General features: G+C 44.1%; 13 protein-coding genes, 4 long non-coding RNA genes, 1 other non-coding gene and 3 pseudogenes across 41 annotated transcripts; 15 read left to right on the top strand and 6 right to left on the bottom strand.

The window, feature by feature from the left end:
* Window positions 1-5,079: 5,079 nt before the first annotated feature.
* On the top strand, window positions 5,080-25,535 carry LOC143475314 (protein mono-ADP-ribosyltransferase PARP14-like). 5 transcript variants are annotated; one of them, XM_076973132.1, is made up of 15 exons: window positions 5,099-5,697; window positions 5,873-6,006; window positions 6,413-7,927; window positions 8,397-8,630; window positions 8,836-9,060; window positions 9,482-9,539; window positions 9,670-9,813; window positions 9,961-10,020; window positions 10,291-10,467; window positions 10,546-10,725; window positions 10,935-11,287; window positions 11,457-11,694; window positions 11,800-11,936; window positions 12,068-12,248; window positions 12,475-13,625. In XM_076973132.1, exons 1-15 carry the CDS (start codon window positions 5,526-5,528, stop codon window positions 12,759-12,761), a joined length of 4,095 nt encoding a protein of 1,364 aa, XP_076829247.1. In that variant the 5' UTR covers window positions 5,099-5,525; the 3' UTR covers window positions 12,762-13,625. The 5 variants fall into 5 exon arrangements, 2 of the variants coding, with proteins under 2 accessions (XP_076829248.1, XP_076829247.1); XR_013120994.1 differs by lacking the exons at window positions 10,935-11,287; window positions 11,457-11,694; window positions 11,800-11,936; window positions 12,068-12,248; window positions 12,475-13,625 and adding exons at window positions 20,318-20,679; window positions 21,103-21,249; window positions 21,364-21,520; window positions 23,543-25,535 and having other exon boundaries at window positions 5,080-5,697; XR_013120993.1 differs by lacking the exons at window positions 10,935-11,287; window positions 11,457-11,694; window positions 11,800-11,936; window positions 12,068-12,248; window positions 12,475-13,625 and adding exons at window positions 20,318-20,679; window positions 21,103-21,239; window positions 21,364-21,520; window positions 23,543-25,534 and having other exon boundaries at window positions 5,081-5,697.
* Window positions 25,536-31,838: 6,303 nt separating this feature from the next.
* Window positions 31,839-43,598, top strand: LOC143475631 (uncharacterized). The gene is made up of 5 exons (XR_013121072.1): window positions 31,839-32,062; window positions 42,245-42,407; window positions 42,750-42,876; window positions 43,105-43,180; window positions 43,289-43,598. It is a non-coding gene; the product is annotated as an uncharacterized LOC143475631 (long non-coding RNA).
* Window positions 43,599-61,162: 17,564 nt separating this feature from the next.
* trmt10b (tRNA methyltransferase 10B) lies at window positions 61,163-65,305 on the top strand. Its single transcript, XM_076973156.1, has 8 exons — window positions 61,163-61,538; window positions 61,880-61,985; window positions 62,490-62,614; window positions 62,971-63,123; window positions 63,308-63,386; window positions 63,494-63,561; window positions 63,731-63,854; window positions 64,003-65,305. Exons 1-8 carry the CDS (start codon window positions 61,395-61,397, stop codon window positions 64,248-64,250), a joined length of 1,047 nt encoding a protein of 348 aa, XP_076829271.1. The 5' UTR covers window positions 61,163-61,394; the 3' UTR covers window positions 64,251-65,305.
* LOC143475810 (small nucleolar RNA U3) lies at window positions 65,109-65,312 on the top strand (annotated as a pseudogene).
* Window positions 65,313-66,155: 843 nt separating this feature from the next.
* LOC143475812 (small nucleolar RNA U3) lies at window positions 66,156-66,291 on the top strand (annotated as a pseudogene).
* A 2,660-nt stretch (window positions 66,292-68,951) lies between these two features.
* On the top strand, window positions 68,952-69,157 carry LOC143475811 (small nucleolar RNA U3; annotated as a pseudogene).
* A 1,571-nt stretch (window positions 69,158-70,728) lies between these two features.
* intu (inturned planar cell polarity protein) lies at window positions 70,729-87,716 on the top strand. Of its 5 annotated transcripts, none has more exons than XM_076972014.1 (16): window positions 70,729-71,153; window positions 72,836-73,404; window positions 73,997-74,082; window positions 77,528-77,731; window positions 80,014-80,132; window positions 80,395-80,484; window positions 80,759-80,836; window positions 81,215-81,395; window positions 81,710-81,763; window positions 81,891-81,953; window positions 82,284-82,526; window positions 84,097-84,642; window positions 85,318-85,412; window positions 85,726-85,915; window positions 86,117-86,256; window positions 86,756-87,716. In XM_076972014.1, exons 1-16 carry the CDS (start codon window positions 71,062-71,064, stop codon window positions 86,865-86,867), a joined length of 2,862 nt encoding a protein of 953 aa, XP_076828129.1. In that variant the 5' UTR covers window positions 70,729-71,061; the 3' UTR covers window positions 86,868-87,716. The 5 variants fall into 5 exon arrangements, with proteins under 5 accessions (XP_076828129.1, XP_076828128.1, XP_076828127.1 ...); XM_076972013.1 differs by lacking the exon at window positions 70,729-71,153 and adding an exon at window positions 71,629-71,897 and having other exon boundaries at window positions 80,017-80,132; XM_076972012.1 differs by lacking the exon at window positions 70,729-71,153 and adding an exon at window positions 71,629-71,897 and having other exon boundaries at window positions 86,756-87,714.
* A 42-nt stretch (window positions 87,717-87,758) lies between these two features.
* ino80b (INO80 complex subunit B) lies at window positions 87,759-91,334 on the bottom strand. Its single transcript, XM_076972028.1, has 5 exons — window positions 91,030-91,334; window positions 90,391-90,580; window positions 89,634-89,767; window positions 89,215-89,387; window positions 87,759-88,841 (listed from the first exon to the last, which is right to left on the bottom strand). The coding sequence occupies exons 1-5, from the start codon at window positions 91,070-91,072 to the stop codon at window positions 88,377-88,379; spliced, it is 1,005 nt and encodes a 334-aa protein (XP_076828143.1). The 5' UTR covers window positions 91,073-91,334; the 3' UTR covers window positions 87,759-88,376.
* Window position 91,335: 1 nt separating this feature from the next.
* Window positions 91,336-102,721, top strand: aadat (aminoadipate aminotransferase). Of its 2 annotated transcripts, none has more exons than XM_076972024.1 (14): window positions 91,336-91,461; window positions 91,850-91,921; window positions 92,065-92,233; window positions 92,454-92,586; window positions 93,389-93,463; window positions 93,581-93,790; window positions 94,254-94,319; window positions 94,611-94,693; window positions 94,981-95,077; window positions 96,517-96,578; window positions 99,681-99,745; window positions 100,221-100,327; window positions 101,503-101,604; window positions 101,806-102,721. In XM_076972024.1, exons 2-14 carry the CDS (start codon window positions 91,855-91,857, stop codon window positions 101,845-101,847), a joined length of 1,278 nt encoding a protein of 425 aa, XP_076828139.1. In that variant the 5' UTR covers window positions 91,336-91,461; window positions 91,850-91,854; the 3' UTR covers window positions 101,848-102,721. The 2 variants fall into 2 exon arrangements, with proteins under 2 accessions (XP_076828139.1, XP_076828138.1); XM_076972023.1 differs by having other exon boundaries at window positions 91,446-91,506.
* Window positions 102,722-103,067: 346 nt separating this feature from the next.
* On the top strand, window positions 103,068-108,002 carry mfap3l (microfibril associated protein 3 like). Of its 3 annotated transcripts, XM_076972027.1 has the most exons (4): window positions 103,782-103,852; window positions 103,940-104,018; window positions 104,192-104,621; window positions 105,987-108,002. In XM_076972027.1, the coding sequence occupies exons 3-4, from the start codon at window positions 104,345-104,347 to the stop codon at window positions 106,877-106,879; spliced, it is 1,170 nt and encodes a 389-aa protein (XP_076828142.1). In that variant the 5' UTR covers window positions 103,782-103,852; window positions 103,940-104,018; window positions 104,192-104,344; the 3' UTR covers window positions 106,880-108,002. The 3 variants fall into 3 exon arrangements, with proteins under 3 accessions (XP_076828140.1, XP_076828141.1, XP_076828142.1); XM_076972025.1 differs by lacking the exons at window positions 103,782-103,852; window positions 103,940-104,018 and adding an exon at window positions 103,068-103,268; XM_076972026.1 differs by lacking the exons at window positions 103,782-103,852; window positions 103,940-104,018 and adding an exon at window positions 103,068-103,268 and having other exon boundaries at window positions 104,189-104,621.
* A 2,829-nt stretch (window positions 108,003-110,831) lies between these two features.
* On the bottom strand, window positions 110,832-139,005 carry clcn3 (chloride channel 3). 6 transcript variants are annotated; one of them, XM_076972017.1, is made up of 15 exons: window positions 138,857-139,005; window positions 134,197-134,372; window positions 124,474-124,643; window positions 123,399-123,498; window positions 122,140-122,327; window positions 121,200-121,322; window positions 120,904-121,110; window positions 120,670-120,750; window positions 120,263-120,515; window positions 119,703-119,992; window positions 119,409-119,595; window positions 118,502-118,900; window positions 116,693-116,909; window positions 115,300-115,375; window positions 110,832-113,252 (listed from the first exon to the last, which is right to left on the bottom strand). In XM_076972017.1, the coding sequence occupies exons 2-15, from the start codon at window positions 134,354-134,356 to the stop codon at window positions 113,085-113,087; spliced, it is 2,619 nt and encodes an 872-aa protein (XP_076828132.1). In that variant the 5' UTR covers window positions 134,357-134,372; window positions 138,857-139,005; the 3' UTR covers window positions 110,832-113,084. The 6 variants fall into 6 exon arrangements, with proteins under 6 accessions (XP_076828132.1, XP_076828135.1, XP_076828136.1 ...); XM_076972019.1 differs by lacking the exon at window positions 110,832-113,252 and adding an exon at window positions 113,850-114,834; XM_076972020.1 differs by lacking the exon at window positions 115,300-115,375.
* Window positions 139,006-139,141: 136 nt separating this feature from the next.
* On the bottom strand, window positions 139,142-143,237 carry nit1 (nitrilase 1). The gene is made up of 6 exons (XM_076972914.1): window positions 142,813-143,237; window positions 141,747-141,977; window positions 141,380-141,483; window positions 140,725-140,861; window positions 140,520-140,645; window positions 139,142-139,948 (listed from the first exon to the last, which is right to left on the bottom strand). Exons 1-6 carry the CDS (start codon window positions 142,899-142,901, stop codon window positions 139,688-139,690), a joined length of 948 nt encoding a protein of 315 aa, XP_076829029.1. The 5' UTR covers window positions 142,902-143,237; the 3' UTR covers window positions 139,142-139,687.
* pfdn2 (prefoldin subunit 2) lies at window positions 143,206-145,592 on the top strand. Its single transcript, XM_076972915.1, has 4 exons — window positions 143,206-143,363; window positions 144,270-144,358; window positions 144,450-144,573; window positions 144,666-145,592. The coding sequence occupies exons 1-4, from the start codon at window positions 143,289-143,291 to the stop codon at window positions 144,852-144,854; spliced, it is 477 nt and encodes a 158-aa protein (XP_076829030.1). The 5' UTR covers window positions 143,206-143,288; the 3' UTR covers window positions 144,855-145,592.
* Window positions 145,593-149,308: 3,716 nt separating this feature from the next.
* Window positions 149,309-155,935, bottom strand: LOC143475474 (uncharacterized). Of its 5 annotated transcripts, none has more exons than XR_013121025.1 (7): window positions 153,507-155,935; window positions 152,411-152,505; window positions 152,115-152,269; window positions 151,923-152,005; window positions 150,766-151,028; window positions 150,332-150,629; window positions 149,309-150,231 (listed from the first exon to the last, which is right to left on the bottom strand). It is a non-coding gene; the product is annotated as an uncharacterized LOC143475474 (long non-coding RNA). The 5 variants fall into 5 exon arrangements; XR_013121023.1 differs by having other exon boundaries at window positions 152,411-153,659; window positions 153,922-155,935; XR_013121024.1 differs by having other exon boundaries at window positions 152,411-154,289; window positions 154,441-155,935.
* A 2,093-nt stretch (window positions 155,936-158,028) lies between these two features.
* LOC143475473 (uncharacterized) lies at window positions 158,029-158,822 on the top strand. The gene is made up of 3 exons (XR_013121021.1): window positions 158,029-158,097; window positions 158,364-158,489; window positions 158,706-158,822. It is a non-coding gene; the product is annotated as an uncharacterized LOC143475473 (long non-coding RNA).
* Window positions 158,823-160,605: 1,783 nt separating this feature from the next.
* Window positions 160,606-160,687, bottom strand: trnas-gcu (transfer RNA serine (anticodon GCU)). The gene has a single exon. It is a non-coding gene; the product is annotated as a tRNA-Ser (tRNA).
* A 198-nt stretch (window positions 160,688-160,885) lies between these two features.
* Window positions 160,886-164,566, top strand: b4gat1 (beta-1,4-glucuronyltransferase 1). Its single transcript, XM_076973185.1, has 3 exons — window positions 160,886-161,132; window positions 161,172-162,397; window positions 162,637-164,566. Exons 2-3 carry the CDS (start codon window positions 161,294-161,296, stop codon window positions 162,826-162,828), a joined length of 1,296 nt encoding a protein of 431 aa, XP_076829300.1. The 5' UTR covers window positions 160,886-161,132; window positions 161,172-161,293; the 3' UTR covers window positions 162,829-164,566.
* Window positions 164,567-172,470: 7,904 nt separating this feature from the next.
* Window positions 172,471-176,403, top strand: six7 (SIX homeobox 7). 2 transcript variants are annotated; one of them, XM_076972708.1, is made up of 3 exons: window positions 172,471-173,010; window positions 174,588-174,692; window positions 175,060-176,403. In XM_076972708.1, the coding sequence occupies exons 1-3, from the start codon at window positions 172,603-172,605 to the stop codon at window positions 175,171-175,173; spliced, it is 627 nt and encodes a 208-aa protein (XP_076828823.1). In that variant the 5' UTR covers window positions 172,471-172,602; the 3' UTR covers window positions 175,174-176,403. The 2 variants fall into 2 exon arrangements, with proteins under 2 accessions (XP_076828823.1, XP_076828822.1); XM_076972707.1 differs by having other exon boundaries at window positions 174,588-174,751.
* A 451-nt stretch (window positions 176,404-176,854) lies between these two features.
* Window positions 176,855-181,287, top strand: LOC143474709 (actin-related protein 2-B). The gene is made up of 8 exons (XM_076972248.1): window positions 176,855-177,083; window positions 177,889-177,999; window positions 178,365-178,653; window positions 178,900-179,036; window positions 179,325-179,474; window positions 179,747-179,892; window positions 180,116-180,248; window positions 180,704-181,287. The coding sequence occupies exons 1-8, from the start codon at window positions 177,036-177,038 to the stop codon at window positions 180,872-180,874; spliced, it is 1,185 nt and encodes a 394-aa protein (XP_076828363.1). The 5' UTR covers window positions 176,855-177,035; the 3' UTR covers window positions 180,875-181,287.
* An 854-nt stretch (window positions 181,288-182,141) lies between these two features.
* On the bottom strand, window positions 182,142-198,007 carry rin1b (Ras and Rab interactor 1b). 3 transcript variants are annotated; one of them, XM_076972245.1, is made up of 11 exons: window positions 197,450-198,007; window positions 189,502-189,627; window positions 189,168-189,276; window positions 188,285-188,357; window positions 187,808-187,899; window positions 187,316-187,683; window positions 186,547-187,039; window positions 185,021-185,326; window positions 184,655-184,786; window positions 184,200-184,366; window positions 182,145-183,448 (listed from the first exon to the last, which is right to left on the bottom strand). In XM_076972245.1, exons 1-11 carry the CDS (start codon window positions 197,477-197,479, stop codon window positions 183,125-183,127), a joined length of 2,220 nt encoding a protein of 739 aa, XP_076828360.1. In that variant the 5' UTR covers window positions 197,480-198,007; the 3' UTR covers window positions 182,145-183,124. The 3 variants fall into 3 exon arrangements, with proteins under 3 accessions (XP_076828361.1, XP_076828362.1, XP_076828360.1); XM_076972246.1 differs by lacking the exons at window positions 189,168-189,276; window positions 189,502-189,627; window positions 197,450-198,007 and adding exons at window positions 188,621-188,793; window positions 188,967-189,055 and having other exon boundaries at window positions 182,142-183,448; XM_076972247.1 differs by lacking the exons at window positions 189,502-189,627; window positions 197,450-198,007 and adding an exon at window positions 188,621-188,793 and having other exon boundaries at window positions 182,143-183,448; window positions 189,168-189,275.
* Window positions 198,008-199,934: 1,927 nt separating this feature from the next.
* On the top strand, window positions 199,935-203,760 carry LOC143475398 (uncharacterized). The gene is made up of 3 exons (XR_013121007.1): window positions 199,935-199,995; window positions 201,284-201,393; window positions 203,649-203,760. It is a non-coding gene; the product is annotated as an uncharacterized LOC143475398 (long non-coding RNA).
* Window positions 203,761-207,505: the final 3,745 nt, after the last annotated feature.

The following is a 207,505-nucleotide window of genomic DNA, read 5'->3' as shown; positions in this document are numbered from 1 at the left end:
GTGAACCATTTTAGTGGCTCTTTGGCCAGAAAGCGTGGAAGTTCCAGGAAAACCTGTGTATCAGTCAGGTCGAAAGACATCCGATAGGCGTTCATGGACTGAAGCCAGTCGTCTGGCTGGACTTTACCATCGGCTGCGAACACAGTGGGCTCCAGCCTCGACTGGTGTAGAACAGACGCCAGGATCCTAGAAGTGTTATTCATTTCTGCAAGACACTGTGGAGAAGTGTAAGAAGCGCCACTAGACTGGGGGTCTTGGGCGGCACATCTATCCGTGGGGGAATGCGTTGGTACAGGCACTGTATAAGGTGTTGAGGATGTGACACACCCAGTATGATGATCAATCTCTACTCTGCTACTTGGGTGGCCCCACTGCTCAAGCATGCTTTTCTGTAACTCCAACGAGTCTGACAAACATTGTTGTAAAAGTCTTACCTCAGACCTCAGTGATTGGACTTGCTCAGTTAGACCTCTGCTGGACTGCTGTGGTAACCTCAGTCTGGGGGCAGTCTCAGGGTCAGGAAGGTCAGTCTGTGGGTCGAGGTCACTAAACATGTTGTATAGTTAAGGAGTGCTAAACAACGTAGAAAAAAAAAAATAAAATAGTACTTTTTTTTTTTTTTTTTTTTTTTGAAAATGCAAACTAGGTTAATTACTTGCCCTGTAAACAGAACATTACAACAGTCTGAGTTTACGTTTGACACCGATGCACAACACAATAAGGAACTTAGCTTCTTGTGTGTCAGTTCTGAGAAGTCAGCAACACGGAGGAACTCCGGTGCTGCACACAGCGCATGCGCAAAGATAGTGGAGAAAAGTTCAGTTTGCTGTAGCTTGGGAGAGTTGGAGGGAAGTAGTGAGAAAGAAAGAAAGAAAAAAAAACGTTGCTCCACCAGGGTGAAATGAGACAGCAAAATTCTGTCTAAACTCTCTCTAAAAAGTCAGTCAAAATCCATTCCAATCATAATACGCGAAGTCCGAAAGTCCCACAATAAGAGAGAGGTGCAGGAGGAAAAACCGCTCGTCTCGCGCGTTCCCGCCGATTCACTCGCACACTGCGCAGGAAAGAAATTATGTCCATTCACCGTCAGCGTAACTCCGTGAAACGGTCTCCTTTCTCCCACTCCAACTCAACCGACAGTCTCGTATGAAGGAAGTTCACCACACACACGGATACCTCCACGATATGCTCACGCGGCCGCCAGTCTCTTCGTCCCCAGCAGCAGATCACTCTCGTCCGGCTAACTCGCGTCGCGCCAGCCGTTAGCTTCCCGCTAGCTGCACGGAGGTGCCTCGGTAGTCTTTAGGCGGCGTTACTCACTCGCCGAGGGTTCTTGGTTCTTCTAACAAGATGTTCGGGCGCCACTTGTAACACTCTCACCCTCAGTGCGGGGAAAACATGAAACTCCAGGCCTGGAAGTCGTGTGGTGTAGCATTAGCCGTCAGCATTCAGGACACCATACACTCTGAGGTGGGCAGCATGAGGGTTTATTGGCTACACGGACCATACGAAGCCAGGTCACACGGCTGTTACCCAATTACACATAAAAGGATGAAACAGCGTTGAGCCTCACAACAGTGTTACTGTAGTAATAGAGAGTCCACTAATACAGAATAGGAAGGTACGGACTAAAGCCGTTGTACAAGCATACCGTCTTCTTCCCCGGGACTTCTACTATATCTCACTCTCTCTCTTCAGGATCCTCCCCAAAGACACACCCCCTATGAACAAGAGTTATCTCTCCCTTAAAGGCACAGCGTAGCTGTAACCGTTACAATCTATTGATCTGTTACTACAACATATACACATTTTAGGTTAATATTTTGAGGTTTGTTAAAGACCAGTTGTTAATGTTACCTTGAAATCGCCAGTAAATAACTGTAAAAAGTAACGGATTTCTTTTTAATTTAAATTCCTCTAAATGCGCGAGGCAACTCGCTCGAGCTTTTTATGTAGGCTCACTTTTGTATCATAGTCAATTGATTGTATTAACATCATGCATTAATAGTTATACATAAATATTATATATAAACAAATATTTTGATAATACATACATTTTCTTATACGTGTCTGCATTAAATAATGTATAATATGGATTTATTACAGTTCACAGGCTGCACCATTGAGGTTACATGGAGTTTTAGGTTGACGGAGTCGAGCAAAAGTGTTTATCGCCCAAAAGACAAGTTTTCTCATACCGCTTTACTCAACATTTAGAAATGTTCATTAATATAAAAAAAACAAATATTATGTATCATGTACATTTCTGTACCTTTCTTAGACGTCTCCGTGACATTGAAATTCCGACGTTCAAGTGTTTAACTGCATATTGACGTCCAAGTGGGGTCATAGTTAGACGTCCAAATAACGGACCTAGTTTGCACGTCGAGTATAAGTCCAGAATTGGTCTTGGACCGACGGACGCAATATAGACTTGATCTGCACGTCCATAAGACGTCTAATGTTTAGTGGGAACTGTAATGAATGGAAACAAGGCTTAATCCGCATTTTTTTCTGCCGAAACTTGGAAATTGCGCATTATTTTTTCGAAAGGTTTGGATGGAAACCCTTGTGTAGGTCTTTTTTTGCGTAAAACTTTTGACTCCTTTTAGACATCGTCTTTATAAGCCTACCAACAGCTATTTCTAAATAGAGCTGTAATATCGAAGGAAATGCTTTCTTAAAACACAATTTCCATGGGGATTCATAGTTTCTGTGCACAACTAGTGCCATTTTTGAAGGTAGCATTTTGTCCTGGTAAATTTTCCTAGCTTCCTTTTCGTCACAGCAGATAACTGGAAACGTATACAAAAGTGTAAAGGTTCAAATCTGCTGAGCCTAACGAACCTCAGAAAGATGAACGGGAACAATAAACAGGTCCGCCACCTTCTGGCACCAGTTACACACGTTACAATTGTATATGCTTTACAAATAAATCACATGAATGGCATTTCCAATTTCTTTCCACCTTCATTTTTATTGATCACTGGCCAAAACGCCAACTTATAAAAGTAGTAATGTCTGTGGTAAATTCCATCCAATACGTGAGTAGCTAGCTAGCCTTTTGGCTAACGTTAAAACGTAACAAACCTTACAAAAATCCATCACAAAAGTACAAGGTAATGTGATTATATCTATTGATCTGTTACTACAACATATAAACATTTTAGGTTAACATTTTGAGGTTTGTTAAATACCTAATGTTACCTTGAAATCGCCAGTAAATAACTGTAAAAAGTAACGGATTTCTTTGTAATTTAAACTCCTCTAAATGCGCGAGGCAACTCGCTCGAGCTTTTTATGTAGGCTCACTTTTGTATCATAGTCAATTGATTGTATTTAACATCATGCATTAATAGTTATACATAAATTACAATATTTTGATAATACATACATTTTTACATGTATAATAATATGGATTTATTACAGTTCACAGGCTGCACCATTGAGGTTACATGGAGTTTTAGGTTGACGGAGTCGAGCAAAAGTGTTTATCGCCCAAAAGACAAGTTTTCTCATACCGCTTTACTCAACATTTAGAAATGTTCATTAATATAAAAAAAACAAATATTATGTATAATGTACATTTCTGTACCCTTCCTAAGCCCCCCGCACACAACTAGCTGTGTTGCTAGTTGCTCGCCGTGTGCGGACGCTTGAGACAAAATTCTCTGCCTCTTGTGCCTGTGAGACATTTATCTAACGTGTTCAACTTCTTTCTTTACTTTTGATTAGTGATGGCCGTTAACGGCGTAAACGCCGAAGTGTCATGTGACGCCAAGCGAGCATCCAATTGGTTGATGACGAAAAGTTGCTGAGCCAAATTGCTCAGCCGAGCGCACACGGTGAGATTTCGGGCACGCGTGCCAGAAAATATCAAACACTAGATAAATGTCTCACAGGCACAAGAGGCAGAGAATTTTGTCTCAAGCGTCCGCACACGGCGAGCAACTAGCTTTAGATAAATGTCTCACAGGCTCAAGAGGCAGAGAATTCTGTCTCAAGCGTCCGCACAAGGCGAGCAACGCGGGGGGCTTTAGACGTCTCCGTGACGTTGAAATTCCGACGTTCAAGTGTTTAACTGCATTTCGACGTCCAAGTGGGGTCATAGTTAGACGTCCAAATAACGGACCTAGTTTGCACGTCGAGTAGAAGTCCAGAATTGGTCTTGGACCGACGGACGCAATATAGACTTGATCTGCACGTCCATAAGACGTTATGTCTGCAGACAGCTCTAACTGCACTGTTCCTGACGGTAATGCAGGAAACATGAACCCACCATCACCTTGCTTTACCTAAACAGTGCAGTGTGTGTGTGTGTGTGTACATATACAATATACAATTTTAAATAATACCAACAATAATTATGATACATTTTTTCTTATTGTGGTGATTGTTGTCTACTCTGAAGAATATGAGAATAAAATTAATATTTACAAAAATGTGACTTTACATTTTTTTGTGTGTAGAATTGTCACATACAGTCAACAATCAACCAAATAATCTTAAACCACTCCCGACACACACACACACACACACACACACACACACACACACACAACAAGTCCCCATTTTATGTCCGCCTCTATTGAAGCCCACAGGTTCTTTCCACCCATAGTTTGTACTGACTGCTCTCTGCTCAGAACAGAGACATTACTGCTGTCTCAATGCTACCATCTCTGCATCGCTGTGTGGTTCAGTTTCCTGTTCACCCGTTGCAAGGGTAAATAAGGGCTCCCCTCAACCGCACAAGCCTCTCTCCCTCCGCACTGCCTTCATACAGCTCAACAGCCTCACAGGAAAGAGTCAAATGGTGCAAAAGAAAAAAGTGTGGAAACATTTTAAATTTCAAATGTCATTTATTATAATTTGGTTTTCCATATTCCATATTAGTTCTTGCAGTGTTAACAGATTCATATAATCTTATAGCCTGCCTGGATGCAAGAAATTCTATTAATATGATTTTATCAATTAGAATAACATGACTAGTGTTTTATAATGTCATCAAGATTTAAAGAATGATAAGTGCGCTAGCGTTATTAGCACTTGATTAGAGACATCGGTGTGTGGTTGGACAACAACAACAACAACGCTGTGCTGTGTAACTTAGTTACTGACGATGTAAAGATGCTGTGTCCTTTATCTGCACGACCACAAACACTAGAAAACTTGACTGGAAATAATGCAACTATTAGTAGTTACAGCATTTTCTACTGCTGGAAAAAAACTGCTCGTGTTTCAATATAGGCTAGTATTTGTAGTATAGGTATTAGTAGTACAGGTTACAGAGACGTGTTACAGTATAGGCTAGTATTAGTAGTATAGGTATTAGTAGTACAGGTTACAGAGACGTGTTACAGTATAGGCTAGCGGTAACAAGGTCAGTAGAAAACGAAAGTATTTACTGTCGTAGCCTAACCGGTTTTCGTGTTTGCAGCGGAATACACGCAATAAACAATCGCTGTTGAGCTCGAGACCATTTGAGGTAAATTTGGCAAGGCGACACCCCAAAGAGCAAAATTAATATGTCGAACTACAAGCACGTCGTGTTTTTTGAAGCAAACAACCTCACAGATGGAGAAATGAAAAAGATCCGAAAGTACTTCCAGATCACACGACAGTCCGGAGGAGGAGAGTGTGGAGAAGTGGAGAAACTGGGAGAGAACGCTTATAAAATTGCCTTCTTGGAACAAACAGGTGTGTGAAAACTAAGTTATCAAAAAATTATGTACTTTTTATGATCCCTTAGTAATCAATAGTTTCGATATTTAGTTGTTATTGTGATGTTCTATGCTGACATTACTTAGATGAATCTGTCAGACTGGTCTAAACTGTGACTGAATTTCTATAAATATATATATTGCAATTAAAGCCCAGGAAAGCGTTTTACACAAAACTGATCATGTCGTCTCTCTGCCTGGACGAGGAAACCTCCACATCTTGCTGAGTTGTAATGACATCAGAGAGGATAAAAAAGAACTCCCACATTCCTCAGCTGTTCAAAAGGTAAGAGACACAATATTCATCAGGAATGTGGCAGGATGGGTGGAGGCTTCATTTAATCTATTACCCAGTGAGTTTACTGCAACCTAGGCTGGAGCAATATATACAAAACATCTCCCTAAAAATGCATGGAAATCGCATCTCTGGGACTCTAAGCAAACTTTTGATAAGGGCCCTCCACCCTGAACAACCTAACAGCTGCACCTGAGTTGTTCTCCATCCCTTTTTGGCTTAAGAATAAACAAATAGATGTTTGTATGTTTCTCTTCATCTACTTAAGATAAATTTGACGTGAGGGGGAGGCAAGGGGGCCGTCCTTAATTTGCAGGCCCTTGTGCGGAGTGAGCGTGTAAATGATAAAAAGATGAAAGACAGAATAGATTTTTCATTAATTTACTATATCTTTCAGATGGCCTCTGGTGATAATCAAGTGGAAAAGGTTTTAAGACTTGACCCCTACCTACTGCGCTATCTAAAAGACTGTCCGAGCGCTGGGTCAGGCTTGGAGAAACATCTGTCCTTGCTGTCCTGCACCTTCAAACTAGACCCTGATTCTGGGAAGGTAGTGGTAATGAAGGACACGACATCTGACAAAGGTGACGATCTTGATAAGCAGAAGTGGGAAGCAAAGGTGGAAAAGGTATTTTTGGAATTGCAGGAGAACTATTGTGTCCATTTTGTGACGGAGCTTGAAATAATAAGGCTCCTGCAGCCGCAAACGTTTCTATCCATCAAACATGTTTCAGTATATAAGGAAGAAGGATTTGTTGTGATTGTCGGAGAGAGTAAAGAGGTGGAGAGGTTCATGAATGTTTTAGACACCTTGAATATGCAGCAGCAAGCGTGTAAAGAGTGTCCCATGTCTGAGATCAAATATGCCCTTGTGAAAGAGCAGTTTGAGCAGGAGACAAAGTTGAGATTTCCAAGGATTTCAATTGTGCAGGAAAGACCTGGTTCTGTGATCCTGAAGGGTCTTCAAGAGCAGGTTCAGGCTGCAGAGGCAAAGCTTTGGGAGCTGGCCAATCAGATTCAAGAGAGAAGGATCAACCTGCATTGCGCCCTTACATCCTTCCTGGCATCGAGCGATACTGCACAGAGGTTGCAAACACATGTCCAGCTGAATCTGCACAGTCCGGTTTTCCTGGAGGCCACAGGTTCTGACCTGGTCCTGCGGAGCCTGTCCACAGGTGCCCTGCAGCAGGCTGCAGCAGTAGTGGAGAGGGACCTGTGTGTGGAGACGCTTCTATTGGAGCCAACCGAAGCCAAGTCTCCAGGAGTAGAGACACTGAAGGAAACTTTGAACCAAGCCGTACAGCGAGCTAATCAAGGAGGTCCTCAACTGGATGTCAGATACAAGTCAGGGACAAATTATGACCCCAGAACAGAAGTGCTACTGGTGGGTTACAGGACGGAGGTTTCAAAGCTAAAGGAGATCATTCAGGAATACAAGCAGAACCATGTGGATTTCAGCGACTCCTTGCAACTACCTTTACCAGAAATGGTGGACACATTCTCTGAAATTCTGAGACTTGTTGGTGTGAAAGCAACAAACGTGAAGCTGCAGGCTACATGCTCACCTGACCCGTGCATCCACCTGTCAGGGCCACGCTGTCAAGTAAAGGACCTGAAGGAAAACCTGCATTCTGTCATTAGTTGTCTTATATGGAAAAGAATGACAGTAAACGGACCAGGCGCTCTGCAGTTCTTTCAAGAGGAAGGCGCTAACACCCTAGCACTGTTGCAAAATTCATTTCAGGTTGTAATACTGTTCAAAAGTAATGTCCAACATCCTGCCCCAGTAGGCAGAAACAGAGCAGGGTCTAGTGTCGCTGACCTGCCCACTACTGGGTCCAGCCCTGAAGACATGCCTACAGGATCTTCATTGGCCCTTGAAATTGTTTTTGGAGGAGTAGAAGACCAGCAGGTAAAGCGAAAAACTCATTTTCATATTAACTACTCATTAACCACATTTATTTTTCATCTCAATGCCAACATTAGAATATGTGAAATAATCTTTTCAGGAAATCAGTTTAGTTCTATTATGGCTCCACTGACTATAAACGTCCTTTTTATCTAAAAAGCTGCCTAATGCATTTAAATGCCACATTTGGATGTAAAAATTGTAATTAGTTCAGAAGTCATTACCACATGTTAAACAATTGCTGCATCTGACACCTTTTGTTAAAGGACAATAAAGACACCATCAAGCAAGTTGTAGGACCATAATAAGCATGCAGCCATGAAGTTCACCATGTTCTCTGATAGTTCATAGAAGCTATGGAAGTAGCTGTGCTCATTTTCACCATTCCAAACACCATGGGGTTTATCTAGTCTCCTTTGTGACATTCCGTACTCCCAGACAAACATAACAGTGCAAATTCGTGTTGGAACAGGTTGATGTGTTGGTCGCCCCCATGTTGAACACATCCCTGACCTCAACCAGCGTGGGGAAGTGCATGTTGACTAAAGCAGGCCAGCAACTGAAGAGCAGCTTTGATGCTGCAAGAGGAAAGTGCAAGATTACTCCAGGAGACGTGGTGCAGCTGGACGGCGCGCCTCTGGGCTGCAGAAAGGTGTTTTTCATCGAGTGTGTGCCTTGGAACGGAGCCGGAAACACCAGTGATAAGGTGAGAGGATCTTCCTGAGGAATATTGTGGTCTTATGGATTAACCACAAATGAACACAGCTGAGAATAATGGATGAAAATAAGACTGTAATTGTAGTCTGAACATGAACTGAACAGGGGAATTCTGCAGGTTGGCGCGCATCAGTGGTGCATTGTAAGGTTTTCAGCTGCGGTGTTCTGCCTGGTTTCTTACTGGTCTTTCACAGGCGCTGCGTTGCGGACTGGAGCGTGTACTGGCACTCTGTGAGCAGCAGGGTTGGGGCTCGGTTGCCATGCCAGTAATCGGACCGGGATCGCCTCTGTCAGTGCCTGTGCACGTTGCCACTGATATCCTAACGAAGATCATTGGCATGTTTGGCCGAGCAGGATCCACTGGTTCTCTCAGTACAATACGCATTGCCATATTGCCACAGACTCCAGATTCAGAAAGGGTAATGTCCAGTTATACACATGTGCACTGAGCATGAGCACATTACACGTATTTGTTACAATATTTGTTTTAAGAACTGTGGTCATTTAGTCCTTTACTCCAACACAACTAACAACAGACAGGAGTATGATGTCAGGGTGCAAGTACACCAACACAACAAACTAATGAATTAACGCCACTATGCACTAACGTCTCTCGAAAGAAAATGAAATGAAAGTAGTTCATCCCTATCTATGTGATCGAAAAATAAGGTAGAAAAAGCAAAAGAAAATGACAGTCCCCCATAGAACTCCAAACAAAGACAAAAATATATATTGACAATACACAAGTCAGTAAACATTACCTGTAAAACAAACCTCAAAGCACAACTAAACAAGCAACAATCTCACCATGTCCAATTTTCACTATGGACTTTTTGTTAGATCTTCCATGAAGTCAGCACAGGGCTGAGTGCACAATTGGTGGACCCCACAGGACAAGGTAACTGTAGATGTGCAGAAATAATCCACTGTGATAGTAGCCACAATGTCCACACCAGTGAATGTGTGGCTAAATTTACCAGACCCTATTCAAACATTTACCTCGGGACTAATTTCATTGGCTGCCACAGCTGTCTTTCAGTCTCTAAGCTCTGAAACTGATGAAGTCACCATCACACTGGGAAGATGTCGGCTCTGTTTGGTGCTTGGTGACATCAGCAATGAATCAACCGACGTCATTGTAAACACTACAGACTTCATTGACTTGCAGACAGGTGCAGTCTTATACAAAACAGCAATTTTATACATTTCATTTTACAATACTAAAATATGTATAGTCATGTGCCATGTTGAATATTTGTGTTTTACTAGATAAATGAGAATTATATTTCTGCATTATGAAATGCATTTTTTGTTTTTAGATGTGTGCACTGATATCCTAACTGTTGCTGGGCAACAAGTCAAAACAGACCTAACAGGAGGTGAGAAAGGACCGAAACACTCAAGCTGTAGTTTCTAAAGCATTTATGGTTCAGCCTGCTTGTATTAAACTTAGTAAGAGCTTCAGAGAGGCTCATAGAGGCTTTTAAACACCAACAAAGTTTGATCATATTTTTTGTTAGCGTTCTTTGTTGTGCGGTACTCCTCTCTTGCCCACAATGCCACCGTATTTCACCGTCTCTCACCTTAACACTATGTCTGGAGCAGTGTTCAACACGTTTGATCTCTTCCCCCATCCTCTCTTGATCTAGCTCGAGTTAGCAGAGGAGAGATCTTCACCACCCAGCCAGGAGCTTTCCCCTGTAAGGTCATCATGCACGTGTGCGGTGACAAGAATGCAGGGATCATCAAACAGCTCGCTAAAGACATAGTGTCTAGATGTGAGCGTGACGGCCATCAGTCTGTGGCCATTCCTGCCATCTGTGCCGGTCAGTACTGGTTCTAACTGGTTGAAACACGTGTAGGGTCACAGGTGCAGAAGGGGAATAATCCTGTGTGTCATGCAGGTAAAGGAGGCCTAGATCCCCGCGTGGTGGCGGAGTCCATACTGCAGGGAGTGAGGGATGCTACAGTAGGCTCCAACTTTTATCACCTCAAAACGATTCGCATTGTTCTGCTGAAGATTCATGTTTTCCTGGAATTCAAGGCAATGGCACAGAAAATCTTTGGCACACAGACGCCAGACGGTAAAAATGTGGCTGTTACCTGAATATTTAAATCAAAGCATTTTGTTAATCCAACAAAATTTATATTCTGTTTAAACATACAATGATCAGGTTGAATATATTATTCCTGACAGTGTTTGCATATACAGAATGCAATTCATGAACTCGTAGGTGAGACTAACCATTTCTGTCTTTCTTCTCCCCTGTACAACTCACACCTTTCATCATAGCCAGTAGAGGGCGCCAAACTCCACTTTTTTCCCTAGCACTTAGTTCTCTTGTTCAGTCCCTGCCAGTCCAACAGACCATGGCTGAATTTCTTATTGTGGGCTTAACTGAAAACGATATGTCAGATGCCTGTGTAAGTCTCCATCAGGCTTACGAGGGCCAGTGCTCCTCTCATTCATTCTCCACTGATGAGCTCAAACATCTCACAGCAGCTGATGTGGACCATATAACCAACTGTGCACCTTCCTTGGGTATTGAGACAAGACAGTGTAACCCAGACACTTTGGAAGTCAGTGGATTGACGAAAGGGGTGAATGAGATGATCCGACTGATCCAAGGAGCTCTTGTTAGGCAGGTATGAAATGGGAGGAACCAACATGTGTAATAAACAGTAATGTTTTGGCCAGTTGTGAAAAAATACATTTATTAATTTATTATTTATATATTTAAATTTTTATATTCTAAATGTTAGGTCAGGCGATCATAACATTGATCTGTGGTTGTTTTAAATGTACTCACTGTAGGTGAAGGAGAAAGAGAAGGACAGTGTTTTTTCGAGTGTCAACTGGTGCATTCTGGGATCACGGGGTGACTGGGAGAGGCTGCCCAGAGAGGCCCATCATCAGCTGGAGAGCCAGAGCGTTGGGGGAGGGGTGATGGATGCACGGGGGCAGAGGTGGACAGTCAGTCTGACCAAGATGGAGGCCACCATGGTCCAGTCCAGACAAGTGACCAAGTTAAAACGACTGGTGAACCTTTCAGGTGCAAGATGCTCAGTTCAGTTAATCAGAATAAGACACTAAATATAAAGGAACTACTCGTGTCTTGATTAAATGAAACAATAATGGTGTCTTTTCTGTGTGTCAGATTTTTCTTTTCCCCTGTACTGGGACAGTATGGGGTCAGGGGAGACAGTGAAGTTGATCCCTCTGCACTCCAGCTCTGCTGAATACAGAAGAGTGAAACAGGGCTTCAAGAACACGGTCTCTAAAGCAGTGCTAAAGGTGTGCTGTCGTGAGTGTGGATTAATTACTGATACATCACGAACTCATGACAAGCCCAGTATGTAGAATCAAACATAGAAGAAAGTGGGCAATTCATTAATATGAAAAAAATAACATTTTTGTTTCCTCAGATCGAGCGCGTTCAAAATGTACGTCTCCGCCAGGCTTATGAAGTTCGTAAGCTGCAGTTGCAGGATAAGAACGGGCCACTAGGGGGAGCAGGAGAGCGGATCCTCTACCATGGAACCACAGATGCTGCCTGCTCATCTATACAGAACACAAACTTTAACCGCAGTTTCGCTGGGCAAAATGGTAGAGACTTATGTGTTTGTTGATTGGTTAATAGCTTGATTTTGGTTGAAGTTGTTTGAATTTGCACATACATTTCAATATAGAAATAAATTTGAGAGATATGACTACAAAAATTATATGTTGATTTGTCATGTGAATGGACTTCTTTAATTCAGTTAGTAGCATTTAATAATTAATTAATAATTAATTAATAATTAATTTTCATCCCTCTATTCACACTTTGCAGCAACACTATATGGTGTTGGAACGTACTTCGCTGTGGACGCGAGCTACTCTGCCAATCCCACCTACTCCGTTCCCACCGCAGACGGGACGCAGCTCATGTTTGTTGCCCTGGTCCTCACGGGTTGCTACACACTGGGGCATAAGGGCATGAAGAATCCACCCCCACGCTCACCACAGGACCCCAGTAACTGCTTCGACAGTGTGGTAGACAACATGCAGAACCCTTCCATGTTTGTGGTGTTCCATGACAGCCAGGCCTACCCAGACTACCTCATCACATTCAGGTGAAGGTCCTGCTGTCTAGCCTCACTGGAGTCACAGGTTCACACTGAGGACAGGACATTTGACACCTGTCACGCTTCCCTCCCACACAGGACAAGTTCCTCGAAGAGACTGTTGCCATGTCATTAGTCAGTTTCTGATAATAAACCATATATTTCCTCTCATCTCATTAACTATATAGTAAGAGTATATACTGTATACTAGAGAAAAACTAGGGGTTTATATGCTTTCTTACCTCAGGTTAACAGCCGTACAGTAATAGCCAAGTTGAAAGGGTTAATCAAGAGCTTTGTAAATTCCTATGGTTGTATAGTTGAAATCAGCAGAATGAATGGATGAACACACCATACATGGGCAGAGACGGCACAGAAATTTGTAGTGCATTCTGGATTAGGCTGAGGGATGTTCTGGATCCCTCTCTCCTATTGGACTTTCATAGACTGCATCCGGACGTTCCGGCTCATTGTCCCAGTTTTCATGCTTGTGGCCTTCACCCGTCTCAGACACCTTTGAGAGGGGGTAACGCCACAGACACAGAATCCACTGGAGTACTGGGTCATCCAGAAGGTGAACAGAGATGTTCAAAAGTTGCAAAATACAAGTTAAGTCACGAGTCTTCTAAGATAGAGTCTAAATAAAGTCACGAGTCTTTAGGCTAGAGTCTAAGTCAAGTCGTGAGACTTTTGGCTAGAGTACAATCTAGTCTCAAATCAATACCAGGATAATCCGGGTGAGTTTTCAGAGGCCTTATGAAGTTTGATGTGGTTGTTCCAGTGTCTTTAATTTGTTTCCCACATTCTTTACACATTGCCATCCTTTGGTTATGTTCAAGGATTTTAAACTCCCTATAACAGGGGTCGGCAACCCAAAATGTTGAAAGAGCCATATTGGACCAAAAAAACAAAAAACAAATATGTCTGGAGCCGCAAAAAATTAAAAGCCTTATATAAGCCTTATAATGAAGGCAACACATGCTGTATGTATCTATATTAGCCTACCATCAAAATGACTAAGCTACAAATACGTAATGAGCATTCATGATTAAATGTTTATTCTCCCTGCAGTGTGTTCTGTAGAGAACAACGCACCACGTGACTGCTCTGTTGTAGGATGCCGCCTCAAGTTTAACTTCATTACAATATTAATGAATTATGTTTCATTGAATTGATGAAATTAAAGAAATTTAATAAATCAGGGTTGCCAACTTTTAAAGATCACTTGGAGTGAGATTTGAACCTGGAGGGGGTGGCGAACGTAAATTGTTACCGGGCGGGGTGTATAATGGACATAAATTAAGTATTATATCGCGATCGGTTGATATCCAGTGGTTGGCGCCAGAGCGAACTAGTAACTCATTGAATCATATATGTGGATCAGAGGTAAATAAACTAGATTTTTTTTCGGCGTGAGAAATCGGATGTGTGGCGTGTGAGCGTGTGAAGACAGTCAAATGCGTGTGTCTCACGCTCAATACGTGAGAGTTGGCAACCCTTATAAATAAATTTGATTTTTGATGTCATTTTTATTTTTACGATTCGACAAAACAACAAAATGGAACGTGCATAACATGCCCCTTATTTGGGCACTAAACAACCCGTTTAATGTGACTTCTGTTTTCGGACATCACTGGTCAGCTTCTCAACATCGGGCATGTAAGATGTAACTTTAATCTTGACGCAGGACTGCAAACTCTCGTCTGTGAGGCGGGTGCGATATTTTGATTTGATGTAGTTCATGTTTGAAAATATCTGTTCGCACAGGCATGTTGATCCAAAGATGGATAATACTCCAAATGCATGTCTTCATGTTCCAATAATTGTCAGGAAGAGCATTCATGTGTCATAGACAAGTTTCTTGGGTGTTGGGAGGCTTTCAATTTCGCTCCATTTGTGGCTTTGGCCAAGTTGAGCTTTCTGGCGAGTGACGTCTTCAAGCTCGCCGCCGGTTTGTTTCCAACAGCCACCTGCCTCATCCTGCCCTGCTAATAGAAACGTGTGTCGCAGGCTACGACGCAAATCTTCGTTGACATAAATGTTGAAATTTAGTTTCATTTATTCTACACATTCTTACAGCATTGGAAAACGTTAGGAATGTTGGTGTCATGTTTGTATCCTACAAAAACTATATTAAAACAAAAAATATATTTCTCTCCCCCATCTTTTTACATTTTCAAACATTTTTGAAAAAGCTCCAGGGAGCCGCTAGGGCAGCGCCAAAGAGCCGCATGCGGCTCTAGAGCCGCGGGTTGTAATCCAGTACCTGGCCTATAGTCCTGTTCGCAATTTGGTGTTGGGGGAATTTCTCACTTGAACTGAGTTAGTGGGTCCCTAGACATGAAAAATCACTGAGGTGCTCGTCCACCATAGTGCCACGAATTCCGCAATGGTCAAATTAAATATGGCCGCCATCGGCTATGATAAAAATTCAACTTTTTTGTTTCTGAATGTATATAGACATTTAATACCTCCATTTAGACTAATTATGGGATGGGGAATTCATTTCTGATATTGTTTTGACCATATTGGGTGATTTTGACATTAAAAGGTCATGGTCAATGTCACTTTCCTATTCTGAAGACCTTACCCACAACTTGTCCATTATAAAGAATAAAAACCAGATGCAAGTCTAAGTCTAATAAATCTGACATTTAATATTTTTTTCAATAATACAAATATATACAAGTCATGAAGAGAAAAAACATTTTAAACATCCCCTTTGAACTATTGATATAAAATAAAACAGCTGGGTGCAAATAAAACTATGTAGCAAAAAAGTGATACAAATTACATTAAATTAACTAAAAGTGCACCATGTAGTGTGATTTCTGTATGTGTGCATGCATATTAGTGGGATGGGTTTTTACAAAATGATTTTTCCATTTTTCCATGGCAGAATACGGTGCATGAAACTCCAGCAGAACAACAGCTACATCGGCGATTGTCACATTTGCCTGCACACTTGCATACTGTGAGCAGACTTGGTGGTAAGAGCTTTGGACATTTTGATGGCAGGAGTGTGCCAAAGTGCTCCTTCCATCCATGTTCCGTTGGCTCTTGTCTTACTTTGGTGTCCTTGGCTGCTGCAAGCAAGTTGCATGCCGTATAAACCAGAAAAGCCCCTCGTTGGATGTGGCCTCTGATCACACTACTTGTGGGAGGGAGAACATCAATTCCAGCACTTCCACTGGTGTAGATTTCTACCCTGAAGTCATCAAATGTCTTAGCTGTTGTAGTTGATCGGACCCCAGCCCAGACACGCACCAAGTACTCCTCAGCCAAAGCTGCATCTTGCTCTGTCAAGGTATCTGCTTCTCCAAAGTTGGCCAAGTACTGGACTGGATCAGAAGCCATAGCAGCATGTTTAGTCCCCACCTTGCTCATACAGTCATCTCCAGTCAGGATATGAGCTTTAATCACTGTCTTTGACAGTGATGCTCCAAGACGAGAGACTGCTTGATGGAGTGGAAGCATTTGAAGCCTCTCACCAGTGCCATACTCAAATCAAATCAAATCAAAGTTTATTTGTATAGCGCTTTTAACAACTCAAGTTGTCGCAAAGCAGCTTTACAGGGTTTACAAGGTTAACAATACTATGGGTCCAGAACCCTAATGAGCAAGCCAAAGGCGACAGTGGCGAGGAAAAACTCCCTATGATGGTGGGAAATAGGAAGAAACCTCGGGAGAACCAAGACTCAAAAGGGAACCCATCCTCCATTGGGCGGCCCGTTAACACACAAATACAGAAGTCACACACAATTCACACAATCAGACTAGGTAAAAGGTAGAATTGAAAGTTCTGGGTTTTGATATTGTCACTGTAAATGTCTGTTGATGAATGCCAGGCTTTCATTCCGTGTCGGAGCAGTGATGCTGGTATTGTAGGCTCCGACTGCAGTGTTACTCCCCAGGTGAACCCCGGTATCAGCACATCCACCGGCAGCCAGACCATCCCCCAGGTGCCTGCAGGTACCAGTATCCAATCGTCTTGGGTAGAGCCATGCAAGAAGATAGATAATACAGACTGAGTGGACATAAATTTAAACCACCATTGATTTAAATGTACGTAGCTCACGTGCCAGTGATCAGCATGTGGCTCCGGCAGACTAATCTATAGCAGCATAACTAAAGGGAGGGGTTCAGAGGTGACTACAGGCATGAGGGCTCACTGAGACATTGCTTTCCAGTCAAGTCATAGTCACAAATAGAGTGATGCCAAGACACAGCTGGATGACAGCATCAACATCTCAGATCAACAGAAATCTCAATGTCTGGGGGCCCCCAAGCCCCTACACCTTACAAGGGGAATTTTAGCTGAAGGCTTGACTAAACAGGTGAGTCTTAAGTCTAGATTTAAAGATTGGAACTGTGTCAGAATCTCGGATTGGAGCTGGAAGGCTATTCCATAATTGAGGGGCTTTAAAAGAGAAAGCTCTGCCTCCGGCTGTAGTTTTACTAATTTTTGGAACTAGGAGAAATCCAGCATTTTGGGAGCGCAAAGGGCGAGATGGGTTGTAGTAATCAATGAGTTCACTCAGATATTGTGGGGCAAGACCATTTAACGCCTTATAGGTTAACAGGAGAACTTTAAATTCAATGCGATATTTAATCGGCAGCCAGTGTAGTGCGGCGAGAGTGGGAGTAATATGATCGAATTTCCTAGCCTTGGTTAGGACTCTAGCTGCGGCATTTTGTACAAGTTGTAGCTTCTTTGTGGACTGTTTAGAGCATCCAATTAGAAGACTATACTGCTGCCAGATCTCCTTCATCCCAAGTTTTTGGAAGTATGGGCTGTAGCGGAGAAGCAGTGCAAAGGTGTCTGTGTCATTGGAGACTATGATAACTCTCTCACACTGCTTCACACGTATAGCTCACTCAACATGCACCAGCAACCTGGCATCAGCTTCTTCAATCCAGTTCAAGAGGTCTGGGATCTCTTCCCCACCAGTTGCCTTTGCTGGTAGCACCTCATCATCAATGACAACAGAACTCACAATTACAGTAGCATTGCCACTGGCTCGATTGCACACCATATCCCTAGCTAATAGTTGGAGATTCCGCTTGTTCTCCTCAGATGCCCAGAACTTGTCAAGTTGCTGAGGGATGGGGGTGTGTTTGTTCATGCCAATGATGTCAATGCCTGTTGTTGAGTATGTACGCCGCATGCGCTCCCCTTCCTTTAGGGACATCTCGATGTAGGAATCTAGAACAAGATGGATGAACTCTGGCTCTTTGCAGAGAGATGATGTTGAGCTGATGATGGCATTGATGACCGCACCTAAAGTACGAAATTGTGCTAGAGGCATCTGACGCATCTTCGACATGAAGTCTACAACAACATGAGTGGAATAAGTTGATCCAGAAATCCACTGGGTGAGATCAAGTTTAGGCTCAATCTCACTGACAAGTTTTGACTTGTTGACATGAACTGGAAGGTCACCATCAAACAGGGGAGATGCTGAAAGCACATCATGAGAAAGTATCTCCCGGATACTCTTACCCCGCTCTTTAGCAATGTCCATGCTTCTATGTGCCTCAGCCATGTCTTTGGATGAAACTGACTTATGTTCCTTCATACTGATTGTTGGGGTTTTCTGTGTTTGTTCATTGAACTGAGGTAGTTTTCTCTTTGATACAGTAGTGCTAATTTTCTTGGTCTTCTCAACTAACCTCTCCTGTCTATAGGAGCAGTAGACATGCTTCCCATTTTGGAGACAGTTGAGCAAGCGAGAAGCGACAACTCGGTCAGCAGCCTGCTTGGTGAGCAGATTGTGCAGTGGAACAGGCACATTGACTGTCAATGAGTAGGGATTTTGCCGCTCTAGCACAAAGTCCAGCAGCTTTGAAACATTTTGGTTGAATATAAGGCGGCGAGTGGTGCTCAGTGCATGCTGAAGATGGCATTCTGTCTGTTTCAAAGTGTTGTTGGTGAGAAAGTTGAGGACATCAGTGATCATCCCAATCTCGTGGAACAAGAGTTCAAACTCTGATACAGCATTTGCATTGTGTGTGGCTCCTACTACGTAGTGACCTCCAGGACCCTTTGACATTCGCTGAATGGTCTGCTCAACCTTCATGTCACCTCCCACAGCACAGAACCAGCCAGGGCGATCCTGCACAACCCACTGGCCTATCGAGAAGCGCCGGTAGAGCTCAGGATCTGTGAACTAGCACCTTGATTTGTTCAAGACACCATGAGCCATGACGAAGGTAGTTTATGCAGTCACATTCTGCAAAGATTGGCATAGAATCCTCTATAGTAGCCACGTGTAAGTTCCAGTTTACATGTCCACTTTACATGTGCATGTATTTTACGATACTTCAGAATAGGAAAAGAACCTTGACCATGACCATTCAAGGTTAAAATCATCCAGTATGGTCATAACAATATCAGAAATGAATTCCCCATACCATAATTAGTCTAAATGGAGGTATTATATGTCTATATACATTCAGAAACAAAAAAGTTGGATTTTTATCATAGCTGATGGCGGCCATATTTAATTTGACCATTGCGGAATTCGTGGCACTATGGCGGACGAGCACCTCAGTGATTTTTCATGTCTAGGGACCCACTAACTCAGTTCAAGTGAGAAATTCCCCCAACACCAAATTGCGAACAGGTCTACAGGACAGGTACAGGATTATAGTTCGCTCTGGCGCCAACCACTGGCGATCGATCGCTATAGGCGCAGCATAGAGGAAACATATAAGACATAAATCCCCCCCCCCACCCCCTCACTCCACTTTTGGGGGAAAAAGATCCCCCCCATCACAATGCTGGCTATGGGCCTGCACACCCACATCTTGTTTACAAGATGGCTCGTAACAACAATTTCAGCTTTCAACCATTCATTCTTTATTTGATCAGTCACAATTAGATTCTCACTATTTTTGGTTACAGTGTTCCCCAATATCATTGGTGCCCTAGACTGGACCTATATCAGGTTCAATACATATATGCATTGAGAGAACTTGGATTAAGGTTTGACAGGACATGCCAAGCCTGTGATTTCAATAAAATGCACTAAATTGATCATCTTGGGTGACTCCAAAAGTCTATATATGCTTCCAGACACTGCAAGTCAGATATTTATTTGATTGTGTTCCGTGTGCATTTGTACTGCAGTATGTACCATAAAAAATTCTCAAATTTTTAAGTATGTCTCTTAATCTAGCTCGAGTTATCAGAGGAGAGATCTTCATCACCCAGCCAGGAGCTTTCCCCTGTAAGGTCATCATGCACGTGTGCGGTGACAAGAACGCAGGGATCATCAGACAGCTCGCTAAAGACATAGATGTGTGTTTACATGTGAGCGTGACGGCCATCTGTGCCGGTCAGTACTGGTTCAAACTGGTTGAAACACGTGTAGGGTCACAGGTGCAGCAAAAAGTGCGGCTGTTATCACAATATTTAAATCAAAGCGTTTTGTTAATGCAACAAAATTTATATTCTGTTTAAACATACAATGATCAGGTTGAATATATTATTCCTGACAGTGTTTGCACATACAGAATGCAATTCATGAACTCTCAGGTGAGACTAACTATTTCTGTCGTTCTTCTCTCCTGCACGACTCACGCCTCTCATCACAGCCAGTAGAGGGCGCCAAACTCCACCTTTGTCCCTAGCACTTAGCTCTCTTGTTCAGTCCCTGCCAGTCCAACAGACCATGGCTGAATTTCTTATTGTGGGCTTAACTGCAAACGATATCTCAGATGCCTGTGTAAGTCTCCATCAGGCTTACGAGGGCCAGTGCTCCTCTCATTCATTCTCCACTGATGAGCTCAAACATCTCACAGCAGCTGATGTGGACCATATAATCAACTGTGCACCTTCCTTGGGTTTTGAGACAAGACAGTGTAACCCAGACACAAAAAGGGTGAATGAGATGATCCGACTGATCCAAGGAGCTTTTGTTAGGCAGGTATGAAATGGTAGGAACCAACTGGTGTAATTAAGAGTAGTGTTTTGGCCAGTTGTGAAAAAAAATACATTTATTACTTTATTATTTATATATTTTAATTTTTTTATTCAAAATGTTAGGTCAGGCGAGTATAACATTAATCATTACATTTAAAACATTAGTTAGTCAGAGCGTGGGGGGGGGGGGGGGGGGGTAACGGATGAACGCACGGGGGCAGAGGTGGACAATAAGTCTGACCAAGATGGAGGCCACCATGGTCCAGTCCAGACAAGTGACCAAGTTAAAGCAACTGGTGAACCTTTCAGGTGCAAGACACTCAGTTCAGTAAATCAGAATAAGACACTAAATATAAAGGAACTGCTGATGTCTTGAAACTACTCATATCTACTCATGAAACAATAATGGTGTCTTTTTGTGTGTCAGATTTTTCTTTTCCCTTGTACTGGGACAGTATGGGGTCAGGGGAGACAGTGAAGTTGATCCCTCTGCACTCCAGCTCTGCTGAATACAGAAGAGTGAAAAGGGGCTTCAAGAAAACGGTCTCTAAAGCAGTGCTAAAGGTGTGCTGTCGTGAGTGTGGACTAATGACTGATACATCACGAATTCATGAGGGGCCCAGTATGTAGAATCAAACATAAAAGAAAGTGGGCAATACATTAATATGAAAAAAATGTGTTTCCTCAGATCTAGCGCGTTCAAAATTAAGCTTATGAAGTTCGTAAGCTGCAGTTGCAGGATAAGAACGGGCCACTAGGGGGAGCAGGAGAGCGGATCCTGTACCATGGAACCACAGATGTTGCCTGCTCATCTATACAGAACACAAACTTTAACCGCAGTTTCGGTGGGCAAAATAGTAGAGGCTTATGTGTTTGTTGATTAGTTAATAGCGTGATTTTGGTTGAAGTTGCACATACATTTCAATACAGAGATAAATTTGAGAGAGACAAATATATATATATATATATATATATATATATAGTTGTGATCAAATTTATTCAACCCCCACTGAAATAAAGTGTTTTGGCCAGTTTGACATTGATTTTGATCATTTCAGTCATCTTATTTACAATTATATCAAAGAGGCACTTATAAATTAGACAAACATAACATAATATTTATGATGGAATAACCACAAATGTCTTTACTGTGCTCACATCATTATCAGTTTTATTCAACCCCCTAGTGACATTATTTTTTAGTACTTAGTACAACATCCTTTTCCAGTTATGACAGCTTTCAAGCGTGAAGCATAGCTTGACACAAGTGTCTTGCAGCGACCTATGGGTATCTTAGCCCATTCTTCATGGGCAAAAGCCTCCAGTTCAGTCACATTCTTAGGCTTGCGCACTGCAACTGCCTTCTTTAGGTCCCACCAGAGGTTCTCAATTGGATTTAAGTCTGGTGATTGCGATGGCCACTCTAGAATGTTCCAGCCTTTCATGTTCAACCATGCTCTAGTGGACTTGGATGTGTGCTTCGGATCATTGTCCTGTTGGAAGGTCCAACGTCTCCCAAGCCGCAGGTTTGTGACTGACTCCATCACATTTTCCTCCAAGATCTCCTGGTACTGAAGGGAATTCATGGTACCCTGCACACGTTGAAGCTTTCCTGTACCATTAGAAGCAAAACAGCCCCAAAGCATAATTGACCCCCCGCCATGCTTCACAGTAGGCAAGGTGTTCTTTTGTTCATAAGCCTGGTTCTTCCTTCTCCAAACATAGCGCTGGTCCATTGTCCCAAACGGTTCTAATTTAGTTTCATCTGACCACAGTACACTGTTCCAAAACCTTTGTGGCTTGTCCACATGACTTTTGGCATACTGCAGTCGACTTTTCTTGTTCTTTGGAGTCAGCAAGGGGGTGCGTCTGGGCGTTCTGGCATGGAGGTCTTCGTTATGCAGTGCGCGCCTTATTGTCTGAGCTGAAACTTCAGTGCCCGCATCTGACAGGTCTTTTTTCAGTTCCTTAGCAGTCACGCAGGGATTTTTCTCCACATTACGCTTCAGGTAGCGCACAGCAGTCGCGGTCAGGATCTTCTTTCTGCCACGACCAGGTAACGTTTCCACTGTGCCCTTTAACTTGAACTTGCGAATGATACTTCCGATAGTGTCTCTTGGAATATTTAACAACTTCGCAATCTTTTTATATCCATTGCCATTCTTGTGAAGAGCAATAACCTCTTCTCTTGTCTTCTGGGACCATTCTCTTGCCTTCACCATGCTTGGAAACACACCAGTAGATGTCTAGAAGGAGCTGAGTATCACAGTCCTTTTAAATCTGCCTAATTGGTGCTTATCATGCTTGATTGCTGCTCGTTGACATCCACAGATATTTTCAATACCTGATGGAAAACACTGGAATGAACCTCTGTTCTTAGGAGTGGTAGTCGTAAAGGGGTTGAATAATTGTGTCAATGAAGAAATCACAAAAAGGCCATTTAATACTTTATGACAAAAAAAAATTGATGCTATCTTAGTTGCATTTAGTTCTTTAACAAGTCCTTGTAAGATTTCATTATGAACACAATTACAAATGTGCACTGAATTTCATAAAACCCTTCGCAGCATTGGGGGTTGAATAAATTTGATCACAACTGTATATATATATATATATATATATATATATATATATATATATATATATATATATATATATATATATATATATATATATATATATATATATATATATATATATATATATATATATATATATATATATATATATATATATATATATATATATATATATATATATGTTGATTTGTCATGGGAACACACTTCTGTAATTCAGTAAGTAGCAATTGATAATTAATTAATAATTCATTAATAAGTAACTTTCATCCCTCTATTCACACTTTGCAGCAACACTATATGGTGTTGGAACGTACTTCGCTGTGGACGCGAGCTACTCTGCCAATCCCACCTACTCCGTTCCCACCGCAGACGGGACGCATCACATTCAGGTGAATGTCCTGCTGTCTAGCCTCACTGGAGTCACAGGTTCAGTCACACTGAGGACAGGACATTTGACACCTGTCACGCTTCCCTCCCACACAGGACAAGTTCCAGAGACTGTTGCCATGTCATTAGTCATCGCCATCATCATCATTATTAGTATTATTATTATTATTATTATTATTATTAATAGTAGTAGTAGTAGTAGTAATTAATGCATTATAATGCATAATCATAGTATTATGATTATGAGTACTAATATTTCTTCCGGCTTTCACAAGATGCGGTCGCACTTTCTCTTGCTCCTGCACTCCCTTCCCTTGTTATCGCTTAGCTTCTCTGTCTGGTCTCAGTACCCTGACACTGCTCTTCGAATTTCAACAAAGAAAATGGATTTGATCAGGTGGTCTCGCAACACAATTGACACAATTTTTTCCACAAGGAGTCATGGTGCGGGAGAACCCACATGTCTAGACAGAACGTTCTTATCTGGATATGTGTTTGACTCATGGGGGACATGGCGTAGTTTGTGTCTTGCGCCTCTCTCCCTGGACGATGTTGAGGACGTGTTCTTATTTGGAACTTTGATCGCTGGGTTTCTGCTGATTGGACTAGGCGTTGCCCTGGTGCATCGGGAAATTAAGAGTGGGGTCAGTTATTGAACGGCCACGAAAATTTCCCAACATGATTAATGCGATGGGTAGAGGTGTTGGAACGCAGACGGTGACTGTTAGTAAAAGCTTGGAGTCTATCGTGGATGGTATCAATGCTCTACGTGTAAAATTGGATCAGTTGGGAGACCGCGGACTTAAGAGGGGTTCCGTGTGCTCATAAGGACGGACTCCTTGCTAAATTCCTCGTTCCTGCTTATCTGCATTGGTGCCCAAACTAAATTCTCTGAGAAGGTTGTTGTCTTGGTTTCCTTCCCCCACACAGAGACTGTCAGAGATGGTTCTCGCCTTCCACTGTGAACTTTGACACAAAAACTGAAAAAAACCCCTCCATATCTGAATGAATCAGACCTCTCTCTGCTTGACTGTTTGTGTGTCAATGCTTGTATGTGCTATGGGGATTTTTTGCATGCACACAGACTGTTGTCCTGTTGAGAGAATAATCTGTGGTCATATTTTTTTGTCTCCTAGTTTTTATCTCTCTATGTTTCCCCCCCCCCCCACCCTGCAGAGCTGCGGCACATCTTAGACGTAGCGACTGCTCTGGTCTCCTGGTGCTTTAACAATGGGCCCCAGGGAATGACATTTCGTACCTTGTACTTGTACAATGTATGACAGTAATATTTTCTGATTCTGAATATTAATATTATTAATATGTTAATAGTAATAACTAGTACAATAATAAGGCTATCATTTTCTCTCATTAATCATTGCAAGTGTATATTGACAATTCCAGTATTGCCCCAAAACAGGCTGTAATAAAATTATTTAGAGAGGTTTCTATTCTTATTCTCTTATGTCTGATTTACTTGGATCACTCTTTTATTTGTCAAATGATGAACGGAAATACAGATGATAATTTTTTGTATTTTATTTTTTCGGGAAGGGTGACGAATTTAAAGTTTTAATGGTCATTTTCATCCTGATCATGAGATGTCTGGCACTCAACATCTTCATGCATCTTGTTACTTTTGTAGTCTAATGCACCTTTTTGCTGCAAAGATTAATAACAAGTCTCTGGGCAAGGGCAGTCAGGTCTGCGCTAATGAAGCTGTAAGCCTGGAACCCCCAGTGTGTACTCAGATGCTCATAATGGCTGGTGGTGGTGATGTGGATGAGGGAGAGGTGAACTTCCAACTTTCTTGAGATACCCGTCGCTGCAGAAGCAAAAGTCCAGGGGGTGGAGCTGGATCTTAGATCCAACTCCTCCCACCATCGTGTTTTCATTGGTCTGAAGTAATAGCACTACGCAGAGTTGTATCAGATCAGCCATTCCAAATCACTGTTGTCGTCCTAAATTGCTATTCTTATTTACTCACATGCCATTCATTTGTGAACAATCACAAATGTGAAGTAGGTTAATAATAAACCAACTTTCATCTCGCTAATGCTAGTAACTAGTTTCTTTTGGTGATTATACTAAATCTGACTATTTCTGTTTGCACGAACAACCACTGTTAAGTTTATCTAGTCTAGGTGTCTAAGTAAGTGATGGTAAAAACTGATGTTAGAAGACGAGCGGTTGTCACGCTACGGTTCCCGAACCCTTTCTTTGGGGCGTGTGTTAACGTTGTCTGCGTCTATTCGTCTGCGTCAGTGTATCTCCGTGGGTGCGGGTGCGTCTTGTCATTGTCCTTCTCACCTGTGGCTCGTCTCGTCATCACGTGGGGTTGATGTGGTCTGTCTATTTAATGTGCGTTCGCGCAGTGTCTTGTGCTCGTCGTTGTCTATGTCTACATGTTGCTGTGTGTGTTTTGCTGTTCAACGGATGCTATTGCGCAATATCAGTGAGTGGAGTAAAGCGTGACGTCTGTCGCGAACACGGATTCTGTGTCTCGTCCGTCTGTCGCCGCCCAGCGTCACAGAACGCTGATCCAGCTCCACCCCCTGGACTTTTGATTCTGCAGCGACGGGTACTTGGCTTTCTTTGGGGTTCGGGGGACGGAAACGGGACTAAGGATGGCAAGCAGCAGGCCTCTGAAGGACTCCCAGGAGAGAGCTTATGGACTTTTATCTCATGGATCCTCCCCGAACCATGAGGACGGTCGTCTGTGTCACCCATGTGCAGGGGGGTTGTCAGGGCTGCAGGAGGAAGTGACAAATCAGGGCCAAACGAATATCTCTGACACGCCGCCCACAGCACCTCAACCCATTATACTTGAAATGTGAGCCCATCAGGTTCCCAAACGTAGGACGAAGAAGTGAACCTATCACTGGAGTGTCAAGAGGCTACATCAGGACAGAAGGAGGACATCGCCCAAGCTTCCACAGTATAGTCAGAGGCCATTGGACAACCTCCAATGATGTTTTCCTCATGTTTTCATGAGAACTAGTCAAGCAAGAAGGATCAATGATGCTGGCCAGTTCTGTCATCACTCATGAAGCAGAAAGGGACTCGTGGGAATAAGCAAAGATAATTATTTCAGTCCTGGGATGGCTCATTTCAGCCCGTGATAACTGCCAGAATGCTTAGGGTGATTTAAGGCTTTAGTTTTAGTTTCCCCGAAACAGCCTCTGCAGTTTTGAACTCTTACTCACACAACCATTTGCACCTCAGGACAACAAAGAGGGTGTGAGAAGATGGTGTACGGAAAATGTCCAGTTTTACTGTACTTCAAGGGAACCCATAATCAGCATTTCAGGTCCCACTGTCTTGTATCTTTTGTCTGGTTGACCCTCCTAACGGCCTCTGTGGTGCATCACTCCTCATATGAAAGACAAGGAGTCAGTAACACAGAGAAGCATGCACACTTTATTTAGGGATATGTCAGAGTATACACAGATGACCAAACAGGTGGACCCAGCAGAGGATATGCAAATGATGCTTCTGCAAGATTTTGTATCACTACCACAAATGGCATGATGTCAACAGTAGCCAATGCACCACCAACGCACACCATCTAAGGACATAAATAGAAATGTGGTGTGAGCATATGGTATTGATCAGAGAGAACAGTGCAGCACCGAAAACGTGTCTGTGTTGCAGAAAGAGAATCTTAACAGGTGGTGAACTGCTTTGGGGAATTTGCCTCCAGACCCAGTTGCTCTTGAACAACAAGTTCTTGTTTCAAGTTCCAAGTTCTTGTCATCCCAGAGAGTAGTCAAATGAAAAGTCAAATGCTTGGAAAATATCTATTTGCTAAGGCTTAAGAGAATCTTGTAAGAGAATCAAGAATCACAGCAGAAGATGGAGGAAAGTGATGTGCATAAATGTTTTAAAACAAGCAAATCAAGCAAAGTAAAAAAAGACAATTCCACAAAATGAGTAAAAGAACAAATACTGGGCAAGAAATAAAACAAAAGTGATTAAGTGATAAGTTCACTGATAAGTGTGATCAGATGGACATACGGAACAAGCTGAAGTTGAGAGTTTAGTGTGTACATGTATAACTTGTGACAGACACCCCTATGTTTTTCTACTTGGTCATGTCTGATAGCATGCAAATAGCTGGAAAGTTTCAGGTATTATAAACATGGTGAAAGTGTTTTGTCAAGGTACATACACCACAACATTTGAAAAGAAAGTATGCTATCAACTAATATTATAGCATATTACCCAATGAAAAAAACGGCCCACAGTTGGAGAAATGCATTTGGTGAAAAAGGTGAAAATATCTCTATATCATCCTGCACAATGAAACCTGAGACAATGAAAACATAAGTGTGTGATTCAGAAATCTTAACTTTGCATATTGCTTATGGATGCACACAGCATTTCACAATGTTGCATTCTCAACGAAGACCTTGTACGAACCCCAGGGACTGAGGAAATTGCAACAGCCTACAAGTGTGGCTTGATCCTGGACAGCTGCACTGGAGCGTGCTGCACCGAGTGCCTTCAGGAGATACGGCCGTGACAATCTAAAGCAGAAGTGATGTACAAATCAAGAACTGCTCAAGGCTTAGGCACTGCAGCCACAGACCACAAGACTGGATCTGCGTAAAGAACCCTGGTGAATATGACATATGACCCCCTGCTTCTTCTTTAAATGTCAAACCTGTGCAATACGGGAACTTAATTTTTTTGGGACCCTGGGTATCTCACAAGCTCACAGATTTTTCTACGTATGTGCTATGAAGGGAAATTCTGTCCATGTCCTGTACGTCTGCTCCATCCATCTAAATATCGGTGTCTTGCTTGTTAGCATGTTAGTCTCGTGATGTAGCACAGTCTCAAGATAGACTTTCACATTATTCTCATGTTTACATGTGGGGAAGTAACCTTTTTTTGCATCCATGTAAAATCCTAATAGGCCTATAGTTTAGTGTACTAGAATAACAGATTAATTCCTAAACTTGTACAATGTATTAAGCCGCTTTTTGTCCAGAGGGCACATGCCACCTACAAATATCATGTCTAAAAAGTAATTTTGGTCTTTAGGCAGTACATAAATACATATACCATTGTAAGAAAAACAATCAAGTTATAGGGCTGTGATTTTGACAGATTTTTATTTGCTTTATTAATTTTATTACGTTATGGTGACACTCAAATTATAAATGTCCTTTCAACACACTCCTATGATTAACCCGAATTTAATATGATGGATTAATTAATAACAGTATCGAACCGTGACTATTAAACCTGGGCCCGCTCCCACCCCCGAAAAAAATTCCTCTCCTAATTAACTGCAATAAAGAAAATTATAATAATAAATAAATAAATAATTGAGACGACAGTACAGCTTTAGAAACGCAATAACCTGTGACGCCGGAGGCGTCGTAACAGAGGCAGCCGGAGATGCAGGTGGAATGAACGGGGGTTTATTCTCCATAATAGAATATCAAAAGAAAGCAAGGCAAACGCAGAGACTCTGAACGAGTAAACAGGTAGGAGGACTCTTAGACAGCGCTTGACGGTCCAGTAAGGCTCGTAGCGTGAATGTGCAGCACTGGACCGGACGACCTGCGGGCTTAAAAAGAGCAACGTAACAAGAAACAGGTGCATCAGTATTCTGGTGATTGTGATGGTAGGAGTGGCTGCGTGCTCGGGGGTGTGTGCTGGGATCGGCTGCTGACCGGGATGCGCGCCCTCTGGTGGCGACCCGGCCCCCTCACCGTGACATAACCGATAATATCTGTACTAGATAACTCAGTGGGGAACCGTCAGGGCCCTCTACGCCCTCTCAGAGGGCCTAAAATATTCTTAAAACATAAATATATATAATATAATTTATCCCATTATGTTTTATCCACTTACAGTTTGACAATCGACATCTAAACAATTACAAAAACATAAGCAATTCATTCAACCGTGTCTATTCAATCTGTGTTGGACGGTGAGGGGTTAAGTGGAAGCCTGTGAGCCTGTGTCTCCCCCTATCAGGACTGTGATGCCCGCTGTTCGTTTACAGAGGGCCTGGCAGTTATAATTCAGCGCAATACCAGTTTCAAATGACAGTAAAATTGACCAATTATATCTTCCCTCTTAGTGGGCGGGCTTAACTATGATAATTTCCGCCCGCTGTGGCGACGCTAGCTGTCGTTAGCGTACCACCGCTAGCTAGTTTCGATTCATTCCTTTGATGCCCTAGTGCGCATCGTTTACATATTCCGCCTCCGAGGAACATGGAGCTGTGGAACCTTATTTTGTTTAAGAAGTTATCTCAGTAGCGAACCGTGACCATTAAACCTGGGCCCGCTCCCCCTCGCGAAAAAAATCCTCTCCTAATTAACTGCAATAAAGAAAATAATAATAATTAATAAATAAATAATTCAGACGACAGTACAGCTTTAGAAACGCAATAACCAATAATATCTATACTAGATAACTTCTTAAGCAAAATAAGGTTCCAACAAAATAAGGTTCACAGCACGAGGCTGAAGTTGGTTACTTATTCGCAGTTTGAGATTTGTTTGGTTACTTATTCGCAGCTCCGTATTCGGTGGCTGAAGTTGGTTACTTATTCAAAAAGGGTGTGTTCACGATGCGTGTTTGCTGCGCACTTTGTTTAAAAGCGATAGATTAAACGTTATATTAAACGAGCGTAGGAGCAAACGTTTAAGAAGTTATTGTTTCCCATACTGATTTTGTGAATGTAAAAAATACAAATATAATGAAAGCATTTAATTTGTAAAATGGTTTCTATTTCAATTGTATGCAATTTGTACATGATGATTGAATTCGTCAGCATTTCTAACGTAAGGAAACATATTCTTAGATTTGAAAACTAAAAACACAGAAACGCTGTTCTAGAACACAAATAATCGGAAGAAGAAATACCAGCACACAACATGGCATATTGAGCAGTGGGCAGATAGGTGAACGCATTTAAAGGGGCAGTTTCAGAGGCTTATTGAAAGCCTTATTGATGGTGGGCCAGAGAAATAACAAATGCATCATGAAGAACCGGTCACTCCCTAGGAGACGAACCTGATTTTAGCCGGATCCAACATCATTTTATACCTCAAATCTAACTGGAAACACGGCATATTGAGTAGTTAAGCGCACAGAGAGCGCACTGAAATGGTTCAGAGGGGCAATTTCAGAGGTCTGCTGTATGCCTATAAGGCATCGGGTCAGACAAATAACACATGCATCATACATAACTAGTTCCTATATGTATGAGCAACCTGATTTTGGCCTGGCCCAGAATCATTTTCTGCCTCAAATCTAACTGGAAACACGGCATATTGAGTAAAGCGCACAGGTGAAATGGGTCAGAGGGCCACGTTCAGAGGCCTGCTGTATGCCTGTAATGTCTTGGGCCAGGCAAAACTCAATTGTATCATTTAACTGCAATTGTATCAATTGTATCATAATTGTATTTATTTATTATATAATTTATATAAACGAGTTGGCTGGTTATTTTGACATTTGTGCGCTTAAGCTTTGCGTTTTGTGTGCGATCCAGTGACATTGTTGGCCTCAGTGACCCCTTGTCTCATGCCGCTGTTTGCGTTCTGGCATCGTTTGATTTACAAATGAAGCACTGGTCTAAGACCTACAACAGCGGTTTGCTTTTGTGATACTGTCATATCCGCCCAGAGTTGCCAGGTTCGCGGTTTTCACGCCAAATTGGGCTTGTTTGAAAACGCGGGTAAAAATTCTGGGGTCGCGGGGTGTTACAAGTCAACACTAAGAATCGATCGCGATATAATACTTAATTTGTCTCCATTTTACACTCGCCACCTCCCCCCCCCCCCAAAAGTAAACAATTTACACTCACACATTTTTATATGCAGTCAAATCTATATGTATTGCAGTCAGCTTACAAATGTATGTGGGCGTTCATATTTAAAAATGCTTTTAGCAATAACTAAAAAGCTAATTCATTATGCTTAAATATTGTGTTGAATCAACATAATTCATTCAGCAGTTGGAATAACTCAAAAATACTAATGGAAAATGTTTACATTTTGTTGGCCTAATGCTTTATTTTTTAGAGTGTACTTACACCCTCACATGGGGAACACAAGAGCTGTTCCCAATCACCCGCCTACTGAACATTCAATCATCACTGCTCATTATCACGTGCACCTGTCTCTCATTCCTCTGACTCCCCATATAAAAGCCCACAGGGCCTGCATTAGGTCACTGTACATTGCTCCCGCTGATCCAGACCTGCTGCTGTGTTACTACCTCAGAATTACCGCTTGCAGGCCAAGTTTTGACTGACCAAATTTTGAGCATGTTACGCTCCTCCGTCTGTGTGTATATTACTGAGTTTTGAGCTGTACTGTGTCTATGGAGATGGACATAAAACCAGATGCAGCACTACCTCTTGTGTTTGCTGCTTCTGTCACCCTGTTACCGGTAAGTTATCAGGGCTGTCGGTCCACACCTCAACCATGGGCAAAAATTCTATCTTTCAGAGGACTTGCTACTAATCTTTATTATCTAACATTAGTATCCTAGACATTCCATGAAAATATTGATATTAATTAGTTTGTATGTAGAAATTACAGCAGGAATAAAACCCTGATTTATTCTGCTAGCAAGGCCAAAGTTTATAAAGCACATTTTGTGTTATGAGAGAGTTCTTCTGCCAATATAGTCAAACTATTGTGCTTTCTTGGGCTAAACCACTTCCAAGGAATTGCATCACACTCTTCTTTGTAACTTTCGAATGGGGGCTTTCCATGAGAAGTTTCAAGTAGATTATTGTTTTATGCTTTAATAGGCAATGTTCTTAAGAATCCGTTGCTTAAATGACCAAAACATTTCTTGGCTTCAAAAGGCATCATATTCAGTTACATTTCTGTGTCAAATGTTGAACAATTGAATAATCTGTTAATTTTCAACATTTGTTGGAGATAAATGAACTATTTCTTATATACACTGTTGTGCATTTTTGACTGGTTTTGGTGGATGTGATATGACCGCATGACCACAGACTCAATATCTAGCACTTTTAAACAAACGGTTCCAGAGAAGTGACCAGGCTTTCAGTTAAAGCTTGAGGACGCCTAAATATTTCTTTCCTTTGTAATTGTAATCTTGCTCTTTTGGACACATTGTACCAGGAAAGCATCAGGGGTCCTTAGGAAGAGCAAACAAACTCTGAGGAAATGAAACTGCAGCTGGCCAATCATAAAATATCTTGGAGGTCTTTGGGAGGTGCATCTTTCGGCCAAGTTTCCAATAAGGGTTCAGTCCCTGTTTGGCGTGTAAGTAGCACGAAGTGGCCTCTGTGCCACCCAGAAATGGCACCTTGTGGCAGCTACCACATAATCGTGGCATTTAGTGTGGCCAGTGCTACTTGACTGTGGCATCTGCTGTCCAGAAACGCCACCTGCCTCTGCTGACGGGCATCTCAAGACTCTTTTGGGTGACTCTGTGTATCGGCCATTTGCTTAAATAATCCCGACGAGCCCCGAATTGTCATTTGTTGCACCTGTTGAAATGAAGATGCTTCAAAACTTTTTGTCTGTAAATTATGCTGTGAGGTACTAGCCGACAGCCAGCTAGCCAGTTCTAAATTACTAGTTCAGAATACTGTTTGGCACTAACGCAGGGCCGGCGCTAGGGGGGGGCAGAGGGGGGCATTGCCCCCCCAAATTGTGTCTTTGCCCCCCCAAGCACAATGCAAGCAATGGCTTTTTTTATTATCTCTGAACCAATCACAAAAATGCATTTTGCTTTACAGCGTAAAGATATTTCCTTGCTTATTCCTGATTGGCTCTTTGAGTCATATAAAAATCGGCAGACCGCCCCAAACGGTTCAGTTCGGCAGTATATGTTCTGTTAGTGTGAGTGAAAGACAGGTATACTGGTAAACACTCTTCTGAGTTTAAACTGACTTCCACATGGTAATATTTGCTTAACTGTGGTTTTTTGTTGCTTTAATGTTACTCACCTCTTACATAGGTGTTGCTTAAATTATTTTATTAGCCGTTAGCGGTTAGGCTAACTTGGTTCTCCTAAACCTGCGCGAACGGCGGAAGCGTTTAAATACTTGCCGCGCAGTGTTGTCCGAAACGATATGTGGTAATAAAAAACAGGGGAATGAACATTTACCTGACGAATTTTAATGTTGCTTTTTCAGATTTGAAAAGTGCTGGAATTTAGGCTAAAGTACTTGAAAATGTTGAAATTGTAACTACTTCGTTTCACAACAAATATCTGTCTGAATGAACAGTTCTCTTGTCTTAGGTTAACAAATACGAGCCTCTTGTAATTCCAGGACGAAACATGAGAGAACGTGAAGACGTTAAGATTGGGCGTTTTGAAAGTGTGATTAAAAAAGCGAATTATTTTGAGTATATGTATAAATATTTAACTTAATTAAGTTTAACGTGCTGAGAAATATTGAACTGGACCTTTAAAGTGAGGTACAAGTGCTTTAATTCCACCTTGTATAGGTGTATGAACCCGGCAAACATGACATTGTTCATTGCGCTGAGGCGCGGCGCGCGCGAAGTTACAAAATTCGAGAGGTGCACGACACCGCGCGAGGCTGCTCTTTCCCCCGTGCAAGCCGTCGCGGCTCATGGTTTAAACCACATATGTCAAAGTCAAGGCCCGCGAGCCAGATCCGGCCCGCGAATTGATTATCTATGGCCCCCTGGATGATATTGAATTACTATTAGAACCGGCCCGCAGGCCACAGCCGCCCGATGGTGTTTTGTACGCACAAACACTACATTCCCCACAATGCAACGGTAGCCCGCGAAGTCACTGCAGCGCGAAGGAGAAGCCTCTCGCTGCAGCCTGCAGGAAGGCGGAGTTGGACATCCAACCCCGCCCACATCCAACTCCACCCTCTTCTCAAGACCGAAGCCACGCCCATGTTACGTTCGAAACTCGGACTGTTTTTGCTCCCAGTAAACAGAACTGCAAGAACTATTTACGTGTGTTTTATAAGTGTTTTAAGTGCAGAAGTGCATTTTAAGTGCATTTTCAAGTACTTTAGCCTAAATTCCAGCACTTTTCAAATCTGAAACACAATACAGCATTAAAATTGGTCAGGTAAATGTTCCTTCCCCTGTGTTTGAGGGGTGTTTCTTTATACTACCACATATCGTTTCAGGAGGACACTGCAAAGATTGTGACGCGCGCGAGGTGTGCGGAGTTGCACGCTACGGTCACTCACAAAAGTATAACTAGCTTTATAGGGGAGACGCGGAAAGACATCGCTAAAAAGGAGAGCTCTTATGTGATTTAGGAATGTGGATCTTGTGTTTAAAAATGTCTTTTATAGAATTATTTGTTCAATTAATTGGTTCAACGCAGACAGATTTCTTCATAACTTATAATTAGTAGGCTTGAAAGTTACCGGATCGAGGCAGACAGTTCCCAGAACTCACCCTTCAAAATGAAGAAGTTCCCGGATCCTGTTCCGGCAGGATCCGGCTCAAAATAAGCCCTGATTACACCCCTTCTCCAATACCAACATTACCAACATACCCCTTCTCTATCACCAACATTATCAGTAAACATTACCATTTTAATTGTGTACTTATAGTAGCAGAGTTGCCAACTCTCACGCATTGAGCGTGAGACACACGCATTTGACCGTCTTCACACGCTCTCACGCCACACATCCGATTTCTCACGCCGAAAAAAATCTAGTTTATTTACCTCTGATCTACATCTATGATTTGAGTTACTAGTTCGCTCTGGCGCCAACCACCGGCGATCGATCTATCGCGATATAATACTTAATTTGTGTCCATTTTACATCCCCCCGTCAACATTTTACGTTCGCCACCCAATAAATAAAAATAATGAATAACATACGTGGAACGATACACAAAGTAAACGAGGTATGTGTAAATTAAGCGCAAAGACGTGTCTCTTGAACACTTGTGAGTTATTATGCATATTTTCAAGTACCACACAGTTATTCTCGAATGAAGAAGTAGTGGGTTGGCGCACGACAGCGCATTAGAGGGTGGAGTTGGATGTGGGCGGGGTTGGATGTCCAACTCCGTCTTCCTGCAGGCTGCAGCGAGACATACTTGGCGCGAAGCATCGCGAGGGTCCGCGCGGCGAAAATGACGTAATCGCAGTGGCTCCGCCAGCGCAATGAACAAAGTCATGTTTGCAGGGTTCATACACCTTTATAAGGTGGAATTCAAGCACTTGTACGTCACTTTAAAGGTCCATTTCAATATTTTCCAGCACGTTTAACTTAAATATGTTAAATATTTATACATATACTCGAAATTATTCAAAATAATTCGCTTTTTATTCACATTATTTAATGGTTGTTTATTTTCCCCCAATCTTAACGTCTTCACGTTCTCTCATGTTTCGTCCTGGAATTACAAGAGGCTCGTATTTGTTAACATAATACAAGAGAACTGTTCAGTCAGACAGATATTTGTTGTGAAACGAAGTAGTTACAGTTTAAAACATTTTCAAGTACTTTAGCCTAATTTGCAGCACTTTTCAAACCTGCAACACAAAGCAACATTAAAATTCGGAGTCGCGCACTATGGTCACTCGCGAAAGTATAAACCTAAATCAGCAGTCAGAGCAGACATCAACGTTCAGCGATCCCCCTTCTCAAAAATGACTAAACGTAAGGTGGACACTGAGAACGGGTTTCAAGCCAGGTGGGAGGCAGAGTACATGTTCACGGAGGTAAAAGGTAAACCTGTGTGTCTTCATGTGATTTTTCTTTGAAGGAAGTTTGCTTTTATCTGTTTGCCTGTTGAAAAATGTTTTCACTTGAAATTACCGACAGATCCATAAGAAAATAGTGCTTTATTCATTTAAACATTAAATAATATACACTGTGTTAGGTCTTGGTTCAATAGGCTATGTGCAATCATTTCAATATATTTTAATAAACATTGAACCAGTCCGGCCCTCGGCTTGTAGCAAATTTGTTTTTTTGGCCCTCTGTGTTTGACTTTGACATCCCTGGTTTAAACGATTCCTCGCCATCACAGCCAGTATTGTTATACTGTGCATAAATACCGCATTGTACCAGTATGTTTCATAACATCAATAAAAACTTCAATACTTTACCAGATTTTTTACCATTAAAGTGCAGTAGATAGATTTCTTATTTTATGTACTTTCATATTTTTTTCTTTTTCAAAATAGAAATGTGACGAATACTCCCTTTTATAACAGAATTTGTATTCTTTTGTTTTCTTTATATTTTAATTTCCCAGTAATATAAATATTCTCACTCATTCCTATTTCCATGTTTGAATATTCTCAGTCTGTGTATAGGTACATTTGTCAGCCTTTCAAGAAATAGAGTTGTTCTATTAGTAATGGCAGTATTGAAATGAAATACAATTAGATAATCTTTGTTCTCCATTTACATAATCAACATGTATTTTTTAATCATTGTGTTTTAAGTTTGAAAATGTGCATTTTTATTTCTTTACCTATTACATCACTTTAAGCCAGTATCAATAGTCATCATTCATGCACAAATCAAGCCTTGAATATATTTCTGGCTTCATAAACATGACTATCAACATGCCCCCTCATTATGTTTTACTGCCCCCCCCCCCCAAGCAAAGCAGTCCAGAACCGGGGCTGCACTAACGTTAAATTTAGATTATCGTAGGGTACGTGAATCTACATTGGTAGACAGTTAATGACAACACTGTCAATTTAAAGGATTTATTATTATAGATTGTTTATCGGTGAATGTTCATCCACACCATCGATGTAATTTAAAGGCAGTCATGGCCTGGTGGTTAGGGAACTGGTCTTGTGACCGGAGGGTCGTGGGTTTGATTCCCAGACCTGAGGCTATGACTGAGGTGCCCCTGAGCAAGGCCCTTAACCCTCAATTGCTCACTTGTATAAAAAAAAATTAGATAAAAATGTAAGTCGCTCTGGATAAGGGCGTCTGCCAAACGCCATAAATGTAAAGAGGAGCAGGGAGAGGGAGAGCAGGCTTATATATAAATATTAGACAATATCGAATCATATCAAGAACTGACTTAAATGCTAGACAAGACATATACTTGGATACAAGAACATAAACAAGTATAGCACATTGTGGGACAATGGAACAGGTGTTACGAATGACTGTGACGAACACGCACACCACAAACGCAGGTGCATGTGGACTAGGGTGATGACTTTTTGATTTTTTTTCTCGAACATTATTTCCTGTAACACGAATGAATGAACTTTTGCCTATTAATGACTAAAATGACGTTTATTCCATTAAAATATTGAAAAAGGTCACGCACAAACCACTTTGAAATGTTATTTATAGGCATTTTAGCATTTTATGTAATTGTATTAACTATGTATGTGTGTGTGTATGTGTATGTGTGTATGTATAACATAAGTCATGAAACCGACTTGTGCAATAATTTATGTAGCAGAGAAATGTATAGAATTTTCCAGAACATCGTATAACGCTGTGCGCCGTCAGCCAGGACAGTCAAATCATTTTGTGAGTGAGGTTTTTTTTATCAAATTGCCTTGAATGTAATATTTTATTTAATCTTAAATGAAAGCTCATCAAATTATGATACAGGGAAACGAGGTTGTATAAAAGTCATCACCCTAATGTGGACACAGACGAACATGAACATGCACACAGGAAGGAGTCATTGGCTGTACCAAGACAGCAATGAAAAACTAGCAAATCATTCAAAGGTTACGGACTAAAGCTTTATAAACCTAATTAAACACATTCAGTTCAATTAATATAAACAACTGTCCAATTAGCTTTGCCTTTTATTCTTGAATCCCAACAAAACGGCAGAAAAAATAATACAAATAATACTGAAACATAAAATAAAACAGAATCCAGGGAAAGTACATTCTCCTCACAAAGTCTGAATTGTTTAGCTAATATCTATTTGACATATCAAAAGAGAAATCAACTTAAATCCATTAAATATATGTAATATTTTATTTTTATTCTTAAGTACATTTAGCTACAAGATGAAAGTTCGAGTTCAAAAAATTTAAGCACTATTTTTTGGTTAATGCAATTTGAATAGATTTAAGAAAATTTCACAACAGGATTCATTTGAGAGACATTGTAGGATGTGAATTTAAATTCGTTTGAATTCCCTGATGCTGTTAATAATGGATTCGAGAGACACCTTCACCTTTATGGAGTGGTGTACTAAAACTCTAGAGGAGACGCGTGTGAAATTGCCAAGGTCATACAGTCTCAGGGAACACATTTGAGCGGCAGTAGACCTATGCTAAAGTCTCCTTTGTCTTTCCATTAGATCTCATTGTTGTCTAGGAAAAAAAAAGAGATCTCATTTTTTATTTTATTTTTTTTATTTTTTATTTTTCTCCCCTCTGGGAGATCATTGTCAGCTAAGCTAACCTGGTCTTTTTTTAGCAGTATTTTATGTGGTTTGTTTTTTTTTAACTGAAAATGTGGTTAGTATTTAAAACCAAAAATCAGTTATTTTCAGCATATTGCAATATTTACACTGAGTTTAAAGTAGCAATAAACAACTCCCAGAGGAGGAATTCACAGGCCGTGTAGTGAAACTACCCACACGTCCTTTGTTGTGCCATGACATCAGTCCTGTCATTCGATGGCATTTCATGGATTCATGCCAAAAGGTTTCTCACGGGAGTCAAGTTCACTCTCTTTTGAGAGTAAATCATTTGGCTCCAACTGGTGACTGCAGCATGCTCTGACATGCCTTTGCACTCCACTGTTCTTTAGAAGAACCGTGAAAGTCTTATGAATATTAATTTATTGGGACTCTTGGGATTCATGCGTTGTTTAATGCCCTGAGAGAGACAAAGTAATGCCAACATAAGACTAACCCTAACCCTAGGCTACACATGACAAATGTGTGCAGGTGTTCAAACAAGCGTTTCTTTCTTTGTTTCTTTCTGCATATGTTGGTAAATGGTTTGAAAGGGCACGTACATTCGTTGGTTTGTCTAGAAATGTGAGACATCACTACAGCTCTGAAAGATTTCCAGTGCAGAGCCACAAGTACCTGGACACATGAGTCAGGCTGCACAGGGACCCCTGACCTGTCTACATCTGGCTGACACAGCCCACAGGGACCCCTGACCTGTCTGCATCCGGCTCACACAGCCCACAGGGACCCCTGACCTGTCTGCATCTGGCTCACACAGCCCACAGGGACCCCTGACCTGTCTGCATCTGGCTCACACAGCCCACAGGGACCCCTGACCTGTCTGCATCCGGCTCTCACAGCCCACAGGGACCCCTGACCTGTCTGCATCCGGCTCGCACAGCCCACAGGGACCCCTGACCTGTCTGCATCCGGCTCGCACAGCCCACAGGGACCCCTGACCTGTCTGCATCCGGCTCGCACAGCCCACAGGGACCCCTGACCTGTCTGCATCCGGCTCGCACAGCCCACAGGGACCCCTGACCTGTCTGCATCCGGCTCACACAGCCCACAGGGACCCCTGACTTGTAGTAGTACAATAACTTATGCTTCCATTGCCCCTGTTTACATTGGCCTGGTTACAAGGAACCAGGCAGTCAGGAATCTCAGGAGTCCAGGCGGTAACTAGATGAACATTTTGGTAGTTTACAGTTTAAAAGATGTGTAGGCAAGTCTTTGAGGACAAAGCTGCTTGTCTTAGAAAAATATTTACTGGCATTTTTTTCTGGGAGAATTGTCCAGTCAAATGTTGTTAGTAATTAGTCATACAAGGAAATTTAACCCAAGTGGTAAAGTGCCATGTATTGATTCTGCCAAGTTGTCTGGTTATCATGTTAGTGAGTGCGAGTTAGTGAGTGTTCCAGCTTATTTTGCATGTATTCCTAGTTCACAGCTTGTTTGTTGATTGTAAATCACTTCAATGATGGCACACAGGGCTACAATTCACAAGGTTACTTATTATCCAGCCTTATTGAGGAAAGGAGCCACACGGCTTTATCTTGCCATAAAGATGTAAAGCCGAGGGCTTTGCTGGAACGAATGTGAGGCAGATGCACGTGCTGAGAAGAGAGGGGTTTATTAAGGGTAAATCCTCTGGGTCATGGACACTGTCCAGGTTCATATTTTGAGTGCAATCCATGACAGACACATAACTGACCTGAGACATGACAAAGTAAAGCAAACACAAACTTGATAGTAACTAGAACGGAGATTAGGAATAAACAAAACGATGCTTAAACATAATGACAGGCTAACAATACAATACCGGTCCGAGGAAATCGCCAATAATGAAAGGCAGTTACAAAAAACGAAGTGTATGAAGTGGAAAAATTACAAAAGCACATCCAGTTCACTCGGCCCACAGAGACCCCTGACCTGTCTACATCCAGTGTCTGCTTCCACTGCCCCCGATTACAATGGCCTGGTTACAAGGAACCAGGCAGTCAGGAATGAGGTCCAGGCAGTAACTAGATAAACATTTTGGGTAATTTACAGTTTGACAGATGTGTAGGCAAGCTTTTATGAGGCCCCAGCTGCTGGTGTTTTCTGGGAGGAATCTCCAGTTAAATGTTGTTGGTAAACAATCATAAGGAAATGTAACCCAAGTGCTAAAATGCCACGTATTGATTCTGCCAAGTTGTCTGGTTGCCATGCTATCAGTGTGTTTAGTGAGTGTGTGTTCCAGCTTATTTTGCATGGACAGTATTGCCAGATGTTCACATGCTTGTGTGTGTGAAGGGTGTGAATAACAACCCTGAGTTACCATTGAAGTGATTTCTAAATTAATTTATTATCCAACCTCAGTGAGTAAAGGAACCAAAAGTACCACACAGAACTGAAATAAATGTGCTTCAACTGCTCATCTTGCAGCAATGTAAAAATAAACCTATTCACTCTAAAGATAAAAAATAAACCCAAACCTAACAAACTTTGTGAGGATGTCCAGGATGTTTTGATTCAGACCAAATTTACTTTTTTTTACATATCATGTAATCTGTGTATGACCTGCAACTTCTTAGGACGATAAGAACGTACCATTACCTTGCAAAATATTCAGAAGCAAACACAGAATTTGAGGTTTTATCTGTGATTTTTGACTTAATTGTGGTCTTTTAGAGGTGTATGTAAACTCACAGGTTATGAATTGCGTTCATACGGTCTGTTAATTTGTTTTGTGTACGAGTTCAATTTGTACGTTCAGAATGTCCATTCTAAATTTGGTCTCAACCAAAGACCAAGCTTGCTAGTAAAAAATACTGAAAAAAAAAACAAATGCTAAACTCTATGACCTGAAATGAACTGTTCGTCCCATCATGGGCCAAGTCACCCACTTGGCAAGCAACACTATTTATATCAGCAAAACGATTCTTCAGTTGTACTGAACAAATCATTTATTTTCTCCTGATGTAGACAGCAGTGTATATTCAAATGTTTTCACCAAAGTAATTCAGATCTTTGGTACAGTTGTTGGAGATGGCTGAACCTGATAGAAAGGCATGCGAGTTCTCTGATATTCCCCTTTTTAAATCTGATATGTTGGAGTAGAGTTGTGATGCAATAAATGCCATGACACAATGATTACAGAAATCACTTCTCTGGAAGACACCCCTTCAGTGAAAATGCAGAGGAGGAAGTGATGTTGTGCAATCGTTACTCTCACCAGAGACGGGAGTCCGTATAAAAGGTGCGGGAGCTCCACCGTGGACAGCGAAGCACTGCGGCAAAGGTGACGATCAAGCAAAGCAAGTAAACCTTTTAGCTGAAGATGAACCCCAGAGCTCTGACCATCGTGCTTTTAACCTGTGTGCTTTTGTCCTTGATGGAAAGTGAGTGCTTTTGATTATGTTGCTCTGTTCACAACACCTTGCATAGACATGCCAGAGGAAAAGTAGTTTTTCTATTTTGTAGATTTATAAAGAGTTATTGATTTAATATTATTGTGATTTTTAGATTTAACCATGGTTAATCATTTTAGAGTAATGCATGAGATTGAAAACTTGCAGGATATATTTTATCTGTCTTAATTAGTGAAATATAAAATCACTTAAAATTTCAATGGCATAATATTAAATTATTTTTTAAAGTATATACCAGTTATATCTGCAGTCTTTGCTCTGTGTCTTGCTCTGTTGACCATATCTCCATCACTCTCCTTAATAAAACCACAGGCCTGCCTCTTCACAAGGAACCACGATGCAGATGTATAGAATACCAAAAGAAAGTAATCCCTCATCACAGGATTAAGAAACTGGAGTTCTATTTTGCCAGTTATGTCTGCAAACAAGATGAAATAATGTAAGTAAATTTGCCATAATTAAATTATTAAAAGTTTATTAATTCTAGCAAGGCTGTATTTTGGGGACATCTGTGAAGCAAGTGAATTGCCCAGATGAGAAAACAGATCTAATGAAGATGGGATAACTACAAATAATTAAAATAAAACTCTTTACATTTGCCTAGACCCTCCAAGACTCAAACTATTTCCAAAGATTTTTAAACTGACATGTTTTCTCCCATATATAGTGCCATTCTGAAAAGGAATGATATTAAAGTCTGTCTCAACCCTGGTGACAATTGGGTTCAGGCTGCAGTTAAAAGAGTAAGTTTTACATGTCAGGTTTTTCTTTCATGAAAAATAGATGTTGCCTATACATGTTGCTGTTAAATTGTTTAAAGCCTAATTTTCTAACCTTTGTAACATTTGTAGAATGGGACCTATGAAATACAATACTACAGATGTGAATAAAGAAAACAAGAAGAGAAGAAAGAAGAGAGAATATTTGGAGTCTTTTTCAGTAAATGTGAATTTGTTGTTTAACTTGTTGACTATTCTTCTAGTGTTTTTGTGTTCTGTACTAATACTGTAATTCTGTACATAATAGTACATCATAATACACTGGGAAATGATTAAATCACAATGTGATATCTTCATGTTTAAGGTTCATTATAGATGGTATGTTATGTATTTTTATAAACATGAAATTAATATTTTATAATAAAGTGTTTTTGAACAGTCATATTAAGAGTTTTTTATTTTTATTTTATTTTTTTACACATCACACTTGCTATAATAATAATAAAATCAGACTCCCTTGTATAATATTAAGAATAAACACCTCTACAGCAAACATGTTCAATATAACAGACAAGACATTTAACCATCACGTCCACATAGGGGCATCACTGCACCTAATAATGGGCCATGTTCTTCAGAAAAATGTTTCCTTGTCCCACTATGATCATGATAATCAAAGTCATAAAGCTTTGTGTCAACCTGCATGGTTACACAGACCATTATTGTCTATAGAGGAATAAAATATATCATATATATTATCATAAGTAACAAGTAAGCCTTGTAAATGGATCTGTCATTTTTCTGCGACTTCTTGATCTTGCTAATTAGATGAACTGCTCCATCAGTATGGGAGAGTGATGGAGAATTGAAATATTTGAATTCTGCAAAATAAAGCAAAGAAACTTGTGATGATTTGTTTTTACTGTTTACTGAAATACTGACATGTAAATAAGTTCTGCAGTTTAATTTCAAACCAAAATAGTACCAAACTGTCACCTTGACTCCCCTCATCTGAGCAAGTGTCTGTCACTTCACAGAAGAGGAGGTCACAGGTCACGGACTGATTTTCACTTAGCCCAGTGTTCTTTACCAGACTTCAAATCTCTTGTGATCTTTTCAGGGGGTATTTCAAAAACTGTGCATTTGTAGTTAATATGTTGGTCATGTAGTATTTGTGTGGTCAATATCCGATTGTAGACCTTCCTGTTGTATAACAATTCTATGTGCATAATACACTCATTCATGTGCAATTTCATCTTGACGTGCCATCGCAATTTGCAAATCACTGATTACAAATGTATATAGTGTTTGATGTATATGCGTATTATTGATATATATCAAGAGTCCCCAGTGCTATGTGTGAAGTTGATATAGATATATATCAATACGTACAATACGTACAATTTATGTACATAGTGCTTTCTATTCTATTCTATTTTTATTTTATTACATCCGTACCTGTACTTAACCAAGGTGGGATCATTAAAGTCTTATGTTATCTTATCTCTTATCATGTCGATGTGCAATTGTATATATAGGATTAAAAAACTTCATATTTTTGAAGTTAACTTTTCTAAAAGTTTTCATTCCTATTCTTTCATTTTTATTATACATTGTACACAGTGCTTTTTTTCTTTTTTTTCTTGTCATTTTTCTTCCACCCCTCGCTGCAATCTCTCCACTCTCTCTAATCTCTCTGCAATCATGGCTCCCTGTAGTGGTTCACATCTGATTTTAGATATCGATGCTGACATACGAAGTCATAAGAAGATCAGATTGCACATCCCTTTTCCACCAACAAGAAACCAGAACCTTGTTTTGCATTTCAACCAAAATAAATGGTCCCTAAAAGTTCCTTGGAAGAGCTGGAACCAAAGAACACAATTTTTAGCATGAACCGTTTTGACATGCTGAGGTGTGTCAAATTGTAGAGGAATCACCCAGCGGAATCACCCAGTTATCACCCAGTGGAGATGGATGGGGTAAAAACCAGACACTTTGTTAGGCCAGTGAACAAACAACACTTGGACACAGTAACATGAAAAGAGAAAATAAGATACTTTATTACAACCACACAGTTCCCTTTAGATTCCCCTTTATCCTCGCCTAAACCCCGAAAACAACCAATCATATCCTTTTTGCTTCAATTAAAACCTTTTCTGAGAATGTACCACTATATAACCTACTGTGTTTACCATTATCTTCAAGTCAGAGGTAACTCTGAGTTAGGTTTTCTATCGGGGAAAATTGGGGAATTACACGGACTCTCTGTCTCTACCAGTACTCCTGCTTCCACCAGTCATTTAGTTGTTGGCCTAATACGTGCTGATGCACTAATGTGGACTCTGACACAGTAGCTGAACGTTTAGTTTGACCTGTATTTGAACGAGTCCTGCAGATCGCACAAGTCCCACATCTGCGTGACATTGTGTCCATATATTACTAGGCACATGTTCAAGCAACAGCATATACATTACTAAGTAGCTCCATTATCATTTAGCAGCAGTATAGGTTACTGTCCATTATTTGAAACTAACATTTGGTTCAACCTCAGGTCTATATGGCCATGTTGTGGCTACTATGTGCATGCTCCCCCGGTTTCTCCAGGCCCTGTCAATACAACTCCTTCTGAGGCCGCCCTATGAGCTTTGATTTGTGCATTTGGGCAGTTTATTTGAAAATGTCCTAACTGCCCACACATCCAGTACTGCCACTCTGGAGCTGGTGGGGTAACAGCTGGTCTCATCTGTATTCCCTCCCTTTGCTGTCCGTCAGGCGGGACCATTGGTCGTTGTGATGTATTTATATAAGGAGGCAACCACCCATCCACCCCATAACCACCCCATAACCTCTACTCATATGCTTTGGAATTCAGATATGCAGCCAGAATCGTGTCTCTAAAAGCATGCCATATAAAGCATTCCTGTGAGACTCCAATTCCCAGTGATGAAATTGTGTGTTGTTAATCACTCTGGCCTCCCTGAAGATATGGTTCTGTGTTCTTTTACAATTTGGTCTTCAAAATATATACACTGCTCAAAAAAATAAAGGGAACACTTAAACAACACAATATAACTCCAAGTCAACCACACTTCTGTGAAACCAACCTGTTCAGTTAGGAAGCAACACTGATTGTGAATCAATTTCACCTGCTGTTGTGCAAATAGAATAGACAACAGGTAGAAATGAGAGGCAATTAGCAAGACCTCCCCTATAAAGGAGTGGTTCTGCAGGTGGGGACCACAGACCACTTCTCAGTACCTATGCTTTCTGGCTGATGTTTTGGTCACTTTTGAATGTTGGTGGTCCTTTCACACTCGTGGTAGCATGAGATGGACTCTACAACCCACACAAGTGGCTCAGGTAGTGCAGCTCATCCAGGATGGCACATCAATGCGAGCTGTGGCAAGAAGGTTTGCTGTGTCTGTCAGCGTAGTGTCCAGAGGCTGGAGGCGCTACCAGGAGACAGGCCAGTACACCAGGAGACGTGGAGGAGGCCCAGCAGCAGGACCGCTACCTCCGCCTTTATGCAAGGAGGAACAGGAGGAGCACTGCCAGAGCCCTGCAAAATGACCTCCAGCAGGCCACAAATGTGCATGTGTCTGCACAAATGGTTAGAAACCGACTCCATGAGGATGGTATGAGGGCCCGACGTCCACAGATGGGGGTTGTGCTCACAGCCCAACACCGTGCAGGACGCTTGGCATTTGCCAGAGAACACCAAGATTGGCAAATTCGCCACTGGAGCATTGTGCTCTTTACAGATGAAAGCAGGTTCACACTGAGCACATGTGACAGACGTGACAGAGTCTGGAGATGCTGTGGAGAGCGATCTGCTGCCTGCAACATCCTTCAGCATGACCGGTTTGGCAGTGGGTCAGTAATGGTGTGGGGTGGCATTTCTTTGGAGGGCCGCACAGCCCTCAATGTGCTCCCCAGAGGTAGCCTGACTGCCATTAGGTACCGAGATGAGATCCTCAGACCCCTTGTGAGACCATATGATCTTTGCGGTTGGCCCTGGGTTCCTCCTAATGCAGGACAATGCTAGACCTCATGTGGCTGGAGTGTGTCAGCAGTTCCTGCAAGATGAAGGCATTGAAGCTATGGACTGGCCCGCCCGTTCCCCAGACCTGAATCCGATTGAGCACATCTGGGACATCATGTCTCGCTCCATCCACCAACGTCACGTTGCACCACAGACTGTCCAGGAGTTGCCGCATGCTTTAGTCCAGGTCTGGGAGGAGATCCCTCAGGAGACCATCCGCCACCTCATCAGGAGCATGCCCAGGCGTTGTAGGGAGGTCATACAGGCACGTGGAGGCCACACACAATACTGAGCCTCATTTTGACTTGTTTTAAGGACATTACATCAAAGTTGGATCAGCCTGTAGTGTGTTTTTCCACTTTAATTTTGTGTGTGGCTCCAAATCCAAGCCTCCATTGGTTAATAAATTTGATTTCCATTGATGATTTTTGTGTGATTTTGTTGTCAGCACATTCAACTTTGTACAGAACAAAGTATTCAATGAGAATATTTCATTCATTCAGATCTAGGATGTGTTATTTGAGTGTTCCCTTTATTTTTTTGAGCAGTGTATATATATATTAATATATATGTATATGTATATATATGTATATATGTATTGTCACGGTACGGCGGCCCCCTACTGGTCGCCCCCGTCTACAGCAGCAGCTTGTCCTGTGGGTGTGGCGTTGTGTTCGTCCCTCAGGTGGGCGGAGCCCGCGATCCGTCTCACCTGAGGGTCGTTTGTTCGTCTATATATGTCTTGTCTTTGTACCAGTTGACTGCTGGTTATTATATCCTTAATTCGGATCAGTTCACGGATTTTGGTTTGCGCACTTTACATATTAAACCATCCTATTTCCCTGAGACTTGGCGTGATCGCTTCCATTTATTTTCGCTCACCCTGCCCGTCACAGAATAACCAGCCACCTTCGGAAGCCGCCAGTCTCCTTTGCTTTTTCCTTCGTTCGTGGTCATGTCTCGTGGTAAGTGTTTGTCTGCGTGGTGTTTTGTGTGAAGAGCTTCGCCGTGCATTAGTGTTGTGAGTGGCACGGCGAAGACCGGGGCGTCTTCCCCGGGAAACTCTTCATGTTGTGTGAGTGTAAAGTGTGTACGTGTGAACGGGCGTCTGGATCAGTGTGCGTGCTCGTGGTGTTGAATGTTTAATGTTTTGTGTAAAGCGCGGAAGCCGCTCCTCACTGTCGCCTCGCTCCCCGTTGTGTTGTGTTTCATGTGGGGAGTGACTGCGAACACGAGCGGCGCGTCGCTGTTATGTGTTTAAACCGAGCTCGCATGTGTGGGTCTCGTCCGTTCGTCGTCTGTACACCGTTTTTGTCTAGTCTTTGCGTGTGTGGTGTTCTTGCGTGCCCGTGATTATGTTGAATGTAATTCCACACATGCTCCTCCCCCTTGAGTGTGTGTTGGGGGTGGACCAGTGATGGTCCCGTGCCACGGGGAGTGGCACGGAGGGCGTCGCTCCTGAGGGAGGCCCTGACCAGGAACGTGGGGGGTTCTCCTGAGCAGGTGGAGGTCCCCTGCTAAGACGGAGACCCCTCCCCCATTGTAAGGGGGATCAGGGCAGTGCGCGTCTATGTTTTGTGTTGGTGTGTGTGGGTGTGTGTGTGTGCATTTTGTGTTTTATGTGCAGGTGCTTCTCCCTGGCGGTGGATCGTGGCAGTCCTGGACCTTGTGGGGGTCTCCAGCCGGCAGGAGCCCCCTTATGTTGTGGGGTGACCGGAGCCCGGTCGGAAAGAGCCCCTCCCTAGAGGGCTGGGGCCCCCGGATGTTTGGGGACGATAGGGCTCTGGTCCGAAGAGCTCCTGCTGAAGATGGAGATCCTCCCTCCTGCTCGGGGTGACCAGGAGGCCCTTGGGGGCTGTTCCCCAGCCCGCGATAAGGGTGCTCTGGGCCTCGGTCTCTGGCGCTCCTGGGTTTGGTGGAGGAGTCCACCTCGTAAAGTCAGGCCCCGGCTGGGGCTGACTCCCCAGGAGGCTGGGGTGGCCCCTAGCAGAAGGCAGGGGCCAGCTCCGGGAGGAGGTAGGTCCAGGAGGTGACTTAGCCACGCCCCAGGGAGGTAACCTGCACACATACACCCCGGACGGACACGGAGCCGTGGCCCGCCGTCCTCGCACCTGTGGGGCTATGCGGCTTAAGGCCGGTTAGGGCGTGAGGGCCCTGTGACCGACCGGGGCGTGGTTTTGTCTTGTTGACGGCCCAGTCGGTCCAGGGTCCCACCCAGGTAGGTGAGCTAACCTGTGTTTGTTTTGTGTTTCAGCTCCGGGACTACAGGGGGTGTGTCCCTTGTCCCTGCCTGCCTGCCCCTTTGTTTTGTGTGCTGCTGCTGTAGGCCGCACAGCCGGTGGAGGGGAGTGCGGCTTGGAGGGGGGATCTGTCACGGTACGGCGGCCCCCTACTGGTCGCCCCCGTCTACAGCAGCAGCTTGTCCTGTGGGTGTGGCGTTGTGTTCGTCCCTCAGGTGGGCGGAGCCCGCGATCCGTCTCACCTGAGGGTCGTTTGTTCGTCTATATATGTCTTGTCTTTGTACCAGTTGACTGCTGGTTATTATATCCTTAATTCGGATCAGTTCACGGGTTTTGGTTTGCGCACTTTACATATTAAACCATCCTATTTCCCTGAGACTTGGCGTGATCGCTTCCATTTATTTTCGCTCACCCTGCCCGTCACATGTATAATATATATGTATATTACCTTCTGATAGTTTTCAGGTTCTAAGAAACTCTTGTACAATTGGCCCAAACTCACCCACTTGCCAAAATACCGTCTTTTTTTCAATTGACATTTGAACTATCAACTCAAAGTATACGTCCGCAGAAAAACTCAGTTTTATCTGTGTGGTGAATGGCACATTAAAGAGATTTTCACTAGCCTGTTCAAGGCATATTCAGCTAGCTAGCTAGCTCTGTACAGCTGAGTTACAGCTGTCTTAATAATGAAAACAGAAGACACCACTTCATGGAGCCCCTAAGCCCTTAAACTTGTTTTACTTGTTTACTGTTTTTCACTATGGCCAGAGAACTTGGTGGTATTCTTCACACTAACCTTAGATGATCTGTTATCACATGAGAATGTGTGTTTCATAGAGGTTATAAAGCACTTCTGTATGTGGGCATCTGGACATGAGCACATGTCAAATGCCATAACAATATTGACAATTGCTTTGTCTCACACATATCTCAGTTCAGTAGGCCAACCCCCCTGTTTGAATCGTGTATGAATCATGTTTAATTGGGTAATATGTCATGGCCAAGGCTGGATCAGGCTATTCAAACAAAATGAGCAATTGTAAAGCAGCAACAAACAGAGCAAAGGGGGAAATTAGACATGAACAGGGCGAACTGGCTACAGAAAGCTCGACAGGAATGGGAAACCACAAACAAATGAGTCGCAACACAGCAGTAGACTAGAAAAACATGGATTTGAAACTTAACCGACAAAAGAACCACGCTGTGGTTTACGAGGTTTACACGGGTTATAAAATGATTCCAGAATTAGGAAGAGGGGAGAGGTGAGTTTGATGAAGGGTTGGAGCCAGAGCAGAGTCAGGGGTCAACAGGTCAACAGACTGGTGAGGCAGAGCACTGGGGGCCACATTAAGGTTTACGGATTATTTTTATTTGCATAGCATTGTGCTCTTAATTTGACAGTTTATGTTTAATTTTGGAAAAAAAAACAATAATTTGAATGTCTTAATGGCAGATTTTATTAACAAAGATATTGCATCTGAAAATAAACATGGGGGTTGCGTGTGTATGTTTATGTATATATTTGTCATGCGTGCAACCCTAACCCTAATTAATAAAAATATGTTGCATCTTTGCTTTAACCGCATTGAAAAGAAAATATATTAGTGTTAAAATGTGTGAGAATATGTTAAAATATCACCTTGCAGTTGTTTCAGAAAGAAATAATCTTAAACACAAAGGTTAAAAGTCATCAGATCCACAGCAATGCAATATTGCACATCACAGGTTATTTGTAGTGTATATAAAACCAAATGACGATTACAGGCATGTAACAACATGCAAGGGACGTCTTTTTACTTCCATCTTATTATTCAAACAAATATCTACACGTGACGCATATAAGTCAGGACAACTGCTGACAAAAGACAGCCCACATGCACACTTAAATACACTACACACACGTGCAACATATAACGTTAACAAGGTGAGGGACAGGTAAAAGCACTAACATTGACGAGCACACCAACACACAGGAACGTGTACACAACACTAGCCCGATGGAGGAATTTGGGTTGGCCAATGTGACGAGACATAGACACACTGTTAAAAAATTACAAGTTGCATAGTGTTTGCACACAATACTTCTTACAAAATGAAATAGTCAGTGTTGATATATTAAGGTCAGCTCGTGAGTGGTGGGGACACATGTTCAAAGTGGTTGAGATATCAGTGGTGATTCTGAATAGATGACCAAGCACATCTTACATACTTCCTCTTTTAACTGTGGGGGGGGGGGGGGGTCGGGGTCATTGTGCAGTTACGTTGCATAACAAACATTAGATACATACAGACTATGTCTTACACAAATACACTTACACACGCTAATAATTTGTTTTGAATTGTAACTACCTATCAATTTTACACCTTAGTTGAAGTCGTACCTGTGTCAAAAACTGTATCGCATCTGGGATTTGGTACCTTCTCAGAGCAAGAGTCCCCAGTGCTGTGTGTGGAGTTAACTCCTCTTAAACACCCAAACTGACTCCTCTATTATCAAGAGTCCCTAGTGCTGTGTGTGGAGTTGACTCCTCTTAAACACCCAAACTGACTCCTCTATTATCAAGAGTCCCTAGTGCTGTGTGTGGAGTTGACTCCTCTTAAACACCCAAACTGACTCCTCTATTATCAAGAGTCCCTAGTGCTGTGTGTGGAGTTAACTCCTCTTAAACACCCAAACTGACTCCTCTATTATCAAGAGTCCCCAGTGCTGTGTGTGGAGTTGACTCCTCTTAAACACCCAAACTGACTCCTCTATTATCAAGAGTCCCCAGTGCTGTGTGTGGAGTTGACTCCTCTTAAACACCCAAACTGACTCCTCTATTATCAAGAGTCCCCAGTGCTGTGTGTGGAGTTGACTCCTCTTAAACACCCAAACTGACTCCTCTATTATCAAGAGTCCCTAGTGCTGTGTGTGGAGTTGACTCCTCTTAAACACCCAAACTGACTCCTCTATTATCAAGAGTCCCTAGTGCTGTGTGTGGAGTTAACTCCTCTTAAACACCCAAACTGACTCCTCTATTATCAAGAGTCCCTAGTGCTGTGTGTGGAGTTGACTCCTCTTAAACACCCAAACTGACTCCTCTATTATCAAGAGTCCCCAGTGCTGTGTGTGGAGTTGACTCCTCTTAAACACCCAAACTGACTCCTCTATTATCAAGAGTCCCCAGTGCTGTGTGTGGAGTTAACTCCTCTTAAACACCCAAACTGACTCCTCTATTATCAAGAGTCCCCAGTGCTGTGTGTGGAGTTGACTCCTCTTAAACACCCAAACTGACTCCTCTATTATCAAGAGTCCCCAGTGCTGTGTGTGGAGTTGACTCCTCTTAAACACAAATTGACTCCTCAATTACCAAGCTTACCAAGATTTGAAACAGGATTATTAGGGCATCTAAAGTACTGAGGCTTACACACACACACACACACACACACACACACACACACATTCATGAGGTACTTGTGTAATTTTTGTGTTAAAAAAAGTCCAGAGGGACTTAGAGGAACTTAGAGGCCCATGTCACGTAAAAGTGCATATGAGACACAGCTCATGCGGCTGATTAACATGTGAACGGCTTAAGTGAAACTACTGCTGTGTTTAGACATGAGCTGCATGGACAAACATATGTGCACACACACACAGCCTAAGGGAAGTACACAAAAATCCCTGTTGTAATGGTCATATGATTGTTGTTTATAAAAGATTTAAGCTTGTGTCCTGTGATAAAGAGAACGTTTCTTTAGCTGTATTAGACAACATCTCAAATAACACCATGAGGTCCTTTTTCCTTTTCATTCTAATCACAAATTGCCTTCTCTGTTATGGTAAGTAACAGGCTTTCATTTTTTAGTGCATAAAATCCATCAAAATGCCAAATATTAATGATCTTTTTTATTACTTCGTTTGTTGTGATATTTGTATAGCTTTATACTGCTTAAATACTATCAGCCATAATGGATAGTATGGATTCCACTTTTTTTTTTTTACAGATAATATGTTTTACAGTGTTTACAGATTTACATTTACATTTTTATTTTCAGTGATTTCAGTTATTTTCAGTTATTTTACTGAATGCTCTTATGTGTATGGGCAGAACAAATGCTAAACCTTAACAATACATTTATGAAAACATTTATGATCTTATTTTGATTGAGTCTGAAGGAAGATCTCATATTATTTGCATTTCTATTTTAAAAGTTCACTGTATTACACTAGAGCTTTGAATTCTACAGAAATGGTGACAACCCACCTAGTTCTGTTTTAATTTGTTTTACAAATCTCATTAGATTGAACAGAAACAGCGTATGTCCTGGCAGTGACTTCTTCATCTGGTTACCCAATAAATCGTGGGCACTCATCCTTGCAACGTCTCACTTCCAGTTCCCTTTTCATCACTATTTCTTTGGAGCTCCTCACTCATGAACTCTCTCTAATGATATTTTGCCCTTTGCCCTTGCTGGATTCTTATGGTTACACACGTTAGTGGTTCACACACACACACACACACACACACACACACACACACACACACACACAATTTCCAAATTCATGTGTTAGCTGTACGATATTTGATTTTACATTCATTGCATTTAGCAGATGTTCTTATGCGGAGCAGCTTATTAAAGTCCTGGAGTGTGACTTCAATGACTCAAGTGTGATAATATAATATTAGAATGACTCTAAGTGTGACTGTATAATGCCCTGTCTAAATGTGATTACACAACGCCCCGTCTAAGCTGTGGCGTCTGTGATTTCAGCTTTGCAGCCTCTTGGGAAAGGTTACAGCAGTCGCTGCATGTGTGTTCAGCTGGAGAGCAGGGTCATCCCTCCCCACAGCCTCCGAAGTGTGGAGGTCGTCCCCAGGGGGCCTCACTGCAAAAACACAGAAGTCATGTAAGTGTGGGGAAATTAAAATAATGAAAAGGTAGAATGACCTTTTGAAAGAGACACATTTATTTAAGCTGTTCCTACAAATTTAGCACCGGAAACATGTAAAACACAATGTTTCTTAGGGCCAAATGGCTGTTTGGTTTATACATGTGTAATATTAACTTTTATTTTGGCACATAAACACAGCTTTTTGTGAACAAGTGGATACACAATTGTTGGACTTTCATTTAAAAATGAGTGATAAGCAACTATTTTACATTTAGTTAAGGATTTCTGATATATATAAGGGTCTGATGACTGATAATGTTCTAGCTTAACGGTCTCCTTAGACTCTGATGTAATGTACAAGCATGAGGATTTCTTCAATAAATCACTCTGAACAAGACCATTTGCTAAATGCTGAAAGTAAATGTATTCTTCTACTGGTACTTAATCCTTGTGTTTACTTCTTCCTAAAGTTCCTTACAATCATGAATAACAAATCCTGAATAACAGTTAAACCTCAATTATTAAATGTTTTCTTTTCTCAGTGCTGGTTTGGTGAGTGGAGAGAGAATTTGTCTGAATCCTCAGACTACGTGGGTTAAGAAGCTTGTTCACTTCATTGAGAAGAAAGAAAACGAGACAAAGAAATTATAAAGACGCTTTGAAAGGAACCTGAGGACATTAGGGGGTACAATGACCTGTGGAAACTAGCTGCCAGTGTTTCATTCAATGGACAAATTATCCCCTTGTCCAGATCAGACTCAGCAATTATTTGCTAGTGTGCTAACAGCTAACAGTTACTATATGGGTGTTTTGCTCAGTTTGTACATACCTTGTGTTAATATCAACTTAACATTCTAAAATAACCTACAGACATGCCATGACAGTGTAAAATTTCTTTTTGACAATAATAAAAATATTAAATCTACCACATTGTACTGCAATGAAACTGCACTGTGCTTCATGACAATATTGGTATTATGTTATTGATAAATTAAAAAAATATAAAAAATTACTAATTAATTATTTAATTAAATTAAATACAATTAAATGTATTAATTATTACTAAGTAGTAATTACTAATAATCACTAAAAACTGTTCTTTAGAAAAACTGCCTTACATCATGTTTGTCATGGGCTGTGTTCGAAATAGCCTACTACACACTACTGGCATAGTGATTGGGCCCCAAATCAGTATCTAGTATGCAGTATGCAAATAAAAATAATTTTTCCAGTACGCGAAACATTCCCGGATGACATACTACTTCCGCAAAATATTCCAGTACGTGAACAGAGCTGTCTTTGTGGTGTACTGCATCCCATCATGCAATGCTATGTTCACATGACCCTATGCTTTGATTTTGTCGCATACTGGAAACTACTGCATACTACTACGAGGACCAGTATTCAGTATCCAGTATATACTGAGTGCAGTATGCAGTATCCATTATGTAGTAGGCTATTTCCAACACAGCCACGGTGTGCTGGTCCCAGCCTCAGAGGGCCACACCCACTTCTACACACTTCCTCTTCCTTCCACTCTCACTCACAGGCTCCGCCCCATTCCTCCTCCAATTGGTTCATGTGGTTCACATGCAGCTCATTGTTTTTTCCTCTTCCAGTCACAGTTTAGACCAGGGGTGTCACAATCTGGCCCCACGCCAAATGTGTTGTAATTATATTTGGCCCGTGAGACAATACCAAATGATTACCAGAGCTGGCTCCCGGTATTATACTGTACAGCGCATTCACCGCTAACACTACAAATCCCATAATGCCCTGCTGTTGTTTTGGCGCGTCAGTCAGGACAGGACCCAGAAACTCCCTCTCCTCTGTGACATTAGGCATAGCGACTTCACACTACAACAGACACTGTGCTATCCCTTCCCAAAAATGGCGAAAAGAACGGCAGAATACCGGAGCCTTCTGGACAAGTGGGAGGCAGAATATCTGTTTACATATGTAAAAGACAGGATTTCCTCAACTCAGAGCCTGAGCCCAAACATTGATGAAATAGCATCCAAGAGGAGATGACATGCATCTGGTTTGGGCACATCAGAGTAGATCTGTGTTTAGCAAACTGAGCAATAATTAACGTTTTCTGTATGCACTTTTCTTGCCATTGCAAGGCATTGTAACGAATGAGAGCTAAGAGGCGGACACAAAAGCTGAGAAGAGCAGGGTTTAATGGCTGGAGTCTTAACATAGGGGGTAAGAGGGTGACGAGGCATACTAATAAAATACAAACTATCTCAAACCAAGAACTGATAACCAGACAGGATGACTCAGAATACAAAAGACAGAGGAAAAACAAATACAAGAACTCAGAACAAGGCCAATAAACATAGAACAACTTACAAGGCAGGAATACGAACAACCAGCGATTACTAACACAATGACTTCCAAAGAGGGACTCAAACACAGGGAGTACAAGTACCAAACAAAATCAAGACAAACTAGACACACCTGAAATCAAGGAAGGAGGGACAGACAAGACAAGGTGAACAACAGAAGACACGGACTGGACTATCTGGGGAACGGATCTAAACAAGGTTACACAGAAGACAAGGACAGGACTGACAGCGGGACGGGATTCATATGTGACAGGCATTAGCTTGAATGGTTGATTGATTTATTTTATTTCTTAAATTATTAGCCAGTGGAATTTTTTTTATTTTGAAGGCTGCGAATAGAAAATAATTTTCTATTTTTTTTATTTTTTTTAAATAAATGAATGCCATTGATGTGTTTTTTTATTTGAAATTTGATTTTGCATGTCTCCACTATTAAGTTATAAATAATGTATGGTAATAAGCGTTGCTTGTTCCATATTCAATGTTAAAGCGAAATTTGTTTCAGTCCATATTAAAAGGTTCATTTGTTCAATGTTGACCCACAACTTTGTTCAGGTTTTAAATTTTGGCCCACTGTGTTTTTGAGTTTGACACCCCTGGTTTAGACCCACAAGTTCCTGCCGTTGTCACTGAGTGTGGTACGATGCCAGTCCCTGACTGACTGCCTGCGTGCGTTCGCTGCATTATGAATTCAGAGTCTGCCTAGTGCTCGTCATTTCATTTCAGTGGCTGTAAAATTTTACAGCGAAGACAACAGTTGAGCACTTCACTTTTTCTAGTCTTATAAGTCCTAATGTCTGAATGGGGAGAGAGCTATATAGAAACTGCTATCTGAAATATCGTTAGTACTTAATTTCTTCACTGTTGCCAGATTTGAACACTGCATCCCGTTCATTCGACAGACTGCAGACTTCTCCGTTAACAATTTTTCGTTTGGAAGTATGCAAATTCATCACATCATCTACACATTTCTTGATGAATCCAGTGACAGATGTTGCATATTCATTTTGTCAGTCCCTGGTGGCTGCCATTTTAAACATGTTCCAGTCAGTGCGCTGAAAGCCACTTCAGGTCACACACACTCTCTGTTCTCCCTGTAGCTTTGACTTGTTTCAGCAGCTGACGATATGTGGACTTCATCAGTAGTGAGATGTGGACACACTTACAGAAACGAGGCCGTGGGGTGGTGCTGTGAGCCTCCTTGAAAACTCTGGGTGTTTTCTTCAAACAATCTTATTTACTTCTTTGTAAGTGTGGGAAAGATGCCAGAGCCAACAAAAGCCCTTGTTATTTTTGGCGTTCAACCTCACAAGTGTGCACTTCAATGAAAGCATATTGCTGCCGCAATAGAGCGGCCACTGCAACATAGTGCAGCTCTTCTTCATAGTAGGAAGAAGAGAATTATTATTATGACGCAATTAAGCATTGCAAATATGTACAATGAAGACCTTACAAAGCACAACAGAGAAACAAAACAATCATTTATACATATGTTAGGGCATCACAGCTAAACAAAACACGGGCTTGTTCTTATTTCTTTGAGTGATACCCAAACAAATACCTTTTATATAGATTCAGGTGTTGAAGTTGTGACTTTACACAAAAAAAAATATCCAGAGAACACCTCTGAGTTAACTGACACCTTTCACAAGCACCTAGATTCACAAGCATTGTTTTTGGCTCAGCACTAGTGTGCATCAGACCATCTCATATGTCTTACAATGAAAGGACATCATAAATCTCCCAAAGACAACAACGGTCAGGTAAGTTCATATGAGAAGTGTGCACCAATTTGGGATGTAACGAGGCCATGTGTGTGCAGCATGGATGGGACAAGTTTTTTATTAGACAGATAGTTCATGAAACAGGATTTCTCATATATCTAAATTTAAGCCAAAACTTACATCTGACCAGCAGGGAATTAGATAAACCCACGGGGATATGGGGAATTGAAAGCACTAGTGTAACTTCAGTTGCCAGTATGTTATGAGTTAGTAGTTTTTTGCAATATTAGTCCTTGTCTTAATATATCCTTTAAATAAAGTAGTGATGTAGATTGATTTCAATGCACGTTGTAATTGTGAACCCGACGAGATAACAGAGCAACCATTTCTCAAGAACAATGTTGGTGTACAGAAAGCTTTATGACCACATACATTTTCACTGCCTTGATTATTCCCGTCAAGATGCTCAGATAACAAATGAGGAAGTTATGTTGTCTTAAGAGTGATTTTGGCAGTTATCTTAATAGTTACACAGTGTTCTATACCAAGGTCAGGCCTTGCTACCATTGCTATCATTTCTCTCTGTCTCTCTCTCTCTCTCTCTCTCTCAGCCAAATTTTAGTCAGTGACAAAAAAGGAATGAATGTGCTGATAAGAGTTTTTATTGAAGATGTTTGCCTAACAGTGTGATCCATCAAAAGGCCATGTTTGTTTTCATTCCATTAGTCACAGAGAGGTCTTCGTCTGCAAGCTTGTTGTCTTTTACCATCATGTCCTTTCAAATCGAGGTGAGAATCCTACTCCTGGGTCCTTCAGGCGGGGGATATTACTTTGTTGTGCACGTTGTTTGTCGTCCAGTGTAAGTCTCCAGGGTGGTGTAAACTGAGCAAGAGCAGGTGCTCACCGTCTGAGGTCATTACACTGAGGACATGGAGTGGAAACTCAAGGCTATTTCAGCTTATATGGCATCATGATACTCTTTTTAAATGCTTTTAGGATAACTTTTATTTGGTACTTTTATTTAAAATAGTGTATTTCCTAAATGTATAATGATGTCCTAAATGTACTGTTTAACTCAACACCATTTTTTCTGTAGGGGGAGACCGGGTATGGTTGTAACACTTTTTGCTTCAGCACCTGTACCTCACTGAATTTTTGAGCTAGAGTTCTCAAACTTTTATACAAAGTACACCCATTTGTTTACTACAAATGGCATCAATTCAAACTTCAATTCAAATATCACAGCCCTCGTGAGTTGATGTCAAATACATTGTGTTCCCTTGTTGTAACACATACTGGGGTAAGTTGTAAAAATTAGACAAAAGAAGGAAAAACAGAGGCCACACCATGCAAAATGCTTCAAAAATAGTTTAAAAAATAAAATAAAATAACAATCCAGAATATTGCCTCTCTCTCTCTCTGACTGACCATAACTCATATCCACCTTCTGTTTTACTCAGGAGTGTGTGTGTGTGTGTGTGTGTGTGTGTGTGTGTGTGTGTGTGTGTGTGTGTGTGTGTGTGTGTGTGTGTGTGTGTGTGTGTGTGTGTGTGTGTGTGTGTGTGTGTGTGTGTGTGTGTGTGTTATATGGCAGATATCATGTGCCTTTGCAACTGATCTAACTGACTTGTCCTTTGTGACCTCATCAGATCCTTCTTTTAAAAACATTTGCAGTCACACCTCAGTCAATCTTTAGTTGTAACACATTTTAAAGCTGTGTTACAACCCACCCCCACCCCTGTCAGCACTTTGTAAGTCACTCTGGATAAAAGCGTCTGCTAAATGCCGTAAATGTAAATGTCAGCCATTGTTTAACTAGCTGTATTAGCAAGGTGATTTGAAATTAACAGGGATAAAATCAGGGCTTAATTTGAACTCTTTCTAAAGGGAACTCTTTAATTTAGAAGCGTGCCAGTGTAATTTATGCTCGCCACATAAGTACTAAACAAAATATATTCTTGATTCAGAAATTTACTTTATCACCTCAAAATCTGTTTTTTCTCGATGGAATCTGCATGTGTGTTTCCAGCCTTGATATTCACCATGTGGTATCAGGGAGGATTTGGGTAAATACTGGAATGATCATTTGACTCCTATCTTATCCGTGATGGGTGGAAGTGATAGTCTTACAACTCTCCCCATGTTACTACCATACATGTCAAGGTTTCCCATTATGAAGGGTTATTATAATATGCCATTTTAATATATAATATAATACTGGTATACCATTTGTAATAAGCCGTTACCACTTTGTATTTGGTTAAAAATTATTCTAGAGTAGCATAAAGTTAAATAATAACAGTGTTTATTTTGTCATTGTCGTTTTTGCATTTCTCCTATGTATTTAAATCCTGTGTATCTAAACCGCGTTGATTTAAGTTTCTCACACAGACCACTCGTACTTCCCTCTCCAGCCACCTGGGGGAGCCCTCGCCACAATACTGTATTAGTTCCCTTGTGTTAATTCCTTTCTCCTTTTCTTTGTTTCGCTGACTGTAAATTAACTTCATTATATCACTGGGTTCTTTACGAGGTCTTGTCAAGTTTTAACATGCATTCATTTAAACGAAAATTTGGTTTTTGGTGGTGCAGTGGTTAATATGTGTAAACTAATTTCTTGTTTTAGAAATCTACTACATTCGTAAAACGATTTTATGCATTTGTGTTTAACATGACTGCTCTGATCGCATATATGTACATATAACAAGTTAAAAGTTAAGGAAATATGACATAAAGTCTATTTGTATTTAAATATCCTGTGGCAAAATATTGTCTGACGTCATCAATATGAGACCCACATGCGCTGTCGTTTGTCAGAAAGTTTCAGCGGTTCTTGTTGTGATCACAGGTAGATTTTGTTTGAGTTTGCAGTGTTTTCCTTTTTTTACCTCCGGGCTCAAGTGTTGTACTTATAGTAATATATATCCAGGGGGTCCCTGCGGCGCATTGCTTTATGAAACTTTCCCAATTCTTAGTCCGCACCGGAAGATTCCGCCTCCCAAATGAATATAACCGTGAAGAGCTGCAGTCCTGAAGATGGACCGCTGATACACCTCAGTGATGAATTTATATCTGACATGATTGAGTCTCTCAGTATTGACGTGGAACAAAGCTCTAATGATACAAAGAGAGGGGAAACATGCTCTGTGAGTTCAATTTCAGTAGTCCCTAATGTTTAAAACTGTATTCCCAGTGTGTAAGACACTCTGTAGTAGGTAAACTTGCTATGTTGGTTCACGATGGAGTCGCAGTGGTCAGTATATGTGTCCATTCAGTAGAAAATACGACAGGCTACAGCTTCTAGTAATGGTACAAAGATGTATTTCGCACTGTAATTTCATAAGAACGTCTGACTAAGCTTTTGGCTGGCAAAACAGACGGTCACAATTACACATGGACACACCACTGGCGTGCCAACTCTGTTCTTATGCTGTGTTTGCATGACAATGTGTTTTCTTTTTCTGCGTTTCTTATATTATTCACGCAGAGAAACGTCATGAGAAAGCAGCGGAACTGGGAGAGGAGGCTGGAAATGAAGAAAAGCAAAAGGAAAGAGGAGAAACAGAGGAGGAAACGGAACATGCAGAAGAAAGGTGTGTACTCCGCAACCAGGAGCTCCATCAGCCTGGATCAGAGGCGGACACAAGCCTTTTAAACTGTTTTAACTGAACATTCTCAGTTAATCCTGGAATTTTGTTGGATTTGAGTCTACCATTTTATTTCTCTGGGATTCCAACGGTCATGAGTAATCAAACACATTTGTACACAAGTATTGGCATGGTGTCATGGTGTGTTAATATGTAATGTTAAGTTTATTTACTGAAACCTATTTATGTTTAATGGAAACATTTAATATTTGCAATACCATAGTGAGTTATATCATGAAATTATATGATCTATTCCTGAATAGTAAGCTGATGGGATTAACCCACCTTCTATACAACTGATGTTATGAATCAAATTATTTGCTCTGCCAATACTTTAACTTGACAGCGTTTTTATTATTTTCCTTTGAAATTCTGTTGTCAAAATTCTCTCCCCTTCACTCATTTTCAATTTCCCTACAATGTGTTACTCCTGCTTTGTTTCTCACTCAGATGTTGTGCCTCAGTTCACTAAACGTGTTGCCAAGGCGATCGCCAAAGAGCGTCTTGAAGAGGCTAAAGTGTCTGGGCCACAACTGTGTGTGGATCTGAGTATGACCGACTGCATGTCCCACAAAGTGAGGCTGTTAAAAAAAATAATAAAATTATATATATATATATATTGTATTGTATTCTTTTGCAGTAACTTCAAAGTTTACCAATTTAAATCACACTGATATAAAATGTATTCTGAGAGGACAGACAATTTACTCGTTGGGCAAACAGTCAACCCTAAATAAACAATGATAAATATCTCTGGGAACAGTTGTATACAGTTGTAGCAGCCGTGTGGAAAAATACAGAGAACAAATTCACATTTAGAGGTAGACTACCAATATCAGAATACTTTAAAAAGTTTGCTAGTGAATCTTCAAGTGATGGTGTGTTGTGTAGTTTGTTGTTTAATTTCTTTGCTCTGTCCCTTTGCTTAAAGGAGATCAGTCGTCTTGCAAGTCAGATAAGGCGACTCTATGGCTCCAATAAGAACGCCCTGCAACCCTTTCACCTCTTTCTGACGGACATGAGAGAGGACAGTCTGCTTCACAGGGAGTGCGTCCGAATGAACGATGGCTTCTTGAACTACTTGGTCAGTATGGAAAGCACATGACTCGAGCCATGGATAAAGTCATTCACCCAAGCATCAGGCCCCAAACAAGGCTTAGTAGTGGCGGAAGAGTAGATCTGAATGGAAAGTTTGAGCAATAAAGAATTCATTTGTTGTAAATAGATGTGATGATTAGTATTAATGCTCCTAATTTTTGACAGTACAGATGGATGTAACTGAAAAGAGTTGGACAGATCTCTTTCCTTCCGAAGATGTCATTTATTTAACTCCAGATGCAAGTGAAGGTTTGTGCTATGCATTATTTACTGTGCTGAAAATAAATTAACAAATTTAGAGGACTAAACCTACGTAATTCCTATGCCCAATCTGAGACTTGTACATGACATTTCAGCTTTAGAACAAGTAGATAGAGGAAAGGTGTACATTCTTGGAGGCCTAGTGGATGAAAGCATTCAAAAAGTAGGTGTCATTTTCTTACACAATTCACTTGCCTACAACACAACAACAGATTGATGATGAACACATTTTTGCGGTCTCTGATATTGCAAATTGAAATGGCAACCTTGAAACGAGATTTCTGTACGTTTGCTGTATTAGAGATTTCCACTGAGTGTTGAGTTTCCAACAGAGAATAAGCTACACCAGAGCACAAGGGCTTGGTGTGTGCACGGCAAGGCTGCCCATTGATGAATACATGGTGAAAAGAGCAAACCCCAAGAACTTCCACTCCAAAATCCTATCCATTAACCAAGGTGTGCTCCCAACATACCATGATACATCTGCTCTGCTTTCATGGGTTTCCAGTCCTGAGTAGATACGTAACACATATGTGCATTTATTTTTTAGGCAAGCAATAAATCTCTTTCGAGTGTACATTTTTTGTTTTGTTTTTTTCCATAGTGTTTGACATCCTGCTGACTTATCGGGACACTGCAAGTTGGAGCAAAGCACTGACTGCTGGATTTCCACCTGGAAAGGGCTATGTGGTGTCTCCTGAGCCTTGCCCCAAGCTGCCCTTTGACCAGCGCACCATTCACACCAGTGTCCCTTCATCAGAGAGGGATGCCTGCACAAGTCTTCAAGTGTTGGGTCTTCAAGGTTCTAGCAATAGCCATGCACAAAAAGGAAACTTTGATATAGCCGATTAAATTCTACATTTTATGGAGTTTTAGAGAAACTGAAGTTTATGTAAAAACTACAGCGGCAAAATACAAAACCCATGTAAATTTGTCATTTCATGAAATAATTTTATCAGGCTGGTGTTTTGTATAACCAACTTAAGAAAATAAGCAAAGTAACAACAACAACTATCATTTTTGGTATTACTACTATTATTACTACTACTACTACTACGAGTATTGTCCGGAGAACCCGAGTAATGTAATGTAAATGTAGAACCCGAGAGAATTGTCCGGAACTCAAAATATGCTAATGTTTTCATGGGGTCCTGTTTAACAGACGTACTTCTATTTGAACTGCAAAATAAGATTCTGAATTTAGTTAGAATAACAGAAATCAAAATGTATTTTATTTGTCATTTTGTTTTTCTGGTGTGTCCTTAGAGGTGCACTTTAGTATTTGCGAAGTTATGTGGAAAGAACCACTTTTATTTAAAACTTCTTTACTGAGCCTATGAAAACAGAATGAGACGTTCATCGAAGCAAATCATTCCGGGATGCTAAAGTTGTATGTATTTAAAGTTTCTACTTTTGTTGTAAATACACTTCACAAAACAATCGCTGTTTCTTGTAGAAATACATTTTAATGACGCATAAAAACTTATAAAAAATTCGAGTATTTTATAGTTTCCGAAAATATCGTGTAATTTTGTTGCAGTTGTGTCTCGTTTTTAGTATATTGGACATCGCTAATACATTATAAGTAACTGTGGGCTAATTGCACTCATTTGGTGTTTCTCATTTTTGTCATATCAGCCCCTGAGACATTTACCATGTCCCTGATTTGTGGCTCATTAGAAGAAGTTGTCAGACCAGGAAGTGTTTGGTGGGACTATACTTTCAGGGATCATTTCTATCACTTTTAATGTGGGAATGTGATTTGAAAGTCTACTCCTTTTCTCCACGATGATGAATGCCACACCCCTTCTGTGCGCGAAATGGTTTTGATGAATGTTTTATTTGTTAAAATCATTGATGACCGCTTTCTAATTCTTATTGAATTATAGAATAAAAAAACTGGAATTGAGTGGAGTTTTTGTGTTAATGGTAAGACTTTACTTATTTTATCAGACCTATCTTATCTGAGCGCGTATATATACTTTCTAACGCTGTCGCGATATATATGATATAGTTTAGATATGTGCTGGTTTCTCTACCAATTTGAAATACTTTGCTATTGAAAAAAACCTAGTAAATACAGTAATCAGTCATTAGGACACAGGAACACAAAATATAACATTGTTTTCATGGGGTCCAGTTTAACAGACGTACTTCCGTTTCAACTGAATAAAAAGATTCTGAATTTAGTGGGAATGACAAAGCAAATGTATTTATTTCTAATTTTGGTATCATGGTGTGTGTTCGGTTTCATTCTAATTAAATAATTTGCGAACTGCAACCGTAATGTGAAGTTAACCACTTATGTTTAAAACTTCTTTACTAAGCCAATGAAAACGGACTGATTTGTGTATTGAAACAAAGCATTCTGGGAAGTAAAAGTTGTTTGTATTTAAAGTTTCTACTTTTGTTGTAAATATACTTCACAAAACAATCGATGTTTCTTGTAGAAAGACATTTTAATGACGCATAAAAACTTATTATAAAAAAACAAAATTCGAGTCGCTATTTTATATAATTGTTTCCGAAAATATCGTGTAATTTTGTTGCAGTTGTCTCGTTTTTAGTATATTGGACATCGCTAATACATTATCAGTACCTGTAGGCTAATTGCACTCATTTGGTGTTTCTCATTTTTGTCATATCAGCCCCTGAGACATTATTACCATGTCCCTGATTTGTGGCTCATTAGAAGAATTCGTCAGACGAAGAAGTGTTGGCTAGGTTTACAGTTATGGAGGTTACGTCTTGTCGGTTTCCACAATGATGAAGTACCTCGCCGCTTCTGTGCGCGAAATGGTTTTGACGAGTGTTTTGCTTGTTAAAATTATTGATGACCGCTTTCTAATTCTTAATGAATTAGGCCTATAGAAGAAAACTGGTACTGAGTGGAGTTTGTGTTAATGTTAAGACTTTACATATTTTATCAGGGCCCGTATTGATCAAACTTCTTAGAATTGCTGCTAAGAATTGACTTATGTCTAAAATAATTCTTAGTTAAAAGCTGAGACAAAAAGTTAGTTATCAAGCCTCTCAGTCTCACTTTAAGCGAAGTGTAGGAGTAATTCATAAGTATCAGTCTCACTTTAAGCGAAGTGTAGGAGTAATTCTTAAGTGTCACAGTTAGTCTCAGAGCTGATTTACGACACCTGGAGGTGCCGCAAAGCTGATCTTGGATGACGTCGTTTCAAAACCCCCTGCAAGAACCAATCACTGGATCGGATTTCATGTTCAATAATATTTCCTGAGAAATGTCAAGATAAAATTCAGAAAATGTTGAATTACCTTCATATTTAACTTAATAATGTTGCAGTCATAATTTTTGTGAAATAACAGCGTATTTACATAGTTAATAAATAATTCATAAATAAAATATTTCATATCTACCTTTAAGTATGTGACACGCACTGGTATGTATAATTTTCCCTTCTTTATTTTGTTATTCATATATTTTCTCAGATTTATTTTGGATACTGCATACATTCTAACCGAATCACATTTAGGCGGAGGACCACCGAGCAAGCCTCTTAGAGCATTTTGTGAGATGGTGCAGCGTATCATGGGGGAAGACACTGGTGATCTGTGGAGTGGAGGGGGGTCAGGATCCTGCATTAATGAAATTCTAAAACATATCTCAAAGACAAGGGCTCTGTTCAAAATAGCCTACTACATACTACTGGCGTACTGATCGAGCCCCAAATCAGTATGCCATATGCAGTATGCAGGCCTGATAGTTTTCAGGCGCCACGCCGGAATTCCGGCGTACCGACATGTCCGCGAGGAAAAAAAAATTGGGGGGGGGGGGGGGGAATCTGTCAAATCATAATGATAAACCACATGCACGCGCATGCTATCTGTTTTGAGGCCGAAATATGATCCTTACGAGGTTCCCAAGTTGCGATTTTTCGTGGTTACTACACATCTCCCATTTACTGTATAAAGCCTTGTTTGGACCTAAATGGTTCTGCGTCGTAAACGGAACTTGGTGTTTGGTGTGCGTGGCGTCAGGATTAGTTAAACGCAGCTATGGATAAAGGTATTTGCCAAAAGGCTAGCTTTAGGATAGGATAACTGCGTATAGTACGTTTTTTACGTACATACATGTACGTATGTTCCGATTTACACCGAAAATCGATTTACGATGGATCAACGTCGTAACCCGGGGACCGCCTGTATTTCAGACATCGGAAGAGCTTCAGAGGTAGATGCAAGATAACTTCAGTATTTTATCTTTATTCTGATTAAGTTAAATTTTTATCAGAAATATAAGAGTGTTTTTTTTGAGCCGGTACAGGTGGTCAGATGATCTGGTTCATCCTGGCCGCCTTACGGCGTAAGATGTAATACATGAACAAAAGCACAAAATGTATGTCCTCATAAACCAACACAAAATATTTATTAAATTTATTAAATTTTAAATATAAAAACTAACTATAATCATAATACTTGTAATTCTTTTAAACTTTATTTGCATAATTTCTTTGAGTTGTCTGGTATCCTATAATTTACTAACACTAATGAATAAATAATTAACTATGCCTGTTTTTAACATATTCTAATATGTTAAATGTGTCTAATCTAAATCTTTAGGTTACAGCATTTTCTCAGAATATTAATAGAAATTAGTTTTTTATTTCACTATAATGATTACCTGACTTATTTATTATTAATTAATTTAAAGACTAATTATAAAATATTCTAAATATGGTACACTAACATTCCACCCCCCGCTCAGAAAAAGTTCAGGCTCAGGAATTTTTCCCACTATCACCCCTGAGTATGTGACCAAAATGAAATTTTCCAGTACGCGAACAGAGCTATCTTCGTGGTGTACTGCATCCCATCATGCAACGCTACGTTCACGTGACCCCGTAGTATGCTTTGCTTTTGTCGCATACTGGAAACTGTACTGCATTTACTACTACGAGGACCAGTATGCAGTATCCAGTACTGAGTCCAGTATGCAGTATCCAGTATGTAGTAGTCTATTTCGAACAGAGCCAAAGATTCTGAATTCAGTGGGAATGACAAAGCAAATGTATTTATTTGTAATTTTGGTATCATGGTTGGTGGTCAGTTTCATTCTAATTAAATCATTTGCGAACTGCAACCGTAATGTGAAGTTAACCACTCATGTTTAAAACTTCTTTACTAAGCCAATGAAAACGGACTGATTTGTGTATTGGATCAAAGCATTCTGGGATGCTAAAGTTGTTTGTATTTAAAGTTTCTACTATTGTTGTAAATACACTTCACAAAACAATCGCTGTTTCTTGTTGAAAGACATTTTAATGACGCATAAAAACTTATTATAAAAAAAAACAAAATTCGAGTCGCTATTTTATATAATTGATTCCGAAAATATCGTGTAATTTTGTTGCAGTTGTGTCTCGTTTTTAGTATATTGGACATCGCTAATACATTATCAGTACCTGTAGGCTGATTGCACTCATTTGGTGTTTCTCATTTTTGTCATATCAGCCCCTGAGACATTTACCATGTCCCTGATTTGTGGCTCATTAGAAGAAGTTGTCAGACGAGGAAGTGCTGGGTAGGGCTATACTTTCAAGGATCATTTCTACCAACTTAAATGTGGGAATGTGATTTGAAAGTCTACTCCTTCCGCCACCACGATGATGCCAGTGCTATCTAACCTTCTGTGCGCGAAATGGTTTTGACGAATGTTTCGCTTGTTAAAATCATTGATGACCGCTTTCTAATTCTTATTGAATTATAGAAGAAAACGGGTACTGAGTGGAGTGTTTGTGTTAATGTTAAGACTTTAATTTTATCAGACCTATCTTATCTAAGCGTGAATAGCGTATTTAGTTTCTAACGGTGTGTGTGTGTGTATATATGTTTAGATATGTGCTGGTTTCTCTACCAATTTGAGAGACTTCGCAATGAAAATCTATTTTTAAAAAAACGTAATAAATACAGTAATCAGTCATTAGGACACAGGAACTCGAAATATAACATTGTTTTTTCATGGGGTCCAGTTTAACAGACGTACTTCCGTTTCAACTGACTAAAATATTCTGAATTCAGTGGGAATGACAAAGCAAATGTATTTATTTGTAATTTTGGTATCATGGTTTCTGTTCGGTTTCATTCTAATTAAATAATTTGCGAACTGCAACCGTAATGTGAAGTTAACCACTTATGTTTAAAACTTCTTTACTAAGTCAATGAAAACGGACTGATTTGTGTATTGGATCAAGGCATTCTGGGATGCTGAAGTTTCTTGTATTGAAAGACATTTCTGCTATTATTGCAAATACTGCTTTGAAAACAATGGTTTATTTAGGTGTCTCCTACAGAAAAAAAAATGTTAATGACGCAGAAAAGAAATTCGGACCATTGTTGTGCCCAATTCCGACTCCCCTCGTTTACACACGCACATAAACGATACAGATTATATTCGCCATTTCCGATGTTTCTATGCATAAATAAGAGCTAGACTTAAATTATTAATCACAGTAAATGGCACATCATTGTCTATGTCCAGTACACACTGACTCAAGGGTGTTAAATATTTTTAATAAAAACACACTGGCTATATAGAAGGTCACCTCGGACCACATGACCTCAGTATTACGGCACAATTATGTCTAAATATCTAGTTAGGACAAACCTAGAGTGCTCAATGAACTTTAACTGTAACTCACAGGATTGAAATGTCTGGTTAACTCTTTTTTAAAGTTTTGTCACTTATCTGGATGTGCATGCTATGTGTATGCTTACCGTGTTCAGGATTTGAGGCTACTTTGAAGTCATAGATTTTCATCTTGGGATCATTTCTATAGTTTCTCACTGTTAGGTGTCGCTATTCACGATAATTAATTATGTTTATCATTAACGTTAATGGGGTTTATTCATGCACTTCTACAGACATATCCAGAGAAGCTAGCTAAAATATGTCTACTAATCTGTGTAATAAAAACACGTTGTAAATCCGAGAGTCTATCTTTGCAGAAAGATATCTTCCACTTTTCAGTCTTGTTCTCTGCTGTTATGTCAATAAAAAAATCTTTGCGCAATTTAAGCTACAATTTTTTTTAGCAGCAAAAGTATGGAAACGCGCTGCTCGTTAAAAATTATGTCAGCATTGCAGGTTTGGGGAAATATTTTAAGAGGTTAATTGCAACCTGTTCGACACATATGAAGGATTACACCCCCCCCCCCCCCCGAATACCCATTGTGCTGCATTTTGGTCATAATGTTGCGTGAGTTTGGGTATTTAAACTAAGAAAGTTTAAAAGCACAAAAGGTTAGATAATGTGTGAATGGTTGGCAATCCGACAGCTCTCCGCCAGCTCCTAAACACATGCACCCTCTCACTCTCCACTTGGTATGACATCCATCTGACCACAACGAACGGAGCAGAACAAATCTGGAGAAGTTCTCAACAGTACAAACATCAGGCAAGAGAAAGAAAGCGAAGAACATTTTATTTTACTGCAGATAACAGGCGGCGCAGTCGTGCAACCGTTTTGAAATACATTTATTGTTTCATTAGATGGGGTCTATCGGCCAGAGCATCACACAAGGATTAGTGGATTTTAATTTCATTTTTACAAATGTGGCCCGTGATCCGGCCCAGCACTGCACCAGTTCTCTGATTGTCTGTAATTTATGAAACAGCTAGAAAACATGAAACACAATGTTCAGTGCCGGTTCCAGTGGGAGGACGTTTCCATCTGTCTCCACGAACTTGGAGGACATTGATTCTGTACGGAGTGTGCTTCTTTACAGGTGAGTTTCCACGACTTAACGATATTATTGCTGATCCACGTTAACTAATGAACTTATTGGGCTGCGTTTGTAATAGTATGTCCTTCAGGGCGACGTTTCTGTCGCTACTGCCATTGAGATTCAGACGCATAACAGAGTTTGAGTCTCTTTGAGCGTCTAGGAGTCAATTACACTGCGCTTGAAGCCGGGCTGTGCAGCTTGTGTAAGCGACGTTGCTTACAGTGATTTTTATTTTATTTTTGCCAACAAAGTCTCTGAACCTAGTACGCAGCACGCTGACAAAACCGAAAACACGTTGATTTAACGCGTTAATGCGTTATTACGTTGACATTTCATACGTTTTTATTGAACGTTTAGAGTCGCCGAAGCGTCCTCGCGCTCACTGAAACGAACGTCACGCGACAGCGTCTATGTTCCCACGGCAACCTTAACTTTTACCAATCACGTTTTTGATATGATGTCACGTGACGCTTATCGAGGGCCCCGTATGTGGTCAACATGGCGAGCGATTCCCCTTCTCCTCAATATGTTTGAGACTTAAACGCTTCGGAAAAAGCAGCAAAGACTGTTTATTCTTTTTTTTATATAGCCGCTGGGACATGTTGGAATGGCCTCTAGACAGTTCGGTGAACATTTAGAGAATCATTCAGCACGTTCTTTGAGCCACGAAGGCGAAGAGAGTGAGGTGGTTGGAGTAAACGATGGAGACTATACAGAGAGTTACAGTGACTCCGAGCACACAGAGTAAGACCATCAGAGTAAGACCACCAGACCTCAGAGACACCAGAGACCTCAGAGAAGACGTGGTGGCAAAGCTCTTGGGCGAGGCTCGGTCCAGTCTCTCTTTTCTCAGCCGTCTTTACATTTGGGGCAATTTCTGTTTCCAATTCGTAAAGCCAGCGTTCATAAAATAATGATATGCTGTTCCCCATCTTTAGTGAATTTATGGACGTGGTTTCCAAGCGCTCACCACAGAAATGGTGTGGCTTAATTTAGAGAGAGACCAAAACGTATGTCTAGGTGGATATCAGCTGTTTTCTGTTTGTTTTTGTTGCAGTATAAGTATTTTGTGTTGAAGGGATGAGGGAGGTATAAGGAGTTATGACATTTTTAACACTGCTTGCCCTGTACTGGCTGCAAGTTTGTTGTGGTGGTTAAAATTATTTTTATATCAGCCTGAGTGAGGATAGCAAGAAAAGAGGAGGAGAATGATGGTCCTGTTTGTGTTATTTCAGTTCACATTCATGCTGACATCCTTATTATTTTAAATTGGATTAGTGAGTGAACAACAACAAAAATCAAATGTATGTTTCACTAATGAATACCATTCCAGTTTATACAATAGAATCCAAAGAAGTCAAGAATCACATTACTCTGAGATTTTGCTGAGGAAAATAACATGTTATTAGTGACAGTGCATTAAATCTGAAGGTCACTTACAATCATAAAATTTTACTCCATATGGTAGTGCTTAATGGTCCAGACCAGGTTTCTTTTTCCATAGAAGGCTAATGGGTGAATGCCGACATATGTAGTTTTTTAGAGTAAGAAAATATTGTGGTTTAGAGCTGCTCTGTTACATCTGTGTCCTCCTGTATGGTCATTTGATGAAATAATAATATCACATTTCTGAAAGTGTTGAATTTTGGCAAGACTAACATGGACTCTGTTTTGTATCATAGTGATGTGGAACCTGAGTGGCTGGATGACGTTCAGAAGAATGGTGAGCTGTTCTATCTGGAGCTGAGTGAGGACGAGGGGGAAGCGGTGTTGGCCCAGGTCACTGCCAGTCAGTCCGCTGCCACCAATCACGTCCGCTTCAGTGAAAAAGAGGCGGAAATAATCACGGACCAAAGTGGGAAACGCACAAACCTCAGTGCAAAATCAGAACCAAAACTCAAAAGGCTGGCCAAGATCCTGGGAGGCAAGAGGCAGCCATCACAAAGAAGAGGGGCAGACACAAAAGGCAGAAGAGCTTCTAAGCAGCCGCCCTCCATCTTGAAGAACCAGACAGGCCAGCGGGCAGGTCTGGTGGTGCAGCAGTCATACCTAAAGGACGTGTGTGTCTACCTCAACCCTAAACGCCTGGGCAACGTGTGCCTTCCTCCCCCAGAGAAAGGGGGCTTGCTGGAGGCCTTACTGGGAGTGGTCCATCGGGGAGGGGACAGGGCAGGCTGTGTGGGGGAGAGACTTGTAATCCATGGTCTGGTACCCCACAGCCCTGCTAGCAAATGCACACAGATCCTAATTGGTAAGGAAAACTGAGCCACAGAGCCTTTGGAAGGACTGGATGTGAGATGAAATGTCAGAATAGATCATTTTATCATTTTATTAAATTCCCAGCGTGTGTTTATTTACAAGAAAGACCATGCAAGTGAAATCCACAGTAGTTCAGTTCCTCACATTCCAAAGGAATTACACTACTGAGCAAACCACCACAAGCTATTTTTCTTTACGAGTGGCTTTGAAATGCTGAAATGGCTGCCCATGCTAAAACAATTAGGCCATTTAAATATCTGAAATAAGACAGGGAACGTCTGCATACTGGAGATAGAGGAACACAGATCTACCAAAGGCAGGTGGTGGAGGTCTTTGTTGTTCTGAAGCATGAGGCCATTTTCTAAGCAGATAATGTATCTTAACAGCAGAGTGTTATAGCCAAAGTACTGACGTCCTTTTCTGTATGTTTACTTAATTGACGTATTAAGCAAATGCATTCCACACTTGTGATAAAGATGATGATTATAGCCAAGTATTTGACTATCACAGCTTTGATGGCTCCCATCCTGTCTCTCTGTCTCCTGTCTCTCTGTCTCCTGTCTCTCTGTCTCTGTTTTCTTTAGGCGATGTCCTTGTCGCTGTTGATGATGTGGATGTTACTTCAGAGAATATTGAGCGGGTTCTGTCATGTATTCCTGGACCAACACAGGTCTGTGTGTTTGTGTGTTTTCACTGGACCACACAGCATTCAGTATGAGTCATTTTTGACTCTTGAGTATATTTTCATCCTGAATCAGGAGGTTGGCAGTGTTCATTCTCAAAGGAAACGTGCAGCATGTCTTCTTCATAGTACTTATGAAAAATGTATTTATGAAATTCACAACGGGACATCATTAAGATTGTGGTTATGAAAGGAAGTTGCAATGTTATCTTTTTGTTATTTATGAGAACAATACTAGCGTCAGCAGCAAACAGAGCTTATTGTGGTCAGGAATGTGGCTTTATCGTAGAAAGACATTTTTAATGGCCTTGGATGGGTATGGAAAATCATCATCTCAGCAAACCTAAAAACAAGAAAATCTAAAATTGAAGAGTGAAGACCAAGCGTGTAGTTGTGGTTAGGGAGGCACCAACCAGCAGCTAGAGCCTCCTCAGGAACCGGTCCTCTACAGGATTATGTGTCATTAAAAACAGCTTATTTAAAGCAACCTAAGCAAATTAATCCCTTAAACACAGACCTGTGTTCCCGAAGTACAGAGCTTTGTTTCCGCATGCCCTATTTGCGTGTTGGCTGAATGAGGAGCCATTTTTTTAAGGCATCAGAGACCAGCTCGGTCAAACCCACAATTGTTTCTAGTTGTATGTGCTAGTGATTTTCACTTGTGTGGCATGGTCGTGCTAGCAACTGCTAAGGCCTGACAGTGTAATCGTATTGCAGAAGTGTTTGGGCTCTTTTGCCCAAATTTATATTTTGACGTACAAATTAATGTTGTGACGCACAATATGTGTTGGTATTCTCTTAACTGCATGTGAAGATAAGAGTTATTATTTGTTGCCATGATTTTGTTCATGCAACATTTCAGAATGGGATGCCGATGATTTCCCAGAAGGCTTTTCTGTTGGTGCCTCCGAGAGTAAGCTACGTTCAGTTCAGCAGCCCAGAGAAGGACGGAATGTGGAAATTACAGAGCAGGGTGACCACAGTGGGCAGCCATGGTGGTCACAGTACTGCCCGCATTTAGAGGCCACGGGGTAAAAGAGAGAAACAGCTGCATAGAGACAGAGAAAGACGGAGATGGAGAGATGGGGTGATGAAAAGAGAGCAAGGGCCAGTCTAGAGGATGAGTGCAGAGACAAAGTGACACCACAGGAAGAAAGAGCGCTCACTCACTCTCTGGTTTCTTCAGCCACAGAGTGGGTGTGGCCACGTTTTCTCACCGTTTAGCTTTAACGTGATTGCAGCAGTTCACTTAGTGTGTGTGCTGTTAGCTGCTGGTCAGTGTGTAGACCAACATGTCGGCTCCTTTATGTTATAAGGCATGTTGTTATTATTTTATAATACTGTTAGAAGTAGTGCAGTGCGTTTCACTGCCAGCATTCTTACGCACAGAGACGTCACTCAGGACCCCATGAAAGAGAAGAGAACATAACTTGTGGCCTCGTATTCTTGACCACCTCCGTATCCCATTCTCGTTGTGAAGCCTGAGGTCTGAGTGGCGCTTGAAATGGCACATTCCAGCGTGCTGAGTTCTGGTGGGGCAGAGCCCAGTTGGTGCTGGTGACCCACGTTCAGCTTGGTCCCAGGGGCCCCACTGTACTCTCACGTCTCAGCACACAAAGGGCCAAAGCTCTTAGTGCGTGTTAAAATGTCCTTAGTGCGTATATACAGTTGTGCTGTTGCGGTCTGTGGTGGGACCATGTCAGATAACTAGATTCTGGTGTTTTGGGCCTCAGAGTGTTGACCTCTATTTACATCTCATGCAACTGATCCTGGACACACACACACACACACACACACACACACACACACACACACACACACACACACACACACACACACACACACAGGTCCTGCTGCAGCTGTCTACAAGGACCTCGGGGGGAGGGAGAGGCCAGTTTGTCATCTTCACTCTGTATTGTGTAACCATGTGTCTGTTTTGCAGGACCACCCTGTTACCTCGCTAAGACAGACATTTAGTAACGGCAGTGGAGACGCGCTTGCTCAAGGCTTTAGCAGCAGAGGAATGTACTTTTAACCCAACTAAGTCACATTTTGCAGTAGTGCAGGGGCGTCTGACCCAATAAGGTTTATGTGGACCAGGGTGCATCGTGCCTCAGTCTGCTTATCCCACTTATGGCACTGCAGTGTTTCAGGTGTAGTTCAGGTGTAGCGTATTTTGCCTTCAGTAGCTCCTTTTCCTGCTCTTTCCCTCACAGAAAGAGAAGAGTCAAAGAAAAGAGACTCCTACCTCCAGGGTGCAAATCCTGCAGGAGTTCTCAGCAACATAAGAAGCAGTGTGTTGTTTAAACTAGTTGTTGAATAGTGCCCATAGTGTTACTGGAACCAGATGGAGTAGAACGTCATGTATCGGTGCCTGGCCACACACTTCCCCATGACCGTCCCGTTGGAGCAGAGCGGGGTCCTTCAGCTACAGTCCCGCAGAGCTGAAGTCCCGCACACTCGGGATCTCATCCCCTCCAGAGACACAGACACAAAATGCAAAAGTCAAGGGTGGAAAGCCATTGACCTTGAAAAGATTCCCCAGAGTTAATGATGGCGCAGGGCTGAAATGTACACAGAAACACTGTGCAGTGGTTCATCTGTGGTTCGTTCCTCTCCCCGTGTCTCTGGAGAACTTCACTCCTGCCCTTGGTCGGACTTGGTTCCAGCTCCAGTACGTATTGCACTTCTTCTGGACTAATCTTCATGTTCGTGAAGGAGGATTAGTGGCAGGTGTGTTATATTAGAGATGGAATTAAACTATGTAGGGGAGTTAGCTGTGCAGGATTGGGGTGCGGGGGCCTCCCTCTTTCTCTCTGTACGTGTCTCATGTGTTCAGGAGAGGCAGAGTACATACAGAGCAGTTTGTTATGGTCTCAGGGAGAGGGAAGCATCTTTTGACTCAATCTGATGCCCCCCCTCCTCTTCCTCCTCCTCCTCCTCCTCCTATGTGGCGGTCACACTGCCCCTCACTCCCCTGTCAGCGTTCAGCTCCCTCTCCCATCACGTCCTCATGAAATCCCCTGGACGCTGGGACAACAGCACCGGCGTGCTGGCTCTCTCCCGCCTGTAAGAGGAAACACATGATGATGATGGTATGAAGTATGAGCTGCTGGACCCAGCGGCGCTCCGTTAGATACAGAAAGTCCTCTTGGCCTGCAGCGTATTTGGAGTGTGATCATGAAAACAGAGAATGTAGTAGGAGACTGTGACAGTGTGCATAGTGTACAGATCCTCTCTGACTGTATTTTTGTAAAGGATACATTATGTCAAGCTTCATTAATCAGTATTGAATACCATAGTCTATCAGAGGTGACTGTAAGGGGATCTTAGTTTGGCTCTGACTACATAAAAATACGAGGTCTGCCGTTCCAGGCCTGCTTCTCCCTCGTGGTAATCGGAGGGTGCTGAACCTCCTCTGTGCCCTGTTCAGGTGCGGCTGACCCTGGAGACAGCCAGTGCTGACTTGGGCAGCGTGGACCCTGCCGTGCCCGGGCCACGGAGCTCCCCGGTCAGCCAGCTGGTGCGCCTGCTCTGGGGGGAGGACACTGTGGAGCTCCAGATGTCTGTAGCGCACATACCTCATATCGTCATGTACCTGTCACTCAAACTGGACTCGGAGTCGCCTCAGGAGGAGGTCGGTCATTCAGATCCCTTCAGACCCATTTCTCTTTTATTGTAGTCTTACTCTAATGCATGCTGGCTTAGGTGTCCCTAAAAATAGCCTTTCCCTTCTCTAGTCTTCTGTGTGTGTGTGTGTGTGTGTGTGTGTGTGTGTGTGTGAGAGAGAGAGAGAGAGAGAGAGAGAGAGAGAGAGAGAAAGATATATATATAGAAAGAGAGAGTTCTGATTAAGTGGGTGTTCACATTTGATATATCCTTGTTTGAGAAATTTTGACGGGCCATTAAACAGTGAGGAAATAGGTTTAGTAATCACATCTCTTAACATGTTGTACATGTTCAAATTATGGTGACAGATTAAAAGGATAAGACAGTCCAGCACTGCCAAACTTGGGTTTCTAACTGCCAAACTAACTGTGGTTTCAGAAGCTAGCAGCACATAACTGTGTCTTATAAGCAACAGGAAATGAGATTTCTGTCCAAAATAATAAATTCCAGCACAATGCTTGTTCATTAGTGACATCTGTTCCCAGAGAGCTAGTCTGCCTTGTAAATGACACAAGACACTCACTTAATGTTTAAACTTTCACATGTTCAGTTATACCAAAAATCCACAGAATCCAGATTAAGCCTAATCTTGGAAAGTTTGGCACCTCTGAAAATGTCTAAAACTCATAAGTACCCTAAAAGCCTTCACAAATTCACCCACACACACACACCCTCGCACACTCACCCACACACACTCACTCACTCACACACACCCTCTCACACTCACCCACACACACACACCCTCGCACACTCACCCTCTCACACACACCCACTCGCACACACACCCTCTCACACTCACCCACTCACACACACCCTCTCACACTCACCCTCTCACACTCACCCACTCACACTCACCCACTCACACTCACCCTCTCACACTCACCCTCTCACACTCACCCACACACACTCACCCTCTCACACTCACCCACTCACACTCACCCACTCACACTCACCCACTCACACTCACCCTCTCACACATGTCCAGTGTGTGTGGAGCGGCCCCACTGCACAGGGAGGCAACACCGGGGGAGATGGAGTTCATGTTTGCCTCACATATGTTGTTGCAAATGTAGTCGCGTATGCGTTGATTTGCTTGAGATGAGTTCATTGTCTCCACACAGAGACGGGGGCTCGTGGTGGGGTGGGGGGCTCGTGGTGGGGTGGGGGGCTCGTTGTTTTAGACCCGCTGCCTCCTGGCTCGTCCTGTCTTGAGCGCTTATGTTCCTGCAGTTTGGTGATGTACGTTTCTCAGTGTTGACGCTGTGTGCGTTCATGAGATTTAGCTCGTACTGCTCCAAACCACAGATCACACCAGTGCCAACATCTCTCCCTCCTAAACCTGCCTAACACATTGGGGATCTGATGGGGTGTACACTGCTGTGTGTGTGTACGTGTGTGTGTACGGCACCACCATAGCGGGTGACCACACGCTCCACCATGGCCTGCCCTTTGCCTCCATCCGCTGCCTCCATCTTAGCCTTTCTCAGTATCTCCATTTCTCAGTCATCTTTGTTTGATGGTCTGTCTTATGTGTGTGTGTGTGTGTGTGTGTGTGTGTGCGTAACCCTATGTGTGAATGGCCATTGTGAAATGCTTCTTTTGTGTATTCATTTTCTTCTGTGCTACCGTGAGACCCTTTCACTATTTCCTTCTCAGCCCACACACACACAAACGTACGCAGACGTGCACACAGCCTTCACATGTCTAAGTGCTGTCTAGCTGACGTCTTCCTGCTCTGCATACTAATCAGAGCTCAGTGAAAGAGATTCCCACCCTTTCTTCCTCTCTGAATACATCAGAATGTGTGCGTCCACCCCACCTATTCTCCACCTATTCTCCACCTATTCTCCACCCATTATTACCCCTAAACTAGAGGAGGGTTTTTCTTCACAGACATCCAACATGTAGTGGAAACTGCCGCTTCGTTTCATACCACAATATGAACGTATAATACATGCGTTTTCTGTCGTCTCTGCTATGGTCTCTGGTTCTGAGATGGTACCACTGATTGAGCGGTACCAACAGAACCAGAACCTGATAGAACTGACAAACCTTGGTAGGCTGGTGAAGTTTTCTTAGACACGGGCTCTTTGGGAACATCAACATAAACACAGATTGAAGCCCAAGTCTGGTGGAGATTCTCTATTAGTGTAATGTCTCGTGAGACAGGACACGATTTGATTGTAAGCAGTGATCACAGGCCATACAGTAAAGTCCCTGCACTTTGCCACGTGTGTCTCTTGTCTGCAGCAGGAGATCTGGTACCAGTACCCGCTGTCTGAGGCAGCTGGCCAGCTGAAGGCGGTGAGGGGGATCTTCCTCACACTGTGTGACATGCTGGGATGTGTCACCGGAGGACAGATCACCAGGTGAGCACAGGCACATTCTTCTCTACCACTCCGACACTCTTTACTCTGCTATTCTGTCCCTCTGTCTCCCTCCATCTCTCTGTCTCCTCCTGTCTCTCTCTGTCTCCTTCCGTCTCTCTCTGTCTCCTTCCATCTCTCTCTGTCTCCCTCCGTCTCTCTCTGTCCGTCTGGCTCCCTCTCCCGGCAATAACACGTTACATTTCGGTTCTTGCTGGATTCTGGATCTTCTCACTGGTGTCCTGTTCTCTGCTCCTGCGTGTAGCTCCTCTCTGCTGCTCCAGAAGCAACTGATCCACGTGGGCTACTGGAAGGAGGGATCCAGCCTGCTGGTGATTGGCCTTCCTGCTGACAGGTAGCCACACCCCTCGTACCGCAGCCGTAGTTACAATGCAAAAGCACGTTGTCACGACAGCTGAGGGCGGCCCGCCGGTGTCGGTTCTGACGCTGCGCTGGCCGTGACGGTCCTTGATGATGATCGGGCATGTTACGGTGGGGCGGCCGTTACAAACGCCAGCGATGTGTCCTCCTGGCCTCACTGGCCTGTGTAAGCTTTGTGTGGCTCGGCTTCGGCTGAGTCAGTGTGGAAGCGGGACGTGTGTGTGATGTGTGTCCCGTCTCTCCTGCAGGGTGCCGTTACTGCATCTGCAGACCGTTATCGAGGGGGTGGTGCACACTCTCAGGGTCATGTATGGCTCTCTGGACAGGTGGGTGGTGTTCTGAGATGCTCCATCCAAACCTACACACATTCTGCCACTCTTTCTCTCTCTCTCTCTCTCTTCTTTTTATTAAGACCTAATTTATGTACAGACATCTTTTTACACATTTTGTAACTGCTATTCAACTGAATGGGTCTTTTAGTTTTCTGACCTTGAGTCAAAGTGTGTGTGTGTGTGTGTGTGTGTGTGTGTGTGTGTGAGAGCCAGAGAGAGTGGGTACCAGAGAGCACTGATTTATTCTTTGCCTGGGTCTTTGTCTGAGGATCTCTTTGGCTCACTGATTCTTCCCTGCTTTCTCTCCCTCTCCATTCTCTGTCCTTCTCCCTTCTTTCTCTCCCTCTCTCTCTCTGTTCCCCCTCTCCGCAGCGCCTTCTGTGAAGTGGACCACGCTTCTCGGCTGGATCATTTCTTCTGCCTGTTCTTCCAGCAGCTCATCCAGCCCTCGTGTTTGAGTGACGGCTCTGGCCCCTCCTCCCAGGACGTTTCCGGAAGGTTCCTGGAAGGTTTACCAGCTGTACGCTGGCTCACATTACCGCCAGATATCAAGGCAGGTGACCTACTGAGGACCTTCTGCTATTGCTTAGAAGGTCTGAGGTGGCTGTCCTAAATACTACGATAAGGGTGCTTCTGTTTTAGCTCAGATGACATGTACTGTGGCCTAGTGTGTAGGGGTTAGCACACAAGATCTACAGTTGGTCGTCTAAAGGTATCGTAACTTATGGCACCATGACAAGAATCAAATCAGACGTGTTGAACGTCAACTCTCATGTCTGCGGTATAAGCAGACATGTTGGGGTTGTGAAAACAGACGGAGATGTGAAGCCCTGTGGTCTCCTCACCCGTGTTTCTCTGGTTTCACAGGTCGAGGTGGACACTGTTCTGTCAGACTTTGAATCTTCAGATTTTGGTGACATGGTGAGAAAAAATAAACAACCAGTCTTTCACTTGGTCGTTTGTTTGGCTAATTATTTAAAAATAAACATTTTAATCTTGTCATTCTACCTCATCTTCATTTTCTCCCTTCTGCTCTTTGATTGATTAGTCTGAAGACTTCTTTGGTATCAGGCGTCTGTATGTCACGCTGGGTTCCTGCCTGTTCTACAAGGTGAGGGTGCGGTCCTGTCTGACTCCTGCCCTGGACCGTCTGACCCAGTACCGCACGTCAGCCGTCCCACTGGACAAGCACAGGGCTGAATAATGAATGAGGAACAGGAGAGGTCGATTCAGTTACCTTCAAACTGCCTCACACTGTGCTCGTTCCATAATTTAGCATTAGACAGACAGGGCTCCAATCACTCCAAAAAAGGATTTTAAGTGTACGGTACTTTTGGAATGACCGGGGGGGTCATGTCTAGTGTCTCGAGTACAAGACCACAGCACCATGATGTCATCCGCTTTCCCTGAAACCCCCCCCTGTTCTGTCTGTCCCCCACAGGGTTACCTGATTGCGAACCACCTCCCTAAGCAGGACCTGCGGGACGTGTGTCTGTACTGCCAACACTACTGCCTGCTGGGCCTGGCAGCTGAGCAGCGTGTGGGCCAGCTGGTGGTGTGGAGGGAGGTGTTCCCCCAGCACCGCCCCATGTCCCGCCCATCGCCCCGCCCATCGCCCCGCCCATCGCCCCACCCCGGCTACCACCAACCCCATAGCCGCTTCTTCCTCCTTATTGTAGGCCTGGTAGGTGTGGTGATATTTTCGTATGTATCAGTGCAGTATCCATGCTGGATGTGTTGGGGGTGAAGCACTGTGAATGACATTGAACAATACATGAAAGATAATAAAAAATTATTTTGATTTTTAAAATTATTCAAAAAAGGTCTGTAATCCCATGTTCATTATCTTTGCATCGCATGACAAAATATGTGAATGAATGTGTTCTGACTTGTTGGGATCATCCGTTTCGATTTATTGAAATAATCCTGTTTCAGGGTACATGTTGAAAAAGGTGGCGTCAAAACCAGTTGTTTCAGAAAGCTGAAAGGACAAGTCCCCAGTGTGACCTACGCCTGCGGGTGTCCCCAGTGTGACCTACGCCTGCGGGTGTCCCCAGTGTGACCTACGCCTGCGGGTGTCCCCAGTGTGACCTACGCCTGCGGGTGTCCCCAGTGTGACCTACGCCTGCGGGTGTCCCCAGTGTGACCTACGCCTGCGGGTGTCCCCAGTGTGACCTACGCCTGCGGGTGTCCCCAGTGTGACCTACGCCTGCGGGTGTCCCCAGTGTGACCTACGCCTGCGGGTGTCCCCAGTGTGACCTACGCCTGCGGGTGTCCCCAGTGTGACCTACGCCTGCGGGTGTCCCCAGTGTGACCTACGCCTGCGGGTGTCCCCAGTGTGACCTACGCCTGCGGGTGTCCCCAGTGTGACCTACGCCTGCGGGTGTCACCAGTCTTTAACTACGCCTGCGGGTGTCACCAGTCTTTAACTACGCCTGCGGGTGTCACCAGTCTTTAACTACGCCTATGGATGTCACCAGTCTTTAACTACGCCTACGGGTTTCACTAGTCTTTAACCGTGTCTTTAGCTTTTGTCTTTGTTGTTCTAAAAGTGTCAGTTACCTGTCACCACCTTTCAGAGGTGGAGGATTTATCAAACGCAGGATTCTGAGCTCCTAACATGATGTCACGCGATGTTTGGTTAGTCTGCATGCCACGTATAGGTGCTTTTGTCCAACATAATCATAAACTTCCAAAACATGGGCAACAAGACTTTCTACATCAGCAAGGCCTTAGACAGCGGTGTGGAGGGGAGGAGCCTCCCGTCTCGTCTTATATCTTTAAGCTGTTTGATGATGCGTCCCACACAACTCAGGAACCGAAAGAAACATTCAGCCTTTTTCCAATTTCCTCTGTTTATGTTGGCAGTTTACACTGTATATTTATAAAGTAACATATGTAACCTTTTAATCCAAATGCACTGGTCTCCAAAGCACACCCTGCGTGTTTGCGTGTGTGTGTGTGTGTGTGTTATTTAGTCCACGCTGTTTTATCTGATATCCTCACAGATGCCTCCTGGCAGCTCTGGTCTTTATTTCAGTCTTTATTGCGTGTCTGCAGCCTTGAGCGTGGCGGTGTGGTCGTCCTCCAGCCTGCTTTCACACGCTCAGTTATTTCTCTCCAAGCTCTCGTGTCCTGTCCTTAATCCCGTCTCTCGGGCATCGTCCTCTCCACTCCTCCCCCAGCAGGGTCCCCTCTCGCCCTCGTCTGTTTGCCGGTTTGTCCCTGATTGCCTGCACTGCTGTGTGTTCCAGAGACACTTCATGCAGTGTGTGTTACTGGAGGCGGGAGGCTGTGCCTCTCCTGCTATTGGCTGCCCTGGTCCCGACTCCATCTACGTAGACCAGGTCAAAGCCACTCTCCTCCAGCTGGAGAGCCTCCACTCGGCCATCGAGGACCGCCTCTCCGCCCCGCCCACTCCATCGCTGTCCTGCGCTGATTGGTTCCTTCCTTCCGGCGGGCGTGACCGGCCGGACGGGACTGGCACATCTCCTCTCCTCAACAGGCTGACGGCGGCCATCAAACCTCCTTCGCCCGGCGCCATTGGCCGAAGCCTGTTTGGAGAGGCGGGGCCAGGCTCCGGTTCTGCAGGGCTGAGAGGCAGGAAGCCCAGCCCACAGAGGAGCCTTTCGGACAGCGGGAGTGAGGGACGTGGGGAGCCCGCAGGGGCCTTCACTCCGGGACTCAGTCCTCACACCACACCCGACGCCATGCGCAAGACGCCCCCTGGTGGCACACGCAGGGACTCGCTGGGCTCTGGGGGTTCGGATGGCAGTGGCGGCAGTGGAGGACTCTTTAAGGTGCGTGTGGCTCTGTTTGGGCTTCAGTACCAAAAGACCTGTTTCTAACCATTAATGTCCATCTGTGCCTTAGTCATGATTGTCTGTATAAAATTGGCCTGTTTGTACACACACACTAACATAGGGGCGCACAGCTGAACTGGCCCAACATTAGCGTACCAGCGTGAAGTCAGAGTTGTAGTACAGCTCCTTCATTAGCAGGACGTGCAGATCAGTTCTTGGCCCATCAGGATGCTAAAGATGGACCCTTGTCTGTGTTGTTCTAGACACGCCCACTCAGTCATTCTTCATCCCCTCTTCTCCGTGTTTTTCTCCACACTGAGACACGTGTGGACAAAGTGGGAGGCTCAGATATGAATCCAACGTGGAGATCACTCGGTGTAGGTCTGTAAGCCCTAAATCACAGGGAGAAACACAAGAAAGGAAGCCGTGTAGGATCACTGTTACTGAACGCCCTGATCTCGGAGCTTCATATTCTCCCGGTTAATCGCCCCTAGGAGCAAACCGCCCGACACAAACAAAAGTGTAAACAGCACTGTGAGGTCAGTGCGGGTCACGCGGGGCCCGGCTGCATCTAGCCGTCGTTTCCTGTGGTCTCCCGGTCATTAGGTTTGGTGGTAGTGTTGGTAACAATAGTGTGTTTGTGTGTGTGTGTGTGTGTGTGTGTGTGTGTAGCTCCCCAGGTTGAGGCAGCCCAACCCGTTCTACCTGGGCTCTCTGAAGAAGAGTCTGACGGAGAGAGAGTCTGAGGACATGCAGCGCACGCTGAGGTGAGTGGGTGGCCTGCAGGTACAAACTGGCCTTCAGGGCTGAAATAAACCGCCTCCTCTCAGTACCAACACACATATATATATATATATATATATATATATATATATATATACACACACACACGCAGGTCGTGGTCCTGAACAATGCAGTTAATACCGCTCCGATTAACATCCTCTCCCAGTATGTCAAGGTCTTCGCTGCCTTGCAATTGTGGAATAAAGTGATTAAGTGAGCTTGATGCTGAATAAAGTCATGCTGTGTGCGTTTGTGTGTGTGTGTGTGTGTGTGTGTGTGTGCGCGTGCGTGGGCCAGGCTCACCGCAGGCATTGAAAACACACTCTTCCACTACGTCCTGATGGAGTCGGTGCAGGGCGTCTTCATCGCGCCCACACACCGCGAGCTCGCCCAGCTGGGCGGCTCCATCCACCCGCTTCTCATACGCAACTTCCAGCGCTGCTGCCTGTCCATACGGCACGCCTTCCAGCAGAGCCTGTGGTCCCGGGTACGAGGGGGGCGTGGGGGGGCGAGGGGGGGTTGGGGGGGCGGTGGGAGAGTGGGTCCCGTGTGAGAAGTCACATACACGACTGCTGCAGCGTGTGAATACCTGATACTCCGCTGTTGTGTTCAGTAATGTGTTAGCCTTGCTGAGGTGTGACTCGTATTCGTTTCTGTGTATGTTCAACCGCCCTGTGGGTGGTACCAGGAGAGGAGAGGGGGTGATGGACCACAGACGTCTCGAGGTCTTGGTCCGGTTAGAGAGCACGGTGTTCTGTTCCAGTGCAAACCTGAGAACTGGACTGACCACAAGAAACCTGCTCCTACCATGACATATTGGGTTATTGGGTATGTGCACTCACTCACACACACACACACACACACACACACAAACATGACATTAACAGGTTGATTTAATATGTGTCAGCATACTAGTTAGTGGTTAAACTGAATTTTGTTTTAGATGTGTAACAGTCAGTTTGGGAAACTGAAGTATTCCTTATTTGAAGCACATCCAGCCTTTTGTATGAGGATGTTTAACCAAACAAAATGTTTTCCATTTCAGCTGAACTGACAGTGAACTCAGTCACCCTGTCAGTGTGGGTTGTTTGTTGTCTCGTGCTGATGAATGTAGTGCAAAGAAAGCGTGACTAGGGCAGAGTGTAGCACAGACCACCTGCAGCTGGGCCTCCCCGTAATCACACCAGAGCACGGCGGACATGGTGGCCATTTAGCAGAGCCACGCTGTCTGTTCTCCACACACACACACACACACACACACACACACACACCCCTGGTCTTTGCTCTTCTGTACAACCATACGCAGAACTCTTGTTGTGTGTTGCAGGCGGATGCTTCTAGAACCGGTACCTCAGGAGTTCTACGTGTGTTTTCACGATTCGGTGCCGGAGGTTCCTGTGGAGATGGCATTCAGGCTGTCATTTGGCTTAGCCCTGTGATGCTAGGTCAGGATTCCTGGGGCACACATATATAATTTATAATGCAGCACCTGTGACAGGGAAGCACAAGTCTGCTACACACAGCTGGGTGAAAGGTTTTCCATAACCAAGAACAATCCTAATGTGGAACACGCATTGAAAAGTGGACTATTGTAATAGAGAGGGCACAATGAACAGAACCGAGCCCTGGTACGTGATATAATCAAGTCCAGGGACCAGAACTCAGATGTGTAGTCTGGTCACTCAATGTTGTATTCCTGACGGATAAGGCCACTAAGGCCAGTATCTCGCAGGTCTTCTCAATGGTTCTCAGGAGCCCTCGAAAGTCAGTTATTCATGTGTAAAAATATGGTGAAAAAGCTGAACAGTTATACCTCAGAACATCACTCTCTACAGTGAGCAGAATCCAGCCTGCAGGACACATCACTGCTAGCTGCTGTAGTTCCACTACAGGTGGGCGTGTGTGTGGGTGTGTCTACAGGTGGGTGTGTGTGGGCGTGTCTACAGGTGGGCGTGTCCTGCTGCTGCTGTAAAACCTCACACTGCCTCGCTCTGGACCTCCGAGCAAGCTATAGCTTTGAGATATGCTGCATATTTCATTTTGTTGATACAAGAACATGTAATTTTGATGGAACTACAAATACATTATTTTACTGACATCACATTTCCTCATGATGGACGATTATGCTCACACAGCCTCGCCCCCTTTTTTATGCTGGACCAAATGGAATAAATGAATCATGATGTTGGCATAGCAACAACCATAGACTCAGGTCCAGCTTTATTGAGATTTTATAACATGGAGAAAGATGTTTACTTATGATGCATCAATTTATGTTTTCTATTAAATATCAAATTAAGATTGTCAAATAAATGCAAACAAATTTGCTGTCACCTTTTAAGAATCTTATTTATTTTTACAAAAATAAAATTCCTAAAGAGTCAGAAAAGCCACTGAAGCTCTAGACATGCTAAATAAATACATTCAAGTCAACGTTAATTTACACACTGATTCAGCTCAATGCTCTTCTCTTCAAATCAACATAATTGAGTCAGAAATGAACTGTAAATAGTGTGTATCCTAAATGCCATAATCATAGCGGAGTCAGGATGATGAGTTTTAAAGGAGTACTTTCAGAAGGCTGGACACTCTTTATTCTCCAACTTCAAATTTTACATTTAAAAAAATAATTCTGGGTTTCATTTGCCACTTGAGTGGTCAAATATATTAAGGAGGTTTCATAAATGAAACAATTATATCATTCATAGATAAAAAATTTGATATAACGACGATGTTCATGAATCGAACCTGCCAGAGACTTGAGACAGACGGGGACATTTGGAAATGTCTGTATGAACACTTGGCCCAGACTGCGTTTCTGACTGAACTTCTCTTCTTTCCTTGGTAACTCACCCTTTAAAACACAGTGTACTATACACTGGTACTGTGTTAGTCATTAGCTTGCGTCCTAATGTTCACCCACATTTTGGGTTAAACCACGAGCACTTTTAAGCTGCGCTCTCCACAAGCATCATGTTCTTCTTGTAGCAGTCCAGACTGCACAGCGGCGTCCCAGTCTTGGAGCAGGAATACTTCTTCAGATTGGAGCACCCAGAGACTCCACAACTCACCGGAGCTGGAGGAGGAGGTGGAGGAGGGGCGGGGCTGGGGGCGGTCACGCCTGCAGGGTACGCGATGGCCACGCCCCGGGCCGAATCGGAGAACCTCACCATGGGCACCTGCGCATGCTTGGACTTGCGTTCCCTGGTGCTCTTCAGCTTGGCCTTGCTGGTCTTGGTGAGCCTCTCGATGGTCTGGTTCTTGTTCTCCTCGGCCTTCTTGGCGGCCTGCAGCCGCCTCTTGTGCGCGCGCTCCTCACGTTTCTGCAACATCTCCGCCGTCAGCTCCTTCTCCTTGTAGCCCATGGGCAGCTCCAGCAGGGGCTGGCTCTGCTGCTTGTGCAAGAGCGCTTTCTAACAGACGTCACATGGAGATCGAAGACACAAAAAGGAAAGTTGACTAACAATAAACTAAATTCACTGATAATTTGCCTACTAATATGACTCTAGAAAATCTCAATATTGTTTTTAATCAGTTTATTAAAAGAAGGAATATCTATTCATTTCAAATAGCCATGATTATTCATCAAAAATAACTACAAGTCAAGGCATCGTTAAATACGGCTTAACCGACTCGAGGAAGTAACCGCATTCTGCTGTTAACAATGTAGTAAATATTTACTAGTGCAGTACACAAGGTTCCCAGACAGAACCTTTCAGACAGAGGTCCTTCATCAGCTGTGTAAGCAAAGTGCTCATTTTTATATATTACTCTTGTGTCAGATACCTGTCTGGCAGTAAGAAGTGACTCATCTATTTCTTTCTTCAGCTCTCCGTTGTCGTCTAGTTCTCCTTTCTCCAGTGCATCAAGCCATCTCTCCTCCTCATCCATAGGACCTTCCAGAAATGAGTCTGTGTCCATGTCCGGCAGAGGAGAAGGATCCAAGTTACTGTCCTCATCTGAAAAAATCAGACACATTGTTGGATTTAAAATATTGAGTGGTTATGGGCAATGCCATCCTAATTAAAGCTATTGTGAGATGGGGGGGGTCTATTCCTTTCAACTTTGATACACTGAAGTTCACAGCAGTCAGCAAAATAATGGAAAGGTCTGATTACAAAGACACTGGAGCATGCCAACATTTTGTCTGTGGACATTTTCTAATTGAGCAAAACTGAAAACCATCAGACACTGCGTTGCCTTACCCAGCCAGGCACGGTACTGCTCAATGGGGACTCCTTCGGAGGGCTCATCTTCATCAGAGTCTTCTTCGTCGCTATCCACAATCAGGGGCGAGAGGGAGTGCAGAGCCTCTGGCACTACGGTAAAGGTGGGCACGCTGACCCGTGGGGAATAAGACGCACGATGAATTTCTGTAAGCGCACGGTCGCTCAAACACTCTCCTTACACTTCATGAGAAACACGTATTTCCTTTGTTGTAGCTGTAAAGCCACAGACTGTGGTCCAGTTGTTGAAATGTTCAATTTGAACAAGCTACAGTACAACCACTCAGGAATGCTCTCAGCTTGGCACTGACATACTAAATCCCCAGCAATACTACTGTGCTCGATGAACCACATCAACGTCTGCAGCCGTGCCATCAGCAGAGGAACTTTATTTCTATGTTGAAAACAGTCCACCGCCCAAATAACGTCCGTCCAGAAGTGATCCTCTGGACCGACATGGACCAGTGATTAAAAAGCCTGAAGAGTGTCTAGTGAACTGTGCATCTCAACAGAGGGGCTTTGGACTGTAATCACACACTCAGAACAATTCTTCTATAAGAAAGGTGCACATAATAAAGAGGTAAGTGAATGTAGGTGCAAGGTTTACAATAATGTGCTTGGTCAGTGTGTTTATAACCATAAAATCTGTGCAGGTCTAGTTCTATTCAGGAGAAGACCAGAACGCCTTCTGGGATCTGATGTTGTAAACTTAAGTAAATCACATGATAATATTCACCTCTTGGTGCCCAACGTTTGCCCTCCTAGTTTAATCTTCAGCTTCAGCTGTGGAGGTTTCAGAACGATGCCGGAGTCCGACTCCAGAGCTTCAGAGGAGAAGCTGTGGCCATCGTCACGGTGGTGTTTCTTCTTGTGTTTCTTGTGCTTTTTGTGTTTCTTCCTGTGAACGCTGTATTCATCCTCATCCCCTGAAGAAGCAAAGTGCATAACATCTCGATTAGTTGATTTCGTACGCACCACCTATGGATACGATGCTGAACATAGCGCTGCAGATCACTGGAAGACTAAATCCCCAACATGGTAACACTTTACATTAAGTGTTTACTTACTAACATGAAGTAATGCATTAGTTAACATGAACAACACATGAAGTAACACATTAACAATAATTAACTAATGTAAAGTAAACATGTAACAGTTGCAGCTCCTGTTTTGGCTTTTTGTTGCTTGACCTTAAAGACCTTAAAGGAATAAATTACATTGTACTGATTTACCTACATAAGTAATGAGTAACTTGGAAATATCCAGAATCTATCATCAGTATAGGAACTGAAGTGTGTCCATACTGTTTTTAGCCATTTAGTCCCTTTTTGCTCCAAACTAACACACTAAAGCTCTAATAAAGGTGCATACTCACCTAGAAGGAACCTGGGGTGGATCACGTCTTTCCTTTTGCCCATCGGGAGGTTCTGAGCAGCTGATCAACACTGCGACCATGTACACCAGCCTGCTAGCACACGCTAGCTAACCCGCTGTTTCAAACACAACCAGAGACTCGGGATGGTGTGCAAACGGCCACGTTATCAAAATCGCAGCGCCGCTTTAAACGGCGAGTTAAGAGCGAACGGTAAAAGTCACGGTGATAATTGTATTGCTTCGCTTAATTTAGAAAACTCCTTAAACTCCATCTGGCGTTGGAGGAGCGTCTGTTTTCCGGGGTGGGTCTAACGCGACAAGTCCAGCAAAGCAAGATCATGGGAAATGTAGTTCGACAACCCGCCATTTCCTCATAATTTAATATCTCAAAAACTACACTATCCACAATTCGAACGTCGCGTGGAACTGCAAGGTCAGTCTTACATGGGGGTTTCAGGATAATATATAGTGTTTTGAGGTGTGTTGTTGATAATAATTCTGAAATCTGTTTACCAGAACAATGCATGTCGTTAAATGTAAAATGTTTAATTAAAAAATTATATATTGGCTGTTACACTTTTGCGACGGTTGCCTGTTTTGACAGCCACGAAATGAATGATCATTCAGCTCTTCCACTGCCTCGCGTGGAATAACGTGTTAACCATAGACTGGAGGGTTTAATCATATTTACTCTGTGTCAGCTCTAATAACACTATACTGTAATCACCTGCACTGCTGCATTAAGTTGCTCTCAGTAAAAATTATACATTTGATCAAATGTTTGAGAAAGTGTTTGGTTTAATGCCCGTGTCAACCTACAGGAGACATGAACTACTCCAGGTTTCTGACAGCTGTGAGTGCCGCACGGAAGGCGTCTCCAATCCGCATTCTGAGTAAGAAACTGCGCTACATCAACCTGCTTTACAGCCCACTGCTCGGTTATGGTCAAATAAACACATAACCGACAGATGTAGGAGCCTGGGTAGTCACAAATTTAATATTTGTTTTCTCTTTGCTTTCCTGTCGTGTGGTGCAGCTGAGCTGCAGCAGCGCTCCCCGCCGTCCCTGATCTCTCTGGCCGGGGGGGCCCCGAACCCCGACACGTTCCCCTTTCACTCCGCCACCTTCAAAATGAAGAATGGAGAAGCAATTGTGTTTGATGAAACCATGATGAAAAGGGCTTTGCAGTATTCTGGATCTTATGGGTAAATCCCACACATCATTACATAATGGATGTCTAACACATTTACGGAGTCGTGTGGTTTGCGTATTGTGTGTTATCTCACACGACACACAAATGTTCGTGGCAATGCCTTGTTGTTCCTCACATGTTCGTGCCTTACTAGTGTGGGTCTTTGTAGAGTTGGTGGTGGCTATAGCTTGACCTATGAAGTGAAGCGTCGTGTCTATTTGTCTGCCCGTTAGTATCCCAGAGCTGCTCTCATGGATGAAGGAACTTCAGAAGAGCCTTCACAATCCTCCCACAGTGGACTACAGCCCAGAGAAAGGCCAGATGGAGATATGCGTCACCACGGGCAGCCAGGAGGGACTGTGTAAAGTATGCCTTCTCTCCCAGTGCCATCATCTTACTCATCTGAGGTTCAGCAAACACAGGGCTTCCATGTCATGATGCACACACATACCACATATCTAAAGTTTGGAAGCTAAATTGTCTAAGAATAAACATGTAATATTTTTCCCAAGACAGACACACACACACACACACACACATATATATATATTTCCACATTATTCAAAATACATATTAGCTTTAAGTTAAAGGCATAATTTCACGAAGTTTCAGCAGATATATCTTTGGTATGGCACTACAAGACTTTACAAGTTTGTCTAGAAGTCCCATTTGACTGGTGGTATATGGTTTTCTCTCAAGTTAATCCAATTGGTAGGATATCTGGTGCTTGGGAGCCAGGCACATTTCAATAACACACATTGCAATTCTTTTGTGTTTAAATATTTCATAGTTTTAAAGTATATTTAGGATCATGGTCCTGTATAATACAAGATTTGTTTGATTATCCTGAGTCTGTTTGGCTTGTACTTGTACTGGTCATTGTGAACAGACAGAAGAGACTGTGAAGGCTCCTGCAGGTGACCGTACTACGGTGCTTGTAGAAAGAGAGCTGTGTTCTTCATGAAGCTATAGGCCATGTCCTTCCTGCTTCTGCTGTTAGCTCCGTTTGTACGTACAGATCTTCCTGTCTCTCTGGATATTTCTGAATCTGCTGCTGGTGTCTGTTCAACCTCCATCTTGTACGAGTGGCATTTGCTTGAAGCATTTGCTTATAGAAAGTAACTGGGAAAAACAAAATCAACAGTCTCCTGTTTGTTCTTCATTTAAGGTGTTTGAGATGCTTGTTAGTCCTGGTGACCACGTGCTTCTTGATGCCCCCACGTACTCTGGCACATTAGCAGCGGTAAGAGTCTTTCCTGCTTTGATTATCTGTGACATTTTTTGTGAAGGTTGAGGTCAGGGCCTGTGTAGTGCAGCTCAAACCCTTGTTCCTGCCCCCCCCCCCTCCTTTCACCCACAGCTCCAGCCTCTGGGTTGTACCATCATGAATGTTCCCAGTGATCACCATGGTATGATCCCAGAGGGCCTGAGGGACGTTCTGGCCCAGTGGGATCCTGCAGACACACGAAAACCTGGCTGCACCGTACCCAGAGTCCTCTACACCATCCCCAACGGAGGCAACCCCACAGGCGCCTCAATGACCTTGGAGAGGAAACAGGAGATCTATAAGGTCTTGGTTCCAGGACCAAGCAGTGAACACACGAAATGAGCCTATCAGGCTCCTGTGGCTCATATTGTAAACACTGTTCTTTTAGACATAGTCCTCTAATTAGACATAGTCCTCTAATTAGACATAGTCCTCTAATTAGATATAGTCCTCAGTTGGAAATCCTTCATAATTAGTGAGTGGGTAGACATCAACACGCACTTCCCTGGAGATACTCTGCAAAAGCAACTACTGCAGACTCCAGACGTCTAGAATCACTCCTAGATGTTTTCTTGGCTATCCACTACAATGACTAATGATACAGCTGTACACAGCTGGTCATGAAACAGTTGAGTGGCAAACTAGCGGTTTAGGTAGTTTTGGTCCCATAAAGTAGAAAGGCTATATATAAAAATAACGCCTACATATGCAGCCTGTATGGATATGCTTCCCATTCTTACAGTCTGTCTGTATTTTTCATTTACAGCTGGCAAGAAAGTATGACTTTCTTATCATTGAGGATGACCCATATTATTTCCTGCAGTTTCAGAAGGTAGATATTGGTTTAATGGTCAGACCTATGTGGTGTGGTGTTAGTCATTAACATGTTATTGCCGTTATCTAAGTGATAACCTCGGTAGAGTTGAATAGATAAGATGATGGCTACTGTTTCAGATTGAACACATAGTGTGGTTATACATACATTTTAAATAGATGAAATAGTGTGGCTTTAAATCAGTTTAAAACAGTTTAATTGTCTTGCTTTAAGCAAATTTAAAAGAGATTAAATACTCTGGCTTTAATGGATTTTAAATATATGAAATGTCTGGTTTTCTTTCTCCAGCCATGGGCTCCTACGTTTCTTTCAATAGATGTTGATGGACGAGTTATACGAACCGACTCCTTTTCCAAAATCCTATCATCAGGGTAGGCACGTGTGTCTGTGTATTCAATATATTTGTGAGCAAATAATGTGTCCAGAGGTGATTAAGTATCTATATCACCCCTAAGTGAGTGGTGTGTGTTTATAAATTATTAACAACTGCACCCTTAACTGCATGTCTGTTGCATAGAATCAGTTGTGAGTTGTAATACACATAATATAGGCTCATGGTTGTATCCATTTGTAAATACAGTATGTGCTGTCATTTATAAATATATACATAGTTGTACACTTTACGGTCTGGATGAACTTGCTGTAAATGTGTTTGCAGGTTAAGGATCGGTTTTGTCACAGGGCCGAAGCCATTGGTGGACCGCGTGGTCCTTCACATCCAAGCGTCCACCATGCACACCAGCACCTTTACTCAGGTCAGTGGTCTTTCACTGTCCTGCACTCTTGCTTTCAGAAGCAGTGCTGCTCATGCCTTGTGTAGGGCAGTTATTCCTGCCCACAGCAGGGCACTGGCCACACTGGCAGCACCAGGGCAGGGTGAAATGGGAGGGGTTTTTTGGCACAGTGAGAGCCATGGTAGTTTCGGGGGGTGGGTGAAGGAAAGTGAGTGAAAACTCAACCCTCAAATGAGGTTTGTGACGCGGAAGCAGACATGGAGTTGCCATCAATTCCATCTTCTCCAGAATCGATGAGCGGGATTACTTGGGAGCATCACAATTAGGAAAGAAGTGATGAAGATGAAGAGCAGGTTCCTCGTGGAAAAAAATCTGTTTGGTCTCGAAGGCTTAAGCTGTTTATCATTGCAAACCAAACACACAGCAAAGATAAATTGTGCTGCATCCATTGTAATAAATTTTCATATTCTATTTGAGCTATGAACAGCTTTGGAGAAATGCAAAACCAGCCCCGGCTCACCATATCAGTCACTGATGGGTGTAATAAAGTTGTTTGCATATGCTAAAGCCCTGGTGTGTAATAGCTGTGAAACCTGTTTTTGATACTCCAGCTTCAGTGTTGCAGTCCTGTTGAATGTACCTGGACACAATATGTCATTTAAGGTGTACCCACAAGATGAGTCTAGGGTTAGGGTTACACAGTTAACCCAGTCAAAAGCATGAGATGACCAGTTCACATTTGTCAGGTTTAAAATTGGAGAACTGGGAATCAAAGTTTTAGCATTTTATGTACACAACAACATAAGTAATTAATGAAAAATTAATGGGTGGTCTCTGCTCTCCTCCCATCTCCTCCCCTCCCTTCCCCTCTCCTCCTCTCCTCTCCTCCCCTCCCCTCCTCTCTCATGTCCTCCTCTCTCCTCCCATCCCCTCCTCTCTCCTCCCCTCCCCTCTCCTCCTCTCCTCCTCTCTCCTCTCCTCCTCTCCTCCCCTCCCCTCTCCTCCCCTCCTCTCCTCTCTCCTCCCCTCCCCTCCTCTCTCCTCTCATGTCCTCCTCTCTCCTCCCATCCCCTCTTCTCTCCTCCTCTCTCCTCCCCTCTCCTCCTCTCCTCTCCTCCTCTCTCCTCCCCTCCTCTCTCCTCTCCTCTCCTCCTCTCTCCTCTCCTCTCCTCCTCTCCCCTCCCATCCCCTCCTCTCCCCTCCCCTCCCCTCCTCCTCTCCTCTCCTCTCCTCCTCTCTCCTCTCCTCCTCTCCTCCTCTCTCCTCCCCTCCTCTCCTCTCTCCTCCCATCCCCTCCTCTCTCCTCTCCTCTCCTCCTCTCTCCTCTCCTCTCCTCCCATCCCCTCCTCTCTCCTCCCATCCCCTCCTCTCTCCTCTCCTCCTCTCTCCTCCCATCCCCTCCCCTCCTCCCCTCCTCTCCTCTCCTCTCCTCCCCTCCTCTCCCCTCCTCTTCACTCCAGCTCATGGTTTCTCAGCTCCTGCAGGGCTGGGGCCAGGAGGGCTTCTTAAAGCACATTGATGGGTGAGTCTAAACAGTTGTTTACAGTATTGGATCCTACTGTACCATTGTTTTCATCTGAGATCTGCTGCTTAAATTCCATTGGTCTGTTCTGTGCCAACACACCTGAATGTAAGGTTCCTTGTGCAACCCTCAGTGACTTTTGTGATTAAATGAACCAGTGCACTAGAGGCATTACTGGTCTAAAATTACATTGAACTAGTTTACACAGCATGCTCAACACAACCAGACACTGACACAGCCTTTACAGTATAGTTTACACTTGTATATGAACTGAATTACCACTTTATTACAGACACACATCTACTTGCATGTAGGACCTCCTTTGGCTTTCAGAACTAGCAGTTCGCCATGATGTTAACATCCACTAGATGTTAAACTCATGTTGTTAGGAGAGTTCACAGTTCCAGATTAGATGGAGGTACTGATGTGCTCTGAACATGGTCCCACGATTGCTCTGTAGGAGTATGATCTGGGGACAGGGAAGGCCAGGGAAACAAGCAAAACCTGCTCTCTTGTTCCTGGAACCAAGCCATGACTGTTTGACCCGTGTGGCATAGTACACTGTCCTGCTGAATGTGTCCTTCTGCCATGAAGGGATGAACTTGATTGGTCACAATGCTTAGCTACAGTTGTGATCAAATTTATTCAACCCCCAATGCTGCGAAGGGTTTTATGGAATTCAGTGCACATTTGTAATTGTGTTCATAATGAAATCTTACAAGGACTTGTTAAAGAACTAAATGCAACTAAGATAGCATCAATTTTTTTTGTCATAAAGTATTAAATGGCCTTTTTGTGATTTCTTCATTGACACAATTATTCAACCCCTTTACGACTACCACTCCTAAGAACAGAGGTTCATTCCAGTGTTTTCCATCAGGTATTGAAAACATCTGTGGATGTCAACGAGCAGCAATCAAGCATGATAAGCACCAATTAGGCAGATTTAAAAGGACTGTGATACTCAGCTCCTTCTAGACATCTACTGGTGTGTTTCCAAGCATGGTGAAGGCAAGAGAATGGTCCCAGAAGACAAGAGAAGAGGTTATTGCTCTTCACAAGAATGGCAATGGATATAAAAAGATTGCGAAGTTGTTAAATATTCCAAGAGACACTATCGGAAGTATCATTCGCAAGTTCAAGTTAAAGGGCACAGTGGAAACGTTACCTGGTCGTGGCAGAAAGAAGATCCTGACCGCGACTGCTGTGCGCTACCTGAAGCGTAATGTGGAGAAAAATCCCCGCGTGACTGCTAAGGAACTGAAAAAAGACCTGTCAGATGTGGGCACTGAAGTTTCAGCTCAGACAATAAGGCGCGCACTGCATAACGAAGACCTCCATGCCAGAACGCCCAGACGCACCCCCTTGCTGACTCCAATGAACAAGAAAAGTCGACTGCAGTATGCCAAAAGTCATGTGGACAAGCCACAAAGGTTTTGGAACAGTGTACTGTGGTCAGATGAAACTAAATTAGAACTGTTTGGGCCAATGGACCAGTGCTATGTTTGGAGGAGGAAGAACCAGGCTTATGAACAAAAGAACACCTTGTCTACTGTGAAGCACGGCAGGGGGTCAATTATGCTTTGGGGCTGTTTTGCTTCTAATGGTACAGGAAAGCTTCAACGTGTGCAGGGTACCATGAATTCCCTTCAGTACCAGGAGATCTTGGAGGAAAATGTGATGGAGTCAGTCACAAACCTGCGGCTTGGGAGACGTTGGACCTTCCAACAGGACAATGATCCGAAGCACACATCCAAGTCCACTAGAGCATGGTTGAACATGAAAGGCTGGAACATTCTAGAGTGGCCATCGCAATCACCAGACTTAAATCCAATTGAGAACCTCTGGTGGGACCTAAAGAAGGCAGTTGCAGTGCGCAAGCCTAAGAATGTGACTGAACTGGAGGCTTTTGCCCATGAAGAATGGGCTAAGATACCCATAGGTCGCTGCAAGACACTTGTGTCAAGCTATGCTTCACGCTTGAAAGCTGTCATAACTGGAAAAGGATGTTGTACTAAGTACTAAAAAATAATGTCACTAGGGGGTTGAATAAAACTGATAATGATGTGAGCACAGTAAAGACATTTGTGGTTATTCCATCATAAATATTATGTTATGTTTGTCTAATTTATAAGTGCCTCTTTGATATAATTGTAAATAAGATGACTGAAATGATCAAAATCAATGTCAAACTGGCCAAAACACTTTATTTCAGTGGGGGTTGAATAAATTTGATCACAACTGTATGTCCTTGTGTCCAAATATCTGTCCTCAGAGGACCCAGGGTGTGCCAAGAACACATTCCACACACCTTTTCATTAGTGAGTTGTTTACATCCACAGGATCCGCTTTCACTGGATGTTATACTTTGATCACACCCTATTCAGTACACTCTCAACAGTGCAGTAAGAGGTATCTCACAATGCTGGCAGGTTTTGAACTTCCTCAGCGCAGATGTCCAGGACACATTTGAAGTTGCTCGGATCACTCGATTTTCACATTCTAATGTGGGTCCACACTGAAACCCGCATGAATTTCACATCCTAATGTGGATTCACAGTGAAACCGACCACACTGAATCCTGCTCACCTGACTATATGCTGCACTCTGCGGTCATGTGTCTAATTTCCAAAGATAATAATGAAAGGGTATGTGTCTCTGATAAAGATCCATTCTGTATTGTGTAATTTCACATATCTGAACCTATTTCCCTGGATGCTGTACCAATTGGTTTTAAATGAAATTCAATTTTGCCAAACAGCAGAAGTGTGTAGCTGCCCAGTGGGACTGTGGTGTGACCTTTCTGAATGAATGAATGAATGAATGAATGAATGTTCAACTTATATAGCACCTTTCTATATACCCAAGGTCGCTTTACAGTTTTAACACAGGTACAACCAATCACACACCGGCGAGAAGCGGCAGCCAATTGCGCACAGCGTACTCTCTACCGGGATCCACAGCCCCCTGGGGGACTGAATGGGGTGCAGGAAGGGGAGAGAGGACAGACCCTAGTGGCAGAGCACCATCCACCACTGGGCACACAAGCACACACACACACACACAACTTTCTGACAGTGGCCATTTCTTTGTGTTCTTCAGGGTAGTGGAGTTCTACAGAGCCCAGAGGAATGCAATGCTCTCTTCAGCAGACAAGTGGCTTAAAGGTTTGTTTCCTTTGCCCGGTCATTGCAGACTGACTCTAGAGCTGCAGTCAGTGCATCCAGCATGCACATGTGGATACAGCAAAGTGGGCCACCACACCTTCTCATCCCTCCTGGGTGATTGTTTTCTGAGCAGTCACATTACATGGGGGTCATAGCTGAGGTTACATAATGCAAATCATTTATTAATATTTAAAGGTTTTGCATGTCTTGTATTCTACTTCCTGGTGTTTTATATATCAAATTCTAAGCAACATGAAGGAAAATGTATGTGGCAGTGAAGCCACATTATATTACGGTTTACAGTAGTGGTTTACTGTAGACCATAATATTCGTAGGCCATTGAGTCCTAGCTGTGCTCTTGTTTACCATCTCCTTTGCCTTTGCCCACTGTGTGTGTGTGTGTGTGTGTGTGTGTGTGTGTGTGTGTGTGTGTGTGTGTGTGTGTGTGTGTGTGTGTGTGTGTGTGCTCTCTCAGATGTAGCAGAATGGCATGCACCAACCGCTGGCATGTTCCTGTGGATTAAACTAAAGGGCATTAAAGACACACAAAAGCTTATAATGGAAAAAGCACTTAAGAAAGAGGTACAGTACACACGTGTGCCCACAAACATGCTTGCACACACATGCACACAGAGACATGTGTGTGCAAGAATGTGTATGTACATAGACATGCACACAAACTGCTTCATATGACATGCCTTAGTACAGGGGTGCCCACAGTTTTCAGCTTGCGAGCTACTTATAAGATGACCAAGTCAGAAAGATCTACCGGGGTGGCGGCGAACGTAATTTGTTGAGCGGGGGGGGGGGGGGGGGGGGGGGTGGGGGGGGGGGGGAACGTAATATGTTGAGCGGGGGGGTGGCGAACGTGATTTGTTGAGTGGATTGCAGATTGGCTACCGTGAATGTCAATCAAAATACAGCCGTCAGTGCAGATGTGCGATTCATCTACTACTATTTTATGTGACGCGATCTACGCACATTCCTTCGCGATCGACCGACACTTCCTTCGCGATCGACCGGTCGATCGCGATCGACGTAATGAGCACCCCTGCCTTAGTATGTTCGATATATACATATACATACATATATATACACAGGTACACGTACAAGTCAGTCATGGACTGTCATGGGCACCATTATGTCCACAACCAGGCTTATTGTTATATGCTTTGGAAGTGTTTGTGTGTGTGTGTGTGTGTGTGCATGTGTGTGTGTGTGTGTGTGTGTAAACTAACCACCATGCATCTAGGCAAAGAGCCTGTGTATGAGCAGAATGTTTCATCACATCCCACACACACACATACACACACACACACACACACACACACACTGTTGTACAGAGGGCAGCCTCATTGATTGGTTGCAACAACCAAAAGGGCATGGAGTACAAGAGGCCATTCTCTGCCTTACCATTTACAGACTGCAATGTTATTTACCATTTACAGACTGCACTGTTATTTACCATTTACAAACTGTTATTTTCCACAAATTAAAATGATTCCCAGTAAAACAGCTTTTCGGCTTGTGAATATCAACAGAGATTCTAATTAGACTTGACCTGATTCAGATTAGAGAAAATCAATCATATAAAAAGATGATGACCACCTGGACCTGAAACACATTGTGCAAACTACAGTACCGCAGAGGAGGAAACCGCATGTAGTGTAATCTCCAGAACAAGTGGACAAGGTCTGTGTGGCTTGTATATTAAGCTTAATATCAGTTAAATATGATTTTAAACCCCTTTAACTTAGGTGCTTCTTGTGCCTGGAGGAGTATTTAACATTTGCAGCTCTGAACCCTGCCCCTATGTGAGAGCTGCCTTCTCTCTGTCCACACCACAACAGATCGATGAGGTATGATAACCATACACACACGTGCATGTGAATATTAGTGTGTTCTTAATGTATTCAGGTATGTATATACATGTACACAATATTCGTACATATACATATATATTACACATACATATTGAACATATACATACAGTATCATTCAGACACACATACAAAGCATTGTACTAAAATGAAGCTTTGACTGTATCTTTTTTTCAACAGGCTTTTAAGAGACTCTCAGGACTTATCAAGGAAGCTTTGTGATAACAGAATTCTTGCACACAAATACTAGGTCCCTTTGTTACTTGCCTCTTGCTACAGTGGCCACATTGAAAGTTTCCTTTTGTAGCAAACGCACTGACAGATTTTATATTTATGGCATTTAGCAGACACTTTTATCCAAAGTAACTTACAATTGTGATCAATTTGTCACAAATTGTGTTATTGAGAGTTAGGATGCTTGCTTAGGGACCCGTAAGTGGTAACTTGGCAATGGAGGAGCTTGGACCAGCAACCATTTGATTACTACACCAAATCCTTAACTGACAAGCCCCCAATTCAAGATCTTACTGTGTTTTGGATTAAAAGATGCACTAAATAAAAAGATGTCTTACGTAATCCAAAACACAGAAACAAACTGTTGTGGAAAGACACAAGTTTACATACTTGGAGATGTTTAATAAAAACACAATCTAAGGAGGATATCGGAGCATTGCATTTTTGCCATTGGTTGAACATGTTTATTTTTAAAAACAAGAAAATCACTTTCCTTTTGAAAGGCTGGTTTGTTCTTATTGATTCACCACGTACCTAAAGTCAGCCACTTGCAAACATGTTTGAAGGTTCCACCATTTTAACCCCAAGGACAGACAAGGACATTTTAAGTCTTTAAAATGAAATTTGAGATCCAGTCTGTAGTTGTAAGCAAGGCCGGAGTGGGACACTTTTTCAGCCCGGGAGTTTCATGCCCAAATCCGGCCCAAAATTATTTTCCCCTCCCAATCGGCCCAAACTAGAGACTGACATGAGCCGGCCCATCGGGAATCCTCCCGAATCTCCCGATTAGCCACTCCGGCTCTGGTTGTAAGGAAATGGCAATGGGAAACAGAATAAAGATAAACCAGACTGTGATGCTGAATATGTCAGGATGCTGGTGTAGTTTTGTTTTGATTTGTTTAGAAGGGTCATATCAATAGTATTTCATATACAACCTTAAGCTAAATCTAAATTATCTTTTAGACTTTTACATTTGACCAAGGGCAATGTAACAGCCTATGTGAAAAAAGTACATGGGGAAAAAAATCACGAATTCTAGTTAGCCATTACCAAATAATTTATAGTGAAACAACCCATACAACCGAGAGGCAAATTCAAAACACAAAGTGCCCCCAAAAAATCCAGTTTAAAAAGGGATAAAAGGCTGTATTCACGACCAAGACTCGGCGTGCCAACTGGGGGGGGGGGGGGGGGGGGGTACAGTCCGACAGAAGGGGGCAGGAGCTGGGGGCGGACCGGGCGCCTGAGCTGGTACATGCTCACAAGACACCGTCCTCCAGCCCAGCAGCCACGGCACGGCTGCGAGGTCCAGGAGTGAATCGGAACACGGTTCGAGCAGTTAGGTTAGCCTTGTTTTCAACAGATCTTCGCCCCGCAAACCAAACATATTGATTTCGGCGAACAATGCGGTAAGTGAAGCGCGTTTTGTTCTGCCTCGCTTTGTAGCGATGGACGGCGTATAACACTAGCTTATTCTCTACGCAGTAAATGCTGTTTTATATTTAAACCTTAGCTAGCAAAAAAACCATATTACTAAGGTCGTTAATTATGTTTGGTAACGCAGTCTGCTACAGTCGACATGTCTTGTTTTCCCCCGTGTGAGGTGTTTATTTTTCATAAACCTGTGTAAACACCGGTGTCTAAACCAGCGGCTTAGACCAGCGGATCCTGCTGGGCTTTTTGGTCGTCAGCCGACTAGCTAACCTAGATAGGTTTAATAGTTGGCTGTCGAGCAAGATATTTTTTGTCAGATATTTAAGAATTTTGACCATATATATATATATATATATATATATATTAGTTCAGTTTACGTTGGCCTCAGTATCTTCGCGTAATATTGAGGGGAAAGTGCTGGAAATGTCAAGGATGTGGACAGTTAACCGTTAGCTAGCTAGCCGGCTAACCTCGCGAGCTGCCTCTGTGACGTCACCGTTAACGGATTTTAACTCCTGAGGAGACCCTGCTTGGTTATTTAATATTACAGCTTATTAACGTATAACGTATAAATATATACAGATATACACTTATAATTTCACAGTTGTTCGCAATTCTGATTAATAATACACGTTTGTACGTTCAGGTTCGAGCGCTTGTGAAACATGGCTAGCTAGCAAACGCGGCTAGGACTTCATTCGGCCGTCGACGGCTTTATCGTCGCGGTGGGAAATCTTTAAAATTACGACTCCTAATAAACGTTTTTGGTCCGTGTGTGTGTTGTGAGGACCAAGAGGAGTGGTTGGAGTGCGTTATCAGACTCCGGCACGAATGCGGTTTTAACAAAGCAGATAATATCCCGTGTTTCTCCTCCTCTCCCCCCCCCTTTTTTTAGCAGCGGAACTACTGAAGAACGGAGGAGCGCGAACATCAACAGTGTCCACCGTGTCTGCTCGACCACCTCCAGATAGCCCGCTAGACTGACATGAAGACCCGGGTGGAATAGCGGTCACTCTCGGGGGGGGGGTTTCGCCACAGAAAGCCGGTGAAAATGAAAGGAGTAAACGGATACGTTTTAATTTACGTGGCGTCTTTGGTGAGCCTCGGCACCGCAGGGGCCTTGAACCTTTCCGTGGCGGAGAGCGGCAGCACCGGGGGAGGGAGCGGGGCACACGCAGACACGGTGCCCGGGGTGGTGACCGCAGCACGACACATTATAGCCCGAGAGGGCAACTGCGCTTTAATCGACTGCAACGTCACCGGCGACCCCTTTCCTAATGTTCAGTGGTATAACTCACATGGGCACCTTTTAGACACCAACAGAAGTGGTAAGTCGAGTTGGCGTTTTAACTTTTTTATTCTTCTGAATATGAAAATGAGACCTGCAGAACAAAACCAGCATTTGCACAAAAAGCTGGCTATCAATTCTGCATAAAAAAGGAACTATCTGACAATTTCAGTAACAAAACAGAACCCGAGAGTCACATGCATAGTCTCCAGGGTTAAATAACCTTACTGATTTGCTCTAAGAATAAGACAAAGCTTGCCGTCTTTGATGGTCTAATGCCAACCCTCAAAACTATTCAGTCCACAGGTGGAATGTAAATACGTTTGTGTGTGATTCATGGCCAGCATGCTCTTACTTGTTGCAAAGTAGAGCTTTTTAGAAAGAACTTGCCCCCAAAGGCAATTCCTTTACATCAAAGCTCCAATTGTGGTTTGATCAAAGAAGCTCTGAGCTGTTCAAAATAGTTATTTGTCACAGTATTTGGGTGATGTGTGCAAGTTTTTAACACTTTGTGGATGACTTTTTTTCCCCAATTGTCTGGACAACTGAATGGTAGTTTTCCAGTTTTCCAACCTTCATCCACAACCAGTCTGAACTTGCTTTATTGACATTGTCAAGAAGTGCGTGCACATGAATTAGCCTCACAACTTCATGGCAGCTCCCTTTGTGTCACTAAACCAGACTTCTAGTTCAGAGAAACAGAAGTCTAACTCAGACTTGTTTACATATCAAACCTTGGTGTGTGTGTGTGTGTGTACATATACATGCCTGAGTTTGGTAACACATTCATCCACTCATTGTTATGCACGAGGAGTTCTCAGTAGTGTACTTTTTGCTCGGTAGTGTAGCTTGTTGGTGTATGTACTCAGCAGGCATGCTCAAAAATGACTAACTGTTGAGTTTTACAATGCAGCACTTGTATTGGGTGCTTTGGTCTTTGCTCCTCTGAAAGAGTCGACTGTTTCAGCACTTCAGGCTTTTCAGCCATGCACAGGCCGAGCTTAAACGTGCTGGTGTTCAGCAGGAGTTGGTAATGCACTAATGAATTGACATTCGCTCAGGCTTTCGCTTACAGGTCAGGCTGAATGGACTCAGGCTGCTGCCAGTAAGTAATACAATGCAGTGGCTGTCCAGCACTATGAGGGGAATGAGTTATGGATTCATGGAAACCTCTAAACAAGCAATAACTACTAAGCTTAAGCTCTGCTTTAGAAAGACTACTAATTTTGGATAAAGGATAACCATGTTGATCTCACAAAGGTTATTGGCAAAAAGGATACCAAAGTATTGGAGCACTGTTTCCCCTCTTTGAAATACAACTGATCATAAATATTGATAAAGGTATTTTTTATTGAGCTTCTGATTTTTAATATGCTCTAAACATTGTTCTCTTGTGCTTCCACAGATGGAAAATGGTGGACTCTGGATAATGGAGTTCTCAATGTCACTAGTATCACTTTCGCTGACCGTGGCAAATATACCTGTGTGGCATCCAATATTCATGGCACAGCTAACTGCACAGTGACGCTCCGTGTGGTCTTTACAAATGGTGACATGGGCGTCTACTACATGGTTGTTTGTTTAGTGACTTTCACGATCATCATGATATTGAATGTAACTCGTCTTTGTATGATGAGCAGCCATCTCAAAAAGACGGAGAAGGCCATTAATGAGTTTTTCCGCACTGAAGGTGCGGAGAAGCTCCAGAAGGCCTTTGAGATCGCGAAGCGCATTCCCATTATCACATCTGCTAAAACGCTCGAGTTGGCCAAGGTCACACAGTTCAAGACCATGGAGTTTGCACGTTACATCGAGGAACTGGCCCGTAGCATTCCCCTACCTCCGCTCATTATGAACTGCCGTACTTTCATGGAGGAGATCCTTGAAGTCGTGGGAGTTGAGGAGATGAGGCACACCTTCGTCCGGCAGGCACCCGAAGGTCATGACGGTGGTTGTGGCAGTGGGGGAGCTGCAGGAGGGGTGGCCGTGGGCGCTGGCAACGTCTTCACCATTCTGCGAGAACGGGAAAGAGAGCGGAGCGGGTCGCCCGCTACGGATTCGGATGATGCGTCGTTGCAAGACCAGCCCCAACAGATTGCTATTCAGGTTTCCATTCACCCGCCACTGGCTGAAGCAGCCTGCAGCTTGGAGGCTCCGCCCCTTACTGAAATGCCCTCCTCTCCTCCTCCGCTGGCTCAGCTGCCCCTTGAAGCAGAATCGGAAGACCAGGAGCAGGCGGGAGAGACGGGCGGAGCAACGTTACTAACAAGCCAAGTTATCTATGAAAGCCATGTGTAATATCCTTTAAAACGGGATGATTATCTTCCTATGCATTTGCAAATAAAAAGGTCAAGACATTGTTTTTTTTTCTTTGTTTTTGAATGAAAATCACTCACTGTTAATTATCTATTCACTATTAGTTCTTTTGAGAAAACACTGAGGACCTTATTTCATTCTCCCCTCACGACAAATCATGTTGAATGTATTTTGTGAGAAATGTTCAGCCTAGTACATCAACCACCTCAATCAAGCACTGATTTTGTATTTATTAAACTAACCAAAACTAGGGCTGTTGATGGCTTTGGACTCAGACCCTCCAATGAATAAAGGCTACCAGGTGCTAGGATTGCTGATGGATATGGGTTTAAAATCATCTCTTCATAGAGTCTTTAACATGTATGTAGATATGTTCTACTGAAGGAAGGTTTAACTCTGGGGTTTATGAGGTATGAAAATCAAAAGTTCATTTGTCATTGAACATTATTGTGTGTGTAAGACCGGCTTATTGACCTTCTGTCTTAGGATATTTGCCCTCTTTAAATGCATGTTGCATGTTGCTGATTTCTGAAGACTTGGAAGAGTTGTTTTTCAATCTTATCAATTGTAACAAGTTTGACAAAGTTCAGTGGAATATTTTCCAGACTTCAGTTTGAAAGAACTGAAGTCCTTAATTAAATGTCCACTAGAGTCCTCACTATAATGTAATGAGTCATTATTAGTGCTTTTGCTTTGAGTCCTATTGTTAGTGTTGTGTTTTCATTTCAAACGTGCAAATAGTTTACTGCAAGTTTTTCCTTTAAGCCTATTTTCCCCACATTTACAGTTGCAAAACGATGTCAATTTAGATTATTTGATTTAATCTGTGTCTATTTTTAAAAAGTGGAAGATGAGGAAGAAAGAAAACTTCCTAAATTGGTTGAAAACATGTTTTGCGTTCTGCAGCCTTAAATCATTACAGGTGTTTCCCTTTGGCCAGAGCGCCCCAGCCCTTCCCTTCCTGAAACACAACTCCAGCTTCGTGGATGTGAGGAGAATGATGATGAGCTGTGTTCTTGAAGGCTTTGTTGTTTTCGGGGCAGGTGTTCTGGACTTCTCCTTTGTTTTGTAGTGAAATAAAGTACCTCTCTGCTGTGTAACCTGATTTTAAAGAGTCTTGATTATTTCTGAAATGGCCTTGCATGGTGAAGGTTCAATCGTGTTTTCTTTAGAAGTAATACGTCATGACTCACTGAACAAAGGACTTTGACTTTTAGCACAGTTGCAGATATCAACTTTTCTGCTGTTTTAATGTGTTCATTAACATTCGAATCACATTCTTTTCTAGGTCTAATTATACCAACAAATGCACAAGCAGACTTCTCTTCTTAAAACCCTTTGTTTACAGTGAATATGTTTATCATTTATGGTGACTGAGGTCTGGGTTAAAGTTTGTCACATGCATTTGTAGCAGGTACACTGAAAGAAATTGAGAAACTGGACTTACCAGAATAAGCACAAACTATGGGGCAGGGTTGTGGTGGTAGGGAACAAGAACATACACGAACGCATCGAAATGTCCCATGTGCTGGGTCTGAAGGGTGAGAACATGGGTTCTGAGGGCTTGGGTGAAAGAACAGCCTCATTTATAGTTGTGGTTGTGGAGTTGCAGCCAACAGGTAGTTGCGGGAGTGTGTGGGGTGCTCTGAGCTCCGTCCTGCTCTAGTCCTGCAGGCTGAGCCGTGCTGACCTGACCGTTTGTTCGTCAGCCCGTGATACTCTTGCCCGTCTGCGGTACTGCAGATCTCATAACGTGTGGAGATGTTTCCAGTGAGGATGCTCTTTCTGGTGGGTAGCTGAGGAGATGTGGAACTTACTCAGCTGTCGATCGTTGAGATCAGCTGAGATGTGAAGACGCCATGCTGAGATCTTGGATAACACTTGGTCTCCACCAACTCCTTTAACTTGTGAGTGCATGTGCAGGCCACGCATCACCTCCAAACGCACACTCTTAAAAACGCTACTTGAAATTATTGCAACATTTTTAAAAAATGCTGCTGTATTTGCAAATGCAGCAAACACTTCCTGTACGTGTGACTTTGGCTGTAACTGAAATTAGGCACTACCCACGTATCTACAATGTCGGTACAGACTCGACAGGCATCACGTGCGCATTTAACATTTACACAGTGCAGCAGAAAACACAGCAGCCAGGACACAAAAACCATAATGACTTGTGGTTGTACAACGCTTGAAATCATTATGAGAAACCACAGAAGCCAACTGCTTCAGCAGGCCGACACTAATAAGTCAATGAACTCCACTGAGAAAGAGAGAGGTGGGACTCTTGAAAGTCCATTTCCATGGTACTGGACTAGTGGGGTCAAAGGTTCGTTATCAGGTTAGACTGAACTCTGTATTGCTGAGAATACTGGAAGGTTCCAAGCCTAATGAAACATTCACATTTTCAACCAGTGCTGGAAGAGGCATTAGACAACACATTCTCACACAAGGGAACTGCTCAGCCAGAAGATTTTCACTCTGTGCACAGAAAGCAGCACTAAATTAAGCATGGGAACTATAAGAACTTTACCTGTTCAAATCGTCCTTACTAATGGCAATAAACTAAATGCTCATTTCAGAAGCCCTCTCTTCTGAGAGAACAGTCAGTGTGGGAAGTGAAGGGGTGTTTCCATCGTGAACACTGGTGACTGGCCCTTAGCGTGCAGAATCCCACCTCCGCTGGTTACCTAGCAACAGACAGCTGAATCCATGGAACAGGAAAAACTTCTTTGCACCTTTTTCTGGTCATGGCAGCTGTTTCTGCTCCCACAAACCTGAAACCCAGCAACCTGCAACATGGAGACACAGTGTGGCTGAACAGATGGAGGTAAAACCACTCAGGTAAGCAGAGCTAGACTGTGGTGTGTTTAAAGGACAAATGGGAGCTTCAGTTATTAAAAGCACATATAGGCATGTGCAGCTGGTGTGAAGTGTGTTGAACGTTTGCTCTTGGGTATCGGCACCTGAAAAAAAAATCATATATTTTTGACCTTGACGAAAAACCCCAAAACTTAACAAATATTCTATTGTAGTTGTGTAGTCTACTTGTGGTTTATGTGAAGTTATCACTGCAGATTTTAAGCAGTCATTACAATTCTAAAGTTTATACTGTATAGGAAAACATTTAATTACGGTATTGTGTAAAACTTAGTGTAGTTACAGAAAAATTCTCTAGTTTGAATTTCATGTTAGCCATCATGCAGCCCAGTTGTGTAATCCATCAGACATTCTTAAATGCTGGAGCAGTCCTTAGACCAGGAGGTCCCTTACCTCTTCACAGGTAGACAGGTCTCCAGTTGCCAGGGTTTTCTTCAATGCTGAATTGTTAAAGACTGCTTCCGATGTTGGCCAAGCCTGTTCTGTGAGGTGGTGGAGTATGACTGGGTGTAAGGGGGCAGTGTTAGGTAGGCAGCCAAGGGTCCACAGATTAAAATATTCCCAGTAGGCGTCCAGTAGACCCTTGAACACTCCATGTGCATCACACCTCCGTTCATCAAGATCACGGAGGGGTGTAAACCCTGTGCTCCAATGTGGCAACAGGGCTCATGTCCTGTAACTTGTTTACCCTACAGAGAGACCATACAGCTGTACCATGTGGGTATATGTCATCCAAGCACATATTGTATATATTTAAGTCTGGTGCCCCACTGGTAAGACGGTGGGCTCCTTGCTATTCACATGCCCAGAAGAATATGGAACTGGGGTGTGAAAGACATATGGTACCACAAACAAACACACATGCATGTAATGACATCCAAGTTATTTTACGGTTTTTACCACATCCTGAATTGGCGATACTCTTTTGAAGTGGCGATGGTATCGGAGGTCCTGTAGCCCTACCAAGACGTCTCCATGACAAGTGACCTTTTGTAAAGTCAACATAAGCACACCTCAGTGCTCTTAAATTTTCACAAAGAATATGCCATAAACGTAATTTTAAACAATTTAATTTTACATATTTGTTTCAAATGTACAGTCAAACAATCATATGTAGTAAATTTACATTAATGTACAAGTCTAGCACTATAAATAAAAACTGGAGGAACATATTGAAGACAAAACCTTTTTTTGTTGTTGTTCACTTATTGACAAACACCAAATGCAAATGAGATGTGAGGCTCCTCCCACCTCCTTTCTAAGCCTTACTTGGCTAAGGCTCTAGTGAAGGTCATTACAGAAACAAGGCAAGTAGACACAGGGAACCGCACTGGTCCGTTTTAGACGAGGCAACATTTTTTTTTTCTGGGAAACAGGTGCTTCCAAAATGGTAAATGAGTGTATAAAACTGGAGAACAAAACAGGAAACAGCAGCAATGCAGGACACACGCCCGATCGCACGATCGCTTCCGTCCACACGCTTCCTGGTTCTCCCCCCACACCGGGACCGTTTTCACGTTGCTGTCAGTGGGGGGTTGTGAGTGTGTGGCTGCGTTTAAGCTGTGCCACACACAGCGTGTGTGTGGGCCTTCAACGGCCACGAGGAGCCGCCCTGCCACAGGTCCACTGCCGGCCAACCTTCTCACCTCTGCTGACCTACTTGAGCCAATGAGCAAATTCAGGCGGTGGGAGAAAACGTGAAAAGAACGTCACACACATCTGCTTCTAAAGTCCAACGTATCCACGTATTACTTTACTTGATGTTATTTTGCCAAACAATCTTTTGAGTGAAAATTAGCATCTCTTTTGGATGCAAATAAGCTTAAAATAATAATTAAAAAAAAAAGTCTCATCACTACCTTCTCAGTACCCCTCAAATCCTCACACGTTTGCCATTGGAGACGGTTGTAATGAAATGACATATTTGAGGGCTGTTTTAGCTTTCAAAAACATTTTATGATTCGAGATCTACCACGAGAGGATTCAGTTCAACGCACAGGACGATTTTACTGGCCGCAAAAACGATTAGAGGAAGCGTGCGCAAGACATCCAAAGAGTGCAGCAAGATAGATACGTCTGTTCGTTATCAACCGCAAAGGTCCTACGTGTATGACCAAAGACACGATGATGCTCTAGACATTAAAGCGCAAGAACGCGACCATCTCGTGTGAGGAAGGCCCTCCACGTTCCACAGCCCTTACCAAACCATGCTGGAGTCTCTGATCACATGACCAAACGACCTCTGGCAGAGCATGCTGGGTGATGGCTCCTGTATGACACTGGAAATGATTTATGAAGAGCACACATCGACCGTTACATAGTAGGACCTTCAAAACAAATGCAGTGTTAGTCATATTTTCTTCTAAAACGCAAGGACTTGGTGAATTACATGATCAATACATCTCAAAAAGGTAGTAGCAATAATACTAGCTTGAAAAGAAAAGTTAGGAAGTTTTTTTTTCTCTATTTCCAGTAACAAAAAGTAAGTAAGGAAATCCACACTGAACCGTGGTGTGGACGCAGAAGCCAGGACACAGCGAGCCTGACCCTGCCCCGCAGTCCAAGAGTGGAGAGGGTTCAGAAAACAGCCAAGCAAAGGGAAGAGGTCCAGGATGGGCGGCACCTCACTGGGCAGCACTGATCTCTCCTGTACATTTGATCATCTCACAATATTAAATACTTGATGATAGGTCATTTCTCATCGTACTCATTCACACAAATCACTGCCGGTCAGGCTCATACACACACACACACACACACACACACACACACACACACACACACACACACACACACACACACACACACGCACACGCACACGCACACACTTTCTTGCACTCTCCCCGTCTCACACAGGTTTCTGGTAAACAATGGTTGTAGAGTTCAGTGGCAGAATAGCAGGGGTCACAGCAGTAGGTAACTCGGGGTCAGTGAAGGTCCCTCCTCGCGATGGAGCGGATCATCTTGACCTTTCACCTCCAGTAGCGTGCCCTCTTGGGCAGGAAGGCCATTGGCTCAGACCAGGTGGGACTTGCCGAAGGTGTTTGGAGGCCATTAGTGTGGCCGGCATAGGCACATGCCTTCGTTAGCATTAGCATGTTAGCATGTGGAGGTCTGTAAAACAGGGGGCAGGCAGGGCTGGAGCTCTGCCCGATCCCCGAGCTCCTTCCTGCAGCCAAGCTCCTCCAGGGAAGTCCCTTCCCTTACAGGAGGCCTGTCCAGAGAGCCAGAGATTTCCACCAGGCTGCCACTGGCCACTCGAACGCCATGGCCTGGGGAGGGGAGGGACACAACAAGGGCCAGATGGTCAGTGGGACGTGTGGTCCAGCAAGCGCACCTCCTCTTCACTCTCCTCCTCTTCCTCACATCCATTCAGGGAGGGCACTAGTTGAACATTATTGACGCGGGGTCTTGGTTTGCCATCTGGGCCATATGACGAAGGATGTCTTTTTTTGTGATGATACCAAGGAGACGCCTGTGGAGAGAGAAGGAGGAGATGAGAGGCTCGGTCAGCTGTTCCTGACCCGCTGCGGCAGCTACGGGGGACGAGGGGGGGGGGGTGTCTTTATGTTGGCAGAGAAGTCAAATTAAACAAGACTAGTACTGTGGTACAGCTTTACTCTGCAGTGCAGACATGTTCAGTTTCTCCTCATTCTGCTGCCTCACGTGAGGAACAGGTAATATACTGCCAACAAAAGACACCAGCATCCACTTATGTGGACGTACAGAGAGGGAGAGAGAGAGAGAGAGGGAGGCAGAGAGGGGTAGACTGTGACAGGGACATGAAAGAGTGCCGATCAGAGACCTGCAGCACCTAGACGGCTAGTGAGGACAGAACAGAACATGAGGAGAACACACACACACACACACACACACACACACACACACACACACACACACGCCCAACTAACTGCTGACTCGTATGGCGCGCGCACACACACACACACACACACGCACACGCACACACGCCCAACTAACTGCTGACTCGTATGATTCTCAGCCTAAAAAACTTGTGCACACACACACACACACACACACCCCCACACACACACCCCCCCCCCCCCCCCCCCCCCCCCCAATGCCAGGCCTCGCCCGGAGCAAAACTCAAAAGCACATGTAAAGCTTCACGTTTGGCGTGATTTGCGAGGGAGCGCACCACGGCAGCGTGGATTGGGCGTGTTCGGTTGACGCCGGCCAAACGAAGCCTCGCGGGTCGGAGGCCTCACTAGTGCCAAAACGGGCATGAAAGCACATGTGCTGTTGAATGTCACTGCGAATACGGGTCCACGCTCGTCCGTGTGGAAGTGTAACGGGGAACAGTGTGCAGCCAAGCACTGTGAGAGGCAGAACCGTTTCTGACACCGAATCGTCTGAATCCAAAAAGCCTCCTGGTTCGGACAGATAGGGCCACGTTTACTGAAGCAAGCTGCGCCTGTCAATACACGGCAGACGTGTCAAAACTGTGGACCAATCACTGGCTCCGTGGGTCTGGCAGACGGACCTGTATATGCTACATGAGCGAACAGCTTCAGCAAACCTGGCCCTCAGTGCACGAGTGTGTGAGCAGCTAACGACTGGCACAGTAGCCAATAGACAAAGTAGCTGATTCTCTTCCAGTGTGAAAACTCGTGCGACAGTTTGGAAAGCAGACAGGAAATGAGAGGCAGCTCTGCACGACGGGGGACAGCGTGTGAGGAGGGATCAGTAGACACAGAGCAGGAGGCATGAAACACTCGTGAAACGCTCGTGAAACGTGGCACAATCGGAACGTACAGACAGGAGGCACTTCAGGGAGGAGGAGGGACGGGGGGGAGGAGTTTCACTACCATTAACTCTTCCTACACAGCAAATCACCAATGACAATCACACAGCCCTTAATATGGCAGCTACTGTGTGGGGTCTAACAAGGTAAAGAAAGAATCGGACAGGTAAAAGTAAACGGGTTAAAAAGGAGGCTGAGCTACACACAGCTGTTACCCGCCAATCTTTTAGGAGGCGGAGCTAGGACTGTGGTCGGAGGTCATCGATCTGTTGCCAACTGGACGCAGACCCCTGCCCTAACCCCTCCAGGAGTAATTTAGAAACAAAACCAAAAACAAGACAACAAATTTAGAAGGTTAAAGTGCAAAGGTCACAGAGAGGGCAGACCTGCAGCAGAATCCTGGGCTCTCATTGGCTGTTGTGTTCATGTTTTACACTGAAGGGCTTATCAGATCTGAGATTAGATACAACCAAATACCAAATACTCTAAAAGTATGCTTGATAGGTAAAGTGAACTTAATTATTTGATGGTTCCACAACATTTAACGCAAACTATCAAAATGTTTCTATGGGACACTGAACTGACACACGAGTGATATGAAGGTTTGCCACATCGATGTCAGCAGCAGGAGAGGGATACTTCCTGGGAACCGCCCACAAGCTTTTGCCTTTTTGGTTATTTTCACTCAAGTTTCATGCGTCCCTCCTAAGAGGCGGGGCCTAAAACGTAAAGTGGGCGTGGTATGGGTGGGGCTAATCACCAGGGGCTCCGTGTGCTGCTTGAGCTCCTCCAGATGCTCTAAAATATTCTTCTTAGTGATGATGCCCAATACAATCCTGCAACACACACCGTGGTGACCGTCACTAAGCAACACACACCGAAAAAGGAAGAAAAAGAAAAAAAAAAGACAAAAACCCACTCGCACAAACTCAAAAAACACCAGAACCAACAGAAATAAACAGCACAACATAGCAAATAATCTCCATACATAGCAAAATAACCACAACTCAAAATAGTAGATAAATTAATGTAACAGCTAAAATGAATAAAAATGTCACTCTGTTACTTTAATTCTCCATTACTTTAATGTGACTTAAAATATATTTCTGAATGGAAAATTAAAGTCATGCCTAATGAGGTATTATGCTAAATAAAATGCTCTTCTGTATAATAACAGGCTGAATATTTTCAACAAGTGGCAAACTGATCTGACGTTTGAAAATTAGCTTTAGCTTTCCCCAGAGCTTCTTTGATCTGCAGTACCAAAACTGCACACAGGGTGGTGCTGTAAGACGCAGGGCCCCACTGGAGTGAGGAAAGGCAGTGGAACGCTGCCAGACTTGTGCTGGCACAAGTAGCGTCACTGTGAGCAGAAGCCCTCCAGCTCTCAGCAGTGCTCACGTCTCTCCTTCAGAGGACACCAGCATGCTAGCAATGACTCTTAAAACCTTCTGAACAAGGCAGTCATATCAGATTCTGAAAGAGGCAGTCACATCACTGAATGACATGAGAAAGCTTTGCAGAAACCTTATCAGTGACTCTGTGGTGTGTGTGTGTGTGTGTATGTGTACAGACTGTACAGCAGCAGTGAAAACCAAGTTGTGACTAGGTCTAGTTTTGACACCCAATATAGTGGTAAACCCGTCAGCAGATACATGATGTACGCACGTGTGTGTGTGTGTGTGTGTGTGTGTGTGTGTGTGTGTGTGTGTTGATGGGTTACATGTGTGTTAGTAGCTATGAAAAGGGGAAGTGCACAGCCTACGTCTCTCTTTCTAAAAGGAGTCTTTAACAAATGAACCCAAACTAGTTTCACACACACACACACACACACACACGCACGCACGCTGCCTGAGCGCCAGAGTGTAGTCCAGTCTGGACAGGCCTGCAAACACCTGTGAACAAACCCACTCTCAACACACCCTCTCTCTCGTATACCAGGTCTCATACTCCTGAAATATTATGAGAAAAGATATTAAAACATTATATTCCCCCCCAGAAAAGGGCACTTTAATTTACAAACCAAACCGGAAGACCTGTTTGCTTTGTTCCCTCTCACTGTGCCAGACCCGGGGGCCTCGGCCCTTTAAAGGGCCCCGTGTTGACCCACCCGGGCCCCAGGTCTTATCGCCCCCTCCCCCGCGGTGACTGACCCGTTGTGGGTGACCAGGCACTGGCGCAGGCCCAGTTTGCGGAAGATGTCCACCACGATCTCCATGGGCGTGTGGTCGGTGACGGTGAAGGGACTCATGTCCAGGATGCTGCGTAGTTTGAGGGGGCGTGGGCTGTCGGCGGGCAGCGTGGGCGCGTGTTGGGTGAAGTAAACGCGGGACGCCAGCACGATGCCCTCCTGCTTCCGCCGCGCGTTCTCTGGAGGACGGTGAGAAGACGGTGAGAAGAAGGGCTCGTCAGTCACGGCACCGAGCTCAGATCTCTGGTCTGAGTCCGCGGTGTGTAGTGACACAGGACTGCTTACTTCACACGCTAAAACATGCTCAATATAAACTACGTTACATTACTTCAGTGTTAATGGACTATGAATCTTAAGAGGTCCATACATCATTTAAACTAATTCATTAATAATGTGGTTGTAATATTCAGGACATGCAGACATATTGTAATTACATTACAAAAGCTGTAATGCTGCAGTTGTAACCTTTCTGGTTACAGCCAGCAGAGGGCGACATTTGTTCAAAGATCTTGGACATTTTTGTAGAAACCTTCACTCATCTTAAAATGCCCCTGTGCTCATGCGTCTTACCTATATGGTGATATCGGTGTGTGTCTCGTGATGGCTGATGGTCTCTGTTTGTCTCACCTATAGTGATGGTGATGTCTGTGTTTGTCTCACCTATAGTGATGGTGATGTCTGTGTTTGTCTCACCTATAGTGATGGTGATGTCTCTGTTTGTCTCACCTATAGTGATGGTGATGTCTCTGTTTGTCTCACCTATAGTGATGGTGATGTCTCTGTCTCACCTATAGTGATGGTGATGTCTCTGTCTCACCTATAGTGATGGTGATGTCTCTGTCTCACCTATAGTGATGGTGATGTCTCTGTTTGTCTCACCTATAGTGATGGTGATGTCTCCGTTTGTCTCACCTATAGTGATGGTGATGTCTCTGTTTGTCTCACCTATAGTGATGGTGATGTCTCTGTCTCACCTATAGTGATGGTGATGTCTCTGTCTCACCTATAGTGATGGTGATGTCTCTGTCTCACCTATAGTGATGGTGATCTCTGGGATGTCTCTGTTTGTCTCACCTATAGTGATGGTGATGCTTCTGTTTGTCTCACCTATAGTGATGGTGATCTCTGGGAGTGTCTCACCTATAGTGATGGTGATCTCTGGGAGTGTCTCACCTATAGTGATGGTGATCTCTGGGAGTGTCTCACCTATAGTGATGGTGATCTCTGGGAGTGTCTCACCTATGGCGATGGTGATGTCTCTGTTTGTCTCACCTATGGCGATGGTGAGGTCTCTGTTTGTCTCACCTATAGTGATGGTGATGTCTCTGTTTGTCTCACCTATAGTGATGGTGATCTCTGGGAGTGTCTCACCTATAGTGTGATGGTGATCTCTGGGAGTGTCTCACCTATAGTGATGGTGATCTCTGGGAGTGTCTCACCTATAGTGATGGTGATCTCTGGGAGTGTCTCACCTATAGTGATGGTGATCTCTGGGAGTGTCTCACCTATGGCGATGGTGATGTCTCTGTTTGTCTCACCTATGGCGATGGTGAGGTCTCTGTTTGTCTCACCTATAGTGATGGTGATGTCTCTGTTTGTCTCACCTATAGTGATGGTGATCTCTGGGAGTGTCTCACCTATAGTGTGATGGTGATCTCTGGGAGTGTCTCACCTATAGTGATGGTGATCTCTGGGAGTGTCTCACCTATAGTGATGGTGATCTCTGGGAGTGTCTCACCTATAGTGATGGTGATCTCTGGGAGTGTCTCACCTATGGCGATGGTGATGTCTCTGCGCAGGGCGAATCCCACCAGTCTCTGGGACTCCTTGGAGACGATGACGGGGAAGCCGTTGTAGCTGGTCTGGCTGATGACGGCCTGCAGCTCGGCCAGCGTGAGGTCGTCCTGCGTGAGCACGGCCAGGGGCGGGTCGCTCCGTCGTGGACGCATCACCTCGCGGGCCAGCGTCACGTGTGTGAACTCCTCCTTGGCGTCCAGGAAGGGGTATCCGTTGAGGCGGATGTGCGCCTCATAGATGCCCTCCCGCCCAAACGCATCGCCCACCCACTTGCTGGTCATCACCGCCGCCATGAGGGGCACGATGTACTCCAGACCGCCGGTCAGCTCGAACACGATGACCACCAGAGACACGGTCATGCGAGTGACGCCACCTGAGAGGCAGGACGGGTCGTTTAGAGGGACAGCACACACAGACAGACACACACACAGACACAAAGATTCACACACACACACACACACACACACACACACACAGACACAAAGATTCACACACAAAGATTCACACACAAAGATTCACACACAAAGATTCACACACAAAGATTCACACACACACACACACAAATTCACACACACACACACACACACAGATTCACACACACACACACACAGACACAAAGATTCACACACAGACACACACACACAAAGATTCACACACAGACACACACACACAAAGATTCACACACAGACACACACACACAAAGATTCACACACACACACACACACACACACACACACACACACACACACACACACAAAGATTCACACACAAAGATTCACACACACAGACACAAAGATTCACACACAAAGATTCACACACAAAGATACACACACAAAGATACACACACAAAGATACACACACACACACACACACAGACTCACCCAGGCAGGCTGCAGCACCCACCATGGCGTAGAGCCCCGGGGTGATGCAGTCGGCGCCCACCTCACACCACTCCTTAAACAGGAACCAGTCGTGGTGGTAGTAGGCCAGCTGCTCCACGGCGATGCCCACAATACGGCCCGCGATGGCGCCGATCGCCATGCTGGGGATGAACAGGCCCGACGGAACCTGCCACGCACAGGGACAACCAGCTCAAGAGGCGCGGCCAATCAGAGACGGGGAGAGGCGGCGCCGCGGCCAATCGGAGGCGGGGAGAGGGCCGGGGCCGCACCCACCTTCAAGCCGAAGGTGAAGATGGTCATGATGATCTTGAAGACCAGCGCCAGGCTGAGCTGCCACATGGCGGAGTAGACCCCGGGCGTGGCGGCGTCCGAGCCCGACGGGTACGCCTGGCTGCCGTTCATCTGGCTGCGGTACTGGCACAGCTGCGATGACTCCAGCGGCCCGCAGTCTGTGAACAGCTCCTTGATCAGCTCGCTGGTGTTCTGGCGCGTGTACGGGTTCGGGAACGCCACCAGGGCCGTGATGGCCGCCACAGTGATCACCTCCAGCACCGGGTATTTACCTGAGGGACCAGAGGGACGCAATGAGCAGAACCGTTCCTTTGGACTGAGGGCAACGCCCACACTCTACCCTCCTGCCCCTCCTACCCTCACCAAGGCCCCTCCCACCTTCCTGTCCCTCCCATACTCACCGAAGCCCCTCCCATACTCACCGAAGCACCACCCAGCCTCACCGAAGCCCCTCCCACCATCCTGTCCCTCTCACCCTCATCGAAGCACCACCCACCCTCACCGAAGCCCCTCCCACCCTCACCGAAGCCCCTCCCACTCACCGAAGCGCGTGGACTTGCGTCTGCGGCACCAGGCGATGTTGGCCCGGATGAAGAACGCCCCCCACAGCCCTCCGAACACGCCCAGCAGGATGAAGGGCACCAGCTCGAACAGGTACCACGGCGTGTGGTACTCCACGTAGAACAGCACCAGCCGGCTGTTCCCAAACGGGTTGATGGAGCGCAGGACAAACGCGGCCACCAGGGCGGCGAAGAAGGACCGCCACAGCGTCTTGAGCGGGAAGTAATAACTCACCTGAGAGAGGGAGGGAGAGAGAGAGAGAGAGGGGGGGGGAGAGAGAGAGAGAGAGAGAGAGAGAGAGAGAGAGGGGGGGGGGGGGGGGGGACGTTGTTCGTGAGGCGCTCATGTGTGATTAATGCCCACGTCCCCCAGCAGAGGGCAGACTTACCTCCTCCAGGCTGAACAAAACACCTCCTATAGGAGCGCCGAACGCCACAGACACACCTGCAGCTGACGCTGCAGACAGCACCTGCACACACACACACACACACACACACACACACACACACACACACGGTTTTCCCTCATCCGCTGCATTTCATCCAAGTTTTATTAAAAGTCAAGGGCCGCCACCCCTTCCGGAGTCATGGCGACCAGGGCGTGGTCAGAGAGCAGGCCACACCTCTCTCTTCTTGGCCTCGTTCTTGCTGTACTTGGGGAACAGGTAGGAGAAGATGTTTCCACAGCAGCAGGCCACGTGTACCAGCGGGCCCTCCTTGCCCAAGCTCAGACCCGAGGCCACGGCCAGCACCAGAGTGATGGTCTTGATGACCAGCGTCCACTTGCCCAGGTAGCCACGGATGATGAACCCGCTCAGGATGGTCTTGATCTGAGGAGAGAGAGGAGGTTGCTAAATTCCTAGGGGAGAAACTGAATTTTGTGGTTTGAGGTCCTGCTTGTCGTAGGGGCGGGGCCTACCTCAGGGATGCCAGAGCCGCAGGCGTACGGGGCGAACACTTTGACCAGGGACACGGCCAGGAAGGCGAACGCCAAAGCCCAGTAGGTGTACATGAAGTAGTTCATGATGTAGGAGCCAGGACCCTGCGGAGGACCGTCAAGAAATCACGCATACGTAGAAGGTACAAAACGCCTCCCACAGCCCCGCCTCCCAAACTAGCAACAAACACATCAACACTAGCCACTGAACTTAACACGCTAAACAGTTTTACTTCATTCAGCCTTTAAAACAAACGGGGAAGAAAGCAACATTAATCTACAATGTCACCCACCAGCAGTGACTAATGTTCACATTTGAAGGACAATGTACATTATTATTAGTTTCAGCTACTTAAACTGGAGTATCATCTAGCCAGCATGCTCCAGCATGTAACGTGATGTTGGGTCGTCTAGACAGTTACTAATCTGAAAACGGCCTATTCAAATCACCCTTATCCGTAATCTACCTATGACTGAATATGAATATAATCTGAATAGAACAGTCCTTTCAGATGACGATCATCTGTCTGTAAGGACTGTTCTACATGAGCCTCGGAGTTTATTCTCATCTGAAGGAAAACAGGAGTGTTGAGAAACTTCCAGGACATCTGACTATGTCTAATTTCACATCCATTATTCAGGACTAGGAGGTTGGGATCACAGAACGCATGGAGTGACTCAGCAAGAATTTAAACATGACAAGGCAACACCACAATATGAAGATTTTGTTGCATTCTTTTATAACAACATCTCTAAGATGGATCTACCCACCTCCACCCCCTCCTCACACCCCCCCCGCCCCTCACCTCAGCCTGGCCCAGGATTAGCTCCGCCCCCCACTTCCACACCCCCCCCCCTCACCTCAGCCTGGCCGAGGATTAGCTCCGCCCCCCACTTCCACACACCCCCCCCCCCCCCTCACCTCAGCCTGGCCCAGGATTAGCTCCGCCCACGACTTCCACTGCGGACACTTGTCCCGCTCTGAGAAGGTGGTCTCGTTAGAACCCCAGCAGCACTGCTCGTGGTTGAACCACATGGCACTCAGGCACACGCCCTCCTTCAGGTCATTCATCCAATCAGCAGCGATGTCTATCACACCCGCCAACGCACCTGAAGAAAGAGCAGGGAGACAGCGCGATAGAGACAGGGAGGGGTGGAGACAGGGAGGGGTGGAGACAGGGAGGGGTGGAGACAGGGAGGGGTGGAGACAGGGAGGGGTGGAGACAGGGAGGGGTGGAGACAGGGAGGGGTGGAGACAGGGAGGGGTGGAGACAGGGAGGGGTGGAGACAGGGAGGGGTGGAGACAGGGAGGGATAGAGACAGGGAGAAGGAAACTACATGAGAAATGCAGACATATCCAGCCAACCACAAATCAAAAGGTAGCCAGTGGTCTCCCTAATGCTCACAGCAGAGACTACGGAGCAAAGGAGACGGATATGAGAACAGGAAGAGCAGGAGCAAAGGATTCTGGGTATTAGCCTGAAGGGGTCACACGGTGTATGAATCCAGAATCTATAACGCAACCGAGTTTACTTCAAGAGGAGTGTGAAAAACAGATCTGTACCCAATCCCTCAGAGACAGCTGTGTGTGTGTGTGTGTGTGTGTGTGTGTGTGTGTGTGTGTAGCACAGTAAAGAGAGGAGAGAGGGAAGTGTGTGTTTCCTATAGGTTCTGTTAGTACTGCTGTTCATATCCAGGATCAGCGGTGTGGGGGCTGCTAGCGTCTCTGGTGCCACACAGTCAGTCAGACTCCTCACAGCACCAACGCTCTCCACACGCAAAACAACTCACACTTTCAACATCCATCAAAACGTCAGCTACAGTGTGACTGAGGTGCCTGAAGGGACCTGCTCAATTCAACACATTCTTGCTTTTAATATGAAAAATTAACCTCTGATCATCTGATGCTCGGTATTTAAAACCCACAGAGGTGCATTTTACAATGCAGTAGCAATGCAGTCAAACAAGACGCAAGAGGATTTTAAAGAAACCAGTCAGGTGTGTACGTTGGGGGGGGCAGACGGATGGAGGGGTGTGATCCGGGTGTGGCACGAATCAGTGTGGGGATGAGAGTTACAGGTGGCGTGTGTGTGTGTGTGTGTGTGTGTGTGTGTAGAGGGTGCTGATGTGTTTGCCCACGTCACCGTTTCCAACACAGTGTGCATGCTCTGTGTGTGTTACCTGAAGCCAGCCCTGTTAACGTCACCACCAGCCATCCAGACCAGGCGTCATACAGGCTCTTGGTGAACTCCCATGCAGACTCCTTCTTCTTACTGTTGATCTGCATGTATACACACACACACACACACACACACACTTATTTCACAGAAATACCTAAATGAATCTCTCTACAATATTTAAGTGTGTGACTGTGAGCGCCCCTGAACCACCACTCATCCTGTTCCTGGGCACCCTTACCCGCCACGATTAGCCGAACCAGGGGTTCCAGGGTCGGGTTTGAGGTGAACAGGGGCAGATGTCCAGGAGGAGATTACATGAACCTATCAGCCAGGCCCCACTGGAAGCTACCAGGAACCCAAGGACCATTAAGACCCGGGAGTAGACAGGTCCCTGTTTCACACTGCTAGACTTTCTAAACATGGACTCAACTCAGAACATCCTTCCAACAGAATCTAAATCTCAGTAGAGTCATGACTGAAGAAAAAAGTCTTCAAGGTCTCTAAAAACACATTTGTACCTTTATGGTTGTCACAGTCTTCTAACAAAGCCATTGTGCCACGGACAATAGAGCAGCCAGTCCCACCTTTATATACCTTTGTGAATGTGTGCTACTACCAACCCACAGCCAGGTACAGTTTCATTTCAAGTAGTGATCAATAAACCGAATGCTGTAAATGGTTAACTGGAGCAAAAAAATCTTTTACAACCAATCAGATTCCACCCTGCTCTAACATGTAGCAATCCCACAATGCACTGCAAAGTACAGCAGAGTCAGAAATCTCTACTGCTACGTTTCCTTTCAACCAGGATGTCCCTGTGTGGGGTGGGGTTCATTTCACAGAACTAAACCACTCTGCCCAGTTAGCTGAAATGATTTTTAATGAGTTTAATGATTATGGTGATTGTGATTTTTGGCTACATGTTGTGAGACGAATTTCTCATGTGTGCACTGGGCGCAGTGTGGCTGAAGGATGGGGGTCCAGTACTGGGGGGTGGAGGTCCAGTACTGGGGGGTGGGGGTCCAGTACTGGGGGGTGGGGGTCCAGTACTGGGGGGTGGAGCAGTGTGCTGGTACCTTGCGGTGACGCTCGCGGTCCTTACACTTCTCCCTGACCCAGTCGATGGTGTGGAAGTCATCGTAGGTGCCCACGCCCGGAATGGGTTCCTCCAACAGGTCCAGCAGGTGGGTGGAGCTACTCACCCCTCCGGCTCCGCCTCCACCATTGGACATGGCGTAGTTAGAGCCTGCGGAGAGAGAGAGAGAGAGAGAGAGAGAGAGAGAGGGAGAGAGAGGGAGACGGTTAATGAAGTAAGAGAGCAGAAAACCGACTTAAAGGAAAGGGTTTGTATGAGGACACCGTGAAGATAAAGACCCTAGTAAGAGGGACATGGCGCACACATCATCATAACGGAGAAGAATGTGTGTAGTCCACAGTAAACCCGTATTACCAGAATCACACAACACAAACAACCTCCTTTCCTTTAGTAAGAGTTAACCAACCATCTACACAGTTCCACGCCCACCTCCCCCGTCTGGTAAGGTTAAAGGTCAGATGGGGCAGCTGAGAAAGCGAAGAGTCCAACAGGGCCAGGGAGGCTCACTGCTGCCTGATCAATCCCAAGAGCCAAGATGGAGTCCTGTACCGTGTAGCTGCATTTATCCCCTGATCTTCACTACAGAGAGTCCAGAAACTGGGGATGAACCCACTCCACACCCATGTCTGCTATATAGAACTCTAGCTTTACTCTGGTGAGGAGGTTCTGAGCAGCTCCATATTTATGTAAGAGGATTGGTTTACTGTGCTGTGCTTAGGCACATGATTTCACAGGAGCACGTGAAAGAAGAAATCAAGCACACATGAACGAACGAACACACACACACACACACACACACACACACACACACACACACACACAAAAGGGTATTAATGCTAAAAGCACATAACACTAACAGAACAAGGTAGGCAAGAGAGCCATCAGGTGTTTAACAGAGAGCGTGAAAACCTTGTTTATATACATTAGTTATAAATGAGCAGAGCGCAGCAGCCAGAGGTCCATGTTAGAAGATCATTGGCCATTTCCAGCAGTGCAGTGATCAGACCAGAGAAAGGAGAGAGGAAACGAAACAGGAGGCCACGTGAGAGCCCGGGTGTCACAACACAGGCCTGTGTGTGTGTGTGTGTGTGTGTGTGTGTGCGTGCGTGCGTGTGCGTGCGTGCGTGTGTGTGTGTGTGCGTGCCCACACACCCAAGCAGGCCCGAAACACATACCCACATATGTGCGTGCCCACACACCTGAGCAGGCCCAAGGACTAAACTGAACATCGCATCACTGATTATGCAACTAACACAGCGGCCGTTTGATTGGGTAAAAAGCTCACTGGTATGTTCACAAGTCCATTTGCATATGCAAACAAATATGCAAAGCAGCACTGGCGGATTCCTCCCCGGCCCGGTCCGTTCTGACTGGATGAAAGCGGATCGGTAATGGCTGCTGAGATCGCATGTTCCACACATTTCAGCAGATAGTAGAACTCGCCAGTCAGGTGACTAAACGGGCCACACCCACACAACCAGCACCACAGCGGAGGTTATGCACAGCGTACAAACAGTCTGCGCCTTGCGTCAGCTTTCTCCGCCCAAAGCTCTCACCACGTAAGCAAATCAAGGGTTTCCCTCCCGTCTCCGTACTCATGACGGGCCAACGGCGGCAGACTCTGCGTGTGCCGTGCCAAGAAATCATAAGTAGTGCGTTAGAGCGTTTGAGGAGAAGGAGAACACACCCGAGAACGTCCTGCAACGCTGAGATCTTTCTGCTACCAGGGCCCTTCTCCCGCTTCCATAAACGCACGAGTGATATTTACCCAGGTAAAGTACCCAGGATTTGCTGAACCACATACTGTGTACTGTACCCCCCCCATCTGAAACACACCGTGCTCCTCTCCGCCTGCCAGAGCTGCTGGTAAAGGAGAAGCCTTCACTACTCACTACTGGCCGTCACGCACACGAAGGTCTGTGAGAGTGGGAGCAGGCGGTGAAAGTAACAACATGGCTTCACGTCTGCGTGAGCCGTTAGCCGAGCGCATCAGACGTCGGGTACTGGAGAGAACCCAACGAGTCCCGCATTGCCCAAAGCAGCACGTCCTCTGGGGGCTGCCAGAGGGGTGGGTGGGGGTTTGAGATACACAGATGGATAAAAAGGTGGATGTTCTCCTAGCTGGTGCAGCAGGTGGAGGCCATGGGTGTGTTCCAAGTGCTTTGTTGTTTTGTTTCTTTGTTGGTCTCGTTCTCTGTTGCACAAATTAATTAAATATACAAGAGAGAAATTGCTCAACATACCGCACCTCACCCCGTGCGCCCTGGTATCCAGCTACATTAACCCAACCTCACATCTTACGCACCGCACCGCTGTACGGGAGACGCAGGAAAAGACGGCAAGGTAGACACGCGTTTATTAACGCCGATCTTCGTGCTGAACCCTCCCAATCTCCACTCTTTTAGCATCATGATGGATGACCTGCACCATCTCATCAGAACCAGCAAAAACTCCTTCCTGCTTTGAGTTTCACGTAAACCTGGGCCGCCCGATCAAACTCCTCACAGGGCAGTAGCTACACCCACCTGGTGTCCAACTCCATCACGCTCGCCACAATAATGGAGCCCACTGTCTAAAAATATGACCAGCTACCACCCGACATCCTGCACAAGCAGTACCATCACTCCCATAGGCAAAAAGCTCTGTGCCGACAGAATGAATTCAGGCCAGACCCAACACATGTGAAGACCTTCACCAGAACGGAACTGGCACACTCGAAAGGCGTTGACCGTTCTGCGGCTGGACCCCCACCAGTTTGTGTATGAAACCAACAGGCCAGCATGGCTCTGTACCACCTTGACCTGTGTTTCATCTATCTAGTTACCCCAACAACTTCACCTCAGAGGAACCCCCCAAAGGAATTTGGCAGACGATACAAGAGGCATCCTTCAGGATAGCAATGACTCTTCACACGCACAAGAGGTTGACAGGCGTACATTTTTGTGCAGTAACAATAATCTTGTGATAATTTTCACTGTCTTGAGGGAGTTTCTGGTGGACGTCTGAAGGAGGCCGTCTCCTCACAGCACCCATAACTGCTCTGTAGAAAACACACAATCATTCAAGTTCCTACGTGTCATCATGTGTAAGAACCCGAGCTGAGAGTCAAATGTAGCTTCCGTCACAAAGAAGGCACAGCAGATTTAATAGCAGCTGTGGAAGTACAATCTACCATAGTAGCTGCACTGTCGTTTCACAAGCATCATTAAATCTGTTCTCGGCGCATCCATCATTGACTGTCCAGACTCCAGAGGGCGCTCAATGCTCCAGATTCCACAGGGCAATCCAGGCCACAGCAGGCCACCTGTCTTCCCTCCATCTGTCCCCCATCCAGGCAGGGACACGGCTGAGGGGAGCCTACAGGGACCATGAACGTTTTGATGCCAGCTCTGAATTCTTTTGTCCGTCTCATCTTTGGTAAAAAAAGTTGTGCTATACAGCATCTGACCTGGACCTATAGTGCGGCTTGGACCCTCTTTAAATTAATTACTTTAGATGAAATTGAAACCCTTGACTAACACTGTGTTCAGCTCTGACTGAGGAAGAGGAAGCATCGTACGGCCAGGTGAGAAGCATCAGGGGCTCAATACCTCCAGGACCAGGACTCTTCTCATGTCAGGAAAGGGGCAGAGTATGGCAGAGTATATCCCCTCACACCAGGACACTACCATCTAGCAGGTACTGCAGAATACCTGGACCAAAACATCCAGACACAGGAAGTGTTTTTCCACTAGCCATTATGCTAATGAAAACGCAGTGCAGTCATGTGGCCTGAATGTCACCAACACCACGTAATCTGAACAATGCAGGATTAACCCGGATTACATTTTGACACTTTGTGCAATAGACTAGCTCAATATTTCTGGACTTGAAGACCTGTAGTCTTGTCAGCACCTTAAGTCACAACCGCCTGGTCCAGTTGCTCCCACATATTCCTGGTGTATTCACTAGGTCAATAAAACTGATCGAGACAGAGAAACATGGGTAGACTGTTTAAGGAACCAACCCTCCTGATACTCCTCCAGTATCGCAGTGGAAAAAGGGAAGCTCACCAGTCACAAACCACTAACCCGACACCCACTAATCAAACAGGAAACATTCCAGAGAGTAACCGAAAACAGCTTACTAACTACGCGGCCCATCCCGACACCATTAGGACTTGGTCTTTCGTCCTCCGTATTGTTCTGAAACGGTCCGAGTTCTGGGAATCGGACTGGAGACGTGACCTTCCTTCAGCACGTGGGAGACGTGACGGGCCGATGGGCAGTTCCGCCACCTCCTTACGGCCAGTAACGTGAAGCCTAGAGTGCATTTTATGCACGTGTGTGTGTGTGTGTATATATATATAATGCATCTCTGATACAACAGGACATTTTGAAATCATGGTTTCTCTGTCACTACACAGGTATTTACATATCTGCGTTTATTCCACCTACAGCAGTTTGGGCCCGCCCACTTACACTGCAGTTCTCTGGCACATTTTAGCACCGAGAACTTCGTGAATAATGCACAACACAGGGCAGCCAATCACAACAAATCTCACTTATCACATCTTCCTATGGGTTCAGTCACGGCCTGTGGTAAAAGAGAGGCCGGAAAATGTTTTATGACTTGTAAGAGGCCTCGAAGAAAAATATATGGTTAAAGGGTAATATATGGTTAAAGGGTAATATATGGGTCCTTTAAGGCCAGGCAATACTGCAGGACACATGGCCGACAACATACATGGTAGCTGGACCTCATTTTGGCCTCAGCAAGGGAACTGAGACTGGGCTAAACAACGGGGGCTGACACCGGCCTGCCATGACTGGGATCTCGGCCCCGACCTGCCATTCATCAACATCACCAGAGACCGGTCATAATCAGAGTGCAGGCAACACATGGACATGCGATGTAGAAGACCGTGTGTCATCATCAGAGCCAATTCCACACCAAGGTTTCTGCTCCCTTTCCTGCTGCTTTAGGGCACTGTAAATACATAACAGGCTTTAATGCTGCCTGCCCGAGCTGAGAGTATGTGCTTCAATCAGTTCCCTTCTGACGAGTTCATGTGAAATGCGCAGAATGATTCACTGATTCAAGGGTTGGACATACAGGGGCCGTCCAAGCTGCCCAGAAGAAACCAAAATTACACAAATAAAACACTAGTAGACAATATTCGACTCTGTAGAGACGGATATGACCCCACACACACACGCCCGTCAGGATGAAGCAACCCATAGAGCACACACAGAACACACAAGACCGTAAACGCACACACTGCACAAACCAACCTCACGTCGTAAATGAGCAGATAACGCAACACACACTCTACGGGAAATGGCGTCTGATTACACACATACAAGCAGTATTAAACGACACTGTGTTGGGATGGCACTCCTAGCACAGAGTTCCCTGACTGTAGAGGTAGCCAGCCACATAATCTCACACACACACACACACACACACACACACACACACACACACACACACACACACACACCGCTGGACGGTTTGACGACACTTCAGTCTATAATCTGTAATCTGCAACACGCGTTTCTTTATTCCACGTCAGAGATTATCGCTGTAATCCTAAATTACAGGAGCTCGGAGAGGCGCCACACTGCGTACCTCGCGTCGACATCTCGTGTAGGGGGATCGTGTCCCCTCCGCCGTCGTACGGTAAGTACGGCTCGGCGGAACCGTCCTCCATAACGCCCGTCTCAGCTAGACCGCGGTCCGCTTCACCATCCGGTTCCGACCGTGTAGGTAGCGACTCCGAGCTCCCCCCACCGGAGTCTAAGTGAAGCTGGCTGCCATGTTTACCCACCGCGAGCACACACTCGGGCTGTGCGGATGCGTGCGCGCGCCTCCCGCCCTTCGCCGTGCTCTTCCGCGCGCTCCACCCCTCCTCCCTCCGCCCGCGCGCTCCACCCCTCCTCCCTCCGCCCGCGCGTCTCCGCGGCGGGTGACCGCGGTAAATCGATGATGTCATCGAGAGAAGGGGCACGCTGGTTGCTGTGAGAAACGGGGGCGGGCGATCCCATCGGACACTGATCCGCGGGGGAGTCGCGGGCGGCTCAGAGATGGAGCGGTTCATTATTCTTGGGTAGGAGGGTGGTCAGGCCATGAAATAAACGATATGGTTGGTTAAAGCCGGTGTTAAGGTGCGCCTGTTTGTGTGTCCCTCAAGTCAAATCCCTCTATAAAACACAGAAGCTATAAAGGGTTGTTAAATCCATTGTAATTGGACAAATAAACAAAAGCTGGAACCCACTGAAGAGATAGAAGGGGAGCAAACCTTGTTTAAAGTTTACTTTGACCCCTCGCGTTACATAATGACTAGCACACGGTATTACGAATAACAAATTACCACGTTATACTAAAATTACTAACATGAAGCAACATGGACGTCCCCAGTACGTGAAAATGGTCACACACGTCTCAGTGTCTGTTATGGTGAGACTGACCGCTTGTCATCGATCAGTAACCAGATCCGTTTTCACAAGAGCAAGCGTAATAAAACTAGGTGGAGGTAAACAAACGTAGGAACTGTTAGAGGGATCGTGAAAGAGAGGCATGTGTAAGATCAACACCATGTCAAGGCATCTGTTCACCACTGTAATGTTATCACATACACAGACAGAATGAGAGAAAGAGACGTTATTGTGAGCACCCTTACATGCTGACACAACCAAACAGCCCAAATGAATATCTTACTCCATACTACAGCTGGGTGACGCACAGAAGCAGTATCTTACCAGTCCACCTGATAACTCTAAATCCCTGTCATTTTACAGTCAACAGGTCAGTAACACAGTCCTTTAATAATGATAATAATATATTACTAAAAACAGCATTGTTTTACAGAATATGCAATTATTACTCTATTTAGCTACAAATAGAAATACTTAGTGAAACACATTTCTAAACATTTAAAAATAACTCAACATTTCTCAAATAGAAAATGTTTGGTGAAAACATGTAAATAGTTAAATGATGTGTAAATGCAAGAGTCACGACACATTCCTCTGTCCAGAAAGACTGCTGAGGTAGTGACAGCCTGGTGATCCTCCAGCATATGACCAAGTCACGCTTCAGATTATTAACACTAATCAAGAGTGACTAGCATCTTGTCTTTAATGTGTCTAAACACTGACTGAACACCAAAATGTTTCTGCATAGAACACACACACACACACACACACACACACACACACACACACACACACACACACACACACACACACACACACACACACACACACACACACACACACACACACACACACACACACACACACACGCCAGCCTATAAACGAGGCAGATTCCTCCCCTGGAGAAATCTGAGACATTCATTACTGCATTCAGTTGAACTTATGTACAAGGATCACAAAATAACAAGGCAGCATCAGATGTATTAAATAAAAAAGAAAAGCTTCAGCAGAAAATTATATAAACATATCATTTTTAAATATATAAAATATAGCCAACAATTTTAGCCCATATCAAAGGCTTTCTGCCATTACTGTTGTTTGGAGGCATAACTACATCTGGGTCATGATAAAGACAAGAACAAAAGAAAATCAAATAGTCTGTACAATAGGAAAAACATGAGAACTGTGACCCTGGCACAGAGAGTGAAGGGGAAATCTCTCTGGAGACCTGGTCAATGTGCATAAATACAGTCAGTACCCAGATCATACAAAACCTTGTTGACCAAGCTGTCCAGCGTAAAAACATGACAATATCTTGAATCTCATAAGCAGGAAAAAGCAGTAGATGTGTGAGCAAGGAAGTGTGTGCATGAGAGCAAGCGTGAAGATCTTGGAGAACTTGTGATCTTGGCATGATTCTGCTTATCTGGATCTCCTTGAGTGAACCACCAATGTTACGTATTGGGCTAACAATGTGGTAATATTGAAGTAAAGCAGTAGGAAAACCCAACATATACATGCAGGAGCCATAATAGAAACACCAACATGTGCTCGCTCAGATATTTATAGATAACACTTATACACACACACGATTCAGCAAAATGTATTTCTCCACTATTTACCTTCGCCACTTCTGTCTGTAGTCGTCCTGTTGCCAGGTAACTGCACTAGACCTGGTCCGGATGTCTCATCAGTTCTGCTTACACAGGAGCTGTGTCACAATAAGGTGCCGATCTGCTGACGTAGTTTCCTTCAAGATCAAGTGACTCCATGGTACTCCGCACTTGTATGGATGCTTTCTCTTACACTTTCACTTTAAAACACCCCAGACACTCTACACCTATAAGGCTCCACCATCACAGCAAGGTTTAAAAAAAAAAAAAAAAAACGAAAACAAAAAAAGAAAAACGGTAAACAATTCTCCCACACACACACACAAATCCATACATATGGACACGAGTTAGACTTTCTGAACTGCTGGCTCTCGGGAGGCTGTTATACAGGTTCTTTGGGTGTCCCGTGAAGCGCCACGTCAGTGTTCCACGCCTCAGCTGGACTGACACAGCTCGACGTTGCTGGTGCGTTCTGCGGCCGGGAACCCTCCAGCGACCTTTTTATCGCTCTGCTCGCTATGCAAGCGCATATTCCGAGTATTCGCCCTATCCAACGGTGCCCTTTAACAAACGCCGGCATCTGGTAGTGAGACACGGTTCCTGTGGCAGTTTACAGCTCTGAAGCAGCCAGTGGGGATTCAGGAATCTGATAGGGCAGAGATTGCTGAGTGACAGTGTAAGCAGACACCCCATGACAGGAACAAAGGACGGGCCATGCCCGTGATCCACAAAGCCCGGCGGGTCAATGCCTGCTACGTGACTGCTAGGCCGCTCATGAATTATGAAGTTAATGAGTAGGAGCCCATACACAGTTCTGTCTTTTGATTTTAGACACAACAAAAAAGAAGAAAACTGCATTTCTAATATGTCAGAACTCAATTTTACAATCAAGTTTACTATCTATCAGGAGATATGCCCAGATCAGTAGCTTACAGCCCAGGGGGCAAAGGCTGCTACAGGCTATGAAGCCTAATGCTCAGTAAACACATAATGGTGTTTGGTAGACACACAAACACACAGAGCTCCCTGTGTTTTAATAAAACCCCTAAGTGAAGAGATTGAATGTGTATCTGAAAGAACAGCAGGGCTTTGTCTAGCAAGGCACCGAAATTCAACTGTGCAAATGCAACAGAACCCTTATTCAATTAAGCCCATTACGTACATAAATGCCAGCGTGACCCAAACAAACACCGCCTTGCTGGGTGCATGCTGTCCCTGTCCAACCAACCAGCCCGAGCAGAAGTGAACTAGTGCAGAAAGATAAGAAACAGCAGGAAGAGAATGGTGCTGCAATCGTGTGTGCAGTCCTTAGAAGCAGGAAAACAAAGTAAGTGAAGGTGAGTGCAGAGAGGGCTGAGAGGCACAGACCAGTGGATCATCTCCAACATGTAGGACAATGGCCAGTCTTAGGGTGTGGCTACTGGAGGGTGTGGCTACATGTGGGAGGAGCTACCAGAGGGTGTGGCTACAGGAGGTTGTGGCTACTGGAGGGAGGAGCTACTGGAGAACGTGGCTATTGGAGGGTGTGGCTACAGGAGGGTGTGGCTACAGGAGGGAGGAGATGGCAGAGGACCTACTGGAGGGAAAGAAAGATGAGGGCTTCAAACCTCATGAACTCCACAGACACCACCCATCACCCTGGCCCAGTCTTGAGAGTAGATGGATGGATCCTACCTGGGGAAGCATCCCCATCGAGCAGATTGTCATCCTCAGTGGTGTGGAAGTCCATGATGATGCCGGCGCCATCGAGTAGCTCTTCGTCACTGCTGGCACTGGTGATGCTGTTGTAGCTGTTTCTGCAGTAGCCTCTGTTAAACAGCTGCTCCGACTCCATTTAGCTATGTGGCTTCCTGAGAACATACCCATGCACATGCACAGACCCACACACACATTCAGGAGATGTTACTGGGGGAAGCTATATTATGTATATATGCTGCACTGACTAGCGGGCTTCCTCTGATGAAGACTGATATTTCGAAAGGCGGGGTTTAAGCCCTTTTAAAGCCTGTAGCGCACAGGTGCCCGCAGGCACCCACCTGACCCAGTTATCGGTTTGAGCAGACATGTCTGTGAGAGGGGAGATCAAGGGAGAATCCCTGCAGCACTAACGGCAGCGCACTGACTCAACATCGCACCCTGCTGGACCTGGATCAATTATCAGCGCTTCCCAGAGTCTCACACAGCAATCCTAAACAGAGTGAAATTACAGCCTGAACCCACCAGCCTCCCCCCGCACCCCCACGTGCTTGGCCTGCTCCACCATACGGGAGTTAAGAACTCATTACTCAGGTAAACTGCCAGACTGGATTAGCCATCAGCTGCAAAAGCCTTTCTTAGAATCCTTGTGTTAAAAAGGCAAAACACCAACTTCCATTATAGTTACATTTAGAATGAAATGTAACCTATAATAAGAGAAAATGTGACAGACACAGGGGAAGTTCATATCTAATACTTCATAATGGCTTACATCAAATGGCCATATCCAAGAGAATGCTTTATACGTAAGGCATATTTTTCACACAAGAATAATCTTTATAAGTCAGAAGTGCAGTAGAAATCCACTTGTTACTGTTCAACTGCTGTAGCAGTGACTCCTGGGAAAGGTGGAAACACCCTAAAGGTCAGGAGTTTCCACAAGTCCTTTCCTCTCTCTTCAGGGCTCATGACTCAGCACCTGGACAATGACACTCACGTAAGGCTGAGTGGGAATGAGACCATGAAGCACAATAACGGGACTCATTTAACACATGCAGAAGTTAATTACGTCAATTAGGTGTTTTTGTGCAGAGAGTTTAAGACTATAATCTAAGACTGTGAACGAAAGCACAGCTGTCCCAACACTGTCCTCAAGCTTTAGTGTCCCAACACTGTCCCAACACTGTCCTCAAGCTTTAGTGTCCCAACACTGTCCCAACACTGTCCTCAAGCTTTAGTGTCCCAACACTGTCCCAACACTGTCCTCAAGCTTTAGTGTCCCAACACTGTCCTCAACACTGTCCTCAAGCTTTAGTGTCCCAACACTGTCCCAACACTGTCCTCAAGCTTTAGTGTCCCAACACTGTCCCAACACTGTCCTCAAGCTTTAGTGTCCCAACACTGTCCTCAACACTGTCCTCAAGCTTTAGTGTCCCAACACTGTCCTCAACACTGTCCCAACACTGTCCTCAAGCTTTAGTGGCTCTGTAAAACTTGTGCTGCTGACCAACATCTGAAGCTTTGAGCTAACGAGTCATGATGCAGACCAAGACCTTTAGAGTCACGTGAAAACTTCATTAAAAAGAAACATACAACTGAACCTTTGTAACCACCGACAACACTGCTTCTTTGATTCCCCGGCCTACTCACATGCTTATTACATATTAACTGTTTCAAAGAAAGAAAAAAAAAAACATTTTGGTTGTAGGAATTTGTGTGAACACTGTGGCTTGTGAAATGCAGAGGACAGCCGATCCTGGTCACCCAAGGTGTGGTGGTCCACTGTACTGAGAAACACACACCCCACAGGCCACCACACCTCGCTCGACTGCTGACTGCTTCGCTATCAGTAGCAGGCTGAGCTCAAATGAAAGTGAGAAATGTGATTATTATAATTCGATAAACACTGGGCAGAAACCGCTTCCAATGAGTCGACAAGCTAAGTGACCCGTGACCGGGGTCCGTTTAAGCGCAGGACGGGTCACCTCAGGAGTCATACGTCAGGCCCGCCCCGTCACACACAAGCGCGACCCCGTCACACATAAGCGCGACCCCGTCACACACAAGCGCGACTGACGGTCTCCGAGGTGACGTCACCTGCAATCACGACCGTGAGTGACAACCGCGTCTCCGTGGCAACCCACGAGGGCTCCGAATCGCGTTGCGCCTGCTCTCGCGCGGCCGGGTGGCTCGTGAACACGCAGGCACAAATACGAGCGGCACGTGTGCTGTACGTCAACTGAAACGTGAGACGGCGGTGTCCCCTTTCCGTACGGCGTTTGTACCGTTTCTGTTGACGCAACAAATGTTGTTGACGCACACAAATGTTGCAAAATTTGACCCAAAGCAATACATCCTACTTACTCTAGCTGTTGTCATATAGGCAAAATGGATGGGACATGAATCAGCTATTTCAGGTCCTCCCGAAAGACACAAAATCAGCAGTTCCTACAGGCTGGTTTCAAAACCAACCATAACCAGAGCTTTATTAAAGAATCAATAACCTTTGAGAACAGCACTGGATGTTTGACCTTTATAAAAACTGCTCAATCCTCTTCAGAACACTAGTTCTTCATTTGGGATCTGATGTTACAAAACTTTCTGACTAAACATTAACTTCTTGGCATCAGATAATAAAGCAAAACCCAGCCATGGCATCAGTAGAGACAGAATAGTCTATTATTTGAACAGTCACAATAATACACAATAACCTATAAAGTACTTAGCTATGGTGAACAATCTGATCTTCTATGGGTAAGAAATTATTTCCTGTTCAGATTTATAGACAAAGCTGCTAGTGAGCAAAACGAATAAGCTATTTCATGTGTTAACAGTGTTGATACCTATTGCACTGGTGTGATAAAAATTATTTCGCTTTAGTATTTAAGACAAAGGGCCTGAACCACCGTAACAGTAGTGGCCCATATGAATCGATCCCTCCAGTTATAATTACTGTGATGCTTTATAATAAAACACCCAGAAACTTTAAAATTCTTCTCATCAACAATTGCCCACAATTCATTCATTATTTTATGCTCCATAATGTTTGTTAAAAACTAAATATTTTCAAAAAAGCTTCAGGTAGGCTACTTAGTCACATGACAATACCCTAAATCAGGAATCAATAGAGAGCTACATGCTGGTGTTGAGGCAAATTCAGCACCCCCGCCGTAAGATGCATGCCCTTCTCGGGAACGCGTACTGAGAGTATTTTAATTCAGTATTTTCTAACTGACATGTATATACATTTTATATTTATGGTGTTGCATCTGTAAAACTGGCTGTTTGTGTTTATATGACTAAAATGATTTTGAAGTAGAATCAACAAACGAAAAGTTTCACCTGCTGAGAAATGCACCTGTCCTAATTCTGGATACACCGGTGTTAGATTCATGAAACTCATGGAGTCAACATGAATTGGTCCCAACTATACCTCTAAAATGATTTTGAGCTACAATCAACAGTTATCGACAATCAACAAGAGTTATCGAGAAGGGGATTAATCTCACTGCGGGGGTGCTGAATTTGGCACAACACCTGCAGTCTAATTCCAACTGCCACATGTATTTACTCATCTGATGCTTTTGTAGGCCTTGGTTGGCCATTATATTCAGTTATGGTCAGAACTTCTGCGGAAGATCACATCTGGAGACACAGTTCCCACGTGCACAAACTGCTTAAAGATTTTAATCTTTCTTTCTATGGCCTTTGTAATGTTCTGAAATGACTGTAAACCTAAAGTGGAAATTATAAGTAGTTAAAAAAAAGAAAAAGGATGGAAAAGAAAAATATCTACACTATAACTATGGTGATCTGTAAAGATGAGTTATTAACAGTGCATCTACAGCTTAAATAATTATTAACAAAACCTAAATGAAGCTTACAGCCTTGCAGACATGTCATGCAGACATTTCTATACCAAACGTACCACACCAAGACATCCCAGTCTCACCCACACAGCCCTGTAGTTCACCTTATGTCTCAGGGTCAGTGTGAAGCAGAAAGCGAGAAAACATGGAGATCAAATGATCCATGAGAAATACGTTCTTCCAAATATTAATAGCAGCATAACGACCATTTTAAGACGGAAAAACACACTCGCAGTTGCAGAAACGAGGACAAAATCCTCGCTTGCGATGTTACCACCCGCTTCCATAACACAGTTAAGGTGTGTGCACAGATCGGGGTTTGACAGATACCTCAGCAACATGCGCAGTTCGCAGTATAAATTACGACAACAAACGTTCTGTTTAAATGAACACAACAGCCACCCAAGGACTCTTTGGAGTGAATGTGTGCACTTCACACTTGTGTGAGCCAGGCCCAGTGAAAATAAGTGTGCAAAATAAAACTGGAGTGTGCAAACGAGCTGGGTTTATCACGGTGCACCGACTCTGCCATGTTAAACGCTCTTCGTTGGACGGACGGACGGACAGGCGGTTTATGTAAAGGCAGGCTGGAAACACAGATGTACCGGGGCAGCTGCACACCGACTACCTGTGCGAGGAGACCTGGATCACCAACTCACCTCCCTGTAGAGGACCGAGAATCACTCCATCCTTTATCCCACTATCCTATTTACACACTACTGTCCACAACAGTAGACACAAATAATACAACGAGACGACCGTGTCCTTACCTCGACAATGCCTCGAATCCAATTCTGAGGGAACGGATCATACTGAACAAAAATAAAGACCAAATCTCCGGTTAATAATAATTTGACATTCTCCTTTTGATGCCGAGATGATTTTAGCCCGTTCCTGTGTCAGTGACGTTTACTTCCGGTGTCCCCCCCCCCCCCCGGACCTGTGAAGAACGCTTCTGAACATACAGACGGAGCTTTTCACCAGGAAAAACAAATAAATCGGCACATCTGATCCGAAAACACAATTGAGAAAAAAAAATTTAAACATGGCTTTTATTTATTAACGTTTAATTTATTATTAGTGCAACTTCACAGAGAACAACCCGTGACACTGGACCTCATGAGTAACCCACACTACGTGTATTCTTATCATAAGACCATTTTAAAATGTCAAGCATGGACACGATGATCGAGACAGATTAAATATACATCATGTAAGATATATCGTTTGTCTGCCTTAAGGAATGTGTAGAATCATTTACTTGATTTGTTTCTTTTGTCAGCCAACAAGCGTGTGAATCATTATGTCTGAACTCTTTGGGGAAAACAGACCCATGCTTTAGCAAGAAGCTGTGAACAGAAGAAACCTGAAGCTCCTGCTACTCCAAAGCACTGTGAAAGCATTGTCTGAAAACAGTATCCAGATGTACACAGGGCGTTTCTTGATCCAGTTCTACATATCTCTAAACTTGCATGGCAAACCTCACTCTCCCCTCCCAAAAATTAAATTAAATTTAATTTAAAAATTAGCATATATCTCATTACACTGCAACTTCATGACTTTTCTTGACTTTCTGATTATGCTAAAGTTTCCATCCCAGTTTACTCCAGACCAGAGTAGTACTCTTTCCCCCTCCTGTGTTGTTGCACGGGCATGTCCCGTCTGGTGTTCTGTAGTCTCTGCATGTCCATCTCTACCAGAGCCACGCCCACATCTGTCCCCCCGCAGTCCCGGATGACCACGCCCCACGGGTCCACCGCTAGAGCATGGCCGTAGGAGGAACGTTGTGCATGGTGAGCGCCCACTTGTGCAGCAGCGAGAACAAAACACTGCGTTTCAATGGCCCTGGCCCGCAAGAGCACCTAAGAAGAAGCAGAAATAATGGCATGTAGTAGATTACTGAAGACCAGTGCAAACCAGTATTCCTGTACAAACAACAGGAACCAGATAATAAACAACAAGATGATAAACAGGATAATAAACAACATATTAAACACTTTCATACCTGTCAGACTGACTTTGAATTCTACATTATAAATTCCTTTCCAAATATGTTTATGTAGTTGGAAGAGGCAGGGTGTAACTCTGAACTACAACAGGACTTAATCATAACAAAATGGTCACAATAAACAGTTGGACTAGTCATGTATACCACAACATTCCCAGTTAACTGGATGGCCGTGGGCAGAGTATGTGTTTCAGATCCGGAGCACTGTGCACCCAGTAAAAAAAAAAAAAAAGGCACTGGGTCATGTGTATTAAATGCAACATGTGATGCGTGTATATTCTGACACTATCTTGTGCAAATGATGACCTCTGCATTATTTTAATCAGGCAGGAGACCTATGCCACCATGTAGGCAGTTTTATAACATCTGCCTCCGCCCACCTGGGGTTCAGCTGAACTAAGCAACAAAGTCAGGCACTGCCTCACCTCCCAGTGGGCGGCTCCTGTTGCCAAGGTAAATGCAGATGGATATGTGAGAACTTCTGCCCCATGACGCTGGAGAGCCAGTGACAGCTCAGGGAAACGCAGGTCATAGCAGATTCCCAGCCCCACCTACACAGCCATCAAACAAGACGTCAATTAAAGTCAGCACACATTTCAGGAAATGTGTTGCACAAACTGACTGTTATACCTTTCCGATGGGGGTTTGGACAGGAGGTACCAAGTTGGGCCCAGGAATGGTGAAAGCACTCTCTTTCAGGGACACGCCTTTCCCAGCTAACTCTACATCAAACAGGTGACCTTTCCTGTATACGGACACAATCTCCCCTGTGGATAAGAAGGAGCAAAGTTCACACGGTGTTTTGTTATGCTAGTGCCATGAAATATGAAGTTCATGCAACATCGCCATCTAGTGGTGTGCGAAGTGAAATCTTATCTTCACTACCGTTTTGTCCAGAAGATAATTTGTCACTTTATTACATTATTTTATTGTTTGTTTACTTTTTTTATCTTTAATTTCTTTAATTATTTTCTTTTTGTCTTATCTTTGCTTCCTTTTAATGTTAATTTTTTTTATTTTTATTCTGTAAAGCACTTTGAGTTGCATGTATGTATGAAAGGTGCTATACAAATAAAGATTATTATTATTAAAGATTATAAGAGAACTGGGCACATTCTCTTTATTTCATTAAAAAGACTTTCCAACATTTGGACAGTAAAGTTACTGGACATAACAGTATTCCGACCATAACAGTACTCAGATTAAAAACACCTCATGTTTTTGGGTGGCTCTGCACTTTGTCATGTCTGCCCGTCCTGTAAGAGGTTAAGGAGGCGCGTGGTACCTTGTCCATCGATGATGACATGGCTGTTGTAGATGCGTCTGTCATTTTCCCAGTCATGCCCCCTTTCATGGAATCCTCCCAGAGAAAGCCACACATTCAGCTCCCTTCGAGAGTCAGACACTGTTACTACCATCAGTAAGATGTACGGCACCCTCTACCACACATCCTCCAGTCATGCATTTGAATAAAATAAGCTATTGGGGACAGTTTCCCAGACGCAGGCTAAGCCCAAACCTAGATTTAACCTAGATTCAATTGCACCATAATTCAGACTAAAATTGATTAACGTTAAATAGGGTAAAAAGATTAAATGGGTGTGAATCCAACAAAATCACTTTAGCACAAACCCAACCAAGCCTGCACTCACCTGGCAAGATTTGCATATCGGCTGATAATGTCACCCTGTAAGCTTTCAGATAGCTCTAGTGTCTCTTCTCGATTTGAGCCAATGTAATCAAAGCCCTCCGGCAGGAAGACCATGCTAGCCCCGCCCTGCCTGCCCTGCTCAACCAACTGTCTTCCCACTCTGAAGTTGGCCTCTTTGTCAGGGGTGGATGTCATCTGACAGACAGCTGCCAAAGGATGTGATGAAGCCATCCTGAAAAATATTGTGTGTGATAGAGAGAAAGAGAGGGGGAGGGGGGGGGGCATAATCACTTGGTTTACTTCTGATGGAAAAAATGTTACCAGCTTAAATTACATGTTGGATATCACTATACAAGACATTTTAATACTAATGGACATTGTCTTAATGTCTTAATCTGTTTGCATAGCTCCACTAGGAGATTATTTGTACAAACTGCAATCACACTGTACAACTCTCCTCTGCGTCAGGACATTATTGAGTATTAAATAACTGTTCTCAGTCCAGTAATATACACTCTTAAATAATACTACCATTTATTGCACTCACCATTTATATATAAAACATGTATACATATTGCCCACTGAATATTTACATTGCACTGACACCCGTTATAACTTGTTTAATCTTATTGGCAATTTGTTTTAACCTATGTTATATATTTTGTGTTTTATTCTACAGTGTTGAAAATGTTGTCTTACTGTACCTCGAGCTACTGCAATATGTGTATTGCAATACTGCAATAATTTACCTCTGGGGTTAATAAAGTGGTAGAACACCATGGAATGAGTGTTATGATTTTTAAAATCTACTTTTTAATATATAATCTGGTTACTCCTCCTACGTATGTAAATATAAGGCTGGAGGTGAATCAATATGTTGTCTACTTCAGTTTGAATCCTTACTGATCATTTTGTTGTACACCTTGAGATAACTAGTGTTAAAGTGTATTAGTACAAATTGTTCAAAAGTACAAAAATCAGCTCAAAACAGACTCTGCACCAAGGTTAAACTACTGATCGTGTTTACCCTGTTCCTGTTTAAAACAATGTAAATAGTTATGTTATACCTGAGTGGTCTTCTTACTATCCCCGAACACCAGAAGAAACGGCGCTGTGAAAGTAGTACCTGCCTCCACAAATAACTATATAAAACCATTGAAACCGGACTGAGTCCTGACACAAACCTTCCGAAATGTGTCGTTGTAACAAGTTTTAGACAATAACATATCAACCCGCACTTTAGTCGCTTCTAAATCAATGTATTATTACACTGTCCGTTGACATATTTACAAATGTCCGTTCTGACCCTGGCGTGAAAAAATAAACGTAACAAGCACCCAGTTACAGGCGCAGGTCTTTATAGTCTCATACAAATGTACCATTTAAAGGAGCAGACGGATAATATGATATAATGTGACCGCTAGTCAGGTCACAAATGAACAACCAGCACACACGACCGTTCCGTATTTTCTGACAGGCGTTAATACTAGACAAACACATACGGGCTATAGGGGTCCTCACGCCCACAGCTATTCATTTCAAGATGGCAGCGAACAGTAATAGCGGCACGGGAGGTAAAAGTAGCGGAGGAAAGCAGTCTGGCCCGTCTGCCGAGCAGGTAATTGTACATGGAATCGTCGTCTAATGCAAACGTCTTGTTTTGTGAGCCATAGCGATCAAACTGCGGACATAAGGCTGTCTTTAGTCAGGCGTGCACCACATGTTAGCTTACTAGCGGGCAGAGGCGTGTCTAGCACTACAGCCGCAGTGTGGGTCGCTGTGCTGCTGAACTAACCAGCTATCATCACACGTCCTGGCTCTCATCCACCTGGAAGATCATCAATCAGATACCTACGTTAGATGGATAGCTTCAAAGTTAAATGTAAGTTGGTGATGGTAGTGGTGCCACCAGCGAATGCCTTTATGGTTTTACTCGGAACAGTATCGCTTGGTTCTGGAGGCTCGTTTCAGGAAGCCTCTTCAGTTTGAGTGAGGAATGAGCTGTGTGTGTATAAAGCAGGCGCTATTCCTGCCACACGTCCGAGTGTGTTGTGAAATATGGACAAATAAACACTCCAGCACCGCAGCCATCTATATTACCGTATGTGCTCTTTAGCGTTGCGATAGAAACCATAGAAATCAGTGTCATTTGTTATAGAACTATCTGATGTGAAGAGAAGATGGTTACAGTGACCTGCTGCACTATAAATAAAATTGCACCGTGCTAACACCATTACTGCAACACCAGCAGCGTGTGAACACCAGTACTGCCAGTCACTACTGAGTCCTTATGTTTACATAATGTTTGCACACAGATCTAGAAATTAGAATGAATTGGCATTAGATCCCTATTAGAAATCTGTTAGTTGCTGGACAGTGACGTTGCTGCTTCTCTACTCATTTGATCGAAAGTCGATCATTCACACTTGTGAAGCAAGCGGGACGACCCTGTGCGGAGGGGCGTAACGCGACCCTGTGCGGAGGGGCGTAACGCGACCCTGTGTGGCGTGGATTTCCATTGCAGGTGGTGGCGACGTTCCAGCGGATGCGCCAGGAGCAGCGCAGTATGGCCTCCAAAGCTGCAGAGCTGGAGATGGAGACCAACGAACACAGGTTTACAATTTGACCCAGTCGACCCATAGCGAGCTGCAGTGTGGTTTGATTTGGTAACCTATTTGTGAATAACTCGAGTCTCTCTGCTTAGCCTAGTCATTGACACCCTGAAGGATGTAGACCCCTCACGGAAGTGCTATCGTTTAGTTGGAGGTGTGCTTGTGGAGAGGACCGTAAAAGAAGTCCTCCCTGCATTGGAGAACAATAAAGAACAGGTCTGTGATGCACTGGTGGACATGAAGTCTCTGTGGTCGTTGATGGTGCGTAAGGTTTTTACACTGCTTCTTTTTCTTTCTTTTTTTGGTAGATATCAAAAATTGTGGAGTCACTCAACACGCAAATGCAAGCAAAAGGGCGAGAGCTCACAGAATACCGGGAACGCTACAACATCCGATTGGTTGGTGAAGATGACAAACAGGGCAAGAACACCACCAATCAAGCCAAAGAGAATGAAGGAGGCGGGTCTAAAAGTGGAGCTGGAGTCCTTGTTTCCTAGACACTTCAGGTGTTTAAGAAAACCTGAATATTGTGAAATCACAATTTTTCATGTGTTTTGTATATTCAACATATTGCATTGTCAGAATATCCAAAGTTACACCTTAAGACATAGTTCACCACATCTGACCTGGTTTAATTTAAGATTCATCAGTACATTCACAAAGGTCCGAATTAGATGTATCTTTTGAGTAGTACTTCCTAATTTCCAAGAACTGCAGAGGAAAAGAAATGCACAAAACCACATCGCTCCAACACACCCAAAGTGTGAATGCAACCTGGAGCCATATCTCAGTACTTTCTGAAGAACTGCTTTTGCTTTTCTTTTTGTGATGAATGTTTATATGCAGAGAAGGGAGCTAATCCTGCATCGAGTCTCTTAATACATTTGAGACATTTTCCTCACCTTAAGACACTTGATTTAATAATAGATTGTCAACAGAAACAAGTTCAACTTTTAACAATTATTTTACTATGAAGCTGCTCACACACAGAGTACTTGTGAGGAACAGTGTAGTGCTCACACTTTTGAGCTGGTGCAAAAATACACCCAATGCATTGAAAAAGAATAGAGCTCAGAAAATGTTAGGATTCAGTTAGGATTAGAACGTAGTGTTTCATGTTTACGTTGCCCATCTTTGGATGTTGATAGCAGCCCTACTTGGTCACTGAAAACTGTTCTTGTCATTTTTGTGTTTGTCTTGTGTTTTGGTTAATTCATTAAAAATGTTAATTTGAACATTTTCCCCTAAAAAGGGTATGATGTCATTTATTGTATTTTACACGTTAAGATGCTTTTCACATTGAATGGTTATGGGACATTTCAGACAGAGGCCTGTGGTTTTCTTATCTGTTGAAGCCACTCCCACAGTTCTGGGGTCACAGCCTGTTACCACGGGAACCAATGTTTCCTTCACCTTCCACATCTTTTCCAGCTCTTCTTTCAGCTCTTGATATTGTTTGAGCTTCTCATGTTCCCAGTGCCTGATGTTGCTACAGGATGGCCACATCCATCACTACAGCCCTTTTAAGCTCTTTGTCCATCACCACGATACCCATCACCACTTCCATTGTTTGCCAGTGGTGCAGGGGTTTATCCATCCATTATGGCATGATGCTCCTCCCTGTTCTCCATGGGTTTCTCCTGAGGTGCTCCCTAAGGAGCGTGTCACTTTGGGCCATCTTCAAGGTGTAGGCCAGTTGTGTGGATCAGAATAGTGTCATTTAACATAAAACAATATGGGATTTTCCAAAAATTGACACACGCATGCAGGGAAGTTCACATGTATCTGGGAATTTATTGCAGGCTCTGCAATCTGAAAAGAAATCTAGTATTGACAGATGTTTTAGTTGTTCAAGTATAAGTTTTTAAATATCGACACTTTCAAATATAGTTGGGACAATTGTTTAGTTTCATGCAGTGACACGTAAACCTTTACTGGTTTTTGTACTAGTAAATTCTGAATACACAAATCACCACAGTCAATACTGCAATTTGCAGGTGCAGACAATGATCCTACACCTAGGCCCTGCCAAGGTCTTCTTTTTGCACTTCAGGGAATATTTAGTTGGTGACTGGTCAGTGGGGTTTAAACATGAATATAGCCGTAGTATTTCATCTATTTCCGAATTTGCCAATGCTGTTATGGAGCGGTTGAGGTTGACAAGGTATTCTGCCAAATTGTCCACTTCTTCCCATCCAGGATTTCCTCTGGGATCACAACGACTGTCCTGTGAAAGTAAATATATACTGAACATATAGAATTGATTTAAAGAGAAGATTGTCAGGGCTGGCTCGGATGCCGCTCCTTCTACCACCAGGAGAGGCACCAGAGTCAGTCCTAGACTTGCTGCCAGTGTTGATGAATGAATGAATGTTCGATTTATATAGCGCCTTTCCAGATTCCCAAGGCGCTTTACAATTTAACACAGGTACAAGTCACAGACAATCAATCATACACACACCGGCGAGAAGCGGCAGCCAATTGCGCACAGCGTACTCTCTACCGGAAGCCACAGCCCCCTGGGGGACTGAATGGGGTGCAGGAAGGGGAGAGAGACAGACTCTAGTGGCAGAGCACCATCCACCACTGGGCATACAAGCACACACACGCACACAGACACAGTGTTGCCAACTTAGCGACTTTTGTCGCTATATTTAGCGACTTTTCAGACCCTCTAGATACTTTTTGTAGTAAAAAGCGACTAGCGACAAATCTAGCGACGCTTTGTGGTGTTATTGGAGACTTTTGGAGACTCTGGACACACACACACGCTCTTCAGTTGCTGTCCTCTGGGGCGGGTGCTGCCGTGAGCCCCGCCCCACAACACTCAGTGCAGTCTCACACTCAGAGCAGACCCTCACCGTTCCACGTCCACACTGCAAATAAACTGCGCATGCCCAAAGCTGCCGCTGACGCCCCGCCCCGTATTTACAGAGCGGTACGCAAATATAAATGCTTTTAGTCTTCAGTGAGACACGAAAAGAAATCACTGCATTTAACTCACACAGTCTCAGTCATTCTTCACCTCATTCATTCCTGCTAACTGCTACTCTTATACTAACATTTAACAACACAGCAAAAAAAAACTACGTGATTTATGTAAAAATAATTTATACAAAGCATTAAAGTCATGTACTTCTTTTGAGAAGTGACTGCCTATTTCAAAGGCAACAGATGCTGTTAATTTGTAGTTCTAACATATTTAGGGTGTTTTTTACTCCCTTTTTTCTCTCCCAACGTTATTCCTTTACAGCTTCATGTATTATGCAAATTATGTGATGACGTCACGTTGCGACTTCTAGCTACTTTTAGGACAACCAATAGCGACTTTCCTTACTGAGGAGTTGGCAACAATGGGCGTAATCAGCAATGATCCGTTTCAGCTGTCCGAGGGCTTTTGTGAAGCATTGTGACGCGGCTCATTGCTGATTCGTTCGGTCATGCCTACACGGTCTCAGCCTGCTTCTACTGTTCCCGTGGTTGTGTTACGTTACAAGGTGTCTCGTCACCTTTCTTTCTGACTTCTCCTTTTCTTATTCGAGGTTCTCTCTCCTGCGTCACTCCCTGACCTACCTCAAGTTTTCCCAAGCCTGTTTATCTTCCTGTCCGATTTACATTTATTTTTGGGAAGGGTTTTGTTTTGCTGGCGTTTTCTGCCTGCTGCCAGTCACCTCCCCTGGCATATTTGGTTTCGTTTTCGCGTTGCATTTATCTGCGCTATTTTAGTTACTGTTGTTATTTTGTTTCTTTCTCCCTTCTCCTTATGGTTGAGTATTTCCTTTCAGGCGTTGGTTTTTGTTTCTAGTTTTACCGTGCTCACACGGCTTACATTTATTTTCCTTCTACGCGTTGAGACTACCGCATTGTGTTTTGTTTCGCGTGTTATCACACTTTCGCCATTTTTTGTTTTCTATTCTTTTGCATGTTGTTTTCCGCGTCGCTTTCATTTATTCTACTGGTGTTAAGTGTTTAACCATAGCGCTTGCGTTTAGTTCTGACAAACGCATTAGTTAGTGACTTGGACATTTTTTTCAAACTTAATCACATTTAAAATAGTTTTATTAGATGCAGCACAATATAACAAAAAAAAAGATGCCTCAATTGTCAAATTTGTTCAAGCCAGTCCAAAGATATTCACATTTAAATCAGCCCTATTTTTTTAATGCAATTAACCTAAAATGAAAGGACATCTTGTGATCAAGAAACGTGTGCTAGTTTTAGCATGTGGCTAGTCTGTGCCCACCGTTATCATGGATCATCGGACCAACACGTTGTCTTGGGACCCTTAAAAAACTACCTTAAACTGTACAGACTGGGATAAAACATAAGGAAACAATAAACAAGAATATTAACGGTCCGCTTATCTATTAATATCTTTTGAGCAGAGCACAATGGATTAGCAGTCCATCGCCTTAACCACTCGGCCAAAAATGCGGCAAAACAGGCTGCTACGTGGGGGGGGGGGGGGGAGAAAAAATGAGAGGGGGGAATAGAAAAAAGAGGGAAAGAAATACAGTTTAGATTCTATCAACATAGATCCATACATACATGATTTGGAATGAAATACTTATTAATTCAAGACACACTCTTGCCAGGACTTGCACCTGGAATCTTCCACCCAAAGGATGGATGTGTTACTATTACACCACAGGAGTTTGTGTTTAGTTTTTTAACAGCAATGCTAGTAATAATAATAATTTATTATATAAAGTAAATATATGAGAATCAGAAATACTTTATTGATCCCAGGGGGAAATTGCACTTATTACAGTAGCAACCTATATAGGTATAAGCACTCCAAAGAAATCTAAAAATATAAAGACTAAAGAATAAATAAAATATAATAAAATTATATTATAAAATCTAGAATAAAAATAAATATTTGTATATATAAATAGAATAATTTTTTAAAAATATATACAAATTTGAAATAAAGCTATCTATATTTTTCAATTATGCAATGAACTTTTCCACTCCTCTACAGTCTGTCCAGATGCTGGACAATACCATTTTCCATGGAGCTGGGTATGACCAGTGTCCTTGCTCTTTGACAGACCGCACGTTTTACATAGGAAGTGGTAGCTTTCTTTGGAATGCAGCTTCTTTGGCGGCTCCCCTCGTTCCACTCGGTCCTGATCCTCAAGTGTTGCCTTTCGGATTCTCCACTCCCGGTGCCGATTTTGAGGAGCTGATGGTACTGGAGCTGATTGTACTGGAGCTGGTGGTGGCTGGTAAGAGGACCATCTCCAATAGTGCGGTGCTGGAGTTCTTGATGGCTGAGACCAGCCCTGAAAGGTTGGTGGTGCAGAAGTGGCCGATGGTTGGGTCCATCCCTGAGAAGGTGGTGCTGGAGTGAAAGATGGCTGGGACCAGTCCTGAGAAGGTGGTGCTGGAGTGGTTGATTGCTGGAACCATCCCTGAGAAGGTGGAGCTGGAGTGGAAGATGGCTGAGACCAGTCCTGAGAAGATGGTGCTAAAGCGGTTGATGGCTAGAACCACCCCTGAGAAGGTGGAGCTGGAGTGGAAGATGGCCGGGACCAGCCCTGAGATTGTGGTGCAAGAATAGGGTCAGACAAAGCAGGGACAATTTCCTCAGGTCTGTGCTTTGCTGTTATCTCTTGGTGTGCTTCTGTTGAGCTGGCTCCAGGTGCAATGGATAATACTGCTCTGGCAGAGCGGCGTCGGCGAATCACTGCCTCGCCCTCACGGTTCTCAGGCTCCTGGAATTCCATAACTGCATGGCCATGTTGTACCGGAGCAGATGGGAGGTCCCTGGCCTCCAGGAGGGAACCCTCTGCCATACAGACCTTCTGAGGAAGCTGCACCCCTTGAAGCAAAGTGTCTCTGTCGGTTCTTATCTGGTGATCCTGCAGCCTAAAGAAAAAATCCCAAAATAGATTATTGTTATTTTCTTTTAATCTGTTTTTGTATGAACATCAAGAATAAAATGTATGAAGCCAGTCAACAAACTCACCACGAAAAAACTGTGGTGGTGTTAATCGTCACTAGCACCAGATTGCTGTTGTCGAGTATGTCTTTGCTATCCTCAATCAACATTTACGGCATTTAGCAGACGCTCTTATCCAGAGCGACTTACAAAGTGCTTTGCATCTGATCACAATGAACTGTTTAATATGACAGTATGTCATGATTGACTGAGGAATGCCAAATGTTCTTCCTTTGTTGTCTTTTGGCCGATTTCTGGCTTCCCTGAATTCTTTAAAGAGCCTGAGTGCAACACACTCTGAAATTTTATTCACATCAGGTCAGGTCTGCAAATAGATGACAAGATCTGTATTTAATCTCAGCAGTATAACCTATACAGTTCACATTATATATGGTCCTTACATTTTGCCAGATACATATGCATAAACAAATACTACACTTATTCAGTGATTCATAACTTACCTTTCAGCTGCTTGCTGGACAGGTGCAGAGCCATTGCGCTTGCGAGAAGCTCTCCATGGCCCTGCCAAGGTCTTCTTTTTGCACTTCAGGGAATATTTAGTTGGTGACTGGTCAGTGGGGTTTAAACATGAATATAGCCGTAGTATTTCATCTATTTCCGAATTTGCCAATGCTGTTATGGAGCGGTTGAGGTTGACAAGGTATTCTGCCAAATTGTCCACTTCTTCCCATCCAGGATTTCCTCTGGGATCACAACGACTGTCCTGTGAAAGTAAATATATACTGAACATATAGAATTGATTTAAAGAGAAGATTGTCAGGGCTGGCTCGGATGCCGCTCCTTCTACCACCAGGAGAGGCACCAGAGTCAGTCCTAGACTTGCTGGGCGTAATCACCAATGATCCGTTTCAGTTGTCTGAGGGCTTCACAAAGGAAGGTTTGTGAAGCAGATCATTGCTGATTCATTCGGTTATGCCTACACATTCTCAGCCTGCTTCTACACTACAAGGTATCTCGCCACCTTTCTCTCTTTGACTTCTCCTTTTCTTATTCGAGGTTCTCTCTCCTGCGTCACTCCCTGACCTACCTCAAGTTTTCCCAAGCCTATTTATCTTCCTATCCGTTTTACCTTTATTTTTGGGAAGGGGTTTTGTTTTGCTGTGGTGTTTTCTGCCTGCTGCCAGTCACCTCCCCTGGCATATTTGGTTTTGTTTTCGCGTTGCATTTATCCGTTCTATTTGAGTTACTGTTGTTATTTTGTTTCTTTTTCCCGTCTCATTAAGGTTGAGTATTTCCTTTCACTCGTTGAGTTTTCCACGTTGGTTTGTGTTTCTAGTTTTACCGTGCTCACACGGCTTATTTATTTTGCTTCTACGTGTTGAGACTAACGCAAAACAAAACACAACGCGGGTTATCGCGCTTTCGCGATTTTGTTTTCTGTTCTTTTATGCGTTGAATATTCCGCGTTGCTTTCATTTATTCTACCTGTGTTGTTACGTGTTTAACCCTCGCGCTTTCGTTTAGTTCTGACAAACGCATTAGGGCTGTTAACTAGCACTTGGGTCCACCCTTCACTCTATCACTATACGCGGTGTGTACGTCCCTGTACTCCCCGTTACAAAGATAAAGCACACAGTTTTGATGGTCAATTTGGCACCTTACTACAGTTGATGTAACTGGCCCTCTGTCCTCAAATGGTGAACCAACAGGACTGTGCGAGACACTTTCAAGAGTAGATTCCTAAAGGAAATATTAAAAAATATTTAAAAGTACAATGAGGTTGAAAATCGTACAACAGTCATTCTGAAAATTAGCATATGTGCTAGCATCTGATTTGGCACTTTATTACCTGTAACAGTGAATGAACTGTGATGTCTGCCATCTCAGAAACTGTCAAATCAGGATAATCATTCTCTTGAATTTCAATATTCATCTCCACCAGATTCACACCATTTTCAGCCTGAGTGCTCAGAAGGTCTCCTCTTTCAGACTGTGCTAGCAGTACTACACACGCAAATATATATTTTGTTTATGTTGGCTGAGTCGCGTGAAAAATCATGGACAAAATTAACATTATCACACAAGTATGAGAAATGGTTACATGTAATATACAACAATTTAGGTTTTGTGTAGATTCATGCTTACCTTCTTAGTAGAATCAAGCTTCAGGATTCTGCCATATGTTGATGTGATGACCCCTTTCTGTTCATCAAGTTGCCTCAAAATTTTGTTGGAGTGAACTGTCTCAAACCACAGGGGCAGGGGGGCAAAAAGGCGGAGGATCCTGATAAAATAGCTACTGACTGTGTGAGGACACATGACTTTTTGTGAAGTTCACAGAAGTTAGGTAGTCTATTGTCCGCCTGGCCCACTCAACACTGGATTTCCTGCAGCGCTTGGCGCAAATAGCTTGAACTATTCCCTATAGTTCTTGGTTTTAGCAGGGTAACACACTTTGTCAAGTGCCAGACGTGTTGTCAGAGCAGCTGGGAATTTGTTTCTGTGGGAAGGGTCTAATTGTTTTAAAATATCAATGCTCCAAGGGCAGACAGGTATCATGCATTTACTGCACCGGGGATAGTCCCCTCCGAATAAATAATATTTAGTCTCAATGTCAATCACTTCCCTGACTTTAGTGTAAATCCCTGAGTGGTGCATCTTCGTGTTGCATTGACTGCAGTTTAATGGGATGCTCCACATCCTCGTTGGAGCCCACAGAAACATGCGCTGTCTAAAATAAGTGTGTGGATCTGGAGGTGATGTTCTTGATTTACAGGGGCTTGGTGGATAGAACCAGTTGTCTGTGATGTTCTGCTTAAGTTGCCCTGTGCTGTCATATAAACACTGAGATATCCACTGTCTGTCTGCTGGTTTAATTACTCTGTGGACCTGCTTTGGGAGGAAACTTGCCCACTTCACTTTTTCAGTCTGAATAGTAGTATGGGATGCGTGTGTGTGTGTGTCTGTCTGTCTGTCTGTCTGTCTGTCTGTCTGGTCAGGTGTAGCTTTGTGGATGACTGCCGTCTGTGATAATGTGGCAGATGGATCCCCAGCTGAACTTCCAGAGTCTGCAGGACTTTTGGAGATATGGGCAGTCTCAATATGCGTCAGTCCAACTATCCCCCAGATTATAGCACCACACTGATCACATTGTTCTTGCACATGATAATCAGATAAGTGCTGGGTGTACTCCTCACTGGCCACTTGCTGTTTACACAGAGAACATGTTAGTCACTCTCACTGATCTGGGGCTGAACTGATGGATGCAGCAGTAGATGAGGGACGCTTCTTCTCTGTCTTCTCACTTCCTGGTCTGGGTGGCAGATCCTGGCAGCTGGCCTGTTGCAGTAGATGCGCTTGGCTGACCTGCTGCTGACCCAACCTGCTCTTTGGTCTGAAACACAAATGGGTATGCGCTTACATTTTCTTAATGCCTGACAACTCTGCACAGCTGATTAATTCAGAGGTTACACTGTTAAACACTGAAACAACAATGAGAAGATTCCCTGTGTAGTTGTTTTAAATGAGCCAATAGGAAAGCCAAAGCAAAAATATTTATGGAAACCACCACAAACACAACAATAATGAATAATGACGTACTCTGTATCATCACGGGAGTATATCTCTATAAAGAGTCTAGCCAAGGATAGACTGACCCGGCTCAGTTAGGAAGTCCTCGCCCTGGGGGCATCCAACAACGCCTCCCAGTTAGCCACGTCTCTCCATACGCCAGGCGGCACGATCAGTTCTCAGTCCGTCAGCCTCGTCGTTCGGCCAAACCAGCGAGAGTCCTCCTGAACCCACGATCGGCATTCACATGTTCTCCTTTCCCACTGTCATCACCCTCCGTCTTTCCTCTGTGGCGCCACTCGTAACCAGGTCTGATACAAGGAACTCTCCCCGTTCTCAGGAGTCACTTCCTTTTAAAAAGCCAAAACCCCACCCGTCTTGCCTCAATTAAAGGTCCTTTACATACGTTCATGGGGTACCACGGCTTCAGGTAGAGGAACGCCATGCTTCATGCCTAGATTGTGTAAAATGCAACAGGCTAGTATTATATGGCAGACTTTCTTGGGATGGTAAAGCAGGGTGCCTCCAGCTGTGTCGAGGCACATCCAGCGACCTTTTAGTACACCATTAGTGCGCTCTATCACACTGCGGGTACGGGAACGTACTTCATTGTAGCGAATCTCCTGTACCGTTTCAGGGTCTACCAAAGGGGTCATTAGCCAAGGCTTTATGGATATCCTCTATCCCCTAAATAACGATAATGCATGCATGACCACATACAATTTAAGTACTTGCATACAAACAAAACATTAAGTTAAAGGTACACATTATCCATTGTAACAATTGTTTAAAATATATACATACCAATTAACCATCTGTCTGCAACAGCTCTGTTTGCCAATTACTAACCCACAGAGCTATTCTGGAGAATGAAGGAATCATGTGTGCCACAGGCCACTGTGCAACAACATTAAGGATGTGGCACTTGGCATCACAGATAAGTTGCATGTTAACAGTGAGATACCTTTTGCGATTTAGGTATGCGAAGGCATCTGCGCACGTGAGTACAATCTATAGCACCGATTGTGTTTGGTAGACCTATGCTATGTTATAAAAACCCTGCTTGACAGCATTTTGTTCTAAATGCCTCGTGTCGTAAGGAAACCGAATGTATTGTGGAAGAAGGTGGATGATGGCTTGTAACACATTTCTCTTTGAAACGTACCAGTAGCAAGGAATCAAGCACTGATAAATCTTGGACATGCACAGGAACAGCGCAAGGTCTTTTCATGGGTCGAATTAGACTGGCTCCATAGTGTTGCACAGCATAAGGACAGTGTTCTCAAGTCTCATGCATTGAGCGTGTGACACACGCATTTGACCGTCTTCACACGCCACACTTCCGATTTCTCACGCCGAAAAAAATCTAGTTTATTTACCTCTGATCCATCTATATCGCCCTCCACTGGCGATCGATCGCGATATAACTAACGTTCGCCACCGACTCCAGGTTCAAATCTTACCCTGACAAGATCACACTCTGAAATGAATTCTAAACTTGAGAGCCCTGATAAGGAGAAGATGCCGTGGCAAACGGAACCGGCTAATAAGCCAGGACTCTTCCTCCGAAAAATAATCATAACGGTCCAGGGGCGGACTGGCATACATTACTACCGGGGATTTCCCCGGTGAGCCGATGGGTTAGTGGGCCGCCGGTGGTTTAACTCGGCCCGTGGAGGAGCCACTGCTGCGCACTGCGGCCCCGGCCCGTAGGCACGCTGCTGTTTAACGGTGTTATTACCTCCCCCGCTCCAGTCAGACTAACCTGCTCAGCGCGGCCGCGGACTGAACCTGTAAACACATGAACAAGTTGGACCGGGACTGGGCCAGCTGATGCGGGCTGACGGTATGCAGCGGAGATCAGAAAAAAAACAGCTTGTCCCAGAAAATCCGGGCCGGACTACGAAAACATACAGCAGCTGTGTCACTTATTAATACAAGTAGTCAGGAACTGGAAAAGCCTCGTCCATACTAATGCCACATTCATTATATCTCCCTGTCCGCATTGCCATAAAGATGGAGCAGTCTAAGGGTCTAGAGCAGGGGTCTCCAACCTTTTTGCAACTGGGAGCTGCTACTTGGATACCAGTTATTGCGGAGGGCTACCGGGGGGGGGGGGGGGGGGGGGTGAGCTATTTTTAAAACAAGCCCGCGGGCGACTCATGAAGTGGGTGACATTGACGGCAGCCTAACTTTTTGATTGACAGCTAATTGAGCAATAGAACACGAGAGGGAGTGTGTTATAGTGAATATATGTACATGCCGTTACTTGACAACGCGTCCGCGGAGTGATACAGAGAACGAGAATACCGTGCTGTTATCACACATATCTACAGGGTTAGAACACTTCTCAAACAGTCGGATTGTGAACTAACTGTTGTATAATTGGCGAATAATCATTTAGTGTTAGAAGGGGAGGGACAACTGTGAATTTTGATTGGACATAAATTTAAGTAGATTTCTCGATGGGACCAATTAGGTTTACGAATTTATATGTAATTAATTGGCCCTTTGGCGAGCTACTCGGAAAGGGGTGGCGAGCTACTGGTAGCTCGCGAGCGACGTGTTGGAGACCCCTGGTCTAGAGACTCTCCCAGTCTCGCGTCCACCACTTCTGGACATACATCTGGAAATAAATTCTTTAAACTTATTTTTAATAGTTTGATTTTACCCTTGTTTTTAAATTCAACTGTAGTCAATAGTGCTGGCCTGATTTTCTGTTTTGAGGAAGAAAAAGAAGCTGCTTCTTTTAATCCCAAATCCATACCTGTCAAGTCTCCCGTTTTGCCCGGGAAACTACCGTATTTTACCCCTCAGAAAATCTCGCGGAGTTCCGTCTCGCGACACCCCTAATAACCGCGGTATGTTTTGTTTTTTACTTTGATGTTGAATATTCTAAATTACGTCACAATACATGACGTTGTTAATTAGTAGAATTCCGTTTCTATAGTAACGACATAACACAACATAACCGAACGTATATAAGGCCGTACGTCAAGACAGTCGACACCAGTGTGATATTTGTAGAGAGAGAGGAGAAATCACAGCTGAACATATTAATACAGTAGTGGACAGTGGAATAAGAGAAGATGGAGTGCATTATAAAGAATGCGATGGCAAGTGTAAATCTGACAAGTGGACAGGAACAAAGAAAGGGTGACATGCTAAGTGTAGAGGACGTGATGTGCAATACGATTGAGGATTTATTGTCCACGATAAAGAAAGCCACAGGTCAAATCAAGATGGAGAAATTAAAAAACAGACAGTTGGTCAGTGACTACGAAGAGATAGAAAGGAAGTGGACAAGAGAGGGTGAAGAAATGATGAGCAGACAGAAGGAACTGGAGGAGGAGTGCAAAACCCTGCAGGACGAAAAGAGGGAGATTGAAGAGGACAGGAAGCAAATGGAGGAGTGTTTAAAGGAGATGAGGACGGCTGACTACACACTGGGGGAAGATCTGGATAAGATCAGGCTCAGGCAGGAGATCCGCTTCCACCAAATAACTGAAAATGCGAGACTGAGGGAAATAGAAAACCTCAGGCAAGAGGTGGACAAACATGTGGAAAAGATGAAGGAGAATGAAATGATGAAGAGGGAGCTCGAAGAAAGGGAGATGGTGAGGCAGCGAGAGTTGGAGACGGAGAGAAAGAGACTGATGGAATGTCAGAAAGAGGTGGAGAAGATGAAGTTGGAAACAGAGCAAGAAAGGAACAGGATGAGGGAGGAAAGAAAGAGAGAGCTAGAAGAGCTGACGAGAGAGAAGGCTTCATACCGCCTGAAGATGGAGCAAATGGTGGTTACAGCGCCTGCAAAAAAAGAGAAGTGCACGCTGGGACGATGGTGGAAGAGTTTAAAGAACAATGTGCTCTTCAGGAGCCAGGAGAGCAGCGTCCAACAGAACCAAGAGAAAAGCTCCGCCAATACAACAGAAATCTCATCCTGCCCCGGCGAAGGGAAAGAGACGAGAAAGAAGAGTATATGGCGAAAATGGTTCAAGCGCTGAAATGAAAGTGTGAGGAACCGCACATGATCTCCGTGTAGATGCGGTTCACCTGCCGCTCATCGCGGCTCCCCATCGCAACTATTTAATCTTCCCCCTCACTCTTCTTGTGAAGTATTGGTGCCATGCCACGTACCGAGCGGTCTCTCCGTCTTACTGCCTTCCCCGTGTACCGACCTCTGCTGTCCTCCTTCCTAGACCTCGTCCCCTGCCTAGTCCCTCTGAACCAGAACCATATAGAGAACATATAGAAAACACAAGGTAAGTTGAAACTAGGGTGGCAGTTTTGATCAATGAATCTTACATGACTAAAGAGGAATACAACATACTAAAATGTTTTAATACAGTATGATATATGTAATCATATGTAACCATACTAGACTTGTATTCTATTATTTGGAGCTGTTTGGGGGTTGCTGGATTTTGAAGCTTGGCTACTGGAGTTGTTCACCTTTCTGGATTGGCTCTTGCTTCCAAGATGACCATCTTTTAACTGTTTCTTCTTTCTGTCATTCCGTATTGTGCAGGGGCTTCCTCTTTCTGAGTGCGGGGCGATGCACAAAAATGGTGGGAACAGCATCTGCTCTCAGCCTAGTCTTGCCCTGTTTGGTTCTGATGAACTGGTCTGCCTCAAAATGTGCCTGCAGAGTGATGTAAATTTACTCCTCCCACATGACAACTCAGTTTTGTCTACCCATATACATATCCCATAGTGGGTGAATACACAGTATTAGAGAACACTTACTGGATACGTATACACTCATTACACGTATAAAAACAACCAAGGATGTGCAACAAGTTCAAATTCATATCACATCAATACTCATAATAATAATTTTCTCCTGTCTTTTTCTCCTCTCTCTCTTTAGGCCAAAGAACCACAGGGGATTCAATGGAGCCTGCAACTAGATGTCACCCTCACCTGTTTGATAGCTCTGTGATCATTGTTTCAATAAAGACGGCTATTATCCGCACTTGGATCCTTGTCTGCCTGATTAGTACGTTACAGAAAGGGTAGTAAACGAATCTGTGCCCTAGAGAGATTATAAATAATATTATGGCATTTCACAATAATATTAATAATAATTAAAAACACATTTTATGAACGTATTCATTTTGTTTGGATGTGCCATTGCCACAGAGGACGTGCTGATGCCAACTCCTATCTGAGGTTCACCATCTGCACTGAAGGGACTGTGACTGCTTGGCCTGGAATTAGAACTAAAACTATAGAACTATATTTGGATTATAAATACAGACTTCTGCTAGCGGGCAGAGGATGGAGGATGGATTCCCTTTTGAGTCTTGGTCCTCCCGAGGTTTCTTCCTAATCCCCACCATCATAGGGAGTTTTTCCTCGCTACTGTCGTCTCTCTCTCATTAGGGATCTGGACCCATACAATTGTAAAGCTGCTTTGTGATGTGTTGTAAAAAGCGCTATATAAATAAATTTGACTTGACTTGACCATGTTACAATCATTATGATATAATATAAATTTTTTTAAAGCATTCAAGTGCCTCTCCAAAAGGAATTATGTCGCTAGCCTCGCGAGAGTGTCAACCTGCAGTAGCCCGAGTGTCAGTTCTCGCGAGATTAGCGCTGACAGCGGGAACAACAAACCCGAAAAACTAATCAGAGATGGATGAATGTAACGAGAGAGAAGGCGTTTCTATCAAAAAAGTGAAGATGTCGTATAAAATATAAGGGGTCCTGGACCTTGATTGGGTCCTTGGTTTAATACACTATTAAATAGCAATACTATTATTAATAGTAATACTATTAAATAGTAATAATAACTTAAATAATATAATATAATTATAATATAGAAGAAATACATTTGTTTTTTATTGTAGGTAGATCATTTTGACTAGGTCATCTTATAAGAAGCTGAAAAGGTGTGGGCACACCTGGTCTAAACAAACTACGAAACGTAAAGGTGGCACTGAAAAGCTGAGAGAGAAAAAAGAAAAGCTGTAGAGGTTTTACTCACTGAGTGAACAATGTAGGTTTCAGTAGCTTTCCAGTTGTTTTTCCCCTGTATTTTGTCAGGGTCAAGTTGTTAAGTTTGTTAGTTATTTGGATATGCCACTATGTGGCTTTGTAATCATATTATTGCTGGAAGTAATATTGTCCATATGACAATAAAAGCTGACATATACACTACGTGCCATAGATTCATATACAGTATACACACACACACACACACACACACACACACACACACTGCAGCACGAGCTAAATCTTCGAGCAGTGCCAGTTCAGCCATTGCCATTAAAGGATCAAATCCCATGGGGTACTTCCTTTTATAGAAACACATTATTAAAATTATGTCTCTAATTGCATTAACCTAATGCATGGATATTTGTGTTAGACTAATGCTGTAGTAAGTAAAAAATCTGAAAAATAGTATAATTTAAATTTTTATAATCTAAATATTAAATATGAATCGTGTCCATTTGATGTTGTTTAAATTTTACTTTGTCTTATTAAAATAGTAGTAATTCAATGTTTAAAAGCCTTAATACAGAACAAAAACTAAATGTTATTTTACGTAAAATATGCACATGCTCAGGGGATGTCGTAGAATGCGATCTTTTTTCCGAACTAAACTCTTAAACCTTTCATGAATACCACTTTCTTGTGTAAACTTTTACGAACTACTTGCGAACAAAGTTGTTAGTATTTAGCTTATTCAATGAGGCCCAATGTTAATTTACAGAATTCACCAGATAATCTCAATATTGCACATGATCAGTCCAAAAACATGTCGACGAGGATGGGATTCGAACCCACGCGTGCAGAGCACAATGGATTAGCAGTCCATCGCCTTAACCACTCGGCCACCTCGTCAGATGAACACAGTCTGAATTGAGAATCTGACAATCACCATACTTCTAACGTCAATTTGATTTCTTTAGTCTTGTGATACATTTATAAATTTGGAATCATAACGTTATTAGTCAAACAAAAATATAAACGAATAGTGGTTTATGTTGTGATTGATCTATATTTGGCTGTCTGTTTCGATATTTACAGTAACGAGCTAGCAGGGAATCTAAAAGCGCTTGAGTTTACGTCCGTGAAACGCATGCGCAGTTGGCGTAATGCCCTTTTTTGTGTGGTTCAGCTAGCTAACGTTACCCGTCTCATTGAAATAATGGCGTAACCTTGTTTAATTAAGAAAACAATGATCGTTAGTACAAGATCGACGACAACAATCACTTGTGTAACCAACATACCTCCAGCTATACACACATGATGGATTTTCGTGTGACGAAAAGTTTGGCAGCTAACGGTAGCTAAGCTAGCTAGCTAGCTATCTACCTATAGACAGCTAGCTAGCTTAGCTCGGAAAGCTCCACAGTGAACGTTAAAATACACCAACCAGGCCACGCAACGTGTCCACACAGACTTGTATTTTTTTAATGTATCTTTTCTAAAAAATCAAGTTTTGGAATGCATTTCTCAAAAAAATGCTCCGTGTTTAAAGTGGTGCTTACTGCCCTGCTTATAGTGGCGCTGCTGCAGCTGCTCTACCTGTCGTTCCTGTCGCAGCTGCACGGCAAGCAGCAGCACTACAAGTACTCGGAGCTGTTCGGGTCCAAGAGGAGCGGCAACCCGGCCGACAGGAGCTCGAAGAAGGAGCGCCTGCGGTACTCGCTGTCCAGCGGTGGCATTTTCGACAGCAGCGGCCAGTACCGCGTTTACAAGAACCTCATCAAGAGCGATTTCTCCAACAACCAGAAGCTGGGCGCGGATCCGAGGTCCCATCACCTCGCCTTGGCCACGCACACCACCATCAACAACCTCCATCACTTGGATTCTTTGCTCGAACGGTGGCGCAATCCCCTTTCGGTGGCTATATTCGCTCACGGAGAAGATGTCAAGTTTGCCACAGCCATGGTCTACGCTCTCAGTCTCTTCTGTCCACAGGTCCAAGCCTTGGTGGACTTCCACCTGGTCTGCCACTCACAGGAGATGGCCAGTTTCCCAGAGCAAGACAGAGAACACTTTGCTGGGCTTGAGGAACAAGGATGTCCAGCTGTATTTGCGAAGCTTGAATCCCACAGAGACAAGTATAAAAATTATGCCATTGGAAGCAACGTCTCGTACCCCAACAACCTCCTCCGCAACGTGGCACGCACGGGCACCGATGCTGCTTTCATCCTGGTCATTGATATTGACATGGTGCCCAGCGCCGATTTGCATCACCAATTTGTGACTATGTTGATGAGACGTGGACCAGCCCATGACGAGGTCCTGGTTCTGCCTGCTTTTGAAATTAGACACACGCGCAAAATGCCTGCTTCAAAAGCAGAGTTGGTGCAGCTGTATCAGGTCGGGGAGGTCAGGCCCTTCTATGAGGAACTGTGTCCACGGTGCCAGGCCCCAACTAACTATTCTCGCTGGATTAATCTGGCCAGCAAGAGCTCCGGGCCACTGGAGGTGGCATATACACTAAATTGGGTGGATCCATGGGAGCCTTTCTACATTGGGGCTAAATCGGTGCCTCTGTATGATGAGAACTTCAGGCAGTATGGCTTTAACCGCATCAGTCAGGTGGGTCTGAACAGAAACTGGAAATACAGAGGTGGCTTCATGTGGGTTTGTATTCTCACGCCGTGTCATTGTTTTCTCCTCATGGGTGATTTCATGTGCTTCTTGATCATCTTATTGTTCTGTACCACCTTCTCTCCAACTCTTTCTCAAAGCAGTAGTGTAGATATCAGCTTTAATCTTGATCATTCTTAGTTTCACTTGCTCACTTGTCATGCTTTTCTCTCCTCTGTGCCATGCAGGCATGTGAACTATATGTGGCCGGCTACAAGTTCTCTGTGGTGAGCAACGCCTTCGTGGTGCACAGGGGCTTCAAGGTTCAGGGTGACTTCCACAGCCGCAAGGACGAGGAGAACCGCAAGAACCGGTTGGTCTTCCGCACCTTCAAGGAGGGGCTGAAGACCAAGTACCCCAGCTCACCTCGCCGCTGCTGACACGTGATCACTTGTGCTCCTGAGGGACTCTGGACACCTCTTGTTTGGGAACTTTTGAGGCACAAGAAGTATAATTATCCACTGAAAGGGGTCAATATTCAGAGGTTATACCTACATATTACATTTGGTAGTGAGTTCGTTAGTGAACACTTGCAAGGCTGCGGAAATGACTTTGTTACAGTAGTGAGGGTGGTTCACTTCCTGGTCCTTTGCCATGACAATTAATTTTAACTTATTTCCAGCATCAAACCAGTTGTTTACAATGAACAATGTTTTATGTTATGACTTATTTAGTATATATTTATTTTATTTCTTATTAAATGTCATGGACATAGTTGGTCATACTGATTATAATAAATGGAGAACAGGGTGTGTATACCTCCATGAAACTGGAAATAACACGTTATAAGAATCTTGGACAGCTGCGGTACCTTTACACTATGAACATTGTTAAATGTTAACATTATATCAAATTATGCCTGGTTGGGTATGAGAAACAAATATGTTGTAGTCTGTCTTGTGTTGTTTTGTTTTTTTTATGATGGTACATTGAGTGGTTTTATTCATCCCCATTGCTTCTTTGGTGCAGCACACAGTCACCATTTATTAACATATTCAAACCAACATTCATTACAGGTAGTGGTAGATGAGCAGACTTCATCAAGAACTAATGAGTAGAGTTTTGTCAGCTTGTGTGTATGAGTGACAGTAATGAAGGTCTTCACTCTTTTTCGAAAGTCACTTTTGATGTTTAAATGCTTGTTGATGTTGATGGGCTAATCTGTAAGGGCAAGTACACTGAAAATGAGACACTGTTGGTAATGTATGTTTTGTAGAATAGTTGTGTGGAATATGTGAAATGTGTGTGTTATTTTGCCCTGTATTTCTTTGGAAAAGAAAGAATATTGTGAGAGAACACAAACTTGACAGTAAGACCTTATTCAAATGACATGTCCTAATGTAGTTTCACAGTAAACAGCAGTATTGTTAGAAATACAAAAAAATATACTCTATAGTATTATATGTCTGAGAGAATACGTATTAAAGTTACACTAATTGAATTCCATTCATGAATTGGTTCTAAAAATGGATTTTTGAGCTCTTGATTAATTAGTTCCTTATTAAAATAAATAACGTCGTTTTTTCATCTCAAAATTAATCAAAGTTCATTATTATTTTTAAAAAACATTTATTTTTACATTTCTTCCTTTCTTACATACATGCTTTGCATGTCAGAAAAGAACCAGTATTAAAGCTCAAATCTGTTTTAATTTAATGTATATTTCGTACATATTGTCTTTCTTTTGCAGGCGATTAATTTTTGTTGGTGTTGCTGTTTGTCTTGGCTAATAATAGCATGTGTACATTTGTGAATATTATTATTTTAACATCATCTTTAATCCTCCCTACCTTGTGAACACTACTGTATAGGAGTCACCATGGCCAGCACTGAAGGCGTAGCGCCATGCTAACGGCCACAGGGAGGGTATTGGAAGCCAGAGCGTCGGGTTTCTGATCTTGCATGCTTGTCACTGTGCCTTTGTTTCCATTTTGTAGCACTTTTAAAAGCACCTTTTGAAATGGATTTGTCAAGTAATCATTTATTTAATATATATTAAGTTACTTGTTCAATAATATATTTATAAGTATTTCAATATTTGATCATTGTTTGAACCGTTGTGGGTTTTTTATATTAAAAAAGCAACATGATGATTTATTATAAACTGATGAATTAATAAATGTATAGAAATATTTGTGTTTTTGTAAATTACATTTTCCAAGTTCTCTGTAAATTTTGTATGTTTTGCTCATTTCTGATAAGCTTTTCTCCTTTCATAAGTTGACCAATAGGGGGCAGTGTAGACGCCTAGATAACTTATTGATAAATCAGTATAAAAGTTACTTATAACATGACCCTACATTCTTCCGTGCCCAGTAGGAGACATTCACAGCAGATGCAACATGTAATCATAGACAATGACAAAGTGATATGCACATATGTTGTAGCCTCCAATGTAGCATCACATAGCCCATAAGGTTATTGATGACAATCATTTATGATAACTGTTAATAACTATTATTGATTTTAAAAAGCAAATATTTTGAATTGGGAAGAAATGTTTTATCATTGCTGGTGCATTAATCGCATAAAAAGATTTCTGTTCACATACATGTACTACTGAAAGAGTACATTCAGCCTGGCATCCGGGGGGGGGGGGGGGGGGGTACTATAGTATACACTGCCTACCGCTATTGTATATTATAGTATACACTGCCATCTTCTGGTGAAATATAAAATAGCTTTTTGGAGCGTACCGCTATCTTCTGGTGAAATATAAAATGCTGTGGTTAACAGAGGCTGCGAGCCGGTGAAAATTTGAACGCGGGCCACGTTTGGACACCCCTGGAGTAGACTATAAGAAAAATAAGATTTATGGTTCATGATAAGATTCATAAAGTTAAACTGCAAGAGAGAGACGGGGTAAGAATGTAGGTAAACACACAAGGGGTATCCACTTTGCTTGCACAGCTAATAAAGAGCCTAAATATATAATCATAAATAAAACATGATTATTACATGTCCTCTAACACTCTACGTTATGTTAGAGGACAGCTTAAGCAGGTTAGTAAAAAAAAAAAAAAAAAAAAAACAAAAGAGCGCACAGTCTGTAATTATACCAGAGACAAAAACACGATAGAATACTCAAAATGTTTAAATGAAATTACTAGTAATATGAGCCATGAGCTCGGTTTAATCCTCTGAACAGTTTCAGGAATGTTTGCACAAATTCAGTAGGTGTTTTATGTCTGGTGTGATGCAGTGTGTTTCACACTGTACGTTGCCGTAGCAACTATCCTTAACCTATTCTGAGCTTGGATTTTGGAACAGAAAACCAGCAGTTTTCACAAACAGGTCTGGGTTTGTTGCTAAACTTGCTTTCTGGAATATTGCCCGGTTGTCTTTAGATGAAAATATCAATTTGTAGCTTAATCTTCTGTGACATTAAACAACGTACAACAGTCAACCGCAGGAGGGAGCTACTTGCAGGGAGGAAATCCAACCACGGTCTCTGTCTCTGTCATCTGAGATGCATAACACATGCTTCTCAGTTCCCAGTCATATACAGTACTGATGTTATTCCTGATGGTCTCAGTTCTCTTACAGTCTTCTCCCAAGCTCAGCTTGACCCCTGACCTCTGGCTACGGACACCAGTGGAGAGATGGGACTGAGGGTGAGAATATGGCGGCTAGTGGTGGGCAGAAGACCACATAAACTACTCCTGTCAACCATGAACCTCAACCTGAGCTACAGCGACCACAGCCTCACCTAATCCAGACAGAAAAACCCTGCATGATTAGAGTGCTACTGCATGTCTGAATGCTGCACCTGATCACATCCACCCAGTTTCCCGGTATCTTATAATATGGCTATTTCCAACATGGTAATGCTTCATGTCGCAAAGCGCAAATCATCGCAAACTGCTGCCATGGCAACGCATATAATCACCAGATCCAGTAGAACTAGATCCAGTGGAACACGAGCTTGTTCTTGGAACCAATGGGGTTAATTTAGGATCAGAATTGTGTTCCTAACAAGTTGGATAATGAGAGAGAATCATCCTAATAGAGACACTGGTTATTTAGGCCATCATGGGGAACAACCATTACAAATACTGTATGAGTACCATAGTGTACGACTACCATAGTGCACTACTACCATACTGAACCACTACCATAGTGCACTACTACCATACTGAACCACTACCATAGTGCACTGCTACCATACTGAACCACTACCATAGTGCACTACTACCACTACCATAGTGCACTACTACCATACTGAACCACTACCATAGTGCACTGCTACCATACTGAACCACTACCATAGTGCACTACTACCACTACCATAGTGCACTACTACCATACTGAACCACTACCATAGTGCACTACTACCACTACCATAGTGCACTACTACCATACTGAACCACTACCATAGTGCACTGCTACCATACTGAACCACTACCATAGTGCACTACTACCACTACCATAGTGCACTACTACCATACTGAACCACTACCATAGTGCACTACTACCACTACCATAGTGCACTACTACCATACTGAACCACTACCATAGTGCACTGCTACCATACCGAACCACTACCATAGTGCACTACTACCACTACCATAGTGCACTACTACCATACTGAACCACTACCATAGTGCACTACTACCACTACCATAGTGCACTACTACCATACTGAACCACTACCATAGTGCACTGCTACCACTACCATACTGAACCACTACCATAGTGCACTGCTACCATACTGAACCACTACCATAGTGCACTACTACCACTACCATAGTGCACTACTACCATATTGAACCACTACCATAGTGCACTGCTACCATACTGAACCACTACCATAGTGCACTACTACCATACTGAACCACTACCAAAGTGCACTACTACCACTACCATAGTGCACTACTACCATACTGAACCACTACCATAGTGCACTACTACCATAGTGTACGACTACCATACTGAACCACTACCATAGTGCACTACTGCCATACTGAACCACTACCATAATGCACTGCTACCATACTGAACCACTACCATAGTGCACTAATACCATATTGAACCACTACCATAGTGCACTACTACCATACTGAACCACTACCATAGTGCACTACTACCATACTGAACCACTACCATAGTGCACCACTAGCATATGAAGGAGCGTGATGGTGAGAGCCAACAGAGGCAGCTGTAGATAAGGAGCCTCATTAAACAGGTTGGGTGAGGTAAAGTGGAGTTTATCCTGGCAGCTTTGGGGAGCAAAGCCTTATTTGGGCCACAGAGCTTTACGACACAAGCAATTAGCAGCAGTCTCCCCTGGATGTTAACAGGAGACAGCCAGCCCTCAGATTAGTGGGTCTGAGTGGTGGGTGTGTTGGGGGGGTTGGCCTTGGCTGACCGGGATCTTTTAAGCAGTTTCTGGGTCAGTTTAATGGTTCAGGGAATTGACCAGTGCTCCTAGGGAACAATACACCATGGAGAGACAAGTAATTGCCTAACATGGCTGACAAGTTGGTAAATGTGAATGAAGTTGACAGAAAGCTCTTAAACCATTTAATTGGTCCATCCATTGACAGCATCAGTATTATTTTAAATTTGGTGCAACTGCTAAAACTTACCAAGTAATCAACAGGTCGCGACCAAACGTTGAGACATTCCATACTCCTCACCTTAATCTACATCTCAATGAAGTCAAACTCAAACCTGACTTAATCCATCTCCTGGAACGCTTATTAGCCATCAGTAGACTTTGATCTCTGTCATTCATATACACAAAATACTGAAAACATCACAGGATTCTCAGCATAGCTGATTAAATCTACTGCACATTAAGAATCCCTCCCTGGTGAATCATGGCCTCTGCTCAGCTTCATTATTTGTTATCTTCACCTTCCATCTAAGTTAATCAAGCTAGGGCTTAGTGGCAGGCTATGGCAGCCATGGAAGTGGGTTGCCCATCTGTCCTGGGAGGGGAGGGGGCAAACAGCATTGTAGGTGGGGGCAAATCACCGGGCCAGTAAGTTACGTCGGCTTGAGAGGTGTCCGGCTGTCTGGGCTTTAAAACCAATCCACTAAGTCGCGCTACCCTCCCAGGTAGTTTTAATGAGGAGTGACACTTTAACGAGAGAGAGAGAGAGAGAGAGAGAGAGAGAGAGAGAGAGAGAGAGAGAGAGAGAGAGAGAATCATTTGTATTTTTCAACCTAGACCATGCAACTAAAAATTATTTCCCGTCTGTCATTTATCATTTAGGAATTAAAGCCTGGCAGTTGCTTAATAATAGCAATATTTCTGTGCCAAATTATCTCGCTGGATGTCACTTTGCCCTGAGGAGGAGGGGAGACCAGTTTGGAATCAGCCCCATGCTGGTTTAGTTTTCTGGACTTACATGCATCTTTTTCCAACTAACAATTCATTTAAACCCTGTCTGATTAGCAAACACAATCAGATTAGATTACAACACCTAATAATCAGTAATCTGAAAGATTATGTTACTAGTTAAATCTATAGCCATGGACTTTTCATCAGTACATGTTTCCGTTCTCTTGTGATCCTTAAAAAATCCTGAGTGTAGAATAAACAAACACCACATCAAAGCAACCGGCACCCAGAGATGCCCACCTGCTTAACAGGCACTTTAAATTGTGTTTAAAATTCTGCACATGTTCAGTCAAATGAAAACGAACTTCCAAAGCAGATTTGTAACACCATAAGGACATGAAATATTGATTCTCTGTTAAGAAATCTTGACTAAATCTGTTTCACTTCAGTGATTGAGTCTCGTCACTTCACTGAAGTTTCAGTTCAGTACTGCACTTTCACTGTTAGTGATACAGGTATCAAAACCTCACAGGCTGCTGGGATCCTCAAACTCAGATAATGGGCCATTCTGCAGAATGGAACAATGGAAATGACCAGAGAACATCTAAAAGCTTTTCCATCATACACTGCTTGTGGTTCAGTGTCGTTGAACAGGTGATCGACTGGATGAGCTTGTAAGGTCTGGAGGTTGCTGGGTCTTCCACAACGTGCTTTTGGCAGATACCCAGATAACTTGCAAAAGTTGCTTTGTAGTTTCCAAATTTCCTTCCTCATATGACAATAGATCCATTAAGAATGTTACCAGGCTGAAGCTCTGGCTAGATGAGAAAAGAAGACTGTAAAATAACACTTTTAAAGTGCATGTTTAGTTGTTTAGTGAAGAGGTGAGTCTTCAGATCATTTGATCTACACAACTACACAAACAGCCGGTGGAAGTTTGTTCCACCTGGTGTCAGGATGGAGATCACACTGAGTGCATATCTTCTCTGTGTTGTGGGACAGCTGTTCCTGTCAAGCAGCGTTAGTGGTTTATTCTCTTATTAAAGACTGTGTAAAAGTGTTTAATAGAGTTTTAGGCCACCCAACACCAGTGTGTCCATCCGCCACACACCACCTTTCTCCTCTGGTCCCCTCCACCTATTTTAGCCTCATCTTCCAGTGTTTGTTTCTGCACCTAATACTTGTCTGATTGTACTATGCCGTCAGGCTCTTTGCTAAGGCTAAAGCCGTCTAGCTTTTCTTCTCCATGCCAAAACAATAGAAGAGGAAGAGGAACGGAGCTTTAGAGGGCGAGTGCTATTCTCTCCGCCTGTGCTGGGGGGGCCATGGGGGAGGTGCAGTCGGAGAGGAGACCTTGTTGAGTTGCAAATGAGTTTGTGATTAGCTATTTGCAGAGTATTATGGTGTGTTTGTGTGCCAGGATCTTAACGTTTTGTGTGTGTGAGAGAGAGAGTTTGTAAATGTGTGTGAAGAACAAGAGAAGGCTGAATGCTAAGGAGATAACAATAATGAGTTCTCCTCCCAGTGGCCTGTTAATTGTGTTTGTGTAGTAATACCCTTGCACCCCCCAACCAAAGCTCCTGATTTGCCTGTTGGCAGTATTAACTGGTCATTTTTAAGCAGAAGGGCCTGAAATTAATTCTAATTACTTTGCCAAAAGGGGAACATTTAAAATCTGGCTAAAACATCAAGTTACATTGGAGGAACTACAGTCATAAATCTTAGTCATCCATAAGCTAAACACTAATATTTCCAGTGACCATGTAAACTGGATTTACATATTCAAAATGTCTTAAAAATAAATAAAATGTAATTTAGCTGTAATATTCTTTTCATCCCCAAACCCACAATGAAACATGAACTTTATATTTTGATGAATGGAAGATTTTCTCTGCCAGACAGAGAGGAAGATCAGGAGAAGATCGAGGAGCCATGACAGGGATTTTACTCTGATCTGACACAGCAAGACTGATCAGCACAAGAATATATCCACAAATCAATAAACGATCACACATACATACATATCCAGATGCGCGCACACACACACACACACACACACACACACACACACACACACACACACACACACACACACACACTCATCCTCATCTTCCGATTTGTCTTGCTCAAGCAGGTTGGGAGCAGATAAGTAGATTTTGACTCAGTCTGCTCTTCTAAAACTATTAAAGAGATTAGAGCTGTGTGTGAGTGTGAGTGAGAGAAACATTTTAAGGGTCAGATTAATAATGAAAACAATCTGAGCTCATTTGTCCCCTCCTATCCCTGCAAAGAGCTTTTTGCACATTATATGCACACACCCCCACACACACGTTTTATATAGATTATCTGACTATAGGGTGTGTACAATACTTTAGCTGTTTTTTTCTCTGTTTCTGACATTGTTGCAACTGAATTTCTATGTGCAAATAAAGGCTATAAAATGTAACCATGGTATCAACCTTTCAGACTGAAATTTAGAAAAGTTAGAAAAAATGCATTATGCAAGGATATGCATTATCCTTAGAAATGTACTGATGTTAGATGCATTTATTCATTGTTAATTTGTGCTTAAGTGCTGTGAACCACAGTGTGTAAATAAAGATACAACTCTTTATTTAGTAGATTTAGAATAAAGAATAAGATAGACCACGCTAAAGCTGCAGAATTTCAGATTAAACCTGCCGATGAGCTTTAAGAAAGTGTCTAAGTTTCTGTGGCCATAGATTGCTCAGGTCACAGACTAAACCCCCTAACCCCAGTGTAAACCCTGACCCTTTATCTGACTGCGACCTTTAGGTCTCCCTGTAGCATATGGAATCCACACTAACGTGGTGGGAGTGGGGCTAGAACCTCCGCTGGGTTGAACATGGTGTGGCTGGTGAAATGAATTCACTTTACCAAAACCAGGGACGGTGTGCAAGGACGTTGGACAAATGTTTGGCCCCTCTATGAACATTGTGGCCCCTCTATGAACATTGGGGCCCCTTGATGGCCCCTTACTCAGAAAAATCCTAGATCTGCCATTGACTGATATCTGAAATCTGCTGTGTGCGCAAATTATACGTAATCCGGCAAGTAAAAGTAAAAACAAACAACAAACTTCTAAAACTAAAAACACGATTAAAATAAAACTGAGGTTCGTAAACTACTACAGTACGGTTTGAATTGATAGAAAATGGAAGGCAGTCTCCCCAGAGATCATGCAGGCAGTCACGACGGATTCTTATGCACATTAAAACCAAAACCCTCCCCAAAATGGACTCTCGCATATTATATATTTTCTAAGCGGCTCGTGGTGCGAGTGAGAAGCTTTTCTTACTTGTAGATAATTTCTTGTTGCAGTAAGACAGTAGTTGTATATTCATTCACGTTATAGAGATGAATGGGGACAGTGTTTCAGCAGTGGCAGGTCTGTGTGTGCTGTCTGCACTGAAGACATGGCATTGAACGTAAATTGCTGGGCGCCATTAAGCACGGTAATCATAAACGTTTCAATAACAGATCGTGATTCAGCGACATAACTGTTACAACATATTCATGGGTCAATGAAATGGACAGTTAATATGTTCTTGGGTTTAGTCTAACGACCTCATCGGTCAGCCACCTCAATACTTTCTGCCCCCTGCTAAGTGGTTAATGACCGAGCCGTATAATCCCTCTCAAAACAACTATAAAGATGCTAATAGCATTCTTCTATAAATAGGCTTGACTTCTGGTCTCCATTCCTGACTAGAACCAATACCAGGAATCTGGCATGCACCAAGAATCTCTTTCTACCAAGAACTTCTTACAAGTTTCAAGCAAGGATTTTAAATACCGCAACACTTTCTTATAATCACGTTAATCGGAGTGCAACCCAGTCATCATGTTTCCTTTATCGGTGTTCACTTTGGACCAGGTGGCTCGAGTCTGCGAAAACCTGGAGGAAACGGGAGATATGGAGCGGCTGGGCCGCTTCCTCTGGTCTTTACCGGCGGCTGTTCCAGGATCGGCCGGCGAGGCTCTCAGCCGTCACGAGTCGGTCATGCGCGCTCGAGCCCTCGTCGCGTTCCACGGGGGGAACTTCGCCGCTCTCTACCGGATCCTGCAGGGCCACCGCTTCACGCGCCAGTCCCACGCCAGGCTGCAGCATCTCTGGCTGCACGCGCACTACCGCGAGGCGGAGCGTCTGCGAGGCAGGCAGCTGGGACCCGTGGAGAAGTACAGGATTCGCAAAAAGTTTCCCCTTCCTCGTACTATCTGGGACGGCGAGCAGAAAACACACTGTTTTAAGGTACAGCTACAATCGGTATTAATGTGACAAAACAGGCGAGTGGAGTTGTATGGACCGCTAAGCCCACCAAGAGAGAAAGTTTTCAGGACCGTAATGTTTTGTGAATATTCCTTCAGTTCATTCCTTTAATTGTGTAAAGTATTCCAACCAAATATATTTTTTGTCTAGCTTATGAATTGTAAAATACTTATATATGTAAAATCAGAAGACGACTCCAGGTGAGTAACTAGTGTAGTAAGAGGTTTTTGGAGATCCAGGACGTTTCAGACAGAGAACCTTCATCAGCTGCGCAAAGTGTTTCTGAATTTGTAGGAGCATGAACCAGAAGATCATGTGTACATCACGTTACCAGCCCGAGTGGGTGAACTACTGTTCATTAATAGTGCAGCCCGCGAGCTTCTTTCAACACGACCACGCAGCGCACGCGCGCTCTTCCATGACTCAAAGTGAACCTGTGTTTGGTTTTTCAGCTGCAAATAAATAGTAAATATTTTTTGTTTTCTTTCCAAGTAAGCCTTTGTAAATACAATTTCGTCACTTTTTCTTCCATATTTTTTGTCTTGTTTTTTATTTATTTTAAAATACAAAACTACCTAGCGTGACTACATAAAGTGCTCATTACAGAGTCTAATACTAATGTCACAGAGTCAGTATGTTAAGCTTCTTGTGTCAAGGACCACCCGTACCATTAAGATCCTGTACAGGAGTTATCTCTCCCCTCGGGCTACAGCTACAGACAGTGGTAATCCACCGTGGTAATCCACCAGTGGTAATCCATCTAGCAGAACGCACAGATTAACTGTGCTCCAATTGTGGTGCGCTATTGTCAGTAAGACGCCATGTTGAAGTGTTGTTGTGTCCACTTTGGTGAAAGCTGATGAGGACTAAACTATTACTGAACCTGTTTATTAACATTAACAAAGGGAGCACTTATTTTCCCTTTATGTCACAGTACAACCGTATCTTATTAATAACCATGAGACTTCTCTTTGTGAGATGTGACCCAATAGGTTGCATACAGACCGAGGTACAAAATGCTGTATAAATGCCTATTCTGAATTAGTCCCATCACAATCACATAAATAATAACAGACTAGAACTTTGTTTTCTGACTTTTGACGTGTCTACGGTCTACTGATTTATGGACCTCGGCCACTATTTTGACCCCCCCTAGTGGTCAAGAGAGTAAACGTGTACAGTACTAAGAAAAAATATTTGCGTTTAATATAATCAGTTGTTTGTTCATTCTTCGCTAATCAGAACAAACATGTCATAGGCTTATACCGGTAAATATATAAACCTGAACAAGACATTTTTAAATTATATGCACGATGCAAAGACCATGCTCCCACATTGTAAATAAGTGGAATCAGCGACATTCAACTAGAACTGTGATTGGAATTTTTACCAGATAAGACCACATAATATGCAACAGCTATCATTTTCAAAAATCCTTGCAAGTGTCTGCAATTTGCAAACCATGGCTAAATAACTGTGGGTAAACATGCTGTTCACATCCATGCGGCTGTGGCTTGTGTCAGGTCAACTTCAGCATGTGTTGATTCTGTGTTTTGAAGGAGAGGACGCGCAGTTTACTGCGGGAGTGGTACCTGCAGGACCCGTACCCCAACCCCTCGCACAAGCGTCACCTGGCCCAGGCTACGGGCCTCACGCCTACACAGGTGGGCAACTGGTTCAAAAACAGGCGTCAGAGAGACAGAGCAGCATCAGCAAAAAACAGGTAACGGCGCAGTGGGGACCAGTACGATAGCCCAGCGTAAGCAGGGCAGCATGAAGCCCAATGTCCCTATAAAGCAGGTTAGAGTGCAGTCTAGTGTCCCTATTAGAGCAGGATAGTGTACAGTCTAGTCTCTATATAACGTGTGTGCAGTCCAAGCTCTGAGTGACCTGTTGTTTATTTTGTGAGGGGGGAAATGAAGCATAATTTGAAAGCAAAGCTAGATGTTTGTCATTTGCATCTAATCTTTCTCTCTTTCCCTTGGTTTTGTCCTCTCTCTCTCTCTCTCTCTCTCATCTTTCTCTTATTAGACAAGACGCATCACGCCCACCCTGTGGTGGGTCCCCAGGGGGCTCTTCCTTAGAACACCACCCAGTCATGGAGGGCTCCTCCTCACACCAGCCCTGCAGCCCAGACAGCAGTGACTTCATCTGGGGTTCAGGAGGCCGGCGGCCCCCCGGTGCCACCACACCCCACATGGCCAGCAGCAGCGACAGCGAGTCTGGGCTCTGAGCACAAGACCCGTTCGCCCCTTCGCCCGCAACTGAAGCTATCGAACACGCAGTGTCCTTACTGACCCACAGAGGCTTGCCAGTACCTACACACACACACACACACACACACACACACGCAGAAGAACGGTTACAGGAGACTGGGTGGAGCAGAACTCGGACTCACCGGCTGGCTTGAGTGTGTGGAGAGTGGAGCACTGTTGTAGTGAGTTAGCAGAGGGACTGGGTCTGTGATTCTGAACCACGCACTTAAAGGAGCCACTCGGCACACTGCCGAGATCAGCTGCTAAAGCAAACCAAGCAATACACTTTGTTAGACTTTGTCAAAGAGAGGAGACTCGAAATCGTTTTCTTATGATAGTAATTTGTGTCAGTCTAAGTATTGTTTGCTATACTGAATGGGCAAATGCATGCACAAGAACATGCTTCTCTGTAGTGAGAAAATATTTAGCTACAAAACCTTGTATTTTCAGTCCAAGGCATTAATTGCTAATGCATAGAGGTATTATGTTTGATCTCATGGTGACCAGGAGTCTGTATGTTGAGCTATGACAATCAACTGGATGCATACTGGATGTCAGTTTTTAGTGTTTTATATATATATATATTTTTTAAATGGACTAATCTGTTATTTTGTATACATGATATGCCATTCAGATATCAATGATACTCGGGTATACAAAATCATGAAATTACAAAATACCATTCAAATGAATTGATAAATTGTATAATACTGTGGATTTTGTTTGTTTGGGTGAAGATAGCCTTCCACTTAGCAGAAAATGTAGTAATAACTTGATGCTGTTTTAAATATTTTTCTCCATTAATTAATTGTGCTAGACTCTTTTCATTTCACGTAGACTAGAAATCATTATGTCTGCTGGTAGTTCCGCTGTGACTGGCGGAGTCGTTGATTTGTTCCCCAATATCAGACATTGTCGGTCTGACACTTTGTTTGCCTTTGATACAACATGAAAAACTAAGAGTCAAACGTGAAATGACGAAAGTTTAACACTAACCTTGGTAAAAAAAAACCCTTTAGGGAACACACCCGGTCTTTATTTAATTTGCCTACACGAATTCCTTGAGGAAACATGGATCCTCTCCTCTGTAAACTTAGATTCACCAAGTTTAGATTCACCAAGTTTAGATTCACCAAGTTTAAAGAATCCTGCTTTAAACGAAGACTGTTGTTCATCAATGTCTCGTGTCCAATTTTGAAATAAATTATTATAACCAAAGTTATGTGCTTACTTAAGATCAATTGGATGAGTTGTATTCAAACCTCGAAAGTATAAACAAATCTTACAAACAGCGTATGGTGTAAAGCTCTGTGGCGGCTAGCTTAACGTAGAGATGTATACTTATAGAGACAAAAATGAAACAATAAGAACGGAAATGAAAGCACTACAGGCTTCATGTACTAAACCATATAAAGTTGAGGTATGTCCATATAAAGCTGAGGTAATCTTCAGTCTCATCTCTGCGTGGACCGGTGGAGAATGTAGTGTGTGTGTGTGTGTGTGTGTGTGTGTGTGTGTGTGTGTGTGTGTGTGGGAGTGTCTCGGTGGCGTTTCGGATCCGGCCCCCTCCTCGCTCCCTGGAGTTCTCCACAGAAGCCAAGAAACCGTTTAGGAGGTTCGTTACTTTATCTGTCAGGTGCATTTCAAATATTGCAACGATAACGTTTAAACCTAATTATACAGGAAAAGCAGAAAAAAATATATCTCCAGGACTGTTGGCATTTACCTGCACGCCACCTGAGCCGGTGAACCATGGATAGCGCAGGGAGAAAAGTTGTCGTCTGTGACAATGGTACCGGGGTAAGGGTTATTTCTATTACCACGTTAAGGCAGCAGTTAAAATATAATTTTGCATCTATGTTTTTATTTATTTGTCTGCTTTTAAAAGGAAATAATTCGGGGCAATGTCTTTTAACTTAAAAAAAAAAAAAAAGAATAGCCCAGCTAAAGTAATTTCTTTTTATGCTTATGGACTTCTGAAGTAACCTCTTCCAACGACTTTAGGGCTTTAGGTATAATCATTTACACCATAACACTGAGCAGCAGAAGTCTGCGCAGGGCGTGTTGCAGGGTTCCCATCTGTTTAGACCTGTTCAGTGAGGATCTGCGGTTAAAACTTAAAAATAACCTTAAAAGGTGGTGCAAGAATAGGAACGATGTCATTGGACACAAATCAGGAAGTGTTGTTATATATCACAGCGGTCTTAGATCGACGCTGTGTGTCAGTTTTCTTACTACAGTGTATTTCTTGAGTGCATTATGTCTGCAGGCTATGGAATGTGTGTTGCCCCGCAGAAGAATGTGTGTTGCCCCGCAGAGACAAGTTGGGACAGGGACGGACACTAAAATGAAAGGAAGAACACAATTCCAGAATTAACACTGAACAAAAAGATGTGAAATATTATAGCCTTTTTCTGTGAAAATTAAGATGCAAACAAAGAAATAAAATACGCATCAAAAGTTATAATAGGGCTCTTTTTGCCATAGGGTTTGGCCTTCATGTAGAATTCTCAGCAGGATGGTGTAACTGTAAGATGTAGTGCTTATGTTTTTAACCTACTTTTCCTTCCTTTTATGTAAAAGATAACATTTCCTCTTTTCTCAGTTTGTCAAGTGTGGTTTCGCAGGCTCCAATTTCCCAGAACACATCTTCCCAGCGCTTGTGGGCCGCCCCGTCATCCGCTCGGACACTAAAGTTGGGAATATTGTGATCAAGGCAAGTCTTGCAGTACAGTACCCCCGTACTGGTCAGTGACTGGTCAGCTATACATCAGTGGATGCTGTCTGATACAGGACATCAAAAATCTTAATTCTTAATCTAGAGAGTTTTTACAATAACCTTAAACTTAATCCCTTCAACCGATTCAGGTCTTTGCTTTGCCGTCATCTCTCAGACTTTAAAACCCAACTTTAAACCTGTATACTTAACATTCCATTCCAGTAAACAGCCAAACAGCATTTAACTGTTGAAGAGCCGTGGAGAAACAGCGCAACAAACCCACTTCTCATCTGAAAAAGTAGAGCCTGTATTAGTTACCAAGTAATTATAAAATGACACATGCCCTTTGACCCCACTGGTAGGACCTGATGGTGGGGGACGAGGCAAGCAAATGCCGCTCCATGTTGGAGGTCTCCTACCCCATGGAGAACGGGATGGTGCGGAACTGGGAGGACATGCTCCACCTGTGGGACCACACCTTCGGACCAGAGCGCCTGAACATCAGCCCGCCTGACTGCAAGGTTCTGCTGACTGAGCCACCCCTGAACCCCATGAAGAACCGGCAGAAGATCGCCGAGGTCATGTTCGAGACCTACAAGTTCCACGGCATCTATATCGCCATTCAAGCTGTGCTGACCCTCTATGCTCAGGGTAAGGACAGGAAGTTGCTTGTCTGAGGTCATGTGTCGGTTCTCCTTCATAAAGGTGAAAGTCGACATTTCAGTTGAGGAGAAGGACAGACTGTAACAGTATCCTCGTACCCTCAATCAACAGAGAAGAAATAACTCCTCTTCACTAGAAATTAGAAAGCAGTGTGTAGCATGGTAGATACAAATAGCCAGCAAGTAAAACAGAAAATGCACATATCATAGTGAACAGCGTGTGTTCCTACGCCAGGTCTCCTCACGGGTGTGGTGGTGGACTCGGGTGATGGAGTGACCCACATCTGCCCGGTATACGAGGGCTTCTCTCTCCCCCATCTCACTCGTCGACTGGACATCGCAGGACGTGACATCACACGCTACCTCATCAAGGTGACGAATCCATCCTCTGACCTTCACGAGCTTCGTGTGTCCTTAACACAGATTGGTATATTTGGGCACAGCAGTGTGAAGTGCATGATGCTACATGCTACGGGATCTCAGAGGCAGTGGGTCTCGGTGTTCAGTGGGTGATCGATCATGAGTGGATTCAGTGTAGTGGATCTAAAATCGTGACCTTTAGATCAAGACAAAGCACCGGGCATCACTTGGCGCTAGTCATGGGTGTAGTTACTGTTCCACTCCGTCAGTGGACTGATGCTCTCGTCTCCACCCGGCCAGCTCCTGCTTCTCCGAGGCTACGCCTTCAACCACTCCGCCGACTTTGAGACCGTGCGCATGCTGAAGGAGGAACTGTGCTTCGTGGGTTACAACATCGAACAGGAACAGAAACTGGCCAACGAGACCACCTTCCTGGTGGAGTCCTACATGGTAAATAGTTCTGGCCCTCAGCACTTTTACTCTCTCGTGGACTGCGGGCACCCTTCCACAACCATGTACCCACATAACCCGGACATCCACACATCCCACTTAGAGTACACATGCTCTCGTTGTGCTCACAAAACAATTGCATACTTATATAGAGTGATGAAGACACTGTTCAGTGGGAATGTCTCTAAATTTCTATCCTTCGCTGTCTGCAGCATTGAGGGTTGATGGGAAGTTTGCTGGCTTTATGCACATGTTGATTGGTGTGGGTGTAGCTCCCGGATGGGCGCACGGTGCTGGTGGGTGGAGAGAGGTTCGGGGCGCCGGAGGCTCTTTTCCAGCCGCACCTCATCAACGTGGAGGGCGTGGGGGTGGCGGAGCTGCTCTTCAACACCATCCAGGCGGCCGACATCGATCTCAGGTCAGTCACGCCGCTGTTCCCCTGTGCACCGAACACAGGGTCTGCTGGTGAAGGACCTGCTGCCTGTGTCTACACTACATTCACCAGCACTGAGAGGTGGTCACGTATTTTTGTACCGAATAAATGTCAATCTGCTTCCTGCTACGTGAGAAGCCCCTGCAGTGTTCTTCCTCTGGCTTTCGTGCTGTGAGACTTCAAGAAAATACTGTCCCCCCCCCCGCAGGGCTGACTTGTACAAGCACATTGTGCTGTCTGGGGGGACCACTATGTACCCTGGACTGCCCTCCCGCCTGGAGAGAGAGATCAAGCAGCTGTATCTGGAACGGGTGTTGCAAGGAGACACAGACAAGCTCTCGGTACGCTAATGTCCATCTAGAACTAGTTAAAGCTCTCAGTATGCTTATGTCCATGGACAATCTGCCCATGTTTAGACTGATCTTATGACTGGAGATTTAATGACACTTTAATGACACTCCTGTGTCTAATAAAACATTAGCTGTATAATGCACTTGTGTGCCAAAATAGTTATATTTAATCTGTAATCAACTTATTGTAAAGCACTCATACACTTAAGTATCTCCAGCTGTTTGTTCTAAACTTTAATATTTCAGAACTGTAACAGAATCTGACATACGGACCAAGAGGAAAAAGATTAATGTTAGGAAGCTAATTAAAGCAGTGATCGTTGCTTATGCAGGAGTTCCACCCACCTCTGGACTGTATAACCAAATCCCCTCAGCACTCTCATCCCTCGCTCATCAATCTCTCTTCCCACCCTCATCCCTCTCTCTGCTCTCTCCTCCTCCTGCAGAAGTTTAAGCTGCGCATCGAGGACCCCCCTCGCCGGAAACACATGGTGTTCATGGGCGGGGCTGTGCTCGCCAACATTATGAAAGACAAGGAGTCCTTCTGGCTGACACGAGCAGAATATGAAGAGAGAGGCCTGAAGGTTCTCGACAAGCTTGGAGGAGGAACGAAATGAAGAGCTTGCGCGCGGACGGACACACACACACACACACACACACACACACACACACACACACACTGTTGAAAGACAGGTGGGAATACAGAGAAAGCTGATTTTTGCTCAGGGTTAAGTAAAACCTGATTTTTTTTTTCCAAGCGTGGGACATTTATCAGCTGTCAATTATTCAGCCTTGTTGTCATACAGACAGTTTCCATAGGAATCTGTTAAATCCTGGATAAATATCTCACTGTGTGAAAAGGGGTCATATGAGTACTGGACACGTTAAAGCAAGAGTCTGCTGCCCTCTAGAGGATGACCACGTTACCACATGGCTGGGTGTTGCCACAACCGGCAGAAGGCAATACTCCTGCCACATTCATTTGTTTCAGCAACCAACCTTTAGAAATAAATAAGATATAATACACTGATCCATATACTGAAACATACTTTAGAGATTCTGAGCATTCATGATTTAATGTAGCTTGTTATGTAGCGAAAGTACAGTACATTCATACCAGTGCATTCAGAGAAAAGAAATTTAGATTCTAACTTTAGCAATCCAAACATGCAAAATTTACATCAGCAACACCTCATCACAACTGGGACTGCATGCAGAAATCAAATATTTCAAATACATCATTTCAAATGTAAATCCAAATACATAATTCCAAATGTAAATCCATGTGCGCTGACTGGTAAAGCGTTCTTCACCGAAGCTCAATTCATACTCACATACTCATATAGAATAAGTTTAAAACCACACAACACACCATAGCAATACAGTGTTACAATATTAAGTGTCTGAGGAGGATTCAGTACAGAGTGGTCAGTTGGCCTCATGACAACCAGTCAGTCTGTTGGGCAGCGTATGTGTGCCACGACCTAAACCACCATATGGTGTTACCATTACAATACAGCAACACGGTACAAATCACTCCCCCACCCACATCACACCTACATCACTCCCCCACCCACACATCACTCCCACATCACTCCTCCACACACACACATCACTCCCATACCCACACATCATGTCCACATCACTCCCACATCACTCCCCCACCCACACATCACGCCCACTCCCCCACACACATACACATCACTCCCACATCACTCCCCCACCCACACATCACGCCCAGATCACTCCCACATCACACCCACACATCACGCCCACATCACTCCCCCACCCACACATCACGCCCACTCCCCCACCCACACACCTTGCCCACATCACTCCCCCACCCACACATCACGCCCACACCCACACATCACGCCCACATCACTCCCACATCACTCCCCCACCCACACATCACTCCCACACCCACACATCACTGCCACATCACTCCCACACCCACACATCACTCCCACACCCACACATCACTCCCACACCCACACATCACGCCCACATCACTCCCCCACCCACACATCTTCTCCCTCACGTCCACTTCCAGGGAATGTCTTGAGGACCCACTGGGACAGAAGACTAACGCAGTTTTAGCCTAGACATTATTCATACGATTCAAATACAGTTCGAAAGTCTTGAACGCTGACATTACTTCAGTTGGAAAGGAGAAACGTGCTTCTAAATGCACTAAAGTACAATTTTTGAAGTTTTCTTGTTTCAAAAGATATGAGAGACAACCTTTGTATACGTCTTATGCTGTTAAAGGACCAGAAATGATCTTTCGTCTTCTTCTCATACAAAAGCACTACAATACGGTTGAAAGAGCCTTACCTACTTCTTACTGACTGTTACATTACTAACACTTGGGGCATCTCAGATGCATACATGGAAATGTACATAATATACATGTATATATTTATTCATTTATTTAAATCTTTTCCCCCGCCTGTTAAAAAAGATGCTGTATAAAAGCATCATGTTCAACACTTTGGTATTGAAGTTCAGCAAGCAATAACCCATGGCAACCTCACCCATGACAACTAGAGCCACACATATTTATAGTCTGTGCAGCAGGCATTAGAAAAGATGGTGTCGGATTCCTTTATTGGCAAATATTGCTTTAAGCCTTATTGCCAGGCATCTTTCTGCATTTCAGCTGATGTTGTGATGTCTTCAGCCGCACACTGACACGCAAAACTGAGCATCGAGCATCTTGGAGGGTCTGAAGTAAACAGTCACCCACACATGCAAATACCAACACAAACACTTAAACCTCCATAACCAAATCCCTGTAGGACACAGGGCCAGCAAAGACAAGCTCGCCAAGCAAACCAACCCAGTCAAATCCAGTGTTGTATTCTTCACTCTTCGCACACAGACTCCTCGAGATCCACGGCGCCCCCTCTGGTCAGCCTGCGCATCTTGCTGAAGTCATGATCCTTGCGCAGGTAGGACAGGGTGGAGGCTCTCTGTCCGTGCGAGCCCAGCTCGTGGGGCTGCGTGCGGGCAGGGAGGGGCCTCATTTCACCGCCGTCCCTCCAGAACAGGCAGTAGTGCTGGGGGTCGTTGACCCCAAACAACCCTGCGCATGTCTGGGTGAGCACCTCCACGCTCTCCCCTGCCTTCCAGTGGAGGGTCTGGGCTGAACTCCGCTCTGTGTTCTGGAAAAGGACGCGTACAAATCTCTGCAAACACACACATGCAAACACACAAACACACCCAGCCACCGTCACTGCAGAATTGTCGTCTAAGCTCTATATGCAGCGACAGTGTAAAAATTGTAAACATTGACGACAGCTTTTACAACACCACTAAAATGTGTGGGCATCCTTATATAATCAGTCATAGTGCAACTATAAAGTGATTTGTTCGAGCATTTCGATGTTCCCATGACATGGCAGATGAAAGCTCCATCTCAGAAGACTTCACACACACACACAAAGAGCCGTCAGGAGAGGGCTGACAGTGTGGTAAGGTGGAACACAAAGTTCTTCAGTTTTTTGGAATCTATTAAGATGGAGCGGGAATTGGACCTCCAGCATAAGGCAAGAGGAAAGTGCTCAGTGTTCATCAGGAAACACGTCACGTAAACCACTTTTCCACCAACACAGTGCCAGCATCCGTGCAGAAGCTGCTGCTGGTGACCATGAGCCAGTGACCCTTGTAAGAACTGACCTGTGCTGCCACTGCCCGCTGAGAAACTTGTTTTTGTAAAATGTGGAACCGTTTGAGATTTTGGCACCAGTGTTGGCACCATGCCAATTGAAAAGAGCACCCATCCACGCTCAAACATGATAGAAGCTGTGTGTTTATATGCTGAACTGGCAGATACAATGCTTCTCATGCAGCTTAGACCAAAAACGTTTTAGAAAAACATATTTCTTTCCGTTTCTTCTGTTTCTGTGTGTGTGTGTGTGTGTAGGTACACGTTTAAACCTGGTTCTGCTGGCTCTCTCTTTGAATCTTGGCTTCTTGACCCCGCCTTCTGCTCCATTCTCTGAGACTCTCCTGCGCTTCATTGGTTAATCCACTGATTGACGAGTTCCCAGGCTGACTCTGGATGAGCCATATGCTGGCATAGACGCTTGTCAAGTAATACCCTCCTAAAGCAAAACAATCACGCGACGTTCAAGCTTTGGATGAGCGTCAACAAGTTTAACAGACTGAGGCTCAAAATATGTTTTCTGAAATGTATTTGTTTCTAAAAATAATTCTGAATATGAGTCCTATTCATGCAACAAAAAAAATCAGATACTCGTGCTTTTAGTCATAAATGAGTCATACATGCGCAAATTAGTCTTGAACAAAATTACTCTCAGTCAGAAGTGCCCACTGTAATAAGTGTTTAAAGTTTGTCCCTCCTGGGTTCCTGTCAGACTCGGGGCCCTCACCTTCCCCGGTCAACCATGACGGCTCCAACAGCTCCATCATATACTCAGTTTCCAGCAGCATCTGTGGGATGTTACACTGTACAAGCACATAGGACAGTGCGGGCAGGAAATCCTCAGAGCTGAAATCCTGACCTGCACATCATGAGACAGAGGCCTGCGCTAAACACAACGCTCGCGTGGTCAATTCAGACACACTGAGAAATGAACAAATACGGGAAGCAAAAAGGGGATTGTTACGACTTCACACACACACACACACACACACACACACCCCCCCCCAAACACACACACACCCCCCCCCACACACACACACACCCCCCCCCCCCCCCCCCCCACACACACACACACACACACACACACACACACCTGCTTGTCCTCCCATCGCCTTGTATACACTCTTGCACACTTGTAGCAGCAGCAGCACTTTGTCTATGGGCGAGTGGCTTCGCTGCATGAGCGTCAACTTCTTCTTCGCTCTGTCCACGCCGCGAGCGTCCAGAACGCCCACGCGCACACGCAGACGCTCCAGCGCCCCCTCCTGGTAGGCCTGCAGGCTGTTGGCGAACCTCTGGAGAGAGCCGTCCTGGGTGTGGAGGGAGTGCAACGTCTGGCCCAGCTGGATCTTCAGCGGTTTGAGCACGCACCCAAAGAGAGCCTTCTCCAGCGCCAGGTCTGGGGGGGGGGGGGGGGGGGGGGGGGGGGGCAAGCACAGTCACATTCAAGTAATATGTCTGCAGTTCCTCCCCAAAAATGTGTCTGCTCATAAAACATGCTGAACTCTCCAAGGATGAGAACCACAAGCTAAATCCAGAATCCAAAGTATTAGACCAAGAAAATGAGCACACATTCGTTTGAGAACTCTTGTTAGTAATGTGAAGAGGCGTGTCCAGGGACGCGTGAGCTGCCGGGCTGTTTGGGTCCCATGTAATCTCTCTCTCCTGCACTACATAATCCCCACCACATCACCTTCAGACTGCTTTCACCAAATAATGTTGCCGCACTAAATCTCAGACTATGAAGTGTTAAAATGTGTTAAAATTCAAATAATAAAAACCTCAGGAAAACACGTCTTCTGACGCAAATGAGTTATGACGTCGCAGTCTGTGACAGATGCACCTCTTTATTAACACGCACAAGGCAGAACAAACTAAATTCTGCTCCTAGTCTCTCCTCTGCTTCCTACCTCACACACACACACACACACACACACACACACACACACACACACACACACCTCACCAGGAGAATGCGTGGGACTATGATATGTGCTTATGATAAATGAGAAGCACAAAATGCAAACGGCTCCACCCACACAGCCGAGGTGAAGCGTCGTCAGGCTGCCCGGAGAGACGGCCACATGCACACACACGCACATGCACACACACACACACACGCACAAACACACCAGAGCACAGCTGTCTCCTTCTCTCTCTCACATACACACACACACACACACACTTACTTGCTCACATATGCATATACACACGCAGGTACACGTATTTAACACACACACACACACACACACACACACACACACACACACACACAATATTCCTTCATCTTTCTCTGAGGTTGTGAAAATACTTTAGGACAGTGACGTGACTGACATATCTGTCATATTCTGATTGAAACTATTATGGGTCTTCCATATCATGAGTGACATATACAGCTTCCTCAGCAATAATGCTTACAGCCCATATACTGCCAACCAGGCCAGTCAATATGATTCTTTCCTGAACCACTAGCTTGCTTAAAGGTTTAATAAAAAGCACAACAGGTCGCTCGTATCTCAAAGGTTTCTTTTGCGATACACAATTTAAGATGATAAACAACCTCACAGAGCTCACAAACGAAACACCACAGAGGCAGGTGTTCAAACATCATGGCCAAACCTTTCTCATTCTCCGGCACCAGAGTCTCGATGGGCGGCTCCAGTTCTCCAGCCTCCAGCAGGAGGCTCTTGGCCTGGGTGAGGAACCTCCTCAGGGCCTGAAGCAGCTCCACGGAGGAGCCCCAGTGTGGGGCCTTCATCTCATCCCGGAGCTTCTCCAGGAACTCCAGGACGGAGGAGCCGAGAGCCGAGTGGCGGTCGCGGGACAGCTCGTCCACCAGACGGGCCACGCGGCGCTCGGGGGCGAAGACGCACACGAAGGCCGCGCTCATGCGCCGCAGCGTGGAGGCGGGGTTTGCTACCGGGAAGCGGGAGCCGCGCGCCATGGGCGGCCACTGCAGGGCGGGGTCTATGTGTGACTCCGCCTCCTCCTCCTCGAGGCTGCTGAAGGAGCTGTTGCTGTCCAGCTCGGCGAGGGAGGGGGCGCGGCGTCGCTCCAGGGCCAGGCACACACTCTCGTCTGGGGCCTGATCAGAGTCCTCAGGCTGGGGGGCCTGGAACACCACGGGAGAGAAGGGGATGTTGTGTACACACTAAAACACACACACACACACACACACTCAAACTCACACTCACTCACACACTCACACACACTCACACACACACTCACACACACTCACACACACTCACACACACTCACACACACTCACTCACACTCACTCACACTCACTCACACTCACACTCACTCACATCACACACACACTCACATCACACACACACTCACACACACACACACACACACACACACACACACACACACACACACTCACTGGAGGCGTGTCGCCCAGCATCTGCTCGTCCTCCTCCTCGGAGGCCGGAGCCAGAGCCGGCGTGCGCCTGAGCAGGCCGACACCGCTGGCCCGTCGCGAGGCCCCCCGGCCGGGGGTCAGACCCTCGGGGGCGCCATCGCTCCTCTCGCCCTCCGCCGAGCCCAGGCAGAAGGACGACTCGCTGGACAGACGCACGCGCAGGCTGCGCTTGAAGCGGTGCCGCTTCTGAGAGGCGGCCCGGCTCGGCTGGGCCGGCTGCAGGAACAGGGGGTTGATGAAGCAGGGCGAGTTCGCCTTGGAGGGTCGCCGCGACGACGGGGCCGCGGGTCCGTTGGGAGGCCCGGGGGACGTCTGGGAGCTCCAGAACTCTACGGAGGAGCAGGAGGAACACGGGAAGGCTGCTAGATAAAAGCATCATCCAGACTGGTCTGGTCTGTTCTGTTGTGTGGTGTGTGTGTGTGTGTGTGTGTGTGTGGGCAGTACAGTTTTTACCCAAACCAAGGTGAGAAATGTTCTCTAGCTGCGTGTGGTTGGTGGCTTGAGCAATGGCCTCAGGAAGCTCCAGAGGAAAGGGCAACACATCCCTACCAAACACACACACACACACACACACACACACACACACACACACACACACACGCTTTTCATCTCTTTCTTCAGAAAATGGAATTCTGCATATGACAGTTTCTAATATGAAAAACCTTAATGCATTCCGAGCACTTCTATAATGCTTTGAGGCAACATCTAGATCAAAACACTATGAAACCAAATTAGAGAGATAATATTTCATATCTCTCTTATTTTTCAGACAGAGGTAGGTGTGTGTGTGTGGGGCGGAGGGAGGTGTGTGTGTGTGTGTGTGTGTGTGTGTGTGTGTGTGTGTGTGTGTGTGTGCGTGCGTGTGGCAGGGGGAGGTGTGTGTGTGTGTGTGTGTGTGTGTGTGTGTGTGTGCATACGTGTGTGTGCTACCTGCTTATGCAGTAGAACGCCACCAGTCTGCACAGGTCAGGAAAGCTGAGGGCTGATGTTTGCAGAGAGAAGGCTGCAAAGAGAGACAGCACAGAGCACATTCACCACACAAACCTTACACAAGCACCCCGCGCTGGGATCAGGACAGAAGGACAGCACTTCCTCTCCTTCCCAGACAACGGAAAACAAAAGTCAACATCACGGACTCTGAAGAGTTTGTTCCCTCGTCGCTGAGAAGACAGTCTTGGAATATAGATGTGTGAATCTGTGTTGAGTAATTATGAAACTTTTGCTTCCTTGTTACTTCTGACAGACCGCTGGTGTTGGGCTACGCACCTGGCAAGCGCACAGACGAGATGAACAAATTCTGACCACTGCTGAAGGTCAGAAATGACTCATCATTTCTCTCCCAACTCCTCCAAAGCTCACACACACACACGACAGTGAGCGCCGGACATGTTGAACGACAAACATGCATGGAGTGTGTGCTTTGAGTGGACGAAACACAGCTGCAAACCATAAACACAGAGGGAATGAGAGGTGTGTGAGTGACAAACATTTGAAGTGAAGATGTGTGTGAAGAGACAGAAAAGAGAGGGATACAGAAAATAGAGAGAGAGAGAAAGAGAGAGAGAGAGAGAGAGAGAGAGAATGGCTTATTTATTTGCTTTATATGACTTACAGTATTTGTTGAGCCAATATGGAAACATGAATGAAAACATGATTTACATCAGTCTCAAATGACATCACAGTTTATACGTATGATGTGAACCTAAACACAGAATTTAAAATGTATATAAATATGTGCACTTTGTCTGTGAATATGAGGACATTGTTTGTATGCACATATGTGTGTGTGTATGTGTGTGTGTGTGTCACTCACTAGAGTCTTCCTCACGGATGGGATATTGTGTGACACACAAACCGCTCTCCTGAACCCTCACACACAGCACCTTCCTCTGGGTGGACACACACTTACATACCAGGAACGTCTGCACAGAGACACAAAGGATTAACGTCTATTTTCCATTCAGTAAACCACATCATTATTTTCCATCAGACTTCAGTTTCCATGTTACACATGCAGTCAACATCATCTTACAGATTTTTGTGGCTTTGGTATCATAGGCCCTACAAACACACGGGTGAACGTCTCACGCACACGTGAAGACATTACTGAACGGATGCCACGTCATCCACGTGACCAGTTGCCTCACCCCAACTAATTCTCTTTGCAGGATGCAGAGGGCGGAGTCAGGGTTGATTGACAGCTGAAGCCAGATGGAATGTGTGAGGAGGAGGCGGTCCAGAACACTCAGACTCCTGTGAAGAGAGTCATCCATCTAGAACACAGACAGAAGATATCAAAGCACCTCCACCACCTTTAACACACCGTACTTTAAACCACAGAGTTCAGTGTTCAGTGGAACACACAGGTTCTCTTCAACATGGCGGTGTGTTCACAATAAAGGCCACGCAGCCCACACTGTCATATTCCAGGCCAGGCATCTTATGACCGTAGTTAAGGTAAATTAATATAAAGTTAATGTAAGATTTAAGATTTTAAGATATTTAAGAAGGAATTAAAGTTTTTGTAAACTTAAGTTAAGATGACGTGTCCCGTAAGGAACCATAAAGGAATGTGTGATGTTACGTAGTCCTGATGAAAAAACAAAGCCCTCAGGAGAACTGTCCCCTTGTTATGACGTCATGGACAAACCAATCATAGTATCAGGCACACGTACGTCCCCGTAGACACAAGACTCTCTCTCTTACTCACTCACATGTCCATGAGAGTGATGTACATCAGCACCAGTTCAATTCAATTACAATGATGATTACCAAACACTCCAACAACACTTTGTCTATACAGTCACTCTCTCCATCTCTCTTTCTCTCTCTCTCTCTTTTCCTCTCTGTCTGAGCAGCAGCAGTGTGACATTGTGTGGGCAGCTTACAGAGCGCTTGAGTGTAGCGGCAGATGGTTGCCATGGCAACAGATGCCTACACATGCTAACAGGCATTCCCACTCAGTCAGAGACACCTACTCCATCAAGGCCCACACACACACACACACAAGCTCACATGCACACACATGATCAAATACATACACACACACACACACATGCTTACACTGTATGCCCTTTCTCACAGACACATACACACGCCTCATCAAAAAGGCTGTAAAAACTTAGAATAGAGAGGGTGTTTCTCTCTCTCTCTCTCTCTCTCTCTCTCTCTCTCTCTCTCTTTCCTTGTCTCCCTCGCTCTCTGTCTGGTTAGTTTAAGGAGAGAGTTGCTTATCATCATAACTTCTGCTCACACAATGCACTTCAGGTTATTTTTATAGCTGCTGCATTTGAAGCCCGCTCTTCTGTCGTTCCTCCGAAAGCTTACATAACGCAACAGTAGCACGGCAACCAAATGGGGGCCACTGATGTCACAAAGGTAACCAGACACCCAGCGCAGGAAGGCGTGGCTTACACTGGAGCGGACCCGCCTCTGCCTGGTCTCCCACTGCCCTCTCTTACACATCACCACCAGGCGGTGTGTGTTTGATGAGCCACACCTTTCTGAAACACGAGTTCTGAAACACGAGTGCCGAGACCTACATCACCATAACAAATGATAATACAGTCCTGCTCGGCAACAGCGAAGCAAATTAGCATGTACTGTGGGAACATTTACACGTGCTAAACCTGCTAAATAGGAGATATATATAGCTCAAGATCTGCATCTTTGACTTGAGGTTCAGTTATCTTCTATATCAGAGCCCCTTTTGCTGCTGTTGTCAAATCTGGGGTCCTATGCGATGGGCCATGTGTTGTTCCAAAGAGCCATTCAGAATAGCTACCACATACATCACAACCCATTTCATCACCAAATAAGTTTAAAAAAACTTTTTTAAAAAGCTGTTAGGAACGAAGCTCGTACAACTCTCGCACACAGGCAAACGCACACAGGTAAACGCACACAGGTAAACGGACACAGGCAAACGGACACAGGCCCACTGTACCAAAAGAGTCAGAATAAACATAAAAACCAGAGTGAAACGCTACGTACGCCTAACATGACCCTGGCTGGCCTGCATCATGTTAATGAGAGAGAAAGAGGAAGGAGTGAGCATAAATGAACAGTGTTGGTCCATTTGCAGTGTAGGCACCCCTTATATAAAAACCTGAACAGCTAACTGCCTACACACTCAGTTATGCAAGAGAGCAGCGGGACCTAAAACCGAAGAACAGGGAAGAGAGAGAGAGAGACAGAGCGAGAGAGATAGAAGGAGAAAAAAGATAAAGAAAGACAGAGAGAGAAAGTGTAAGGTTCTGGTGCCTCCTGCTCTACAATAGAGAGAGAGAGAGAGAGAGAGAGAGAGAGAGAGAGAGAGAGAGAGAGAGAGAGAGAGAGAGAGAGAGAGAGAGAGAGAGAGGCTACCAGAAGGATGGAAAGGGAGTGGAAAAAAGCAGCAGCCTCAGATTGAATGAGGGGGCAGAAACATGGAGGGAAAGTGAAACACAAGTCACCATCTCTGCTCTGTGAAGCTGAACATCACACACCACGACTGTAGGGCATATGGGCATGGTTGATATCACACTCCATGCCTGTAGGGCATGTGGGCATGGTTGACATCACACACCACGACTGTAGGGCATGTGGGCATGGTTCATATCACACTCCATGCCTGTAGGGCATGTGGGCATGGTTGACATCACACACCACAGCTGTAGGGCATGTGGGCATGGTTGACATCACACACCACAGCTGTAGGGCATATGGGCATGGTTGATATCACACACCACGACTGTAGGGCATATGGGCATGGTTGATATCACACACCACGACTGTAGGGCATATGGGCATGGTTGACATCACACACCACAGCTGTAGGACATATGTGCATAGGTGACATCACACACCACGCCTGTAGGGCATGTGGGCATGGTTGATATCACACTCCACGCCTGTAGGGCATGTGGGCATGGTTGACATCACATACCACGGCTGTAGGGCATATGTGCATAGGTGACATCACACACCACGACTGTAGGGCATGTGGGCATGGTTGACATCACACACCACGACTGTAGGGCATGTGGGCATGGTTGACCACACACCACGACTGTAGGGCATATGGGCATGGTTGACATCACACACCACGGCTGTAGGGCATATGTGCATAGGTGACATCACACACCACAGCTGTAGGGCATATGTGCATGGTTGACATCACACACCACGGCTGTAGGGCATATGTGCATAGGTGACATCACACACCACGACTGTAGGGCATGTGGGCATGGTTGACATCACATACCACGGCTGTAGGGCATGTGGGCATGGTTGACATCACATATCACGGCTGTAGGGCATGTGGGCATGGTTGACATCACACACCACGACTGTAGGGCATATGGGCATGGTTGACATCACACACCACGACTGTAGGGCATATGGGCATGGTTGACATCATACACCACGACTGTAGGGCATATGGGCATGGTTGACATCATACACCACAACTGTAGGGCATGTGGGCATGGTTGACATCACACACAATGACTGAAGGGCATGTGGGCATAGGTGATTTCACACACTGTGGCTGTAGGGCATATGTGCATAGGTGACATCACACACCACGACTGTAGGGCATATGGGCATAGGTGACATCACACATCACGGCTGTAGGGCATATGTGCATAGGTGACATCACACACCACGATTGTAGGGCATGTGGGCATAGGTGACATCACACACCACGATTGTAGGGCATGTGGGCATAGGTGACATCACACACTGTGGCTGTAGGGCATGTGGGCATAGGTGACATCCTACACCACAACTGTAGGGCATGTGGGCATGGTTGACATCACACACAATGACTGTAGGGCATGTGGGCATAGGTGACATCACACATCACGACTGTAGGGCATATGGGCATAGGTGACATCACACATCATGACTGTAGGGCATATGGGCATAGGTGACATCACACATCACGACTGTAGGGCATGTGGGCATAGGTGACATCACACACAATGACTGTAGGGCATGTGGGCATAGGTGACATCACACACAATGACTGTAGGGCATGTGGGCATAGGTGACATCACACATCATGACTGTAGGGCATATGGGCATAGGTGACATCACACATCACGACTGTAGGGCATATGGGCATAGGTGACATCACACACTGTGGCTGTAGGCCATGAGCAGGGTTGACATCACACATCACGACTGTAGGGCATATGGGCATAGGTGACATCACACACTGTGGCTGTAGGCCATGAGCAGGGTTGACATCACACACTACACCTCTAGGGCACATGAGCATGAGTGACATCACACACCATGACTGTAATGCATATGGCGCCGCATCTAAATGTATGTAATGCAGCGGCCACTCTGGGTTCTCGGTGCTGTACACCGGGGCACCAGGGGAACTTCAATTTCCCACTCTTGGGACCAATACTGAAGAAAAAAAGTAAATTGAATGAATGAATGAACGGCTGACATCACACACTACAACTCTAGGGCATATGGACAAGGCTGACATCATGACTCCAGTGAATGTGGGCATAGTTGACATCACAAACCATGGCTGAAGGACATTTGGGCATGTTTGCCATCACACACAATAACTGTAGGGCTTGGGGCATGGTTGACATCACACGTCACGACTATGGGGCATATAGGCATGGTTGACATCACACATCACGACTATGGGGCATATAGGCATAGGTGACATCACACATCATGGCTGTAGGGCATGAGCATAATTGGCACCAGGAGGGCGTCTTCTACACAACCTCAGCTATCAACATCTGCTTAGGGATCGATTGCGTGCCCAAAGTATTGTGGGTAATTAACGTGACCTGCCTGTTGACATATAATGAAGCTAAACTGCTAGTAAAACACTGTCTACTCTTTTAGAAGATTCTGAATAATCCAGTTCTGGGCCATCGCAATTGCTACTGCAACGGGGAGAAAAAAAGCTCAGATGAGTTTTGACAGTCTTGGGCCGAGTGTGGTGTTCACTCTGCCTCGGTCTTCAAGATTCGTTCTCCAGGCTGTCAAGCTAAACTGTCAAAGTTGGGGACAAACTTGAGAAGAACTCTGTCCATATCCTGCACTTCCTCCCTCGTCTGGAGCTTATAGATCTGCACTGAATGGTCACCCTGAAGCTCCACTGCGTGGAGTTGAACGTGGTGAAATAGGAGCCAGGCATGTCAATACAGTTGTGAAGGAGGACCAGTCTAAATGATTCAGTTTATGAGTAAGGAGGCATAATGGTGGGGTTGGTGTTGGTGTGTGTGTGTGTATGTGTGTGGGTGTGTATGTGTGTGTTTCCTCTCGTCACTTTCTGACTAAACTGCTGAAGCTTGCTGCCAAAACAAGGCCTTCACATCAAAGAGTGTCAAAACAACAGCCTACAGTATCGTATTATCCTTCACCTAACATACTCCAACACCCCAACTCCCTCTCTATACATCTCTCTCTATCTCTCTCTCTCTCACCCATACACACACACTCATGCACACACCTCCTCTTCGCTGAGTGGTTTAGGATTGTGTGACCGGTGAGTGAAGTGCCTCTCATTCTGATTAAGAGCAGCAAATCTGGGCAAAGTTAAGCAATCCTAGAGAAAATATACGACATTTACCTGGTCTGAATGTGTGTGTGTGTGTGTGTGTGTGTGTGTGTGTGTGTGTGTGTGTGTCGGATCGATGAGCCTTGAAGAGCTTGCACTGAGGTAACTGATAGAAAGGTGATTGGATGTTCTGGTGTCTGATACGGAAGGTCAGAGATGGTTTGGTATGCTGGTGTCTGATAGGGAAGGTTAGAGATGGTTTGGTATGCTGGTGTCTGATAGGGAAGGTTAGAGATGGTTTGGTATGCTGGTGTCTGATAGGGAAGGTTAGAGATGGTTTGGTATGCTGGTGTCTGATTGGGAAGGCGAGTGATGGTTAAGTGTCTGATAGGGAAGGTTAGTGTTGGCAGAGTGTCTGATTGGGATGTTAAGTGATGGTTGTCTGATATTGAACGTTATGATATTGAGTGCTGATTGGGTATTCTGTAGTCTGATTTGAAAGGTGAGTGACAGTATGCTGGTGTCTGGTTCAATTCAAAAGGTAACTGATAGTTGAGTGTCTGAGTTAGTTGAGTATTTATTTGAGTTGAGTGTTTATTGTGTTTGCTGGTATGTCTGATAGGGAAGGTGAGTGATGATTGGATGTCTGATAGGGAAGGTGAGTGATGATTGGATGTCTGATAGGGAAGGTGAGTGATGATTGAATGTCTGATAGGGAAGGTGAGTGGTGGTTGGATGTCTGATAGGGAAGGTGAGTGATGATTGGATGTCTGATAGGGAAGGTGAGTGATGATTGGATGTCTGATAGGGAAGGTGAGTGATGATTGGATGTCTGATAGGGAAGGGGAGTGGTGGATGGATGTCTGATAGGGAAGGTGAGTGATGATTGGATGTCTGATAGGGAAGGTGAGTGATGATTGAATGTCTGATAGGGAAGGGGAGTGGTGGATGGATGTCTGATAGGGAAGGTGAGTGGTGGATGGATGTCTGATAGGGAAGGTGAGTGGTGGATGGATGTCTGATAGGGAAGGGGAGTGATGATTGGATGTCTGATAGGGAAGGTGAGTGATGATTGAATGTCTGATAGGGAAGGTGAGTGATGATTGGATGTCTGATAGGGAAGGTGAGTGATGATTGGATGTCTGATAGGGAAGGTGAGTGATGATTGAATGTCTGATAGGGAAGGGGAGTGATGGTTGGGTAGAATGGGTCTGTCCTATACTGTCCACTGTGAGTATTGGATGAGTGGATCCATTTTGGCACCAAGCCAGCACAGAACCAGCCGTACAGACCAGATTTACCAAAGCTTTTATTTATATTAAACAGTGGGAATCCATGAGACCGAACTGCCATTGGCCCATAAATCAATGTCTGCAGGCAGTGCTCAAGTGGCTGCATATCGATGAGAAAAGCAACATTTTGAAAGAAGTGAATCCCTTGATAAGTAGCTAGCTGTCTTTAGAGTTAGGAGCAAGTGTTTTCACGTCACAGGACACTACACGGAGGATCTTCTGTCAAAATCAAAGACAAATGACAAAATGTGACTTCAGCAATGTCCTCACATGGTCACCAAGGCAACAGAGTGCTTAGAAATATGGTAATGACATCAACATATGAGCAGCATTCGTCAATGACAAACACCGAACAGGTTCCATGCATGAGTCAGAGAATAGTGAACAATACAGCGTTATATTGCACTAGTGAATATGCGTGTGTGTGTGTGTGTGTGTGTGTGTGTGTGTGTGTGTGTGTGCGCAAGCACTGTTTGAAAATAACAAGAAAGAGAAACGGAAAACAGAAAGATGGGGAATAGCGGGAAAAGGGGAGAAAGAGGAGGGAGGGGGAGGGGGGAGGGAGAGAAAGTGTGTGTTCTTTCCCATGAGGCCCTCACATTCTTCACACTTCCACCCCCACAGGCAGAGCTGAGCTGCTGGGCAAGGTAGCGTCTCTCTACCTCCATCAACAGAGCTACATGGGAACAGGGCAACCGGGAGTCACACTAATACTTACACAAGACCCTCATCAACAGAGCAGCTGTGGTATAGAGGCTCGGACTCTGTGACCACTCGTGAGGATGAAGATGAGGAGGAGGAGGAGCAGCTTCCTATTCTTCACCGTGAGTTTGGAGCTGTATTAAACCTCACACTTATTTCAAAACAGGAGGTGCCTGCTATAAAAAGCAAGCTATGTGCCCACCTAAAGACCACTGCAGAAAAAAAAACTCCCAGTTGCGTCACACTCTGAAACAGCAAGCACGGGCTCTACAAGAGCCGGACCTTAAGGGCACACTTTGAAGTATGACATAAAACATAAGGAATTAATAAATGTATGACGTTATGTCAGTTCAGATAAAGTTATACCAGGACAACATAACGAAAGACATTACATAACGAATAATGTATCGGTAAAAAAAAATCCCAATATACTGCTGAATAACATGTAGAGGAACAGTGGTATTGAAGTTACCTTTGCCATTAGCTGATTCATGACGCACGTCTGTCTTACATGTTAACAAAGCAGGTGTAGATGGCGACGGCGAGAAGATTGATCGATAGAAACGTGAGAAACTTTACCTTGTCTTCTAATTGAAGGCAGTTCCGCATCTGAAGTTCAACACCAGGTTCATCGGAGCGGAGGATTCAGCTGCGTGTAATCTCCGCGCGCATATATCATGTCGCATGATTTCACTTTATCTTAGGAAGTATATTTATGAAGAGCCGAGCCCCCGAATTCGTCTGTTGGTGTGATTCAGATGGAGATTCACCCACTGTATTCCTTACGCATGCTTCGCCTTGTCACTCGCTCATTTTAAAACACACACCCAACTTTTCCCATGCCAGCGCCACCGCCAGCGCCCGTGTACGCATGCGTCCGCAGCGGCATCAGAAATCATCTTCACTCGAACCGGAATTTAATACAAAAAAATAATAAGGTTGCTATTTATTGAAAGAATCTGAAACTCATCTGCATTCGTTTGCTGGGCAATTAAATCAACTACAAGACTTTCAATTGCAGCTTGTTTTTCAGTGGTGTAGCAATTTGAAAGTACATGAAAAAGACCCCACACATATATAGCTAGAGATATAATTTATCTGAGGAAAACACCTACGTAATGAAACTGAAGTAGGTTATTCAAGAGCGCACAAAACTAGTCATCGATCGATAAGCGCAGCCCACCAAGTGCTGTATTGGCTGTAATCACCTACCTGCGCGCGCGGAGAGCGCCATAGCGCGCGTGTGGCAGACAGTTCGGGAAGCGCTGCACTATTTTATTTGTCCACTGGGTGGCGCCAAATGAGAGCGTTTGAGAACCGCTAACACGAAAACGCTCACGTGCCTCTCAGAGATGATGAAAATAATAATAATAATAATAATAATAATAATAATAATAATAATAATAATAATAATAATGTTTTCCTTGCATTACGACAGTTCTTGTCTCTAGTACTTTTAAGAACAAGGTAGCCTATAAAGTATCATCTTCTCATCCACTTTAGGACGTCTATCAGCAGCTCTCGTTTTGTGTATTAGCCTACTTTCTGAGCGTTTATGTGCTTTAATATTCTTAGCATCTACACAGCTACCCCCAGAACGCCGCGCAACACATAAAACTCCAACGTTAACGTAAATGTTTCCGTGAGAAAAAGGCTACTTATTTGGAAAATAACATGGGTACTGGCCCAAATAAGAACTTTCTTGAGAACATTACTATGGGACGTGCATATTTAGGCAAAATAGCTCTACGTATCTTGATACATTTTAATGTAATTAATTTAATGGTTTAATATTTTAGATTTATAAATGGTGACTTTATCATGTTTGAAAGATCAATTTAAGGATCATTTGTCCGTTTGTCTAATGTGGATGAGATACATTATGTATAAGAGGGGCATAATGAGTGTCATAATGAATGAAGCATGTTCAGGCTTTTTGCTGGAGGATGTTGTTAAGTTAAAGCACCCAGAGTGAATTAAACGTGCGTTATAGACCATGGCCCGGCGGTAAGCTCTATGTTGCCCGGCCATGTTGCATAGACCCCAGGTCGATTACCCCCTCTGACACCCTCCACTCAACATTTACGACACTGCTGCCAACATTTGAATTGTGTTTATTTACCTTTCAATTCGTCGTGCCTGCCTACCGTGAATTATAGGTTTCAAGCCATTAAAGCAATTTAGAAGCAACAGTGTCGCCAAACGATTCCGTACCACAACAGTAGTTAAGGGTATTGAAGGGATGTCGTTAGCATTTTCTTATTGTTCTGTGATACCACATGATAGTAGCCACTAACATTACGTCTGACACAGAGGCGATCTTTGCATAGAGGCGTGGCTAGGCAACTGCTTTGGGCCCCTCCCACTGCAGCCCACTGTAGGGGCCCCCAGACTAGCTAACTTATTTCTCACATATTAATGTTGATGGGCCCCCTAGCTAAATTCGCCTTGAGCCCCCAAATTGCTAAGTCCGCCACTGGTCTGACATGTCTGTGGATGTCTCACTCCGGTGATCCAGTGCTGTTCAGAGATGCTCTTGCGTCACCACTCAAATCCCTGCCGCTAAGCCCCGCCTCCAGGTGCACTATACAAGGGACCACAAGCTACCTTCAATCACGTGATCGAAGCAAGAGGGAGGGGCCTATCATCACTCAGGTGCGCATGTATGTGATTTAGGGAGCGTTATCAGTGTTATATTTCCTGATGAAGCTACTGTTCAACACTACATGATTAATGGCGTAAATGATTATTGAAAACATTTTTTCTCATATAACTATTAAAACTAATTAGTTGTGCAAGCGTTTTCAAAATTAAATTATCCTCTTCGCCCATAAACAAGCTATGTAGGCAAATGTAGTTTCTATCTTGGTGTTAACATAGAGAGACGATACAAACACATGCAAACAACTGTCCTCTGCCCAGTATGTCGTCGTTTTGTTTTGCTTATACAAACAAATCTCCGCTTGACCGGTGCGCGGTATAAAAAAGGAATCGCGCTGTAGTTTGCACGCGCTGCAGCTCTCGTTAATTAACAGCAGAAGCGGCGCGGAACGCGCTGGACGCGCGCGTGAAGGAGCAGCGACGCGGCGCTAACGCCGTAACATCTTGTCAGCTTCGCCGCGTGGGTGAGAAAAGAGCCTCTCTAACCGTCACTCAGCGAGAGCTTACTTAACAAAAGAGGCACACGGCAAATATGCTTTAATATATCTGCGGTATGACAGTCTGCTTTTTCTTCTGAAGCTCAATGTACTGAATCAATACACGTGTGAGAATACAGAAGAGGAGGGTTGAGGGTCAGTCTCTCTGCTTTTGTTGGTGGAATTACAGAAATAGGTGAAACAGTAAATAACTGCTGCGAGAAGGTCTTTTTGAACTTCTACATCTCTGACAAAATAATGTTTCTGTTTCTTGTCAAAGTAGAGCTTTTCTCTCTCACTAAAATGGGTTCAGTGCTGGTGTGAAAGGGTCAACCTGGGTCGAGTGGCACATGTGACCTCGGTCATCCTGGGGTTGTCTGGTATAACAGACATTCAGCAGACATTAGACCTCTATTGTAAACTAGTTCCCATCTTAGTGTAACACACACTCAGCCAATCCCATACACTTCACTGTGTGTGAGGCAAAATGTGTGAGAAGGGGAGAGTGTGAGAGAACAAGAGTGAACTAGTGAGGATGGGTGATAAAAGAGGTAAATGAGAGTAAGTGAATGTGTGAGAGTGAGTGAGAGAGAGAGGGTGAGAGTGAGTGAGAGGGTGACAGTGAGGGAGAGAGTGAGAGAGGGTGACAGTGAGGGAGAGAGTGAATGAGTGAGAGAGAGGGGGTGAGAGTGAATGAGTGAGTGAGAGAGGATGAGAGGGAGTGAGAGAGAGAAAGAGGGTGAGAGTGAGTATGTGTATAGCACATTCTCCCATGAAGATAGCTTTTTTGGATGTTTGAGTTAAGTCTGCAAATTCTGGTTTACTGTAATAACATCTTCTATAATAAACGTACACACTCTCATTCTTATTTATATTCCAAGGCCTGCAAAAACATACATTATTCACTAATGACGTAAATGCGCTAAATGCCAGCAGTCCTGAATTTCCAGGAGTAGTCCAGTCCAATTTGCTTACCGGTATATTCCTGCCTCTCCTACCTGCCATAGCAAAAGCTGGCAGTGAACACACACACACACACGTCATTAACAAGACGCTGGCGGTGAACACACACACGTCATTAACACAACTCATCATATCACAACCCCGTGAAATGAGGGTTGTGATATGATATGATGATATGACTTAATGATCTACTATCTTCAAAATAAACTCCTTGAACATAAACCCCTCAAACTCTTCCTGTAAAATGTACTTTGCTTACGGAGCTGATGAACCTCTTTTCAAGGTCTCCTATTTTTCTCAAAACCTTGATCAGATCAGCACAAGTGGGTTGGATTCCAAGCCAGCACTTTGAAGTCATCATGTAAACATGAGCTTTGGGCCCTGTCACCAGTTCACTTGCTGTTCTTGGACCAGTTTTGGCAGGTACTAACCACGCAGAACCCTAAACGAAGTGTTAGAAAAACAAACGTATGTGTGTGTGTGTGTGTGTGTAAATGTGTGTGCACGTGTGTATGTGTGCATGTGTGTGTGTGAGTGTGCTTGTGTGCTAATCTTTAAGTGTATTGTGTTTTTCTTCTTCCTCTGTCTCCTGGTGTGACGTTAGTGACTGGACTTCTCGCTAACCCCTGATAGTCTATTCATACAACAGCAGCACAGAAATCCACCTGACATTGTCATACCCCATTACGTATTATACACACCAAAACTAACTTCATTAAGGCATGAGCAGAGGAGAGGAAGAGACACACACAAACATGTGCTCACACACAGAATAATGCAAATTCAGAAATGGTACAACTGAATATTTCATTATGATTTAATGTCCTCTTCTCTCTCTCTCTCTCTCTCTCTCTCTCTGTGTGTGTGTGTGTGTGTGTTAAAGTGAAACATTTATTCTAGGCCTCTCAGGTGGCAAACTAAATCTTTATTTCAATCTTCAGTGGCCTCAACAACTCTACAGCTTTATTTGAAGGTTCAGCAGGGGCTGACTGTGAGTGTTTCAGAAAGCAGTTTACACTGTGGTTGATGTGATTTGTTCATATCCACAGGCTTGCAGGTTGTAATGCAGATTGTATCCACAGGCTTGCAGGTTGTAATTCAGAGTAAGATTGTTGCTCAATGTTAACTGTCTGGCTTCTGTTCTACCATCACATGATTGCAAGATGTGAAGAAATGGGAGGTTGACTGAACAATTGACTGAACCCCCCCAGGCCAGTGTATTGGAAGTGGACACAAACATTTGGTTGATATTTGTTTGGGTTCACTCTCCTCAGTTGCTAGAACACAAATGCTCAGTTGCTGGAATGATAAGCTGTCCACCGGTGGCCGTATGGAAGGTCCACCACAATGCTTCTTTAAGGATTACTAGAGCTGCAGGAGAATCACGTTACACATTTACACATCCACAAAGACGCAGGGCAATCCTAACCCTGTGTCCATCTGCCCACCCAACGACCACTCTGGTTACCCAGCAGGAGTGATCGTTTATCAGAGAGTTGAGTTACACAGCACAGGGGGATGATGTGTAAAGCTTGAATGTAAGTGAAGGTGAAGGGAGAGAGAGAATGAGATGGAGAGAGAGAACGAGAGAGAGAGAACGAGAGAGAGAGAGAGTGTGAGGGGGGGCAGGGAGAAAGAGGGCAATCAGTTGATAAACTGTGGCATACCTTCTCCCACAGGGTCCTGAGAGTTAATGCAGTATTGATGTCTTCTGAGCGTATGTCTATTCTCTCTCTCTCTCTCTCTCTCTCTCTCTCTCTCTCTCTCTCGTAATAAGAGACACTGGTTCATCATTGTGTATTGGCCTGAGGCTCTTTAGTAAAGAGCTAAATCTTGTCTGTCTTTAAGAGGAGGCTTATCACTGTGCTGTCATTGTTCTCTCTCTCTCTCTCTCTCTCTCTCTCTCTCTCTCTCTCTCTCTCCTGTCCTTGGAGATGATATCCCCCCTTCATCCCAGCAAGGCTGAATGAATCCAGACTTCAGTAAATCGACTAACATGTTTAACAGACAACATGGGGAGCTCGTATGACCTGTTGTCTTGTAGCAGGACTCATCCTTGTTCCCGCTGAGACCAAACGGATCAAACTTCAGTGTCTATGCACTGGAGCGCAGCACACGCTGGAGGGAGTGTCAGAACTCTCTGTGTTATATTACACAGCTTGTTGATATGACTAATGAAATGTGTAACAGTTCAGAATTTGCCTGCGATCTGATCGTTAAAACGAGCAGGAGTGACCCAATAAGAGACCTTCTTCACAAACTCCAGTGTGGGTGCTGATGTGCTGGAAGGGGATGGAGAGACCTGGACGCCCACGGTGTGTGGTTCATGTCACTAATTCTCTCCTCCAGCCCGAGATCTGGTCCAGCTCACCGGGGCCCAGCTCCTCAGACCAGAACTCGGAGAAGAACCAGTGACGTGTGACGACATGGATTCCTAATAATCAAACAGCTTCTAATTTTTAAACAGGCATTTGGATAAATGGACCAGACAGAAATGCATTCTGTCTTCGTGAATTATGTGTTGTTTTATTTATATATTGTGTGGTGTTTTATATATTTTGTATTGTGTATATGTAAAGAACTTTGTGGCCTTTGTCTGTGAAAAGTGCTATACAAATACATTTTACTTACTTGCTTACTTACTAATGCCTCTCATTTTGTTTAAATGTCATCCCAAGATCCATAACGGACCCACCCAAAGGCATATATATGAAAAGTCAATAAAGGCATGTCTGTGTCGGGCTACCCACTGGTTCAACACCTGGGTACACTTCCCAACTACACTTGCCAACTACACTTGCCAACTACACTTCCCAACTACACTTGCCAACTACACTTCCCAACTACACTTCCCAACTACACTTGCCAACTACACTTCCCAACTACACTTCCCAACTACACTTCCCAACTACACTTCCCAACTACACTTCCCAACTACACTTCCCAACTACACTTCCCAACTACACTTGCCAACACCCTCGGCTCTGACAGACGGAACACAATCCTCCCTGAACCATTAATCACATCCACCTGAATCAAGCTCATTGTGCAGTATTGCCACGGCTTACTCCTTCCGTACTGCTTGAGGCTCTTTTCTAGTTGATCGTGTGTTTCCTGGACTTGACCCTGAATATTGTTTGGATCGTCCCATTCTGGTACTTTTGGTGTTTGTTTTGGTTTTTGATCTGTCTGTCTCTGTATACGTTTTTGGATTTGCTAACTGTTGAGTAAAGCCAGTTATTATTTTACACGAACCTCTGTTCATTTAATCGCTTACATACTGGACGCTTATAGTATGTGAAGACAGCAAAGGCTGCACCTTCCTTACATGAAAGGACTAGACGGGAGCTTAAATATTACACTGTTTGAAAGCAGTTCACCCTGGAGGCCATGAAACGCTCGAATGCCTCTGCAACAATATTAACGGAGAGAAGACAGTAACATTTCCATCGTGCCTGCTTTAATATTTCCACAGTAAAGACGCGTGGTACACACACTGGGGACCGGGCTAACACCGTAACGCCGGTACATCACTGGGAGGGCATGTTTACTTCGTACAGGTGTGCGGCAGTCCGCTGCAGGTCCGGGATAAGGGCTCTCTTAGGAGTGGATCTGGCGGCTGATGGCAGGTGTGGACCTGCGGCTGTGGGAGAAGTTCTCACAGATCAGCTGAGGTCTGGGGGCATTACCAAGCAATCGAGTCTCTGCCCAGGGTAGCACTCCCTTCACCTCCATACAGCCCCTTACACCAGGAGCCACACATGCCATTAGTCTTTCCCGTATATACATATGCAAAGGGAATGACAACAGTGGTCCAGGGATGGTATTTATCATCTTTTAGATATGCAGATGTGGCAAACAGAAGAGCTTGTTTAGATATTCGATCGGTAAACAAAGCTCCAGGAAAGGGCGTAATCCAATGAGCCCAAAGTAGTCTTGGGAAGTACACGCACTCATTGCTTTTGAAGGAAGGAACCAAGCCAATGATTAAGCTAAGATGGTCTGAACTGAGCATGGAGGCTGGACCAGGGAGAGTCTGTTAGAATGCATTAGCATTTTTCAAATTTTGCTAATTTGTTAAGGAAGAAGTCTTGTATCATTTACATAGCTGAGAAGTTTTAGTGGGGGTTTGTTTGTGTGCGCGAGGGAGAGTGAGGAATGAATGAATATTGATGTGCTGGAGGGTGTTGAAGAAGCACTACCCAGCGTTTAAAAATCTCCAGTGTAGTCTCTCTCTCTCTCTCTCTGTTTCTGTCTCTCTCTCTCTGTGTCTCCAACTGTGTCTCTCTGTCTCCTTGTCTCCCACCACCACCGCCTGCAGTGTTCACTGCGCTCTTGTTGCGTTTCTTATCTCTCGGGGTTCTTCAGTGGAGTGTCCCTGCTCAGAGTCCACTCCTGCTCTCCCTCTCAATCCGTTCAATCTCACTTTCACGACCCCCATGCGGCTGGCGTATCTCCCTCTCTCTTTCTCCCTCCATCTTTCTCCCTCTGTCTTTCTCCCGTTGTATTTGACAGCTCGATGCAACTAATGCCGTAATAAACACACATACCTGCACTGCATATCAGTGATTTGATCCAATATTGCCCAACTGCTAAGAGTGAGGATTCGTGCTGGCCTTGGGGTGATATCAGCAGCACACACACACACACACACACACACACACACTTCTGGCTGCTTTATGCTGTAGGGCTGTCACCTACAGATCAACATGACGCCACACGAGTGCGCACATCCACAGACCTCCTCTCTCCCTTTATCACACTCCCACACGCTGACCCACACCCGGCGTGATGTGCAGCAGTGCCGTGGCGTTTATCACACAGTGTGGCTGAGACAGACACACAGAGGCACTTTGCAGAGGCTTTGTCATTCTATGGATAAGAATAATGCTAATCAAAAGTGATGGACCACAGTGTAATTGGGCCTCTAAACCTTTGAGACAGCTTGTGTTATATTAAGAATTCATTTGTGCCACATAGCATCTTGTAACTCGATCCCATAAAACTGTAATGGATTAAGGCAGCGTTTCTCATCTCAGTAATATGATTAGCCAAAGTTATGACCTTAGATCTAACAACTCCCAGAATGCAGCACAAACCTAACACTCATCCTAACCTTAGACTCAGCTGTAACTCTAATCTGGTCCTACCCCTATTTCTGGGCCTAAATATGACACTTAAAATCTGAACAACAGACCCCACTGCATTTACAAAGAGTGATCACATATTCCAAACACCAACAGCCAAAAAAACAAACACTGTATAAATTTGAAGGTCAACACATGATAAGACAAAATGAGAAGGTTAACGTTCCTAAAATGGCTGCTGTAATTCGCTGTATGCTCATTACGGTGCTTTGGTTTCTCAGTGAGTGTGGGTGAGACGGACCTGAGGGACACTGTCCCGGGGGACGCTGTCTGGGGCAGCACATTTTTCCTGATACCTGCTCTTCTGGTTCTTCTCAATTAGAGCCTAATTAACACGGTGGCTATATTTGTCATCTGTTTGAAATCAGTCAAAGTTACTAAAAACTTGATGTGGGACCCGTCTCATGTGGGTTTAGCCTGCTGCTTGGCCTCCTGACTACCTATGTACATCACCATGGCAACTTGTGCTGCATGTAGCCTATAGCCTAACCTGTTCAAGAAAATGGGTCAAAACAGCTCATGGACCAGTCAGCTGTCACTTTCCTGGTGAGCTGAGTGTAATTAAACTTTCAACTTCAAACTGAATTATTTAAAACTTCAACACGTGTCGACCATTAGCACAATGTTTGGATCTGCTCCAAGAATTTATGATAGACCTACGTGGATAGTTTAGAGGAAACAATGAGTTTTCTTTTGTCAAGCACAAAATGGTGGTCATTTTAAGCTAAACATATTCACCCAAATTCACCCTAGCTTTAAAGAGAAAATACAAATAATTGAATCTTGAAAAAAAGAGATTAAGAAATTAAACAAATGTACATTTTAAAAATACATTTAATCACCATAAAAACTAAACATCCATTTGCAACTGCAAGTCTTTGTTTTTTTTTTTTCTTTTTGTGTATTTTCAAACTGTATTTGTGGTTTATGGATCCTTATTCATAAATCCTTTTCCTTATATATGAATCCTTCCTCCTGTTGTGGAATCCTGACCATGTTGGGGAGAAAACCTCAGCAAATGGCTGAAGATGATATTGTTGAGTGTGTTGAGTGTACACACCTTTTGACCCACCTTTGTTGTTAATACCGTGAGACACTTCAGGTGATGCTGCTTGACGAAAGACTGTGTGGCCCTATCTGCCCTTTGAATCTCCAGGGGGCAAACAAGAAAAAAAAGAAAACGAAAGAACGAATAGAAAAGAAGATGAAAATAAAGAGAAGAATCATACTGGACTGGAAGGTGCAGACTGGTGAAGGGAAAGTGTAAAGGGAGGAACGAGGCACAACGAGGTGTAGCTTCTCTCTGTTCTTTTATCTTAAACGGTAAACTCCCAACCATGAGCCTCACTCAAGGACAGTGTTCTCAAGTCTCACGCATTGAGCGTGTG

The sequence above is a fragment of the Brachyhypopomus gauderio genome, chromosome 14, assembly GCF_052324685.1.
Source record: "Brachyhypopomus gauderio isolate BG-103 chromosome 14, BGAUD_0.2, whole genome shotgun sequence".
In the NCBI taxonomy this organism is placed as follows: Eukaryota; Metazoa; Chordata; class Actinopteri; order Gymnotiformes; family Hypopomidae; genus Brachyhypopomus; species Brachyhypopomus gauderio.
Note: the sequence above shows the minus strand (reverse complement) of the source record. Positions and strands in the feature narration are given on the sequence as shown.

Bases quoted from the DNA above. Each gene is read 5' to 3' on its own strand.
- LOC143475314 (XM_076973132.1), top strand. From the start codon at position 5,526: ATGTCGAACTACAAGCACGTCGTGTTTTTTGAAGCAAACAACCTCACA. The intron at 5,698-5,872 runs GTGTGTGAAAAC...TTGCAATTAAAG, and splicing joins TGCCTTCTTGGAACAAACAG to CCCAGGAAAGCGTTTTACAC. The intron at 9,814-9,960 runs GTGCAGTCTTAT...TTTTGTTTTTAG, and splicing joins CTTCATTGACTTGCAGACAG to ATGTGTGCACTGATATCCTA.
- trmt10b (XM_076973156.1), top strand. From the start codon at position 61,395: ATGAATATAACCGTGAAGAGCTGCAGTCCTGAAGATGGACCGCTGATA. The intron at 61,986-62,489 runs GTGTGTACTCCG...TTTCTCACTCAG, and splicing joins ACGGAACATGCAGAAGAAAG to ATGTTGTGCCTCAGTTCACT. The intron at 63,387-63,493 runs GTTTGTGCTATG...ATGACATTTCAG, and splicing joins AACTCCAGATGCAAGTGAAG to CTTTAGAACAAGTAGATAGA.
- intu (XM_076972012.1), top strand. From the start codon at position 71,761: ATGGCCTCTAGACAGTTCGGTGAACATTTAGAGAATCATTCAGCACGT. The intron at 85,413-85,725 runs GTGAGTGGGTGG...TGCGTGGGCCAG, and splicing joins GACATGCAGCGCACGCTGAG to GCTCACCGCAGGCATTGAAA. The intron at 86,257-86,755 runs GTATGTGCACTC...TGTGTGTTGCAG, and splicing joins ATGACATATTGGGTTATTGG to GCGGATGCTTCTAGAACCGG.
- ino80b (XM_076972028.1), bottom strand. From the start codon at position 91,072: ATGGGCAAAAGGAAAGACGTGATCCACCCCAGGTTCCTTCTAG. The intron at 89,388-89,633 runs GTAAGGCAACGC...TGATTTTTTCAG, and splicing joins GCAGTACCGTGCCTGGCTGG to ATGAGGACAGTAACTTGGAT. The intron at 88,842-89,214 runs GTATCTGACACA...GACGTCTGTTAG, and splicing joins CACTTCTTACTGCCAGACAG to AAAGCGCTCTTGCACAAGCA.
- aadat (XM_076972024.1), top strand. From the start codon at position 91,855: ATGAACTACTCCAGGTTTCTGACAGCTGTGAGTGCCGCACGGAAGGCG. The intron at 94,694-94,980 runs GTAGGCACGTGT...ATGTGTTTGCAG, and splicing joins TCCAAAATCCTATCATCAGG to GTTAAGGATCGGTTTTGTCA. The intron at 95,078-96,516 runs GTCAGTGGTCTT...TCTTCACTCCAG, and splicing joins ACACCAGCACCTTTACTCAG to CTCATGGTTTCTCAGCTCCT.
- mfap3l (XM_076972025.1), top strand. From the start codon at position 104,345: ATGAAAGGAGTAAACGGATACGTTTTAATTTACGTGGCGTCTTTGGTG. The intron at 104,622-105,986 runs GTAAGTCGAGTT...GTGCTTCCACAG, and splicing joins TTTAGACACCAACAGAAGTG to ATGGAAAATGGTGGACTCTG.
- clcn3 (XM_076972017.1), bottom strand. From the start codon at position 134,356: ATGGAGTCGGAGCAGCTGTTTAACAGAGGCTACTGCAGAAACAGCTAC. The intron at 121,323-122,139 runs GTGAGGGGGGGG...GGTCCTCCGCAG, and splicing joins TAATCCTGGGCCAGGCTGAG to GGTCCTGGCTCCTACATCAT. The intron at 116,910-118,501 runs GTGAGACACTCC...ACCGTCCTCCAG, and splicing joins AGACATCACCATCGCCATAG to AGAACGCGCGGCGGAAGCAG.
- nit1 (XM_076972914.1), bottom strand. From the start codon at position 142,901: ATGGTTTTATATAGTTATTTGTGGAGGCAGGTACTACTTTCACAGCGC. The intron at 141,484-141,746 runs GTGAGTGCAGGC...TGACTCTCGAAG, and splicing joins CGATATGCAAATCTTGCCAG to GGAGCTGAATGTGTGGCTTT. The intron at 140,646-140,724 runs GTATAACAGTCA...ATGGCTGTGTAG, and splicing joins TCCAAACCCCCATCGGAAAG to GTGGGGCTGGGAATCTGCTA.
- pfdn2 (XM_076972915.1), top strand. From the start codon at position 143,289: ATGGCAGCGAACAGTAATAGCGGCACGGGAGGTAAAAGTAGCGGAGGA. The intron at 144,359-144,449 runs GTTTACAATTTG...CTCTCTGCTTAG, and splicing joins ATGGAGACCAACGAACACAG to CCTAGTCATTGACACCCTGA. The intron at 144,574-144,665 runs GTCTGTGATGCA...TTTTTTTGGTAG, and splicing joins TGGAGAACAATAAAGAACAG to ATATCAAAAATTGTGGAGTC.
- b4gat1 (XM_076973185.1), top strand. From the start codon at position 161,294: ATGCATTTCTCAAAAAAATGCTCCGTGTTTAAAGTGGTGCTTACTGCC. The intron at 162,398-162,636 runs GTGGGTCTGAAC...TGTGCCATGCAG, and splicing joins GCTTTAACCGCATCAGTCAG to GCATGTGAACTATATGTGGC.
- six7 (XM_076972707.1), top strand. From the start codon at position 172,603: ATGTTTCCTTTATCGGTGTTCACTTTGGACCAGGTGGCTCGAGTCTGC. The intron at 173,011-174,587 runs GTACAGCTACAA...TGTGTTTTGAAG, and splicing joins AGAAAACACACTGTTTTAAG to GAGAGGACGCGCAGTTTACT. The intron at 174,752-175,059 runs GTAACGGCGCAG...TTCTCTTATTAG, and splicing joins GCAGCATCAGCAAAAAACAG to ACAAGACGCATCACGCCCAC.
- LOC143474709 (XM_076972248.1), top strand. From the start codon at position 177,036: ATGGATAGCGCAGGGAGAAAAGTTGTCGTCTGTGACAATGGTACCGGG. The intron at 178,000-178,364 runs GCAAGTCTTGCA...CCCCACTGGTAG, and splicing joins TTGGGAATATTGTGATCAAG to GACCTGATGGTGGGGGACGA. The intron at 178,654-178,899 runs GTAAGGACAGGA...TTCCTACGCCAG, and splicing joins GCTGACCCTCTATGCTCAGG to GTCTCCTCACGGGTGTGGTG.
- rin1b (XM_076972245.1), bottom strand. From the start codon at position 197,479: ATGCGGAACTGCCTTCAATTAGAAGACAAG. The intron at 187,684-187,807 runs GTAAAAACTGTA...GCTCCTCCGTAG, and splicing joins CATTTCTCACCTTGGTTTGG to AGTTCTGGAGCTCCCAGACG. The intron at 184,787-185,020 runs GTGTGTGTGTGT...CATGATGTGCAG, and splicing joins GGCGATGGGAGGACAAGCAG to GTCAGGATTTCAGCTCTGAG.